Genomic DNA, 230,361 nt, shown 5'->3' on the forward strand with positions numbered 1-230,361 from the left:
AATATCCAGTAGAGAATATGCAGTTATAGCTTATATGACTATTTATTGCACATAAGCACTTTCATTCTATTGATACATCACATATTACTAAAACCCTATTTGAATTTTTGTTGGCTGCATTTTCAGTACTGGCCACGGGAGGGTTCGAGACCCCTTGTGTCAAGCTGGTTATATACCCGTGTTAGGTTTTGTTAGTATGCGGACAGCTGGCACCATGAGCGGCTTCTTATGAATAAGGGTGTATCAATTAAAAAAGACCAAACTGGCTGGACCGAATCTGTATTTTGTTGCTGGACCGCATCTGCATTATTTTTTAATTTAATTTTTTATTGTGGAAAAGTTAAAAGATAGGGCAAAAGAGAGAAAGTAAACAACAAAGACAACTACAAAGAGCCCAGAATGGCCTGCAGAGTAAGCCCGGTAGTATTTTGTGACTGTAAAGCAGCCTATGCAGATTCTGCCCCCTCCCCTTCTTCGTCCGAGCAATTCAGCGACGGGGCTCGGGGATTTGCCAGGCGCCCCGGGAAGGCGGCTGAAAGAGCTGACGCCGGAGGCTCGCGGGGGTTATAAACGCGGCCCACCCGCGGCTCCCAGGTCTCCCCGGCGGCTTGCCAGAGAGGGCTGGCCGCGCGTATCCCTCCCTCGCCCGCCTCCTCCTCCCTCGGGCGCGTTTTCGGGGCCGGGTCTGGACCGAGGCCGGGGGGAGCAGAGCGGCGCGAGTCGGCGTTGCTATGGCAACTGCCCGGCCGCCTCTCGCAAGATGGCCGCCCGGACCGCCCGCAGCTCGCGCGCGCTGGAGAGGTGGGCCCGGCTGGTCGGCTCCTTGTCGCGCGGCGATGACGCAGAGCCAGGGAGCGGCGGCTTCCCTCAGCCGCCGACGGAGCCGCCGCCGCCGTCCCAGCCTCAGCCGCCGCGCGCCGCGGACTTCCCGGGGGTCGCTCGCGTGAGGATGGCGGGCGTGGCCGACGCCGTGGCCCCGGGCGGCGGGGAGGCAGCGCGCCGGGGGGCCGCGTCCCCGGCCCTCGCGGACCGCGCGCTGCTGCAGCCGGGCGGCGGGCAGCGGCGGAGCAGCTTCGCGGGCGGCGAGTCGCGGGCCCGGCAGCCCTCGCCGGCCCGGCCCCCGCCCTCTCCCTCGCCCGCCGCCAGCGCGCCCCCCCTCGCCCAGCCCCGGGCAGCCGCACCGGACCGAGACGCTGGGCTTCTACGAGAGCGACAGCCTCAGGCAGCACAAGCGCAGCGGGCCCGCAGGTGCGCGGGGCAGGGCAGGGAAAGGGGCTCTTGGGGCGTGTGCAGAGTGCCGGGCGGGAATGGGCAGAAAGGGCGGCCTGAGCGTGGGTAGAAGGCATGTTGCCCGGGCAAGGTAAAGCAAGAGTCGGGAGAAAGAGCATGTGCAGAGAGCAGGCCAGGCAGAGATCAGAAGGAAGGGTCCCTGAGCATGTGCAGAGGTTACGTTGCTCAAAGTCAGGCAAGAATAAGAAGGAAGGGCCCCTGAGCATATGGAGAGGGCACGTTGCTCAAAGTCAGGCAAGAATAAGAGGGAAGGGCCCCTGAGCATGTGCAGAGGGCACGTTGCTCAAAGTCAGGCAAGAATAAGAGGGAAGAGTCCCTGAGCATATGGAGTGGGTATGTTGCTCAAAGTCAGGCAAGAATAAGAAGGAAGGGCCCCTGAGAGTGTGCAGAGGGCATGTTGCTCAAAGTCAGGCAAGAGCATGTGCAGAGGGCACATTGCTCAAAGTCGGGCAAGATTAAGAAGGACTCCTAAGCATATGGGGAAGGCGTGCTGCTCGGGCAAGGTGAGGTAAGAATCAGGTGCATTTACAAGAGCATATCACCCCTGCAAGGTGTAAGAGGAGGAAAATGCATGCAGATTGTATTTTTTTCTCTCACCTGCCTTCTCCTGAGTCAGCACCTCTTTGATTGGCAGTGGGTTCTTTAAGGTCTTTGAAGTCCTAGCTACCTGATTCTTTTAAATGGAGGTGCCAGGCACTGAATCTGGGGCATTTTGCATGCCAAGAAGATGTACCACTACTGAGCCAGGTCCCCTCCCAAAGTCTCCCTCATGTCATGAATTAGAGGAGACAGTTTAATTTCAGTGGGCGGGATGAGTCTGTGTGGAATACCAGCTGAGTAATTTGTTGTGGGGTTCACTATGGTGTAAAAGGAGAAGCTGTGTTAGTCATAGCGAAATAAAACAGAAGTCCAGTGGCACCTGAAAGATGACAACATTTGTTCCAGTGTAGCTTTCTTGAGTCAGATCTCACTTTTTTTCAGATACGGTGGGAAGACAGAAAACCATTTCCTTCTCCTCTTCTCAAGTTTCTGTAAAAATGAGGGAAATGATTTCTTTTTTCCCATTGTTACTGAGGAAGTGAGCTGTGACTCATGAAAGCTTCTCCTGGAACAAATGTTGTTAATCTGGAAGGTACCACTGGAGTTTTTAATTTCACTATGTTTTAGCCTCCCTCCCAGTCTATCTCAGTTGGATGTAGCATGAACGTAATAAGGAAATAGTGCTTTTGAGCATGAGCTGCATATATTTTCCACACACTGCTGAGGACGCAAGAGTTTGCTCTTCTCAGTGTATAGTGGATTGAGAAATTTGATGTTTAGCCTGTTAGGGGGAAGAGCAGCTGTCAGGGGTCAGGTCTACCTGGAAAAACTCCAGGATTCCCTCCCGCACTCGCACACAGTCTGTGATGTTTAGAGATTCAGTCTCTCTATTTATTGTGTAAGAGTGGAAACCCTGAGAGGCATTTCAGTCTGGCCATATGTTATAACATTACAAACAGGTGCCACTGCTGAGCCTCTGGGGAAGGGCTTCTAGGCAACCTTCCATACAAGTCATGGGTTCCTTAATGTCTTTGCCCCCCTAAGGGGGCTTTTTTAAAATGGGAATCTATAAGAATTTGTGTGTGGGAGGGATGTCTTCTGCCCTTATGGGTTTCAAGGGCAAGAAATAGTTTGTCAAGTGAAAAGGAAGCCAAAGCAGAAAGTTGATTTCTTGCTACTTTTTTTTAGAAATCGAAATATGCCATACAAGTAAGTATATAAGTAGGGTTGAAGGGATTCTCTGTTTTCCACTAGCATGTATCTTCTGAAGCAAGAAGCGCTCTTTTTTACTTTAAGGACATCTGTTGGACATGTTTTTGAAAGCACAAGAGTCCTATCTGAAGTTCACAACCAGGAGATTTGCCACTGGCTCATGACAGCAGGGAAAGTTTTGAGTGGCCTGGAGCTTTCTGATTGGCTCTACTGTGTTTTGCTTTCTCAAGTTAGTTTTTAGAATTGGGCGCTGTCAAGAATTGTAAACAGTTGAGCTTTTGCAAGCCTCTGGGGTTTCCAAGCATGCTGTTTTACAACTCTTGGAGTTTTTCAGTGTGCACCAGTTCTGAGGCATAAAGTTAGCCTCTGAAGTTTGTTATTAGGCATGTTGACAAAGTCATACAGTTATTTTTGGGAGTCTAATTTTAGTCCGTTTGAAATTAACTGCAACTCAACAGCTGTTCAAAATGTATTATCTTCTTGTGGGAGTAGAGTTGTGTCTGCTGTTGAGATACATGTGGAGAATATGTATTAGCACACATCTATATAAACTTTTTTCTTTTTCAAATTGAAAGTTAAGAAAAAGCAGATCTGATACCTATGGAATAGTTTTTAGCACCACATGTGTTTTGCATGTGGTAGTGCAGGCATACACATGAGCTGTGGTGTTTTGCATATATGTGACTTTATAAGCAAGGCTTGAAGGGAGAGCGGACTATAAAGCACATCAAATAAAAGGATTGTCATGTCTAATTTTAAATTGTGTGAAGAGTAATCTTTACTACTAGAAAACATTTTAGCAGTTATTGAATTTTCCACTATTCTTTTAAACCACATAGGGCTTTTATAAAATTCTGTAAATCAGGTTAACAATTAAGGTCAATGGTCAGGAAAGAACAGAAAAATCTTTGTCTTGCCTATGTATTGGAATCAACGATGTCTGCAATGGCAATTATACTGTAATAGTAGGAGTTGGAGGACAGCTTGAAACATATGCTCAAGGCATTTTGACAAGACAGACTGGAATAAAAAGTGCTAGCAACAGAGGAATTATTTTATTACATTATTCTGTTTGTGTTTCTGGTTTTGTTTCTTGGTGAAAGCACTAGGAACACTTTATCTGTTATGAGATAAAGCAAATAGTGTTTAGAAATTGCTGACAGACATCTTGTTTATATAACATTTAGTTGCTAGTTTATTTTTTGCTTATTCCATAAGATGAGAGGGAACAGTTGGATGCTTTCATAAATCAAAATGGTGATTCTGTTATATTGTGCTCGGGGCTCAAATTCAGAATTTATATGCTTATTGCAAAATACTGGGAAATGATTTTGGAAGGTGAATGGAGGTGGAATCTAATTTTCTGTTTGCAGTTTCATTTTCTGACCCATGTATTACTCGCAGAAGTCTATAGTTAAATTAGAAACTGTTATAGAGTAGGTATTAATTTAGCTGTTTGCTCAAAGCTGCAGTTTTTAAAATCTTGCTAAGGTTGCCAGGGGTTGTCACCCACAAAATTCATAACCTTCTGGTAAGTGATCCAGAGCAGTTAGTCTATAGTAGCAAAATTGATAAGAGTCCAGTAGCACCTTTTAAGACTAACCAACTTTACTGTAGCATAAGCTTTCGAGAATCACAGTTCTCTTCGTAAGATGTGTCACGCATCTGACGAGGAGATCTGTGATTCTTGAAAGCTTATGCTGCAGTAAAGTTGGTTAGTCTTAAAAGGTGCTACTGGACTCTTAGATTTTGCTTCTGGTACGTGTTGTATAGAGTCACAAGATCTCGCATGCTTCCTTCCCTTGGATGAGTCCCTTAAACTTTAATTTCAGAGTCATAATCCTGGTAAACTAGCTTGCTAGTACATATTTTATGCTAAAGTAGAAAAAGAATGATTTAAAGGTGCTCTCAAGGCTGTGCCATCATTCCCAAAGTCTTGCTGGCAATTTTGCTGCCACTCTCCGATCTCGAAGTCACATAAAAACCTTTCCTTTTAATTCCCTGCAAAGCTGTAGCGCCAGCCAGTGCCCGGGAAGAGGACACCTTGTGTGCTTTTACCCTGTTCCTTGGCATTGGGGAATAGAGTTAACTACTGTTGGATAAGAGAGGGTAGTTTATTTATATCCTGCTTTTCTTCCATGTCAGGTCCCAAAGTGGTTTTTATCATTGCTCTCTTCTATCTTATACTCAACAACAACAACTCTGTGAGGTAGGTTAGTCTGAGAGTATGTGATGGGCCCAAGGTCACCTGGTGAGCTTCCATGGTAGAGCAGGTATTTGAACCTAGTCCAGGCCTTAGTCTGATCCCTGTAGCTGCTGTGCCACACTATCTCTATTGTTAAGCTAGTGTTACATAGTATTTATAAGCTTCATACTCTGCCCTTCTGTTTAGCATGTGGGACCGCTTACCATAAGTAAAAAAAAAAAAGTAACATTGTATTAAAACGAAAAGAAACCATAAAATCAATAATAAGCATGCTGGAGGCCAGGTCTACCCTAACAAATTTTTAAGAACTACAACAGTTGAAATGATCCCCAGGTATAAACAGCGTGAAGAACAGCGTAATTGCTCTCTCTAAGTATTTGAAAGGCTGTCATTTGGAGGAGGGCAGGGAGCTGTTCCAGTTGGCAGCAGAGGGTAGGACCCGAAACAATGGGCTTAAATTACATGCACAAAGGTGGATATTAGGAAGAACTTTTTCATGGTCAGAGTAGTTCAAAAGTGGAATCAGCTGCCTAGGGTGGTGGTGAGCTCCACTTCACTGACAGTTTTCAAGAAGCAAAATCAAAAAGAGTCCAGTAGCACCTTTAAGACTAATCAACTTTATTGTAGCATAAGCTTTCGAGAATCACAGATGTCTGATGAAGAGAACTGTGCTTCTCGAAAGCTTATGCTACAATAAAGCTGGTTAGTCTTAAAGGTGCTACTGGACTCTTTTTGATTTTGCTACTACAGACTAACATGGCTAACTCCTCTAGTTTTCAAGAAGAGGCTGGATGAATATTTGTCAGAGATGCTTTAGGCTGATCCGGCTCTGGGCGGGGGGGGGGGGGGGTTGGACTAGATGGTCTGTATGGCCCCTTCCAACTCTATGATTCTAAGAAGCTAAAAGTCAAAGAAAAAGATCCCAAGATTGAAAACCTAGCATTAATACAAACCAACTTCGTAGCTACTGAGCTTCCGTAGCTACTGAGTTTTGCATTTGTTGTAGTTGCCAAACAATTTTCAAAAAAGTCAGTATGGAAGCCCGGTTGCAGGTTTGGAGTAGAGATTCCAGGTTTAGGTTCTTGGTTTGCTTGTCAATGTTTGTTGTTTTACTTTTTTGTACAAAGCTCTCCCTTTGTGCTAAGCGTTTCTGCTCTTGTGTGTGCTTTGTTCTCTGCACGCAGGAGCAGAGTGATATGGCTGTTCCCCTGTATCTTGGCACATGTGAATGCTGTTCCCTGAATGCGGTTTCTGTTCTTCTAGTGGTGATTTGTAGTTGACTTTTGTGGAGTGTTTTGAGTTAACTCTTTTTTTTTTGGCAGTCACAATTCATAGGTTGCTTCCTGAGCAAGCCTAGAATTCCAGTTAACAGCTGCTTAGTCTCTCCCCCCCCTCCCCGCTTCTAGTAATGATTTGGTAGTAGAGGCCGCATAGTTAGGAGTGTTGTACTAGTGTAGATTCCCTCCGCTGGGTATCTTTGGCCTTTACGGTGGAATTATTCTGTTCCTACTCAGTTGGGAATAGGACTGTTTTTTAAGATGCAAACAGTTGCAACCAGTAGTGCCAGCTTTAAAGTAACTTAAATAACTTCAAAATAACTTAGCAGTCAGCAAAGCAAGTCATAAATCATCAATACAGATAGACATACAAGTTTAAAGGATTTGTCAGCAAGCCTCTTCCTCCCGTAGAGTGTTGTCTATCTGGACTGAAGAATTCAGAGTCTGTTTGAAGTCACAATAACAGCCACTACTTAACACAAACACTAAGTGCTGGCATTGACTCGGGCGGTCAAGTTGAGGATTTTTTTTTAATAAAATTTTTATTAGTGAGTGGAAAAACAAAAGAAAATTTTCCAAATTTAACACATATAATCCCATTTTTTCCTCTTACTCTGTCCCCCACCCTTTTCCTCCCCCCTCCCTATTGACTTCCAACAGCTTTCCAACCCTTAACCCTTCTTATTACTTAAATCTATTTCATTTATATTTTCCTACCAACTTTAAATCATAGTATCTCTTATTCTAAGCACATTCTTATTTTTTATATAACCTCTATCAAACCTACTATCAATATAGTATATCTCATATCAATATAGCATACCAATATAATATGATATATAGCACATTCTTATTCTTTTACATAGCCTCTATCAAACCTACTATCAATATAGTATATCTCATATCAATATAACATACCAACATAATATAATATATAGCAGGTATCGCCCTATCTCTTACTTTAAACTTAGAGCCAAAACACACGTTAAGAAAAACCTAGGTTCAGCACGTGTTCTCTTACCTCAAGGTTTGCTGGGATCTGTAGGCGTCCTGGAAGCTTAAAGTTTAGCATTTACAGAGCAGCAAAAAGGGAAAGGGAAATACAGGCGCCTGTATTTTAAGCTTTAAGCTTCCAGGACGCCTTTAAGCTTCCAGGACGCTTACAGATCCTTTAAGCTTCCAGGACTTTAAGCTTCCAGGACCTCTACAGATCTTTAAGCTTCCAGGACGCCTACTTTAAGCTTCCAGGACTCCTACAGATCCCGGCAAACCTTGAGGTAAGAGAACACGTGCTGAACCTAGGTTTTTCTTAACGTGTGTTTTGGCTCTTATTCTATTTCTTTTCTTTTAAGCATATATTCCATCAAATACACTATCAATATAGTATATATTATAATAATATATTTTATATATATGTTGTATGCTATGCCACCAATGTAGCACAGCACACAACACCACATAGCACAACCACATATTATGTTATAATATAGAATCTGATCCACTAACCCGTTATTTTATGTTATATATCATATATAGTGTACCTCATTGAGATATCTATTTACCCCTTCTCGTTATCCCATATACTCAATGTAAAATCCCCTTAAATATTATATTAGCTTAGATTATAATTACATTCCCCGTAAATGGTAAGATCCCTTCTCTCTTCTCATTGCAACATCGTTCTTTAAAAATTTTCAAACTGCCACAGTTCTCCTTTTACATCCCACTTTTTTTCCAAAAATTGTTTCAGTTTCCCCCAATAAGTTCAGGATTAAAGAAACAGACTGGGGTTTTTTGGGGGGATACTTTTTATTTTATTGATAAGTTTAAAAACACAATAAAAAGGGAAAAGAGAAAGAAAAGAAAAATAAAAAAGTGAGAGAAAAAGAACAAAAGTTTAAGAAAAAGAACAAAGAAAAATAATACATATTTTTGTTTTTCTCTACAATACCTATCATATCTTTACAAACATTAGTTTTGATACCTCCAGAATTTACATTTTCAATACTGCCCCCCTTCTATTTAGTTTTCCCAAATTTATCTTCTTAGAAGTCAGATCCACAAATCATCATGTGCAAAAATGGAAAAGTACAGTATTGCCTTCAATGGATGACTGGATTGTGAAAATGATGGAGTTAGTGGAGATGGCTAAACTTACAACTCTGATCAGACATAAAACATTGTCTTATAGTAAATTGGAAACCCCTTATTGACTTTCTGGGCGAGAAAAGAAAAGATCAAAGGAACAGACTTGTCACACTCAATGAACAAGTAAGTGCGACCCTGTTTTACAGCTGCTGACATAGAGCCAAGCTACAAGTGACGCCTTACACAGGTTGAACACTTGTCAGCTTAACTCAAGTTTTGATGGGAAATGTAGGCATCCTGGTTTTACAGCTTGGCTCTCCATTACAGCTGCAAGACCAGGATGCCTACATTTCCCATCAAAACTTGAGGGAAGCTGACAAGTGTCCAGCCTGTGTCAGGCGTCACTTGTAGCTTGGCTCATAGTCTGTCCTCTGGGTAAGAGGGTGTGGCATTCATCCCCCCCAGAGTCCCTCTCCTCCAGGGCTCTGAACCAGACCTTCTGATTTTGGCCTCATGGAATTCCAAATGATTGGCAGCCAATCCAAGCCTCTGGAGAACTCCACTGGATGTAGGAGATGAGCAAGCCTCCATTTAAAAAGGGGAGGAAAATTCTCTCTGACGGAGTTCTGCTGCTCTGAATAAGGGTATCACTTTAATCAGGATATTTCTTTGGCTTTTAGGTAGGATTCCTCATAAACTCATCTCACACATTTTCATGAATCTGGGGCGGTTCGTTATTCCACGACAAAGAGAGAGCAGTGGAGGGTGGGGGAGCTGTTTTAGAAATGATCCAAGCAACTACGGAAGACCTTGAGATGTTCAGCACAACACATTGGTAAATGAAGCCTTCAGCCTAGGATACGGCTTCGTTCTGCCAGTCTTCTCCACTCACTGCCACAGGGGTATGTGATTGAATGGATTCAGTATTTAATATTTAGGTGCTTTTTAGCTAGAAGTATGGTAAAGGTCTCTTAAAAGCCTCCAGCTGAGAAATCCTGATCAAGAGGTTACTTTATTACAGCAGTAATCTTATTTGTCAGTATATAACACAGCTGGGTCCCTGTTTTCTGACTCTGCAATCCTGTGACTTTTTCCTACTAAAAGAGAAATTTAACAGTAATAGACATTCTGGAATGTATTAAAATGTCAGCTGTCAGTACACTGTTTCAGCTGAGGCTCTCGACACAGACTTTGCTTTGGAGAAGCTGAAGATGGGCTCGTTAGATGTGAGCTTGACAGCTTGAAAGCTTTTCCATTTTTTCTACCCAAAGAGCAGATTATTAGATCATGGCTTCCGTTTTTAGTAAACGTAAGAGTGTACTCTGGCGCAATTTTTTTGTCTACTGACTTGGGAAGGAGGGGTTCAGAGTTCATCTTAATCTGTCTAGCACATTTCTGCCCCACCCTTACTCCAGGGAGCTCAGGGTGGCATACATATTTGTCCCTTTCCCCATATGATTCTGGGGAAGAAAACTTTGCAAGTTGTAGCCTAACAGTACAGATTTTAAAATGCTAACTTTTCTTAAAGCACCATGATCTAGGTCAACATTGGCTCCTGCCTGTAGTTTCAGATGTGACTGGTTGTAGGATCAAGACCCAAGTCGTTGGTGAGAGGTGGGCATGGCTTGCAAAATAAGGGGTTTGTGTGTGTGTGTGTTTGTGTGTATGAGAGAGAATGAGAATGAACACATAGGTAGGGCTCAGGTTTTCTGAGCTCAATCACTAGCGTTCATCTGGAACAGTAGATTATGTTAAATGGAGTTTGTTGGCCAAGGGAGCCATCGAAAGGCAAGTTTTGGAGAGAGTGGGAAGCATACACAGGCAAGGGGTGAAAGGGTGTGTAGGAGGAGCAGCCATAGTAGAAAGGTGATATACTGGGTTTATGCAAAAGGCTGTTGAGCTTAAAATGTGGGTTGTGTATTTAGGGAGGGCTTGTATTGGAAATATTTATACCCAGCAAGGATTTGTTGCCTGCCTTGGCAGGGCCTGACCCTGTGAAGCTGTACTGAAGCCCCTCTAAAAGGTTAAGGTAGTCCCCTGTGCAAGCACCGAGTCATTACTGACCCATGGGGGGACGTCGCATCATGACGTTTTCTTGGCATACTTTTTATGGGGTGGTTTGCCATTGCCTTCCCCAATCGTCTACACTTCCCCCCCAGGAACCTGGGTACTCTTTTTACTGACCTCGGAAAGATGGAAGGCTGAGTCAACCTTGAGCTGGCTATCTGAACCCGGCTTCCACCAGGATCGAACTCAGGTCATGAGCAGAACTTGGGCTGCAGTACTGCAGCTTACCACTCTGCGCCACGGGGCTCTTACCTTTACTGAAGCCCTGATGGACTAATTTTTGTAGCCATGGTGGAACTATGGACTCCCCAGCTCTTTGTCGAAGTCAGGTCCCTTGGTTTAGGACCCCATTATCTCAGGGAACAAGATGTGTTGAGCGTTGGTGCCAGGTCCTGTTGAAAAATGGCATGCATTTTTGATTGTTTGGATTCCTCAGATAAAAAAGTCCTCAGTTTAATGAAGAATCATGCAGGGGTGCGTTCTGTATTGGAAAAAATTGTGGAGGTTTTTAGGAAATGCTATATTGGATGAGACTACACATTCCACGGAGGGCTGCCATCTTTCTTGTGTACCTTTTTGGAACAGTTGAAGCTGAACTTTCTTATGACACATCCCATTAATCATAGAACACTTTGTAAAGTCCAGTAATTTTAGCTTAGGTCATTTTAGTCTCAGTACTGTTGCCAGTTATGGACTTAATGCCACTTAGTGCAAACTTGAGCTTGTAGAGTTGCGACTTGGCAGTCTTGCCGTGGCTTGCATTACTTCATAGTTCAATCTACTTACGCTTGCAAATGAAGAAGCTCTTAAATGTATCTGTAGTGTATAAAGCTGACTGCTGGTTGTTCTTAATTTATGTGCCCTGTTATGCATTAAGAGAGCAGTTTATGTAAATAGATACTCTTTCTTGAGGGGTTTCAGTTTTAATTCAGTCGGCCACTGATTTCTTTGGGTGCTGTAAAAATAACAACATAGCATGCAGAGGCTTCTATATTACTCTCTGTCAATCATGTATACTTGAAAACTTCACCAGTCTTCCTTGGCTCCAAAGCTCCACGTTGCTCTGGGGCTCTAGTCTGTTGATCCTCGAGGACCTTTGAGCTGTGTTTTCATGAGCTATTTAGTGCATTAGGGCAGCTGGATCTCTTCAAGATTCATGGAAGATAATGAGCAAAATCTCCTGGTATGTCAGTTCTCACCTCTCAGGTTGCATACATACTTCAGCTAGTTCAGTTATATGAGTCCTCTGAAGGTTGTTTTAAATTATTAGTGATGGTCTCCTCATTTTTTATGTATTTATTTGTATTTACATAATTTATAGTCCGCCTTTCTCACTGAGACTTGAGGCGGATTACACATTTGAGTCAATACAGTCTCAAAGACATTTCAGTAAACAATGTAATTGGGTATAAATGCAAATTTTCAAAACTTTAATACTAGCAAGTATCTAATATAGAGTAGAAGAAATACTAAAACAGAGCATAAGCAATTCTAAGACTGACATATTAAACAACATAGAAACTATCCAGTAGTTGCATATTTACAATAACAGACAGTACATAATAGTAAAGTCTGTAGTCCCTATCCTTTTACTGATGCATCTCACTGAGACCACTTCCTTACAGAACAGCCTTAGTATCTGAATGAAAAGGATGGCTGTACTGTAAGGAAGTGGTCTCAGTGAGATGCATCAGTAAAGAGGTAGGGACCATAGACTTTACTGCTCTGTACTGTCTGTTGCGGACTTTGATCATACTGGGTCACTCTGCTGTTTAATATGTCAGTCTTAGAACTACTTATGCTCTGTTTCAGCATTTCTTAAGCTCTGTATTGGGTTTCTGTTGGTTTAAATCTTGGAAATTTGCATTTATATACCCTTTATTGAAATTCCCTTGAAATTGGTAGTACTAACTCATGCTATGTAATCTGCCTTGAGTATCAGTGAGAAAAGTGGACTATAAATAATGCAAATAAATAAAAATCAGAAATGTTGAGGCTGGAACAAGGTGGTTTTCATCAGGAATGCTCTATGGTTGATCATTGTTTAATTTTATCTCACCTGATAGGAAAGCATACTTCTTCTGTAAGTAATAATATGCACACTCAGCTTTTGATAGTATTTTTAGAACCAGGCTGAAACGGAATGAAACTGTGATTAGTAGACATTTGTTATGGCTACTGATAGAATATATGATGGTACTGAAGTTAAGATGAAGTGTGGAAGGCTAGGCTACGGGTTCTATCCCTACCTACAGTCAAAGAATGGAGAATAGCAAATATTAATATTGAATAAGTCACGAGATATAGATATCTAGGACAACATTCATACAGTTCCATTGTATGTGTAAAGGTTTGGGGAGCATATTGATTTCCTCATTTTCTTCCCTGTGCATGTTAAGGAGAGTTGGGAGTGATGATGATGATAATCCTATGCTTATATACCACTGTTCTAGACAGATTAGTGCCCACTCAGAGTGGTGAACAAAGTCAGTGTTACCATCACCCCCACAATACAGCTGGGGAGCAGATGCTGAGAAGAGTGGCTTTCCTAAGGGCACCGGCTGGACTCATGGCAGTACTGGGATTTGAATCAGCAGAGTGCTGATTCGCAGCCCAGCCACTTAACCACGATGCTGCAGCAGCTGTTGTCAGTAGAAGGAACGAGGAAACCATTCTTCTTGGATATGTACATATTGGAGCTCATAAATTGTGTTCATTTCTGGGAAAGCTTAAATAAAATTAAAATTACTTGGGAATTTGTTCATAATAACTGTGTGATCTTGGGATGAGAAATATTTTTAATATTTGGAAAACATCCTTAGAAAATCTGGAATTTTTTCAAATCAGTTTTGCCTTTTTGTGTTCTTCTCTTGCAGATCTTTCACTGCTGCGGTTTATCAATGCCGAGCTAACTAGGGGTTACTTCCTTGAACATAATGAAGCCAAATACACTGAACGGCGGGAGAGAGTATACACGTGTATGCGAATACCTAGAGAATTGGAAAAGGTAAACCTAGCGCTCTTTTTGGCTTAATATATATCCAGGCTCTGATTTTATACAAAAGTCACAACTGCAAAACAAGCATTTTAGAATAAACACATTTTTACCAAAAGAGTAGTGGATGGATTTCACTGACTGCTGTTCTGCTGCTTTTAAAATTAATGAATACATGTATACAGATTATATAAGCTGAATACAAGAAGCAAACAGATTATAAGAGTTTGTAAAAGGCAAATGGAAGAACTGTTATCTTGCATCTTACTGGTTTGCTTCAGTTTTGAGATGGCAAATAATACTTTATAGTCGTTACTTATTTTATAATGTTACTGAATATGCTGTTCCAATGAAGTGGTGCTATATCAGGGTAAATATCGTGTGCAGCTGGGTTATTTGTTGCTTTTTCTGTAGCAGTTCTACTGCCAAAGAGGTAAGCAGTGGTCTGACTTAAAAGTGGCTTGGCTCTTGCAGTGGAAAATGTGCAGAGACGACAGTAAATGGATGCCAGCCATAGTGTCATAGCGTGGCATGATGGCTAAGAAGCAGGCTATGAATTGGGACGTTCCTTGGGTGGTTGCAGATGCTTCGCATAGATGATTTTGTTACAGCACTTTATACACTTATAGTGATACACAAATGCTGAGTGTTGCTGTTAATGACTGGATCATGTTTTTAGGACTGCACACAGAAATTATTGGAATTCCTTTAAAACTGTCCTCTGCAGGTGTTTGTATCTAAACTTAGTTCTGTGGAATAAATTTAAGTAATTTGCAAGAACTGCTTAACCTAGATCTGCTTCCTGATCTTTTTTTTAGAAAAGGAGAGAAAAGTGATAGGAGTTTATGAAGTTCAGCAAGATTTGAGTCCAGATTTTCAGGGTATAAGCTTTTGAGAGTCAAAGCTCCCTTTGTCAGAGCTTTGGCTCTTGAAAGTTTATACTCTGAAAATCTTATTGGTTTTTAAGGTGTCTCTGGACTTGAATCTTGCTGTTGTACTGCAGACCAGCTCAGTTACCCATCTGAAACTTTCTGAAGGTATCACTTGGGCAAAGCTGAACAAAAGTTAAGATTAATGTCTCTAGTGTTTGAGAACATTTGATTTGGGCAGTTTCACATGTGGGGTACAAGTCAGACCCTTGTTGTTATACTGAACTTTCTCTTAATGCCACAGTCAGTGTTGCCTCCTGTTTAGTGTAACTTTATGACACGTGTCTGTCACATCAGCTGTTACAGGTTAGGTCCAGCTAGCTTTTTCACTCAGTCCTGCCCAGTTTGCCTCCTTACCCTATCCATCAACCTGCAGGACTTTTGTCCACGCAGGTTCCATGATTCCCAACATAGTATTTTTTGGGTTTGCAAAGGGTGGCCCCTCATTACTTTTTCAATAGTTGAAAAGGTGATTGGATCCAATCCTGTGTTTTTAAGTACACTCTTGAAGCTATATATGTAAAAACACCTGGCTGGATCTTAAGAACTTTTAGTAGAACAAAATGTTCCTCTTCCTCCTCTTTTCTGCGGTGGTTCCCCCACTGCCCCAGAGTTGCTCCAGATGAACCAAGGGCAGCAGCCCTAGTGGGGAATCTGCAGAAAGCTCAGGCAGCCCTTCCATCTTGACGAGTCGCTCCAGTGAATAAAGGAATGAAATAGATTTAAGAGCTAAAATGGTTCATGGGAAGGGGGTAGCACAAAGTAAAGACTCAATATTATATATAATTCACATAATTATGCATATCTGTTGGATTACAGCCATGAATATTTTTGTTTGTGAAGCACTACGTTTACTATTTTGGTAGAAAAACTGCCTTTTACGGGACCCAGGGCTCTTTCATAATAGGAGTATCTTTGATATGTTTGTTTCCCAGACCTCTTTTATGTTGCCTTCATATGGCAGTTGGAATGTTAAATTCATTATCTGATTCCATCGATGGGGAGAGAGAAAAAACTTTAGAGAAAGACTTGCTTCCCAAAACTAAGAAGGAAAGATTTTGTTTTCTCCTTTTGCAATCTGAATAACACACACAAAAGAAAAAATCTGGGGGGGGGGGGAAGGGCCCAACCTTGAATGAAAGAGTAGGGATAATATGAGAATGGGTAAATGTGGACATCGTTAAGACCTGGAGTGTCAACTTTTCTTTTAAAATTACATATTTTCTTTGTGATTGGACAGAAGGTAATATGTTGCAAACAGATGAAGTGCTCATCCCAGGCCAACTAAAACATTACATGTGCAAAGGAGCATGTGTATTTTATATTATTATTGTTGCAATGAAGCAGCAACTGAACACTGCTGCAGCCCAACTCTCTTGTTGTAAGCAAGTAAAGGATAAAGATTCTTTAAAATAACTGAAGACCTAATAAGCATTGTTAGTGTCAACCTAAAATTCTTAAAAGAGTTAAACACATCACTTGCTTGTACGACTTGCTTAGTTCTTATTCTTTTTTGTTTCTTCCTAAGGTAATTTTAGATGCAAGATATTAAATAGCAATGTGTAGTGGCTATTAAATAGCTGCTATACTATATAGCAATGTATAGTACCTAGGGGTGTGCGCTTCTGGTTTCCGATTCAGCTTTTTAACCCGAATCAGGCCCTCTCGTCAGGTGAAAAAGCCGCCAGGGGAAGCTCAAAACAGTGCTTGCAAGAAAAGCACTGCTTTGAGCTTTCAGAGCTTCCCGCTAGCTTTTTCACCCGATGGGATGGGGGAGGAGGGGATTCCCTCCTCCTTCCCCCTTCCATCAGGTGAAAAAGACGGCAGGAACCTTGGAAAGCAGCACTTTTCTTGCCATTTGCAAATGACGAGAAAAATGCTGCTTTGATCTTCGGTGTGCTCTGAATCTTTACGGAGCATACTGAAGTGGTTTAAATACTCGAATCCCGAAGCGGCCTGCCACTTTGGGATTCGGGTTATTCTGGATCGTTTTCCTGCTTCGGGTAAACCTGAAGCAGAAAACTCAGATCTTTTCCTGGTGCACACCCCTAATAGTAGCTGATTAATGTCAACGTACAGTAGCTATTCAGTCTGACTGAATCTCAATAATTTTATCCCCCCCCCCCTTCTTGGAGGAAGGCATCCTCTCTCCATCTCTCTACAATTTGTGCTCACTGTTCTGTGCTCGTCACACTGCATGCGCCTTCCTTATTTTTATCTTACCTTTATTTTCTTATTCCTTTTATTCTTATTATTACTGTTGACTTTCTGGAGCTGATTTTGTATCGAGATAAACTTTGTGAACATGGAAAGCTATTCTATCTTGTACTGAAAAATTAACCTTTTTACAAATGCTAGTAGTACACGAATGAACCTGAATTGGCTGATTCATTTAGTGCATGTAAATACATTGTTCCTTTTTTGATGACTACTAGTATGAAACTGGGAAATCATTCACTAGGTATTGCACAAATATCTTGACAGGCTTTGTCACCTAGAAAAAGAAGATGCAACCTTTTACCACAAATTTCAAGGAGAGATTTTTAAAATTCAGGAATATTTATGCTAGTCTAGGACTGTTTTAATAAAAGATTAATTGATTGAGATTCAGAAAAAAGAGACTCCTTTATTTGTGCTCCTCTTAGGAGAAGATTTTAAAAAGTTCTATACATTTTTTCTCCATTTAGATGGGCAGTATAAGCCTACAAAGTACTGTGCTACCTATGTATATTCAAACAAAGTGTATTCAACTTTGTTTAAGCTAGATGCTCTTCTCCCATCACCCAGCACACCAGGAGATAAACCTGTCTGCCAGAATATACGAAGAGCTACTGTATAAATAGCAGTTAAGCTAGAAGAAAATAAACATTCAAGGAACATGGAGGTATGAGCAAAAATAGGCTTGTGGGGGGGCTCTATCTTTAAATGAAAGAACTTACGTTGATGTAAGAACTGGTGGGATGATCAGTAGCTATCAATGAGGTGGAGATCCCTGGTTCAAATCCCAGTGTGTCCACAGGCAAGCCATTGTCCCTCTATCCCCATTTGTATTGTGGGAATGATACATTTGGCTTGCTCTTGAGGATAATTGTGAATCGTGCTTTAGGGAGTGGGATCCACAGCTGCTTGTCTTGCTAGTGCACAGGAACATCTCAGCTGCCCGGCATCCTTAACCGTGGAAAAGCGACGTCCACTTAGAGTGAACATCTCACCAAGTGACCCTCTGGTTTCCCCCTCCCCCCTCTTGGCACACTAGTGCCACCCCAACCGAGCATTTCAGCCAGAGCTGCTTGGCATCCCTTCCCTACCAGAGACCTGGGTGGGGAAGTGCCAGACGTGGTGGTGAGGCTGTCTTTCTCCTAGCTTGCTGGTGGCCTTGCAGCACCAGCCTCAGTCTCCCCCTGAAGAAGCTCTGCCTAGTGGTACTTCTTCAAGTGGTTCCTGAGTCTGGTAGTTGAGAGATGAGCCAGGTCTTTCCGTCAATTAATCTGAGCCCGACACAGCTGGCCCTGTGCATAGCAGGGGCCCTCCGTCTTCTGGAAGACTCCCAGATGGCAGAGGTGTAGGGGGCCCATGCTGCCCTGCCTCCTGTGCTATGGCAGCACCCAGGCAGCGCTTCCTCTGTCTCTTCTACTGCCTGCATTTTCCTGCCTCTCCCTCAAAGACTTGTTGCACGCCTCTGTGGAAAGTGGGGAAGGCTCACCAGAGGCAAACATCACCTCCAGTTCTTCCAGGGCATCCTCTCGATCCCCGCTCAAAAGAAGTCTCATGTCCCCCAAGTTCACCGCAAAGGATACCTAATGCTGCTTCTTCTCCCACTGCTGCATCACAACAGCTGGAGGAGGGGGAGCCTCAGCAGCAGGCCCCTGCTCAGTGCCAGCTCCTGCCTTAAGGGGCGGCTCCTGCAGCTGCCTCAGCAATGAGGGCATTACGAGGCCTCTTGCTGCCATCACCCTAACCAGAGGTTGCGTTGGTAGAAGGCTGCTATTCTTCGCCTTCACCTTTCCCCAGGGCTCCACTGGACTCCTGCCACTCATTCTGTCCCCACTACTGCCAGTACTTACTGGTACTTTTGGTGTCGCTGACCTGTGCTATACTCACTAACCTAGTATTAACCCACGAGATTTTTCCACTCCCCCCCCCCATTTTTATGGTTTCATACCTAGCCAAATATAGAAGGCCCCCCCCCCCCCCCGAAAAAAACATTCTGACTACCTACTCTAAAAGCTTGCTGATTATTGTGGGTCTAACCTGTAGATGGGAAAATGTTCTCTTATTTAAAAGCCTTATTTAGGTTATGATAACCTAACTGCACTAGCAAGAAGCTTGATTGCTCTTTGAGAATCGAGCATCTCTTTTTTTGAAACCCAGACTAGTACACAAACAATGCATCTCTAGACTCAAACCAGGTAGAAGATCCTCAGGTGTCCTCTAGACAGGCACCAGTTCCTCGGGTCCTGTTCCACAGGCAGCAGCAGTAACTCAAAGTCAATCCAAGAGGCAGATTCCCAGAGCTGCCAGAGGCAAAGAGCACTCACAGCACAGTCTCCAGAAATCTCAATCGGAATGAAGACTGCCTTGAGCCTGGCCTGCTTTTATTTGCGGTATTTGAATAGGCCGTTTCCCATCAAAAAATCTTAACTTGGACAGACAGTAGAGCTCCTCCACCTATTGGTCACTCACTCACTCACTCTCCCTGCCTTCTCCCTCACTCCCCTCTCCTTTGGGGGGAAAAAGCCCAGGAAAGAAGAGAACCGATTAAGAGAAGCCAGCCAACTTTAAAATGGCTGGTGTGGCCATTCCCAGAGAAACCCAAATATATTGGTGCTTCTCCGGCATTATGCTCTTCTGTATTGCTGCATCTCTCTGGGTTGATCTGGCTGTATTTGGTATAGCCGATTTATACTAGTCAAGTATTATTCAGCTAATTGTTTGGAAGGGGTGGGGTGTATGCACGCACACACGCGCACACACACACACAGTCACACATTCATACATACTCACTCTACTTTGTTGGAATGGGTTTGTTGTATAAATACAATGGAAGCCAATGTGGCAGTATTTCAGGTGAGGTTTTCCTGGTTGTACTTTAAATTTATATCCAGGTCTTATACTAAACAGTTTATGAGCAAGCTGGCTGCATCTGGCTTCATTTTATTCTTTTGCTGTTTTCTAATATTGTAGTTGAAACTGCAGGGATGAATCCAGAGGGCTTTGGATTTTACCCTTGCCAACTGCTGAGATTTGTCTAGGCAGATGTTAACCTTTGCTCTGCAAGAGACGACTGCTTATATTTAAGGGTGATTTGTATTGGCTAGGACTTCAGGTTCATGAACTTTGTTTGCTTAACCAGTGACAAAATGCAAACAACCTGTCATGGATTTGTTAAACATATGCAAACATCATGAAAATCTAGATGTTTGGGAAATGCAATGTGTCTTCCAAAAATATTTTGGTGCCAGCCTCCATAAGCATCTGCTCTTTCACAGGGATGGACTGTTCAGTGTGTGCTCATAATAAATAATTTTTGCTGCCCATTCCTATGCACATTTACTTGCAAGTAAGTCCTTCTGTATTTCATGGAACTTACTCACAAGTAAGTGCACAAAGGACAACATCCGTTGGGTGCCAGCGAAAAGAACATCTTATTCACGATCATAGCAGTTTATTTTTTTTCTTTTCATATCAATAGTTTTTTTTAAGGGCTTGAAAATAACTTGGAGGAAACCTAATAGACAAGGAAGATAAAATACTCTTTAAACAAGGGTGGTAACAGTTTAGCAGACGTTTGTCAGTTAAACCTGGACTGTTATAGCAGAAGGATAGGTACAGTCTCCCAGAAGAAGCACGGTATGTGCTCTTTTTTTGTATTGATTCCTTGACAGTTCAAGAAATACGACTATCATTGGAAGAATAACGTTAAGAAATTAGCTATAAATATGATTGCTGCTGTACAGATGTCTCTAGAGTGAAAAAAATACTTCCCAGAATTTGCAAGCTTGAAATAATGTTTTATTTCTATTTCTTAATTGAAAATTTAGAAAAACATTTAGTATATCTGATAGGAAGCCAGGTTCCTTTCAGAAGTGTTATCGGTGCTTGACCATTTATCAAAGGGAGGTCTTTGTTAGACCAAAAGTTCAGCATATATTTGGAAAAGATAGGATATATAGCTTTCATCTGTTTTCTTAAGGCAAACAGAAAGTCATAATGCTGCAAGCTATTCTGGATTTGTAAGGCTATCAACTAATTAAAGAGTGTACAGATTAGCCTGCGCTGCAGGCAGAGATGGCTGTTGCTGAGTTTGAACTTGTATTGGCATAACTAGCGGGGTCTGTGCTCTCCCAGCAATGAAATAGAAAAGACAGTTGGGGGACCTGCAAGGACTTGCTGGGGCATCTCATTTTCCTTCCCCTCACAATGTCCTCCTTCCCTTCCCTGCCCCCTATAGCTTTTCTCCTTTGCCTGCTTCCATCTCTCCTTCCTACCCACCGTTGTTTGCCCCCCAATCTTCACCTTTCCTCGTAGCCCCCCAGGCAGCCTCTCCCCTATGGCCCAGTTGTGTGGTGCTGGCTGAACCGGGCCCAGTTGAATGGTGGGGAACCTGCAAGGACTTGCAGGGGTACTTCAGTTTTCTCTGTATCCCCTTCCCCACACCATTTCCTCTTTCATCTCACTTTTCCCTTCATTCTTCTCTCCTTCAAATTGACTAAATAACTTACCATTTATCTTCCTCCCATTTTCATCTATATGAATTAGTTTACTTCATTTATATACTGCCTCTCTCCACAATGGGCACCCAAAGCAGCTTGCATCATTCTCCTTGCCTCCGTATTATCCTCACAACAACCCTGAGAGGTAGGTTAGGCTGAGAGGGTGTGACTGGATCAAAGGCTCCCAGTGAGCTTCCCCAGAAGAGCGATGATTCCAACATGGGTCTCCCAGATCCTATTCTGGAACTCTAACCACTACACCACACTGGCTTGGCGGGGGTGGGGGGAGTCTGTTGAGCGGTAGCAAGCAGCTGGTCCCTTGTGAGTCTTGCAAGTCATATGGCATCAAGTCACCCAGTGGTTGCTGCTGGGCCTGACCCCAGTGAATCCGCCCTCAAAGGTCAGAGCAGCCCTGGAAAGGGCCCTGCTTCCTCCCTCCTGCCTTTTCCTGTCAGAAACCAAGGCTAGAATACTGGCTAACGGTTGCTTAGCAACAGCTGCGGAGAGCATCTGGTTAAAGCTACAGGTGCTCCTTTTATCATTTTGGGTTTTTTTTAAACCCCCCCAATGTATTTTTTTTTTTTTGATTTCAGATTTTTCTGCAAACCTAGGACATTTTTCAGGTGTGTAAGAAGATGTGTCTTGTCTGTTCATAGCTTCAGTCTCCAGATTTAAGTATTCTCAGATCAGGGCCACTTGGTCGTTAGTATATAAGATGCTGATATTATTGAAAAAAGACCTCCCCTAACAATGAAAGTCACTGCCAAAGAGTCCTTCGTATCAGCCACCAGTCGCAGTGTCACTCCTGATGACATCACCACAGCTCCATGTAGGGAAGACACCTACCAGGAAGCAGCAATGCTGTGGGGACCTCCTAGGAACATCATGCCATACATTCTACTCCACCCTCGCACAAGCACAACCCGAAAGATGTCACAGGGTGTATGCAAAATGCCATAGCTCACCAAGTTAGGTGGGAAGCTGCTTGTGCCAGCAGCCCAGGGGATCTTCTGGCAGTATGGGCAAAAAACTTTTGCCAGAGAAGAAGATTTCAGGGATATGCAGTTCTAGATAAACGAAGGAAGATCTCACTCAGTGGCTTCATATGGATGTTCAACAATTATAACAATCCTTGTGGCTCTGCATAAACCAACCTAGGGTGTGGGAGTATTCTCCTCCAGCGATAAGTCTTTCTGTTGCATTAAGCAATAAAGATGTAAACTATTGTAGTGCTGCACTGATCCAACCAGATATTCTAACCCATACTAAAGAATGGATGTGCTTGGTCGTATCTGTGAGATCAAATAGAATCAACATGGATTTCTGAGAATGTAGCTTATTTATGAAGCTCCACCTCATTTATCTCACACTGCTAATACCTTCTCTGTTTCAAGCCCAGGCTTGAAGCTTCATTGAAAAGTCATGAATGCCTTTAGTTTCTTTGCAACCCATCGACTTGATCATCCTTTCCGCAAAGGCACAGGTTAAAGAGAACAGAGCTATTTATGACTTCTTACAAGGCCTCTTGATCCATCTACACCAGGAGAGTAAAATGCTACCTTTATCAAGGCCAACTAAAAATCCCAAAGAAGCCTTCCTGTGGCTCAGAGCTAAAGTAAAAACCAGAGAGAGGGGGAGAAGAAGGGTGCTGCTGGTAGAGGCCATGGGAGAAGGTCAGTCTGCAGTCCGCCTCACATTAAACGTAGGAAGTTCTATGCAGAAGACTAACTGGGTTAGATTGTGCCCAGTGCAAAAGAGGTCAGGTTGCACCAAAGCCCATTAGACCAAAAATCAAAGATTGCTTTTTCCTTTAAACCACAAAAGCAAGTCTCTGCCTATCTCCCTGTCCTTCTCTGTAATGTGGGTTACCTGATAAGTCAGAGAGAAAAGAAAAAGTAGTAGTCATCATATTGGAAAGTTAGAGATAATTTTAGAAGATGCACTAAAGACAAATCATTAGACAGCCGAATACATAGTATTTCCTAGAGGTTAGAAAGCATGATTTTTTTAAACTCCCTGTTTGGCAAATGTGTCATCATTAAGTGATAGAAAATTGCCTTCTGTTAGTTCTAGGATCCCCTCCAAACAGCTAAATACAAATAGTCGTGCTGGCTCATTAGAAAAAAAATCAAAGTAGGGAGCGTAACACAATCTTTCTAAGGACAGCTGTGTTTATCTTCACCCTGTTCTCTGCCTTACAGGGGCTCTGTGCAGTCAGGTGAGGTCAATGCAAGAATAAGATTCTGAAGATGTATGCCCAAATTCTGTCTGTCCATATTGTTAGACTTTTAGTTTATCATCAACAATAAAAATTTAAGTTAAACATCCTAGGCTAACATTTCTGCCAAAGTTTTACCTCTTTCACAACTCTAGATAATTTAATCTTTTGAATCTACTATTGGAATAGGTTCCCAAGTGTACTCATGGTCTGTCTGCTGCAATGTGATATGTGCTGAGAGGACGCTTTTAAAATAGGAGCTGTGTCTTCCCTCGCTATTAAAGAGTGACTGAATAGTTTTTCACATGTCTCACTCAAATCTCCAGGAAAAGAAACTTGGTTTTAATTAAGTGTTCTACTTAGAAATTCATATTTCTTAAAGAAGCATGCATACCAACTGGTATCTAAACATATTGGGCACAGTTCAGTCTTCGTTAAACATTTTCAGAGTTTAAGGATCTGCTTCCTTCTCCTATGGAAGTCAGTGGAACTTAAAAGTGCTTCATTGTGGCTGTAATGAACCTAAATAGTTTGCAACTAAATATGGCTTTTATACAATGTAGGAACATAATCCAAACATTTCATAACACAGCACATGTGCACAGCGCATGTGTAGTCATAGCTGCTTAGAGATAGATTTTGGTTTCACTACCTTCATATGCATGCAGGGAAACTCAGAAGCGGAGGATGGGATTCTGGGCACGCCTGTTTTCAAAGTATGCTCAAAATAGGCTTTATTTATTAAGCTGTGCCTTCGACTTTCCAAAAGCAGAGGCAGGCTGTTGCTAGGCAATATAGCATTTCTTTATGAGACCAAAAGAAGATATACATGCTGTTTGTTTGATAGTCATATTCACAATTTGAGAGAGATCTGAATAAGTTGTACAGTTCAGGTAGGTATATATTTTTTGAAAATAGCACATCTTTAAAAGAAATTTGACTTATGTCTGATGCTTAACAAAATCATATTCAACTCAACTGTAATTTTTAAGAGGCCGTACATGATTTCATGCCAGATAAATTAATGGTAGGTTTAATCTAACCAGCGTTTCCATTGGTAAAAAAGAGGAGGGGGTCCCCTTCAACTACCAAATCAGCTGTGTTAGGGGTTATGGCGCCTACATGAACAAAAGCCAAAGGAAAAGGAATTATTGTAAGGAGAAGAACTGGGTGACAGTAAGCAAAAAGCTGGCTAGATCCATCTCACTATATGGTCAACATACTGCAGGACTTAATAAAACAATGGTTTTCAAATTGTATATACCTTTAGAAAAGAACGTTAATCTGCTTGTCTGCTGAGCAGCTCCTTGAGTGTTGCTGGAAAGTTCTCTGGCATGTTGTAGAATGCTCATTCTGTCCACACAGGACTGTTGAATCTCACTGTCTCTCTACATAAACTCATAAACGTTCTCAGCCTTTTGTATCTTACACCCCAACAGTCTTTCGGTGTCCCACCCTCCTCCTACTATATAAAAGTCGAGCTGTACTGGCAACAACTCACTTTTTGTCCCCGTGCAGGTGCACTGAAGGGCCCAGTCATTCATTCATTCATTCATTCATTCATTCATTCATTCATTCATTCATTCATTCATTCTGTTCGTTTTATACCCTGCCCTCCCCGCAAGCAGGCTCAGGGTGGGTCACAACATCATAAAATCATAAAACATCATAAAAATGTGGGTGCGCCTGCACCAGGATAAAAGGCGAGTTGCTGGTGCGGCCTGGAGAGGCTGCTGTGGGTCCTTGGGAGGTCTGCACCAGGCCTCTATGCTGCCTGGAGCAGACCTCTGAGGGGCCGCAGAGATGGTGGGAGGGCCACGTGGGGGCTCCCCGTGGCTGCTGCGGGGCTTTGGGATGGCCGTGCCGGTGCAGCCCTCTTAAGACCCCGCTGCTAGAGCCTGTTGTATTTCTTCTCATAATGGGCTCCGTTGCTAGTTGATACAAAAAAGCCTACTTTTCCCAAGGAGGACATTATACGTTTACAGGCATTCTGTTGCTTGATTGGATCCAGACTAACATTTTCACGTGTACAAGGATTTCCACTCATGGAGCATGATCCCCACTCCTCCTTGTGGCAGTCAGAAGTACTTCTTGCAGTCTTGTTCCTGTGGGTCTCCTCTAGGATTTGGGGGGATATTTCCTCCGTAGTCTCTTACTTTGAGAGCTTCACGCCCACATCCTTCAGTAAATGAGCTTGGTACTCTTTCCATGTGGGACTGCATAGAAGCCACGAAGATGAAAGCAGGATTGCACTTACCTGTAACTGTTGTTCATTGAGTGATCTGTGCAGGCACCACATCCATCCACCCCAGCCCCGCTGTGAACTCTCTGGAGCCTTTGTTTCTGGGGGGCGGGGGGTGTCTTCAGTAGTGGCATTGAGAGAACTGAGGGGGTGATGCCCCTCCTGGTCATGCAGTAATTTTGGCGGGAACGTGCCAAAGGGCGGGGGCCTCCTCATCTTCGGGAAATCTTCATGGCTGGCACACGCATGCATAGTCCCAACGTATACTAGCACCGAAGATCACTCAATGAACAAATTACAGGCAAGTGCCACCCTGTTTTTCCGCATCACCAGAATTAGAATAGACTGCCTGGATTGAACTTGGGTTTATCCCCCTTCTGGCAGCCTAATCAGGAATGGAGCTCCCGAGGCTGATTCAGGCAGAAAGGAGAAACAGAGGTGATGTCAGTCCCCTCCAAAACTTAGGGCCACTTTCCAGTGACCTCTCACTGGAAAAAATGACTTTCTGACTGCCCCCCGCCCCCAACCGATGAAGGAGCTGAACCATTATGAATTAGTGCCTCGATCTCCAAAAGAGAACCTGGCCAATTGACGTCCATTGGCAGGTCTGGCAGAATCCGCAGGGGTCTCACGCCTCCTATCTCCTGCCAAAGGTCTTTAACATGAGCAACTGAAGAAGTCTCCGATCCCCGAATTCGGATTGAAGTTGAGCTAGATAATTTGGTTTTTTACTGTGTTTTTATTTGCAGTTCATAACTTTTGGCTGGGTAATTTAAAAACATAAATAACATGTCATTTTATTTATCGGAACAATTCTTAAAGGTGGCATTATTCTTAATTTCTCTTTTATGTGTTTTGTTACTCTTTCCCCCCTGTCTAGTTGATGATATTTGGAATCTTTTTGTGCCTGGATGCTTTTCTCTACGTGTTCACGCTCCTTCCGTTAAGAGTTTTTCTGGCAATGTTCAGGTTTATCACGTTACCTTGCTATGGCTTGCGGTAAGTTCCCTTTACTTCATAATAAATGAGTTGACATGTTTTATAGAATAACATCTTTTAAATTTGCCTGTTTAACCATGTGGCTCTTCAGGCATGATTTTGTTTAAAAGTACAAACAGTTTCGGGTTGAAGAAACAAGAGAGTCCCCATACTTGGCTTTAATTTCTGAATCCTCATGTGTTTCTTCATTGCATGAAAATCAAACTGTGATTGGAGAAGGATCAAGATGGGTAGCTGTGTTCGTCTGTCTGTAGCAGCGGAAAAAGCAAGAGCCCAGTAGCACCTAGAAGACTAACAAAATTAGTGGTAGGGTATGAGCTTTCGTGAGCCAGTTAACTTCTGTCTGAAGAAGTGAGCTGCAGCTTACGAAAGCTCATGCCCTACCACTAATTTTTTAGTCTTATAGATGCTACTGGAGTCTTACTCTTTCCACTGTGATTGAAGAAGTAAGAGAACTTTTGATTCCACAAGTTGAGCCAAGTACTTGTTGGTGGCAGTATTTATAAGGATTTGTTTAATTAAATTATGGCATAAATATATATATATATATATATATATATATATATATATATATATATATATATATATATATATAACAGATTATCTACCTGAAATACTACCTGCATACAGTGCCATTTACACAGTGCATAGACTTTCACAGTTTACACAGTGCACAGACGTTTAGAATTTTCTGTATTTATACAGAAAATAAAGGGGTAAAATGAGTCTTCTAGCAAGTGTTTAGAATGCCAATGTTTGTGTTATAGCTTACAAATTGATTGTAGGGATAACCATTTATATTTTCCCAGCAACTTGTGCTTGTAGACACAGTCATTTGCAAATAGAGATAACGCTGGAACATACTTTTTTGTAGAACAAAATGTTATGCCAGCATTCATGGCTTTTGAATTTTCCCATTGTATTTTATTCCTGTATGACAATGAGAGGTGGAAAACAATTGAATGAGATACTAGCAAGCAGCCCCTCTGCCTATTTCTTTTTGTTATCCAATGGAAAGTGCTTGGGAAGTATTTTCAGAAAGCTTCTTTAATGTCTGTAATAATTTAGAATGCAGGCTCTCTTTGCCACTGGAATGCATTTTTGCTTATAATGGGAATGGCAAGTGTACTTTGAGGTACTAGTCTAAAGCTAACATTAAGACCATTGATGACAGTTACCCCCAGATTTACTAATAAATTGTGTGTGATGAATATAAATGCCTATTTCTGATACTGCAGCTTGCCGTGGAGTAAATTTTATTTCTCCGTGATCATTAGGAAACAGAAGTATGGTAAAATTTTCTTTACCACTAAGCAGGCAGATATTGCTTATTTATCAAATTGTTTCATGCAAATGGTTTGTCTGTATTCAACTTCTCATTGCCACAGAAAGACTGCGTTAGAGGGTTTTTTAATATATAGAATTACCATTATGATAGTAACCCCGATTTTCTCATTTTAGTACTCCTAAATAAATGTGATCAGATTGCACTGCAATAATTCCTGGCAAAATTAGTCACAACCTACTGAAAGACTTGGGGTGTAAACCACAGCAGGTGGTATTTCATTAACCATAACATCACTGGACACCCTGACCTGGATAGCCCAGGAGAGCCTGATCTTGTCAGATCTCAGAAGCTAAGCAGGGTTGGCCTTGGTTAGTAATTGGATGGGAGACCTCCAGTGAAGACGAGGGTTGCAGAGGCAGGCAAACTACCTCTGTTAGTCTCTTGACATGAAAACTCCACCAGGGGTTGCTGTAAGTCAGCTATAACTTGAGGGCAGGATTTCATTTCAGCATCATTGGGTGGATAATGTGAACATCACCTTATTAAGTCTCCTAACAGAAGGAAGGAAATATTATTAATTACCTACTTTATAGAATAACTGCCTTATAAATTAACTTTCATCTTCCTAGTTGTAGAAACAGGAATGATCTATGCTAGAGACACTCAAACACTGGGGTTGCAAGTCACAGCCAGTATAGGATTGAAAATAAATCTGCCACTGAAGTCAGTGGATAAGATTTTGGTATGCCCAAGGGTATGGAAACAATGGCATAGGTACAATCCAGATGCAATAGACTTGGTGTCAGTGTTCCCATTGACTTTAATGGGATTGTCAGTTTAAAAAAAAAGTCCATTGAGTCACACACCTAAGCAGAGACACACCCATTGAAGCCAGTGGGTTTAGGGTACCTTTTTTGTGAGGGGTTTTGCTTCTCGCCGATCAGCAGTGAGTTTCACTCATGCTTTTAAATGGTTATGTTCTTCAGTCTTATGTTACAATGCATTATAAGTCTATATTTTGTCTATAGTAAGGGGTTTAATGCTTTTCGACTTGTCAGTTTGTCATGTTTTAAGTGTTAAAAATGCAAAAGAAAACTGCAGTTCATCTCAAGTACACACGCATAAGTATGCTTAACAAAATAACTGAAATAACAAATAGCTGAAATAACAAAGTCTGGTAACAGCAGATGGTTGCTTGTCTTCCCCTTCCTGTTTTGTGTGGGTATTCCTCCTCCCTGTGACTTGTTTGGGCTGTATGAAAGGCCTTCCTATAGCTGCAGCATCATATTCCATTCTATGTAGAACTAAAAGTGCTCTTCCCTTCATTCTGTTTGTTTTTTTCAAGATCTCAGCAGAGAGACTGTCTCCTATACCTCCATCCTTTGTTTTGCACTTCATTTATTCTCTTCTCTTCTAAATTGTTCAAAACCGAGATTATATTCCCTCAAACCTTTGGAAGCATAAAAGTCCTTTTTCTTTCCAGGCTAATCCTTATTCGCAGCACCACGGATGGTGTGAGATACTAATAGGGGCTTGGCATGGAGTCCTATTGCAGCATCTGATCTCTCAGGCGAGGGCACCCCCTCCCCACCTAAAAGAGAGAGAGAGAGAGAGAGAATCAGGGAGATTCCTTCATAGCTTAGATTCTTTTATCTTGGCCTTAATTTGGCTGGGGCAGGGGCTGTTTTTGACAAGCCTGCCTGAAAGACACGTATGGGTCATTTGAGCTAATTGTGTATATATGTTTCATCTTTGTTTCTGTTGTGCCAGAATTAGCGACTGGCTTGTTTTTTCGATACTGAAATCATGGAACGAAGACTTACCGGTGGTCTTTTTTTGCCTAAATATTTAAGGTCACTGCCAAATACAGCGTGTCAGTTATTCAGCACATCTAAACTCCAGAAGCTCTGATGCTGTGCCAGGCCCTTCTAGTCTAGATCGCCGACTGGAGTCTGGAAGTGATACGGTGATGTGTGGAGTCCCACTCCCAGGGCCCAGCTAAACGATACAAGTGACACGAGTCAAGTTGATAGGCCTTCACCCCAGCTTGCAATCACAGGTACACAGGGGAACTCACTTAAAAAAGTGGTCTGCTGCCCTTGAACGTTGCAAAGGGTGAGGAAGGACCTCCTTGCCCTTTGTGGGGTCCAAAGCAGCATGGAACCATCAAAGGACTTTCTAAGTTGAGTCCCCCTGTGTAAGTGAGACTGAGTTGGGTCGGGGGACTGCTGACTTGACTCATGTCACTTGCATTGTTTAGCTGTGTTAAGGCACCCTTCAGGGAAGCTGTTGTCTGGGGAAAAATGGACGAGTGTTCATTACAGATTCATTTGGTTATTATTATATGCCCTGGCCTCCCCTGCGAGTTGTGGGCAGTTTACATCTGTTTTATTAAAGGTATATTTATTAACTGTCCTGGAAGGACACGCTGCACACTATACTCATTTTTACCATGAACTGAACATTACAGACCCAAATGTTAGCTAGCCAGTGATACCACCACCACCAAAACCTTTTTATTTCTTTTGGGGAAAAGATAGTCCTTAATTAAGATTATATTTTCTTTCAATCAAGATTATCTTGCTTTAAGGACTTGTGAATGCAGGTTATATTAACTTGTCCCAAAGATATAAATTAATTCATGCAATCCTTTATTTGGATTAGTCTGCATCCTGTATATCAAGTGCATGTATACTGTTGTCTGCAGCGGTATCTTGTTTGTGTGTTGTCCTTGTTGGAGACTATAGAGTTCTGAGTCCTCCAGTAGATAGCGTGAACATTTTCTATTTAATTTCACAGAGAAATGGTAGTAAGAGACTTTTAACAAATATAAGCCGTTTAGAAATACAGTCTTCTATATTTTCTCATAGTCCAACTTTTGAGAAAATTTTGAGGATCTGCCAAACTTAGATCTAATTTCTTTTTGCTGAGGCTGAGGGTATAGTATCACCATTTATTACCCCCAAATTCTTGATTAGGTCAGTACGATTCATACCTTTCATTACGAAGGAGGGAAAATATTTTTCCTGCTACCATTATATGTTCTACATGAGGGAAAAACAAGAAAAATGTTCAGAAACACTTCCCCTCTTTTTTCCATGATGGTCAACATACCTAGAGTAGCAACATTACAACCTTCTTTCTCTCTCTTTCTCTTTTATTTCTTGTAAATCAGACTGAAGGGAAGAGCACTTTCAATTCCTTTATAGGATGGAATGTGATATCTGTCACATGGGACTTCTCCGTGGTGAGTAAATCCTGATTTTTCTTTTATCCTATCTTCTAAAATGTCCTCTCCACATAAAATCATAGATTGTTCTATTATGTAGGAAAAACCAAACTATCAATCAATATACTAGTATTCAGGGCTTTCTTTCTGGGGAAAGAGGTGGTGGAACTCAGTGGGTTGCCCTCAGAGAAAATGGTCACATGGTTGGTGGCCCCGCCCCCTGATCTCCAGACAGAGGGGAGTTGAGATTGCCCTCCATGCCGCATTGCGGCGCGGAGGGCAATCTCAACTCCCCTCTGTCTGGAGATCAGGGGGCGGGACCACCAGCCATGTGACCATTTTCAAGAGGTTCTGGAACTCCGTTACCCCGCGTTCCCCGTGAAAAAAAGCCCTGCTAGTATTTATAAGTTGCTCCAGAATCTACAAGTGAAAAGAGATTTTGGAGGAAAGCTAATGTCATCTATATGATAGAGCTTATCTTCCTTTTCTTCCCCAAATGTGGAAATAAATGGCTAAATCAGAGCATGTTCTCATATTAAATTTAAGGAGAGCATAACAAGCAAATTTCCAGACAAACCATGCCATTTCCCCTGTTTTATTGGAAGTTTGAACTTTGAAATCTTCTGGCGTGATGTACCTGGTTTGTAAACAGCGAACAGTGCAATTATAACTGCAGAAGTTACTCCAGTCTAAGCCCATTGGAATCAGTGAGCTTAGCCTGGAGTAGCTCTGTTTAGGATTGCACTGCCAGGCTCAAGGAGTAAGTAAAAATCAACCTCAGGAACACAGAGATGTAAAATTTCTGGAAATGTTGAAGCCATGGGGGAAAAACCCAGACATTTTGAAAAAAATTTGGAACATACATAATCCTTACTTTGTTGTCAACTTTAAACGTAACAACGTAATATGCATCTTTTAGCATATAAAATTGTACTTCTTGGTAGAGCAATTAAATTTAAAAGTATAAATACCTTATTTTTCTATAAGCATTTTTTGGAATGGACCCACTATTAACGAGAGGGAAAGCTAGAACTTGCTGCACCCTCCGCGCTTCCTTAACACACATGCCTTAGTTTTTGTTATTAGAGAGGCACGAAGTTTAAAATCTAACACGCAGATTTTATAGTAAACAAACAAAAGTGCAGTGGCGCATAAACTTGATCTTCAATAGTTTATCACACAGATCATGGCATATTAATCGTTTACAAAATTAGCCCCATTAAGATCTGTGGTGTATGTATAGTATGTGCAGGAGTAATTTTCTAATGTTGTAGATTGGCTCGCATACCTTTGTACAACACAATTTGAGTTAGTAAAACCTTATTCTAAAAAGCATTTCACTCATTCTGAAAGAGGAAATATTTCGTTGGAGTTTTTTCAGTCATTCCCCAAATTCCAGTTTTTCTCTGGGAAAGGTTTTTTTGAAAGTCCGTAGGATGGGGGTGAAATGGAAAAACGACATCTCTAGAGGCCCATCAGGAAACGAGTTTGTGTGTCAGTTTTGATGGCCAAATAGCTAACATAGAATTTTTTTTTAGTATCTATGGTAGTAAAAAAAATTGTGGGCTAGGAATATAGTTCAAATTTAAATAAAAAAATAGTTGCATATAAAAAGTTGATACACACAAAAAAGTGTTTTGCATGTTGTAGGCCCATATTAGTGAAGAATATCTGGAACACTTTTTGTTGCAGTTGCCAAATGATATTTTTTTAATCCTCTGGAATTTTGCTTTAAACAAAATTAAAACATTGCAGTTTAGCCTGAAAACATTATTTAAACTATAGAATACCGCTGCCACATTAGATAAAATATATATAGTTTTCTTTTTATTCCTGAATATATATGATCTTTTCACATGGCAAAAATAAAACATTAAAAATAAAAATACTATATGACAGAGAGTCTGAGGCCTTTGTCATAAACACTACCAGTTTACGTGTGGCTCAATTTGCTATTCAGAGAAATTCAGTTATATTGAATGAACAGTCAGGGATTTATTGTCGAAGGCTTTATTGTCGAAGTCAGGGGTTGATCCAAAGGGAGATGATTTTTAAAAACACATCCTACTGTGTTTTAAAAAATCTCCTTCCTCAATGACATCACCGGATTATTTTTGAGATAAAATGTCTGTAGGGAAAGCATGTTGGAACTGTTGTGCAGGTTCTCATTTTGCCTTTTTTTTTTTTTTTTGAGACAGCGGTCAGCAAGGCCTAAGAACGAGGTTGGTGTTGATTTTTCTGTCTTAGCATGTACTTGTGGCTCTCTGTGTGCACGTGTAGTTTTGTTAATCACAAATGCGGACAAATGGAAGGAACTCCTGTGTTTAAAACGTTTCCTGTACAATGTGCATGCTTTAAAGTGTCAGACTACCAAGAATCCTGCTTTGAAAGGCGTCGTTTCCTGCGTTCTGTGGCTGCAAACTCGGGTCTGTGGCCACATTTACATATTTTGCAAGGCACAATGCACAGTCCTAACCCACCAATGCTGCTCATGTGCACGGTTCATGTGTTTCCAGACAAGAAGTGGTCTGATTTATACATGATGTTGCCAGTGTGCCATTAAAATACAGGTTGCATCTAAACATTTAGCTCATGAATTCTCAAATTATTAATGTTTGAGGAAGAAATCAAACGAGGCAGCTCTTGAGAGCGCATTTAAGCAAAGCAGGAAGCTTCTGAACCAGGCGTGCTTAGAATTAAGTAACTGACTGCCATTTCTCTGGGACTCTGCAAGACCTATTAATTTCTGACCACTTTTCTGCCAAGAATAACAATCAAGGGTGTTTTTCTTAAAGTAGATTAGGCTTCTAGAGAATAGCCTTGATTTTCAGCATGTGTAGCCCAGCAGAGTGGCAGCACCTCCCTTCGGGCAAAGTGAGGCGAGAAGGTCCTCAGGCTTCGGGGATGCAGAACTTCCACGCAGGCATTGGTCAAGGTGGAAGGGGGTCGGCTTTCTGCATCTGTATTCCTCCACCGCTTATGAGTATTGTTCATACCTAACTTCCCACGCTTGCAATAAAAGTACAGCTTGTTTCATTCATGTTTTGACGTTGTTTTTATATGTCTTTTTCCTCTGGTTTTTTGAAGGATGTGTTTGTGTAAGGTTCTGCCAGGTAGATCTCAGTGACTTCACTGCATGAGTCCAGAACTGTATGGGTTAAAGCTTTATTGATAGTCTACTAGTTCAACAATCCATTACAGATGCATTGCCAGGAATGAAATTCTGCACCAAGCCTCAAGTCTAAATTGAATTCTAAGTACAGCCCAGATCCCACCTCCCTTAGCTGCCAGCCTAGTCTAGGTTCCCACTTCCCATCCCCCAATAGCTGCGGTGTGTAAATATAAGCAAAAGCAAAGCAATTTAGAATGATAGCAAAGAGGATGTTTTAGAAAGTTCAGGAGTTCCAAGGTTATGTATCCATGACAGCAGTTCTTCTTCGCAGGAGACAGGCAGGTAAGATCAGGAGGGCCCCGCTTCTCTGTACGCTTTCACAGGACAGAGACAGAGGAGACAGCTGGAGCTGTCTCTAACACAAGGGCACAGTGCCCATTAGAATCCAGTCCTTGGCCCAGGCTCTGGCGCTTTCAGGTCAGGGGGTTGTCAAGCCCCTGAAGTATGGCAGGGCATGCCAAGACCCTGACAGTTTGTGTTGGTTTTCAAGACATGATTTTAATGTTTTAATTTGTTAGCTGCCTTGGTGGCTGATATGAGGGCAGAGAGACGGGGTAGCCAGCCAGCTCAAGGTTGACTCAGCCTTCCATCCTTCTGAGGTCGGTAAAATGAGTACCCAGTTTCCTGGGGTAAAGTGTAGATGACTGGGGAAGGCAATGGCAAACCACCCCGTAACAAAAAGTCTGCCACGAAAATGTCGTGATGGGATGTCGTCCCCCCCCCCGTGGATCAGCAATGACTCGGTGCTTGCACAGGGGACTACCTTTACCTTACTTAGACGGGGTGTAAATTTTGTGGAATAGAAAATAAATGAAATTGTTTCTAACCATTGTCTCAGTACAGTTTTTTTAAAATAGCAAAAATGTTGCTTACTATTAAATTCCTTAAAGATATAGGTAAGCTTTTAAAAATCAAAGTTGACTTTATTAATACTAAAAAAGGTGTTCCTCTACCTCTTTTGGTACCTGGGAGGCTGTTGCAGATGTTATGGTAGGATGCCACATTTTGTTTTGGGAGTGGAGTTGCCAGAGGAGACAGATGAGAGATGACCTGATGGAACCAGAGATGGACCAGGAGAAACCTGAGCAGGCATCCGGCCTGATGCAAAACTTTGGAGAACTCAAAAGCTTGCACAGCATACATAGGCTGTAGGCAGAAGAAGAAAATATGTAAATCTTTCCGGGATGATCCAAAAACAAAAGCTGTGTAATTCCATCAATTAGGACCAAGTGAAAATAATACAAAACAGTGTGCAAACTTTTGAGTTCTCCAGAACTTTGTACCAGGCTAGATGCTAAAAACCAAACAAAGGGGTGAAGCTTAATTTTAGTTGTTGCATATATTTTTTTAACACCAATCTGTTACGTTATCTGGAACACCCCCACTGCAATATCCATCCATCTGTGGTAAGTGGTTGCACTTTAGGGACAGTATCACCTGCACTTCAGTAAGCACTATTCTAAAAGGCAAGACTATAGAGCCATTTCTCTATGCAGTCTGCCCTCAAAGTGTGGATATCACTCCAGGGAATTGATAAATGGCTAATCAGTGTAACTCTGTTTGGCACGGGTAGCTAGGAGGTTCTCTCATTTTTGATGATGTCTTTGATACACCTATTTAGCCGGGGTGGATCACCACGCACCTGCAACCTTGACGTTTTCCTGCACTCACTGAATAACGTTCAGTGCAGATGCTCCTTGTTTTCTGTATGTGATATTCACAAACTCCAGTTCCTCCTCTTTGTGCCCCCATCACCTGTGACATGACAGTTGATCAGCACAGTAAGTAAAGGCTTCTCTATAAAGATACCAAAACTGTGGAACTCCCTGCCAATGGGAGGTTCACCTTAATACCATAAACAGAGCCCTGCAGGATGCCAGTCCATCATCCTCTCTCACGCAGTAGCCAACCAGTGACTCTGGAGGGACAACCGCCTTCCCCTCTTACTGCTAGTATGTGGCTGTTCTCTTTTAGAGGGCCTCTGGTCTGTACTAGTGGTAAGCCATGATACCTCCCCCCTCCTAGTAAGTCAGGTTTTTTTTTTCAGGCTGTCACAAAGTTGCTGATGTTTTTCTTGCTGTTGCACCATTTTTTAAAACGTTTGTCTAAAAGATGCAAGAGTAGGAGATCACATCATCATTTTGTTGATCATAATATCATATGCTTAATACAACACCATGTAGCTATTGAGATTTGCCTGCAGTTCTCATTGTGGTATCTAGTGCAAAAAGTGAGTGTGTGTGTGAGGGGGTGGAGCATGTCACCCAACTCCAGTGGGGAGAGAAAGTGGCTGATGGCAGCAAACGTGCAACAAAGAAAAAAGTGTGCATGTAGTTTCATGGTTTTTTTCCTCTCTCTCACCCTTCTCCCATTTTGAGTGCAAAGGTTTTTGCAGTTTCTTATAGAACAAGACTGCTTCTGTCATTTGGCTGTGATGTGTCACTTACTTTGTTTCCATGATTTGTGTTGTGTTAGCCTTTGTTGTAAAACACCCAGTAGATACAGTATGAACTTATAAACTTGTGAATGAATAATATTCAAACTGCCCCCCACCCCAAACCACCAAGAGGGGAGATTTGGAGGAGTAAAACTGATCCCTCTCCTACTTAGTAAAGAACCCAGTAGCACCTTTAAGACTAACCAACTTTACTGTAGCATAAGCTTTCAAGAACCACATGCATGCATCTGATGAAGAAAACTCTGGTTCTCGAAAGCTTATGCTACAGTAAAGTTTGTTAGTCTTAAAGGTGCTACTGGAGTCTTTACTATTTTGCTACTACAGACTAACACGGCTAACTCCTCTGGATCTCTCCCACTTAGAGATGTTATCCTGGGAAGATGTTTTAAATTAAATTAAATGGTGGAAATGATACGTGAGTTCTCGGGACCGTAGTCTTGTGTTTCTTCATTACTGCATGTGCAAATGTTCTTCACCAGCAGATGGCGTCAGAGCCCTGATTATGGGCCACTTGTCCAGCATTTACTTAAAATTAAGGTTTATAATAAAGGTAGCTCTGGCAACAGTCTGTTGAAAGTTCATTGATGTGGTCTTTAGAAAACCTTGATCTGCATCACAAACGAGTGTTACAGATCCAAAGATGAGTGGATTCATGCATCTCCTTAGAGGGCAGTTTCATTTTTAAAATGGAATTTGTTTGACTTTCTATCCTTACTTTTTCCTGAAGCTTTAGAAACATGACATAGGATTGACAGCCTACAATAAATACCCAGTTAGAAAAATTGTTGAATACCTGGTTGCTTAATCCCAGGCATGTAGTAAGGGTACCAAGGTGCTTGCGTTTTAGAGTTGGGTCCAGCCAGCTTTTTCACTCAATCTCATCTGGTTACCTGCCTTACTGCAGTCCCTGCCCCACATCACTTCAGTCTGTGCATGTTCAGTGATCCCCAGCCTAACTTGTTTGATGGTCAGAGAGGACCCTCCTTGTTTCTCCAGTGGAACTGGTAACTGGATCCAACTCTTGGGTCTCTGAGGGAGAGAGAACCTGATAATTGCGAGTAGGAGTAATATCCATAAATAGCACTTCTCTGCATAGCCTGGTTGTTTTTCATTGGCTCGTAAACGGAATGCCTGGGATGCAGGCGGATCGTGGTCGTTGCTGAGCTTTGTGATGGGACATGGGCCGGAACTGGATATCAGAGCAGCAATTCCACGGATTTAGTCTGCTGTTAATGTAGGATGAACATGAAGGACAGTTGTGCTCTTTGACTGCACACCAGTGTTGTTGAATGTTTTAGGACAACAGGAATTACCCTGTATAGGAGGAAGCTTACCTGTTCCATTTCGTTAGGGTAGTAATCCCTGATATTGTGTTTACCAGTGTGGTTTTCTGGAGATCACTTCTTTCCTCCCCAAAACAAAGAAAGAGCCTGTCTTGACTTTCCTCCACTCACTGGGACAGGAAGTGCTTCCGAAGTGTCCAGGAGGCATCACCTTTGTGTCTTCCTGGAGTGCCCATTAAGGAAGAGCCGCCGGCATCGTGAGCATTTTGTGATTGGCTGTGTCTCCCATGGCAGCCATTTTGGGTGGCATCTGCTGCCTGATTTCAAAATTCCAAAAGTGCCAACAGATTCAACAAGGCTGAGGATTTGTGCTTTTGTAAGCACGGGGCAGGAATGAAGGGTGGTTGCACTTCCCGTAAAGCTACTTCTCCTGTGACCTTGCTAAAAGTGGAGGTGTTTCCAAACAAGAGGAGTTGGCCTGTTGTCTGCCTTGCAAAACTACCTTTAATTTTTGAATTTATTTATTTCTGTTTCCTTTTTAAAAGGTTGCTAACATTCTGGTAGGGGGAATAAACTAGTAATCTTTTAAAAATTAAACTAAGGGCCAAATTAGATGTTAATGTGGAGAGTGGGGAGGATCCTTGTATGTTTGCACAAATCTACCATTCATTTTTTTAAAAAGTGGGAGGTTTAGTTCTTAAGTAACTCATAAAAAGGGAATCTGTAGGCGAGGGGGATTAACCCCTGCCCTCTTTGGCGCTCTCCTTTGCTGTTCTCTGATGCTTGGAGTATTTTTCTTCCAGCCCAGTTAATTTATAGCATCATAGTCAAACTGGGAGAACAAGGCTAAGCTCAATAGAAAAACAGCAAGGTAGTATGGAAGGAAGAAAAATGTAATTCCCCCTTGTCTCCATACTCCACTTTTGCTTTAAAGTGGAGTTCTCCACCAACTGACTTTGGATTTGAAAGCCAACTCCTGGTAGGGAATCCTGGCCGGGGCACTGGACACCTTAACATTGTGAAACTTTGTAAATGGGGAACATGGGTTAGAACTCACAATGTCCTCATTCCACAAGTGGAAGTGCTGCACTCTAAAAATGAAGCACCAGGGAGGTGCAAAAAATTAACGAGGAGTTATACCCCTACTTGGAATGTCTTTGGATATCCAATAAGGATGATGAAAGTTTTGTGTTTGAGTCCCCAACATAATCAATATCATAAGAAGTAGGGTTCAAGTTCTGCTACAGCCTCAGTAGAGACTCTTTCCCATTTAGAGGTACAAGATATGGTAGTCAAGGAGTGGCAGTTGCCACCTCTGAGACTACTGCTATAGCGCAGGAAAAGGAGATGACCGAAACTGCTGGAGTCGTCGGTGGGAGTGAAAACATAGCAGAGCTGCGCCAGCATAACAACAATGAAGCGGATGTGATGGGGCTAAAGAGAGGATGGATAGCGTGCACCATAAAAACCTAGCAGTTTATGCAGCAAAAACGGGGGAACAAACACAAAAACAGATAGATCAGCAAGGGCATTCCTCAATGATGGGGGGGGGGGTTCCCCTCTGGCAGCAAAGGAGCAAACAAAAAGACAGACCATGGACTGTCACAATGTGTGGCAATGCCAAATAGCTCATGCTTCCAATCAGAGTATCTAGGAGTTGGTGGCGGTCAGTTGAGGAAAATATAATTGCAGTGCACTGCAATGACATGGAGAATTTGCAGTAAAACGAAAGACACAGAAAAGTAAGGTACATCTAGTACTCTAGGTGAAAGTAGCAGTAGCAGTAGTATGACAAAGTCATTTTGCAAAAGTCCAGAAGCCACCTGGAGACACACCTTCGTAGCTGAGTCCCCATACTGCAGGGAAAGCCCCTGAGACGGGACTAGTTCTCAGAGGCACAGCATCATCACCTGGGAAGAAGAGTGCTGGCAGTATGGAAATAGTGCACATACGCTCCTTCTAGGAAAGAAGAAAAAATTAACCCAAAAACCAAATTCTGCCAAGGGATCACATAAAAGTATGTAAAAACACAGGAAGTGCAGTTGTGAAAGTGAAAAAGCTGAACTATCTTGATAAAATGTGGCTTGACTAAGACTGGGAAGATAAAGGGAAACTATTTCAACTAGTAGGACAAAAATGGAAGTTGCCCTGGAAAAGGTTAATAAATAATAACCAACAATGAACACAGCAGAGAAAAAACTGTATCACAGCCTCAGGTGAGATACCCTCGTTGCAGTGCACTTCATAAACAGCCACGGCATTGCAGTTCTTGCAGTTTGCATCTTGAACAGCAGGGGGAGACTCTCTGCAGGGAGGTTAGAGTGATGTATGAATAAGACAGCTGAGCAAAACTATAAGGGGTACAATACCCCCCCCCCGAATAGACTCCCCCCCCTCTTCAACAAGTAAGGAGCACTAAAAAATAACACCCCTTTTCTGTCTCCGTGGGAGGACTGAGCTGAATTAATGGGAAAGCAGGCAACCTTCGCTGAGAGGAGAGGTGTGGAATACCTTGGGTCTGTGCCCCCAATGCAACGCAGATGTGAAAAAGAATTGTAGGAATCCTGTGAACGGTGAACAAGGCAACCGACCACTGGATTTTTACTTTCTCTTGTAGAGTAAATCACCGATGAGGAGAGAGAAATGAGTTGAAAGGGTTTTTCACCTGTTTGGCACCAGAGAGTCTTTCAGTAGGAAGTGCCAGAGATACAACCTGGCCTGTTGCACATGTAAAACATGTGCAGTACCTTAGTCACCAAGTTATTTTAAGAAAAGGAGGAAGTCGCTGTTAAAGATTTGATAGCAAGCCTGTTCCTCCTCCTAGAGTGATGTCCATCTGCACTGAGGAATTCATAGTCTCTATGCGAACTCACAGTAATAGCCACTACTTTTTAAAAAGAGAAACACAAGCCCAAATTAAAGAAATTTGTCACACACACTACAGTTACAGGCTGTGAAAGACACAAATATCTGAAGGAGTAAGCCGAACATAAGTTCATATTAAATATATATTAGTCCTTAGAGAGTTACCAGCCAATTATCTTGCTCTATCCAGAGGGAATCTGCCATTGAAGATGTTCAATGGCCTCAATTTATACCCCTTCAAAGCCAAAACCCATGATGCTCCAGGTTAGGATTAAAATATGTGTCATGCTCCCTTTAAAAGAGGTGGTAAAAAGATCATAAAGACCTGTTGATTATCTGCTTAAAAAGAAATTCAGCAGGGGAATTCTGGTTCCTGCCTAGATTAACAGTTTACAGCATTCACACTGTCCAGTGACTGAATTAGAGATGAAGTGTTATTTAATCTACAGACCAACAATAACTATGACCTCGGGAATGAAGTATAAGTTTGCTAAAGGATTGCAGTAGGGGTCCTGACAGCGACCAACTTAATGAAAAAGTTGTGTGTCAAGAACAACTTCTTGCCCTGAAACACCCATTCTGAGTAGAAACACAAGACATCCTTTAAAAACATGGGTGTGGAGTTCACATAGACCCAAATGGTGACTAGAGTTAACAGGTGTCCAGTTCCCCCCCCCCAGACAGTCTGATTTTTGTATCGAACTGTTGGTGGGGGGGAGGAGCAGTTAAAATACTGGACATATAAACGTCTGATATTTTTGCACGTGGAGGAGGAGGAGGCCTGCTTGCACCTGGATTTTCCAGATCTTAGCTCAGTGCACTAACCAGTATATTGATCTGGCTCTTTTTAGAAACAGTGTCATATAGGAATGACTCCAGAGCCAGATTGGACACAGTTGAAACAGCAATAGTCATCGTAATGCAGTCAAGTTTGCTTCATGTTTTATGTTAGTCCGAGGATACTAGTATCTGGAGCAGTTCTAGCCCAGGTTTTACTCATGTCTGTGTAAACTGGCTGAAGGACTGCTAGGGAGGGTTTGTGCTAAGCCTTGTGTTCTTTTCTCTGTATTCTCTAAAAGAGACACTCTGTACATTCCTACATGACTGTTGAATCTTAACAGCAATGAGACTGAGAACCGTGGGAAGAGCCAGCAGCGTTCCCTGGTAGGGAAAAGGGAGTGTGGCCATACACGGAATAGACAGGGGGAAAAACTGCCTTCAAAAAGCATTGGGCCGAGAGCTGCAGGTTTATCATCTTTGTTAAAACAGAAGCAGCTGTGGAGCCCCAGTCATTAAGTTGATGGTTCCAAGCTGCTCTTTGGTGTTGTGGTTAGAAGCGGCAGGACTCTAATCTGGAGAACCGCATTTGATTCTCCACTCCTTTGCTTGAAGCCAGGTGGGTGACCTTGGGTTGGTCACAGCTCTTCTAGAGCTCTCTCAGCCTATCCACCTAACAGGGTGATTGTTGTGAGGGTAACAACTACATACTTTGTAAACTGCTTTGAGTGAGCATTAAGTTGTTCTGTACGGCAGTATATCAGTCGAATGTTATGTTATTATTGCACCTCAGAACCAAGGACCGTCTGGGAGGAGGAGGGATTCCTTGAGTCAGGCAGGCACATTTCCAAAGGAACCGAGAGCTCTGCCAGGCCATACCTCTGGGCTTCTCTCTTCAGAACTGAAGGAGCCAGATAACTTTATTCAGGCTGGTGCAAACCCAGAGCCTTTCAGCAAGAGCCATTGTGAGGAGACTGTGAGAGGCTGCGCTGCTGGACTCATCCTTTGGTGATCCAGGGTGCCAGGCGGGGGGCAGGTGCTTTCCATCTGGCTTATGCCAGGCCGCGCAGCCTTTGAGCAAGGGCTGTGCTGAGGAGGCTCTGTCGGATCATGCCTTTGGAGTAAATTGGTGGCTGAAAGAGCAGGCAGCTCTCTCTTGCAGTCCCCAGGCAGATTAGGCACAGAATTGATGTCTTCCAGCATCATTTTAAAAACGCAGCTGGCACAGTTTTGAAGAGGCCACTCTTGAGCCATAACGACAAAGGAAAAAACAGAAACTTTTCTTCTTTAAATGTAGTTTTATTCTTCATCAGAATGACTATAGACAGTTTTTAAAAAAACCTTTAAAGAGAAATGAGTCTCCTCAGCCTGGAGGATACATGAGGAAAAAACAGAACCGCAGTGGAGATCCACTCTTTGCCGTGGCAAAAAGAGAACTGAGGGAATAGTGCCCCTTCTCCTGATCAGTTGATGTTTTTGGCAGAAAAGCGCCAAAGGGAGGAGGGGCGGTCCTCGTTTTCTAGAAAGCTCTGGAAATCTTTTCTGCGGCTGGCTTGCGCATGTGGAACAGCACAGAAGACATGAAGATGGAAATGGTGGGTGATTCCCCACTAGTGTTTTTCTGCGGTTCAGCTTCCAAATGACCTCGATTTTTTTTTTGCGTTTCCACACGTGGGAAGGCGATCCTAGCAGCAGCTTCGAAGTCACTGCAGGTGTTGTCTGGTTTTTTTCCATCCCGCTTTCCCCCAACTTATTTGTCCATTCGCAGCAGATTAGGGATTTTAATCATGCGGAATTCTTTATCCGATGTTCTCCCCACCCTTGCCCTTTTCTCCTGCCCTTCGAATCGACTAAATTTGATTGGTTGATCACGTTTTCCAAGCCACACCCACTACCTTTCCCTTCCTCTCTTGTTTCTCTTTTTTAAAAAAAAATATTAAAAACGTTGCAACGTTTCTACATGTCTGTGCAGAAACATATCCTGTTTCACATGACAACAGCTGCCCAATAACGGGTCAGTTTTTCAATGCGCCAGATTTGTTACTTGTTGCTCGCTGACAGCTGACAGCTTCTGAGGCAGAGGGAAAGCAGGGTCATTTCCCCTCCAAATGTCAATAACCAATACTCATTCCACGATATTGGCGGGAAATGCTCTGACCTATCAGATGTGTTTGTTTGATGCAACGTTTATACGTAACAACATGTGTTTTGAGAAAAATGTTGGTGTTTGTTTGATGCAATGTTTATATGTAGCAACGGTTTTTTTTTTTTTTTAAAATAAAAACAATAAAGAAGAGCACGTCTGTTGACACTTCCCCAGGAAAAAGCAATGAGGAATCGATTTTTATACTGGCAAATTCCACACGATGGACTTTGAGCATGGTGAGATGAAATGTCAACGCGAAACAAAAGCCTTAATGTGGACTCGGGGAGTGGTGGATTCGTATGACTCCACTGCAGCACGACTGCTCAGAAAGCCCGATCAAAGTCGATCATGCGGAATCCCCCGGTGTCTGTCTGAATTTTGGCAGGGAGGAGCCCTGGGATAAGGATAACACTATCTATTTCATCACAGTTTGCTAGGGGAGGGGAAAATTTACAGCCAAAATGAGTTTATTCTATGTAGTACACTTTTATCCTGTTGTTTCTTCATGGACCTCAGGATGGCATATATGATTCTCCCATCCCATTTTATCCTTGCAGCAATATTATGAGGTCGGTTATGCAGAGAGAGAACGAGCGAGTGGCCCAGGCACACCCAGCCAGCTTCAGAGCAGAGGGTAGATTTGAACCTAGATCTTCTTAGGACCTACTGCAGTTCTCTAATCACTACTCCACACTGTCTCTCTTTTGAAACGAAAGGGAGGCGAAAACTAAATTGTCTCTATAATTAAAATATTTTTATAACCAATTTGAAGAAGCCAAATCATGATTTTTAAAGCAAAAAAGCATCTGATGAAAAAGTGTACTTGATATGCTAAGCAAGAGAGTGTGATCACAGTACTTGCGCTTTTATGACTGTGTTGAAACTTTTACTTTCAAAGAAAAATGAGTATTAAAATGAAAAGTTTGTGAATAAGAGAGGAAACATAAAATAACTTAGTCTTCAGCTGACGTTATAACAGTGCTGAGTAATCAAATTTCAAGTTTGAAAGTCTTGTTAGAATTATACTTTACTTGTCTAATACTCCAACTCTCTGTTTTTCTTGTCTTTCTTATCTTCTTTCTCACTGATCTTCCTCACAGTTCTTCAGTTAATCACAAATGCCTCCTTCTCTCTGTTGTAAGAGTTTTATCTGTTTAGTCAGGAAAACAGGCATATGGGGAGCATAATATCCAAGTATAACGGGTAAAATAGCTGTTAAATTCAGTCGCAGACAAAATGGGGTAAATACAGACCAAGTAAAGTTCAACTAGCATGAACACGCCAAAAAAAGCGGCATTTATTTGTAGAACATCATTATGTTTACACATTTAATTTCCAGATTCTTTTTTTTAAAAAACACCCTGCTTTACTTTAGCATATCTCTTGAGAATATTTCAGTACTACAGTTACTTTGCTGTAACTGTGAATAAATTTCTTTGGCTTCCCAAATGCAAATCTACAGTTAAAATGCTGGGCTTAAAATTTTGTTAAGCCTCTTCTTGCTGATCATGATTTGGATATGTCAAAAAACGGTTTGCTGGCTCTCCTCTTGCAAATTACTTTTTATATCGTTTTCCATTTCTTATTGTATAAATAGAATAAGTTGTGAGTGGCCCATAGTGGCGATCAAAGAATGAGCCACTGGTCCTAGGTGTGAGAGGTGAGCTGGAGGCAAAACTGTGTAGAACTGATAACATTAACAATCCGTGCAGCTTTGTAGTGGAAGGCTTTGAAGTTTCTTTATGTACTTGGAGTAAATAATTTCATGTTGGCTGTATGTAGCTACAGTTTGCAAACAACTGGTTTTTTTGTGTACTTCATGTGTTTTAGTGACCGGCGGTTGCTGCAGCCTGCTCAGGTGTGTGATATTTTCAAGGGCGTTATATTGGTGATCTGCTACTTCATGATGCACTATGTTGATTATTCCATGATGTACCACTTGATAAGGGGACAGTCTGTCATCAAACTCTACATCATTTATAATATGCTTGAGGTAAGCACATCCACATCAGAACACCTGTTGAAGTGCAGTTTCTTGAGCCCCGTGGCGCAGAGTGGTAAGCGGCAGTACTGCAGCCCAAGCTCTGCTCGCGACCTGAGTTCGATCCTGGTGGAAGCCAGGTTCAGGTAGCCAGCTCAAGGTTGACTCAGTCTTCAATCCTTTCGAAGTCGGTAAAATGAGTACCCAGTTTCCTGGGGGTAAAGTGTAGATGACTGGGGAAGGCAATGGCAAACCACCCCATAAAAAGTCTGCCAAGGAAAGTCATGATGCGATGTCCCCCCATGGGTCAGTAATGACTCGGTGCTTGCACCTTTACCTTTTAAAACATTCCATAACAACTTCAATGATTTGGGGCTTTGAAATTCTGGAGATTCTGAATTGTATCTTCTGCCATGGTACTTCATTTTATTTAGAACAATGGAAAGCAGTAAATATATTTGTTTCACCTTTTTTAATATTCAAGTTCCTTGTAGCATTTGTAAGTAGCCCAATTAAAACTAACAGATTTTAAAAATATTCGTACTGAAAGTGGATTATACTGTTCCAATGCAACAATATATTCTTAGTCCAATTGTTATGAGTATTATAAATAGGGTCCATAATTCAGAGAACTACTTTTGTGCTTGAGGGCATCTGGTAGGAGGTTTACCCTTCTTTCTCCTGTAGATTGAAGATCACCATGCCATAGAGTCCCCTCAGTTTCAAAAAATGCTCATCTGTTTTTGTGGTTCCGTTTCTATCCCAGCCCTCCTCTACCAGTTAAGGGCAGTTCTCCCGTTTTTCCCTTGCATCAGACCAGAAAGGTAGATGGAGCTGAGAGCGATGGATCCAGGATCACCCAATGAATTTCATGGCTCAGCTGGGAATTGAACTTGACTCTCCCCTTGACCAAGCCATCCATTCTTTCCACCCCACCACTTGTTACATTATTGCTACTTGTCCTTAATTTTTTTTATTGCTTCATTGTAGAGTATTATGGGGAACAGGTGAATTTAAAATTGTCAGTGATGTAACAAGTGAATTTAAAAAGATAGCATATGAATGTATAACTATCCAGGTCCACCTTCTCTAGGAAGGATTGCTTTTGGTGCACAAGGTTAATCTAGTCAAAAACACTCCGAGCCATGTAGGAGCATTGATAGATCCAAAAGCTCTCTGAGTTCCATATTTGAATCCAAAGGGGGGTGCTATCCGCTCCAAAACAAGCTGTATATCGAATGCTGTATCAGTGGATCTAGTGGCAGAAAGTACTTGGGGTGTGCACAGGAAAAACATTTGGTAAATTCGGTTCGGTAAACCAAACTGGAAAAAAATTCAGTATTCCTCAGTTTGGTATAGTGGTTAAGAATGGCGGCACTCTAATCTAGAGAACCAGATTTGATTCCCCTTCACTTGAAGCCAGCTAGGTGACCTTGGGTCAGTCACAGCGTCTAGGAGCTCTCTCAGCCCCACCCACTTCAGAGGGTGATTGTCGTGGGGATAATAATAACACACTTTGTAAACGGCTCTGAGTGGGCATTAAGTTGTCCTGAGGGGGCGGTATATAAATCAAATGTTATTATTGTTATTATACCAAATTGATTCTCTGTTTTGGGTCGGTATTACAGAGCAAATTTTGTAAAATTTGGCCATTGTTTCCTATGGGAAACTCAATTCAGATTTTTTCCCGTGGCCTGGTTTGTTTGTTTTTGACTAAATTAGTAGGGAACCTACTCCTAGCTGTCCTCTAACAACCCCCCAAGTTTCATAAAGATGGGATCCTGGGGGGGGATTTTATGCCCCCTCCCAAAGGAGGTGCCCTCCGCCACCTCCAGTCTCCATTATTCCCTATGGAGAAAACTCTGGGGACTATCCAGGGGATGGGGGTGGCATTTTGCAAGCAAAGACCATTTGCATGGGGGACCTACTCCTAGCTGTCCTCTAAAGACCCCTCAGTTTTCAGGGAGATTGAACCCCGGGGTCAAATTCTGTGGGCCCCTGAACAAGGTTCTTCTGAGCCACTCCATTTGTTCCTATTATGGGGGGGGGGGGAAACTCCAAGCTGACTCCCACTGCAGAAACACATGGACCAAGCACCCCAACACCCCCCCAAAGAAGAACAACCCACAATTGAACACCAAACCAACTTCTGTGCCAACAGAAAACCGAACCTAGCAAAAAACACCAACCAAACTTCTGTAAAGAAAGAGCAAGTCCCAAAAACAGAGGAAAACAGACCTCCTCCAAAGAAACACCAGCAAAAATTTACAGCAACGAAGAAAGCACCCACAACAAGGGGAAACAGCCCCCCCCCGCCCCCGAACAGGCAGCAAAACGAACAGTAAATATACCTCAACAGCCAGAAATCAAAGCCCCTCCCCTACACAAAAGCCCAACAAAAGCACTCCCTCACACACAGCAAAAAGTTTTTAAAATGTGTAGTAAAAAAACCCCTTTCATTCATATTCATATATGAAGTCATGCCGTGAAGTTATAACTATGTTTATGTCATCTCAGTAAAATATGTAATGCGACAGTGTCTAATGTTATAATAATTCAAAACTCTAAATACACAAGTCCTTGAACTGGCCATTCTTGTATCCTTGTTCAGTTATAAATGGATCACCCTGAATTGTAGAGTGTGGTTGGGATGAATTTTTATTGTCGCATTGAAGTCAAACGAATGTTGTAAAAGAGAAACATCATTTTTCAAGATTAAAAATCCCTTTTCTTTTTCCAGGTAGCAGATCGTCTTTTTTCTTCTTTTGGTCAAGATATCTTGGATGCTCTTTATTGGACAGCTACAGAACCAAAGGAGAGGAAAAGAGCACACATAGGTGTGATCCCCCACTTCTTCATGGCCGTGCTCTATGTCTGTATCCCTCTGTGTCACAAATATGATTACAGAGCCGTTTAATGTCGGCTCTTTAAAAAAGTGAGCCTGATTGTGCTTGACGGTCTATGAAACTATCGACATAAGAACTGAAGTCTGTGGTTTTATGTAATATTTAGAAGCTTTTATCTGGCAAGATCTGAAATTAGGGCTCTAGTTATTCCTTTACTGACATGATTCAGAAGGTAAGTTTAAAAATATATATATATTTTATTGAAGAACCATATACAACCAATTAATTACAATTCATAACCAAACAAAAATACTATTTGAAGTATATTATTTCAACTCCTTGTAGAGAGTGTACATTACACATTCAACCTAATGTTATAATTAACATTAGATATTGATAATGCAGTGTTATTGCTGGTCCTGTATTTAAACTATGTTCTTTTTTCCCTTTACTTTACAACACGATCATTAGTTAATGCTATAATACACTCGACAATACTAATTTCTCAGGTTCTTCGAGGTCTTCTATCTTCTTGTATCAATCCTTATAATACAACTAATTATCAAACAGGTATATGTACAGAAACTTGAAAACTTGAGCAGGTCTAGGGAAGCCCAAGTAGTGGGCTGGGAAAGAAATCCAAAAAAGAAAATCTGCCCCATTCATAGGCCTGTGATGTGGGCGCACATACTTAATTGCTGCCTATATCCACCAGCTCCTTGCATACAGAAAATTCAGGGTTATTACATATTCAACTTACTAATTGTAGTAAAAGTCTTCAAAATTTAGAACTTAGAACCCCTCTAATTCTATTTCTCCCTTTTCTGCTTCTTCAGTAACAAAGTTCATTGCTTTTAGCTGAAGTCAGTGGAGATTGAGTCTTTTTTCAGCTCTAGTTCCTACTTGCTTAAGCCTGCAATCCCTGCTGCCTCCGTTCACCTGGCAAGGCTCGGGGAGGAGGTGCTCCTTCTCCCTGAGCCTCATCTGGTGAAAGGAGCGCCCGGGAGAGAAAGGGGGGTTTGCAGGCTTAAGCCTGCAATACCCGCCACCTCCTTCATCCGCCGGTGTTGGGGCCGAGGAGTTTCCTGGCCCCGACAGCGCCGGCACTCAGCTGCTCATTGGGGGAAGCACTCTGAAAGCACTCTGAAAGAGCCACTAAGCTAAAGACAGTTTTATGGGAACGGGTGCTTTCTTCTACCAGTAGCCTGACAGCAAAATCCTCCATTTTAGCAGAACTCACCAACAGGTTTGATACAACCCTGACAAGCACCTTGACCTCAAGCGCTATGAACCCTTCAGCTCTGACAGCATCATCTCAGATCCAGCAATGCTCCAGATCCAGAAACCTGTCAGAGCCAACAACTAGAGCCCCATTGTCAACACTGAAATCTTACGCTTCAGATCAGATCCAAACTGTGAAAGGTCGAGGCCCTTGGAAGCAGTCAAACCCGATCCAAAAGGTTTCAAACTGAGAGCACTATGTTCTAAACCTACGTTTATCTACGTTTGCAGATAATTGTACAAAACAGAAAGGTACAAAAACATACAGACAATTGTATGGCCATGTTGTATGTCAACAAGCAACGGGGTATGGCTTCAAGAACCCTGTGCTTGGAATCTCTTCTGATTTGTGATTGGGCCATGCGACACAAGGTCTCCCTTCAGGTCATTCACATTCCTGGCACATCAAATGTCGTTGCAGACAGACTGAGCAGATTGGATTCCATCAATCACTAGTGATCACTAAAGGACTATTACATACAACGGGTGTTTGAGCAGTGGGGCTTTCCAGTGGTAGACCTGCTTGCCACCAGGGAGAACAGCAAAGCACCAGTATCCTGCTCCGGAGGAGAAATAGACCCAGGAGATGCTTTTCAGATGAAGTGGTCAGGATGCCTGTTCTATACCTTCCCTTCCATAGCCTTCATCGCCCCTATGATCAGCAGGATGCACACAGAAGGGACCAACAACATTGTAGTAGCCCCATTCTGGCCACGTCAACTGTGGTTTCAGCGTTTGCTTCTAATGACCAGAGGTTGCTATTCCCATCTGCCCATTGTCCTGGACCTCTTACAGTGCAGAGGAGTGGAATATCACAACCTATCCAGACAGAGGACCACAGCATGGCTAATCTTACATTAGAAGACAAAGTCCCTGAAGGAGTAGTGGAGGTTATACTGAATGCTAGGAAACCAAATACCAGGCTGCCATGTAGGTTGGACAAAGAATAAGGAATTTAATCATCATACCTGTCCACTTGAGTTTGTTTTGGAATTCTTGCTAGTTTGAAACATGAGGGGCTGTTTGTCTCATCTGTTGAGGTCCACTTAACAGCAATATCTGCATTCCATGCCCCTATAGGTGAGAAAACAATTCTTTCCCACTACAAATCTAAGTTATTCCTTAAAAGACTTGTTCCCACCTATAAAGCCAATTGTACAACAGTGGTCATTCCCTCTGGTGCAGTGAAAACTGATGACCAAACCAATTGAGCCTTTAGCTACATGTCCCTTAAGGGCGCTATCATGTAAGGTAGTGTTTCTAGTGGCTGTTACTACAGCCAGGTGAGTAAGCAAACTGGCAGTGCTTAGAGTAGACTCATCTTTTATTAAGGTGCATCCAGAAAAGATGGCACTTAGACCAAGTCTTGAATTTCTCCCCAAAGTGGTATCAGTTCCATACATCTCAGGAGTGAGTACTCCCCGTGTTTTCCCCATCACCTACTGTTGAATCAGAGAGAGCTCTACACACATTAGACATACATACTCTTCTGTATGGACTGTACTACACCCTTTAGATTGGGGGTACAGCTGTTTGTTTGTTCTTAAGAAAGGGAGGAGAGCTTCATCTCAAACCATTGCTAGACAATTAAGTTAGGTGGTTGTTGGGGGTTTTCCGGGCTGTATTGCCGTGGTCTTGGCATTGTAGTTCCTGACGTTTCGCCAGCAGCTGTGGCTGGCATCTTCAGAGGTGTAGCACCAAAAGACAGAGATCTCTCAGTGTCACAGTGTGGAAAAGATGTAGGTCATTTGTATCTACTCAGGAGGGGTGGGATTGAGCTGAGTCATTCTGTAAGAGTTTCCCAGGGTGTGGAATGCTAATGGCGGGAGGCTTCACTGTATCCTGAGGAGGTTCTTTTGCATATGGATTGGTGCTTGATGTGCTAATCTTCTCTGCAGGGCTATTGTCGGGTGTGGAGTGTTTTGTTAGCCTGGTGTTTTTCAGAACTGGAGCTCATGCTCTGTTCATTCTTAAGGTTTCTTCTTTCCTGTTGAAGTTTTGCTTATGCTTGTGAATTTCAATGGCTTCCCTGTGCAGTCTGACAAAGTAGTTGGAAGTGTTGTCCAGTATTTTGGTGTCCTGGAATAAGATACTGTGCCCTGTTTGAGTTAGGCTATGTTCAGCCACTGCTGATTTTTCAGGCTGTCCAAGTCTGCAGTGTCTTTCATGTTCTTTTATTCTTGTCTGGATGCTACGCTTTGTGGTCCCGATGTAAACTTGTCCACAGCTGCAGGGTATACAGTATACTCCTGCAGAGGTGAGGGGGTCTCTGCTGTCTTTTGCTGATCGTAGCATCTGTTGTATTTTTCGGGTGGGTCTGAATACTGCTTGAAGGTTATGCTTTTCCATAAGCTTTCCCATCTGATCAGTAATTCCTTTGATATATGGCAATATATGACCTATTGATATATGACCTACATCTTTTCCACCCTGTGACACTGAGAGATCTCTGTCTTTTGGTGCTACACCTCTGAAGATGCCAGCCACAGCTGCTGGCGAAACGTCAGGAACTACAATGCCAAGACCACGGCAATACAGCCTGGAAAACCCCCAACAACCATCGTTCTCTGGCCGTGAAAGCCTTCGACAATACAATTAAGTTAGGTTATGAACAGGCCAACTTACCCTGCCCACTGGAGATTCATACTCATTCCACCAGGTCCCAAGCATCGTCCACTGACTGCTCTTATCACTGTTCTCATTCAGGATCCCTTCAAGGCTGCAACGTAGTCATCAGCCGACACCTTCATAAGACATGGCGCTCTGGATGTCTATAGCAGAAGCGAATCAGCAGTGGGTCAAGTGGTGCTTCCGTCTTTGTTCCAGTGAAGAGCCTCACCCCTCCTCCATGGGAACGTGGCTAGCTAAACTTGCACGTGGGGCTACAGAGAAGGCCGGCAATGAAAACAGGGTTGTACTTACCTGTAACACTTGTTCATTGAGATCTGCGCAGGTACACGTACCCTCCCTCCTACCCCTCTGTGTGCTCTTCATTACTTACCTTGGAGAGTCCAACGGTTCAAGAGATGCTGAGGGCTGGAGGCATTGCCTGTTCCAGACCATGAGCTGTTTTGGCAGGAAATAGCTGTGCATGCACTGCAGAGTGGGGGGTGGGGTGGGGATATCACTTCTATAGTCTTAAAGCTACAGAACCTACTGATCGGCAGGCCTACTCATTCGTCGTCTCAATGTGTGCCTGTACAGAAGACTTCAGTGAACAACAGTTGCAGGTAAATGCAACCCTATTTTGCCTTGAATTACCCTGCCAAAATGAAATTTGTTCCAAACTTGTAAGCAATGCACTGCTAATGTATGTTATTGTGGTTTCAGTAGCAATTTGGTGACCCACCTGAACCATTGGTAGTTCATCACGGTTACTGATTACTGGATCTTCTCTCAGCAGTATTGGAATAAGTGCGTGTTAGTTCAGAGCAACTTTAAAAAGTGTTGAATGGTATATCACAGTGAAACCTGAATGTGATTTTTTTTTATTATTGTGGGGAGAACCTGAACGTGCCCGGGAATATGTGTAGCAAACAAATATTTTTTTTCCTTAGCATTTTTCCTTAACTCATCTCAACAGTCTTGCATGCTATCCTTATAATGGTCCAAGCAACAACACTCAATGTAGCCTTCAACTCCCACAATAAGTCGCTTCTTACGATCATGATGTCTAACAATGTAAGTGTTAAGTGGATTTAATACTTTCTTCTCAGAGTTTAATAACAATTAGTTGCTGTGTACACTTCAGCTTTCTAAGTAAAAAGTACGTTGTGAAAACATGCTTATACGTTAACAGATGCTCGGTCTAACATTAGTGGGAAATGTTTTTAAATATATCATTAAAAAAATCAAATGTGGAAATACTGCTTGCTTTCTATTGCAGTTTGTTGAAATAAAAGGAAGTGTTTTCAAGAAGTTTGAGAAGAACAATTTGTTTCAGATGTCAAACAGCGGTATGTATATTTGTGTCTCCTGTCTATGCAGTTGTGCCTGATGTAGTCTGTGGCTTTGATAGAAATGCAAGGAAGGTGTTGATGGTCTGTAGATTAATACAGATCTGAGCCGGCAGACTTTCAGGGCCGTCCCTCTTCCTTCCCTATGGTGGGAGGGGGGTTCTTTCTGCAAGCATAACCTCTTCTCTTTCTCCTGTGCCCCCTCCTGCCCCAGATTCTCTTGTGAATTATTATTCTGTGATCTTGGGAGTCAGATAGGAAATGAGGCGGGCTGGGGGAAAACAATCCTGTGAACAGTGTTGCTGAAAATGAAAGCCATAGATAAGTACTGCAAATCTGTACAGATTTAATAATTTGCTGCACTCAATGCACTGTGCTGTTAAAAACATCTGGAAGTCTGTTGTTCCTTTCTTCTTAAATTAGAGGCTGTAGATTGTAGAGTTATTAAACGAGGAAAAACTGACATGGCCTGCTGGAAAATTTTGTTGTTCTCTGAAATGCTACTGGACTTGGGTTTTAATCCATCAGAGGAAGGCTTCTTAGGCTAGAGAAAGTGGTAGAATACAAACCAATATGAGAATTTTACTTTCTCATTTTTGAAAGTTTCCCAAATAGTTTAAGAAGGCCAGTTGATATTTAATTGGGGAGGGGGTGTGTGACAAAATTGTTTCATGTTCTTGTTCTGGATGACTCTGATCAGGCCAGATTCAGATACAGGCATGCACCTAAGAAGCCCTAAGTGTCTAGTTAACTTTCCTATATTAAAATTTAACTCCTGGCAAGAAGTACACCGCAAATAACTTTTTAGGTTTGTTACCAGGTATAGTACACAAGTAATACTATTACAGAGTCTATGCTTCTGTTCTAAGCCTTTATTATTACAACATGATTATTCAGCATTCTTAATATTAGTTCAATCAACAGAAAATCACACATCCATTATAAAGGAGAGCAGTTATTTGAATCCAAGGAAGTATCTTAGCAATAGATAAGCAGGTCCCAGGCAAGGAGTTCCTGCTAGGAAGAAGCTCCCGATCAGTTCAGCTTCTCATATTTATAGAGTTTCAAAACCATTGCCTTACAATAACTAACTGCCCTGTTTCAAAGGGTTCACATTGTTGGCAAATTGTGCTTCTTAAAGAATATAAGAATTGTTAGTTCATTCTTGCTACGTTTTATCTTAACCATGGGAAATTAGCGATTACAAGTTTCTCATTCATATGAATATCTTTTGGACCTCAGCCCATACACTGATCCTTGAGTAATATCTCCACTTCTGTGAAGTTGTACATTCCTATGGGTTAGAGGGCTCTTCTGATCAGCACAAGGCCATACAACTGTGTTCCTCTTCTGTGTTGTGCCCCTCTCCAAGGTGATTCTATTCTAGGCCTCTTGACACCCTTTGTGGCATGTCTAGCTATGGGACTGGGCTAGCCGTATTTCTGTGTGCTGAGACATCGTCTATGATTTTCTTGGTCAAATCCAGCAACTGTTCTCCTGTAGTTCTAGTTATATCTGTAACATTCTGTCATTCATTTTCTTTCAGTCTCTTATGTCCAGACATTTTTCAGCTAATTCCTTATTTTTTACTCACTTCTTTATTTCAGTCATAATAATAATTATTATTATCTAAACCTGATCACTCTAATAATAAAGCCAAGAGGAGTTAATTATTTGGCACCTAGTAAATCTAGTCTTTTTTCTGTTGCATTTCTTATTTTAAACTCTGCTGATCTCCATCATTAGTTCTGAATTGCTTTGTTGAGAAAGATACCATCAGTCCTTGGCAAGTAAATCCCCAAGTTCTCTACAGCAATCACACAGGTGTTTTGGTTGAAGTAACTTTTATTAGAGATCTACCAGGTTCAAGGTACTCAGACAGTGGAAATGGCAGAAGTGACATGTTGAGAGAAATTATGGTTAGTTATAGGTTAAAGTCCCGCCTCCCAGGTTAGTAGCCTGTTGAAATTCTGGTGCAAATGCCAGAGACAAAAGTATCAGAGTTTAGACTACGACAAGCAACAATAGCAAATTGGGAATGAAATCACACCCATTCTCAGGGAAGATACAATTCAGACTAGCTGCATCTGGCCTCAAGGCCGTTGGCTGCAGAAGTGAAAGTGTTTAACTTCAAAGGAGAGATAACACACTGAACTCCCAAATAACAGTCATTAAAAAGTACTCAGAACTCTTCATAGGGTCAGAGGATTGATAGGTTGCACATAACATACCCATGACATGTAGTGCAGGCAAGCATACATGCCAGATACTAATTAGAGTAATTTCCTTGTTGTTATGATCTATTAGTGCGTGGGTATGAACATACATGTAGGCAGAAGTCGCACATTTTAAGATCCTGATCCAGAAAGTGGTCCTCTGTGCTGGTTTGACTTTCTCCTTCCCTGCTTATGCCCCCTGCCTGCTCCCTTGCACAAGCAATTGAGTCCCGGCAACTTAGATACAACACTGCCCAGAGGCTGGTGCAACCTGGGTGAAAAGTTTTGTAACTGATCTAACCAACTGCAAAATCCGCCCTGAGACGCTAAGTTCCTAGGATTCCATGCATGCAGTTTGACAAGGCAAGTGTGCACATGCACAGAGAGAGAGAGAGAGCTAGTTATGCTTGGGCTTCTGAGGGGCTGGTGGCCTGCAGGACAACCCCTCCCCAGGGCAGGAAGGGGAGCGTCAGGCCAGCAGAGCACTTCATGAATGTGCACCGTAAATTATGCAGATAGGTCCCAGTAGTCCAGCAAGACTCATTCCAGCATATTTAAGATGATCTGGTACTGCCCTTTACAGTAAACCTGTAGTTTTGTTTCAGAATGAAATAGACAAAAACTCCACAGCGGTGAAGCTGTTGATCTCTCCCTTTTCCTGCTCCTGACCGTAAAACACCATCTGGGAAACTGGCTTGCTTTCAACTTGTGTCTTTCTGTCTAATGGGCCTTCAGTATAACAGACCACCGGTCAAATTAATATTTTTAGGTAGAGATATGATCTTATTCTCCTTTTCAGATATCAAGGAAAGATTCACCAACTATGTACTATTACTGATCGTTTGTTTAAGAAACATGGAGCAGTTTTCATGGAATCCAGGTAATCTCTGCTGCCAGACAAGAAATACAGAAATGAAAAGCTGCAAACATGATTGCTTTATATTCACTGCCAAAAGCATATAGACACTTTTGGCTGTACATGTTTTTCAATACTGAAGCTCTATTAATTCTTTTAGTATGCATCCATGTTGTGTCACTAGACCTGGTTCTTAGATTTCACCCCAATATTTAATTTGAGTCGTGTTTGGAATATGCTGCAAATAGGTGATTTTCTTGAATGGACTTGGAAGCATGATGGATAAATGCATCCCGTACAATGTGGCATGCTGACAAATTTAAGTTCTGTTACCATGTGTGTTTCTGAAGCTGTCCGTATCAACTGTTGTCCTGCTAGAGCACCCAGTGCATAAAAGGCTGTCTACCAGAGGTTTTAGCTCTTCTATCAAATGAGAAAAATGTCTGATTGGGATATGATAGCAGATTGAGTGACTCATCTGGTAGTATAGAAGCAGTAGTACAATCCCAGTGAAGCGTTGAGTGTCCTTGTTTCTTGGCCACCCTTAGCATAACAGCATGGTTCCTCCACTGATTATTGAGCTGGACATGACCACAGCAGACCCTTGTTTTAAGACAGACAGACAGAAAGCATGGAGTGTAACTTAATGGGAAGAAAGGGTAAGTGGGAGGGAGGCTTGTGTTTCCCCCAGGCCTGTGTTAGCTGCAAGAGGGAAGGCTGTAGATCATGCCTCCTGCCCCCAACCTCTGTTGGTTTAGGGTGCCATCTGTGCAACAGAACCCTATGAGCCATTTGTATCTTCTGTTCCTGCTTGGCACAGAGCACATGCTCAGATTTTATTTTGCTGGGAGGTATTTGTTTAGCTCTTGTGCAGGTGGGACTGACACACGTTAAGGATGGAATTGGGCTAGCAGGGAGAACTATGAATAATTTATATCTGCACACCAATTAAACATCCACACAGGACTTTCGTTCTGCAGCATTGGATATACAGCTGCTTGTGTGCATTTTTATTCTCATTGTTAATTTATACATATGTGCCCTTTTGATCACAACCATCGAGTGTGTGAGATTGCTGGTATATTGTGGGAAAATCTGCAATTGTTGCCTCAGTATTTCAGTTATGTGTGACCTATACAACATATGGGTTTTGTCTGCTGTGTCAACAGAACTTACGCTTTTCTGTTACTGCTTTTTGTGCCATACTATGTGTGTTCATTTTATTTTGTCTTTTCAGACCATCTTTGGGTATTATTTCCAGATGTTTGTATGGTGATAGCATCGGAAATTGCAGTGGACATTGTGAAACATGCCTTTATAACGAAATTCAATGATATTACAGCGGATGTAAGTACATAGTTGAACTGTAGGCATTTTAAATTGAAATGTATTTGGTGTGTTCCCAGCGCTTCATGGATGTAGCTCTTGCACAGACAGAAGCCTCCAAAGAGGCCTATTTTTCCTTCCCCAACTGCATAGACAACTTCGTAGGAAGTGTCTAAGGCCATTAGAAGGAAGTCTTCACCTCCAAATCCCCACGTGGCCACCCCGCTTGTCTTGATGCAAGATGCCTGTGTGTGCACGTAGGAAGTGGAGACAGTGAAAGAGCTTTATTGAGATCTGTAGCAATCTGTGAACAGATTGTGCCCTTCAGTTCAAAATAGCTGAATCTAATTTTTTAAAAAATCATAGAAATGATACGTTATGCATAACAAACAGTGCAGAAGAAAACACTGTCCCTGTGTTGAATTCCCCCCCTTCCCTTATAATCCCTTATCTCATGTGATGATGTCATAATGTCAGAGAGGAATTCAAGTCATGAGCAACCAGCCCCATCATCCCATCCACCCTATGAGGAAAAGTTGGATAAGAATCAGACTTGAAAACCCAGGCAGTCCTTTCTGAAAACCAGGTAAGGGCCGTGGGTACCCATCTTGCTGGGATTGGAATTGTGGTATAGCCAAGCATCTGCGATACAGATCCAGATTCCAAATATACCCAGAAAATACCAATAAGGGTATATTTTTAAACTGGAAATCCCCAAATGCACATCCCTACTTTGAACCTCAGTATTGTTAGCAAGAACTCAGTTTTCTGCATCAGCTGATTTTTTTTTCTGGAACAAACACTTTCAATCACATCTTTGCCACACCTGTTGTTGGGTCAGGAGAGGGTTCTCATGTATTCCTGGGGCTGTTGAATAGGCAAAACCTGCTTCACTCGTGTCAGTGAATGGAACCGCTTCCTCCATATTTTTTGAATGGGGCCAAATCCCATTCACACCACTGCTTCTGTGTACATCAAAATAGCAACGAGACACTGGATCAGTACCCTCAAATTTTACCTTTTTCCTGACCTGCTTTGTCACAGTGTGATTGGCATGCATCCTTTTCCAAAGACAGTGAAAGACTGTCAGTAATAATATGCATTAAGTTTGCAAAGCTAAAATTATTTTTATAGTGAAAAGGCTGTAACAATATAATTCTGTTCTTTGCACTGATGATATGAAAATGCCCTACGTGCTTTGCTGTTTTCTCAGGTCTACAGTGAATACAGAGCTAGCCTTGCGTTTGATCTTGTTAGCAGTCGACAGAAAAATGTAAGTGTGGAAGTGGACAGGTTCTGTTTCTTGTGTTTCTGCTTTTCTTTCTCAATAATTTATTTATTTTATCAAATTTATACTCCGCCCTCCCCGAGAACAGGCTCTGGGCAACTAACATATATTATACAATTAAAACCATATACATATCTAAAATACCATAAAAACAATATAAACAACTGTTGCCATGATCAACTCAGGCTATAATAAAGATCTAAAAAAACATTTACCGAGCTGCGGCACAGCCCTGGGTGGCCCCCAGCAGAGCACACGAAGGGGACAATTCGCTGGCTCTCAACCAAAGTCCCGGTGGAACATCTCCATTTTGCAAGTTACTTACTTATTTAGAAAAATTTTATGCCACCTCTCCAGGGAACCTGCCTGAGGCAATGTTCACAGTAAAATAATGGAAATGAGTAGTTACTTAGAAGAATGTTCTAAAAACGACACGTCCTAGAGCAAGGAGATAATGTTGCCTCCACTATGACCTCTCTGGATGGCCATAAGAAAGGCACATTCAGTCTCAAGCCTACAGTTTCTTAAGAGGTTGTTTTAAGGATAACTGAAATATTTAAATTGTCGTATCAACTATATCGTTCAACAAATAAACAACTCTTGGTGGTCTCTGGCCCAAAGGAGGCCCGTCTGGCCTCGACTAGAGCCAGGGCTTTCTCAGTCCTGGCACCGACCTGGTGGAACTCTCTGTCTGATGAGACCAGGGCCTGGATTTGTTATCCTTCCGCCGGGCCTGTAAGACAGAGATGTTCCACCAGGCATATGGTGGAGGCTAGGCTGGGCCCCGTCAGCCACATAAAAGATCTGCCCACCACCCTATGCATGGGCTATATATGGACCAGGTTGAAGCACAGCATTTTATTGTCTTTTTATAGTCGTCATCTGAGGAGAATATTCTATTGTATAATGTGTTTTAATGTTTTATTTATATAATAAGTGTTTAAATGGCATTGTACGCATATGGAAAGGTTGTACTCTGCCCTGAGCCTGCCTGGCAGGGAGGGTGGACTAAAAATCTAATAAATAAATAAATAAATACTTAATTTTTTAAGATTTAGCCTTGATCACTTAGAAAGCCTCATGAGGCAAAGCCTCTCTTTTATCTTTCTTCACAGGTCAGGGAAATAAGTTTGTAGATGATCAGCCTGAGTTGATTGATTTATTTATTTTAACAGTATTTATGTTGGTTATGCTATAAGAAGAGCAATAAGAAGAGTTGAAACGTTTAAAGCTTTAGGGCAGGAAGAGGGTATCAGAGACAAGACAGCTGCTGTAGTATAAAGGTTAAGTGGTTGGGCAATGAATTAGCACTCTGCTGGTTCGAATCCCTTCCTGCCAGGAGCTCAGTAGGCGGCCTTGGACAACCCATTCCTCTCAGCCCAGCTCCCCAGCTGTATTTTGGAGATAATAATAACACTAACATTGTTTACCACTCTGAGTGGGCACTAATCTGTCCAGAAGAGTGGTATATAAGCACATTATTTTTATTATTGTCATATTTCATGTTTTTCTGTAATGTTTACAGTGTTCTAACTCTTCCATTAGATTATCTAGTGGGGTGGTATGGAGTGTCCTGACAGCTTGCTAATACAATGTCAGAAGACTTGATCTTCCTTTATAGCCCAGTGAATTTAAATTGCATTATTTTTAATTGGACCCACATTCAAGCGAATTTTTTTTGCTAGTTTGCAAGGCTAATTTTGCCAGTTAGAAATAAATTTTTGTTTTTCCTTTGACTCGGTGCCTTAGAAATGGCTGACACCGTTTAGAATATGCACCCAGTCCTAACGGAACTTGTTCTGCGTCTTTATTTTTCCTCCCCTCCCAGGCGTACACAGACTACAGTGATTCTGTTTCCAGGAGAATGGGCTTTATTCCTCTCCCATTGGCTGTTTTAGTAAGTCATGTATTTCTTGCCATATGGCAAAGACTTTCAGTAATGGGTAAAAATTTACCAAGGGATGAAATGTTCAGTATTTCTCTCAGTGCTTCAGTTGGTGCGGGGGGTGGGGGTGCTCTGAAGAGGAAAGGAACGAAGTTTAGAGGCCCGCCAATCTACCTAACCATTTCACTGGTGGGTACAGTTGGGGTAGAATGGCACATGTTATTCAGGGAGCTTTAAATTTTTAAAAGTGCTGGCTTTTAGACCATCTGAATATGGGTTTCAGTTTAAAATTGGATAAAGGGGGCTACTTTCCTTGCTCTCGATGAATGGTTAAGGAAATGGGATTATTTCTTAAACTTTACTCTGAAACAATCACAAGAGGAAGCTGATAAATTTTGGTGCCTATATAGAATGTAGATGTCATGACTCGTTGCCCTAACGCAAAGAGAAAGAGGGGGAGATAGTAACCTGGACTTTAATTGTGACTGAGCTTACAGTTTGTATGTTGCAAAAACAGCACACGATTAGTTTTAAAAACCATCAGGACTGTGCAGAGTATCACAGATATTCTCATTTCTGTTCTCTCTCTGTCTTCAGAAGTTTTTATTTGTTAAGCTCTAGTAAAACATAACTTTTTTGTCTCTAGCTCATTAGGGTGGTTACCAGTTCGGTAAAAGTACAAGGAGTCTTGGCCTGTGCCTGCGTTGTCCTCTTCTACTGTGGGTAAGTGTAACTTCAGCCATTTGTGAATCGTTCTGTTTTGATTTAGAAAACTGAAGAACTAAATATCAGCACCCAGAATTACAACTTTCAACTTGAACATCCCAGGGGCTCTTGCCTCATTTGCATCCACTTCCCTGGCCATTTCCATCTTGTGTGTCCTGAGCAGTGGGGCTGTGTTTTCTGCCATCATCTTGCGAGGTGGAAAAATCAGCAGTTCATCTTCGTTCTTCTGTGCCTCCAAACATGGGACTGCGCAGGCGCAGGCCAGCCGCCGGAAGATTTTTCATCGCTTTCCTCAGCTCCGAGGGGGCCATTGGGCGTGCGCCTCAGCGACCGTTTCCCGCCCAAACGGTCGCTGAGGAACATTTGGGGAGGACAATGGAGTTTTCCCCGCCACCGAAGGGGGTCTGGGAGTCTCCTCTCCATCCAACACTTTCTGCCACAGCGATGCCTTCAAACGCGCAGACCTCTCCTGTCTGGCTTAATGGGTAAACTTCTGGCAGATTTTACACGCTGGGACATTATGACCCTCCCCAAGGCAAAAAAGGCACAAATCATGCCCATCTGTTTGGGCCATCTTCATCTGGCACTGAGCACAGTGCTTGAATAAGGCCTTAGAGGCCATTTAGGGGTTCAGGCAATACGCGTCGTCAAATAACAGTCCAAGTCAATACACACCGAGTCCAAAATCAGTCCAAATCAGTCGGAAGAAGAGTAAGTCAAGTCCGAAATCCAAGTCAATACCGAAATAATCAATCATATACTATCAAGCACGGAGCTGCGAAGCAGACGTTCACTTCTAGCGGCGGCAAGGATGAACTGAGGGAAGGGGCCGTTGGTCACTGTTGGGGCATGTGACCGTTTGGGCGGGAAATGGTCGCTGAGGCGCATGCCCAACAGCCCCTTCAGAGCTGAGGAAAGCGATGAAAAACCTTCCGGCGGCTGGCCTGCGCCTGCGCAGTCCCCATGTGTGTCAGCACAGAAGAACTCGATGAACATAAGTTACAGGTATGTTAACTCTGTTTTCTCCCGATAGCACGAAAGAAGGGAGCTGTATTGAGCTCTGTAGCCTGATTCCAGAGACTGCGTAATTAGGAACTCCACTAGCCAAATTGTTCAGGCGCCCAACCCTATGTCGCTTCAGTATATATTGTTTTCAAATCTCTCTTTTTTTCTTGTCAGATGTTTTGTCTTAATAAGAAAGTTTCAGTTTTCCCCTTGAACTCGTTCGCAATGCCGTAGTGTATTTCTCTTATCTGTAGCCGAAGCTTATTGTCTGCATTCTGCTAAACCCAGGTTGTTTAAGTTCCACTGAGGGCAAAGAAACTTAGAGTGAAATCCTAAGCAGAGTTACTTCAATCTGGACTTAGGCTGGAGTAACTCTGTTTAGGATTTCACTATTAAAGTTTGCTGCAACTTTCTTGTTTCAGTGGGACTGAAGTTGTGTTCTTACACATGCTTGGGAGTAAAACCCTGTGTAGTCTGTGACTTACTTCCAAGCAATCATATGTAAGATCAAAAACAGGGTTGCACTTACCTGTAACTGTTGTTGATCAAGTGATCTTCTGTGTAGGCACGCATCCCCTCCCTCCTGCCCCACTGTGAACTCTCTGGAACCTTCATTTCGTGGTGGAGGGTTTGGTGGTAGCGTAGAAAGAACTGAGGGAATCGTGGTCTTTTTCCTGGTTATGATTGATTGATTACATTTATAGCCCACCTTTCCCGCGAGCGGGCTCAGGGCGGGTTACAGCAATAGATAGATTACAGAGTGAAACAGATAAAACAGTAAAACAATAAAATCACATCTTAATATAGCAGCATACGTTTCAGTATCCCAGATGGGGCGCCATTCCCCTTTCCCTGCACACCATACATATGGGGAAAGAGGGAGGGGGTGCGGCTGGTAAATTCTAACTCCCCGGCACATAGGAGGGCAGATGGACCATATAGCTCCCCCCACTAGTAGGAGACTAGCAGGGAGGCTACTTAGAATGGATCCAAGTGCTGGCCTCAACCATATGCCTGGCAGAACATCTCCGTCTTACAGGCCCGCCAAAAAGATACAAGGTCTTGGTGGGCCCGAGTGCCTTCTGACAGAGAGTTCAACCAGGTTGGGGCCAGGACAGAACCCCCCCCCCTGGCCCTGGTTGAGGCCAGCCGAGCCTCCCTGGGGCCAGGGACCACCAGTAGGTGTTTACCTGCCGATCTAAGGGCTCTCTGGGGTACATATGGGGAGAGGCGGTCCCAGGTCAAGACCAAAACCTTGAACCTGATCCGGAATTCCACGGGGAGCCAGTGTAGCTGCTGCAGAGTAGGAGTCACATGTGCCCTGAATGAAATTCCTGTCAGGACACGAGCAGCAGCATTTTGGACCCGCTGCAATTTTCGGGTCAAACCCAAGGGAAGCCCTGTGTAGAGCGAGTTACAGTAATCCAGTCTGGAGGTGACCATTACATGGATCACAGTCGCTACGTCATGGGTTGAGAGATAGGGGGCAAGCTGCCTGGCCAGTTGGAGGTGGAAAAAGGCAGTATGGGCAGCTACTGCGACCTGGGCCTCCACGGACAAGGAGGAATCCAGCGTCACACCAAGAGTCCGGACTGATGAGACAGGCACACGTGGTGCCCCGTCAAAAGCCGGGAGCTGAATCCCCCACATCTACTCCCCCATGGCCCAAGTACAGGACCGCCATCTTCATGGGGTTCAACTTCAGTCTGCTCTGCTTCACCCATCCAGACACGGCCCCCAACGCTTTAATTAGGGCATCAGGAGCAGAGCCAGGCCAGCCGTCCATCAACCGATACGGCTAGGTTTCATCTGCATACTGATGGCAACCCAGTCTGAAACTCCGTGCCAGCTGGGCGAGAGGGCGCTTTGCTGCCGAAACCATTATGGCAGGAAAGCGCCGAGGAGAGGAGGGGGACGTCCTGGTCTTCTAGAAGGCTCTGAAAATCTTTTCAGTGGCTGGCCTGCAGATGCATGTGGGACTGCCCAGAAGCCGTGAAGATGAACTATTCGTTATAACGGACTTCAGCTGTACTGGCACCATATAAATCACTTGAAGGACCAAATTAAGTGTGGCATGGGAGATCTGGATTTTGTGAAATGTTCATTTGGGGGCATTTTTTTTTAATGCTAGTTAGATCCACATGGCTACGATGAAGATTGGGAAAAGGAGTGATTTAGACCAGGGGAAGCGGCATGGATGGTAAAAGTCTAAACATCTCCTCCTATGGTACTTCTTCCCTAATCTTCAAAGCTGCCGTGTAAAATTTGTTAAAGGAATAAAGCAGCAGATCATGTTTGCGAATCTCACATATGGTTGACCCTAAATGTGCAGCTTGTTAAATTGTTGTTAACTGCATGATTGTAAAGTATTATAAACATGCAGCGATTGAGTCGCCTCTTTCCAGATTTTGGCTTGGTTTGTCCAGTTGCCAAAACAGTGGTAGATCCTTAGGAGTTTGGCCACGGTCCTTTTGATTAGTTGCCATTTTGGAATAAGGGGAGCTCTGACTTGAAGGCATCCAACAAAGTGACTTTTTGTTGTTCAAGAAATGGGATCCACTTACGAGTCCTTCTTGTTCTCAGGTTGATCTCACTCAAAGTCCTGAACAGCATCGTGCTGTTGGGAAAGTCATGCCAGTATGTCAAAGAAGCAAACATGGAGGAGAAGCTGTTCAACCCCCCTCCTGCTGGCACCCCTGCCAAACCTCTTGGTAAACAGCAAAGCAAGTACAAGTCCACTCGAGGTGAGTGGCACCATCTGGCTTGTGTTCTGGTACTCTTGTCTGCTGTGCCGTTTTTGGAAGCATTCTGTAGCAGTTGTGCTCCAACTCCAGAGACAAGATTTTGTTTACAAACCTTTGTATTGGTTGGATCTCATTGGGTTGTTGTATGGGATAGTTCTCTAAAATCTAAAACAGGTTATGGATGAGATATTACTAGTAAATCAGCAGTCTCCAACCTATGGTTCCAGAGCCAAATGTAGCTCAGTACAGAGCCAAACAAGGCTCTTTAAAAAGGAAAATGAAATCTTTAAGGTATAGTGGAGGGGTAAGTGGAATACTTGAATAACAAGTATATTGATTGATTGATTGATTGATTGATTGATTGATTGATTGATTGATTGATTGATTGATTGATTGATTGATTGATTGATTGATTGGGGTACTAAGTCGCTTTTCTATACTTAATTTTGGGTTCAAAGTAGCTTATACTTTTACACACACACAAACACAAAGCCAAAATATTTAACCCCAAGGTCCAAGAAATCTACCATTAACCAACAAAAGGGAACAACTTCCCAACACGTTCCAAATCAAAACCAGAGAGCACGCAGGCTCAAGGAAGTCACAACAACATGCGTTTTATGCTGTACAGAATCACAAATTATATCATACAGTCCCAAATTTACAATATGATAAAGCCCAAACAGTGAACTGTTGTACTACCACTCGAACATTCAATATAAAGTTTCCATTCAGTATAAGTTCTACTGTTATGGGGTGAATTCACTATTAGCTATATACATGGCATGATCCTAAGCAAAGTGTCCAAGTTTAATATTGTTAGCAGCCAAAAAGAATGTCCATGGCAAGGTTATAATCATGGCAGTTTGACAGTGTTAGCAGCCGGAAAGAATGTCCACGGCAAGAGTTATAATCACGGCGATGAGCTACACCGGTATTTCTCACTTTTACTCGTTTCAACAAATTGTTCTTCTTCAGGCCGTTAGTTATCACCATCTATTAGCCACAAATCCATCTATTAACAACGAAAAATAATGTCATGTATCATGACATTATTTTTCGTTGTTAATAGATGGATTTGTGGCTAATAGATGGCCTGAAGAAGAACAATTTGTTGAAACGAGTAAAAGTGAGAAATACCGGTGCAGCTCGTCGCCGTGATTATAACTCTTGCCGTGGACATTCTTTCCGGCTGCTAACACTGTCAAACTGCCATGATTATAACCTTGCCATGGACATTCTTTTCGGCTGCTAACAATATTAAACTTGGACACTTTGCTTAGGATCATGCCATGTATATAGCTAATAGTGAATTCACCCCATAACAGTAGAACTTATACTGAATGGAAACTTTATATTGAATGTTCGAGTGGTAGTACAACAGTTCACTGTTTGGGCTTTATCATATTGTAAATTTGGGACTGTATGATATAATTTGTGATTCTGTACAGCATAAAACGCATGTTGTTGTGACTTCCTTGAGCCTGCGTGCTCCCAAGAAATCTACACCAAGATACTAATGTAGGAGAGGAGAGGTGAGGGAGCTGAGCAAGCGGTAGTAGCCCTGCCCTTGATGGAGACTCTCTCTTCCCCAAAGCAAGAGACGGTCACTCCCCAGGAATGGCAGAAAAAGATTTTAGAGGACTAAAGAGGTGCTTAAAGATGCTTTACGGAAAGGTATCACAATAGAGAATCCCAGATCCGATCTGAGTACCCAGATTTAGACCCCTAAATTCAGTTTAGTTTGGAAAAGTTGTTTTTTTACAGGAGGGAGGTCATTTTTCAACCAAACTCCACCACATTTGCAGGGAACCTACTCCTGACTGTCCTCTAAAGACCCCCACGTTTCAGGAAGATTGGACCCCCCAAGGTGCAATTCTGCAAGCCTCCGAACAAGGTGCCCTCAGCCACTCTCCACTGGGACAAGGCTGCCGTGACCAAAGCACACTCTCAGATGCAAGCTCATCCCCGGGAAAGCCCGACAGAACCAGCCTGAAGTGTAGGGATGGAATTCTCTCCCCCCCCCCCCGAACTAAAGTTGCAACAGTGTCCCTTGCTTCAGGTTGATTGGGGTGGAATTCTCTGTTTTGACATGATCATCTGGTTTGATGTTGGTCCCCTTGCTTCACTTTGGTTCTGAGGGGAACCCTAGTTTTTGGATAGCCTCTCTAGAGCATAATATTATCTAAACGTTGTCTTTAAAATACTTGCATGCTGTTTTTAATGAAGCTTTGGAAATAATCCTCTATAATATGTCCCATCTGACAGCTGAAATAACAAGCCCTTTCCCCTCTTACTTATATGTAGAGAGAGAGAGAGAGAGAGAGAGAGAGATGATTTTCAGTTTCTGCCAGTATTGCATAAATCCTGGTCATCAGTCGTTTCTGGTTTCCTTTCACCTGTTGTTAATACATACAAACTTGCTTAATGGGTAAAAAATATCTGTCTGATGCTGCTTTAATAGAATTATGCTCTTAATCTGCAGATACGTTAAAGATATTTATTCGAATTTTATCTCACTTTTTAAAGGGGGTCCTAGTGATCTCCCATCCGGGGAGTTTACCAGGGTCTGCATCCGCTTGGATTCAGTTCACCCAACTCATAAACTAGCCTTCAGCGCAACATACTTTGCTTGCAGTGGTGGCCACAGTAGAGAGGGTTTCCTAATTTCCCGTGTTTAAAAGCATTTCGGCTGGTCATTTTCAATTATTTCATTTCATAGCAACTTTCATTATCAGTAGTTTTCAGAGTAATATTTGATTGCCACTAAAAGCAGCACCAGAAATCGTAACAAACCAATCCGTAGGACTTCATGGCAGGTCACAGTGATATGATTATGGGGTGGTGGCACATGTTAATGCCCAGGGCTTTTTTTCTGGGGAAAGAGGTGGTGGAACTCAGTGGGTTGCCCTTGGAGAAAATAGTCACATGGCTGGTGGCCCCGCCCCCTGATCTCCAGACAGGGGGGAGTTTAGATGGCCCTCCGCGCCGCTGAGCAGGGCGAAGAGCAATCTCAACTCCCCTCTGTCTGGAGATCAGGGGGCGTGGCCACCCGCCATGTGACCATTTTCAAGAGGTTCCGGAACTCCATTCCACCGCGTTCCTGCTGAAAAAAAGCCCTGTTAATACCGTCATCAACTCTGCAGTCACCCTCCAGTGCCATTATATGGATTGATAAGCTTAGTCTAGGCTGTGAGTCTGCTACTCTTGTAGGTCCTCTTTCTGCTAGCCCTTTAAAGGACCGATTGGCTCTACTCCAGGACTCATTTTGTCTCTGCTGAGGGAGAGGGGACGCTGCCCACCTTGTGTCGGTGCTGGGACTGAGGTGCTTCTTCCCACATCTCCACCTGGCTAGCCCAATACAACTTCCCCATCTCACCAGCATCTGCTTCCCTTCCCTTCCTTCTTGCCAGGCTCCATAATCCCTCCCATCAACTCACCCTTTCCTCACAAACCGCTTCCTCCCTGTGCTCTCCCCCCTACTATTTACCCCTCTTTGCCGTGGCCCGGCTTCCAGTGTCTGGGTGTCGCATGCAAAATTCATCTGAGCAACCCCACCCACAGTGGTGGGGGGGCACGGGCAGCCAAACATCCGCTCCCCCAGCCAGTGGTTGGTCTGTATGCCTCTAGAGGCTTTCCCAGGGCGGCATCCTCCCACTCGGTTCTCCGTGCTCTTCACCATCAATTGCCATGTTATTATTTAGCCTTATGAATTTGGGTAGCGTTAAAACTTTATCAGCTGGGGCTGGTGTTGCTTGTTCACCTGATTTCTGAGAAGGAGCCAGGATCTGGAACCAGCTGGTTTATCAGAAATATTTCTGAAAACTTGAAATAATTTGCTGTAAAAGCCTGCTTAAGTATTCCAGCTAAGCTGAGCTTGTGTTCTTGAGCTTTCAGACATGTATCAGAATGAACCATTAGACAGAGACAGCTGTGGCTTGCCAAAGTTGACAGAAAGGGCCGCTGTGCAGAGTTTTATCATTTGAATGTGAAGGTGTCACCGTGTGCTTACATGACAGCAGTCCTAGCAGGCAAGACAGCCATCAACAAAAGGAGGTTCTTAAAGTCCTGATTATAAAAACTGTCAGAATTGTCACACTCCTACATACTTTGAACATATTTTACATTACAAATTCTGCAGTGCGGTGACCAAAATGTATTTTTGCAAGAGTCACCTTGCCCAGAGCTGCCATCAATATCCTTCTGCCCCCTGCATGTCCTAATTTCTGGGTTTTTTTGTTTTTGTTTTTTTAATGCATGAATTTCTACAGAGGAAAACCCGTCTGCATCCGTGACCAGACAGCCTGTGCAACAGAAGGAAAACGCAGGACCACAACTTGTGACGAGCAACTCTGATCAATTTCTGACAACTCCTGATGGAGATGAGAAAGATATTACCCAGGACAATTCAGAGTTAAAACACAGATCGGCAAAGAAAGATTTGTTGGAGATAGACAGGTTCACAATTTGTGGGAACAGAATTGACTAAGCTTTTGTAAATAAATTGTGCTGGGGATACTGAGCTGTTAAAACAGCAGATGCTACCAGATGGAGGGACACTTGCCAAACAGGCACTTAAAATATTTATTTAAAAATTAAATTATTAACAGAAGCCCTATTATGATGAATAACTTGGCTTGAAGACTGATCAGGCTTCCGCTCTTTAACTTGGATTTTTTTTTTGTAAAATGTGATACTTGGATTTTTTGGAAAATGTGATGAGACCTTCAGCTTGGCAAAGCTACAGCATCACTTTCTTGGAAATAACGTGTGTGGTGATGGTTGGGGGGGGTGGATTAAGTCCATTAATGCTCTATGAACCATGCTTTCAGAATGTATCACTTTTTGCCAAGGTTCTTTCATTAGAAACCTAACTTTGGAAATGCGTTTGCATCTCTCATGAGAAGCACTCTTTCCGCTGGGTTTCAGAAGCAGCTGCAGATTCTTCACCTGCCAAAAGCCTTCCCCCCCCCCCCAACTTTCATTAGAATAAACAATCAAGATATTGCCACCAGAAGATGGTTCAAGATGTATTTCTGCTAATCCAAATAAATTATCCTTGAATGAAAGTTTTAATGCATAATTTTTTTTTCTAAATATTAAGCCAGCTACAAGAATATGGACAAGTAGAGCTTTCTTCCTTTCCAATTTGCACTATATTTTAAAAGTGGAAAGCTAGATGAGTTTATAAAATGTGAATGCATCCACAGTTGAGGGTGGAAGGGGCAAAATCAAGATGCAGGATTCTACTCGGTCAATAAGCATTTTTGTTATTTAACAAACAGCTTAATAAACAGCACATGGCCCAAAACCAAGGGAGCCTGAAATGGGATGGGGACTTGGGGAGGGTTGGGTTTTCAGGAAACTGAACAAGAATGAATGTAGCTTTATTATGAAGTGTTTGGGTTTTGAAGTATATAGCAGTTTTTACTTTGGGGTATAAAAAGCATTGGAAGAATGGCAAAGGAGGGACCCTAGAATAATTTTAAAAGAAATATTTGGCATTTTAGCTCAGTGCAAGACAGGGTGCTTATATTATTGGACACTTTAACACTATGTAACAATCACCTTTTTAAATGCTGAATGATTTGCAGGTCTTTGTCAGTTTATTAACAATCACAACGTGGCCAAGGAAAAAGGAAAAAGATTAAATTTTAAAATTTCAAAGGTATATTTCTTCCTCAAAAGGCACCGATTACTGTTACTGAGATGAATGTACAGAAATGACGTCCTGATTGAACAATCTTTACAAATAGAAGTGAAAAAGAGTTAGACTGGTGCTCTCTGATCTGAGGGGTGTCTCCCCCCCCCCTACTTTTTATGTGCATCTTTCTCTCTTCAGTTAGAGAGGTGGCCAATGTCAGAAACATTACAGGCATAACAGCATCAAAACTAGGCTGGGAGACCTTTACTTTGAATGTATTTTATTTTGACAAATTTGATGCATTAAAATTTAATTACAAGTAAAGTTAAAGCATTAAAATTTGATTCTGAGTATTTGTGGATTTGATGTAATTTAATTTTTATTTAATTGTTGCTCAAAGGAAACGTGGAATGATTTTCTCCCCTGTTAAATGATATTCTGTACCAATTTTATAAATGTATCTTGTGTGACACAATAAAGATTCAATTTTGTAAACTTTGTTTAAAAAACAGAATTCTGAGGCTGTGCATCTTTTGATAGAACGAGACTGAAGACTGCCAGGAACACCCCCTTGGTTGCTCGTAAGGATCAGCCGCTTCCACACAGCTGCCCCTAGGGGGCGCAGTTCTAGAAAGTGCTCCAGCTTTTATACCAGGAAATAGATCCAGAGGAGTAGCCGTGTTAGTCTGTAGTAGCAAAATCAAAAAGAGTCCAGTAGCACCTTTAAGCCTAACCAATTTTATGGTAGCATAAGCTTTCGAGAATCACAGTTCTCTTCGTCAGATGCATAGAGAACTTGATTCTCGAAAGCTTATGCTACCATAAAATTGGTTAGTCTTAAAGGTGCTACTGGACTCTTTTTGATTATACCAGGAAAGGCGTTCTTAAGAGTGAAACTGCTGAACTTCTGTTAAAGTTTGTTTAAAAAAGCCACCCTTAGAAAACATACTATATTCAGTTTTCATACTCATCTCTGAATGAGTGTTCTTTGCTACATGAAGGCAGAAGAGAGCGAGGGCTGAAAATACCTCAGAACTGAATAGCATTTGAATGGAAATCAACTTTCAACTTAAAAAATAATCCAAACCTTACACTGGCATTTTACGGATTCACTATTTCTTTGAAAGTGCTGTAGTGGGGCGGGCATGGGGGAATGTGTGAGACTGGACTGGGGTTGCTCCCCCAGCAGCTCCTGCTGCTCATCTGACATTTTCTGAGGTAGAAGAAAGGTATAACCAACCACATGGAACCACACAAAGGCCAAAACAAAATCCATGCCATATCTCTTACTAGGACCAACCAGGGCTTTTTTTCAGCTGGAAAGTGGTGGAACAGAGTTCCGGCACCTCTTGAAAATGGTCACATGGCCGGTGGCCCCGCCCCCTGATCTCCAGACAGAGGGGAGTTTAGATTGCTCAAGGTGCTTTTACGATAATGGGCCCTCAGAGCATGGATACCCCTTTGGGTAAACCAACAAAATTTCCTACCCTAGTGGAGTTCTCTGATCGACCAACCTCTGGCCCGACCTTGGCATCAAGCACAAGATCACCCAGCCAAGACTGACATCCCTTGACTCCATCACATGCTTCGGCCCCGAACGCTTCAGATCCGATGGTTCTGACTTGGAGTCAAAAGAAATGTCTGACTCCAGAGACCCAGAGTCTTAAAGACATCCCCAAACGACACCGACTTTGCCTAGTAGATCAGAACTGACAACAGTACATTCTACCAAGATTTCGAAGAAACAGTCGGAGCTGACCAAGATCAGATCGGTGTCCTCAGATCCCAGAACTTCAGATGCGATGAGGGCTGCACCTGATGGAGTGAGCCAGCATCCAGCAGAATTCTTGGAGCCTCCCAAAAAGAAGGCAAAATCTAAGACATGCCTCTTCATAAGAAGAAACACAGAGACAGATTTGTATTTATAGCCACCACCAAACATGGCAGCAGAGAGTGTTTGTGTTTGTCACTGTGAGTGAATTAGACACTTATAGGGTTGCCAACCTGTAGATGGGGCCTGGAGATCTCCTGGAAATACAACTGATTTCCAGACTACAGACATCAGTTCCCCTGGAGAAGATGGCTGCTTTCTAGGGTAGACTCTATAGCATCATTTACTTTCTGAGGCCCCTCCCCTCCCCAAGCTCCTCCTCCTCCAGGCTCCACCCCAAATGTCCAGAAATTTCTTAGCTTGGAGTCAGCCACCTGAGTCATACTCAAATATATTTTAGGGCCAGCAGATTGTACCAGAAGAAAATGCAGCTTTTGTTCCACTGTCTTAGTGTTTTGCTTTGCGCTTCCCACTGGCTTCCCCCCTTCTCTCCTGTGTATGTAAAAGGAACCCTGGGACTGGGAGTTCTTGTAAGACGAAGATGTTCCAACAGGCATATGGTGGTTGAGGCAGGCAGGTGCCCCCCCCCCATTTTGCTAACATCTAGCAGCCACCTGGCTTCATGGTTCGTTGTTATTGTTGGGTCATGCAATACTTGTGCTGCTGCCACTCTCTTTTAGAAATCACTGTTTTTATTGATGTTTTTAGTTGGTTTTAAACTAAATTGTTATGCTATTTTATATAATAAATAATAATACATTACTAATAATGGTTCAGGAGGCCCAGCAGTTCAGCATGTTGCTTGAGACTGCTCCTCTACCATTGCTTCTGATTTGCTTCAGCAAATCTCATAAGATCTGGACAGTAGATACAAGGAAATACCTTTCTATAAATATCCTCAGGCATGATCTACAGTTTACCCTCATTTTTTCCCTCATGGTGACGGATAATGCAGCCCGGGTTGGCTTGGGACCTTCCGGACCTCTGGCCCCAGTAGAGTGTACCCTCTCCCCAATGTGGGATCCCTGCAAAGAACTATCTTTAAAAATTGGCCTTACCGTTTTTGTGTAACCATGTGAGTGTAGCGGCTCTCCTAACTTCGTGCAAGAAGCTGTTCCATTAGTCCAAAAAGACCCAGCCCAAGTGGTAGTTGATTGGATGGAATTAACCCCATGAGGTTCCACCACCCCAACTGCGTCATCGTTCTCATTGTTCATGGGATACCCAGGAAGTGTGGAGTTAGCATGAGAGATTGCTCTCTGCCTCTTCCAGCCACGATATGGACCCAAGTGAAGATTCCTTGCCTGAGGGTCACAAAAACGTGTGTGTGGGGGGGGGGGGGAGGAACATTAATTCCTGTCTCTCTTCCCAGTTGTATCAAAGGAACACTGTATGCCGTTACTAAATCTACAGCCCTATCTTCGTGTTGCCAAGTCCACATCAGGAAATCCCTGAAGATTTGTAGGATGGACGCTGAAGATGGCTGGGTTTGCGGAGTGAAGGGACCTCAGCAGGTTATAATGCCAGAGAGTACACCCTCTCAAACAGCCATTTTCTTCAGGAGGTCCAATCTCCGTAGCCTGGAGACCAGTTGTAATTCCGGGAGATCCCCAGGCCCTCCGTGAAGGTTGGCCAACGCTAAACTTCTCTCTTTCACCCTCACCCCTGCCCTTCCAGGGGTTTTTCAAGGTTTCATTCCTTTCAGTAATAAAATGGCAAGGTGACAAAACGGCCCCTAAGCAAATTGCAGTTGCCATATAACTCTTCAGATTTAGATTGAACATACACAGGTGTGGGGAGTTTAGAAGACCTTATTCAAAGTCCTCTTTGTACATATAAACAATGCGCCTTTGTATAGCAGCACAAGGAGTTTCCTATTCGCTTGACCTCATGTGGTAATGAATAAATGGTCCAGTTACATCCAGAGATTCGTTTTAGAAGATAATCTGTTTCTTCTCGTGACCATAATTGAGATTCCACATTTTCTTGTTGTTGTTATGATAATATTTGATGACAGACAAGGAAAGGATTGATTCTGTTTCAAATATGCCACTGATTCCTTTTTAAAAGGTTTTGTGTGTGTGTATGGTGAAGAAAGAATGTAGCAAGGTTGGCCTGAAGGGTGAGAGAAGTTGTATATAGAAAAAACAAGCTAAGGGCCGCAATGTGTAGATCATGGGTATTCTAAATGTATTTTTAGTTGAGGAGAAAAACTTGAACTTTTGTTCTTCTGCAACTGAATAACTTTAGAGAATAGATATTTTGTATTTGTTAAAATAGCTATTTGAATCATTGAAAAAATGGACAGAAAACAAAAACTGATGGTGTATGTGTGTTAAAGCTTCTTGGGCTTTAACTGACTTCAACCAGTAAGTAATTTATGGGAAAGATTCCTATACCTTCTTTAGAACTTGCAGATTATCCTGAAAAACAACAGTGATTTCTGAGTCTCTCTCTCTGTTAACGACCCTAGGTGCCCATCGGTGGCGGGCAATCTCCTGGCAGTTTACCTGCTTGCCCACCAGTCACTGGTGACCAGTGGGAGGGTTGGGGCCACCTGGAGATCGCCTGCCACTGGCAGGGACCCCATGAATATGCATGGTGCGCACATTTCTAGTAGACGCGGCGGTATCACTTCAGGCAGTTATGTTGCTGCACCTGCCAAGGGAGTGCTCCCATGCTTTGGGAACAATTTGGGCCCTGAACAGACCAGTTCTCAAAAAATCAGCCCAGTGGAGAGCACGAGAGCGCTCCCGCAGCCAGCATGATGATGTCACTTTCCGAAATGACATCATTATGCAAGCACAAGGAAAACACATGCAGAAGGCACAAAGTAAGTGCCAGGTCCCCGGGAGTCAATTTTTGTACACATCACACCCCCATGTTTATTTTAATTTTGTATTCTTTGGTTGATACAACCTTTGATCAGGGAGAAAACTGAGAAGGACACTTAACTCCTTCCTCCCTTGCCACTTCCTTGCTGAGAAATTATTGTTATTGTTGTTAGTCCATCTTTCTCACTGAGATCCAAGGTGGATTACACAGTGCAAGTGAAAATACAATATAATCAACCTTTCCTGGCCTCTTCAGGCAGGCCATTCCAGAAGGTGGGAGCTACCACAAAGAAAGCACGTACGTGGGGAGCTGTTGATTTTGCTCAACTGTAGGGCAGTATCTGCAGAAGGCCCTGTCCAGATGAGCGAAGCTGCCATGGCAGAACATGGGAGTTGCAGATATGAGAGGCTGAGATTCAAAAGGGATTGGAATATGACAGTCATGACTAGGGGTGTGCACCCAAAAAATATTTGTTTCCCGCTTTGAGTTTACCCAAAGCAGGAAAACAATTCGGGATAATCTGAATCCCGAAACGGCAAGCCACTTTGGGATTCAGGTGTTTAACTGCTTTGGTATGCTCCATAAAGATTCAGGAGCAAACCGAAGCTCAAAGCAGCACCTTTTTTGCCATTTGCAAACGGCAAGGAAAGTGTTGCTTTCAAGCATCCTGCCCCGCCACTTTCCAGCCGATGGGAGGGTGGGGTCCGTCCTCCCCCTCCCATCAGCTGAGTGGCGGGCGTTTTAAAGTTTTCAAATGCCCTGCACCACTGGCCACTTTTTCCAGCTGATGTGAGGGGGAGGAGGGGGTCCTTCTTCCCCCTCCCATGGCTGAAAAGAGCAGCACGGGGCATTTGAAAGCAGGAACACTTAAATGTTGCTGCTTTCAAAAGCCCGCCTATCAGCAGCAAAGAGCGGTATTGATTCGATATTTCAAAACTCAGAAATCACAAATCTATTCGAATGGGGCCTGATTCTGGGGGAGGGGGGGTTCTGAATCGGAATCCCGAATTGCACACCCCTGGTCATTACCTTGAATTGAGCGCAGTAACTGCTTTGAAGCCAACTGAGTGACTGCAGGATGGGAGTGATAGGCATGCTGTGTCCAACTCCTGAGAGTAAATGAGCTGCAGTGCTCTGCACCAGCTGGAATCTCCAAGTCAACTCTGAGGGGAGAACTATGTGCATTACAGTAGTCTAGTCTCGATGTTACTGTGCCCTGAGTCTAGGTGGCCAGATCTGTGTCAGGGTAGGCTGTGTCAAGGTCAGGGCTTTTTTTCTGGGAAAAGAGGTGGTGGAACTCAGTGGGTTGCCCTCGGAGAAAATGGTCACATGGCTGGTGGCCCCGCCCCCTGATCTCCAGACAGAGGGGAGTTGAGATTGCCTTCTGCGCCAAGCGGCGCGGAGGGCAATCTAAACTCCCCTCTGTCTGGAGATATTGGGGCGGGGCCACCAGCCATGTGACCATTTTCAAGAGGTTCCGGAACTCCGTTCCCCCGGGTTCCCCCTGAAAAAAAGCCCTGGTCAAGGTCATGGGCCATCTTCCAGGCTAGTCTGAGTTGGGAGTTGGTCTGAGCCAGCAGGGTACCTCTTATAATATAGGAAGTGTTGATCAAGGACCAGAGTTTTTTAATGGATATTTTAGTTGAATTAGTAAAGTTAATGTAATTAGTTGAGATTACAGAAGGGAGAAAAAAATCCTCCCATTAGTTAGGCTAATAGGACCTCACTTTGTTGGAAGGTATTTTACTTTTGGACACAATATGATTCAAAATAATTTAAGAATTTTACCGTGATCCAAGGACCAGTGAATCTGGACTTGACTTTCCCCAGCCGATTGCAAGCAATGACATCATGCACACTCAAATGCTGCTACTGTGGTGGGGATTTGAAGGTTAACTTAGACGGATTAGAAACAAGCTGTTTGCAAGCCTCTTAGAGGTATTTGAAAAGCCAATCATGAACTACATTACAGGCCTTCCTGGAACTAGAGAGACAAAGAAACTTGTAAGAGAAGATTCTGTCATGCAAGAGGCCGAACGTGCCCTTGGTGCTGCCAGCCAGCTTGATAATTTCTGTCACTAAACAAAAGGCAAAGTTACAACTTGTGTTATTTTCTCTCTAGTTCTCAGACTAATGTTGTAGAACCAGAAAGTTTCCAGTTCCAGTGTTGCCTCTGCCATAAAGTCTTCAGTTGCAAACAGGTTCTGAATTTCTGCCTTGTATCTTGCATTGCAGATCATAATATTGAACGATTGGCAGGCATTGTTGTAAGGACTATGGCATAATAACAACAAATATAACAACAATAACAAAATTATACTGTTGTTCCATGAAACAACCATAACAAAATTGTACATATTGTTCTATGAAAAACTCCTATATGCTACACTTATACCCTCCCCTATGGCTCTCCCCCCACCCTGCCCCATCCCCACACCAAATATGTATTTCAAAGTCCGTGAGGAAAACTCTTTTGGGAGGGACTTGAAGTTTCTCACATTCTATCTGCTCCCATTCAAAGTGAGTAGCTGTGTTAGTCTGTCTAGAAAAGAGCAAAAGTCCAGTAGAACCTATAAAACTAACAAAATTTGTGGTAGGGTATGAGTGTTGGTGAACCACAGTTCCTTCTTCAGATCCGTGGCTCACGAAAGCTCATACCCTTCCACAAATTCCCATTCAAAGTGTCTTTGGGTGGAACATGTAGCTTGAGAATAAGGACTGGGACGGAGTCTGTGAATACCTTCCAGACTAATGTAGAACCCTTCTATTAAGAGTCAAATATTTTGTTTTTCTTATTCCAGTGGTGAGCTGGTGGTACTATGAACGATTTTCTACTGTAAACAAACAACCAGGGTTTTTTTTAAGCTGGAACATGGTGGAACGAGTTCTGGCACCTCTTGAAAATGGTCACATGGGCTGGTGGCCCCGCCCCCTGATCTCCAGACAGAGGGGAGTGAAGATTGCCCTCCGTGCCGTGCAGTGCGGAGGGCAATCTGAACTCCCCTCTGTCCGGAGATCAGGGGGCGGAGCCACCGGCCATGTGTCCATTTTTGCTGAGGGCAATTTAAACTTTAAAAAACTCCCCCCTTGTTCCAGCTGACCCAAAGTGATGTCATTGTGCGGTCCTGAGTTCCACCACCTCTTTTCCCAGAAAAAAAGCCCTGCAAACAGCCATGTTAAGATAAGGTGAACACGTGTCAACAATGGACTTTATTCTTCCAAAACTAAACTGGCCGTCACTGGAGCAGAGTTCAGAATTTGGTATGCTGACACAAGTGTACGTTTATATACTTTGCATTTGTTATACTTTGATCAGACTTGTATATGCTTTCTGAATCAGACCTGGTAGTTTTTAAATGGACCTGAAATTAAAACAATTCTGAATTTTCTCAACACTGTTTGTGGAAGGAAGTATTTAGTTCATTTCTAATGTGAGTGTAGAAAGTGGTGTGTGAGTGGTCAGGGATTTCTTGGTGAGAAATAAGTATGTTCTTATGTAAAATAAATCCCATGTGGTAACTGGTGTTCAGCTTTCACTAACCCATGTCACTTCTGCCTTTCCATACGATTTGCTGAAGACAAAATGGATAGCTTTATCAGAGCACCAAACAATCTTTTTTTAGCCTGTAGCACTGCTATGCAGAAACTCACGAGGTTTCTGCTGTCTCATTTTAAAGTGGGCACAGTTCTGGGATGGGCAGTTTAATTTTGGAAGAGGGGTGGGCTGTCTTATAGGTGAGTCGCAACACAGACCTCCCCACAACGACTACACCATTGTTAAGGTGCCACGTCCTCCAACAATGACTACGTGGCAACTCACCAAGGAAGTAGTTATTCTGAGGGGCTACGTGACAATTTTTCTCTTAGAAGGACATTCTGGGGGGCTAAGGGGAGGATGGTGTCGGGGTAGAGCTTTGTTAGGACTCCAAGCTGCATGTTTATTGCCTACCCGTATCCTCCAATGGTCACTGACAATTTTATAATACTGTGTGTCTCATGAAATCAGGAGAAAAAAATCTAGCTAATGTTTCAAATACTGTCTAATCAGTGTTTGGCAAAATATCTGGATATAATTGTAAGGGCATATAGGTCTTGTTTGGGAACCGCAACTAGGTTCCTTAACATTTAACCGGCTGAGGGCTAGAATCCTATTTTTAAATTTAAATTTAAAGGGAAGCTGACTTTTTTTTTACATTGGAGTGGGGAGTGTAGTCCCAATGTCCAGATGCAAATAGGGATCCCGTTCCCCCAGTGGGGGTGGGGGATCCCCCGCTTCCAACCTCTGCCACCTTGCCACCTCTCACCGGGCTGGCAGGGAAAAAGGCATGAAGAATGGGTCCAGGGAACCCACAGCTCACTCTTGCACACGGTGGAGGACTTCTTTGTCATGCTGGGAATGATATCATTCCCGGCACGACAAAGAAGTAAAGGCTCCCGTGTGGGATTGATTTGATAAAAATCTAGCGTTGGGGCTGATTCTAATCTAATCAGCCCCACGTGAGGGCCTTCACTCCCTTGTTGCACCGGGAATGACGTCATTCCCGGTGTAACAAGGAAGTCGTCCAAAGGTGAGATCTCCTGGTACGTGCCTCCCACCCCCACCCCCCCACTTTCAAGCCCTCCAAGCCTGACATCCCTAGATAGAAATGTTAATATTTTGAGAATAATTGCTCTTGTAAATTTGATTGATTATAATAGTTTTGTAAAGTGAAAACTAAAATAAAAACCTGAACACAAATGAACTGCCTAATCGTTATACTATGATTATAAAAAAAATTATTTTCTAATAACATTTTATTTTACTCTTCTCCCTCCTTCTCTCTTTGTAGGGGTGGGGCTAGGGTTGCCAGGTCCAGGTTGGGAAATTCCTGTAAATTTGGGGGGTGGAACCTGAAGAAGGTGGGGTTTGGGGAGGGGCCTCAGTGGGGTATAATGCCATAGAGTTCACCCTTCATAGCAATCATTTTCTCCAGGGGGACAGATCCCTGTTGCCTGGAGATCAGCTGTAATTCCGGAAGATCTCCAGCTTTCACCTGGAGGCTGGGAACCCTAGGTGGGGCCCTTTCCCACGGTTATTTCTTCTTCCAATCCATCCCCGTCAGCATGGCCTTGTTATATTTGGGAGCTTCCACACGGCATTGTGTCCTTTCCAAGCAAGTCCCTGGGGCTCCTGGAGCTTCCCCTCTTAAGCTTTCTTGTGAAAGGGATGGAGCTTAGTGCCATTTTCAAAATGGCAGTGCTAGGCTCCATTTCTCGCCCCCCTCTTCAGCTCTTTAATGGGGATTTTTTTCTTGAAAAACTGTGAGCTGTATAAAGTCTTCAGAAAGGAGAGGCTGCTTCCAAAGGGTTGAACAAAGATTTATTGTAACTTCATGGTTAACAGGACAAACCAACTGCAGCTGCAAAGAGAATAAGCAAAACCCCAGAGAAGGCCTAGCAGAGAGGCTCAGCCTAACTGGAAGCTGAGCTCCATCCCACCACCTACAGTGAGCCAATACACTACAAGCCGCCTGTCAGGTGTTGGCAGGAGGCGGCGGGGGGGTGGGGACCCGAGGCTGCTTGAGGGCCTGGAAGATCCTAGTCAAGTCAGAGATTCTGTGTCAATGCAGTGAGACCAGAGGGGTCGCGCCAGCTGGTTGTGGCATGGAGACAGCAGTGTGTGAATGTTGCCCCTTCCTGCCTCTAGCCGGCTTGCTGCTACATTCACTGCGGGGATGCAGTTTCATGCTTCTACATGGAACCAGCCAACACGGAAACATTGGGTTGGCTCCAGCTGGCTTTTTCACTCATTCTGACGTAATTCCCTTGCCTCACGTGGGTTTTGTTCATGCAGCTCCCATCATCCTCAGCACAGACTTCACAGTGGTCAAAAGGGGCCCTTTTCTCCCTCTTCCACCGGTCAGAAAGCTGGCTGGATCCTACCTACTGAACTATTCAACTACATCTCATCTCATATACATTCTAGCACATTTTGTGGACTAAAATTAAAACAAGGAACACGCCCTTGAAAATAGTGTGTATATCTCTATAGGCATTTCATTCAGGGAGACTGGCATGGCAGTTAAATTTAATCATAGAAAATAGAGCTCAGAGGGGCTCTGTCAGGTTAATCCCACAATAGGTTGGCCAGTCTCAAGTTAGCTCTGATACCAGTAAATCCACTCCGTGCTTTCTGCAGAGGGATTCTATAGGAGACATTATTCTCCTACATTAGTCACCTACAAAACTGGTGACTAATATACAGCAATTGTTTGGTTTCACTGTCCAGCTCCTTTTTTAAAGCCTTTGACTTTGTCACTCACTCTATTTACTTTAAGTATACCATACGTCTGGAATTAAAGAGTCTGATAATTATTATATTCTGCGGCCCCTCATCTACATTTATTTATGTATTTCTGCTATTTGTAGTCTCCCTTTCTCACTGAGAGGGAAAAATGATTATACAGAGTGATTCAGTACAGTCAATTCCAAAGGCATTTCAATAAACAATGTAAAAGGGTACATAACTGCAAATTGCAAAGATTTAAAACTAGCAAGAATCCAATAGTTGAAGAAATGTTAAAACAGACCATAAGCAATTCCAAGACTGACATATTAAACAACATAGAAATTGATGGTTGCTGTGGGTTTTCCGGGCTGTATTGCCGTGGTCTTGGCATTGTAGTTCCTGACGTTTCGCCAGCAGCTGTGACTGGCATCTTCAGAGGTGTAGCACCAAAAGACAGAGATCAGTGTGACACTGAGAAATCTCTGTCTTTCAGTGCTACACCTCTGAAGATGCCTGTCACAGCTGCTGGCGAAATGTCAGGAACTACAATGCCAAGACCACGGCAATACAGCCCGAAAAACCCACAACAACCATCGTTCTCCAACCATGAAAGCCTTCGACAATATATCGAACATAGAAATTATCTAGTAGGATCAAATTTACAGCAACAGACTGTATATATTAGTAATGTCTACGGTCCCTATCCTTTGACTGATGCATCTCTTTGAGACCACTTCCTTACAGTACAGCCGTCCTATCTGAGCAAAAAGCCCTCTTGAATAATTCAGTTTTGTATAGTTTGCAGAAAGTGGGAGCTTTCCTGACCTCTTCAGGCAGGCCATTCCACAAAGCAGGGGCTACCACAGAGAATGCATGTGTGTGGGCAGCTGTTGATCCCCCCCCACCGCCCCCATGTGCAAGGTGGTGCCTGCAGAAGGCCCTGTTCAGATGAGCAAAGCTGCTGTGGCGGACATAGGGAGAGAGGTCCTGATGTAAACTTGTCCACAGCTGCAGGGTATACGGTATACTCCTGCAGAGGTGAGGGGGTCTCTACTGTCTTTTGCTGATCGTAGCATCTGTTGTATTTTTCGGGTGGGTCTGAATACTGCTTGAAGGTATTCAGGCAGTATTCAGGCACTCACCCGCAAAGCGTAGCATCCAGACAAGAATAAAAGAACATGAAAGACACTGCAGACTTGGACAACCTGAAAAATCAGCAGTGGCTGAACATAGCCTAACTCAAACAGGGCACAGTATCTTATTCCAGGACACCAAAATACTGGACAACACTTCCAACTACTTTGTCAGACTGCACAGGGAAGCCATTGAAATTCACAAGCATAAGCAAAACTTCAACAGGAAAGAAGAAACCTTAAGAATGAACAGAGCATGGTTTCCAGTTCTGAAAAACACCAGGCTAACAAAACACTCTACACCCGACAATAGCCCTGCAGAGAAGATTAGCACACCAAGCACCAATCCATATGCAAAAGAACCTCCTCAGGATACAGTGAAGCCTCCCGCCATTAGCATTCCACACCCTGGGAAACTCTTACAGGATGACTCAGCCCAATCTTACCTTCCTGAGTAGATATAAATTACCTGCCAACTTCTTTTCCACACTGTGACACTGAGAGATCTCTGTCTTTTGGGTGCTACACCTCTGAAGATGCCAGCCACAGCTGCTGGCGAAACGTCAGGAACTACAATGCCAAGACCACGGCAATACAGCCCGGAAAACCCACAACAACCATCGTTCTCTGGCCGTGAAAGCCTTCGACAATACATATTTTCAAGAGGTGCCGGAACTCCATTCCACCACGTTCCCGCTGAAAAAAAAGCCCGGTCTTTAACTATTTTCTTCCAACACAGCTAACCTAAGGGCTTGTTGAGCCTTCTGGTTGGGTATAAATGTGAAAATAAAATAAACTTGACAGCTGTAAAGGCCCAGTCAAGAAGCACAATCAAGTTGCCTCAAAATGTTGACCTCTGAAACCCCATTCAGCATTACCTGCGCATTATTTGTTCATAAGATGTGGAATGATCAAAGCACTTTAGTTATTTCTGGATCCCAGAGATGACCAAGGATACGGCAGGAAAGAGGGCTTCCGAGGGCCCAGTTTCGAACAAACGAACGAACGAACAACAAACGAACGAACAACAAACAAACAGGTATTTTCTGTCCCTTACCCTGCAAGAAGCCACTGCAAAATTGGGATTGGGTTTAACTTGGCGTGGGGACAATAACGCTTGGGTCCTTCCTACAAAGACCACAGCCAGGCAGTACTTAGAGAATTGCTGATATCGTTTCCCCCCAGGAGATACGGAGACTGCGGTGTCCATATTTTACTCTTCTGCAATCTCCGGCTTTCCAATAAGGTTTGTAACATTGTGTGTATCTGCAGGTATATAAACTGATGGGAGAAAGGAAGAAACATCTTGACAGATAATGCTAATCTCTGAAACAGCAGATTCCCAAAACTGGTTTATATATTTTGTTGCCCTAGATAAAAAAAAAGAAGTCAGTTTGCTTCCCCCCTAGAGTCTGAATCCCCCCTAGTCTCTTCTGCTTACTGGGTCAAGTGAGCCCTGCATCATCTTTTGCAACTGGTCTTTCACCCAAACTAGATGCTAACCAAAGCAAAGTTGGAACAACGCCGCTTTAAAAAGCAGTTGCAGAAATGGAAGAATTTGTGTTTTGCTTTTAAACTACCTACTAAAGGCTCAGCGCAGGTACCAACTATGTGGGTACTATGCGATCCTCAAGATGTCAGTAGGCTCAAATTGAGGCCTGTCGTTTTTTTTTTAATATTCCCTGGGGACTCCCTTTACATTGGGACAGTTCTAGGTCATAGCCAGTGTGTGCCATGAGAGAGAGAAAAAGGGCTGTGAACTGAATTATTAGAATAACCATCTTTCCCCTCCCCTTAGAACTCAGGGAGGACATTCACATTTGGTTTTCTGCTAGATATTGATGCTTCCTTCCCTGTCCATTTTAATTTCTCTATTTTTGATGCCCCAATTTGTCTATCAAAACCCAAAGGCAAAAATAAAAACACACGTTATGGGAAATCTTGAAAATGGAATGGCTGATAATTGCATTAATGCAAAGTGTAATCCCTGCTGCTTCGCCTCTTTATTTAGCTGTGAAGCCTGCAGTGAAAGCAAACGGTGGCTTTCTCAGAAGAAGAAAAGCGGGGAGTATCATTTTAAATCTTTCTTGATGAGCCGTCATCTCCACCTCGCCTGGTTTAGAGAGGGCACAGAGAACTCAGTGGAAAGACAAGACATATAGATGACAAAGCCTCCATCTCCCTCAAGGGATTGCAAAATGATATATAGTCGGGCAAATCTCTGTTGAAATGCCAAAACTGTGCCACAAAGGAGCACAAATCAAAGATATACAACAGAATGTCATGTTTGTTTTTCAGTTGGAAACTGAATGTGATCATTTTTCTTGTGAGAATTTGCCTTTTTTTTCTATCTTCCCTCTGGAGCAAGGAATTAACTGGTGGGAATATATTCTGTTCACGTTAGAGTGCCAAGCCTGCATGCAGAGAGAATAACCATTTTGCAATATGCTCACTGAATTTGCCAGCAGGAGGAGAGAATAAAAGTGGAAAGCTAGAACTAACTGGAACATTCCTAATGTGGGTTTTAGTACTACCAAAACATCATTAGGAATGGTGAAACACCAGCTGGTTGGGCTCACATTCTGCTCACCTGTTACAAGCGGGAAGCCAGTTTTTTTCCAAGCAGTTTAGCTCTTTGCATGTAGCATGCACCATTTGGGTGGGTTACTTTTTGTGTATTGGATTGGATATATTATATGTCTGCCTATTCTCGCACCGCCTGAAGCGAGTCCGCATTTCCCTCCTCCTCTGCCTCTGCTCACCACTCAGCAACCAATTATATCAATAAAAAGTGAGCAAAGTAATCAGTCAGTGGTGTTATAAACAAACACTGCATTTTATAACATCACTGTTTTCTTTTACCATTTGATGTTTAAGCTTGTGTTCTCATCAAAGTTATTTTACGTACATGCATTTTCACACAGCTTTATGTGAGATATAGCATTCTCTCCCATAGTCATTCAATACCTGACCCACTTGTGCATGAACTAATTTGTTTCTTGCTGTCAAGTTGCAGCTGACTTACGGCAACCCCACAGGGTTTTCAAGGCAAGAGATGTTCAGAGTGAGCCAGAGTGGCACAGTGATTAGAGTACCAGACTAGGATCTGGGGGACCCTACTCTGCCGTAGAAACTCACCAGGTGACCTTGGGCCAGTCACACTCTCTCAGCCTAACCAACCTCACAGGGTTGTTGTGAGGATAAAGTGGAGGAGAGGAAAATTCTGTAAGCACCTTTGGATCCCCATTGGGGAGAAAGGAAGGGTATAAATGAAACAAACAATGCATGGTTTGCCATTGCCCACCTCTGTGTAGCGATCCAAGACTTCCTCAGTGATAACCAGGCCAACCCTGCTTAATTTCTGAGATTTGATGAGATTGGGCTAGCCTCGGCTATCCATGAACCAGGCCAGTGACGGAGGGACTGATTTTACCTAAAAATGCGAATGCAGTTTTGCAAGGCAGAAAGAAATAAAACTCCACCACCACCGGTTACTGTGCCACTGCAAAACTCTTCAGCAGCTGTTTGAGCTGGAGAGCAGCGAGGTGAGGAAACAAAAGACTCAAAGCCAAGCTACAAGTGACACCTGACACAGGCTGGACACTTGTCAGCTTCCCTCAAGTTTTGATGGGAAATGTAGGCGTCCTGGTTTTACAGCTTGGCTCTCCATTACAGCTGCAAGACCAGGATGCCTACATTTCCCATCAAAACTTGAGGGAAGCTGACAAGTGTCCAACCTGTGTCAGGTGTCACTTGTAGCTTGGTTCTCAGCTCAGCTGAGCCTCCCTTGAATCTTCACACTGGGTGACTCACACAAGCCAGACAAGCCATGTGCCAAATCCTTTTTTAAAAATGAACTCTTCTAATCCTCTATTACTTTGCTAAGACTTGGTTGTTCTCCAAGGCACTGCTGCCCAGAACCAGCGTCAGCCTCCTCCACTCCACTCTCTCTTCAGCTTACCAGCACATGTAAACATGTTTCCAATGCAGCATGTAAGTTATTTCCCCCTAATTATATACCAAGACTCTGTGGTTGGGATAACGTTACTCAACCAAGGATGTGGGGACCCAAATCTGGTGGCATTTCCCATGGTACCAACACTCCCTTTTTGGTGACATGTTGATTCTGTAGTTTGGGCCTTCCCAGCCAGCTCCCACTTAAGGGCCTGGATCAGCGGCCTGCAGCGGGAGGGTTCTTTCCTCCCCACATGTCCTTCTTTTCCTGTTATAATTGGAACCACCAACCTCTGCTTTAAACACATGAATCTGTCACTACTTAACTGCTACAGAAGGAGCAATCAGACGGGCTAATCCCTAAAGTCTTGCTCATGTGTTTCAGAATGTCCTGGGTTCTAACTGGGAACTGTGTGGATTTAGCCTAAGGAGCTACCCGGCCTTATCCTGCATCGTGAGATGGTGTGAAGTGTCTGGACTGGCCAGACCCTGACCTTAGTCCTTGGGAGGTTTAACTACTCTCATCCTGAACATTTGGCTATGGAGATGGATCGAGATGGATAGCCGTGTTGGTCTGTCTGTAGCAGTAGAAAAGAGCAAGAGTCCAGTAGCACCTATAAGACTAACAAAATTTGTGGTGGTGTATGAGCTTTCGTGAGCCACAGCTCACTTCTTCAGATACAGCTAGAATGGGAGTCCATCTGTTCTTATATCTTGGAGACTGGAGGGATTACAGAAGCCGATTGATAATAGCCAGTGAATGATAATAGCAGATGTGATTGAATAGGGTGGGGTATGCAGGGGGGTAGTGGGTGTGGAGAAATCAGCATAGGTAACGAGATAGGAAGTCAATGTCTCGATTCAGTCCAGGTGGATGCATTGTCTTGAGCTTCGTTATCAGTTGTAATTCAGCAGTCTCTTTTTCTAATCTCCCTCTGAAATTCCTCTGCAGTTATCCTTCTATTATCATTCGGCTTCTGTAATCCCTTCACTCTCCAAGATATAAGGACAGATGGACTCACATTCTAGCTTTATCTGAAGAAGTGAGCTGTGGCTCACAAATGCTCATAACGTACCATAATATTTGTTAGTCTTATAGGTGCTACTGGACTCTTGTTCATTTGGCTAGGGGGCACTTTTATTTCAAGTGGTAGGAATAGGACTACTCTTGCTTCAAGACAGAAAGCAGCCTGCAGTGGAGGGACCCTGAGATGGAAAGAACCTGTTTCAGTCAACCAGCTACGAGCAGTCTCATTCCTCATCTGTGGGAAAGGGAAGAGGAGGAAGAGGAAGCAACAGAACTGCAACCTAGTGTCTGAAGAATATACCGGTGCTTGATTCACCAATATGCTACAGCGAAACATACATTAAAGAGAGCTTGACACGTTCTCAGCACTCTGTACCTCTTTTTACTGTACATCTGTGTACTCCTAAAGAAGCACTTCTGCCTCATGAGGTCTAGCCCCTTGTTGAAGTTCCTCCAGAGCCAGCAGTGCACAGTGAGACCTTTGGTTAGAAATCATCATCTGTTCTGCATCCAGATGCTTTTGATTTCCCTGTTTAAAGAAGTACTAATGACAGTCATACAATTTCCCCCCATAGAGCTGTTCTTACAGTGAAACATATGTCTGAAACTTTTCAAGTACTATGGCAACCAGTTCCCGAGGAAATCCTGTGAGAATTTTAATAATTCCATATTTAGAACAACGCCAGGGCGGCATACAGTAAAGAAGAGATGAAGGTATAAACACAGACTCGGAACAAAAGCCAAATACAGTTAATGGGCGCTGATTACCACGTACATATCAAAAATCAGAGCACCTATTGAAATAATAATGGTGTCACTTTTCAATCAACGGATTTTTAACCACAAAAAACTGATCTAAGATTATAATCAGCGAGGGTTTTTTGTTGTTCTTTTATCTACAGTTTTCAGCCACTGACTGGGAAATAATTCTGCTTAACTGCTTGCTCCTAATTTAGATGGAATTTCTCATTGTGAATGGTTTCTTGGAGAGTGAATTTGTTAGAAGAAGCTGTGAACACTTTAAATATTTCTCAGGCTCCTGATCACCTGCAAAGCTTACCCGCCAAGGCTTCTTTCTCCTCTTATTGATTACATAGCAAATGATAACCCCAAATTCAAGAAAAGGAGCCACGGTTGTAAACATGCTAATTCATTGCACAAAACTGGGCCAATTCCAGACGACTAACCTGAAGCGCTGCATGCCGCCATGTTCTGGATTGCGAAGGGCAAAACGCGAAATATTGCGTTTTCTCGCGCGAGTTTGGCGCGACATTGCGCCAAACTAGTGTGAGAAAACACGATATTTCACATTTTCCCCGTCGCGATCCGGAACATGGCGGCATGCAGCGCCTTCAGGTTAGTCATCTGGAATCGGCCCTGGTGCTTTTTCAGGATTTGGTCTCTGATGAAATTGTCCATTGGACAGACGGATAGGAAGGGATATCAAACACTAATCTGCCTGGGTGGGAACGAGAAGCCACGTTCAGTTTTGGAAGGGGAGGTATTGAAGAGACGATTTTGCCATGGGAGAGGGGAACAATTTTAAACGCTTGTTTTCTCTCCTCACAAGGGCCATCTCCCTTTGTTATCTGCCCTGCATTCAGGCTTATTTGGAAATAGGGCGTTTTCCTGCTTCCCCACAGCATTGTGGTATGTTCCGATCTCTTGGTGTTTCCAGGAGTGAGCCAGTTTGGTGTAGTGGTTAAGAGCAACAGGACCAGGGCTTTTTTTCAGCAGGAACGCAGTGGAATAGAGTTCCGGCGCCTCCTGAAAATGGTCACATGGCTGGTGGCCCCGCCCCCTGATCTGCAGACAGAGGGGAGTTGAGATTCCCTCCACGCAGTGGCGCGGAGGACAATCTAAACTCCCCCCTGTCTGCAGATCAGGGGGAGGGGCTACTGGCCATGTGACCATTTTCACCCTGAGGGCAGTTTAAACTTTAAAAAACTCCCCCCTTGTTCCAGCTGACCCAAAGTGACGTCATTGTGCGGTCCTGAGTTCCATCACTGAGTTCCACCACCTCTTTTCCCAGAAAAAAAGCCCTGGACAGGACTCTAATCTGGAGATCCGGTTTTGATTCCCCACTCCTCTGCTTGAAGCGAGCTGGGTGACCTTGGGTCAGTCACAGCTCTCTCAGAGCCCTCTCAGCCCCATCTACCTCACAGGGTGATTGTTGTGGGCAGGGCTCGTTTTGAGGAGGAACACAACGGAATGGCGTTCCAGCAGTTCCCCGAAGTCAGTTGGCCCCGTCTACCTGACTTTAGGGCCATTTAGGTCTCAATTGGGGCCAAAATAGCCCGAATCTGGGCCAAAATGGCCTGGATTGGGTAGGTGCCCGGTGGGGCACCAACCCGGTCCCAGCCGTTTTGGCCCTGATCCAGACGAAACCGGCCCAAAATGGCCATTTTTGGCCTACACAGCCCAGATCAGGGCTGGAATGGCCAGGATTGGGTCAGTGCCGGGCAGGGGAATGCTCCGCTGCCTGGCACTGACTTGGTCCTGGCTGTATTGTCGAAGGCTTGGTCCTGGCTGTTTTGGCCCTGATCTGGGCCCACCTGGCCATTTTTGGCCATTTGGGACCCTTTTTGGCTGGGATCAGGACCAAAACCGCCCGGACTGGGTTGGTGCCTGGCGGGGGATCCCTCCCCTGCCCAGCACTGACCTGATCTGGGCTGTTTTGGACCCAATCCAGGCCAAAACGTGCCTGTTTCGGCCTGGATTGGGGCCAAAAGGGCCCTGATCGGGTCACTGCCAGGTGGGACAACACTCCACCGTCTGGCAGCAGCCAAATCCCAGCCATTTTGGTTTGATCAAGGGGTGTGGCATATGCTAATGAGTTATGCTAATGAGTTCCTGCAGCTCTTTTTCTACGAAATGACCCCTGGTTCTGGGGATAATAATAACATAATTGGTAAACTGCTCTGCGTGGGTGTTAAGTTGTCCTGAAGGTTGGCATATACATCAAATGTCGTCGTTGTCGTTGTTCTCTGGCTTCCTAAGATCTTTCTCAAATCTGCTTTGCTGTAACTTGTTCTCCGGTAGATAAAATCACTGGCCGTCTGCTGCCTTTGACGGCTGCTCACAACAAAGGAGAAGAAGGTTATGCCTGCAGAGTTGGCATTGGTTTGGTAACAGGAAACAAAAGATAATGTTCATGAGACCATCCATCCATACGCCCAGTTCTCTCATTTCAGTTCACTGAAGCAGGAGTTGAAGGTCCTGGACTGCGGAGCACATTGGATTCCCAAGATCGTTCTGGATTGCTTCACAAATCCCCTCCGAACCCAGCTTCACAGTGACCCCAGAATTCTGGGGATAACTTGTCCAGCACCCTGTAGGAATAGAACGAGGGGTATGGCTTATAAAGACCAGTGGGAGGAGCTAAAATTGAGGGCAGTCCAGAAGTGGAGCTTGTAGGGATACCAGGCCACCATCTGGCACCCCACGATGCTCTGAGGGTGCCGCAGTCTGGGCAAAACCCCAGATGAGACGACAGCATGTCAGCCGGCCTTCTAGAGTTTACCATGGAGTTTGTAGAGTGTCAGGTGACACTCTGACACCATGTTTGTTTTTTTGGCCAGATATGCAGGCATGCCGTGTGATGTCATGTCCGCCCCCTGCAAGGGCAGTTGGGGGGCATTGACGGGAGAATACTTGTCCAAAGTGGGCACTTTGGGATCAAAGCCGAGGAGCACTGGATTTCTTTTAGGGATTTCCTAGACATACTCATATCACTATGGATAGTGGTTAGAGCAACAGGCTAGGCTCTGGGAAAAGTGGATTAAAATCTACACTGGGTCATGAAGTTCACTGTGGGCCATCACTCACTTAGCCTGACCTACCTCACAGGGATGTTGTGAAGACACAAGGTGCGGGAACCGCGGTCCTGAGCTCCTTGGAGAATTAAAAACTGACTCCCGGAAAGATAATGCCCCCTTCCTCGCCGCGGAGTGTACCTAGGATCACACCGCAGTCTTAGCGGGGCGCGGCTAACAGCGCTTACTCCCAAGGTGCACACCTAATCATCCCACTGAAGTTCTCTGAAGGCTTACTCTCGAGACAGGGCGCGATCCTGAGCGCAGCGGCGCAGTTTGAAGCCAGTTTTACTTGTTCCCGAGTAGATCCGCGCTCCTGCACAGGTTGCATTCGGGGGGATAGAGCTTGCAAGCCCCGGGACCGCGCTCGCCGCCCAGCCAGCCCCCTCCACCGGCGCGCGTGAGCGAGCAAAGGCAAGGGGCGCGCGGGGGCGCGCGTGCACGCAGGCGGGGAGGGACCCGGTGGCTGGCTGCGGCCGGGAGAGAGCGAGGGGGAGAGGGCGGCTGCAGGAGCCGGCTTCGGCGGCAGCGGGACTTGGGCGGCCGCCTGGGTGAGTCTGCGGGGCTCGGGAAGCCGGCGAGGTGCGTGGCGGGGCGCGATGCAGCCCGGCTCCGGGGAGGTGGAAGCCCGTTGGAGGGAAGGTCGGGGCTGCCCGGGAGGGAGATCCGTTTCTGGGGCGAGCGACGCGGCCGTTCTGCCAACTCCGAGCGCAGCCAACTCGGGGCGAGGACGGCTCGTTCGAAGGCTTCCGCCGGAGGGGCGCCGCGGGCTCCCTGAGTAGCGCCCGTGCATAAGGATCGGACAGAGGCGGCTGTTGCCCCGCTGCTGTGGTGGGGGGGTTCCTTTCCACGTGTCGAGCTCCGCTGCCCGCATTCTGGAATCTGCGCCCCTTTCCCCCTCTTGCGTTCCGTTCTGCGCGCGTTTCGCACTCGGCGCGGGATGAGCGCGCTTGCAGTTGTGCAAATTGCTGGGCTTTAGCGGGAAGCGCGCGTGGATCGCAGGCGCGCATGGCGCAGGAGGATGCCCCAGACAGAGGCTGCTGGGCTGGCGCTTTTGGGAAGGGACAAGATTTCCCGACAGGGTCAGGGAGCGAAGGCCACCCTTTTTAGGGCTGCCAACTGCCGGGAGAAAAAAGCCCCGTCCTTTTAATAGAAAGTTAAGGGAACTGTTTTTTCCCAGGCGTTATTTAATCTCCAGCCATGACACGCGTCAGCTGCCCATTTCAACCCCTGAGGCCTCTGTTAAAGGGGCCAGGACGCTTTATTTTTGTCCAGGTTGTGGGACAGCCGGTGGCTCTTTGCATAGCAAAGTTGATGATACTGGCTGAGTAAACAAAGAAAACAAATATCCTATTTACTATATATTCTCCATTTTATAGCTCTTGTACTTTTAAACTATTGTTATTTAGTAATTCCATATTTGTGCTTGATTTTAAGTGTATTAAATGATGCTTAAGGCCCATGGCCATATAAGCCGAATAAATGACGACCACGATGATGAATAGCAAAGTTGTGGCCTCGCAACTCCCCTTTTCATGCACGTTGACAGGACTTCTGAGGTCCGCAATCCGCAGGAGTGATCAGGAGTTGGAAGAAGAGCAGGACTGGGTGTTCTGAACTAGTTTAAGGCTGCACTGCAAGGTTGGCGTTCCCCGAATGCAGGGTGGATTTGGGGTCATTTCATATTCAGGGTAAAGAGGAGAACGGAGAAGATTTTTTCCCCTTACACTGAAGTGTTGCGTGTGTAGCAGGCCGTTTCAGAACTTTGCAAAGGTTCATCTTAGCTGTGTTCATCTGTTACATCGAAATAAAACAAAAATTAAATGAGGACTGAAAGATAACGTTGTTTTCCATGTGAACTTTCGTGGGTGAGTTCTGACCCAGCAAAGCTCATACTGAACTAAAACGTGGGCGGTTGAAGACCGGCTGGTGGGTTTGGGGTTTATACTGAGGGACCCTCCTGCTGCAGTGCAGAAAGGTTAGGCTACTTTACTCCACAAATGGTCTCTGGAACCCATCGCAGTTGTTGTGCATGCTGTAGGGAGGGGGGGGGGCGAGGTCACTGCTGACTTCCTTGAAAAGAGTATTTGAGCTGCCTTAAGGGAGGTCGAGGTTTAAGAGGGGCCTAAAATTGGGTAGCTGGAGAAACAGCCCTTCAGGTTGTAGTTAAGAGCGGTGGTGTTCCTAAGAACACTTTCCTGGGAGTAAGCCCCGTTGAATACAATGGGACTGACTTCTGAGGAGCTCTGCTGACGCTTGCTCCCCGAGTTTCCCCATGCAATTCCTTTATTTCAGGAAGCAGTTGTGTTTAAATGGAGCATTTTCTTTTGTCACAGATCTAGGTTGGATTTGGTGCTTTGGGGAGAATGGCTGAGTAGAGATGAAGTAAATAATTTGGAACTGAAGTTGTGGGAGACAGGGCACTGCACTTAGCTATTTCTCTGAAGCAAGTGCTCCTTATATGGTTTTATTCCGAGCCTGCCTATCTCAGCTGGTTGTCTGAAAACTGGCAGTTTTCTAGAGTCCCGGGGTCATTCCACTTAGCTCCCTGGTTCTCTGGCTAAGCTATCCTGGCCACCCTTGGGGCTGGCAGCATAGGGTGCTGATGTAACATAGGGCCTCTACTGGAGGGAATGGGGTGCACCTTGCTTGGGATGACCTAAAACCTTGAACCTAGTGCCCCAAGGCGGAGTGTACACTTGCCAGGGAGTGGCCACAATCCTAGCTCTCTGAGTTTCTGTGCAAGACATGTGGTGGCCTCATTGGCACGTTAAACTTGTAGGCGCTTGCTTAAAAGACCATGCACCTGGAAACAGAGTCTGAAACGGCCTGGCAGAGGTCTTTCTACATCCTTCTCTAGAAGTCCGTCTGCTGGAGTCCAGTGCGTCCCTCAAGAGCCACTGACAGGAAGTGATCATAGCTATAAAGCAAAAGTCTAGCTGCGCTTTAAAAGACCAGCCACATTTTTTCAATTTGAGCATTCGTGTGACAGAGTTCACATCTTCAGCTAGATATGTGAGGGGAAAACTATACTGGGAAGTCTTAGGGGGGAAGTGAGGTGGGGGAGCCAAGACTTGGCGTGAATTATACTAAGGAACTTTTAAGTGTAAATTCTCAATATAAGGGAGACAGAAAGGAATTGATATGGGCAGGGCTTTTTTTCTGGGAAAAGAGGTGTGAAACTCAAGACCGCACAATGATGTCACTTTGGGTAAGCTGGAACAAGGGGGAAGTTTTTCAAAGTTTAAGTTGCCCTTGGCGAAAATGGTCACATGGCCGGTGGCCCCGCCCCCTGATCTCCAAACAGAGGGGAGTTTAGATTGCCCTCTACACCGCTCGGCGGTGCGGAGGGCAATCTAAACTCCCCTCTGCCTGTCTGGAGATCAGGGGGCAGGGCCAACGACCATGTGACCATTTTTAAGAGCTGCCGGAACTCTGTTCCACTGCGTCCCCGCTGAAAAAAAGCTCTAGTCATGTCTGAAATTGACAGAATTAGCAATTACATATACTGTATGGTGGTTAGAAATTCAGGCAGATGGGCAAACAGTTGCAGTAAAAATTAACTGATGTTGGCACAGGGTTATAGTCAGGTAGAACATGTTCAGAACAGCACATTAAAATTTCTAAGAAGTCAGTCCTGTTAAGCTATTGAGTAGGTCTTGTAGTTAAGACCTGGACATGGTGTTCATTCTCATTGGATTTGCATTACTACCATCACTAAGCAGATGTTCTGCAGATGTTCACAGCCTGCAGCTGCTCATCAAACTTTTTTGTAGGGTCCTGACCTTGGAAAGGCCTGCAAGGGTGAGTGTGGAGGGCATCTCCACTCGCTGCCTTGAGGAAGGCACGTGAGACACTCTTATTCCAGAGAGCATTTGGTGGAGGATAAATGGTTCCAGCAATTTCGGTCATGAGTTTGCCGATCCTGTCTTTTAATTCTTACGTGTTTTTGAATACTCTTAAATGTGTTATTTGGGCATTTTAATCCATTTTGAATTTGTTATTGGAACTGTTAATCATAAACATAATCATAAATTCTGTTAATTGAGCATAAACCCTTATAACTTTGTTCGCCGCTTTGAGTCCAAGGAGAGAAAGTGGGATGGATGGAAATTGTTAAATGAATAACTAAATAAAAGTGTTCTGTAAACAGGCCTGCCTGATGTGGATCCAGCATGGTCCAGGACTGAAGACGTTAACTTGTGTAAAAAGAATTGGTTGGCTGTCCTCCATAATACTGTGGAAGCTAACTGGTGCTGGTTTGTTGACAGAAGCATTATGTGTGCAATGCTTGGCCACTTAGACGTGGCTGTCTGAAATGTCATTCAGCATAGGGAATAATATCGCCTTGTTGCTGGCATCGCCATAAGATCTTCATTCTAGTGACCTGTCTCCTAACCAGTCATGCAAAACTGAGAATAAAATTGTAAAAAGTCCAGTAGCACCTTTAAAACTAACCAACTTTATTGAGGCATAAGCCTTCGAGAACCACAACTCTCTTCGTCAGACTGAGCTTTTTACGATTTTGAAACTACAGACTAACTCCTCTGGATCTGTCAGAATGAAAGAGAAGTTGATGTAAGTTACTGTCCCACAATTTTTAACAGACCGCCCATCCGCACATCATGTAAATCACTTTTATGAGAAAAGAGAGACCATCTTCTCATTTCCTTTTTACAAAATTTACACCCTGCTTTTCTGTCAGTGCAGATCTTTATAAGTCAGGTCTAACAGGAGGAATTGTGCACGCTCTAGTCTGTTTCCTTGAAACAAAAAAACACACACAGAATGAGAATGAGTGAATCAGACACCCTCTCTGGTTTTTCCCTCTGGAGTTTCTAGAGATAGTACGACACTGATTAATACTGTTTCATCTCCGGCTGTATAGTGCCCTCCAAGAGAGTACTTTATAAATAATAGCTGAATGTGTGATTTTATACCAATTAGTAAAATTATAATCCAGGCTGGAAACCAGGTGCCACTTCAGGGAAGGGTGAATCTTGCTTCTGGGGTTAATTCTAAGATTATTACTCCCTCGTTGACATTTTCCTTAATGAGCCAATTCCGGCACAGCTCCCCCCTCTGTTCTAATGCCACCACAGCTTTTTGCACCCCCCCTTTTTCATCCTTCCCTCACCTTTTGCCAAAGTAATATCAGCTTGGAGGCTTCCAGGTATTGTTGTTTATGGCTGTGCTCCTGGAATGTTCAAGTCACTGATGTTTGATTAAATTTCCATCTTTCTCATGTTGTGGCATCCAGGTTGTCGCCACACAAATGGAAGACATGCTTAAAAGTGGTTTGGTTAGTGAAAGACACACCAGTCATATGTTCCAGCCCCGGCTTTGTTTGGTATTTTATGTCTAACAAGCAAATGCTGATTGGATTTACAAAGTGATTTACAGAGTGGCTCTGAGAGAGCTCTGAGAGAGCTGTGATTGACCCAAGGCCACCCAGCTGGCTTCAAGCGGAGGAGTGGGGAATCAAACCCAGTTCTCCAGATTAGAGTCCCCTGCTCTTCACCACTACACCAAACTCGTTTAAGAGGGGCTACAATCTTCATATAACTCACTTGGTGGTGCCACCAGTTTTGTCAGAAATTTTTACCACCTCTAAACTGGTCTGTCTTCATCCTGTTTATTTATTTAAAAGATGTATATGCCCCTATTCAGTCCAATCAGGGCCACAAGGTGGCTAACAGTTAAAAACAGAAAACTATTTTTTAAAAGTCCGAAAAGGAGTTAAAAACCAGAACTAAAATAGATATGTATAAAAACAAAGAATCATCCATCAAAAACATAGGGCGAGAAGAAGGGAATATCGAGAGAATGCCACAGTGGTGATAAACGTTGAAAAATTGCAAGGTATTATTCACAAATTTCTACTTTGCTGTGAAAAATGTAGATATTATTCATTAGTAGCTTCTCAGTTTAAAATACTGTTTTTTCACAAGCAGTTCCCCCCCCCCCCTTCTTAAGTTCAGCAGAAATGGGCATCTTGAAAATTCTGATTTTAAAGGTTGATTTCCCTATGTGAATTAGAGGACGTTGTATTTATTGTCTTGCTTTCCTTCAGTTTTCCTTTTTATGAGGTGAGGCACGGCATCCCTTTCATACCCCCACACCCACTGACTGGGTGAGTGGGATCTTGCACATGTTCACCTAAGAAATGAAAATACTTTACAGTTCTAAATTACTCTTCTTTGTGCTGAACTTAAGTAGTGAGTGTTTTAAGTAAGAAACTTTTCATACCGAATGAATCTGAATTTCACTTTAAACCAGCTGGGACTACAGCTGAGCTTTTTTTGTTCCTCAAGTGAGCAAAGCCTGGTCTCTTACAGTTGTACAGTTAAGTGGTAGGTAAGGGCTTAAGAAGATATAAATGTTACAATGCCTCGTTTAGATTCAAGGTTTTGGTATTGACCTATAAGGCCCTGTGCGGACTGGGACCAGCGTATCTATGGGACCGTCTCTCCCCATATATTCCCCGGAGGACACTCCGATCAGGGGACAAACAGCTGTTGGTGGTCCCTGGCCCAAGGAGGCCTGCCTAGCTTCAACTAGAGCCAGGGCCTTTTCGGTCCTGGCTCCCACCTGGTGGAACGCTCTGTCTGCTGAAATCAGGGCCCGGCAGGACCTACTATCCTTCCGCCGGGCCTGCAAGACAGATTTGTTCTGCCAGGCATATGGCTGTGGCTGGGCCTCCGCCAGTCTGAATAAAAGGGGGGTGTATAAAATCTTAACCCTCCCTGTGAAGGCTGTCGACCATCCTGTTTTAAATGTGTATGGATTTTTATTGTATTTTAATGTTGTTTTTATTGTATTTTGTATTTTAATATGTTGTTATCCGCCCTGAGCCCGCTCGTGGGGAGGGTAGAATAGAAATTTGAAATAAATAAATAATAAATAAATAAAATACAGGCCATGCTGGAACTATGGGTGGGATTCCGGAGACAATTGGCAGAGTTCTGGAGACAGAGCAAAAATTTCCTCTTGTGCTGCATCCCCTTCAACTTCTCGCAAAGCTGTTCCTGGGGTGATTGCTGAAGCTCTGAGATGGTGGGTGGGGATAAAGTGGGGAACTGCAGTGAATGGGAGAATTGGTGAAAATCAGTCACCATTCTCTTCCACTGGCGGAATTGCCTTTCATTGGTGTAAAACAGTTATTAGATCCAACTTTAAAGGGGCAAATTTGAAAATAAAGAAACCCTGCTCTTCCCAAAGAGCTGGGCTTATCAGAGGTGGGATGAGTAGGTTCCAGCCCCAAGGATTTTGCTCTATTCCTGCTTATTCCACCCAGAGAAGGGAGTTCAGAGATTTTTCAGGAAACGTTTAAAATGCGAGACAAGGGCATAATGGTTTAGAGCTCCTTGCCCGCTGTCTATCCTCTCGGCACTTGGCATCTTTCCTGTGTAGAGGTCCGAACGACTTTGAATTTTTTTAAACCTCAAAAGGAATGGGATGTGTTGTCCAGGAGGCAGGGGAAGTTAATGGAACATTGGGGAAAATGGAAATAATATGCATTACTTTAAAAGAAATCAAATCTAGACTGAGTTTACTATCCCGAGGACATAAAATGCATTGTGTGTTACTCGAGATAATTGTACTTTCTGGTAAATTTGTGAAACGGAATAGAATTAGTATTTCTAAAACAATATTTGAAAATGTACCCAGTTTTGTAGAAGGATCAGCAAGCTATAAACTAAGAGCAGAACCACAAGTGACAAAAGGCACAGATTGGACACTTGTCAGCTTCCCTCAAGTTTTGATGGGCAATGTAGGCATCCTGGTCTCGCAGCTTCGCTCTCTGACTGCTGTCCAATGGACTTTTCAACTGTCACTTGTCCAACATTCCGCCAAGCTGCCTACATTTCCCATCAAAACTTGAGGGAAGCTGACAAGTGTCCAACCTGTGCCTTTTGTCACTTGTGGTTCTGCTCTAAGAAGCAGAGGAGGTGTTTGTGCAAATTAGGATAGCTGGCCAGGGGGAGAGCTTCAGAGTAGTAAAGAAGGTTTTTATAACTTGGAATGTCGTCGTCATCATCATCATCATCATCATTGTCTGTGGTCTGCCTTTCTCACTGAGACTCAAGGTGGATTACACAGTGTGGAAGTAGTACAGTCAGTATGAAGGGCAATTCCTTAAACAATAGTTTACAAAAGCATAGCATTAGCAAGAATCTAATAACAGAGTTGAAGAAATGCTGAAATAGAGCATAAGCAATTCTAGGGCTGACATAGGAGCACATATTTAAAGGCAACATAGTGGTAAAGTCTATGGTCCCTAACTCATTAGCAGAGCGTCTGAGATCCCTCCCTACAATACAAAAGGCTTTTTGAATCATTTGGTTTTGCATCGTTTGCAGAAAGCTAGGAGGGTGGGGGCTCTCCTGACCTCAGGCCAGCTGTTCCACAGGGTAGGGGCCACCACAGAGAAAGCCCTTGTATGGGCTGCTGTTGATTTTGCCCATGTGTAGGGTGGCACCTGCAGGAGACCCTGTTCAGATGAGTGAAAATGTATTTTGTTTTAAAAACGGTGTTTTAAGTGTTGCTTGTCGGTGATGTGTTATCAAGCACTAGTGCTTGGCTTCTGGAAGTCTCTTCAGGCTGGTTATCACCATTGAGGTAGGTCCCTCCTTTCTCTCCACAGAGAACCAGAACCACATGTGAATTGCGTGCTCCTTCGGATATGCCCAAGAGCCTCTGCAGAGCCTCTGCAGTGCCCTGGGCACGTCCAAAATGCAAGGATTTCTTAATGAGTGAACCAACAGGAATAGATTTCTTGCATGGCAAGGTCTGAAGACCACTCTTTCAGTGTAAAAAGGATGTGTGTTCCTTGAATGGTTGAATGGTTGAATTTTTGTTTCATTCTGCCTGGTAGATATGTCTGGAAGTAGTCATGGGTCTTAGAAAGAGTACAGCCATTTGTGCATTACACAAAGTAATGTCCAGTCTAAGAATTTGGAATCATGCGCTTGCAACTGTAAGGCAAGGTCCGGTCTCCGATATCTGTTACCATTGTGAAAGGGGAAAATATTTGTTAAAATGCTATTCTTGTCTGCTTCTGTTTTAAGGTGGAGTGGAAGTTCGAAGCATTTTTCCGTTTTCCTCCCCACCCCCTTTTGAATAGCGTGCAACTTCTTTTTCAAATGCGTTGCGCAGGAACACAGGCTTACTGCCGTTAAGCTTGCCAGCAGGGAGGCAAGTGTTCAGATTCCACAGAAGACTGCATACATTTCACACTGTTGTTGTTACGCTCCCTCTTGGGGTGAGATGACACTTATTAAACAGTTGTGTTCCCCCCCCCCTTTTTCTCTTTGCCAGAGTTGGAGTGCTAATTGAATTGTGTGAAGAGCTGCCAAAAAGCATTCAAGAGTAAGTGAAGGATTGAAGAGACGGACTCTTTTTCCCTCGACTGATCTTTCTGCTGCCGAAGATTCTTTGTTAATGTGCTGAAAACTGGTTTTTCCCTCTCTTCTACCTCATTTTATGAATTGCTGTCAGCCATGCCTGCGGAACTCTGTCTACTGCTCCTGTTTTTACTCTGTGGGAGTACGGTTTCTAAAACGCAGCCTTCATACGAACCGCTTTCTGGGACTCTGGATTTTGGTTATGTTCCTACAAGGACATACGATACCAGCACATATTATGAACCAGGCCCGATGGGGTTCTTGTTTCGAATCGTACATTCTTTCCTCTATTTAGTGCAGCCAAATTATTTTCCTCAAGGTAAGTAGCTATCATTAAACTGTACTGAAGTGTGTGTTGTTTTAGAGACTTCACTTTGACAGGGCAAAGACTATGGCATATGTAAGTGTGTTTGTGCTAAACAATTTGTATTTTTTTGTTACTGGAGAGGTCGGAATGTGACAGGATGTTCTTTGTTATCACAGTTCATCTAGGTTTCTTAAGTGTGTGCCACCTCGTCTAGGACAGCATGTTTCAGATTTCCTGAAAAAAGGAAACTTCCAAGTTTCTTCTGATTTCCAGGGACACAATCACCACACACCACACCAGTCCTCTCTTTGGGCACATGGAGATTCTTGTACATGGAAGTACAAACGTTTTACATATTAGGCCAAGGATTAGGAAGGACACATCAGTTTCACACACATCCTAGTACATATTTTGGGTTTCTAGAATGTGTGATCCAATTGCTCCTACTACACCAACCTTGCTGTATCAGTCCTACATGCTTGGTTTGCAGAAGGTACCGGGTTCAATCTCTGCCATCTCCAGATATTTTTTTTTAAAGCATCAGGTAATAGGTGATACCAGGGCTTTTTTTCTGGGAAAAGAGGTGGTGGAACTCGGTGGGTTGCCCTCAGAGAAAATGGTCACATGGCTGGTGGCCCCGCCCCCTGATCTCCAGACAGAGGGGAGTTTAGATTGCCCTCCACGCCGCTTGGCGGCGCGGAGGGCAATCTAAACTCCCCTCTGTCTGGAGATCAGGGGGCGGGACCACCAGCCATGTGACCATTTTCAAGAGGTTCCAGAACTCCGTTCCCCCGCGTTCCCCCTGAAAAAAAGCCCTGGGTGATACGAAGGACTCTACTGGAAGTCCCGGAGAGCCGTTTCCAGTCTGAGTAGACAAGACTGAGCTTGAGGTACCGAAGATCTGATTCAGTATAAGGCAGCTTCGTGTGTCCATGGCCATTTTCACACGTCTTACCGGCTGCGCAAAACTCCCAGAACAACGGTGTTTTCCTGGCACAATTTCCTGGTAAGATGTGTGAAAACAGCCCATGTGGTGTTCTGAATTCAAAAAGAAAAGGGGGAGAATAAACAGGTGCAAGAATTTATTGAGGTTGTTGAGATCCCTACGTGTTTTGCTTTAAAACGTCGTCAGGCGATCTTCTATCCAGCATTTCAAGTATCATCTTGAGCCGTGGAACAGATAACCTTGAGCTGCTTGTATCTTATAACCGTATGGGATGCAATAGATCTTCAGTTCTTAAAGGGCCCGTGATTTCTCCAGCCTTGTTCTGAACCCTACAGTGTTCTGGCCCACTTAATGTGAATTTCTTCTGGAAAGATGACTGCTTCGTTCCACTTCTAATGCGTTTGCCTCCCTCGAAACATTTGTTGTGAGCTGTGCCAATATTCCAGATGGTTGCTAACTTTTTAAAAACAAGTCCTGTCGCTGTTACTATGACTGCTTCAGTATTTTATCAGACAAAACTTTCCCTAGCAGGAAATAATTGTGAATGTGAATCAAGACAGTAGCTAGAAAAATGCACGGCTCTCGATCTTTTCTGCTCTAACATCCCAAATTGGAACAAGTGCCAAAGAATTTTCCGATCAGATGATTTCTGAGGGGCTGCTCTGTTTCATTAGAGTTTGTCTGGTAATGTGCCCTTTAATCATGTGGCGCCTAAAGTAGACCGATAAGGACCTGTGGGGGTGCTTGGCTTTTGGTGAAATCAGTGGGATAGATCTGTCTTTGGCAGGTCATGTAAAGAGCTTGGGGACACTCTTGGATCCAGCTTGGGAAAGCAGGTTGGTCCTGTTTGCTGAGAGCACACTTGGATGAAGACATCCAAACAAGCTATGTTGATGCATGCTTTTGTAACTCCTTGGTTTGACTACTGTAATATCCTCTTCCTGCAGCTGCCCTTAAAATAATAATAATAATAATAACAACAACAGCAGAAACAACAACAATTGTGCTGCAAATAGCTCTTTTTGTCTTCCAGCAGCCACTCTGAACACACAAAAGCTGCTCAGAAATGTTGCTGCTGGTTGCCTATTTGCTTCCAGGTTTAAGTTAAGGCACTGGTTCTTATTTTTAAAGTCCTTTGCAACCTGGGGCTCGCATAGCGGAGGGACCACATCTCCTGTTATGAACACTTCCATCACTGATGCTCTTGTGGTGACCTTGCGTTCTCATGGATTGGGTTTGTTCCTCCTCTCTGGTGCAGGACATTTTGGCACATTGAACTTACTTTATGGAACAGATGACCAGAGAAGTTTTGAAAGGTATACTGACCACTGTTCACTGGGCCTTTAGCTCAGATTGTCGGCATAATAGTGCAGCTATACAGGAAGGCTGCATAAGGAATTTTATTGTAACGATTTTCAGGCTCGCCTGTTGTGGTAAATGGTATTGATCTACTTGTAATCTGTGCTGGTTCACATTTTGTTAGTCATCTTGAGAAAAGTAGGATTTACGCATTTTAAGAAATATCCTTTCTGTGATAAAACTGCTGTGTTGGACTTGGTGTTTGAAGCGTGTGTCTGTTACTTGCGGGTGTTTTGAACTCAATTTGCTACATACACATTTACTGGAAGGTATGTAACAAGAAACTCATACAACTTTGAGATGATTCAGGTTTTGTAAATGGTTAATTGAATACTTTCTCTGCATGCAGGTTTCTGCATTCATGGTACTTTGGTAGCAGAATAATAAGCTGTGCGTATAAATTTGCGAAGTAAAGAAATGAGAAAAGCTGTAACAGCTGTTTAGAAGTAGAGAGTTAGAGGACGTAATTCTCCTGGGCTTCTTCAACTGGGTTTCTTTAGAATGCTGGTATTTATTTGCTTTATTTATACTCTGACTTTCTCCCCAGTGACTATCCAGAGCAACTTACATCATTCTTCTCTTGTCCATTTAGTCCTCACAACAATCCTGTGAGGTAGGCTGGGAATGTGTGACTGGCTCAGGGTCATCCAACAAGCTTCCTTGGAAGAGTGAGGATTTGAACCTGGGTCTCCTAGAAGCTAGAGCTAAGCTACAAGAGATGAATCACACAAGGATGCTTATGTGAAGGGAGACACAATGTTAGCCTGGAAGCTGAGTTTTAAAAGACAGATCCAGAAGGCTCCGTCAGTTTCCCCTCGCTACAAAGCTGTAAAAATCACTCCTCAGAGGGTTTGTTTATTTCCTCTTCTCCTCCCAGAAGGGGAGGTGAAATTGACAGAGCCTTCAGGAGGCGAAGAGGAAATTAGCACACTCTCTGAAGAGCAATCTTTGCTGGCTCTGTAGAGAGGGGAAATTGACAAAGCCTTCCGATCTGTCTTTTAAAACTCAGCTTCTCGGATAACATTGCAACTCTCTTCATGTGCACATCCTCGTGTAATTCCTAGCTCCTAGTCTAACTCAGTCTAACCACTACAGAACACAGGTTCTCCTATTTCACCATTGGTAACTCTACCTCTATTCATAAACTACCAGAATGTATTTGTGTTGGGCTTAAACTTCATCAAGCAATATTCCTTGACTCCCTGTTCTAACTTTTCTTTTTAAAAAACTAAAATAGCATAGGCAGATGGTGAATCGTAGAGGAGGGAGAGGGCAGAGGTCAAAGGCCGCCCAACCCTTTCTGGTCCTTTTTAGCTCAAAATTGCTGTCTCCCCCCACCTGCCTTTCTCACCCACATCAGGACAAGATAGGTGTAAGCTGTGGGGACCTCCTCTCTCCCTCCCCCCCTCCCCCATCCATGAGAAGGCAACTAGGGGAGGAACTCCTGAGCTGAAAAATGTCTGGAGAGGAAGCATCGTCTTTCTCGTTAGAATTCTTATCAGACGCAATCATTTTTTTTAAGAAGAAAGGGTGTGTGTGTGTGTGTGGTGCCCTGTGTGTGGTGCCCTTAAGTCATAGCTGACTTATGGCAACCTCTGGCAGGGTTTTCATGGCAAGAGACTATCGAGTTTGCCATTGCCTGCCTTTGCAGCCCTGGTCTTCGTTGGAGGTCTCCCATCCAATTACTAACTAAGGCTGACCCTGCTTAGCTTCTGAGATCTGATGAGATCAGGCTCACCTGGGCTATCCAGGTCAGAGAAGAAGAAGAGGGAAAGAATCACAAAACTTCTGCCAGTATGATTTGATCTTTGTTTCCATAACAAAACCATTGAGGAGTAGGTTAACTTGCCATCTTGATTAACTCCTGTTGAAATATATCAAATTTTGTACTGGTGACTACAATTTCATCGCTGTGCTTTTCATCAGTAATCCTGTTAATTATCTTGACAGCTAGGAACCAGCCCAATGAATATCGGTTCAAGAATGTGAAAGGGCCATTTTGCTTATGCTTCGTGCTGTAGATTCTGGGCTGGTGAACTTCCTTGGCGTATGCTGAACATTTTTCTTTAAAAAGTAGCTGATGGGCATCTTGTCGGCCTCTGACCCCAAAACCAAACGGATCAGGTGGATTGAGTAATGTCGTGTAATTGACTAATCCTATAATCCCTCCAGCCGTATGTTGCTCTGTTTATCGTTCTCAGTGTGGTGTTGATGTATGTAGCTAGTTTTTTTCCCCTGCTTTCTAAATAAAGCTTGAAACACGGCTGGTTCCAACGTAGTGATGGATACCTATTTGAAACTCCCCTAAGCATGCAAACTTCCCTAAGCATGCAACTCAGAACTGAGGACCTGATCCGGAGAATGTCGTATTCTCGCTCTAGTGCTTGTGGATGAACAGTCCTGGAAGGGAATGGGCTTTCATGGTGGGGCAAGAAGGGGCTGCATTACTAGGTTTCCAGATGTGATCCATTGTCTCCACCTTGCCACCAGCATTCAGGTTGTGCGTAGAACTGTGTGTACTGTGGTTAAATCAAAACCCCGCAAAGAAAGAGGACTCTGAATCTTGGCAATACAAGTTCTACTCCGAGAAAAGCTGAATTGTGTGATGTGCATAAATTATACTGTGTGAGTGGATTGATATAAATGTTGTATGATCTATTCCTCAATTTTTATTGCCTTGCATAATTTCTTCTGTATTACTTATGCAGGTCACTGAAGCCAAACTGTAGGGAATATTGTGTTGCTTCTTTGGTGTCTGCGATTACCTCAAGTGTTAGCCCCAAGCATAAGGAGAAAGAAACTTGTTCTTTTAGATAATGTAGCCAGGAATTCTGTACCTGGTTTTACATTCTGTGGTCCTTAGGGCCTTGACATGCGGTAGGGGAGAGAATAGATACTTTAAAGGAATGGGAGGAGTTAGCCTAGGCTGCGAGCCAATTACATGAGATGGTCTATGGCAGAAATTTAAAAAATATGTATTTTCTGACTCGTGTATGGGATCTGTATGCGTATGATGGAAGTAAGGAAGAGGGGTGGGACTCTTGCTATATATTTGCTCCAGAGTTGGAAAAATGACCAGGCGATGTGCTTCCAGGACAGGCAGGGCCCCCAAAAGCCTGGCCTCATGCAGATGAATTCTCTCTATACTAGCCTCCTGGGTCGCCTCATCAAATCTCCTATACCTGGTAACACTAAGATGGGTAGCCGTGTTAATATGTCTGTAGCAGTGGAAAAGAGCTAGAGTCCAGTAGCACCTATAAGACTAACAAAATTGGTGGTAGGGGATGAGCTTACGTGAGCCACAGCTCGCTTCTTCAGATATAGCTCACTTCTTCAGATACAGCGAGCTGTGGCTTACGAAAGCTCATACCCTAACACTAATTTTGTTCGTCTTATAGGTGCTACTGGACTGTTTCCACTGGTAATACTATGGAATTCTTCTCCAGCCCCATGTTCCTCCCCCATCCAGCCCCTCCTTCCCTGTTTCCTGTATTGTGTTTCTATTTTACTGTATAGATATACGCAGCTGTCAGAGATTCCCAAACTGTAAACTGCAAGTCCGCTGGAATTACTGAGAGGGGAAGAGCGACGAATGACTTTGGGTGGAGTTACTGCAGGCAGGAGACGAGGGGTGGGTAAGAGCATGGGAAGAAGCTGTGGGGGAAGGAAAGCATTTTGTGGTGGGCAGAGAGGCTAGGGGGATATATTTAAATACATTTTTGATGTGCTACCTTAAACCCAAGGCACTAGCAGATGAATTGCAAGGGCATGCTTTGCTGGAAAGTGTTGGAAAATGAATCTGTTTGCTCATCAAAGAACAATTCTGAGCGGGTACATGTGTGCTTTGGGTTCTAGCTGCTTCTTGGTGTCAGAAAGCCGAGGGTAGAAGTATCATACAGAATCTTCTCAATACCCATCACTGCACAGATTTTTAGACCAAGAGTGCCCACTTCCTTCTGGGACATCAGAGCAGCTAAGACTCTGACAGCTAAATGGTCTGTCTCCACCTTTGGCTCAGTCACCCATACACTATGGGATCTGTGGAGTCCTGCCTGTCACTTAGGTCTTCAGAAGATCTCTGGGAACAGCATTTCTAGGAGCATTTTAGGTTACAGTGGGAGAAAGTAGGTGAGAAAGTCATATTTTTGTAGTGGAGATCATTCCCCAGTGGAAATGCTATGGTAGATCCAAGCCTGTAACTGCAAACAGTGCTGAAATCATCATACTTGTATGAAAATTCCCACAAGCGATAAAGGTCATGATATCAAAGTTTATCTGATGTTTAAAAGGCATTGAAGTGAACACTTGAGCCATCTTGTCAAAGGCAATGCTGGCCTTTAAAAAAAAAATTGAAGTATTGTCGAAGGCTTTCACGGCCGGAGAACGATGGTTGTTGGGGGTTTTCCGGGCTGTATTGCCGTGGTCTTGGCATTGTAGTTCCTGACGTTTCGCCAGCAGCTGTGGCTGGCATCTTCAGAGGTGTAGCACTCAGAGCACTTCAGAGGTGTAGCACTCTTCAGAGGTGCTACACCTCTGAAGATGCCAGCCACAGCTGCTGGCGAAACGTCAGGAACTACAATGCCAAGACCACGGCAATACAGCCCGGAAAACCCCCAACAACCAAAAAATTGAAGTGTTTTAATAACTTTGTGTTTTTTTTATGGATGTGATTTAATGCTTTTGTATTATCATCTTAGCTGTAAACAGGGCCTCCAAGAGAGGGGGACTGGAGGACAAAATTCCCTGGGCCCATCACCCGGATGCAGGCAGTGATGAATCTGTTTTCGTGGCGCCGCACCACTGCCTGCATCTGGGTGACGTCAGAAATCACGTGAAGAAGCCGCCAGCATTCTGTGAGGGGGCGCTATTTTAAACATGTGTGGAAATGGCCCAGGTCTAGAGGGCTCCTAAATAGGGTTTCTAGGTGGTGGCAGGCAAACTCCTGGGTGTTTGCCACTTTGCCCGCTGACCCACCAGTAGTCGGTGGGAGATGGCAAGCTCCCAGAGGTTGCCCGCTACCAGCAGGCTCCCCAGGAACGTGCGCTGTGCGTGTGCTCCCAAGGGGTGTGTCAACATCACCCCCAGAAGTGATGTCATCATGCCTGCCACGAGAGCATTCCTGCTCTTTGTTTGGGGCCAATTTGGGCTAAATTGGCCCCGCTCGGAGCACAGGAATGCTCTTGTGGATGGTGCGTTGACATCACTTCCGGGGGTGGAGATGTTGCGCAGGCGCTGGAGTGCGCACGCAAGAAGAAGCCCTTGCTGCTGACATGAGGTAAGTGCCAGGTCCCCCACCCTCCTGGTGGGAGGGTATAAGGACCTGGCAGCCCTACCCCTAAAGCTGGAGCCATCTTGCATTCAGCGAATGCATTTTTAAAAACTATTGTAGTTCTGCTCTGAGCTACTGGGGCAGAGCAGCACAGTAAGACTTCCTGGTTAGTGGCATTTGCTGCCATTTTTTTGCAGCCACTGCAAGGAGGCTGGAAGGAAATGGGATGTTGGTGAGCCCATCATACAACCTGGTATCATTCATCTCTACTCAATTTTAATTCTCCTGCATTTGTGCCCCTCCTCTTCCAGCTTCTCATCTCTTCCCAAGGCTGGGGAGTTAAAAAAAGAAGAAAACTTTACAATAGCACAGAAAAACTCTGTTCATATTATTTATTTATTTTATTTTATTATATTATATTCATAACCCACTCTCCCTGCAAGCGGGCTCAGAGGGGGTAACATCAATCAATAAAATCACCATAAAATACTTTAATACATAAATACATTTAAATACATTAAAACATGAAAATCAGTGCATAAAAATCAGTGCAAGAGGCAACAATTCATCACAGCAGCCCATAAGCAAACCCAGCCTAGTACGTCCCGTGGGATGGGTGGTGGCATATCAAATAGGTGGGTCAGCAGACAATCGAGAGGGCTGCATCCCCCACTCAGCAAGAGACCAGCAGAAAGGAGCTCACCCAGCCCCAACCTCAACCATATGCCTGGCAGAACATCTCTGTCTTGCAGGCCCAGTAGGAAGAGAGTAAATCCTGCCAGGCCCTGGTTTCAGCGGACAGAGAGTTCCACCAGGTGGGCGCCAGCACCAAAAAGGCCCTGGACCTGGTCGAGGCCAGGCAAACATTCTTGGGGCTAGGGATCACCAACAGTTGTTTATGGTGAGAGGCGGTCCCGTAGATATAGGGGTGATCAAGTTAATATTTCCCAAAAATCTATCCTTCCATCCTTAACATACATTGTGAATAATAGTGAATGTCTTAGTCCAAGTGGATATCAAAGCAAACTGAACTCTAGCTTAACTATGACCAAATAACTCCCATGTTCAGTGGGCAGTATACTCCTGAATGCCAATTGGGGGGGGGGCTGTTGCCTTTATTTCCTCCTGGTGAGAAGCATCTGATTGGCCAATATGGGACATAGGCCATTGGACTGGGGAAATCTTTGGTGCGATTCTGCATGACTGTTATTTTTGTGAAAGGCGCACAGGGCACGTAGTTACTCTATCCTAATTTTTACAGAGGGGATTAAAATATTATTTAGTGAATCTTTCTGATTCCTCTGCATCTTTTAAGTATGCTGCCAAGTTATTAAAGTGTGTGCAAAGAAAGGAAACTTCAGTTTTTTTAATGATGAGGGAAAGGCATTCTGTGTATGTGCAGAAGTATTTTTCTTCCGGAACTCAGTCTGTGATGAAAACAAACTCTTAAGCTGAGGCCTTGTGACATTTTGGCACAAATGGAAATTAGGAAAAAACAAATTCTAGAGGGTAGCCATGCGAGTCTCTTCCCCCCAAAGGAGTCTAGTATCATTAAAAAAATGCAGTTCCAGCTTTTATGGTTAGAATCTGTTTTTATCAGAGGTGTGAAGTAAATTCTCAAACTGCAGATATTGCTACACATGTGGGAAAAATTGTGTTAGTAAGGAAGAGAAGTAGTTGTATTTCCCATTAAAATGCATGCTGTGGAGCTATGATAGCTTGTATTTATTAATATTATATGTTAAATTTTAAAAAGCTCATATGCAAGGGAAACAGAAAACTGAAGTCTGCAGCACCATTGAATTAAAATACAAGGATATCTACTTAGACTTGCTCCCAAAAGTTCTAGTCAGTTTTGTACCCTTTGATCTCCTAAGGATTTGGACCTTCCACCTGATCAGCAGCGTGGAATGGGCCACTCTGGAAATTATTTCCAGGGTAATTTCAGGTGCCCAGTTTCCCCCGGCAACAGCAGATGAGGAAGGGAGGGGAGGGATGGGAAGAGAGAACTGGAGCTAGTTGGATTTCAGCATCCGAGAACTGGAATCATTTGCTAACATTGGTGCAGGTGCAGAAAGATCACTGTTTTTACTCACCTGCCTTTTCTCCATGGATGATAAAACAGATTTTTCACGTCTCCTCAATTCTCCTCCCCCGCACACTAATGCTTTTTTGTTTCAAGTTAGTATAAATATTTTTGAAGCATTTTTGCAATTTAGTACTTCCTGATGCCTCGCTTAATTCAATGGGGCTTATTCCCAGGTAAGTTGTGTTTCGTCTACATTTAACACATCTCTGTTCTGGGTAGGTCCCTTGACTGGGGAGCCTGATTCTGCTTACTCCTGTTTGTTGATAAGTTTATTTGGCACCGTATCCCATTGCAGTTTGCACTGTGTAAATCATAAGTCAAATAAAATCTATTCGTTAACAATCCTGCCCCTTTTCCATTAACGTTACTTATAGAGATCTGCATTACGATCGAAAAAAAACCACAATAATGGTGATCACGCAATCGGGACCCGACGGATCGTGCTCAGGCACGGCTAACGATCCAGTGGTCGGGAGGGGGGCTGGATTGGGGCTTGATTGGGGCGATCATGCTCAGATTGGGAAGCCAGACACTCAGGTGCCAGCAATCTATTCCCCTGGCAATGGAGCCAGGGAAATGCCTGAGCTGTGTTTGCCCTCCTTCTATCACCCTGGAAACCCGAATGGAAGCCCAGCTTGCCTTGATCAGCAGGGCTTCCTTCCAACCACGGAGCAGCAAAGCAGTCACCAGCTGGGAGAAGACACCCAAGGGAGGGAGGGGGAAGGGGGTGTTTTGTAGCCATGGGCACTCCAATCTCATCCCTGCAAACCCTGATAGGCAGCTCTGACGGCCAAACACAGACAGCCAAACACAAACACAGATGCTGCCAGCATCAGCCACCATTCCTGTATCGCTGGGAACAGCGGGGCGCCCCTCCGCTTTTGCCTCCACGATCCACGATCCACAGATCGGAAACGGGAGATGACCGGTGTGGATTGTTAATTCGGGATCGTCGCCGGCGCCGATCCACAATCAGCTTGATCGGTATTTTTTTTTGGATCATGCCTACCTCTAGTTACTTACCTAATGAACAATTATTGTTACGTTCACAATTCCAGAAACTCAAGTGATGATTTGCTTTGTGGTGGTAGTTGTTTTGGATCAGGATCTTAGGGGGAGGGGCAGATGGAATTTTTGTCGGGGGACTCATGGTGGCTCTTGGCAGCCCTGGCTATAAGGTATGTCCAACAGGTCTCTGGAGATGCAGGCTATACATTTTCTAAATAAATGAAGAGAGGTAGTTTAGTGGGTAAGAGTGAGAAGGGTCCCCAGTTTGTCAGAGCCATGAATTTGGATGGTACCCTTAAACAAGCCACAATTTACTGTCGTTCAGTCCCTTTTCTGTCATATGGGGTTCATACTCGGCTGACATGAGGTGGTCAGGAAAGCCTACACTCTCCTGGTTTCTCGCAAACTATGCAAAACTGGATTATTCAGGAGGGCTTTCTACCCAGATTACAGGACTGTGTCATAAAAAAAAGTCTTTGAGAGATGCCTTGGTAGTAGGGTGGCCAAGACCCTCTATCCTCCCACCGGGAGGGTTGGGACATGGCACTTGCCTTTTTAAAAAAATTCCTTGTGCACGCGCTCCGGCGCCGACGTGATGACATCACTTCCGTAAGAGATGTCACCATGCCAGCTGTGCGGCAATGCTAGTTCTGTAAACGACATTGTCGGGCCAGCCGTGGCTCAACACAGAGCTGATTCAGCCCTGTTCGGCCCCAAACAAAGCACGGGAAAGCTCCCACGGCTGGCGTGACAATGTCACTTACGGAAGTGACGTTGCCGTGCTGGGTGGAAGCGCGCGCACGGCGTATGCTCCTGAGGGGCCCCTCTGGCGATCGGCGGATGAGGGGGCAAATCCCTGGGTGTTTGCCTGCCACTGGCGGGCACCTGGGAACGCTGCTTGGTAGGGACGGGGTCTAAACACTACACTCTTGGGTAGTGTGTGCAGATGTTATTATGTACCTGCTAGCTATTTTCCATATTGCTAAACGTGCCATGGAAATTGTTATTCTTTGTTTCTGATAGATTCCATCTCTGTGCTCGGCTTTATGCTTGTTTAAATTTTTTTCGGCCGCCATTCCCCATTGTATCCTTTTCCTCGAATGTCCTAACTGTTGTTCATTATTGTCATTTGCTCAGGGAATGTACTAACTGTCGATTATTGTATTTTCCCTTGCATTGTTGTGATCCGCCTTGGTGAGAAAGGCAGTCAATAAATAAATAGAATAATATATATAGAATAATAGACTTTAGGGGGTTGTAAGGATTACTGTGAACATATTCAGATTATTTTGGGCACCTTAAAGTAGTTTTGAGCTAAATAGTCTTTGGAATACTTACCTGGAAAGTAGTGATTTTGAAGGAGCCTTCTACCCCCCCACACCTGAAAAGTCCTGAATTTTGTCTTTTTTGTGGTCAGCTATTCACAGCCACTGTTTTCCTTTTGGTGCTGGGAAGGCCACTGCTCTGTTTCATTTCTCCTTGACTGATTCCAGCCAGTCGTGTAGTGGACATGTCACAACCTCAGCCAGATTTAACCAGGGCTTTTTTTCTGGGAAAAGAGGTGGTGGAACTCAGTGGGTTGCCCTTGGAGAAAATGGTCACATGGCTGGTGGCCCCGCCCCCTGACCTCCAGACAGAGGGGAGTTTAGATTGCCCTAAGCGGCGCGGAGGGCAATCTCAACTCCCCTCTGTCTGGAGATCAGGGGGCGGGGCCACCAGCCATGTGACCATTTTCAAGAGGTTCCGGAACTCCGTTCCCCCACGTTCCCCCTGAAAAAAAGCCCTAGATTTAACTATCTGAAGATGTTGCCAATGGCAAGTCCGTTAGAATAAGTGTGGTGTTTCCTTTATGGATCTCATGGGTGATCCTAGCCAATCTGGGTTCATTGTAAAACCTGAAATTTCTCAGGCATTTTGCAATTATCCCTTCCTCTCCCCAATTGTGAAAAGTTGGGCCTCTCTTTGTAATAATTTTTAATGTTAGAAGCTTTCTTATTTCCTAGGCTGAATCTAGGCTGAACCTGCTAAATCCCCTTGACTGAAGTAATTAGGCAAGAGAGCTGAGGTTGCTATTAAGGCTGTGAAACATAACCAGCTTGTCCTTTGCTTGTAATTCATCCAGATATAATAATAATGCGGTTGGCTCCAGGAAAATTGCAGGCAATTTGTGCCATTCATCTAGGTGATAATAGCTAAGAAAGACAAGTTCATGTTTCTCCTCCTTCTGTTATCACAACCTATTAGGAACAGAAATAATTAGTTGCAAAATAAATTTCATGGGTTGTGCGTAGCCTGATGTCGCCTTCGGTTGGCGTTTCAAATATGATTGTACAACAGATAAGATGCTCTGAGCGTGCTGTGAGTTTTTCCGAGCATTTTCTACTTTGCTCCCATGGAAACCAGGTGTTGGTCCCAACCAGATGACATTAATCTAGGATTTTTTTCTCAGTAGGATTTGTGCAGCAAGTCTTCATGTTAGTTTGCTGCTCCTTGTTAAAGTGTGAAGAGACGTTAAGTGCGGCAGGCGTAAGAGGAAAGAATGCTCAGGGCTGGATCAAGCACTCAGAGCTAAACTACAAGAGATGAATTACACAAAGACAGTCACGTGAAGGGAGATGCAATGTTAGCTGTAGGGACGGCAGTCCATGGCAGATAGACCCCCAAACCCCTCCTAGCAAGCACTCCTGTGCATTGGTTGAAAGGTCTTTATTCAAAGATCCATTAAGTTCATGGGTACATCCATAGATGGGAAAGTTGGCAGGAATGGTTATATACCCAAAAGGACAGAAAAAGGGAGAAGATTACAAGGAATCAAAGACTCTCTCTCCCCCCTGTGAACAGTTACATTTTGGATTGCAGCTGCAAGGTCAGTGAATAGGGTTGCCAGGCCCCCTCGATCTCCCAGTGGGAGACTGTGGCCTGGCTCTTACCTTGGAGGAATGGGTGTGCATGCGTGCGTGCTCCTGCAAGCATGATGACATCACTTCTGGGAGTAACGTCATCACGCAGCCCCCATTTGGGCGCTGATCGGGCCCGTTGTGGGCCCCTGTGGAGCACAGGAACGCGGATTGGGCCCATTTTGGACCCCTGTGCAGCGTGGGAGCATTCCTGCGCTCCGCAGGGGTCCACAACAGGCCCAATCTGCACCAAAACGGACCCGATCCGTGCCAAAACCGGCACGGATTGGGCCGGTTTTGGCATGGATTGGGCCCATTGTGGGCCCCTGCGAAGCGCAGGAATGCTCCTGCGCTCCACAGGGGCCCCAATCCAGGCCAAAACAGGCCTGATCCTGGGGCTGCTGTGTGCGGGGGCGCGCAGCACCGCAGGGGGGTGTGCATGGAAGGTGCGCACCCCCCAGCTGGCCAGGTAAGTGGGGGCGGGGGTGGGAGGGTGGAGGCGGGGAATCCCCCACCCCCACCCCCACCTGGGGTCTGGCAGCCCTATCAGTGAAGCATACTTTTAGAGATAACGGTTATTTGTTCTGGGAGCAGGGCACTTTCAAGGCATGAGGTCAGTACAGCAGATCAATACAGAGTTCAGAGAATACATAAATGGCATGGGTGGGTGCACACACGGCGCCGGGAAGGCTCTGTCCATTTCCCCTCTCTGCAAAGATCGCTCCTCAGAGGGTTTATTTCCTCCTCCCCTCCTAGAAGGGGAGGTGAAAATAACAGAGCCATCCGGACCTGAAGAGGCAATAAACAAATCCTCTAAGGAGCGATCTTTGCTGGCTCTGTAGAGAGGGGGAATTGACAAAGCCATCCAATCTGTCTTTTAAAACTCAGCTTCCTGGCTAACATTGCGACTCCCCTCACATGAGCGTCCTCATGTAGTTTGTTTCTTGTAGTTTAGCTCTCAGTCTCACCTAGTTCCCCAAGTGACTTTTGTCTTTGCATAACTCATGATTCCCAGGGTAGTCTTGGTGATAGTCTTCTCTTTTTTACCAATGAAAGGGCTGGTGGGATCCTACTTGCTGTGTCCTTGAAGATTGACTTTTCTATGGTGCTGGTTTGAGTAACCATCACCACAAGGGCTATGAAAGTATTTGGCTCTTTAGTGGTAGGTAGGTAGGTTTATTGTTTGTGGCCAAAGGCCGTTACAATCCATACACATAGAACACATAAAACACTCTAACATATATGTACAGATATTAAAAGATTAAAATGATCTAGGCAGAAAATACCAGTCAGTTAAAACCATTGCTACCTCTGGAAACAGCTCTAGCCCGAATTTTCTTGGCTACTAAGGTGAACAGAGAGACTTTATAAGAAACCAATGCAGCAGTGTCAGACAAAAGAAAAAACAAGTTCTCAGAGTTTGAAGAGGAGTTTAAATTAAAAACTCTTTTAGGAATTTATTCCTTGGCTCTGCATAGAGTGGGCAGGATAGTAGGAAATGTGGTAAATCCTCCACAACATGAGCACCACAAATACCAATAGCAGAGGGCTTGAGGTGTTTTGGCATAGCGCCCAGCTAGCAATGCTGTGGGCATAGTTTGGAACCGAATTGAGGTAAGGGCTGTTCTAAGGTTGTGAGGGAGGATGTTGACCAAATAGGGTGCTCTAACGTGATCCTTCTTGAAAAGTTTAAGCCATGGGGATAATTTAGAATAGAAGATTGCCTGCCTATCCGTTACGGTGTCACAGTGGAACACGCATTCCCGAATGTTAAGGCCAGCAACCGGGACACCCTGGGAGTCGTCACAGATGGAATAACATCGAAGGCTATTATTATAGCTGGCTAGTTGTACAGCCTCGTTTTTACGCATAATTTCATAACATAACCTGTGTAATGGGTTGGTATTATCGTTAGACTCTTTAGTCTTGATCCTGGAGCATCGGCCGGGATTATTTTATTGGAATAAAAATACTTTACACTAGTGGCTTTCCAGCTGCACTTGGGTGTCCTCATCTTCCTCAGATGGAATTAAAGTTAGGAATTTCAAGAACCGGACGCACTTATCATTATAATGCTGTGACACTAAATCACTAGACTGTGTCATCCCTAATCCTCCTCAGGGGTTCTTCCACACTGGGCAAAACGCCCGAGAAGTATTTGCTTCAGTAAGAACTTTTTTTATGCCAGAGGAGGACAATATGTCCCTTCAGCTGCCCATGTTTTTGTTGCAAGGTTATTTCCCAATGCTATATGTTTCTCAAATATGTGTATATGATAACTTTAGACAAGGCTTTTTTTCTGGGAAAAGAGGTGATAGAACTCAGTGGGTTGCTGTCGGAGAAAATGGTCACATGGCTGGTGGCCCCGCCCCCTGATCTCCAGACAGAGGGGAGTTTAGATTGTCCTCCGTGCCGCTGAGTGGCACAGAGGGCAATCTAAACTCCCCTCTGTCTGGAGATCAGGGGGCGGGGCCACCAGCCATGTGACCATTTTCAAGAGGTTCTGGAACTCCCTTCCACCGTGTTCCAGCTGAAAAAAAGCCCTGACTTTAGATCTTTTGAAATTATACAAACTAAAATTTTAGAGCCATTTTTGTGGTTCCTCCCTGTGTCTCCAATACATTCCTGTGTCTTGAAGTGGGCTTAATTTCTCGGAAGTTTGTATCTGGATATACAGGACAAATTACTGGCTAAAGGTTGTCTTCTTTCCTGTAGGCTCTGCTTCTTGGAGGCTAAGAGAAGCCTTTCAGTACAAATGGGAAAGGCTCCTTTCAGAGAAACCTCTAACTTCTAGGTACTCTCTCAGTAGTTTAATAACTGTCAGAAACTCAAATGCCAAATCATAGAATCATAGGGTTGAAAGGTACCTCCAGGGTCATCTAGTCCAATAATTAAGCAAAAGGTTTGGAATACTGAATTACAACAGCATTTAATTCTCATCACAAATTTCATTTCTTCAGGAACAAGAAGTTTGTACTCTTAATTATTTGACCAATCTACTAATTCCCAATATGAGAAAAGCTTTTACTTTGGCCCAGTTCGATGTTCTACCCTCTAGAAGGGGAGATAGGAGTACAGTACCAAGAACATACATACCCTTGTGAAGGTGGGGAAGTCAGAACTGTTGGGCAAGTCCTATCGTATTGACCTTGTTACTGTGATCTTAGACGTGATTTCATTACTCCAGAAATTTCTTGGTAGATCTGAGGAATTGTATGTTGCCTTTCTCTCAAACCGTGAGCCTTGGATCTCAGATTGAATAGCCAAATGTTCTGCAGCTGCTAAAGCCTACTGTAATTTCCATTTTAATCTAATGGATTATATCTGCACATTTTAATATAATTTACATAATAGATTTTTATATATAATTTACTTCTGAGCTGGTCTTTGTCTGGCGTCGAGGCTGGCCTTGGAGCTCCCCCCTGGGGACACGCCCCTCGGAATCCCAAGTAGCGTCCCCACCAACCCCTCCCTTAGTGCCCTGAGCTATTACTGGGCGGAAGCAAGGGACACAGGGAAGCCAGGTGCAGGAGGAACAGCGGGGTGGGGACGGGAGCCGACAACAGGAGCAAAGGAGCCAGTGGAGACCTAGAGCCATTCCACTGAGCCCCAGCTGGGGCCAGGGGGGAGGCCCAGACCGGTGTGGCTGAGTAGGATGGCCTTGGCAGTGGCTTAGGTGTTGGGGCAGGACTGGGAGCTGGAATTGGTGAAAGAATAAAGCCGGGAAGTTCTTAACAAGCTGGGGAGGAGTGGCTGGTGTGGGTGCACAGAGGCCAGAATCTGTCCAAGAGGGGAACTTGGGTGACCCTATAACTTGCCCCACTCTCTTGCTGAATCTTGGGATTTCCCAATAGAGTGGACCCGACGGCTGACAGTGCAGGAATGGCGGTGGTGAAGGCAGAACCCCACAGTCTTCAACCCTAATAAAGAAGTCATTAATTCAACAAAGGAAAGTGTTGAGATTTGGCCGCCTGGTTTGTTTTAAATTCGGAGTGGTGCCTGCCTCTTAATTGAATGGTAAATGCCCTTGGAATTGGAGTGGCTGACAATGAAGTAGCTGGTGGGAGAGGAAGTGAGGGATTGCTTTCTGGCTGCAGACTAGCAGCAGCCCAGTTCCATCTGGGTTGAGTTTGTTCTCTGCTTGCTGGCACTAACGTTTGGCACCTTATGAAAGGCTCACAAATTAGCAGAACATCCAATGCAACTTTTGAACAGACAGACTCACGTCACCCAGTTGGTGTAATGTTGACGGAATGCTTCCCGTCCCAACTGAGTGACGTGAGTCTGTCTGTTCTAAAGTTGTATAGGATGTTCTGCTAATTTGTGAGCCTTTCATAAAGTGCCATTACGAAATGGGATATAGATGCTGGCAATGCCTGTTAGGCTTCACTTTCCAGAAGCTATGAATTTATTATAAGTTGTGGCACTAAAGTGTGGGCAGGACTAGAAGAGCAGAGGCTGAAGAGCTCTTCGCTCTCAGCTCAGCTCGTGGTCCGAGGCCTCTGGCAGGCAGTCCAGCGCAGCAAGACAAGCCCAGATATGGTTAGTTTTTTCCCCTTTGTCGAATATTTCAATCAAATCAATCAAAGGTTTATTACGGTCACAAGACCAGCCAAGTAAAGTAGAGATAAAAAGAACGGGTTTTAAATACTTAAATGTTGAATATTTAAATGTATGGTTTTGTAATTGGAGTGTTCTGTCAGCCACGTTGGGTCTCTTCAGGGAGAAGAGTGGTGAGGTGATCTAGTAAATGTATAAAAAATACGTACATAAAGATGGAAAATACCACAATAGTTAAATCAGAGTTTTGGTGAAGTGTGGTAGAAAGCAAAGAAGAAAAAGGGGAAAAAACCTTAAAACATGTACGTGCCAAGGTCATTGCCCCAAAGCCAAAAATAGATACGAAATTTTAAAATAAAATTCCAAGAATTAAAACTGTATGATTAAAAAAATATCACTCTGGTTCCATATATATAAGTGCCCTCGCCTAGTGTAGAAATCCTTAAACAACTGCACTCATATACTTGGGTATATCATACAGGCATACAAGATGACCAGGCATTTACAAGATTTACAGGCATTTTCAAGATGACCAGGTATTGCTACATATGTATACATCTGTAACCAAAAACATTTTGACCATGAAGCCTTTCTCAGTGGTCTTTATATGTTTTATACACACCATAAACACAAAAAAGATGTAAATGCGCATGGAATGAGTAGGTCCCACTTCCCCATTCAAAGAGAACAGGACTACCAAAGACACATTGGTGTGTGTGTTATGTGCCATCAAGTCACCTCTGACCTGTGGCGACCCTATGAATGAAAGACCTCCAAAATGTCCTATCATTAACAGACTAGCTCAGATCTTGCAAACTGGAGGACGTGGCTTCTTTTATTGAGTGAAACCATCTCCTTTTAGGTCTTCCTCTTTTCCTACTGCCTTCCACTTTTCCTAGCATTATCAACTTTTCCAGAGAATCTTGTCTTCTCACGATGCGACCAAAGTACGATAGCCTCAGTTTTGTCATTTTAGCGGGAGAAGCTAAAACCCTATCATCTACACCAATGTCAAAAATCCTATGATGAGATATGGTAGATGATAATTTTTCAATAGTCCAGATGTCTAAGATCTTTATAAGCCATGTCAGGATAAATTGTATCAAGAACAGCATGTATAACCATGAGGAATCGAGAAGGAATCTGCTGTTTGGAACTGCCAAAAATGGAAGAAGATGAATTGGTATCAACTGACTTATCCAGAAGTTATCTAGCCTGTCAGCTCAGTGCGTTTTTGCTTGGAAATGGAGGAGGGACATTAGAAGTTGGGAAGCTTCATAACTCTGGACTGTATGAGTTATTGCTGAGGCCCTATAAAGCAGCTGGACGAGGGGTGTCTTCTAGATGGGCAGTACTGAACACTGGCTGCCCTCCATTTCCCCTCCCTCCCTCCATGTGAGCCAGTTTTTCCGGCTAGGAGAAAATTGGCCTCCACACTGCTGCATTATTTATTTTAAACATTTTTATGCTGCCTTTTCACTCAACTTGAGGTCTGCAAGGCAATGAACAATCAGAACTTTAAATGAGCTTTAAAAATATATTCTATATACACATTTGAAACCGTTCAAGAGACAATAAAAGGGGAAAAAAGGTCAGTGAATTTTGCTTTCGATAGCCGGCTGCCTTCAAAGATATGGGCCTGTTACCATCTTAAGTCTTTGTGCAGTTATTCTTTAAAGCATCAAGTTGCAGGCGAGTGCTAACTGGGGGGAGGAGAGTGGGGAGGGGGCATGTGGACAAGAAACACACGGACACAGTGCTGGAGGTAAAGAGGCCACAACTTTATTGAAATTACAGCTCAGGGAGCAAAGGCGTGCATAGGGCACAGATCCGAGCATCGGCTGACCCGTCTGCCAAGCCGATGAACCACACGCCCCCTCAGACCCCTGCTGAGGGGGGGAACCATGGGATGACAGTCAGTGGGATGCCAGGTGGGTGTACACCCCTGTGTAGATCATCCCCTGTCACCTGGGAGTGAGGCGGACTGACAGCCCCCGTCTGGGCATGCACCGGCCATTCCTCACTCCCCAGACCCCTTATGGGGATCCCCATAATAGGGAAACTGAGCCTGAGGGCCCTGTTTCCCCCCAAACGGATCGGTGCCCAATGCCCCAATCCGCAGCCTGCTCACTCCAAAGTTGTGACAAAAGGGGGGGCTGGGCGGGATGCCGCCACGGGCCAAGTGCTGAGGGGCGGGGATTAGCCATCCGACCAGGGGCCCGCGCCGGATGTGCCTGGGCAGAATCACCTGGCCCCTGGACACTCCCCGCCCCTCCTCAACATGGCGGCCCCCATGCCGCTTCCCCACTCACCTCCCCCTGCATCGCCTGCAACTCAGGCCCCCAGGTGAGTCTGGGAGCCATTATTTGCAGGCGAGTGCTAACTGGGGGGAGGAGAGTGGGGAGGGGGCATGTGGACAAGAAACACACGGACACAGTGCTGGAGGTAAAGAGGCCACAACTTTATTGAAATTACAGCTCAGGGAGCAAAGGCGTGCATAGGGCACAGATCCGAGCATCGGCTGACCCGTCTGCCAAGCCGATGAACCACACGCCCCCTCAGACCCCTGCTGAGGGGGGGAACCATGGGATGACAGTCAGTGGGATGCCAGGTGGGTGTACACCCCTGTGTAGATCATCCCCTGTCACCTGGGAGTGAGGCGGACTGACAGCCCCCATCTGGGCATGCACCGGCCATTCCTCACTCCCCAGACCCCTTATGGGGATCCCCATAATAGGGAAACTGAGCCTGAGGGCCCTGTTTCCCCCCAAACGGATCGGTGCCCAATGCCCCAATCCGCCACAAGAGCCACAAGATGGCTCACCGCCAACGCTCCAAGAGCTGCAAAACCAAAACAAGCGGGCCCCCCAGTGTCCTACAGCCACACATCCAGACCCCAGCTGGAAGGGCAACACCCGGCAAGAACCATCGCTGTACCACGATAGCTGACCAGGGAAGAATCACCCCATGGGACTCCACTGGTCGCCCCTCAGCCTCTGCCCCCTGCATCCTGTTCAATCGGGGCAGGGTGCCGCGAAACTCTCTAGCCCGTTGTTCAAGGAGGCTCATCCTGAGCTGGAGTCCCTTGAGGAGCCCCCTGGTGGTCCTGAAGAACTGCAGGTGCCCACGTGGTCACTGCTAGGATCCACTGTGCTGGCGCACCCCCTCCAGGACCTGGCCACCTTGTCACCACAGGACCTGGCCATCGCCGTCCTCTCTGGCAAGTCCGTACCAGAACCAGGTCAGAACCTGCAGCTAAAAAGAGAGAATCAGCAGGGGGCTTAGGATCTAACAATGCAGCTCAGCACGTCTGGCTGTGTGAAACACCCCCATCCACAGCAGGGAATCCCTGGACCAGCCTGCTGGTGACCAACATCCCCTAGGAAATGGGAGGGGGGAGAAGGCAGACCACACCAATGGCGAGGACACACATTCTAGGGGGGGGGGGCACGTGGATGGCACAGTGACCCCTGCTCTATGCCCAGAGGAAGGCGAAAAACCTCCAGGACCCCAGAGCCAATCAGGCCTGGAGGAAAAGTCCTTCCTGACCCCGAATTGGCGATCGGCATTACCCTGGGCACGTGAGAAGGGGCCACAGAGCTAGACCCTGTATGCCCCTCTAGATGTTGGATGCAAGGCCCCATGCCCCTGCAGCAAAGCAGCATATGCCATCTGAGACGGCTGCTGAGGAGGAGGAAGCACACAGCCCCAGACTCCCTTGAACCCATGAGTTGTTACAAATTTTCACAGTTCACTGGCAACAGGTCCAGTCCGTAACTCCATCCAGGATGCGCCCAAAGAACCAGTCCCCTGGGGTTCCGCAGTGCAGATTCCACGTCCTGCAGCATACTGGGCTGAAGAAAACTTGTTAGTTGACCATGCAAGGTGAACTTGTGCACACCGTTTGGTATAGGTAGTCCCCTGTGCACACCGAGTCATCACTGGCCCACGGGGGATGTTGCCTCATGACATTCTCTTGGCAGACCTTCCGCTATGCGGTGGTTTGCCATTGCCTTCCCTAGTCATCTACACTTTACCCCCAAGAAACTGGGCACTCATTTTACCGACCTCAGAAGGATGGAAGGCTGAGTTAACCTGGTTACCTGAACCCAGCTTCCACCAGGATTGAGGTGGGGGGAGAGAAAGCTGAGGATTATTTACTTGTGCTCAGAGCAAGATGAGGGGAGAGCCTAATGTTGAATCTCCAAAAAGGGTGTGGGATGTGCTATTTATACAGAGGCCAGGAATGCTGCCTCTGATTGTGAGGAAGAATCCAGCCCTTCCAGCCTTGGTCATGAGGATTTCCAACCCTACTACAGCAGCAAATGCTGTGCCATTTCTGCATAGGGGCTTACTGTAGCGTTCCCCTCCAGTTTGGGGAACCATTACTGGCCACCTCCATGCACCCAGGAATCCAGCAATGCATGGCAAGGGTGACTGAGTTAATCAATGTACATTAACTACACCGCATTAGACGTGTTCTGCCTATTCCGGGTATTATACTGAGAAGTAGAAAAGTGAGGGACTCTGTCACTGTGAAACCTGCAGAGAAGCGATGGGCATGAGCCCGCTGTTGTGGGGAGGGTGGAGTATAAATCTAATAAATTAAATTAAATGTGTGCTGGAGCCACTATAACCGTTCCTCTGTGCGGGAATGTGGCCGTAGGTGCAACAGAAAGAGATAGGCCCACCTTGCCAATGCCACCAGGCATGGGATCATGCCTAGCCCAAGACACTAAAATGGTTGCTCTGCAATGAGTCCCATACCCAACAGTACAAGATAATCATTGCGAACATAGCCGCCCGCATTCTTCCTGGCCGGTTGTTAGTGTAGCCAGGGAACCAAACAGTAGCTCAGGTACTTGTACTGAACCTCTTAGGCAGCTATCCAGCTTGGAATCTCCTTTCTAACCAGCTGCCCAATCTGGTAAGAAACCATGCCAGACATATAAGTGAACACGCCATAGATGCTAACCTGAAGCTGCAAATTAAAAACTGAAGCTCAGCAGCACCATGGGCCCCCCAAAAATCATTCTAGTATAAGTCTGGGTTTTGTTTTGTTTGTTTGTTCGTTTTTTAAACTCACTGAGCAGCACTTCCCACCCGCATGCTGGAAGCTAAAGGTTTTAAGTGCTCAGGCCATCTATTTCATTTTGTTAGTACAGCATGCCTGCATTTTATCTCCGCAGTTTTTAAAAAAAAAAAACTGAATTCCCTGACATACAATGTACCCTACCAAAATATATTATGCTTATTCAGAACTCCCAGTCAGCATGATTGCAGATTAATTATTTTAATAAATGCTGCTCTGCCTATCTTCCTAGTTGGCAAGCCTGGGAATTAAACCCCCTCAGAATGCTGGTTACATGTTTAACTTACATTATAACTGAATCTGAAGAAGTGAACTGTGGCTTACAAAAGCTCATCCTTACCAGCAATTTTGCTAGTCTTATAGGTGCTACTGGACTCTTGCCCTTTCTACTGGTACCATGATTTACCTGCCTCAATAGTCTGGGGTGCCAAACTCTTTCCCTGCCTGTCAATAAGTGCCTGGTCTCTCTAATGTGACTAGTGTCATATAAATACTGCAACTACGTGTATGAAATATGTGAGAGCTGAGGCTGAGCAGGATACCATGCCCTGCTGCCAAGAAGCAGCGATTTTCCAAGGGAACTGACCCTGCCCTCTGGATATCAGTTGTAATGTCAGGAGATTTTCATTTGCTACTTGGGAACTGGCTGCCCCATCATTCAATAAAGCCGTGCTGCAATAGAGACAACGACTGCTACTCAGCAATGAATGACTCCCAAATGTTAAAATTGCCTTTCCCTTTTTGTTACTGCCCCCTTTGCACCAACCCGGGGCGGAGAAGAATACCATGTGAGGAGGTGGGCAGGCATGGTAAACCAGATATTAACCCTGTACTCACAAGTGGAACTTAGCTCCAGGTCAATTCTCAAATTGCTCAAAGTAGCTTGAACCAGCTGTGATGTTCTCCTTAGGGGGGGCCGACTATTGCAAAGGCAACATGGGAAAACAAAGAATTGGTCGTCTGACCTTAAAGCTGTGAATGCACTCAAAAGCAGGGGCCTGCTGGGGCTGCCAGCCTCGGCAGAAAAATTCCAGGAGGTCTTGAAAATGGAGCCTGTAGGAGGCAGGGGTTGGAGGGGAGGGGCCTCAGGAGGGTATAATGCCATAGAACCCACCCTCCAAAGTAGCTGCCCGCTGCCCCAACCAATGTCCATCACCTGGAGATCAGCTGTAAACTCAAAAGATCTCCAGCCACCACCCAAGGCCAGCAGCCCCGGCTCTAGATCAACAAGCTCCCATACCCCCAAACAAATAGGCACAGGGCTGGAGCCCTTATTTCTCAGCCCTGGACAGTGCGGGAGCTGAAAAGACTCTGTGTGCAACAGAGAGGAGAAGAGGGACGGGGCAGTCAAACCTACCTCCCAGAAGCCGCTTATCTCAATAGCCCACTCGGTTTGGGAAGGGGGAGGGTATGCCTTGCTCACTCTACTCACTGTTCATTCCCTTGAGATGGAAGGAGAGCTTGACAATGTGCAAGTCCTGTGGCTTGCAGTGCTGCTCCTTCTGAGTGTGTGTGTGGGGGGCTCCTGCGAGAGTACAGCCCCTTTGCCTCCCAGCCCGGCTGCCTAACGAAGCTGGGTCGCTCTCCCTACCGAAGGCTCAGCAGCCTCCTTCCCGAGATTTTTCCGCTGGCGCCTCTCCAGCCTCGCATGGCCCTCTCTCTTGGCGCTGCTGCAGCGCACATTCTTCCCACATTGCCTTGAAGTGGCCTCGTGCCGCACCGGCCCTCTCATTGCTGTTGCCGCCAGCACCTTGCGCAGCCTCCATGCCGCCATCTCGCTGCCCACGCAGGCCACTTGCAGCTGCCTCACAATGTAGCCTTCTCGAGCGGCCCTTGGCCCTCTCGCAGCCTCCCTGTCGTCGTCCCGCTGCCCGCACAGGTCTCATGTGGCCGCCTCGCAATGGAGACTCTGTGCTTGCTGTTACCGCCGCTGCCAAGCCCTCGTGCCTGGACCTTGCTGGCAAGGTCTCGCGCAGCTAGGTTGCTGCCGTCACCGCGCCAAAGCCTCGTGCCGCTCACCCGCTCACCCTTCGTCGCCGCCGCCGCCTCGCTCGTCGTTGCTCTTGCCGTCGCCACCGCACCGGCAAGGTCTTGTACGGCTCGCTTGCTCGCTCGCGCTGCTGCTGCCAGCAAGGCCTCGTGCAGCTCCCCGCTGCTGTTAAGGCCCCGTGCGGCCCGCCTACCCACTGCCGGCAAGGCCGAGGCCCGGCCCAGCCTGCTGGGCTGCAGCTTCTGCTTGGCTCCTGCAAGCAGGCCCAGGCACGTCCTGCCTCCATGCCGCCACGGGCCAAGTGCTGAGGGGCGGGGATTAGCCATCCGACCAGGGGCCCGCGCCGGATGTGCCTGGGCAGAATCACCTGGCCCCTGGACACTCCCCGCCCCTCCTCAACATGGCGGCCCCCATGCCGCTTCCCCACTCACCTCCCCCTGCATCGCCTGCAACTCAGGCCCCCAGGTGAGTCTGGGAGCCATTATTCCTTCTGCAGTGAAATCTCAGTGTGAAAAGCAGACCTGCTTGTTATCCTGCCAGAAGAAGCAATCAGGTTGTGTAGTCAAGCATTTTGTTGAAATTTTGGAGAGTTCTTATTCATGGAGTGTTCTTATCTGTTCATCTATAGCCGAAACAAAAATTCTATTACTGGGGACACGGCCTGCCTCTGAAAACTAGCTCAAGGTCATGTTTCCCATAAAAGTGAAGTTATTCTTGTTGCCATAGAAAGAAATGTACTAGAAGAGAAGGGAGTGCAATGGACGATCCAACTCTCTTTTCATACCCGTTCATCTTCCATTGTTGGGGAGAAAAACCCTTGGTCTCTGATGGATGGATCTCATGTATTTGAGTCCTCCATCCACGATGCTTGCCAGTTGATCATGGGCCCAGTCTCGTACTCTGACATACCTTGCAGAATTCTTGAGAGGATGAAAGTGTAGAACCATGTATGCGTCCCTGAGCTGCTTTGAGGAAGCACATGTGTAAGGATCTGCCAAGCACAATCACATTTCATATGTATATATCAGGGGTGGCCAAACTTGCTTAATGTAAGAGCCACATAGAATAAATGTCAGATGTTTGAGAGCCACAAGATAAGATGCACTGAAGTGACATCAGATGAAGAGGTGGGTTTGGGGGGGTGTCCTGAAAGTGACATCACAGGAAGTGGTGGAGTTTTGGTGCAGTATGACATCATCAGAAGGGGTAGAGCTTGGGAAGAGCCATCACCTGACCTTTGACTTGGAAGTGACATCACAAAAGTGATGTTATATCCTTGCTAGGCTTCACCCCCAAAGTCCCCAAAGTCAGACCTGGCAAACCCAACATTTTTACTGAAAATATGAAAGACATGGAAAGAGAGAAGGAAAGGGAGGGAGGGAAAGACATGGAAATAAAGGAGGGAAGGGAGGGAGGGAAATAAACTAAACTAAAATGTATGGCCATGGCGATACTCAGAGACCACTGGGAGCCGCACAATATGTCTAGAAGAGCTACATGTGGCTCCTGAGCCGTAGTTTGGCCACCCTTGGTTTTTATCATTCACAGGCTAAAAGTCCCCACCCCCACCCCCTTCCTAGGGGTGGCCACTAGCTGCATAAGGAGGATACCGAGTTCAAGGTTCTTTCCCAGTGGAAAGAAAGATAACTTTAGACAGAATTCACGTCCTGGGAGAATTGAGAACCACAGCTGCAACAGATAAACATAACATCACAACGTCCAGCTTTCCCCCCCTCCAGATAAGGGTATGGCAAGATGCTGCCATCATCTTAACAGCGTGGTGGCAATGTATGGATAGACGTTAGAGCTGAAATGTTGATCAATTTTAAAAACAATTGAGGGATCCCAGATTAATTAGGCAGTGACTTAATAAGAAAACACTTAAAAATGTGGGCGGTAGGTGCCATGTAGGAAGAGGCGTTCTAGTTTCTTAGTGGAAGGAATGTCTCTTCTATGGGGTGTCTGGCAGATTACATACGAAGATCCTGTGATGACATCATTGGACTTGCGTTTTTTATTTTGCTGCTGGAGATCGTTTTTATGCAGATTTATGCAGACTTAATAAATTTAATCAACTGCATGATAAAGTACTCTGGTATAATCCTCTGAAGGCTCAGTTAGTATCTAACTGCTGATGATTTGGGTTACTTAATAAGGAATTCATGGAATCTCTGGTCCCTGACCAGTCAGAAGGTGTGCGCTAGAGGCAGAGTTCTCATCAAGTACACAGATGATATATTGGGGAGGGATTATAAAGCATCTCCCAGTGTGTAGTAATTTTTCAGATTAAAAATCTAAAGTAACTGAACGCAACCAAATTGAAATATAACAAGAGGAGATGTAAAACTTGTCATGCAGGAAGGAAGAGCCAAAGTGAGAAATGATCCAGAGGAGTTAGCCGTGTTAGTCTGCAGTAGCAAAATAGAAGAGTCCAGCAGTACCTTTAAGACCAACTTTACTGTAGCATAAGCTTTCAAGAATCACAGTTCTCTTTGTCAGATGCATGAGACGTGAGAAATGAGATAACTAAGCGGTTGCAGTGTTGGGCTAGAGACCTTGGTTCTTGTCATTTGGGTAGGTCTTTATAAACAGTTTTATTTCTTTATTTATTTTCATATCATATTGTCTTTTAATTTTTTCCAGTAAAAATAATTTCCACATAAAACTTTGAGTTTTTTTTTAAAAAGAATACTTTTTATTTTATTATAAATGGTTTTATACAGCTTTTGAGAGTAATCCTAAGAAGATCTTATTTATAACAACAACTGCGCTTCTATACCACTCTTCTAGACAGATTATTGGCTCGCCCAGAGAGGTGAACAAGTTAGTGTTATTATTATCCCTACAATCCAGCTGGGGAGCTGGGGCTGAGATGAGTGGCTTACCAAAGGCCAGCGACTGAGCTCATGGCAGGAGTGGGATTCAAACCAGTAGAGTGCTGATTCGTAGCCAAACTACTTAATCACTGTGCTACAGCAATGTGGCTTTCTACCAGGAAGGTGTCCTTAAGATTACACTCTTCATATTCCAATTTTTTGTTTAGACTAGTATGGCTACCTGCAATCACTATCTTATTTTGGGCTGTGTTAATGTCCGTTTGTTATGTTATTATCTTATATCTAATTCTGAAGCAGGACACAGAGTGTAGATCAAAAAATCCACACAGTAGCCAGGGACAGGTGGGGGATTTCTCAACAAACCTGGGAAGTCACAGGTTTGCAGAAAAATCTGCAACACACACACACATTTGGGGATTGGAACTCTCCCCAGTACTAGAAACAATGACTCTAGTTCGAGTAATACTCTCTTGCAAGACTATGCTGTAAGATCTCGATGGTCAATATTGCTGGTGCTTCCATGTTTCGGTTTCTGTAAATCAAGGGTGGGAACAGCAGGGCTTTACTGGGAGGCCAAAGCAGCCCTAAAAAGGACCACGAAACAGGAGGGGTTCAGACTTTTCTCCCTTTCCATTTTCTCAACTCCACTTGGCCACAGGGGAAGCTGTTTGCTCCATTAGGTGCTCCACATATACCTTGTTCAGTACACACTACTGAGAGACTCCTTGGCAATTCAAACAACATATATGGCTATAGTCTTAGGTAGGGGTCATTTCGTAGAAAAAGAGCTGGAGGAACTCATTAGCATAACTTATTTGCATAACTCATTAGCTTATGCCATACCCCTTGACATTGCCAGAAGTGTGTCATTGGCATAACTGATTTGCATATGCCACACCCCCCAACATCACTTATCCTGGCTGTTTTGGACCCAATCCTGACCATTCAGGACCGAAACTGGGCCCAAAATGGCAAAAAGGGGCTGAAAATGGCCGAAAACGGGCTCAAAATGGTCAGGATCGGGCTGCTGCTGAGCGGGAGAGTGATCCACCACCCGTCAGAGGCCCGATCCAGGCTGTTTTGGCCCCAATCCAGGCTGAAACAGGCCCAAAATGGCCGAGTCAGGTGGGCGGGGCCACCTGAATTGTGACCTCTTTGGGGAACTGCCGGAACTGCGTTCCGGCGCGTTCCCCCTCAAAATGAGCCCTGGTCTTAGGTCATATAAGTTGTTCCCTCTACTGAAAACTGTAATGCTTTTCTCTCCCCAGTGTGCCCCCCTGCAGATTTCTAGCAGAGGATTCTCTTTCCATGCTGCATTCCAGCATACTTTGGAGGAAGCCTTGACAGTTAAGCTATTATAAAACGATGCTCTTGGATAGGAATTGCGCTGGGAGTTGTAGCTGTCATACGGCTCAAAATAGTATTGCTGTTCTTTTTGCTGTGTTTCACATCACATGGGAGAACACAGCCACAAGGGTGTTTGATAACAGAAGGACTTCATGTGTGTCACTTCATTTTCTGTCTTAGTAAAACTTGTCCGGCTCCAGCAGTAAAGGATACAGCATTCCTAATACTCTTTCCCCCTTAAGTTTGACATACATTCCTATTTTTTCTCTACACTTTGGGTTTTCCTTTGAAAAGGCACCACAGGGTTGGACTTGTGAAAAAGCTAGGATGTTTTGGTCTAAGATTTTTGCGGAAATGTCATCAATTTTGAAAAGCAATGTAGCAAAGAGTCCAGAGTTATTATTATTGGGATTAAATATGGAAAATGTTGATGTTAGAGATAGGGTATTCGTTTATTATACGACAGTAGCTGCAAGATTATTGTATGCACAGTATTGGAAGCAAGAAGAGCTACTGGAAACTCAAGATTGGATTCAAAAATTGTTGCACATGGCGGAAGTGGACAAATTAACAAGAAAGTTAAGAGAACGGAATCCAAGGGAATTTGTGGCAGATTGGGAGAAATTTAAAAATTACCTAGAGAAGAAATGGGATGTGAAAGGTCAATTGTGGTCTCTCGATAGTTATTAAGAAGTAGATTTGATATGGAAGCTATTACTTTGCCTTGAATAGTAGGGACAAATGTAACTTAGATATAGGGATAAGAAGAAAAAGGATCAGAGTGCTGTTTGGAATTAACTTAGAAAAGGGGTGGGGGGTGGGATAGCATATGTCAAGAAAGGGAGAATAGTTGTTTTTAAATGTTTTTGGAATGTATGTGAACCCATCCAATAAAAAATTTCAAAAAAAAAGAAAGAAAAGGCACCACAGGGTGAAAGAATTGAAGTTGTGCCATTCTGCTGGTATCTCATAGATAATGAGAAAGTGATTTTGCTGCCTCCCTTCCAGCGTTTTGCAAAGGAGTCTCCCATTTTTGTCTTCTACTACATGACACTTCCTATGTCAGATGAGATCCCTGAAACTGCATAACTTCAGGAATATACTCCGAATTCTCATTAAGGGGCAGCCCTTCAGCATTCCTGAATGACAGCACAAATTAAACTGGCAAAAAAAAAAGAAGGAAAGAAACAACGTAGGCTTTGAGTGGACACAGTGAGTGTTTATTAGCAGGGGACCTTTAGAGCTCCATGCTTTAACACAGCTGTTTTATCAGGTTTTTAAGAAGTTATCCCCAGGCTTGCATGGGAAATTTGCTTTATGATGTGCTTCTAAGCATTATGGGAAGGTGAGGGGGGCATGAGCCTGTTGCTTTCGGTCGGCACAGCTTGTATCTGCTTCCACTTGCTCGATCACTCGTGTATATTTGCAGTCCTCGGGGAAAGAGTCGTCGTCCAGGTCCTTTTTCTGGTGATGCTGTGCTGCTGTAGCAGCTGGCATTCTGATGCAGCAGCAAGGCATACAGCTGAGCGGCACACTCTGTATTTGATCAAGATGGGTAGCCACGTTAGTCTGAGAGCCAAGCTACAAGTGACACCTTACACAGGTTGGACACTTGTCAGCTTCCCTCAAGTTTTGATGGGAAATGTAGGCGCCCTGGTTTTACAGCTTGGCTCTCCATTACAGCTGCAAGACCAGGATGCCTACATTTCCCATCAAAACTTGAGGGAAGCCGACTAGTGTCCAACCTGTGTAAGACGTCACTTGTAGTTTGGCTCTGACTGTAGCAGTAGAAATGAGCAAGAGTCCAGTAGCAGCTATAAGACTAACAAAATTCATGGTAGGGGATGAGCTTTTGTGAGCCACAGCTCACTTCCGATACCTTCAGGAGTCTAAAAAAGTGAGCTGTGGCTCACGAAAGCTCATCCCCTACCACAAATGTTGTAAACCTCCTGCGCTCTGCAGTGCCTCAAAACCGGGCCCGATCCACGGCAGAACGGCCCGTTTCGGGCGCATTCTGCAGCGCCCGGCCGCGTGATGATGTCACCCTGAAGTGACGTCATTGTGCCTGTGGGGGTGCGCGGAGCGCGCGTGCACCCCCCTCTCCCAAAAGGTAAGTGCCAGGCCCCTAGCCCCCTGCCGGGAGATTGATGGGGCCTGGAAACCCTAGGCAGGGACCACAACCCTGACAGATTCTCCAACATACCCATATATTTAGAAATCAACATGAAAACCACCTTCAAATGTAATCAGTTACCAAAGAGGAAACTGCTGAACACCAGCCCTAGTTATAAGACCCCGTAGGAGAATGGCCCTTGCTTGGTGGGTAGCATGTAAAAAGCTCTTTAGTCCCTGCCATTTCCTGCTAAAAGGCTCTATGGAGGACTCCTGCCTGAGGCTTTGAAGAGCCGCTGCCAGTCACAGGAGACATGATAAATGATATTTATAACTCTAATTAGGTTTCTGTTTGTGAATTGTTGTTTACCTGCGGGGGATTTGCAAGGCTAGCATTTTGTGTAGTCGCAGGAGACATTGCTGCTCTAGGTGCAGCGCCGGCCTTCAGGTGAGCTCTGGCTTCAGCATTCGTCCTGCCTCTCGTCCCAAAGGTGAAACTTGCTCTGTGCTTTGCAAACGTCTACAGCACTTCCCTCAAAAAGAGGGTGGGCAGGAGATGTTTTGGTCATCTGAGGAGGTCAGGAGAGCCCCCACTCTCCTGGCTTTCCGCAGATGATGCAAAACTGAACTATTCAAGAAGGCTTTTATTTATTTATGTATTTATGTATTTATTTATTTTGCACTTCTATTCCGCCCTCCCCAGAAGCGCACTCAGGGCAGATAACAACCTAATAAAACATTAAATATCATCTGTATAAATATTAAAACATCATTAAAACAGCAACATTTCCTACATTGACACCCAAGTCATCAATATGACTATCCTACTCAGGTAGGAGGGCTGTATTTAGGAAGGGGGTCTCAGATGCTTTGCTAATGAGTTAGGGACTGTAGACTTCACTACTATATTGCCTTACGTACTACCCGTTTATTTTAAATATGTGCCCCTATGTGTAGGGTTCCCAGGTGCCTTCCGGTGGTGGGCAAACTCCCCGGGGTTTGCCACCTTACCCACTGACCCACCAATTCAAGCCTTCAGCTGGAAAGGTAACCATCTTCATTCCTGGGCTATAGAATGACTCACACTTCTGCTAGCTTCAGGCATTGGTCTTGTGAGGGGGGGGGATCCAGCTCAACTGAGGTTTCCTGGTCTTCCACCCACCCATTGGCTGAGCTCCTTGACGTTTCTAATGAGCTTGCTCTAATCCTAGGACTAGGCTGGGCTTGCGATTTACTGACCTCACTCACTTGGTTCTAAGCAGGGCTTTTTTTCAGCAGGAATGAGGGGGAACAGAGTTCCAGAACCTCTTGAAAATGGTCACATGGCTGGTGGCCCCGCCCCCTGATCTCCAGACAGAGGGGAGTTTAGATTGCCCTCTGTGCTGCTGGAGTGGCACGGAGGGCAATCTAAACTCCCCTCTGTCTGGAGATCAGGGGGCGGGGCCACCGGCCATGTGACCATTTTCTCTGAGGGCAACCCACTGAGTTCCACCACCTCTTTTCCCAGAAAAAAAAGCCCTGGTTCTAAGGATGACCAAGAGAATGTTTGGAATGCTCTGGAAATCATTGTAGAAATGCCACCATATTGTTAGGACAACAAATGAAAACATCCTAAGAGTTCCATACCCCCCTCCTCCCCAACTTCCTCCTTTGTTTAGGCTGCACTTAGAACTCCCACCCTGGGAAAATCTCAAGCTCGGCAAACGTTTCAGCCTCCGTGAAGTCAGCCTCCGTGCATTTACCAAGGAGTAAATATTATTGCATTTGCTTCGAGGCTCAGTGAGAAAGGTGGACTATAAATAATGTAAAGAAATAAATAAAATGGGCTCAGTCAATCAATTTATTCTGTCAAAGTCCAGCACAAATCTGAACAATACAAAATACAAAAAGTTCGACCAAAATATCCATGGTGTAAAAATACAGCTTTAAAAAAAGAAATTGGCTAAAATTTAGGTACCATAGGCATAATTTCATTGCAGATTTTACAGGCTGCTGCAAAAAATTTTGCACAACAAACTGCGAAACCCTCCAGAAACAACCTGAACATTTCATAGCCCGAGTGGCCAGGGAGTTTCCTAAGCAAAGGGAAATAATAAAATGGGCTTTTGGATTGCGCTGCATGGGTTGGCTTGTGTCTGCTGATTAGAAGCTGTTTGTAAAGCAGGATGCTGTTTCCGTGCAGGCTACTGGGCAGCTTGACCTTGGGCTTTAGTCCGAGAAGGATTTTAAAAGGCATTCTGCCGATATCACTAGAGCCAGACACTGATGGAAGGTGTCTCTTGATGCATTTATTTATATGATATTTAGATTTACGAGTGAAGATTAGTAAGAAGCTTGGAATTCGTTGCCACAGGAGGTGGTGGCAGCTACAAGCATTGCCAGCTTCAAGAGGGGACTGGACAAATATATGGAACAGAGGTCCATCAGTGGCTATTAGCCACAGGAGATAGATGGTATTCTCTTTGTGGGGAGGTGGTGCTCTGTTGTCTTGGTGCTGGAAGGAAGGCAGTGGGAGGGCTTCTGGTGTCCTGGCCTCACTGACAGTCCTTTAGATGGCACTGGATTTCTAGCCACTGTGTGTGACAGAATGTTGGACTGGATGGGCCACTGGCCTGATCCAACATGGCTTTGCTTATGTTCTTATGTTCTTATGTTCTTGGCACATGTTGTCTAAAACTTATTGTTTTTAGGATGGTTAACCCTCCCCACACACACACAAAAAGGAGTTTAGCTGTTTCTCTGTCATCCTCTCATGTGATGCTTTCCTTGTAGGCTGGTGGTGCTCCAGTTTCTTGTTGGCGCTTAGTGTCTGGAGAAGATTACCTTTAAACCTCTACTCTGTGTTGCCAGCTCTTCGGTTTGTGGGTGGTGTTTGGTGCCAAGACCTTTTTTTACCCAGGTTCTTCTCTGAGTATTTGAACACAAAGCGGATGCATGAAATAGCAACTCCTGCCTCGGAGGAAAGTGACTTCTGCATCAACTTAAAAGAGATTCATCTAACCGTGAAGTGTTGCTTGGTCACCCCCAGCTCTTGAACTGGGAAGGCAGATGGGACCTGGAAAGCATCGGAGTAAAGAATTAATGTAATTAGGCCTGGGAGGGAGCTTCGGCAGGCAAATCCCTTTTAACCCCTGTGATGAACCATGTGCGGCATGTAAAGCCCTGGGATTATTTAGTCATAGGAAACAATTCCAGCATCAGAGTAAAAGTAATTTAGCTAATTGGTAAATACATGATGTCAGAGGCTTGGCCATAAAGCTGTTTTCTTGAATTTCAGTGTTTGCTGACTATATAAAACCCTGGCTCTGCAACAGTGGTGAAACACTGATAAGGTGGTAGGTTAGATTCCTCTGGGTCTGCTGATAGCCGGTGTGGGTGGAGGGGAAATACTTTTTTAAATATTTCCTGTGGGGCTGCCTCTTGCCATATGTACCCCAGAGAGTGCTTAGATCAGCTGATAAACATCTGCTGGTGGTCCCTGGCCCCAGGGAGGCTCAACTGGCCTCAACCAGAGCCAGGGCCTTTTTGGTCCTGGCTCCAATGTGGTAGAACTCTCTGTCTGTAGATACTTGGGCCTGCTAGGATCTTTTATTCTTTCAGTGGGCCTATAAGACAGAGATGTTCTGTCAGGCATAAGATTGAAGCTGGCCTTGTATCCATCTAGCGAACCTCTCTACCAGTCTCCTGTCAGGGGCAGGGGCTGTATAGTCACCTTGCCCCCCAACATTGGAGTCATAATGTGACCAGAATGGCTGTTTCTCCTTCCTCCTCTCCCCTTAAGAGTTCCCCCCTCTATGCACTATTGGCTGCTGCTGCTGGTAGGGACCGCCATCTTGGGAATAATATTTTATTGTATTAAATCAAAAAAGTTTCCAGCTAAACATTAGGGAGAACTCCTGAAAGAGCGGTCCCTCAGTGCTTCCTTGGGAGGTGGTGGGCTCTCCTTCTTTGGAGGTTTTTAAGCAGAGGCTAGATGGCCATCTGACAGCAATGCGGATTCTGTGAACGTCGGCAGATCGTGAGAGGGGATGGCAGGAAGGGTTACATCAGTGCTTAGTTCTTGCAACCCCTTCTTGCATGCCCAGGGTAATACCAATCGTCACTTTTTGCTGGAATACTAAAGATAATCACCGCAGCTGGAGGTATAAGTAATGACATGGCCTGGTTAATCCTATAATAGGCGGTCTCCCTCAAGGAGTAGTGGAGGTTATACTAAATACTGGAAAACCTAATAGTAGGCAAACTTATGCCCATAAATGGGACAAATTTGTAGAATGGTCCAAGGATAAAGACTTCGACCTCTATACATGCCCTTTACCATGGATTCTGGAATATCTATTGAGCCTAAAACATGCTGGGTTTTCTTTCAAGTATATCTGGCTGCTATTTCAACATTTCATTTCCCTGTAGACAAAAGGACAGTTTTCTCACATTATACATCTAAACCATTTCTGAAGGATCTTCAGAACATGTTTCTTCCAGCAGCTTGAATTGTACCTCAGTGGCCATTGCAGCTTGTCTCAGCAAAACTGATGGCTAAACCATTTGAGTCTCTAGCTACTTGTCCCTTAAGAATCCTTTCAGTTAAAGTGGCATTCCTGGTAGCTATTGTTTCCGCCTGGAGGATAAGTGAACTAGTGGCACTATGCATGGATCCCCCTTTCTTTAAGATTCATACAGAAAAGGTGGTACTTAGATCGAGTTTGGAATTTCTACCAAAGATAGTTTTGAAATTCCATACCTTACAGGAATTAATATTACCTGTATTTTTCCCTTCCCCACTCCATACCTTGGAAGTAAGGAGGACCGTATTTTTTAACCTAAAATGTATGGCACCATTCAGATCGGAGGTCTAACTTTTTGTTTGTTTTGCGGACCCAAATAAAGGGAAAAGGGCTACTTCCCAGACCATTGGCAGACAGGTAGTTCAGGCTATCAAAATGTGCTATGGACAAACTGACTTACCTTGTCCTCTAGAAGTCCATGCCTATTCCACCAGGTCACAGGCATCTTCTGCAGCCCTACTGAAAGGCGTTCCTCTACAAAACATACGTAGAGCGGCAACATGGACATCAGCCGATACCTTTATTGCACCCTGGGCATAAATCACAGGAGGGAAGCAGCAGTAGGTCAAGCACTCCTGCAAACGCTGTTTTCATGAGGAGCACCTCCATAGGTCAGTGAGTTAGTAATCTCCCATGTGGGACTGTGCAGAGGACAAAATGAAAACCGGGTTGCGTTTACTTGTAACTGTTGTTCATTGAGGTCTTCTGTGCAGGCACGCACACCCTCCCTCCTTCCCATTATGTGCTCTTCACTACTTACCCGGAGAGCTTGACAACCCAGGAAAAACTGAGGGCGGGGGCCTTGCTCCTCCCAGAGAGTGGGCTGTTTTGGCGGGAAACTAGCTGTGCTTGCGCTTTGGGTAGAGCAGACGCCCCCTAGAGGAATTTTTAGCTTTGAAACCTACTGATTGGCAGACCTGCGCATGCGTAGTCCCATGTATGTCTGCACAGAAGACCTAAATGAACCACAGTTACAGGTAGGTGCAGCTGTTTTCTCTTGTAACTCTGTCCAAATCACCAAATCCAAATGTCAAAATTCTGCGTTCCAAATCTCATTCTATCTGCAGTTGAATTGGGAGTGTGTTTTAGGCTTACATGACCCTCTCCTGCTCCCATTCAAGACTCTGCTCCTGATCTGCCCACAAACTGAGGTCAGACTCCTTCATATAATGGAGATATTATGGGAGGTAGTCTCACGGTTCTTATGGGAGATATGACTTGTCTAGCAAAGAACTTGTCTTAGTTCTCGTGGCCCCTTCTTACATGCCCAGGGTAAGGCTGATCTCAACCTTGGGGTCAGGTAGCAATTTTCCCCAGGCCAGTTTGGCAAGGAATCCTGACAGTGTTTTGCCATCTTTTGGGCATGGAGCAGGGGTCACTGGGGGTGGGGGGGGGAAGGTATTTGGGAATTTCCTGCATTTTGCAGGGGGTTGGACTAGATGACCCTAAATGTCCCTTCCAACTCTGTGATTCTATGATTCTATGAAAGCAGAGCTTGGGGAATGAGAAAACCTGACATCAGTTTTGGCTGTCTTATTGACTTCTTATGTGACTTTGAACATGAAATGTAATATAAATTGTCTTGTCAGACAATATTAAGTGATTTTAAAAATGTGGTTGTAATCGGGGGGGGGGTTCTGGGAAAAGAGGTGGTGGAACTCAGTGGGTTGCCCTCGGAGAAAATGGTCACATGGCTGGTGGCCCCGCCCCCTGATCTCCAGACAGAGGGGAGTTGAGATTGCCCTCTTTGCTGTGCTGAGCGGCACAGAGGGCAATCTCAACTCCCCTCTGTCTGGAGATCAGGGGGCGGGGCCGCCAGCCATGTGACCATTTTCAAGAGGTTCCGGAACTCCGTTCCCCCACGTTCCCCCTGAAAAAAGCCCTAGATTTAACTATCTGAAGATGTTGCCAATGGCAAGTCCGTTAGAATAAGTGCGGTGTTTCCTTTATGGATCTCATGGGTGATCCTAGCCAATCTGGGTTCATTGTAAAACCTGAAGTTTCTCAGGCATTTTGCAATTATCCCTTCCTCTCCCCAATTGTGGAAAATTGGTCCCTGGTTGTAATGAATAGTATAACCCCTCCCTTGGAAATTTTTCACTGATACATAACGTTGTATTTGAAGGGCTGTCTTCTTCCGTATGTCACTGTGGGCCAACTACAGTCGTCTTCAGGAAGCCATTTGTTGGCGATCCCACCTCTTAGGGTGGCCTGTCTCACATCCACCAGAGCTCAGGCCATTTCCATTGTGGGCCCTGCTCTGTGGAATGGGCTCCCTGAGGTGGTGAGGGGAGTCCTTGCCTTGGAGATATTCAGGAGGTGCTACAAGGCCGGACTGTTTGCCAGGGTTTTTGAGGAGGTTTGGATGACAGACATCTTTTGAAGGGGGAGGGATTTGGGGGTTGTTATTTTATTTTAGTTTTTAACTGTAAATGTTTTTAATCTACTATTGTTAGCTGCTTTGAACTACAAGGAAAGGTGGGGGTAAAAATATTTTAATTAATAAATAAAAATAAACTGATAAAGGGAATCTGTCCTGTAGTGTGCATTGCCTGTGAACTATGAAATTTCTTCACCAAAGTGTCTCAGTGGATCCTGTGCCCTTTAGTGTCTGAATGCACGTGTATTATTTCAACCCAAAGTATCAATGATGCTAGTTTAGCATTTCATTTTTATAATAGCATTCAAAGGATTTCCTTTCCCAAATGGCATTTTTCAGGTTACTCTTTCATAAATGTTTGAATGTTCTTTCTTTATTTTCAGATCTTATAAAAAAACTCGCACAGCAAAGGTCTGGAATTCTGTCGGGTGATTATCAAAAGGTAATTTTTCCTCTTGTGCTTCTTGTTGTATGAGATTTCTTTGCAAACAAAGTATAGTAAACTTTGCTAAACCTGCTTCTAGTTTATCTTAGGAATAACAAGTGTCCAGACTGCATTGTGCTAAAGTTATGTGATGATAAGGCCTCATAAATGTTTCCTTTCACAGAGCTTCCACTTCATTATCAAATATTTAATGAAAGGGTCAGGTGATTGAGGCTACTGCTACTTTTGCATAATGTTCTCTGTACTGTTGTAACTCTGATAGTGGAATTGCCGGCTGGAGCAGAATGAAGATAAAGTGAAGCTGCTGGTTGGAAAACTAGTTTTGTTCCCCAGTTATTTCTGTAGCTTGATTGTGGGCTTCCTAGTTATTTTAGAAGGAAGGAAGGTCCCATTTTATCAAGCCAGGCAATTATACATACTTCCCAGAATACCAGAGATGTTTTGCTTCTAGAGAAGATACTTACACAAGTGTTAACTTCATTCTCAGTCTAGTGTGGAAGTACGCAAGCCTCATATATAAACAGAGAATATTGCAAAATACTGCAGAAGTGAGAATTACAGTGAAATCCTAAGAAGAGTTGCTCCAGTCTAAGTCCATTGAAATCAAAGGGCTTAAACTAGAGTAACTCTGCTTAGGATTTCACTGATAGTATAGCATTCCAGAGTGAATGAATTAGGAAAGATCCCAGTTTGAATCTTTCACTTGCCGTATAATCACTAGGTCTTCCTTCTCTCTCCAGGTCTCCCCCACCCTTGCAATAAGGAGATAATGCTCGCTTGTAGGATAATTGTAAGGTTTGCAAAAAGATGCCATATATGAAGGCTTTTGAACCGTCTCAAAGTACTATGAAAAATTGTAATTACTATGCTTGGATTGGATCCAAAACACCACCAGTGGAGTGTAGCTGTCAGTGTGGGGCTTCCCTTCCTCTTCCTCCTTCTGTAACCCACAGCCCCCTTAAATTCTGCTCCTGGGTAAATAAAAGCCCCCTCCCAATCTTGTGGGGTAGGAGGCGGAATCGAGGAAAATCAACCACCCATCCTTTACTGACAGAACTGCCGTGCCAGTTGAGACCTTTGGATCCAACCCATAATTTTAATTCTTGCACACCCATCTTTGTGTTCAGCAATATGAAACATTTTATGAGAGCTGAAGCACAGCAAATGAGAAAAGATGAAAACTTCAGGCAACAGAGCAGATTCTTTTAATCACCTCAGTATTGTTTGTTTCATTTTTTCAACACAAGTCATGTTTTCCCTCATTTTTATTCAGGTGAGGTGAGAATTGTTTGCCAGATGTTAGACAACCATTGAACAGAGAGAATACTTATGTTTTGTCAGCACTGGAGCCCACACGGAGTTTCTTAAACTCCCAAATGGAATATGTCTTCTCTTGTCCACCTCATAAATATTCAAACATAGTTTGGATACCTCCTTGAATATTTGAAGGCCATTGAGATGGCGTAGAATGTGTTGAGCGGATGGTCTGTTTTCAGATAAAACATGGCTGATATCACTGCACTTGAGTGTAGGCTGCACAGCTTCCTGTCAATCGCTGCAATAAATGCCTCACTGAAGTTGCACCTGACCAGCGGTCCCCAAAGTGGCAAGGGTTGTTGGATGGTACCCAAACATTCACCATTCTCCAGACATGCCGGCAAATCTGGAGTTCTGCCAGCCCATCTACATAACCAAATTATGCCTTCCCTACTGCTAAGAGCTCTTTCCTTCTGTCCTGTGATTCAGCTGCCACTAACCCCCTTTTTGCCTGGTAACAAAATTGTTGGCTGAAGCAAGTTGAGCATGTGCGTGTCCTAACTACACAACGGACTATCCTAAACAATCCCAAAATACAGTTCTGAGTTCTGTTCTGTGTGCAAAATCTCATTTACAAGAAACAAGTAGAAGCTAATTTCCTGGTAATTTAGTTCTAATTGCACGGTAAGGAAGAGCAATAGATCATCCAGGTAGGTCTTCATGAATGAAAATTCAGCAATGGTTGAATGTATGTAGCTAAAACTTTCAAAGAAAACTTAAGGGCTTTCTATTTTATAGCTGCTGTTTCAATCAAATATCTCCGGGGATACCTCCCTCTTCGTAATTGTTCTTGCAGCGGTAAACTTGGTAAACCAGAATTCGGAAAGAGTAGATTTTCTGCATAGTCCTGAAGCTTTTCTTTTTTCTTTTTTGTTAAATCCATTCACAAGGTTAATTCCACTCTAAGAAATGAGAATTTTTTTTAAAAGTTCAAAATGTTAAAGTATTAGTACTTTCTCTTTCTCTGGCAAGACCTAAAAGATGGCACAGAAAGGTACATGGACCATAACAATTGACAACTACTATTTGAACCACACCAAATTCTAACTTGGTTGTGTTTGCAAAACTGCAGCTACAGTGAATTGTGTTTTCTATAAATGCTTGATGTGCTATTATTACTTATTGCATCATAAACATTGTCTTGGGGTGTTTTATTCATTGCTCACCTGCGTTGTTTTTATACATGCTGCCTGCGCATCATACACTCTTTCCATCTGCCTTGGCCTCCACAGCCAGAAAATATTGTCCTGACTCTTCAGGTAAACCTTCCCATTTCCCCCGACACTCCCTTGGAAAGCTGTGTTAACTAACCAGTAACCACATGCCACATTGAGTTGTTTCTGTTTCCCTCGTCACTGGCTGCTCTGATATTCCTCCTAACAACTTTGGTTGGAGTATTATGAAAACGGCTACAAACTGCTGGGGCTTTTTTAAACATTCCAGCTTCCCCAAAACAGTTAACTTTCCTTTTAATTGTAATTGGGTCAGGGTTATAAATGGCAGTGTAAGGACTGGGAGCTATTTTCAGTGAGGAAGTGGGGCAGTTTGGGGGCAGATTCTCTGAAAACAGAATTGGAGCGTAATGAGATGTATCTGGCAAGAAAGGGCTTGGAACGGGCCCTGCGGGAAGGTGCCTGGCAGCTGGTCTCCCCCGCCTCCCCCCCCATCCCTGCGCTGGTACCAGAAGAATAATAAATGAGCACTCAGAGGGAACCAAGACAATTAAAACAACCTGCTCTGAGGGTCCTGATGAAAGATAAAGGGCAGTGAGAAGCCCAGCTGATTGAAAATTCAACTCCTTTGAAAACATTCTGTTTTATTCATAACCGTTTTTGTTCATATTTGGCCTACCTTTGGCTTCTTTGAGACAATAATTGAGGGCCAGAGTTCCATCTACGTCAATGCTGTTTTCTCACAGTGGCCAGGCAGATGTTTCCAGGAAGCCCAGAAAAGAGGCATAATGTTGATAGTCCCCCCAATTGCCCTCCTCCCTCAACTACTGGTATTTAAAGAATGTTTCTTCTGACTCTGGAGATTCCAATTTAGCTGTCAAGTCTGTCTCTGACTGTTAGCCGTATCTCTCTCACGAATTGGTCTTATCCTATCTAAGGGCCAAGCTACAAGTGACGAATGACACTTGAACAGCAAGTGAACAGACTCATGTGTATTCCTCCCTGTTCGCTTGCGCTCCACATGATCACGTAGTCATTCATCACTTGTAGCTTGGCTCTCAGACACTTGGAGAGGAGAACAAATGTTTCTTTATGCTGCTAGATGCTTCTTTATACTACTTTCTTCATCATGTACACACCTTTATAGACCTTCCCAGAAAATCTTCTTTCATTATGCAGGAGGTGAACACGTGGGCACAGGGACCTTACTCATTTTTCCTCATAGGCTGTTTTCACACATCTTTACCATTGTGCAAAATCGCGCAAAGCTCACGGAACGACAGCATCTTCATGGTGCGATTTCCCATTATGATTCTGTTCGTGGCATGATGATGTCAGAAATTGTGCCCTAAAGATGCTGTCGTTCTGTGAGTTTTGCACGATGTTGTGCGACGGTAAAGACGTGTGAAAATGGCCAGAGTTTTCACTTTTGTATGGATATCATAGTTCCTAGCAGCCAGACTTATAATATTCTGAGACGCTCAGCACATTTTCTTTTGTCTTGCTTTCTGGGTCAAATTGGACATGAGAACTGAAGGGATCTTTGCTGAGTGTTGAACTTTAAATTGCATCAACTTGGGAGGAAGGGGCCATCATGCTTTCCCCTATGCCATTTACTTAGTCTAAGACCCGTGTCCCAAGCAGCTGTTTGGTCCACAGGGCAGAACTCAGTAAAGAGGCAGTGGGTGAGGGACAGTCTTATGTCCCCAAAACAGCCCCCACTAGGCTTGCCAACCTTCAGGTGCAGTCTGGAATTCTGGAATTCCAACTGATCCTAGGGATCAACTGATCCCCAGTCTAGAGATCAGTTCTTCTGGAGGAACTAGTATCTTTGGGGCAGCCGGTAACAGGTGGGTAGAGAAACTCTATGGCATCCCATCCCCACAAAGCTACTTCCCCAAACTCCTTACCAAGGCACTGCATCCAAATCTCTAGGACTTTTCAAGGCCAGAGTTGGCAACCTCTTGAGGAGGCCTGGTTTTTTCTAGCTGTCGTTTGGTTGCAGAATTTCCTGAGTGCTTCCCTCCCTCCAGGGTTCAAATTTAGATTTTGCATTTTGAACTTTTCCAAATGTAATTTTGAAAAGGACACACTTAGACATTCTCCCTGGGGCATAAATTGTATTTGGGGGACGGGTAAGAGAAAATTGGAGGCACATTTCACACTGTAAAACATATATGTGTATTAGGGCTACCAGCCCCCTGCTGGGGGTGGGGGAACCCCTGCTCCCACCCTCCACCCCCACGCCCCCACTTACCTGGCCGGCAGGGGAGGCACAGGCCTCCGTAGGCCTCCGCAGAGTGCAGGAGTGCTCCTGGGGCTGGCTGCGCCTCACACAACAATGTCACTTCCTGGAAGTGACGTCATCGCGCAGGCTGGCGAGCATACGTGCACTCTGATAGAACAGGTAGGTGTCAGGGCCCCCAACTCCCACCAGGAAAACGGGGACCTGGCTACCATAATGTGTATATTTTTCTGTTCAGTTCCAAGCACAATGGGCTGACACTTAATGTCCAGTCAGTCACAGGTCAAAGGTGGGGCTGCACTTTCTGAGCAGCTGCAGTGGCAATGTGTCTGGGATTCCCCTGCATTTGTCAGCTGATGTGGGGAATTGTGGTGTGTCCTTGTTTTCAGAGTATGCCCGGGCCTCTTTGCTCTGGCGAACACAGATGGATGCATTGAAGACAGCGATCCTGTTTTTCAGCCCCTCTCATGACCAAAGCCAGTGGCTCCAGCATATAGTCTGGGAGTTCCTGATTTGGGGGTTGAAAAGTGTAGCACCTGAGTAGAAGCCAGGATCATTCTAGAATGTTCTAAATAGAAATAGCCGTCATGTGGGCCTCGGACTCAGTTAGGAAGGGTTGCCATCATATACACATTCTTTTGCTTCCAAGGCTAGTATCGGTATGGTGTGACATTTTGTGTCAAAACACTGTGGGGTCAGAAGCCCAAGCACCTCTCTTCACCCCCAACCCGAGTTGCCAACCTACCGGTGGGGTTTGGAGTCCCCCTGGAATGACAATAGATCTCCGGATTAACAGAGATCTCCGCCTGTGGACAAAATGACAGCTTTAGAGGACGGATTCTGTGGCCTCACATCCCTGCTGCGTTTCCAACCTCCCTAACGTCACCCCCAAATCTCCAGGAATATTCCCAGCCTGGAGTTGGCAAGCCTGCCCCCAACCCTGGTACATATTAGGGGCCAATGTAGCTGTTATTTCTAGTTGGAACATACTGCCAGGTCCAACTGCAGACCCCTCTCTGCAGTATCTTGCCCGGGGAGACCCTTGGGTTATGGCAGATCAGCGACAATATCAGTGAAGTGTGATGTGACCACATACACCAGCTCTAATACCTGTTCTTGCTGTTGTTTCCGTCTGACTTGCAGGCCGTTTACTATGAAATTGGGTTTATAGTCTTGGCCATTGTGGGCCTTCTCTTTGTTCTGCTGCTGCCCCTGGTAGGGCTTTGCTTCTGCATGTGCCGTTGCTGTGACAACTGTGGAGGGGAAATGCACCAAAGACAGAAGAAAAACGCGGACTGCCAGCGGAGCTGCTTTGCTACGATCCTTTTCGTTGCTTCTTTTATAATTAGGCAAGTATTGAGGAGTTGCATGCAGCATGTTTTTTTGTTTCCATATAGACAGGATGAGACGCAATTGGTTTATAATTTATTGAGTCTAAACTATGTTTGTTTCACCTGTGGGCTTGGATCTTGAAGCTTTGCTCATGATTCGTCCTTTTCCGTGGTGGAGAAGGTCTTCTGCTGTAGAACGCATTCTTCTAGCACGAGGAGCTTACGCTCATGCAAAATCATCATCCTTCAATTAGCTGAAAAGCAGCAGAAGCTAGGGATGAGCCCTGGGCTGTGAAGGGCTGCCTCCACCATGGACAAAGAAGGGCATAAATCAGAGTGGAGGCTGTGGTTTAAGGTGTGTATGGTGGGGGTAGCATAGCTACTTTATTTGATAGCTTCGATTTGCTAAATAATTAAATTGAAGGGGTTAGCACTAGGGTTGCCAGCTCCAAGTTAGGAAATTCCTGGAGATCTGGGGGGTGAAACCTGGAGAAAGTGGGGTTTGGGGAGGGAATGCCTTGGCATGGCATAATTCCATAGAGTCCACCCCCCCCCCCCCAAAGTAGCCATTTTCTCCAGGTGAACTGATTGCTGTGGCCTGGAGACCAGTTGTAATTCTAGGAGATCTCCAGCTACTACCTGGAGGCTGGCAACCCTAGTTAGCGCCTACGGAGTGATCAGCAGGCTCAGCAGCTGGTTGGTCAACTTCATACAGCAGGTGGCTCAATAGAATTTTTTTCAGTGCTTTGTTATCCTGCATTTACATTATTAGCCTTTCAAAGAAAAGGGTTTACCTTAGTTAAAGTTGTCTGTGCAGGACATTTTGTTTCAGGAAGCAATGTTTACTTTTTTTTTAACACCCTCATTTGAAGTACACGTGAGTACAGTCCAGCAGTAGGTGGATCCTGTGAGGCAGCCAGTTATTATTTCAATTTATAGTCTGCCTTTCTCGCTGAGACTCAATGCAGATTAAACACTATAAATCAACAGGATGAGATACCTAATTAAGCAATCTCCATGAAGATAGTTTCAGGTGGGTAGCCCTGTGGGTCTGTAGTAGAAGAGTAAAATTTGGGTCCAGTAGTATCTTAAAGACCAACTAGATTTCCGGAGTATGAGCTTTTGAGGGTCAAAACTCTGCCTCTCGAAAGCTCATACTGTGTAGAAGTCTAGTTGGTCTAAGGTGCTACTGGACCCGACTCTTGCTCTTCTATTTAAGCAATGTAATGGGAGTAGGATTACAGACATTTGGAACAAAACAAAAAGCATTCAACGTGTTATGTTAAACAATACAGAAGACGGTATTGCATAAGAAAAGAACGTAGTAGGAACAGGCTAATACGTACAGTAAACTGATAAGACCTATTAACACATAACATGGCATTAAGTTAGTGTTCCGGAATTTGGGACGCCAATTTTTCTTCTTCTCTAGTAATTCTCCTCTGCGTTTGCTGACACCTTCTCTTCAAAGGCAGCATATCAAATTTGCATTTACATTCACTTTGCATCTCACTTTTTTTGTAACCAAGTGAGGCTTCTGTTTACTCTTCTGATTTGCTTTTTTGTTATTAAACATGGTCAAGAGAGATGTACCATTTCTGGAACGCCGGAAGCTGGAGGTGGGGTGGAGAATGATAGTTTTCCCTGTTTTTGTTTTTTGGAAAAAAGGTTTGGGGAAACTTTGAAATACATCCATACTTTTCTGCTATGTTTTGCCCGAGACCCCCTGTCACTTCAGGTTTAAAGTGGAAATGACATCATCAATAGTGTACTTTGCTTACACATGAAAGAAGAGTAGTGGTGTACCCCTCCTAGGAGCGCCCCCCACGTAAAATAACCACATAGAATGAGTTATAAAATACACTGTTTATAAGTTAACATTTAAAATTGTAGCATTGGACATACAGATGAAATTTTAAAGTATAAGTGCCTTTTGTTTCCTTGGAGCAAAATTTCAAATATATTTGATAGAGAGCTTCAAACTGCCACACCTTATGCTCCTTAGCATGTAAACCATAGTTTTCTACTGTCTGAGAGATGGGAGAAATAAAAGTTGAAAATAGAAAAGGCAAAATTTTATAATGAGCAAGAGGAAGAATGTTGTTTGAACAGAAATCCTTTTGAATTAAAAAAAAAGGACTACCGGCATGCTTGATATTGTCAAACTTTATAGTACTGAAACACTGAATACTTCAATAGTGTATTATCATCATGCATTATAGCATGCTCATTGTAGACAGAATTAGTAATATTTAAATAATAAACATATCCATGACAATATGCTGTGTGTCCACTGTATATCCAAGGATTCTCATTACCTGATTCCTACATAAAATATTCATGCTGCACATTTTGAATGAATAAAATCTCTTCTTAAGAGAAAATTCCAAAAGACTATTTTGTAAGCGCCCCCTGCCCCCCACCCAAACTTTTCTACTGGAAAAAGCTGAACAAAATGCATTGGCAGGACGAAAAAATGGAAACAGTTGTTTTCTCAATATTTTTGGTCCCCCCCCCCCCCACCAGACCAGGCCTTCACATCCCCAGTGTACTATGCAAAATACTACCCCGCCTTTTTTCTTTATGAGCTAGAGGTCAGAAATTCTGGTCTCTTCATGGCTCCTCAGTAGTTTGTTATATCAATTTTTTTACATTCCACAGGCATGTAAATGCAGCCTGGAGTAAGACTATGTAGCACTTTGTGTTTAACAGAAGATTCTGAATCGAGGTGCTGGCATGAGTTTGCAAATGCTTACCCAGGGGTAAGAGGAGGTAGAAGGACTGGCTGTGGAGAGCCATTTTGGTGTATTGGTTAAGAGTGCGGGACTCTAATCTGGAGAGCCAGGTTTGATTCCCCACTCCTCCACTTGAAGCCAGCTAGGGGACCTTGGGTCAGTCACAGCTTCTCTGGAGCTCTCTCGCCCTCACCCACATCACAGGGTGTTTTGTTGTGGGGATAATGATAACTAGAGATGGGCACGATCCGCATTACGAACAAAAAACCCCCACGATAATGGCGATCGCGACCTGGCGGATTGTGATTGTCCACGGCCAACGATCCATCCGTCGGGAGAGGCCTGGATCGGGGCGTTCGGGCTCGGTTCGGGGATCCAAACACTCAGGCGCCAGCAATCTATGCCCCTGGCAACGGAGCCAGGGGAATGCCTGAGCTCTGTTTGCCCTCCTTCTGTCACCCTGGAAACCCAAATGGAAGCCCAGCTTTCCTTGATCAGCAGGGCTTTCTTCCAACCATGGAGCAGCAAAGCAGTCACCAGTTGGGAGAAGACACCCAGGGGAGGGAGGGGGAAGGGGGTGTTCTGTAGCCATGGGCACTCCAATTTCATCCCTGCAAACCCTGATAGGCAGCTCTGATGGCCAAACACAGACCTCCTGTGTTGCTGAATGGGACCCATGCTTATAAATAGCTGTGGTCTCCCAGGCTGGATTTCACTTTCTGCGAGCAGTGGAGTGGGACAGAGCTCTTGCTTGCTACTTGCTAGCCTTTGGAGAGAGAGAGAGAGAGACTGAGAGAGTCGGCCACCGCCACAACCCACCTTCCCACAGAGCTGGGAATACCAGCGTGCCCTGCTTTGGCATCCACGATCCACGGTTCGGGAACAGGAGATGATCGGTATGGATCGTTACTTCGGGATCGTTGCCGGCGCCGAACCACGATCCGCTGGCTCATTAATTTTTTTTGGATCGTGCCCATCTCTAATGATAACATACTTTGTAAACCTCTCTGAGTGGGCATTAAGTTGTCCTGAAGGGCGGTATATAAATCAAATGTTATTATTATTAATGTTATTATCCCTGGCTTGCTTTTCTGGTGAAGAATGCTGGGCTAAACAAATGCTAATTTAATCCAGCTGCCCTGTAAAGATCTTTGTGCTTTAAGTAATGCCCTTGCCAAGCAAACCTGTCTAGTAATAGTATTTTTCTGTGGAGTCTGTGCTCTTGTTGTAATGGGGAGCCTTTGATTTTTGCAGAAACTAAACAAATCTGTTACCGAAATCTTTCATTCTCATTCCATAAGGGCAGTTAGTGTGAGGAAAACAGGGTGTGAAGCACATATTATCTTTTAGGATCATGCGCTTCTTGTGGCACAAGTTGTTGCATGTTTATCTCTTTATAAGAAAATATATAGTTTCACAAGATTATATAGTTTCACAGTATCTTGTGGTTGATAACAACTTGCACAAGTGCAACAAAAAATTTACTTTTGTGTTGAAACGGGATACTGTCCTAAATTCTGGAGAACTAAGGTATCTGCTTGCATTCTCTTTCTTTAATAAGAAGTTGAAAGTTTTCTTTCCTGTTCAGATCTTACGAAGGAGAACTCGGCCTTCACAAACTGATTCACTGGGGTGACTATTTTGAGTTCTGGCCTTTGAGAGAAACTCTCTTTCTACTTGCCAGAGCTTCAGCTGGGTAATTTCTCATTTTGAAGTTTTTTCAAAGAACTTGCCTGGTACATTGAGTTTCTAGCTTTTGTATTCTGTACTGACAGCCTCTGGAATAATATCCTCCAAAGAACAAAAGTCGCTACTGTAATTCTAGCCATGTGAATTATAAATATATTTTTCACTTTTACTCTGGCAGTCCATTGTGAAATTTCTCTTTTCAGAAGTAGGCCAGAAAACACAGTGAGATTTCCCCCCCCCCCAAGGGCAACAGGCTTGACAAAGCCACATTTTAAATTGTTGGTCCCCTTGTGGTCCCCTTGTCCCCTGCCTTTCCAGAAGAGATTTGCTGAAAGGGCACATTCAAAGGCTTTTGCAACTGAAAGGCAAGAACCAGTCTAGTAGTGGTGAAGTGTTTATTCGCCGTACGGCACAGGCTTTGCGGGGGATTTCTAATCTAGAGGATTCAGCAAACAAATTGTTGATTGGCATTTGCAAGGTATTACCAATCCATCTTTTAAAACCCATTTGTTTCCATAAGACAGCGGTCCCCAACATGTTGACATTGAGCACCCTGGCACCCACTGACAACTTTCCTGGCACCCACTGAATTCTTTTAGAAAGTGGCTAAGGCACATGAGTCCCTTGCCAAGCAAGCCTTCTGATTGGCAGGGCCGGGTCAAGGGGGGCAGGGGGGTAGTCTGCCCCCGGCGCTGCTGAGGAGGGGGCGCCGGGCGCAGCTGCCAGCTGCCAGGAGTACGCAGACAGCCTCCCAGCCCCCCATGCTGCCTTTCGCCTGCCCCACAGGACAGGGGGCGGCCGGCTTGCCGCGTGCCCCCTGTCCTGCGGGACAGGCAAAAGGCAGCGCGGGGGGCTGGGAGGCCGCCTGCGCCATTCACCCCTGCAGGACAGGGGGCAGCCGGCCACCCCCTGTCCTGCGGGGCAGGTGAATGGCACGGGTGGCTTCCGAGCCCAGCCCCCGCACTGCCTCCGCTAACTCGTGGCGCGGCATGCTCTGCCCTGCATGATGATGTCATGGAAGTGATGTCATCACGCAGCGCTGGGAGTGTGCGTGCGCTATGCATGCGCACGCAGGGCCAGACTTGGGTTGCTCTGGGCGCCGGCAACTCTAGATCCAGCCCTGCTGATTGGAGTTCAGGTGGCTGTACAGATTAAGATAACGTCATTTCAGCTGCAACTACCACTCTAGTTTTATTTTTGTTTTTTCTCTTTCCTCTTTCCACTGAGTATTTTTAAAATTATCCCTCTTTCCCCCTGCACATGGGCTTCCTCTCTGTGTGTGGCACTGCCTCCTGTGGCAGTCATTCTGTGGCTGATTCCACCTCCCACAGTAGCCATTTTGTAGTTGCACTTACCACCCGTGGAGCCTGATTCCAAAGGTGCTCACAGGATCAAAATGGTTGCAGACCCCATAAAACTTGAGCCCATATTAAGAATTTCATATAACTCATTCATTTGTTGTGAGGTGCATAACGGCTGCTTGTTATATGTAGATGCCAGTCTGGATGAACTGTTCAAATTTTAATCCATTGCTTCCTGGGGGAGGCAAGGGGGGCTTGGACAAGCATGTTGAATAAATGTGGCTGTGTGGATGTTGAACAAGATTGTAATTAGTTCAACCGGGATTCACTGAGAGCTAAATTACATAAGACAAATTACACGAGGACGCTCAAGTGAAAAGAGACGTTAGTTGGGAAGCCTAGTTTGAATTTCACCTCTATCTACAGAGCCCGCAAAGATCGCTACTCAGAGGGTTTGTTAATAATTAACAGAGCCTTTGGGGAGGCAAAGAGGAAATTAACAAACCCTCTAAGGAGTGATCTTTGCCAGCTCTGTAGAGATAAATATATTTTAATAAAAGTAAGTAAGGGGGTGGTGGGAAGAAATACTTTGTGGTTTATATATTCTGTTATACATAGCCATCTTTGATTTATACAACTATGTTATATAATCCCTTTTTTCTTTCTATAGCTCCTTTTATTATTATTTTGTTTTTCAAAATAAATACATATATAAAAACCAAACTTCTACATGGTTTTCTGACTTGGCTGCTCTGCTCTGCTGTAAGCTTTTTAAAGGAGAAAAGGCGTGTCTTCCAAAAACACATCTTTTCCCCCATTTAAAATGCTAATCTCAGATCGCAAAAATGGAAAAGTACGGTATGGCCTTCAATGGAGGGCTGGATTGTGAAAATGATGGAGTTAGCGGAGATGGCTAAACTTACAGCCCTGATTAGAGATAATACATTGTCTACTTTTATGGTTAACTGGAAACCCCTTATTGACTTTCTGCGTGAGACAAGGAAAAATGAACTGATGATTTGTGGTTTTTCATTTCTAAGAAGATAAATTTGGGGAAAATAAATAGAAGGGGGGCAATATTGAAAGGTAAATTTTGGAGATATTAAAACTAGAAGTATAATGTTTGTTAAAATATGATAGGTGTTATAGAGAAAAATGGAAAATGAAATATTATTTTTCTTTGTTATTTTCAATATTTGTTCTTTATTCTTCTTTCTCTCTTTCTCTCTCTTTTCTCTAATTGTATTCATTTTTCTTTACTTTTTTCTTCTATGTCTCTGCCCTTTTTACTGGGCTTTTAATCTTATTAATAAAATAAAAAGTATACATAAAATGCTAATCTCATATCATGGGAGTGGTTAGTTCATGTGTAGATTAAGAATGCTTGATGATTTTAAGATGAAACTAGCCTTTGGCGTTCCTCAAGAGTCTCAGTAATTGGCACAGACCATAAGGAACGACCTTCCATCTATTTCTACAGCACTACCTAATGGTTAAAAATGGATTGCTCCTTCTGATTGCAAAATTGGAGCCAGTTGCGTGCGTAGATGTTGACCATTATATTCTGATTAGAAACAGGTCAAAGTATAGTTGCACAAGGTGAAAAATCTTCCTCCCCTTCTCCACAGTATTGGAGTACTTTTTTCTTACGCTGCTAACCAGCACCTCACAACTCAAGTCAGGGGGGCAAGGAAACTGGTGAACAGTAACTTCAAAGACCTGAAGATTTTCCTGAACGATACTCCAGCGGTAAGTGTATACTTTTTATTGTTTCTTTGTTTTTTTAAACTACAGAAGTAGAAAGGATGTACAAAATGGTTTGGTCCAGACGTTGTCCCAAACCACTTTCCACCACAAGCCATCTAGATGTGTAAAAGCAAACCTTCGTTGTTTAGAGTGGCTGGTCTGCACTTCTCTTTGGCCTTTTGGTTCTCTCGAGACTGCTTTGTATGTTCACTCCCATCTCTGTGATGCAGCAGCCAGTGGAGGCATAGGGTCAAAACACACGATACAGGATCGTGCCATTTTGGTTTTTTTCAGTATTACCGAAACGTTTTCTGAATACCGAAAAATTTCGGTAATACTGAAACAGAGATTGCCGAAACGATTCAGCCATTGTTTTCAATGAGAAAACCTTCTCCCGGCTTTCTGGGAGTCTGGGGGAGCCATTTTCTGTCCAAATCACACCAGACTTGGTGGAGACCTTCTCCTAACTCTCCTCTAACTACCCCCCACGTTTCAGAAGGATTGGACTTTGGGGGGGCATGTTATGCCTCCTCAAACAAGGTGCCCCCATTCTCCTACACTCTCCATGGTTCTCTATGGGGAAAAACAAGTCATCTTTCTAGGTGGCTTGGGGTGGCATTTTGCAAGCAAAATGCACCCAACTTTCAGGGGACCTGCTCCCCCCTGTCCTCCCACCCTCCACCAAGTTTCAGGCAGATTCTACTTTGGGGGGGCATTTTATGGCCTCCCAAAGAACATCCCCCTATCCACCTCCACTCCACTATTCCCTGTGGGGGAAATAAGAGAGGCTTGTCTGGCTAGGGGTGGCATTTTGCATGCAAAATGCCCCCAACCTTCAGGAACCCATCTCCCACCTGTCCTCCCACCCTCCACCAAGGCCCAAGCTGATCCCACTTTGGGGGGCCATTTTATGGCCTCCCAAAGATGCTACTCTTAGCCCCCCCTTTCTCAATTATTTCCTATGGGGGAAATAAGAGAGGCTTGTCTGGCAAAATGCCCCCAAACTTCAGAGGACCTCCTCCCACCCTCCACCAAGGCCCAGGCTGATCCCACTTTGGGGGGCCATTTTATGCCCCCCCAGGTGGATCTCCTGCCACACCACTTTGTCTTTCTACTGTGGGGAAGACTTCCACACCGCAGAAACACATGGGATTGGGGCTGCCAATGGCCACAGCCACAGTCCACCTGCACCCAAACTGCCAAATGCCACACACACACCCCTCAAAACCTAACCCAAACCCTGTCCTGTGGCCAGCCACTTTCTGTTGATTCCTGTTATCGGAAAATCTCCCACAGCAGGAACCCACGGAATGTGGCATCTATGGCCATAGGCACAGGCCCCTTTTTAAATCCACCCCCCCACACACACAGCCCCACACTGACTCAAAGACACCCTCCCCAACATTCCCACACCGGCTACTACCCCAGGAGCAGGCTGGCCAGCCGTCCCCCATTGTTCCCTGTGGTGGGAACTTTTAAACTCTCCCTGGGCAATTATGCACAGCCCAGGGGTGCCACAATGGTGGGCACACTCCTGAGTGTGAGGTTGTCCCTGTGAAAGAGCACCTGAACCACAGACACCCTCCCCTAAATTCCCCCACGACCTACAGAGATGGCTGGCCAGCCAGCCCCATTGTTCCCTATGATGGGAACCAACTGCACAACAAAGAATAAAACACAAACACACACTGAATAAAGTTTTTAAAAAATTATTTTCTCACTTTCAAAGTACAAATAGGCAAAGCATTGTGACACATTACACCAGCAGTCCCCCACACAGAAAATAACGCAACTCACTTCACATCAGAGAATTACAAAAACATAATTCCTGTCAAAAAACACTTTATTTCTTTAACAGCTGTAGGTTACACAGCAGAGGGGCACACCAAAGGGCTTGCCAGCAGTATCTTACACAAAAATAACACAACTCACTTCACATTAAAGAATCACTCAAAACAATTGCTGTCAAAAACGCTTTATTTCTTTAACTGCTTTAGGTTACACAGTAGGAGGGCACAACAGGACATGAAAGCAGTCTACTACACAAAATAACACAACTCACTTCACTGTTTTTGAAAGCAGTTGTGTTTTGGGTGATTCTCTGATGTGAAGTGAGTTGTGTTATTTTTGTTGTGTTAAAACCGAATCAGGTTTACCGAAACAGGCAGGCCTTGCACACCCCTACTCCGGGGCCCTTCGGGCCTGCCGCAGGTGGCCTGGAGGCCCAGCGCAGACCTCCCAAGGCCCTGCAGTGGCTGCAGGGAGCCCTGTCCTTAGCACAGCCTTCCCGCTACCTCTTCAGTGGCTGCGGTACCACACTGCACCTTCCTGCCGGCTCTGCGGCCTGTCAGAGGCCTGCCGCAGGTGACATGAAGGCCTGGCATGGACCTCCCAAGGCCCTGCAGCAGCTGTGGGGAGCCCCACCCCCTAGCATGGCCTTCCTGCCACCTCCACAGTGGTTATGGGGCCATGCTGCACCTTCTCGAAAGCACCTTCTTGAAAGACAGGCCCCTCAGAGGCCTGTCGCAGGTGGCACAGAGACCTGGTACGGACCTTCCAAGGCCCTACAGTGGCTGCGGGGAGCCCCGCCCCAGCATAGCCTTCCCGCTACCTCTGCGGTGGCTGTGGTATCACGCTGCAACTTCCCACCAGCTCCGGGGCCCCTCAGAGGCCTGTCACAGGCGGCACAGAGGCATACAAAGAAGAAGAGGATGAGAAGATCTGGCAGGAGGCAGCAAGATCTGGCAGGAGGCAGCAAGTCAGGACAAGGGCTTTTTTTCTGGGAAAAGAGGTGGTGGAACTCAGTGGGTTGCCAGCACAGGGGACAACTCCTGGCAGGAGGTGGTGCCCCTGGTACCACATGTGCATGTGCAAAGTGTGCACACGCTTCCAGGACTGCACAACGATGTCACTTTGGGTCAGCTGGAACAAGGAGGGAGTTTTTTAAAGTTTAAATTGCCCTCAGTGAAAATGGTCACATGGCTGGTGGCCCCGCCCCCTGATCTCCAGACAGAGGGGAGTTTAGATTGCCCTCTGCGCCGCTTAGTTAATCTTAGGTGGTCCTTCTAGAACTTTCTACACTCGCACTCTCAGTCTGGTTAGATGGTGCTGATCTCTCCACTTTCCTATCCAGTTTTATCAGTTCTAATAATAAACCTTTGGTTAAATCAATTTGATGTTCTGATTTCTACCAAGGCACTCTGCCAACATTCCCTTCCTGCTGCACTTTAAGATGCTTTTGTATTTGCTTTACTGCCCAATCTATGAGTAGACCACACGGAGGGAGGGGGGGATAGGCACTCGTGTAGGACAGCAGATTTGCTACCCCACATCCAGGGCTTTTTTTCTGGGAAAGGAGGTGGTGGAACTCAGTGGGTTGCCCGTGGAGAAAATGGTCACATGGCTGGTGGCCCCACCCCCTGATCTCCAGACAGAGGGGAGTTTGGATTGCCCTCCGCGCCGCTCAGGGACACGCAGGGCAATCTCAACTCCCCTCTGTCTGGAGATCAGGGGGCAGGGCCACCAGCCATGTGACCATTTTCAAGAGGTTCCGGAACTCCCCATGTTTCAGCTGAAAAAAAGCCCTGCCCACATCAGCTCTTCAGAGGGAAAGACACAGCATCTCAGGGTGTTTTTACCTTTAAATCAGTTTAAAGCTCTCCTTCTATCTGTTCCAAACTCTAAACCTCTGACCTCTCATTCCTAGGTGGACAATATCACCTTCTCCAAGCTCTGTTGGGTCCTTCAGCCAGACAGTAGCTGAGGAAATATCTGCAGGGACTGGCAGACAGTAATACTCTCTTAGTGTAGGGCCCATTGTATCACTCCTATTCCCAGTACTCAGTGCAGCCATGCCCCAACAATACTCTTTAATAACAGCAACAACAACATTCGATTTATATACTACCCTTCAGGATAACTTAATGCCCACTCAAAGTGGTTTACAAAGTACGTTATTATTATCCCCACGACAATCGCTTTGTGAGGTGGGTGAGGCTGAGAGGGCTCTGAGAGAGCTGTGGCTGACCCAAGGTCCCCCAGCTGGCTTCAAGGGGAGGAGTGGGGAATCAAACCCGGTTCTCTGGATTAGAGTCCCGCTGCTCGTAACCACCACACCAAACTGGGACCAAAAGGAACCAGGCAAGGAACCCTTTAGACGGGTATCATCCCTTCTAAAATTGTTTGACGGCTTCTTAAGAAACTGATATGTGATAATGGATCTTAGTCTTTTCTGTTAAGTATTACTTTGTGAGGAATATATTTTATCATTCATGAATTTAACAGTGGAATTCTGTGCAGAGTTGCTCCAGCCTAAGTCCATTATGTTGTGAAGCTTTCTCTTTACGGCATGGATGTGTGTCTCTATAGGGCTAATTTTTTATCTTTAAAAATGTGTTTTTAATTTTTTTTAGCAAATTGATTATTTGGTGAGCCAGTATAATACTACCAAGAAGAGGGCGCTTTCTGATCTTAATAGTAAGTTAAAATATGCTGTCTTTATTGATGTGCCTTAAGCAAATGATGCTCTTCCGAGCTTCTGCTGTATATTTGCATTGGGAGTAATCCTGCTGTAGTATCTTTTACTTGCTGTGTGTGCATTCTCTCTCTGTCTTAGGTGCAGGGCTCATTTTGAGGGGGAACGCGCTGGAACGCAGTTCCGGCAGTTCCCCAAAGAGGTCACATGTCAGGTGGCCCCGCCCACCTGACTCTTGGCCATTTTGGGCCTGTTTCAGCCTGGATTGGGGCTGAAACAGCCCAGATTGGGCCTCTGATGGCTGGTGGATCACTCTCCTACTCAGCAGCGGCCCAATCCTGACCATTTTGGGCCCCTTTTTGGCTATTTTCAGCCCCTTTTTGCCATTTTGGGCCCAATTTCAGCCCTGAATGGCCAGGATTGGGTCCAAAACAGCCAGGATAGGTGATGTCAGGGGGTGTGGCATATGCAAATCAGTTATGCCAATGACACACTTCTGGTGATGTCAAGGGGCATGGCATATGCTAATGAGTTATGCTAATGAGCAGAATGCTAAATAAGAAGAGCAACAGAAAAGTATATTCAGAATATGTGATAACACATCTAAATTACAGTATGTTTCTCCTCTCCCTCTCCTTAATTACTTATACCTAAAATTTCATATCAATTATCTTTAATCAGTCATCCATTTCATATTTTATACTCAACATAAAAAGTCTAACGTTTAGAGGATGGGCACATGTGCTAAGCTGATATTTGGAACTGATTATTCCTCCCCCCCCGGTCTTCTTTTTTGGCAGATGGGGGGCCACTGCTTAGCAGCCGAGTTCAGGAGCAGTTGGGAAAGGAGGTGCAGCCTGCCCTGGATGCGGCCTTGACCATGGCAGGAGGTAGGTTGGTGGGCTAATTACCAGTTGACTGCTCTACCAAAAGAACTCTATGGAGGCTCACGCTTCATGGCTGGAATCCAAAGAGCTGGACAGCAAATTTCATGCTCCTAAGGTCTTTTGAACAGTGGTACATTCTGAGTTCCTGCGCAAACCACTTTGGCAAACGATTTGGCTTTCAAAATGAGTTTGTGACATGGCAGGGTGGAGAGGGCAGACTGTTGTTTAACAGGTGACACTTTTCAAATGAAACAGAACTTTGCAAATGGCCAACATGCTCTTTGGATCTCAGTCCTTCTGTGTATGTGAAGCTCTCGAGCACCCTTCAGTAATTCAGTGTCTGAGCTTTATTTTTATGTATAACTTCTAGTAGCAGCTGAAGGACGAGGTCTTGAGGTGTACAGGGAATATTGGAGAAAGACAATGCAGAACTTAAAAGATAAAGATCTATAACTTTTTTCGGAAACACTTTTCTCTCTTCCTGTCTTAATTGTATGTTCTGATTTTTCTCCATGGGTATTTCTGTATTTTGCATATGTACCTTTGAGCATTTGAAACAACAGATAGTCCCTAAAGATTTATTGTAACATGAATGTTTGTGAACTAGATCTCCCATTGTTAGCTCCGATGCATGAATTAAAAAAATGGGAACAGTGGTCCCCAAAGACTATGAAATACAGGAATGCTTTTGTTTCCAGTTGCTTACATTTTCTTCTTCATTGCTGTGAATGTATAAATATCTACATATTAATAACTCCCCTACCAATCAAAGAGCAAACTGGATCCTCGTAATGTTAGTCTTAAGCGACTGGTCATAGATGTGTAAAAACCTCAGGACGTTTCAGTCTTGCACACTCCTTGTCATCTTGAATTTCCCCCCCCCCATGAAAACTATTTCAGAAACATGTAATAAATGATCTTCTTGTGACTTGTGATGAATTCCTAGCAATGTCCCCCCTGCTTGCTTGCACTTTGCTTCTTGTTGTAGAACAAAATTTGCATCCAGTAGCACCTTAAAGACCAACAAAATTGTTATGATTATAAGTTTTCGGGAATCGAAGCTCACTTTATCTGATGCCAGTGAGGTATGCCAGCGCCCCCTCTGCTGAAAATCAGGCCCTCACTCTATTTCTGTGCAGCTGTTGAATTGGAGAGCTAGGCTCCCAAGCTTGGATTTGCTGCCAGATGTGTGGTTCTAGCCAGAACACGTTAAGATAATTCCTACAGTTCACAGCCTTGTCCCAAAGCAGGTTGCCTATCGGGCGATGGATTCTGTTGGTAACAAATGCATGCCTTTAGTATGTTTGGACACTATATATAATTGAATTACATCTTGCAGTCCAGCGGTGGAAGGTACTGGTGAGTAGACATGGGCACGAACAGAAAAAAAACCCAAACATGGTGTTTGTTGTTCGTTGCCATCCACGAACAACGAACAATGAACACTGACGACCATGATCCTGTTCACGAACACGTTCGTTGTTCATTGTTCATGGGGGCCAGCAGGCTCTCCTCCAGCCATCAAGATCCCTACCAATAATAAATAATAGCTTGGTCCCAGAGCCTGGCAGCAGCCTTGGAACTTGAAGGGGTAGATCGCAACCGTACCACTCCCAGAAACCCTATCTGAGCAGGCAGCAGGAAAGGTATCAATAATAAATAATAGCTTGTCCCCAGAGCCTGGCAGCAGCCCTGGAATCTGAAGGGTAGATCCCTATCCCTCCACACACAAAGAAAATTCAAATTCCAGTGCACTCACCCTGTCTCTCTAACAGCAGCTGTCTCTCCCTGAAAGCCAGAGCTGGGAGCCCCCCCTCCCCCCTGGTCTTTTCCTCTTGTAACAGATTTGGAGGTCCAGTTCACACTTGGAAGGAAGACCTGCCTATCAAGCTAAATTGGGCTTAGATTGGGGTTTCCAGGGCAACAGCAGGAGTTCAGACAGAGTTCAGACAATCCCTGTCTAAGTTTCCAAGGGAATTGATTGCAGGTGCCAGACTGCCTGGCTTGACAAACAGCAACGAATAAGGCTTGCAACGGCCACCTGTTCATTTAGAATGGGGCCTCATGAACAGCTTGTTCGTGAATAGCAGATTGGGCCTTTCGTAGGTTTTTTTAGTTCGTATTGCTGTTCATGCCCATCTCTACTGGTGAGTCATGTACACATCCTACATTCCTAGTGGCCCCCTGTAACTTGCAAAGACCGATCTCCTGATGTCGGGGTACCCATGTGGTCTAATACCTCTGCAGGTTGGGGACCAGCACCAAGGAATGGGATGAAATTACCTTCCTGTCTCTTACATTAGCAGAGGAGGGGCAATTTCACTCCCTTCCATGCACAACTCCTCCCCTTCACGGCCGTTAGTCCATTCACGTCCCATAGCTCCAGGTGTCAAGTTCTCTGAGGCGGCAATAGACGGCTGGAGGTGGAGGTCGGGGAATACAGAATAGCTGCCCTCTAATCCATAATCTCTTTGTACTTGGTGTCAGCAGCTGAAAGTATTTTGCATGCTTCTCCGTCATGTTTTCTCCTCATGCATCCTCATTCTCCTCTCTTTGCTTTATTTCTCTGTTTTGTCTGGAAGTCAAAGTGGAAAGGGCCATTAAAGGTAAAGAGTCTTTGAGTGCCTAGTGCAAAGCGTTTTCCTCTCTGGCATTAACCCTTCCCCTGTGGCTTTTTCTGTTGCTGTGTTTCTCCTCTTCCGCACGTCATTGTTCTGCTCTCCAAAGGTCAACCTTGAAACAGTCATCCGCTGCCATCCTCTGTGTGATTACTCTAGAAGAGTCTCATTCAGGTCAATAGTGTTGCTCTGGATCAAGCAGGCAGCGGATTGCAGCCACGATGCTTGAGGGCTGTGGGTAGTGGTACATGTGCAGGCAGTTTGCATGTGCTGGATACATGAAACCTGTGAATTCCTAGTTGTAGTTCAGTAAGCCAAAGCCTGCTTTCCCCCCACTGAGCAGAAGGCCTGCTGGATCGCTGAGCTTTAAGAGGAATCAGCCCTAAGAGCTAAACACATGAGACGAATTACACGAGGACACTCAAGTGAAGGGAGACGCAATGTTAGCCGGGAAGCCGAGTTTTAAAACAGTCAGTTTCACCTCTCTACAGAGCCTGCAAAGATCGCTGCTCAGAGGGTTTGTTTATTTCTTCTTCACCCCCCTGAACTGGAGGTGAAACTGACAGAGCCTTCTGGAGGTGAAGAAGAAATAAACCCTCTGAGGAGTGATCTTTGCAGGCTCTGTAGAGAGGGGAAATTGATAAAGCCTTCCGATCTCTCTTAAAATTCGGCTTTCCAGCTAACACTGCATCTCCCTTCTCTTGAGTGTCCTCATGTAATTTCTCTCATGTGTTTTAGCTCAAAGAGAATGGGGTGTGCATGTGTGCAGCATAATTAGAGGACTCCCCCCGCCCAGGACTGCTTCTCTGGTTCTCTTTAGCCATAACATGTCACCACGTTAGCAACAGTCACAGCTTGTTGTTTTAATAACAACTACAACAACATTCGATTTATATACCACCCTTCAGGATGCCGTAACACCCACTCTGAGCGGTTTACAAAGTATGGTGTTATTATCCCCACAACAAAACACCCTGTGAGGTGAGTGGAACTGAGAGAGCTGAGACTGACCCAAGGTCACCCAGCTGGCTTCAAGCTGAGGAGTGGGGAATCAAACCTGGCTCTCCAGATTAGAGTCCTACACTCTTAACCACTACATCAAACTGGCTCTCCTGAACAGCAACATGTCCCGGCTGCCGTGGTGCCTACACTTGCACTTTCACCAAAACATCTTGTCTCCAATGTAAAGAACCAGTTCTGACCTCCTTTCCCCTCAGTGGAGCAGGAGGTATCTCAGAAGAGCCCAGGAAGCATCCCATTCGGGTCTCTCTCAGGAATAGATGCCCTCATCATAGGGGGAAGCTTCATTTGGAACTTTCTACTATCCCATCCCCCATAGCAGCCATTTTTGTGGTTATTCCTTCCCTGTCCTGGCGACACCCTTAACCTGGGGCTAGGTATTCCTGTGTAGTTCCTAAGAATAACAAATCATCGTTGATTGTCCTGCCTGTGTAAAGCAATAGAGTAAAATGTGCACCTGTGTAAAATGGCATCTCTGCACATTTCTACTTCCGATGAAAGCTTGCATATGCAGGGAATCTCTTAAGAGAAAACAGACATCCTCGCACTTTTGCTTACGGCACCGGTTGGCAATTGTAGGCTCCTGAACCGAACATGGGAAAAGGGTGCTTTGTCCCGTGCAAGAAGCAGCTTGCCAATGGGGTGTTTGAATGGGTGGAGTTAAAACTCTGTCTCCTTTCCTAAATGGCATGCTGGGAAAAGGACCTGCCAGCCACAGTTCAGCAGAGGTAGAAAGAATCCTTTGGTGACACATACAGCTTGAGACGTTCTTTTTTCAGGGCTTTGATCGCCTGCTTATTGAACCTCTGCCAGCCAGAGTAGGCAATGCTGACCTTGATGGGCTGAAAGTCTGATTAAGTAGAAGGCAGTCTTGTGTGTGCATTCATGCCTGCCTAAGCTTATGGCTCGAAGAGCTCGTTTTTATTTATTTTTAATCCTTACAGCTATTAGAGAAACAAAGGAGGCACTGGAGAATGTGAGCGTCTCTGTGGAAGTCTTGCAGGAGGGCACCGAGAGGCTGCAGGCCAACCTGACCGAAGTCAAGGGCCATCTGATGAACACGCTCAATGATTCGGCATGCGCCACGGCCCAGGCGGCTTCCATCTGCAACGTCATCAGGAACTCCTTGAGTCAGCTGAACATCAACGCGAACTTCAGCCGAGTAAGAGGGGATGCTTTGCTGAACTTCTAAGAGTCTTGGTTGCAGCCCAGCGTCAAGGGGTGAAGGAGAGGAGGGAAGCACAGTGACAAAGAACCACGGACACAGCTGAGTTGGAGAAAAGGCCACAGCTAAAGATTAACATCTTATAGAGCATTGGCGATACACCGGGGGGGGGTCGAATCCCGAGCATCAGCTGACCCACCTGCCAGCTGATAAACTGCCACGCCCCCTCAGGCCATTGCTGAGGGGGGGAAACTGAGGAGTGCCAGGCAGTGGAATACCTTGTGAGCATATACTTCTGTGCGGATCCCCTGCTACCTGGGAGTGAGCCTGCCCCGGCAGCTCCTGCTGTGCATGCCCCACCATAACGCACTCCCAAGATTCCTTAAGGGAACCCCCTTTACTGGGGAGACTGGGAATGCAGGCCCCCATATCCCCCCAAAAGGATCTGATCCCCATGACCAAGACTCCAGCAAAAGTTGTGACAAAAAAAGGTATACACAAAATCCCCCAATGCTCAGGCAAGCAAACAATACACAGCTCAATCCATTGAAAACAGGGAGGGTGGGTGGGTCACAAGAAAATGCGAAGTGAGGCAGGGGTGGAGCCGGCAGCCCCGATAAACCGTTCTGCCAGACCTGATTACTAATAAAGGAAGATGCAAAGTCAAGATGGCTTAGCTCTGCAGTCCTGTAGTAAACTGCATTTGTGGAATTTGAGTAGACTTTTGATCTATGGGCTGGCACTAACTTGAAAACATTCTCCTGTTCCCACTTTCTTCCAGTTGCCCGGAGTGAGCACTCAGCTTGCCAAAGTCAACGATGTCCTTAAAACTGACCTGTCTAGTCTGGTTCAAAAGGTAGGTTTCAGAAAAGGGTTTGGGGGGTGGTCTTTTATTCCGTTAATGGACTGCTGATGGGTTCTTGCTGATTTGTGTGGGTTTTCACATCAAGTTACCCTGAGAAGAAGAGTGCATATACCATGCGTATAAGGGGAACTTGCGCGGGGGGAGAGGCACAGCTGTTGAGTCGAGTTCTTCTGGGATGAGGTCTAGCCAGGAGCATGACGAGTGGTTCTTGTATGTCTTGATATGTCTTCAAAACAGATATAGGACAAGAATGACCTTCCTGCAGTGCAGGTGAATTAGAAGGAGGCCAGACCAGAGCAGTTAATCATCCAGAGATGAAGCAGCCCGTTGTCTCCTCTGTGGCTGGGTATTTTGAGCCTAGAGGATTCTTTAATTAGGGCTGAACTAAAGTCTTGCCTAGTTGGGAGTTGTGGATTTGATAAACTTTAATACGTTCCTTCAGTAAACTTCCCTATGATGAACTGGCTGTCTTCTTTTGGGGAAGATTGCCTAGCCGCTGTAGGGACTAGAGATGGGCATGGACTGAAATACGAACCAAAGTTCATCACGAACCAAGCCTTTTTTTTTTTTTTTGGTTCACGAACCATCGCTCCATCGGAGAGCATTTCTGACGAACCACGACGAACCGAAATGATTTTTAGGGTGGTTTGTTTGGTTCGTTTTTTGGTTTGGCACTACAGACAGCCTGGCGCTGATCAGTCAGTTTCTTAGGAAACGGGGAGGGATGGGCTTTATGCAGACCTGCTGCTGCCCTGGAAGTGACATATTCACAAACCAAACTAACCGGTTTGCGAACTGGGCAATTTCATGCCAGTTCGTGGTTCATGAAACACGATGAAACATGAACCGCAATGAACCGCCATTTTCCTGGTTCGTGCCCACCTCTAGTAGGGACACTTCCTGGCTTCTAGTCGTAAGCTGCAGCAGGTGGACAAAACAGAGATATAGCAGAGTCCGACTTCACAGCCTGTGGGGGGAAGATTACCAAGTGAAGGGTTCAGTTTCCCAGGTCTTCCTTGAGTTATTTACTGTGTTCCTTTATGATACACATTTGGGGAATTTCATTTCTGTCCCTTCCTCCTATGCAAGTTCCACACTGCAGTTATAGTGGCAACAGACAGACTGGAACGGGGCTTTTTTTCTGAGAAAAGAGGTGGTGGAACTCTCTGGGTTGCCCTCAGAGAAAATGGTCACATGTCTGGTGGCCCTGCCCCCTGATCTCCAGACAGAGAGGAGTTTAGATTGCCCTCCGCACCGCTGCAGCACGGAGGGCAATCTAAACTCCCCTCTGTCTGGAGATCAAGGGGCAGGGCCACCAGCCATGTGACCATTTTCAAGAGGTTCCGGAACTCCGTTCCACTGCATTCCAGCTGAAAAAAGCCCTGGACTGGAAGCAGGCCAGGTGCCTGCACATCCACTTGGTGATGCTTCTCTGGATAGCTGAAGCCCCTGTGATGTGGCCATACTTAGTGTGAGCAGATTCACACATGCACATTCCTCTCTACCTGGCTACAGCACTGAGTGATGCCTGTTCGATGAGGCATTGATGGCAGGACTTTTAATGCCTCAAACGTGATTTTTTTTTCTTCCCAGGGGAGGCAATTCATAGTTTCAACAAAGTGGGCTTTTCCCATGGGTTGGTGGTAGCCATCCCTCGTGTGGTGGAAGAGAGAGGACATCGTTCAATGCATGTCTCAAGGAACATGTTAGTCAAGAGTTCTTGTACACATATTTGCCAGTACAGAGTATGATGAACTGACACTTCCATGTGTTGGATTGCAACTAAGGACACCTAGTGTTTTTTTTTCAAATTCATACTGAAAAGGGGGTGTTGCTTTCTCCTTCTTTGTGTAATAGCTGTCATTGTTTACTTGTGAAGTAATGGAGGCTTGAGCAATGAGAATATCAAGTGTGTGGATGTTTGAATTGGTTCTAAGAAAGCACATGTGTAATCAGAGAGAAAAAAGAAGTTGGCTTGAAATCACGACTCTTTAATATCTATTCCTGCATCCTTTTTAACCACCTAACTTTAAAACGCGGTGACTGTAAACTGTTGGCTTGACCTTTCCCAAAACAGAAATAAACAGACTTCTTGTCACCAAGATGCTCTTGGACATCTCAGTTTTTAATTCTAGGGTTATGCAGCATTTAACGATACTCCTGATTTGGTGCTCAATCAAACGAGGAACATTTTATCAGGTGAGAAAGACGAGACTTAGTTCTCTAGCTGTGATCATTTAAATGCTTGGAGTGAGCTGTTGTCTTAGCATCCTTTCCTTTATCCTTTAGATGCTCCTTGGTACATAGATCTTGAGCCGCAGAGTTGTTTACCCGTAATGCTTAAGGGACTGATATAGATGTTGTAACTGCTAATGTACCTTCAGAATCTTGATCACACAATAAAAATTTATTACCACGGACACTGATAGTGCAGGGCAATCAGTTAAAACAGAAGTAATATAACAGAATCAAAGATCCTCATAAAAGGGACAATCCAATAAGATATACTGTAAAGAATCAGCTGAACCAAGGAACACAATCAAGTCCTCCTTTCTGAGTAAGGGAACTTAATATGTCTGCTTTCATCACCCTAGAAGGATTGGCATTTACAATGCAATCCTAAACTGAGTTACGCCAGTCTAAGCCCATTGATTTCAATGGGCTTAGACTGGGGTAACTCTTCCTAGGATTGCACTGTTAATTTGGCAAGAAGAAAAGCTCTTAGAAAGTGGAATTGTCAGAAAAGAAAATATATGTTGGTAAACATCTTGGGAGAGGTATACCAAAAGAATGAGAGGAGCAAGTACAATGAGCTCAAATTGTGGTGCTGGCATATTCCGTCTCTTTAGCATATTTTTTAATTAAGGTAAAAGCCTTCCTTTTCCCAAGTTCACTAATCATGTCTGATGATAAACCTATCAATGACAGTTTATCACCAAGAGCTTTTTTTGCCAGAGTGACCTATAAGAATGTTGCTGCAAAAGAGCCAGGTATCCCTCTGTGCCATTTAAGTCATAGCTTAAAAGCAAACAACCATGTCTTTGCTTCGAGAGGCATTTGAGCAAACTCAGCACAGGTAGCAACACCTCAGCAGTGCACCACGGAACATTTTGCAACCTTTGCAAAAATTGTAGAAGAAGTTCGATCTGTAGTATCATCAGGGGAATTTATCCAAATGGCAGCACAAAAAGGACTATTTGAATCAGTTTTAAGTTAAAAGCTTGAATAGCTCCTGGATTATATTTTCCACCTTTAGTATAAAAAAAAGTTTACAAATTTTATTACATACTAGGGGTGTGCAGTTTGGGTCTTAATTTGGATTAAAATACCCATTTTGGGCTGTTTTGGTAAAACTCAGGTATTCTGAATCAAAAATCAGATATCCTGAATTTTTACTGATTTTTTTTTAAATGGTATTTTTTTTAAAAAATTTTTTTTAAAAAAATGTTAAAATTTGGCCATTGTTTTCTATGGGAAAATCACTCTGAAAGATATCCAGGGGAGGAAGGGTCATTTTCAACCAAGCTTCACCAAATTTGGTGGGCACCTACTGCTGACTGTTCTCTAAATACCCTCCCCCCTGGTTTCATGAATATTGTGCCCCAGGGGCCAATTTAATAGGCCCCCAAAGAATGTGCCCCCATCCATTCTTCATTATTCCCTATGGGGGAAAATATCTGGGGGCTATCGGGGGCTGGAAGTGGTATTTTTCATGCGAACTCCACCAAATTTTCAGGCAACCTCCTCCTGACTCTTCTAAAGACCCCCCCCCAGTTTCAGGAATATTGGACCCCAGGGCCCTGAACAAGGTGCCCTCAGCCACTCCATTATTTCCTACAGAAAAAAAAAATCTAAGCTGACTCTCATTGTAGAAACACACCGGGGCAAGGCTGCCGTAGCCGAGGCACACTCCCAAATGCAAACTGAGCTCATCCTGGAGAAAGCCCAAAAGAACCAAACTGAAGCACAGGAATGGAATCCCCCCAGAACCAAAATGAAGGAAGGGGAACAGCACCACATCAGAGAATCACATCTCTTCCAATTAAACCAAACAGAAGCAAGGGACACTGTTGCAACTTAGCCCGACAGAACCAGTGTCATTCACAGCAGCTAGATGCTGGCTTCAACCAGTGGAGAAACTGCAGAACACAACCAAGCAGTACCCAACCACAAGCACAAGGCATTCCCTTCCTTAAGTTTGCTTCTTTTGGGCTACCCCCAGCCCCCTCAGATAGCTCCCACATATTTTTCCCCATAGGGAGTAATGGAGAGTAGGTAGGGGCACCTTCTTTAGAGGCCCATAAAATTTGCTCCAGGGTTCAATCTTCATGAAACATGGGGGATCTTTAAAGGACAGTCAGGAGTAGGTACCTTCCAAATTTGGTGAAGTTTGGTTGAAAAATGATCCCTCCAGCCCACCAAATATCTCTCAGCATGATTTTCCCATAGAAAACAATGGACGAATTTTTCAGAAATATCCAAACCAAATTAGAGAATTTTTTGGTGCACACCCCTATTAGATACTACCCTTTGATGAAACTCCAACTTAAATTATATGAGAAAAAGATACCAAGATAGTATCCATTTAGCTTTCATTAGCAAAGTTCTTGTTTCTGAAAAACTCTTAAAAGTAAACCGTGAAACATAAGCAGTTTTTGTATTGTTTTTTTAAGTGTCTAGTGAATTGCCTAAAGGGTGTCCCAACTGATTTTGTGTTGAAAGTTCATCATAATATTGATAATACTCTTTTGATAGAGTTGGGATATGTTTATTGTTTGTGGTAGGTTGAGGAATTACTTCACCACATTAAGGCTACAGGAAATGATTTATGTGAGGGGCTATCTTAAGGGACCTATAGAACAGCAATCCAGTCATGTCGTCTTGGCTGCTGATCCTGGAGGACGGGGCATGTGATGTGACCGATACCTTGGCCTGAAAAGCTCTCCTATGCAGGACCCATGACTCTGCCCTACTATTGTGCACGTGGAAATGAGGGGGGTGGAACAAGAAATATGCGTGCGGCTCAGAGAGCTAAAAGGGGAACCCGTCCCCTCCTGAGTTTCTCTTTGGCTAGACCAAGAATGGTAGAAGCTTTCTTGCCTCTCCGGTTGGGGCTGCTTGAGGACAGCAGAGATGGCAAGGGAATCCATCAGCACATCCCTATGTTTGTACATAGATGCAGACTCACTGTGACCTAAAGATACCACAGAGGTTTGCCACTGGTATTAAATCTTCACGCACAAATGTATGTGCTAGGGATGGCCAACTTCTACAGCTTTGGTCTGGTCTCAGGACCACTGTTTCCAGAATCTTTACAATTCACTCTCATGACGTTCAGGCTCCTTGATAAGTTTTGCCACTTCGCAACGAGAGCTTTGTCACTGCAGAGCCCTGGTGGGCTTGCCGACTTTTAAGCGGGTCCCTCCAATTGTCCCTTTAAAATCAGTTTGATCGGCCACACTTCTCAGGTGATGTTATTCCATACCGTGAAAACCTTTGACTGCCCATTTCTGCATACAAAACTGCTGCTAAAGAAACGGGGCACTTCTTTTTCCTGGCCAGTTGGCGATCTTCAGTATAAGTACTCGGGAAGAATTACTTACATGTTTACAAATGAATAAACACGTTGTACATACAGTTCAAAAGAAAAATGTTATGTTAAAATGTGCCGTACCTTAATTATTACAACTTGCAAGTTTCTATTTTTCTCTTTGAGTAAAACCACACAAACCTTAAAAAAAAACCCCAAACATCATTAACTTTTGACAGTGCTGTCAGGGTCCAGCGTTAATCACTTCAGCGTCTGGATTTGGCCCACAAGCTTCCATTTCGCCATCCCTGCTTTAGCATGATTTGAATAGATAATTTGTTTCTCACAGCATTTAAATGCTCCAGACCCTTGAGCACTGTAAAAGTAGCTGACTTGTTAGCTGTTTGCGAAAGGGTGAGAGTGCCCGAATGTGTATTAACGTCTTTTAATTTTTATTCTTGCATTGTGGACCTGATCTGCAAATATAAGCAGCTGTTCCTTGTAAGTTTGGCAAAAACAAAACATCATCTATCTATCTATATATATATATTTAAAATGTGGCATACTGTGTAGTTCTTTTGGGGGAGAAGTTGCCAAAGCTTGCTTGAAATGTCATGCTTTTAATTTAATTCAACCTGTGAGATGTTATATGCAAAATCGTTCGCTCCTAAGTAGCTGTTCATATGCACCAAATCATTACAGTTTTTCCATTGTGTTGTTTTCTGTACATGAGTTATTGTTTTCAGTGAGAGAATTAAGCAGGTACTTAACTCTCTTTTTGAAACTCAAGGGGATTTGAGGGTGCTGGCTGTAGATGAAAACAGACATAACATGCATGCCTGACCATACTTGATTCAAACTTTTATTATGTTCCATGGCAAGCTCTGCAATCACAGAAATCTCATGTTGGCTGGGATGTGTATATGTGTGTGATTAATTTGGATAGAGAAAAAGCTTGCAGTGGACTGCACCCAAGGTATCTGTGATGCTACATGACAAAATCCTCAATGCAGTTTGGTACTTAAATTTATGAAATGGCTGTGAATAAATGTTCAAATGATTAAACATACATGCAACCCTTTTTTAAAAAAGCAAAAAAACCCAACCTGCCTGGAGCATTGGGAGAATGCAAGACTGATGTCTGAACCAGTGTTCAGTTCACTGGTATGTAAATTGTGATGCTGGGGGGCGTCCAGGCTCACATTGTGGTGGAAGGGTCCTCTGTAAGTTCTGTATGAAAGTTTCACCTGTCTTTGCCTATTGTCTGGGTTGTGCTCTGTGTTTATACTACTTTAGTGCGTCATTGCAAAAAATCTTGGCAGCCATCCTACTATATAAAAGGCAAAACATATTGGCGACAACTCACTTTTTATCCTCGCACAGGCGCATTGCCAACGACTCTGGCCTTGAGGCTGCTGCGAAGTGCCTGCTTGCCGCTGGGAGGTGGCCCGCCGAATCAGTGGCCTAAGCACTTCTTCCTGCATCTCCCCTCAGCACTCTCTCAGTTTGGCCTCAAGGCTGCTGTGAAGCATATGCTTGCTGCTGTAAGGGGGACTGCCGAATCAGTTTTCTAGAACCTGTTTTGGGTGATCCCTAGAAAAATTACAGTTTTGGCTGATCCCTAGAAAAATTACAGTTTTGGGTGATCCCTAGAACCTAGAACCTGGAAAATCCCATGGTTTGCTACATGTCATCAAGGATTTTGGGATTCTTTGGCAGGTTCTTTTTGTCCCTATTAAATCCAGAAAGTTCTTAAAACAACAGTTCCTGCTGTGTCAGGTAGAGATGCAATTGAAGATGAGCAAATTTCTCTAGCTCCTTCTAATTAGAATTTCTTACATCTTTAATCCCGATGTAACAATCCAACAATCTTCTGTCAATTTTTTTGGATCTTTGAGGAGCAAAACCCAAAGATTTAAAAGAGGATGCTCCTTCCCATTTCCCAGTCTCCACTGAGTCCATGAAGACTGGGGAGGAAAACTTTTAAGCTTCATGGGTGTACCGTTCTTCTGAGAATCAGGGCAAAAATAGATGTTACATCGTCCATGGATCCAACACCATTTTAGAGATGACGTTGGCTATTTAAAAATGCTGCAAAGACCCAATGCTGATCGGGCCTGTTGTGTGGCTGGACTTGGTGATCTTACCCACCACCCTGGTCTTTTCAAGTACCAGAAGTGAAGTTTCAGCACTTGAAAAGCCCCCAGTGGGAGGACAAGATTGCCTGGTCCACTGCATTGTGGGCCTGAACAGGATTTTTAATTTTAAAATTCCTTGTGACATTCTTAAATGCCCAAATTCATCTCTAAAACGGTTTTAGCATCGACAGGTTGGGATGCAATAGCGTCTAGTTTGGCCCTTGAAGATCATAGGAAAAGTGCACCTGTATGTTACAATGTAAACATAAAAATAACAGAAGGCCTTTAAGTTTTGGTTGTTGAAGAATTAAAAAACTGAAGATGTAAGACTTTGGAGGACTAATTTTAAAGAGATTTTTTAATTGTTTTGTTTCTGTGTTGCAGAAGTGTACAGTTGCAAGCTTCTATATTACAGGAGAAAGACTAATGATAGACCGATCAAAATTATTAATCATTTATGCTCTTTAAAAGTGACCTCATTGTCTTTTTGGCTTCCATTTTGCCACATGCTGGTGTTTCTTGGGGTCTCTGTATCTTGGGGGTGCAGATGTATGCACCTGTGGGATTTTAAAAAGACACCCTGAGTGTCCTTGGTAAAAAAAAAATGCCTATCTGTCTCGGACTGCACTTTGCATGATTTCCCATTTGATGGTTGGGGGCAGGGAGCCCAAAATTGGGTTCAGAACGCTTCCTAACAAGATTTCATTATCATACCCAGAAAAAATATTTTTGAGCAGGCGCCACTGAAGTGTTCAGGAGTTTAAAAAGAGCAAAGCTGAGTGTGTGTATCATCCTTACTGTACTCTGAGAGGGCTTGTGTAACACCCACTCTGTGGGCTTGATTGTTACTTCCTGGGAGAAACTCCGAGGGTGTGTTTGACCACGATGTCTGACCATCTGATCCGTATCTGGAATGAAATGGGATGAGAGAGGGGCTTGGTGAAAGTCGTTCAGGGAAACACCGATTCGGACAGACGCTGTCCAGCTCACTTGCTTCATTGCTTAGAGAGAAACGTGATGGATTGGGTCCCACAGATCGATTTGATGGCGGCACTTTCCCCTGTTTTGCTAATGGCTGTGCCTTGTGTTGGAGGGCAGGAAAGATCCACAATATCCAACTCACTGTCTTCAGTCTTGTTTTCACGATTGTGCTACGTCTTCTGTCTGCTTCGTACTAGTTCAAACCAGCATGTCTGAGGGAAGGCTAGGCTAGATCCTTTCTCCCTGATGTTTGTGTTTCTGTTTATTCAGATCTCTTTCCCTCCCTCTTGTCTAAACTGGGCAGCATTCCATCTTGTGATCTGCCACTTGCATTACAGTACAGAGAGAACTTTACCACCACAGTGAGACCTAGTTCATAGGTTTGCTTTTGAACATACAGAAGGAGCGAATTCTGGGTTACATCTACCTGCATAAAGTTTTTATTTGCATTACATTTGGTTGCATGTGGTTAAATGCTGTCTTACACTGGACATGTATCTGTGGCTTGCTTTTCTCAGTTTCATGTTTTTCTCCATGGCTTATTATACTTCATGTGGCTGCTATTCAGGAAACCTTTTTGTCATTTTATCTCATGAAGCTATATGGCAAATGTCATAAACGTGTTCTTTTTTTCAGATATCAAAAATGTCCTGGAAGCCATTGGTTCAAATATCACAGCCTTTACTAAAACACTTCCTGTCCAGAAGATACTGGCAGACTTCACTTTATATCTTACTCAGGGTGAGGCATATGTTCAAGATTATTTTCCTTTTGTGGAGCAGTATGACTTCTACAGGTATGTGCATATAATTTTGTAGTAACGTGCAAAGACTGTTTTATCTATGCTTCTAGTACAAGGACTGATGCCAGTGGAACTGCTACTCTCATAATGGTAAAGAGTCCAGTAGCCCCTTTAAGACTAACCAACTTTATTGTAGCATAAGCTTTCGAGAACCACAGCTCTCTTCGTCAGATACATCGTCAGCTTTCGAGAACCATAGCTCTATTCTGACGAAGAGAGATGTGGTTCTCGAAAGCTTATGCTACTGTAAAGTTGGTTAGTCTTAAAGGGGCTACTGGAATCTTTACTATTTTGCGACTACAGACTAACCCAGCTAACTGCTCTGGATGCTATTCCCATATCATTACCAACTCCAGGTTGGGAGATTCCTAGAGATTTGAGGATGAAGCGTGGGGAGAATGGAGAGGGGAGAGTCGGGTTAGGCTATTTGGGGCCTAGTAGATGAGAACCAAAATTTTGTCAAAATTCCTCACTTGATCTACTGCAGCAGATGCTTCCTTGTTATAGAGTTAGAAGCCCAGATAAGCTTAATTGAGAGACACAGAAGAGTTGTATGAAGAATGGCAAAGCACCTGAAATGACAAGAGGAAAAGTTATTGGTCCTCTTTTTACAGAACAGCAGAGAGGTGATTGGCCTTGGCAGGAGGAGGAGAAGGTCTTGTTTCCATGGGTGTCCTGATTTCTTCCATGTTCAAAACTGTTTTGAACATAACTGTGAAGTTCTCTGGCGGTTTTAATGTGTGTCTGTTAGAGATGGGCACAAACCGGGAGGGAAAACAAACCATGCGGTTTGTGGTTTGTCATGTTTCACGAACCATGAACTTTTACGAACCTGCCCTGTTTTGCAAACTGGTTCTTGGTTTGTGAAAATATCACTTCTGGGTCAGCAAATCGTCACTCCCGGGTAAGCAGAAGGTCACTTCCAAGTCAGCAGAAGGTCTGTAGAAAGCCCATCCCCCAATTGCCTAGGAAACAGACACTAGAGATGGGCACGAACTGAAATACGAACCAAAGTTCAGCACGAACTGGCCTGGTTCGTGGTTCATGAACCGGTGGTTCGTCAGAGCCCATTTCTGATGAACTGCCGCAAATTATAGGCTGGTTTGTTTGGTTTGTTTTTTGGTTTGTCATTGCAGACAGCCTGGCGCTGATCAATCAGTTTCTCAACATCATTCTCAACAATATTCCGAGGATAAAATAGGGTACCTCCCTGTATGCCTCCTGGCGCTACTCGGAGGAAAGTGGCAGGGTGCAGATGATATAGAATAATACCGGACTCATGCCAGCTGTCTCTTGCATTCTTTTTTTCCATCTATGTCTCTTTGCAAATTTCTATATTGCTTTTATGTAAGAGTTTTAGAGATTCTTCTTCAACTTCATTTCCTTTGTATGTACAAAACTTTGAAATGCTGTAGAAGTATAGCAGGAAAAAATCTTCAGAAATTAAAGGTAGTGGCTCTTGCTGTAGAATGAGTATAAATTCAGTCATATTCAAGACGTCCAGTGAAGCTTCCACCCTCCCGTACAGGACATCTGTTTCTGAGCTCTGTGTCGTGGCCCCTTTTTCCTGAAACCAGGCCTTTAAATGTGGCCTATGAACTCCATACTGATTGACCCCTGATTTGTGGGAAAGATGGAGCATCCCTCCAACCCAGGCTGGCCAACAGATGGATGGAAATGCTGAACAATCTAAATTTGTCTCCCCTGAAAAGGTGATCACAGGTCCTACAGATGAAACATCAGCAGTCTTTAGCCTACTAAAAGTTTTAAAGAGATTTGTGTCTTAGGGGAATTGTGGGAAAATAACATTCAAGCTGAAATGGCAGACAGTATCTTAAATCCAAATGTCTCAGTGGCTTTTCTGTAGTAGAATAGATTTAGTTGCAATCTATGGTGACTCTTATCCAGTTGTTATAAATGTTATGTTATTTTTTTATGCAAATCAACATTTATTCTCCCTTCCCCCCACACACACTTCTTTCCCTTTTGTGTTCAAACATTTTTTTTCCCTGAACAAAAATAATACAGGGATGTGTGTGGAAATCTAACTGTTCTTTTAATGAAGTTGCTTTTAGAAATGATTAGACTTGGAATTGTATTGGCATGGATCCAGCATTTCCTCCAGTGGTATAGCATTTCAATTTGCAAAAGAAGTTGTGATTTCAACCAGTCCCTCCCTCCAAACTGCCCACTGCAGAACCCCCGTTTTCCCGGTATACTGTTCCCGAGCGTCTGCTGATCCCTCAGGAACAAAATTTTGGGGAACCTTGTGGGCTGCAGCAGAAGGGGGGTGGGCGGGCAGAAAAGCCCCTCTTGGCAGCTCTGCAGATGGTTTGATATGCAGCTGGCCTTAAATTCCATGCTGAACCTAACGCATCATGCTTATTCTGGTCCACCATTGCTCTACTCATTATTAAACACTCCATGGCTATCTTTGGACCTTCAAGTCCACATTTAAAAAAGCATAATTGGAGGTAGTTATGAAATATAGACTCCAATGTTGCATCACAACCAAAACCTTGGACATCAGCATGGAATTCATCAAAATTAAATGAGCACAAAATGATGTTTTGATAGCATTGGCACCCCATTAAATTCTTTCAAGGCTGTGCTCTGTGACATTGATGGCTGCTAAAGAATATAACAAAAATGAGCTGGCACAATTACTTTGGCTGCTTCCCTGTTAGAACATTCTGCCACATTCTGCCAATTGACTTGTTTTGCCAACCTGAATAACTTTTTTTCTTATTCACCATCGCATTGTTTCTGTAGACTGGATCTTGGAATCTGCCTTACTGGCTGAACTTCAAAGTTTTGCTGCGCTGGAAGTCTTAAGTCAATTTGGTATAGTGGTTAAGAGGAGTGGAACTCTAATCTGGAGAACCAGGTTTGATTCCTCCGCTTAAAGCCAGCTGGGTGTCCTTGGGTCAGTCACAGCTCTCTCAGAGCGCTCTCAGCCCCACCCACCACACAGCATGATTGTTGTGGGAATAATCATAACATACGTTGTAAACCGCTCTGAGTGGGTGTTAAGTTGTCCTGAAGGGCGGTATATAAATGGGTTGTTGTTGTTGTTGTTGTTAAGCAAGCTCTGTCAATATATTAGAGCGTTGAACAGAGAATGTCTTGGATTTAGGGATGAAAGAAGATGCAAACAGTTGGTGTGAAGCTCCAAGTAATGACGTTCAGATCCGGAAGACATTTTGAAGCAGTGTGAATTCTAGACTAGAGCAATTGTGTGACAGAAGTTGATTGTAACCCTGGCTTTAGCCACACGTTGCCTATTCCCTTACTTAACCTCTTAACATCTTTTTATTGTTCGTGGGACTTCAGGTCAGAGCAGGGCTGTGGTTCAGGGGTAGAGATTGTGCTTTGCATTTGGGAAGGTCCTGGTTCAGTTCCTAGCATCTCAGCTCAGGTGATGCTAAAGATCTCTTCCCGAGAGCCACTGCCAATCAGAATCGACAAACTTGCCCTTTATCAAGGTCCTATCGTTGGTAAATGAATTAGAAAAGAAATTAAACCATTATGTCAAATTGTGTATTGTATCTATGAACAAATCCACTAAATATTAATTATACATTGATATAATTGAGCTCTACTCTTATTGCAACTCTATTAAAAACAAAGTTAACTCAATGAAAACAATTCAGACATCTGTTGAAAAGCAGACATTCATAACCTGTATAATTCAAGGACAACTGTACAAAAATCCCACTGGTTGGGGTGGTGCTAAAATAATAGCCTCCGATCTCACACAGTAAGCTGAGTCATGACTCATGAGTAGGGCTGAACCATAAATAAAGCTGATAAACAGAGTAGTACAATAAGCTGCTAGCTGAGCTGTGACTAGGGCCCAGCCATAAATAAAGATGATAAGCTGTATTCCAAGGTGATCTTAGTTCACTGTGTGAGATTGGGAGTTTAGCACAACCCCGACCAGTCGTTAAATTATGTAGATTATGAATGTGTGCTTTTCGACAGACTCTGTATTGTTTTCATTGAGTTAACTTTGTTTTGAACAGAGTTGTAATAATAGTAGTGCTCATCCAGGGCCATATTAACCCACGGCCGGGCCCCTAGGCTTTCAGGTATTTTGGGCTCCCTCCGGCACTTCAGTCTTTCACCCCACTACAGCCGACAGCCTGACCTCATGCGGTAGATACTAGACCATAGTACATAGCCCTAGTACATAGCCCTGTATCCATTTTGAGGGTCTCCTGAGGAATTCTATTCACAGTTTTTAAAATATTTTTATTGAGCGAGTGGAACTCTTCAGGAAAGCACATTTTGGGGATGTAATTGTTCAGTACAGTATTATAAATAATAAGTGCTTTGGCTGGTCCCAACGGCCCGAGGGAACATTCAAGCACATACTCCTGCCTTTTATTACTCTCACTTGAATATTGGAATAGAGACGTGGACAAAAACGGAACCAATAAGCAATATGGCATTACAGTATTGTAATTGTTAATTTGATATTAGATCTTTTATAGTTTAACATATAATATCTATTTTAGTAGTATATTAGGACAGATAAGAAAAGAAAAAGAGATATAAGTAGTAGATTTAGACAGCGGGTTGGAAAACTGTTGGAAGCCTGAGATAAAGGGGGGAGGGGAAAGGGTGGGGGGATATGGAAATGAGGGTATTAATTAAAAAAATTGTAATATTAAACTTTACTCACCCAATAAAAATTTTTATTAAAAAAAAGCAATATGGCATTACAGTAAAGTATATATATATATACTTTATAGCAGGGGTCATTTCGTAGAAAAAGAGCTGGAGGAACTCATTAGCATATGCCACGCCTCTTGCCATCACCGGAAATGTGTCATTAGTATAACTGATTTGCATATGCTACACCCCCTGACATCACCTATTCTGGTTGTTTTGGACCCAATCCTGGCCATTCAGGGCCGAAATTGGGTCCCAAATGGCAAAAGGGGGCTGAAAATGGCAGAAAAGGGGCCCAAAATAGTCAGGATCGGGCCACTGATGACCGGGAGAGTGATCCACCACCTGTCAGAGGCCCAATCCAAGCCATTTCGACCCCAATCCGGGCCGAAATGGGCGCAAAAATTGCCAAGAGTCAGGTGGGTGGGGCCACCTGACGTGTGACCTCTTTGGGGAACTGCATTCCTGTACCCCTTGAAATAAGCCCTGCGTATGAGAGTATATATATGGATAAATAACACACAATTTGATATAGTGGTTTAATTTCTTTTCTAATCCATTTACCAATGATTCAATCATAGTGCAGTGTTACTCAGGATCTCACCACACAAGACAAAATACACTCGAATTACATAGGTTATTCGAGTGTATTTTGTAATTCAAGTGTCTTTGAGTGTAATTCGAGTGTATTTTGTCTCGAATTACACAGGTTATTCGAGTGTATTTTGTAATTCAAGTGTCTTTGAGTATAATTCGAGTGTATTTTGTCTCGTGTGGTTTGACCCTTATTCTTTGCTACAATTTACACTGCCCTCCCCCTTTTCCCCCCTCCTTTATCAAGCTCCGTCATGATCTGTATCATTGTAAGACAGCATGTGAGTTCATTTGGAACCAACATAGCTTATATAGTTCTCCTTTCCCCCGTTTTATCCTTACAACAACACACTGAGAGGTAGCTCAGGCTGAGAGTGTATGACTGGCCCAAGGTCACCAGGTGAGCTTCCATGGCGGGGAGGGGATTCACTCCTGCGTTTCCCAGCTCTTAGCTCAACACTCTAACCACTACACCACATTGGCTAGACTAGGAATGTATATGGGCGGAACAAGGGTACATTGAAATTGTGCATATTTTTGCATCCCTAACTTGATTTGCTGGTTTTAAAAATAGAACTGAAACCATTTTAAAAGATTCAAAAGTCCTTTGATTTATTTTTTTTTTGCTCAACTTTCTTCGCCATCTCCTCAGAGACTTGGCTGCTTTTCTTTGATCTCTGTGTTAAACGCCGTACCGTGCCATATGTTTGAATCATGAAATTTCTTTGTTTAATTTGCTTAGGTGGCTGTGTTGCTTAGTTCTCTGCTGCATGGTGATACTGATCCTTGTCTTTTACTATCTGGGACTGTTGTGTGGTACCTGTGGTTTTGACAAAAATGCCACTCCCACAACGAGAGGTTGTATCTCCAACACCGGAGGAAACTTCCTAATGGCGTGAGTTCTTATTCCTTTACAGTCTCACTTGATTGATAGAACTGCATTGAAGACATTGGAGGATGGAATCCAAAGAGGAACGACAAAAAAAAAACACCTTTGAGGGCCGGCCAGTATTCACAGTGTATTGTGTAAGCTTTTGACTTTCACAGATCCGTTCCTCAGGCAGGGTATTAAGCAAACTCAACAGGGGAAAAAAGTTAAGATAAAAATGTTTAAGCTCTCTTCATTGAATTCTTAAGATGATGAAAGAGAGAAGCTTTTTAGGCATAGCATGTGGAATGTGTCTTACACTTAATGTATGTTAATGGATTCACATGGAGCTCTGGTGAATATTTTTATGTAAGGCTGCTTTATAGTTTACATAATTTAAGCTTATTCCCCGAAAATATTATGTGCGAATATGCTTGAAAATATGCATAATGCAGATTTGAGAATGGATGCAGCTGACTGTTGAGTGTTTCCATCATAGCAAGCTCAGATTTCTTGCCACATAATGGCTGATGCCACACACGTTGGATAATGCACTTTCAATGCACATTATCAATAGTTTGGGGTGGATTTTTTGTTCCGCGCACAAAAAAATCCGTTCCAAATGATCTATAAAGATGATTGGAAGTGCATTATCCAACGTGTGCGGAATCACTCAATATGTGATGCAACCTTCAGTCGTATCATGAAAGTAGACTCCGTTGCATTGAACTGGACTCTGTAGCCAGGGCATCAAAAAAGCTCATTTTCCTAGGGGACACCAGCGCCTGATCCCATGCTGCTGTGAAGTGAGCCATCCTTGCTATCAGATAACTATTTTTAAACCTGTTGGGGAATTATTAACTTTAACGAGGCGTACTAATTACAGTATAAAAAGGAGCCCTGCAGTGTGCTTTCTGAAGCGAGTTTGTTTGAAGCAGGCATTTCAGAATTCGTCTGAAGTCCCAGAAGAGGAAGAGGCAGGGGGTGGGAGGCTTGGGAAGAATTTCTGTAAAAGGCAGGAAGAAATTCCTCTGTCTTCTGATGATGTGTGTCTTGATTTGCACGAAGAAAATCGGACGTTATGCTTAATCTTTTTTAGCTTTACAGATTTTCACTGTACTTTTCATTTCATTAGTACATTTTAACTCGGCTGTTCCTCCAGAGGAGTTTGGGGTAGCATACGTAGCTTTATCTGTATTTTAAAATTGTGTTGTTGATCACTTGCTGCCTTGGGAACTCTAGGTTGGTGGAAAGGCAGCATGCAAGTGTTTTAAATAAATACTTGGCTTTATCCCCTTCACTATGAGTCTGTCTACATAAGACGCCGGGGTGTCTGTCCATCAAGTGCTGAGAGATGCAGTGTTAGCCAGGAAGTGTAGTTTTGAAAGACAGAGCCAGTAGAGATTCTCTCACAGCCCTCCACCGCCTCTGGTGTGCCAGACTGTTTCCCTTTACACAGCTTTTACCCAGCCTCTCTCTCAGCTTAAAACTTTGAATTAACCAAGCCTCAGCAGGGCAAAGGCTCCAGAAAGGGAGATGCAAGAGGTAGCGGAGAGCTGTGAGATAATCCATCTCCTCCGAAGTGATCTCTGCCGGCTCTGTTATTTAAAACTACACTTCCCGGCTCATGTTGCACCTCTTGACACGTGAAGAACACATGTCAAAAGTACTGTGTAGAGAGACTCTATTTTGCCCTTACAGAGAGAATGACTGGCCTGCTCCTTTTCTTATTGGCAATGCAAGGAAGGAACGCTGGTTTAAGACTAATCCCAGTTATTAGGAGTGTGCACTTCAAAAATGTTTGTATTACTTTTGGATTCAGTTTTTCAGGTGTGTTGTTACTGGTGTGAGATATATTTTTCTGGATATTTGGGGGGGATCTTGAAAATTTGGGACACATTATTTCTGTCATCCCCCATCATTACTCCCCCACCCCCAGAAGTAGCAGAAGTGAGGAGGAAGGGAGGAAGAGAGGAAACTGGCCCTGAACTACCATTCTGGCATTGTCCCCACTAGAGGCTTCTTCCCACTACCAGCATTAGAGGTGGCAGAGCCAGAAAGAGGTGGCCCGGCCCCTGGACTCCCTCAAGGCCCATTTCCTCCCCCTGCCACCAGGTGTTTAAAAAAAATAACGACTGGCTTTTAGATTGTGTTATACTGATATAACAGTATAGCAGTATCCGGTTCTCTGAATCCCCTGCTTTCATTTTTAAAAGTCTCTAGCCCCTTTGGTAGCAGACATATGCCTTTATAACTCCACAATGGAAAGTGCTAGAGACTTACCTTTTTTAAAATGAAAGATGGGCATTCAGAGAACCTGACAGACATATTGCTATATTGTTATATCAATAGAGCACTATTCACTTGCTGATTTTTTAAAAAATTAAAAACCACCATTGGCAGGAGAGGAAATTGCCTTCTTTACAACCAAGCCATGCTGAAGTCCAGGAACCCACTCATTCATCTTCTTCAGCTGTGACCTTAAGTCTGGGCAAGTTCAGTCCTTTCCCATTTAAAATGTAAAGAAACATGAGTGGATGGTTTTTGTGGGTTTTCCGGGCTGTATTGCCGTGGTCTTGGCATTGTAGTTCCTGACGTTTCGCCAGCAGCTGTGGCTGGCATCTTCAGAGGTGTAGCACCAGCCACAGCTGCTGGCGAAACGTCAGGAACTACAATGCCAAGACCACGGCAATACAGCCCGGAAAACCCACAACAACCATCATTCTCCGGCCGTGAAAGCCTTCGACAATACAACATGAGTGGAATTTAGCTTTACCCAACCACATCCAGCTGTTAATCAGCATCTCTCTTTCAGGAAGGAAAAAGAGAGATCAGCTAAGAGCCGTTTCCCCGGCCAGCTTTCTCTCTTTCCCTGTCTGCTCCCGTGCCTCCCCCAAAAACTTCCCGAATCCCAGGAGATAATTTTCTTCACTCCTGGAATTTCAGAAGTATTTTGGGTCACTGTGAGTATTCCTGCAACAGATAATTTGGGGTATAATTTCATCTTAAATATAGCTGAATTCACACCCATACAAGTTACTTGTGAGTATGTGCTTTATGTGTGTGTTATGTGCCGTTATGTGCCGTCAAGTCACTGTTGATCTGTGGCTCCCCTATGAATGAAGGACCTCCAAAATGTCCTATCATTAACAGCCTTGTTCCGATCTTTCAAACTGGTGGACGTGGTTTCCTTTAGTGAGTCAAGACATCTCATTTGGGGTCTTCCTCTTCTCCTACTGCTTTTCTCATTTCTCACTCCCAGCTGGCCTGGGAAACAGCTCTTAGCTGATCTCTCTTTTTTCTCCCTGAAAGAGAGATGCTGATTAACAGCTGGATGTGGTTGGGTAAAGCTAAATTCCACTCATGTTTTTTTACATTTTAAATGGGAAAGGACTGAAATTGCCCAGACTTAAGGTCACAGAATCCCAGTTTGTGGGGAGAATACTGATTTTGATTTAGCCACACACCTGCGTTTGTACATGACAGGTAACCTGAGTTAGTTTCCAACTAGGATTCTTTCATTGCGCTCCATCTGAAGAGTGTATATGGCCACAGCAACAGGCCAGATTCATGTGCGTTCAGGCCTAATGTCAGCTTGATGCGGACTCTGAAAGCAGCATCTATTTTCATCTTCATCTGCTGAGTTTGTGTAGTAGCTGTTTTGGTTGCAATGCACACACTACTCAAACACTTGTTTTCTGTAAATCCTTTGTTTTCATGTTGTGATGATATACTGGTATGTGAATTTCAGTTCGCTTTTTGGAACATGCGCTCAAGCAAGCAGGTCCTTCTTCTTGGTGTCTTTCAGGGGCGTGGGCTTCAGCTTCCTCTTCTCGTGGGCTCTGATGCTGATAGTAGTGGTCACTTTTGTGGCTGGCGGAAATGTGGAGAAGCTGGTCTGCGAGCCCTTTGAAGACAAGACATTATTCAAAGTAAGGTCCTGCCGATCGTTACGTGATATGCCACAAAACCACCACCCTCTGTACCTGAAAATCAAGTTTTCTGCATTATAGCGTGATTCTGAAATTGACCTATATGTGTGTGCACACTGATGATAATAACAGTACTTAGCATTTAGGGCATTTCATAGACTTTGGCTATTTTCACACGTCTTTACCCTTGCGCTAAATCGCTCAAAACTCACGGAACGGGGGGGCGTCTTCATGGTGCGATTTCTGATGTCACCCCATCATGATTCCGTTTTGTGGCGAGAAATCGCACCAGGAAGATACCCTCATTCCATGAGTTTTGTGCGATTTAGCACAAGGGCAGACACGTGAAAATGGCCCCTGTCTTATATCAGGCCCATAAGGTGGGTAGGTCAGTATTATTTTGCCAGTATTGCAGATGCGGGGAGGGCTGAGAGACAGAGTGGCTTGCACACGATCACCTGTGGAGTCCAGGTTACAGGTGAGATGAAAGCTGTATCTGTGCAGTGGCTGGTTTAGTCAGTTACCTGCGCACCATCTGTAAGTGGTTTGTAGTTGGGAAATAAGGAGGGAAGGGATGAGATACATCAAGCATGTTTCCAGAGGGAGAAAGAGTTGAAATTGGAAACAAGGAGAAAAATGAATCCATGGGCTTGACAGTCCTAGGAATTATTGTACGGGAAGCATTCCAGTTTGAGGGGAGGGGCTGTGGCTCACTGGAAAAGCCTCTGTTTGGTATGCAAAAGGTCCCAGGTTCAAGCCCCGAAATCTTCATTTTAAAGGCCCAGGTGGTAGGTGACAGAAAAGACCTCCACCTGAAGCCCTGATGAGCCCGTCAGTCTGGGTGGACAGTACTGGACTAAGGGTCGGATTCTGTATAAGGCAGCTTCACGTGTGTGGGTTCTTGTGCCCTCATATGCTAGTTGCAGGGAAGCAGGGACTAGCAAGTGGAGTGCTGAGGCCATACTCCAGAGGAAGCAGCCGTTGAGCAGCCAACTCCACCTTCTAACTGGTTTCTCTTCTGTGTGGCTCCGTCCCCCTCTTCTCTTTCTCTCCTCCCTGCCCCCCTCAAACTTCAGAACTGCAGCACTGAACAAACCAGGGGTGGCTGCTACCACCTGGCCTGGAACTTAAGAGCTAAGGACAAAACTAGACATGGTGCTGGATAGAGACAACCCCAGGGCAGATTTCTCCTCCCTGCCCCAGAAGAAGCTCAGTATGCGTACCTTCGCCAGCAATGTGCTGTTGAGGAAGGGCATAGAAGTAGGAAAATGTATGACAAAGCTGCCTAAATATTATGGCGAGGGGGCAGCAGCCGGAGGGCATCGTCATATCTAATTCTTCTTGCGTAAGAACTGAGGGGCCCCAGTTCAGAACCTTGAGAAGAGGATGACCACAGGGAAGACTCTCGCAGACACAGCGTCGTTGAAGCTCCCTCCATAGAAATGTGGGGAATCTTAAGTCTTGTTCTGTTCCGTTGCGTTCCAGATTCTGGACACTCCGTATATGCTGAATCGGCACTGGAAACACTACCTTTCTGGAATGATTCTCAAAAATCCAAATATTAACTTGACGTTTGAAAAAGTGTACAGGTAACTCTTTCAAGTATTTGTCTTGTAATTATATATATATATATATATATATATATATATATATATATATATATATATTTAATTCTCCTCCGTTTTGTGTGTTTGAAATTGCTTGAAAGCTGACGGGAGTGTGGGGTGCGGTAGAGTGGAAACAAGCCATCCTTTTCTTGCTCAGGGATTTTCTTCCCTGTGCAAGATGCAAGAATCACGGGGCTTTTGCAAAGCTCTGAACTGAAAAGGGATGGTAAGGGTACAAAATTCCCAGGCACTCCTGAGGCCCCCAAAATCCAGGTACCTCACGGCTTCATTCTGCAGCATGGTGTTTTTAATTGTGAGACTTCAGCCACAGCTAGAAACTCTACTAGGAATCCATAATTGCTTATTTTAACTCATTGCTTGGCTCGAAATTGTAGCAAGCCCTCTTCTGCAGCCAGAGAGCACTTTTTATGCTTCTCAGTTCAACAGAGAGCCAGTTTGGGGTAGTGATTAAGAGCAGCGGGACTCTAATCTGGAGAGCCGGGTTTGATTCCCCACTCCTCCACTTGAAGCCAGCTGGGTGACCTTGGGTCAGTCACAGCTCTCTCAGCCCCCCTCCCACCTCACAAGGTGATTGTTGTAGGGATAATAATGACATACTTTTAAACCGTTCTGAGTGGGTGTTAAGTTGTCCTGAAGGACAGTGTATAAATCGAATGTTGTTGTTGTCGTTAAAATGAGTTATGGATGCCCAGATAGGCTTTTCCCTCGCCCCCTTGTGTGTAGATTGGTGATTACCTTGTGTCTGTCTTTCAAGTGGGTGTGTGAAGAGGCAGGGGGATCCTTTCTCCATGGGCCCGTGACAATCCTGGCATGGTAGGATAGAGATGTGTATTCCCCATTCACTGTTCTGCTATACAAAAATCACTGGAAGGAGCGTTACGATCTGGGGGGAGTGGCCAGGAGTTTTCTTTTCTTGGGGAACTGAACTGCAGTGTGCAGTGTACACTGTTGTTCACTGTTGTTCACACATGCACCCACTTCCCAGCTGTAATGAGAGAGAGCTTGCCGTATGGAAGTCAACCAGCCTGGATATTATGACTGTTACAGGCTGTCTATATACAAGTAGTGTGTCATGCGCCATGCTAGAACAGGTGTGTGAAATAAAAGGGGAGACTTCTTGCTATAGAAAGGCATTCAGAGCATGGCCCCGGTAACTGGATTTATCTGCTGTGCACATTTTCACTGCTTGAATCCTATTGATTTGTGTGTGTCGGGTTACAACGTTCATCTTAAATGAGAAAACATCAGCTAGGATATGCAAAGGTATCTTACTTCTTTTTTAGCTCTGTGATCAATTAACTGTCTCATTATGAAGCTAGTTAGCGAAATGCAAGATTGACATATTTTTAAATCTCCGGTGCCTTTTTGAAGGAGATGGCTCCTCAGACGCAAAATGTGCAGGTGGCAAAATGAAAATTCCCCCTTCTCACTAGAAGGCCAGGCCACCGTTAATTCCTTTTTCTTTTTTATTCCATATGGGAATTTCAAATGTTATCCTAATTATAGTGACCTGTAGAGCCCAGATGGCTTCAGAGAGTAAACACATTCAAGGCCTATCAATATTTTACATAGTTCAGGTTTAAACAACGTGATGCCATTTATTTTAATGGCATGTTTACTATGCAAAGGAAAGGAAAGCCAGATTAGTTTTCAGCCTGAAGGGCAAATTTGATACTAGCTCTGCTAGGAAAAGCCGTCTGCAATTTTCTTCTTCATGATATTTGACACAAGGTGGAGGAGGGAAGCCGTTGTGTCTCTGTTGTATGTGAACAACCCTTCCTTCTGGATCTCACGTTTGGTAATCAGTTTTACTTATCAGGAGGCACATTTTTATACTGCAGCTGAACTCACCCCATTAAGTGCACAGTTAATTGATGACAGTTTTCACACATAACTGTAGATCCAGAGAAGTTAGCTGTGTTAGTCTGTAGTAGCAAAATAGTAAAGAGTCCAGCAGCACCTTTAAGACTAACCAACTTTATTGTTGCATAAGCTTTCGCGAGTCACAGGTCTCTTCGTCAGATGCTTGCATTTGATGAAGAAAGCTGTGACTCTCAAAAGCTTATGCTTGCATCTGACGAAGAGAGCTGTGACTCTCAAAAGCTTATGCTTGCATCTGACGAAGAGAGCTGTGACTCTCAAAAGCTTATGCTTGCATCTGACGAAGAGAGCTGTGACTCTCAAAAGCTTATGCTTGCATCTGACGAAGAGAGCTGTGACTCTCAAAAGCTTATGCTTGCATTTGATGAAGAAAGCTGTGACTCTCAAAAGCTTATGCTTGCATCTGACGAAGAGAGCTGTGACTCTCAAAAGCTTATGCTTGCATCTGACGAAGAGAGCTGTGACTCTCAAAAGCTTATGCTTGCATCTGACGAAGAGGGCTGTGACTCTCAAAAGCTTATGCTTGCATCTGACGAAGAGGGCTGTGACTCTCAAAAGCTTATGCTTGCATCTGATGAAGAGAGCTGTGACTCTCAAAAGCTTATGCTTGCATCTGGCGAAGAGAGCTGTGACTCTCAAAAGCTTATGCTACGATAAAGTTGGTTAGTCTTAAAGGTGCTGCTGGACTCTTTACTATCACACATGACTGTGTTGCTATTATTCTGAGCAATATATGTATTAGTCTCTTTTAGCTGGGATCTGGAGAACTTCTGGATTTGTGCAGTAGTGTTTTGGTCTTTCCCCCTTTGGATGGTGGATCTCTTTTCTTGTGCTGGGTCATGAACTGCTTAGACCCTGTACTCTCTTTCAAAGAAGGTGACATCAGAGGCTCCTGTTGAAGAAATACGTGGTAGCTATTACTCCTGAGAATTGGATCTCGACATGTGGCGTCTTAAACACTGTGTGGCTTTTTAGTGGTAAACGTTCCCATTTAAAATTAACTTCCCTAATAATGTGTCCTTTACATGTTTTCTATAGTGACTGCAAAGAAAACAAAGGAATTTACACTTCACTCCACCTAGAAAACCTCTTTGATATCTATGAATTTTTGAATGTGAGCATGGTAAGTTGATTTAGTTTCTAGGTGTATGTTTAGTGCAGTCCTTTTATTTGCATCTGTCAGATAACACCAGCAAAAATATGGTGATTATGCCAGTTCTATAGTCTACCTGTCCTTTTCTACAATGAAGTGGTGGGCCCGCAAGGACTTGTTGGGAAGATCTCATTTTCCCCTCTCCCACCATGTTTACTTTCCCTCTCCATAACCTCTCCCCCTTTTCCTGCTTCCGTCTCTCCTTCCCACCCACCTTTCTCTTCTCCACTGCGTTCACCATTCTCACTCCCCCCAGTAGCCTCTCCCCTGTGGCCCAGTTGTGTGGTGTAGCTGAACTGGGCCCAGTTGTATGGTAGGGATCCTGCAAGGACTGGTGAGGGGTACCTCACTTTTCCCTGTACCCCCTTCCCCACATTATTTCCTCTGTCCCTCTTCCCGGCAGACTCCATATGCTCACCTTTCCCTACTTCCTTTTCTCCTTCAAAACCACTAAACAATTGATCTGTTATCTGCCTGTAATTATTTAACATCCGTGATTCTTTATATCCATGAGTCTTTATATAAACAGTGAGTGCCCAAAGTTTGGTGACTGTTTTCCTTTTGCATTCCAGAAACACCGCTGTCAATCTCTGGCAGCAAGAACACAAACATATCTTTGTGGGACTTCAAAGGCTAACAAATTTAGGAGACATCGTCTCTTGTGGGGCAGAGTCCATTTTGTCAAGGGGGGAGGGTGAAGAGGCAATGAAAAAGAAGCGCCAGCAAAGGATCTATAATCCAAAATGTATATAACATAAGAACCGTGATCCATTCACTGCCTTTGCATTTAAATGTTGACACGCCCTGGGAAATTTTGTGGCTCCTTCTTAATGGAGATATATTGATGTCTATTGGCAGTTACCTTGCGGGGACATGTGTATTCACACACGTATGCAGTCATACCATGTAAAATAGATTTCTAAAAAAATCTGTCTGCGAATTTTCAGACATCCCCATAGTTTTACCAGGGAGTTCCAGATGGAAAGATATAACTTAGTAGGCATTACAGAGACTGGGTGGGATAATTCCCATGACTGGGTATGAGTTATTCAAGAAGAAAAGGGAGTGTCATAGAGGAGGTAGAGTGGCACTTAATGTGAGGAAAGGGCTTGATTGTAGGGAAATACCAGAGGAGAATGACAGCCCAGTGAAAAGTGTCTGGGTGAAGATAATGGAGGGAAGAACAAGCAGTTTTGTGGTTGGCGTCTGTTACAGACTGCCTGGCTAAGGAGATGAGGTGGATTCTATAAATGACATATAATGTCATTTATAGTCATTTATATATGACATAAATAAATAAATTCTGTCCTTCGTGAGCTTAATAGGGTATCCAAGAACCATGACCTTGTACATATGGGAGACTTGTTTTTTATTAAAAAAAATTTTTATTATAGTCACAAATTTGTAGACACTCCCAAAAAGCAAAATTCATCACAAAGTAAGAAATACTTACTTTCCCCCACTTCCTTAAACATCCGAGTTCAAGGTTCTTTCCCAGCTGCTAGGGACTAGCATAATAAATAACAAGATGGAAACAGTGTCAAAGGTTTCCAACAAACAATCAGGTTAAGTTAATGATCACTTCTGTTATATTAGAGATGTTCAAAGACAGTGTACTATCGTTGTAACACTAGTTAACTGCTTAGAACATCCCGTGCAGCCTAGCTGTACTACACATGTACTGACGTACAGAAATCCTGGCTCTGGAGTGAAGAACTGCTAAGTCAATGAAGCACCAGATAGCAAAACCCGATGTTCCTACTGCTTCATTCTACTATAGAATATCATCCGCCAGACTGTTTTGAGATATTTGAATATGCAGTAAGGGAATGTTTCTCCCAGCACATTAAACTTATAAATTTAATCACTAGTGTATAAGCTACTAATTCAGCTGTGGATCTTTGCAAAGGGAGAGATAGCTTTGCGGCCATTTTTCTGTGCTGGTGAAGGGGTCATACGAAACCCTGCCTCAGCTTCAAGAACACTAGATGCAGAGCCTGGGGTATCCACAAGGCCTAGGAGAGACTTTGACTTTGATGTGTGTTGGGAGACCAACTCTGCTACATGTACAGATCTGCCAAGACTCTTCCCCAAAGTCTTGTCTGGCTTCAAAAAGCTTTATTGGAAATTTCTAGTATTGTGATCTTACTAAGAGCAAAAATTGTCAAGAATAAGGCACAGTCTGATTTCATAAGCATATAACTTTCTCAAGCCGACTCTTTCCCCCACTTCCTTAAACATCCGAGTTCAAGGTTCTTTCCCAGCTGCTGGGAACAATAACGTCAGACAGGATCCACGTCCTGGGAGAGTCCCAGCTGCAACAGATAAACATAGCATCACGACTTCCAGCCCCCACCCCCAGTCTGAGGATGGCAAGATGTTGCCATCGTCTTGACATTTTGCCCCCTCAAAAATCAGCTTCCTCCGGGTTTCTTGGAGTATTTCTTATGAAAGTTCTTTAGCAGTCTAGGGGCTTGAATGTCTGTTGATTTAACCCACTCAGCCTGGCTTCAAGGAAAATCCTTCCATTGGACCAAATAATACAGGATCCCACATTTCAATGTAGAGTCTAAGATCAGTTCAGTTTCGTAGTGGGGCTGTCCTCCCACCAGCTTGCTTGTAGTGGGGCTGTCCTCCCACCTGACACTACGTGCCCAGGGTCACGCAACTTCCTGACCTGCCTGAGCCACAACTTCATTTCTCAAATGGTGGAGGAAGCAACGAGGGGCTCAGCCATACTAGACTCGATATTAACCAACAAGAAAGAGTTGGTTGATGGGGTAAAGGTGGTGGGAACCTTAGGGAGAAGTGATCACATCCTTCTAGAATTCGTTTTGTTGTGGGGTACCAAGGGAGTTTGTAGCCAAACGCACATGTTAGATTTTAGTAGGGCAAACTTTATTAATAAACAGATAGGATGAGAGTTATTTCATGGGCAAGAATCCTGGAAGAGAAAGGAGCGACTGAAGGGTGGGCTCTCCTAAAAGTGGGTCTGTTGCAGGCTCAAGCTATCGCCGTTCCAGCAAGATGGAAATGTGGTAGAGGATCTAAGAATCCAATGTGGATGAACAGAGAACTCTGTGATGAGCTAAGGAGGAAAAAAGAGATGTTCAAAAATGAAGGGAAGGAAATGCATCCAAAGAAGAGTATCTAGGGGTAGCAAGGCACTGTAGGGCAGCTGTCAGAGAGGCCAAAGCTCAGAAGGAGCTGAGACTGGCCAGTTGGGCTCACCACAACAAAAAGACATTCTTCAGATACGTGAGGAGCAAACAGAAGTTGAAGGAGGCAAAACCTCCATTGCTGAGTGAAAATGGGGAAACTCTGACAGAAGACAGAGAGAAGGCAGAAAGGCTCAATGCCTATTTTGCCTCAGTTTTCTCCCTGGCATCACGTCTGATTGGAGGGAGGTATCCGGTTGAGTGCCACAGGACTTGGTCCTTGGCTGAGAGCTTTTCAATATTTTTATAAATGATCTGGATGAGGGTGTGAAGGGATTACTCATTAAATTTGTAGATGACACCAAACTGGGAGGAGTAGCAAACTCCCTTGAAGACAGGGATAAAATTCAACGAGATCTGAACACACTAAAAAGTGGACAGATTTGAACAAGATGTGATTTAACATGGATAAGTGCCAGGTTCTCCATCTGGGTAACAAAAATGCAAGATCTTGGGATACGGATGGATGGGAAGCGACATATGAGCAGTTGGTGTGATGCAGTAGCAAAAAAGGCGAATGTATCACAGTTATTTTGGTGACCTTTTAGACCTGTGCATACAGTAGAATGTGATAGCAACACCCTGATGTGATAGAGCAGACACTTGGCACTGATTATAGAGAGGATTTTGTATCTCACAGGAGATGCCTGTACGATCAGACTTTAAGATCACAGCTTGAGAAGTCTTCCTTCTACGCTTCTGTCTTTTTAACATCCAGCCAAATGAAGAGCTCTGGTGATCTTGAAAAAATTGCACGATGCTTTATGTCAATGCGGTTGCTCCTAATAAAAAGCATCACACAGTCACTGTTTTTGAATTTTGTGTGGACCACTATGGCTCTACAATGTGTTCTGCCTTCTGGAGATACTTGCACATCTTTGAAGCTGCCTTGCAAGTAGTAGTAGGAGACCCACCCCAGCCCTTCCTCCTTTCCAGGGCTTTTTTCTGGGGAAAGAGGTGGTGGAACTCAGTGGGTTGCCCTGGGAGAAAATGGTCACATGGCGAGGGCAATCTCAACTCCCCTCTGTCTGGAGATCAGGGGGCAGGGCCACCCGCCATGTGACCATTTTCAAGAGGTTCCAGAACTCCATTCCACCGCGTTCCAGCTGAAAAAAAGCCCTGCTCCTTTCTATCGCTGTATTCTTCTGGCAAGAAGTACCTTTTTATGTAAGGGAGTATGTCACTAAATTTGCTAAATAAATAGACTACTTGAGCAGTTGACAAGGAGTAGTGACTTGCTTTCAGATGTTTGAACACTGGGATGAATAGGGACTTGGTGAGAATTATTTCTGGCTATTTTCCCCTCTTTGTTCTTTAGTATGCAGAAGACGTATCACTTAAAATCAAGCAAATTAATATCAATCTGAGCAATATCGTTTTGCTGGATGAAACGGGAAAGGAGAATCTGTTGAATTTCAGTTTCTCAGGAATAAATGAGATAAATTTTGCAGCATATCTATCGGAGGTAAGAAAATCTTTTCTCAAATGGCTGATGGAGAGAGTTTGAACACCGAAAATAGTTTAAAATATTCATGGTGGAGGTTTTTGCTTTAACTTAAACAAGATACTACATACCTGGACATTGTTATGTAGCATAGCAGTTATTCTTCCATGACACAGAGCCATAAATTGTCTGCCCATCTTCCCATCACATTTTATCCTGTCTTTCCTCCAAGGAGCTTAGGGGGGCATACTTGGTTCTCCTTTTCCCATTTTATCCTCACAAAGACCCTGGGAGGTAGGTTTGGCTAAGAGATTGTAGCTGGCTTAAGGTTTTTCAAACCTTCTGGGGAGCCAAACATCTCTTTTGGCAGGCAGAAGAACCACAAAAGGAAAGGAATGAGAGAGAAGGATAAATATGAATGTGTGCAAACGCAGCTACACGTACCTGGGCTTGGTGCTGCCATTCTGGTCAGATTTGATTAATTAGTTGCTATGTAACTGTTGATGAGCGCATACCCATAGTTCAACTCTCCGCTCTGGGGTGGGAAGCCAGAAGCATTTGTCCAACTCTAAATCACAACATTTTAAGCCTTCTGTGGGCTTCCAACAAGCCTCATGTTGAGGGCAGCTAAATTTGTTATGTGTCCATTGGGAGTGATTGAATGATTCATCTCCGCTAGAGGTGGGCATAAACCGAAATACAAACCAAAGTTTGTCATGAACTAGGCCATTGTTTGGTTCATGAACTGGCAGTTTGTTGGAGGGCATTTCTGACAAACCATGATGATTTTTAGGTCGGTTTGTTTGGTTCATCATCACTGTAGACAGCCTGATGCTGATCAATCAGTTTCCTAGACAACAGGGCGGGGAGGTGGGCTTTCTGTAGACCTTCTGCTGACCCGGAAGTGATGTATTCACGAACCTTTTTTACTTTAATGATACTGCTCATGCAGCCTATTCGGCTCTGAGCAGTGCCACACTAGAATTAGAATTAAAAGGCAAAATTTTTAATATGTAATCTGTATAGTATTAAGAATTTAATAAGATTTTTCCTTAACTGATTGGGAGAGAAACTTGGCTACTGCTAAAGTAGTACTAAAATCCACCCCTGCTAAAAGAAGCCTTAAATTATCCTCTATACTTCCTGGGTCCTGGATAAAGGGCTTGATCCAGCTGTCTCTTGCCACGTTTAGAATATTGCATTCAAATAGACAATGTTGAAGAGTGTCTATTTGGCCAGAGCCGCATTGGCAGAGTTGCTCAGAGTAGGGAACTGGGCAATTTCATGCCGGCTTGTGGTTCATGGTTTGTGAAATGCAACGAACTGCAACGAACTGCCATTTCCCCAGTTCGTGCCCATCTCTAATCTCCTCCTGATCCAGAAATACACTAGAATTAGCTGTGTCCCTGTGGGAGTAGCCTTCCTTTGAGAGATTTCAGGTGCACCTTAATTCAGAACAGTTTTAACGCAGAATGGTGGGACCCCGGTTGTCGGAAGACTGGGTCACATAGCCTCTGATTACATTAAGAATATGACTTTTTCTGTTTTGTGTGCAGATCAACAAAAGTGTTACCAAAGTGGACCTCTTGTCATTTGCTAATGACTTGGAAGCAAGTGCAGACCAGTTGGTGAGTTGTAGTGAATGAAATGGAACAGGGACTTTGGGCGGGATCTGACGGGACTTTCTGTGTAATTTGTAGCAATGGAACGGTCCACTAAAGCACAGTCTGTTATTGAGACGCTGTTGTAAACTGAGGAAAAGTTGTCCTATTCATGCTCATCTGAAGCATTCTGAAGATCTGATTAGATTACACGTTCAGTGTGAGTTGGGTTGTGAGAAACTTGCTGCGAGTTCCACATGCCTCCTGGACACGGGGTGGAATGGAATAGTGATACTCCTCCTGCCTGCACATATTCTTGGGAGTCCATTTGTGGACCCCTTATTTTAAAGGTGAATGTTGGATCCAGGGCTTTTTTTCTGGGAAAAGAGGTGGTGGAACTGAGTGGGTTGCCCTGGGAGAAAATGGTCACATGTCTGGTGGCCCCACCCCCTGATCTCCAGACAGAGGGGAGTTGAGATTGCCCTCTGCGCCACTTGGCGGCGCAGAGGGCAATCTCAACTCCCCTCTGTCTGGAGATCAGGGGGCGGGGCCACCAGACATGTGACCATTTTCAAGAGGTTCTGGAACTCCGTTCTTCCACGTTCCAGCTGAAAAAAAGCCCTGGTTGGATCTCACATTAAGCATGAGTTGGGTTGAGGTTTCTGCAAACCCAGCTCACGTCTAATGTATCTTCTAATCCTTCTCTGAAAGGAACAGGTTCTGCAATAAAATATTATGGGTTGGATCCAGGGGAAAAGTTTATGGGCGGAGTCAGCAGAGTAGATTTTATTCCCCTTAGTCCAAAGCCTTCAGTTTGTCCTTGTGGGGAAGCAGAAATCTCTACCCTTCATCCTTTCAGTGGTGGGAGCTGGAAGAAGGGGGAAGTGGGGCAAGATCCATTCTGCCAATTCTTCTGTGAACTCTTCTACTGGACTCAACTCAAATCTCGTTGTCCCGTGAGGTAGTTAAGTATAAACTTTCTGAGTAAACTTTGTGATAATTTAAACATGTTATTTCTAACATTATAACTTCTACCAACAGAGATAAATGGCCTTGCATCAAAGAAATCTTACAAATTATTCAGTTGATCCATATACCATAAATCACAGTTATTAACTTGTATTTCAGATACCATAGAGAGAAATGGAATGAATGAATACAGACACAACAGGTCACTTATTCCTGGAAGGCTGTTCCTTTTTCCTGGAAAAAGTTCATAGCCTTCACCAGGAACCCTTCCTGGCATTTATTTATTTATTTACTTTTCTTTATTTACTCTCTTTATAGTCATCCTTTCTCACTGAGGCACAAGGCAGATTACACACTGCAAGTCAATGCAATCAATAGGATGAGATGTACAATAAGCAAAGTAATAGGAACAGGATTACAGCACTCTGAAATGAAGCAGGAAGCATTTGACACGATATGTTAAACCATGTAGAAAATGGTATCATGTAAAAACAAAGCAGTGACAGCAGCAGATAATACAGTAGTGTGGTTCACAGTTCTGTTCTCATAGCTGCAGTGCGGACCTCTGCAGAAGAGATGCCTTAAGTTCCGCCCCCCCCTCCCCCGGTGTGATCCTAACTGCCACGGATCTTACTTAAGGGGAAGCCACTCTGCAAAGGACAGGTGACACAGGCTGTTTAGGGCAGTAGCAGGATTCTTAAATGATTACTATTGTGTACTGAGCGTGGAGCTCAGAATGATTGCAGCCCAGAGTGATTGCAAGCCAGAACAGACCCATGACAGCAGACTACTACTACACACAACAACGAAGCTGAACAGAAGCCCTCAATATATACAGATAAACCCCGCCCCAAGAATAGCTAGCAGCCAGTAAGAACGTGTACTTTACAATACCATCATTTGCATTAACTATATACAGTGTATTATACAGGCAGGCCACTGATTGGTCTTTATTTGAGAGGACTGATTGGCTCCTGCCTTCAGAAAGTACCCAATGAATGTGCAGATAGAATAACCAATGAGATTGCAGGCATTTGGAACCCTGGCATAACCTGAAGCTTAGTGCATAACAGTGAATACATTCAAAACAGCAATCACCATAGAGGCCTTGTTTGGCCTAGCGCAGCCCAATACACAACAGTTACTTTACATAAAACTTGTACCACTTTCCATCTTGGAAAGGGGGGAAAAAACCCTTCAAACTGCTATCAGTCAAGGGACAACAATTTATTGTGTATACCCAGTCTTTGTCGTCATCCCCACACCTCCCACCCTGGAGGAACTGGTTATATTTCAAAGTTGTTTGGACGGATGATCAACCCTGGTAAGCCTGCTTCCAGCTGCTGTCCAAGTGCTTGGCCAGCATGCCTCCTCTTCCTACGTGCAGCTGTTTCAAGATCTCAGTGGAGGGCGCCACTGTACCTCCCAAAGCAGCGGCAAAAGAATCACAGCTAGGCTAAGATAAACGCTTATCCCGGTATCAGAGTGCAAGCAGGAGATTTCCTGTGCTTTGCTGTTCTGCATTGCAAAGAACAGCAGCACTACCTAGTTAGCAGGTGAGAAAAGCATCTTAATAGAAACCTACAGATAGCAAAAGGCATTAATGTGACATTTTTCCCTGTCTTTCGTGCGCTAGTTCTCCGTGCTTGGAAAAGGAGCATAAGTTAGTTCTTTATATTTGCAGCCCAAAGGAGCATTAGAAAATGCCTTGAAAGGACATGCAAACAATATCCGGATGATACATAACCAACAGGTGATTCCATTGGAGCAAGCAATGGTAAGAAACTTACATTTTCAGCTGAAAAGGATCTTGGTTGCTAGGGCTGAGACACCTAGGAGAGCCACTGCTAGGCTTAACCAGATCCTTACGAGGATAGATTCATATATTTGCATTAAAAAGACTTGAGGCTGCTGGTAGCGCAGCACGTTGAAATGCAGTGGGCTGTGCCCTGTTCTCTCTACGTGAGGGCTGGAATTGTCTGTCTGTTCGGCTGTGATCAGATATTAAGACCTGCACCATGTAGCTGGTTCCCATGGACCCATTCTACTGGCAGAGGTGCATCAGCGTGGGATTTTTCTGCTGGGAGGACCATGCCTCCACTAATGGACTGGATCTGAGAGAGCCCAGTCCCTGTCATGGTGTGTAGTCCAAAACTTACTTTTGATTGGGGGTAATAGCAAAGTCACAAATCTTCAAAAAGAAGGGTCCAGATAACCTGCTTCTGAAAACAGTGGCTGCTTCCACACACATAGGATAATGCACTTTCAATGCTCTTTAGTGATCATTTGGAACTGGGCTTTCATGTGTGAAATAAAAAATCCACTTCCAAAGGATTGCTAAAGTGCATTGAAAGTGCATTCTCCAACGTGCGTGGAAACAGCCAGTGATTTACCTTGTCCTGTACTTATAAATGCATTCAACTGCTGATGTTTTTTATCACGATTGTGTGTGTTTTATTTTCCCTCTCTATCCATCCTACACATAAACATAAACCTGGATCTCCTGCTGAAAATGATGTCCCTGTGCCAAGTTGTCTATCTCACTGCTCCTGATAAATATCTTCAATCCTTGAACATTTGTCTCTCTACCCTACCTATTGTATTTTTATCCTTCCTCCAAGCATCTCCAAGTGGTATAGCTGGTTCTCCTCTCCCCACTTTATCCTTACTACAAACCTGTAGGTTAGGCTGAGAGAGGGACTGGCCCCAAATCACTTAATAAGCTTCGTGGTTGAGTGGGGATTTGAACCTGGAATTCCTCGCCGTCCTAGTTGGACACTAACCACTATAACATGTTGTCTCCAAATATTTCTCGACCCAAGGATTGGCCCTGCTCTCATTTTGGTGCTACTTCAGAGTGGCACCCCCATGCCCAGAGACAATTACAACTAAAACAAGAAGCTATCAGTGACTTAACTAACAGCTAAACATAAAGACAGGGACTGCCAGATGTGTCACACACGCACACACTTCAATTGCCTGCCTTTTCAAGATGTTAAAAGAGCAGCAAGAGAGATTTTGAAGTGTGGGTTTTTAAAAAAAAATATTGGTGGTTTTCATCCCCTGAAAGATCTAGTCCAAAGCAAGGTATCAAATAACTGCAGTCCACCTGGTTGCAAAAATTCTCCTTTAAACCACAGTTCGGATTACAGCTTTCCCAGATATATTTTAAGAACTTTTGTTTGGATAGCCCTCCCATACCTGTAATGGTGCTCTCAAGAGGAAGAGATGTAGTAAGGGGGTGGGGGTGGCAGCAGGGCTGCTGGGCAGTGCTGGCATATGGTATCTTGCTGCACAACTAATTTCACCCCCCTCCCGCCCCTTTGCTTCTTATTACTTCACAATGCATGTTCCATTTCTACATGAAATCCTTTCTGAAAAGCATAGCCATTCTGTGCCTCCCCTCCCTCTTTGGTTGCTTGTCCGCTTTGCCTGCTGTCCCTCTCCTAATTAACTCTTAATCATTCTCAATCTTCTTTTTCCAAAAACTGACTGTCAAGAAATATGTTAGAGCGAGGGTAAGTGCTTTTCCTTTCTTATGCTGCAAGCAGATGCCTGAATTGCTGTGCCCATTTCGTTGACTCCCTTAAGTATAGGATGTCGTCTCTGTATATAACACTTCCCAGACTAATACTCGCCAAAAAGACCTCACGGAGCTTGCAATCTAAATCTGAGGCAACAAATGCAGTCAGAGGTAGCAGGATTAATCGTACCCAGGGGTCATTTAGTAGAAAAAGAGCTGGAGGAACTCATTAGCATTAGCATATGCCACACCCCTTGACATCACCGGATGTGTGTCATTAGCATAACTGATTGGCATATGCCACACCCCCTGACATCACCTATCCTGGCTGTTTTGGACCCAATCCTGGCCATTCAGGGCCGAAATTGAGCCCCAAAGGGCTGAAAATGGCCGAAAAGGGGCCCAAAATGATCAGGATCAGGCCACTGCTGAGCGGGAGAGTGATCCACCACCTGTCAGAGGCCTGATCCAGGCCGTTTCGGCCCCAATCCAGGCTGAAATGGGCCCAAAATGGCCAAGAGTCAGGTGGGCGGGGCCACCTGCCATGTGACCTCTTTAGGGAACTGCCGGAACTGCGTTCCTGCACGTTCCCCCTCGAAAGGAGCCCTGATTGTACCAACACATACCTGGCACTGTTTGAACTGAGGATAAGATCTGGGCTTTGGAATAAACTATTTCTATTGGTACTTCTGACAGCTGACACTCAATGTAGTCTCTTTGCTCTTTAAAGAGAAATCTTGGGGTGATTGCAAAATTTGCATTAGAAATGTGCAGAGACTTAGTTCTGATCATTGCTTGAAGATCTGTGATAGTGTTTTGCTGCTGTTATATTTAGACTTGCATGATGTTACCATCTCATGGTGCAAAGCTAGTTATGATGGTGGGGCGGCATGTTGTGGGAAGCTGTCCCCTGGAAACAGTTTGCTTATTTTTTTTATTTTTTTTTAATCCGCCCTCCCCACAAGCGGGCTCAGGGCGAGGTACAACATTGATTAAAATACAACTTAAAATCAATAATAAAAACAGCAACAGATAAAATACTGTACCCCTTTCGGGGCAGCCATCGTGAGTGGACTTGCCATACCCCTTGTAGAGGGAGACTGGTGGAAGGTTTGGCAATGATGGACTAAAATTAGCCTCCACCATATGCCTGGCGGAACATCTCTGTCTTACAGGCCCGCCTAAATGATACAAGATCCTGGCGGGCCCGAGTGTCCTCAGACAGAGAGTTCCACCATGTTGGAGCCAGGACCGAAAAGGCCTTGGCTCTGGTGGAGGCCAGCCGAGCCTCCCTAGGGCCAGGGTCCACCAGTAGATGTTTTCTGGTTGAACAAAGTGCTCTCTGGGGCACATACAGGGAGAGATGGTTGTCCCTCACCCTCCCAAAAAATTTACAGCAGCTCTGTTTCAAGTTCTCCCATTCCCAGGCCAGAATGTATACTATATATGTTCTCAGATTTCATTGTGTTGCGTTTCCCTGACCAACAGCCCAATCTACCATGTCATGACACTGGGCAGCCTCATCTTTCTTGTAACCTGCAGTTCCACTGGTATATAGGAGCGCTTGGACTAAGACGAGTTTCATCCCATTGGCTTTAGTGATCCTAAGGTGCACTTTCATGGCCATCTTGAAGGAAGCCATGTATAGTCCAGTTGATATCTGTTTCCTTCTTGAGGACACATCTGGGTCTTCAAGCCATTCCATACCCATCCATGTTCCAAGGGGGTGCTTCAGGGCCACTTAGAACTGTGTAGTTCTATACAGAATCAGTGTGTAGGGGGACAAAGGGTACTTCATGTTTTAGACATCTACATATTCCCATAGATAAAAAAATAGCATAAACATTCCGCACTACCAAGTGGATGCTCTACATTTATATGCTGGTGATGCTTCGAATATAGCAATAGATTTATAGCTTTAGCAGCTGGGTAGGGTCCCACCAACCTGTTCCGCTATTCATATTGCCTTCTGCAACTCAAGAGGCAAGTCAGAAAAAGACACCTTTGTCCGAGGAAAGTGCTTCCATTGGTGGGAGAGATCCATGGGATGCAAACCACTGAAATAAACTACATTGTCAGACTGTCTTGCTCTTAAACAGTTTATGGATGAAGCTATCGCACGAGAGGATGGTGCGATTAATTTTTCTTTTTCTTCTTTTATCCAGAGCTCTTTGAACCAGAGCATTAGGTTACTGCAAAGGACAGCAACTGAACTTTCAGTAAGTTATTGATGGGATTTTGCTTTTTTAATCCTTTATTTATTTTTATTTTTTCTTTATTTTCTTTATGTTAGTTATTGTCTGCCTTTCTCACTGAGACTCAAGGCAGATTACACAGTGTGAGTCAGTACAGTCAATTTCAAATATATTTCAATAAACAATGTAATAGGATATATAAATGCAAATTTGCAGAGAATTAAAAATAACAAGAATCCAATAGAATTGAAGAAATGCTAAAACAGCATAAGCAATTCTAAGACTGACATATTAAACAACGTAGAAGCTATTCAGTAGGATCATACTTATAGCAGCATCTGGACAAAAAGGCCACATGGGTGTTGGGTTCGGGGTTGTACTATAGGGTGGATGGAGCAGGCAGAATGGCTCCCTCCACTCTCTTCCGCAAGCACTGCTCTGCAGCGGAAGGCTGTTCTGCCTTTCCCCCCTTTTCACTGCAGCCCCTCAATCTGTATAGTTTTTTATCTGCATGGGTCTTGCCGCTCTAGGGCCATTTCCACACTACTCACCTTCATCTGGAATGCTGCAGAACGTTATGAAAAAAACACAAAAGATGTCTTCCGCATTTTTTTCACGACATTCCGCAGCGTTCCAGATGAAGGTGAGTAATGTGGAAATGGCCTAGGTTTCATTGGGAGAGGAGTTAGGAAATGTCTATAAACTTTTCCTTGGATACCATTTGGATCCAAGCCAATGGGGAAACCGGCTGCCACATTTGTCTATGACTCACAGATGAGTAAAATGGATCAAGTTATGAATAAAACATGTGGGTATGAATGAGCTTTAAGCACCGTTAACATGTTCAGGGCAATGGACCCCCTCCCCAGGGCTGAATAAGGGCCATAGGATTCTGATCTTATTATAGCTGCTAATTTTCTGTGCAAATCTCCCATCTGTAATCAAACTGGTTACGTTCTTCATTGTACCTCTGCATCCTGACTTCTTTGTAACAACCTTCCCACCCTCTGACCTGTATATAAGGGTTGTTGGATCGTCATTCTATATCTGATGAAGTGAGCTTTTACTCATCAAAGCTTATAGCCTTGAACATTTTGTTGGTTTTTAAGGTACTACTGGGCTCAAATTTTGTTCTCTAACTGCCATCTTTACCCAGACTTAATTCTATCTGTTTTGCCTGGAGAATGTCTTTAAAAGCAAATCAAAAAGTTATTTTAATCTTGTCTCTATAACAACCAGCAAATCACAGCATCTTAAGAGCATCCTTCTCCGCCTCTTCCATCCCTTCCTTCCTTCTTTCCCAGGGGAAAGTGAAAAATGTGATCAGTGCCGTTGAGGATGCTCAGCTCCTTATAAACAATAATGCTTCATCAGTTATTGTTGAGGTAAGCTTCTCTATTGTTTAAGTCTTGATGCAGTTACTCTGGAGAGCCGGGTTTGATTCCCCACTCCTCCGCTTGAAGCCAGCTGAGTGACCTTGGGTCAGTCACAGCTCTCTCAGAGCTCTCTCAGCCCTGTCCTCCTCACAGGGTGATTGATGTTGTGGGGATAATAATAACATACTTTGTAAACCACTCTGAGTGGGCATTAAGTTGTCCTGAAGGGCGGAATATAAATCAAATGTTGTTGTTGTTGTTGTTGTTGTTGTTGTTGTTGTTGTTGTTGTTGTTGTTGTTAAGAGTGTAGCATAAAACTTCTTCATTTTTTTCTCTCTCCAAAGGAAACAAAAAGGTACATGGACACCATAATAGGTTACTTCAAGCAGTATGCTGCGTGGGTCAAGGAATCGGTAAGGCGCTCTTCTCTCCTGTAGGCTGTAGCAAGGTAACCAAAACAGACCTCAAAAAATGAACCTAGCATGGGGCCATCTCCGTGTGTGATATTTCATTGAGTAACATAGGTGTGGGCGGAAGTGATCAGATCCCTGTCCTGAGAAGTTTAAATTACAATACTGGAAGAGGCTGGAAAGAGCCCCGTGGCGCAGAGTGGTAAGTGGCAGTACTGTGAGCTCTGCTCACAACCTGAGTTCGATCCTGACGGAAGCCGGGTTCAGGTAGCCGGCTCAAGGTTGAATCAGCCTTCCATCCTTCCGAGGTCAGTAAAATGAGTGCCCAGTTTCCTGAGGGTAAAGTGTAGACGACTGGGGAAGGCAATGGCAAACCACCCTGTAAAAAGTCTGCCAAGAAAACGTCGTGATGCGACGTTCTCCTGTGGGTCAATAATGACTCGGGGCTTGCACCTTTACCTACTGGTAGAGACTGCAGTGTAAGGGAATGGAGGGAGATGAAGAGGTAAGGGATTAAAGGACTAAGTGAAGAATTCTAGCTACCCTCACTGAACGCTGCTGACAGGAGATGAGGCGCCCTTAGCAAAGGCCCTCAGTGACGGTGCTGGGGCCGAGTTACAGCACAGGGCAGGCACACAGATACCAAATGGATAGCGGACCCTGATCAGGGCACAGGTGGAGACATCCCTTCCTGGCACCAGATTTTGCTCTCTATCCAATCAGCACTTCAGTTGCCTCTGGCACCTCCCTTCTTCAGCAGCACTCAGTGGGAGACACACTCCTCCCTGCCACCACCACCCCCCACATGAAATGGCTGCTGTTACCCCATGTAAGCCTTGACTTAGGATGAGGAGAAAGGTGAAACACCAAAGCAGAAGTATATTTAGAGGAGGGATTTGAAAGAAGATACCGTATGGGTACGATGAGATGAAGTTCATCGGCCTACAGAGTTTTCACTTATTTCTTTTTTTATTATTATTAAATTTCATTGAAACTGTATAACACACATGAGTTTTTGCTTATTTCTGTTATACAGAAACAGTGCCTGAGGCCAAGGGTTCAGTGCTTCTTTTTAAGCTGTTAAATTGATGCAGATTATAATGAACGGGTCTGGTGGTGAAGCAAAACCCCAAGATTTCCTTGCCAAATATGATGCAGTCAGATTGCGTCATACCACAAGTGTGCAGTGAGGCACTCCGCTTGAGCATTAAAAGTTTTTAGTGGGAGTGTTCAGTATCAAACCTTTAATTCTTCTGTTCTGTTTCTGATCTCTTCTAGATTACTATGGAAGTGGCAACATGTAAGCCTATTGCCAATGTGATAGATACAGCCATAGAGATATTTTTATGCAGCTATGTAACCGATTCTTTGGTAAGATTATTTTGCATTCTTGACTACCTGTGAGGGGAGGGGGGGGAAGTGATCAGGATTTTATTGTTCTTACCAAATCATCCTGTAGGGTGCTAAGACAAGAGAAACCTGGCTAAGCCACAGAGGCTTCGCTTGGACACAGCTAGTGGTGGCATGGGCCCAGACGGAGATGCCGGTCTTCTCCTGTGCCACTTGATTGCTGGCCTTTGTATCACCACCCTTCTGATTATGCCACCCCAAGCAACTGCTTGGCCAGAGAACTGGCCCTGGATGTCTTCCTGTAATCTCAAAGTCACATGTCTGGAAAAGTAATCTTGAAAAAAAGCCTGCAGCCAAGGCTTCAAAATTGCCACTCGAAGAGAAACCAATCTCAGGCTTCTGATATTTAGATGTGCTGTGCGATAGCCTGCTTGTATTGTCCGTTTTGGTATCAGAGTTCCAGTTTTAGGCCTTTTCTGGAATATGCCCCGTGGCGCAGAGTGGTAAGCAGCAGTACTGCGGCCCAAGCTTTGCTTACGACCTGAGTTCAATCCTGGTGGAAGCCAGCTAAAACTTAACTCAGCCTTCTATCCTTCTGAGGTCGGTAAAATGAGTACCCAATTTCCTGGGGGTGAAGTGTAGATGACTGGGGAAGGCAATGGCAAACCACCCCGTAACAAAAGTCTGCCAAGAAAACGTCGTGATGCGACGTCCCCACCCATGGGTTAGTAATGACTACCTTTTATCTTCACCTGGAATCTGAATTACTCCAGAGGCAGTGGAGTTTGCTGGATGTCATTCCAGCAGGGAGCATCAAATACCTTTGGCAAAGGCATGAAGACGCAGTCTTAGGGCTAAACTACACATTAAGAAGTACTAAATAACTGGTTATGATATTCCATTGAAACCTGAAATCCATTTTCTAGATCAATGGCATTCTTATGCTCTTTCTCAAATCAGGCAAGAATTAATACAACCGCTCTTTGTGGTGGCAAAAACAGCAATAACGACTAAATGAAAATCCCAGAAAAACCCAGATTTGACCATTTGGTACACCAAAATATGGGATCAATTTATAATGGAGAAAATAACAGACATGCTTCAAATTGCAGAAATTTACCCCAAAACAACTAACTTTACTGAAAAATTGTTCCCATTTCTTGACTTTCTCTCAAATAGTGATACACTCTCAATGAAAACACCCTTCTTGTCAACTCTCATGGTGGAAATCTAGGTCAATTCACCAAAACAGATCACTCTTTTTGTCCTCCTGTTCACAATGCCAAATAATTATCAAACTGTGGCATGCATATAATAATTTGTTTAAAGATGTAACCTTTTCAGCACAAGTAAACTATAAGCTTTATATTTTGTTAAATATTCAAACTCTCATTATAAGTGTTTAAATGTAATAATGTTAATTTGTTTTTTGTAATTGTAGACTAATGCTTTGAAATAATAATAATAATAATAATAATAATAATAATAATAATAATAATAAAAAGAAGTGCTCAAGTCTGCTAATGGGGAGGGGTGCTCCATGTGTAGCTGTTCAGTGCACATGGAGCCCCTCAGGTGGGGCAAATAATACCCCCCCCAGCTGTTTCCGCTCGGGAAAAATGATGCCAGTGGGGATGTGGGAGCACAGTCCTGAGCTGAATCAGGCCTTTGTGGTGCTCTTAAATGGAGTTCCCATTATGACAGCAAGTTCCATGACAGACTAGTGTACTTCGTAACAAGTAGCTTGGCCCTTAGTATTTACCCCTAGCATCCGGTGTTTAGCAGATTAGACTAGACTGTTCTATTTGGATCTCATAGCAGATAGTCATTGATAGACCTATCCTTTGCCAATTTGTCTACTGCTTTTAAAAAGCTACCTCAGGTGCCAAAAAATTGTTTTCTCAGCCGTTTGGGAACTGCTGGAAAATGTGCAGGAAAATGTTTGTAGAATTGTCCTGCCTGCATCTTACTAAATGTTACTGTTTCTTGCCTAGAATGCTTTCTGGTTTGGTTTGGGAGGCTGCTCGGTATTTCTAATCCCTGCCATAATTTGTGCCGTGAAACTAGCCAAATACTACCGGAGGATGGATACAGAAGACGTGTATGATGAGTAAGTAAACAGAAAATGCTGGCGAGGAGGCCGTTTGTATGCAGCAAAGTACATTAAGTTAAATATATGTGTACCTTGTTGATACAAGGTGTACGGCAATGACTAACCTTGAATGACTAACCTTTTCCCTGCAGGCTGTTCTTCTGTTCTGTATTTGGAGAAAGGGAAGGGAAATGGTTATTCATTCACCTATTTCCTCTCTAACACACACTCACATTACATTCACGTACACACGCACACAAAGTTATCCAGTTCTCAGCATGCACACACAGCCTGACATGCCTATGTTCTGCTAAAAAACTAAATTGGAAAAATCAATCCTAGATCACCCAGTTTTTGCTTCTAGGTTGAGCCTTTCACTTCAGTGGAGCATTTTGAATGGAATTCATTATTATTTATACAGTGCCATGTTTCAAAGATTGCCACCACAACTCCCAGTAGATGGATCACAGCCCTGTGGATTTTAACCTAAACCCAACAGTATGCAGATCTACAGAGGGATAAGGGCTAGGATAACTAACAGAGGGAAAGAGAGAGAGGATGAAAGGGGGGAATTGGACTCAGCCTGGTTAAATGTATCTACGTACTGGTTAGATGCTAGTTTTTACAGGCATAACTTTCCCTTCCACACTGTAGAATCTTGGGAAGTGTAGTCTGGCAGAAGTGCTGAGAAATCTCTCTTTCTGGTTACGAGGGTTCTGTGGGGAGAGAAAAATGACTGCCGAAGCAGTTCAAGTCTAAAGTGTACACGCTGTCCTGCGTTTCACAGGTGGAAGCAGGCCGTCATTCATGAGTGAATGGGGCTGGGGGGCAACATCTGGCAGTCCGTCGGTTTTGCCCGGTGTGCTATGGTGGCCCAACACAGTCTGTTTCCAAAAGTGCCACAAGCAGCGAGGTGGGACTAAATTTCACTCAAGCAGATCCAAAGCAGAGAGAGTAGCCAGAGCAAAAATCCATACGCATATTGCATTTCTACCGTTAGGAGGACACTGGTTCCTTTTTACAGGTGAGGAACTGTGTCCCAGCAGTAAATGCCTAGCCTAAGGTTACTTAGTAAATACATAACGATGATGATGATGATGATGATGATGATAACAACAACAACATTTTATGTATATACCGCCCTTCAGGATGACTTAACACACACTCAGAGTGGTTTACAAAGTATGTTGTTATCCCCACAAGAAAACACCCTGTGAGTTGGGTGGGGCTGAGAGAGCTTCTAGAAGCTGTGACTGACCCAAGGTCACCCAGCTGGCTTCAAGTGGAGGAGTGGGGAATCAAACCCGGCTCTCCAGATTAGAGTCCTGCCGCTCTTAACCAGAATGAGCTCCCCTCACCAGTGAACAATTGCAGGGACTCCCCTTCCTATATGCCCAACATTAAGAAGCAGGATTTATAGAGTGGTGATTTATCTCCCGCATAAAAAGCAGCAGCATCTTTCTTGGAAAAATAAGCATTGGTCCACAGCCCGCAGCTAGAGAACAAGTTCTGTTTCGCCATGTGACCATCAACTTTTCTAGAAACTCTTCACCCAAACACAGTATATTTCCCACAGTTTCTCACCATCCCTTCCCTGTTACAGGTGGACTCTACCCTCTCTGCCCTGCCCCAATTTAATTTAGCCAGTGCCGTTAGAGTATCGGACTAGGATATGAGAGACTCAAGTTTGAAACCTCACTCTGCCAAGGAAGCTTTTTGGATAACCTCGAGCCAGTCACGCATGCTTAGCTTGATCTACCTCACAGGGTTGTTGCTGTGAGGATAAAATGCAGGAGAGGAGAAAGACGTAAGCTGCTTTGGATCCCCATAGGGGAGAAAGACAGGGTATGGATGAGGTAAACACAAGAAAGAAAAAAAATAAAATTTGGTCCAAGAGCAACTCAAGATTCTGTTTTCCATACCAGAACTCCTAGAAATGGGACGGAAAGTACCTGAGTGTGTGCACAGCCTCTGTCACCACAGAATAGCCACTTTTGGCCACCTCCTCAGACACTCCAGAAGCAAGCTGCCTCTGCTCACATTCTTGGCCCAGAATCTTCAGTAAATTAGCCGAACCCACACTTCACTCTTTGCACAAAAAACACCCCTCTCCTCAATCTCCTCTCCCTTCCTCCAAATGTCCTTTACTCAAGCGGCTGAATTCACAAAAAATCTCTTAATTTTTTTTAACCACTTAGTCTTTCCGTTTTTAGGGTTCCTCTTTGAGTGATATTGTTAAAAAACAGGTTGAGGATTCCCACCATTCCACTGACCTCAGTCCATCACCTCAACAAACTCCAGTTTCCAAGGAGTTTTTACTTAAGCAAGTCAGTCACACACTCCAGTTCTCTGTTCCTACCACCTCTTGGGAGGCTGGGAGAAGCTCGGAGAAGCAGCCAGCAGTAGATGCTCAGAGCCAAGCTACAAGTGACGCCTTACACAGGTTGGACACTGGTCAGCTTCCTTCAAGTTTTGATGGGAAATGTAGGCGTCCTGGTTTTACAGCTGTAATGGAGAGCCAAGCTGTAAAACCAGGACGCCTACATTTCCCATCAAAACTTGAGGGAAGCTGCCAAGTATCCAACCTGTGTAAGGCGTCACTTGTAGCTTGGCTCTCAGTGGTATTTGAGAGGGATGTTACGTTTGAGGGGGAGGAAGTCAGCATTTAAAGGAACGTTTTGTGCCTGTTTCTTGGCTTCCTTCTATGTGAACTTGCAGTTGTGTGATCCATAAAATATGTAGTGCAGATTCCCAGCCTTGGCTCACACAGATGTGTAGAAAGAAAAGGAAATGTGGCCACTTCTTTAAAAATGAGATGACTTGGGCTTTCTGTGGGACAAGATCCTGAAACAGAAACTGTCCTAGTTTGAAGGCCCAGTTGTAGGCCAAGGCGTGGATGGTATGAGTTTGAATATATATTTAGTCGCCGTGATATTTCCCTTGCTCTTTTTTGCTTTTCTGTTGCCTAGTTTATCCTGCTCTTCCTAATTGGTCTTCTTTTCTTCCACTTGCAGTTCTTCTGTCTCAGGGACTTGGCATTTTACTTTATGATAGCTGTTTTTACTTATTTTTCATTCATCTTTGGTTTTAACTATTTTTGTGAGCCATTTTTCTGTAAGTCTGTCCATTATCTTTACTTTCTGCTTTTTAAAACGAAAAACTTCTACATGAAATGTGGGCTGGAACAGCGGGGCAGTATTTCTGCGCCATTCACACACATAATTCTGTATTGACATAGGAGATAACTAATTCCTTATTTTGTTTTTGTATTTTGTAGTGTTGAAACTATGCCCATGAAAAAGTAAGAGATTTTAATTGCTATTCTGGCATGTGAAGGGGGAGGGCTTGTTTTTAAAATTGAGCTTTTTTCATTTGGAAAAGTTGCATACCTGCGATATGTTAAAGTTCTATTCAATGTTTTTGACTGATTGCTCCACATAAGTACCATGGTTAGGTAAATGCAGAGCATTTTGAAGTAAAGGGAGTTCTATAGAATTAATTCAACATTTGCAGCTTTAATGTACAGCCCCATTTATTCTCCAGGCTCCGATAAGGGTGTATCTGGTTACACCATTCTATGTATGGAGCTGTTTTAATTGGTTCATTGTATTCAGGGATTTTTCATGGTAGTTATAGGTTGCCTTGGACAACAATTTTTGGAAAGGCAACTGATAATTTTTAAAAATAAACACCTTTAAAATATATATATATAACTTACCATACCGTCATTCATCATCTTTGTAACCATACTGTTTATAAAGCTGTCTTATCATTAATCCAGTCCTTTCTTGGTATATTTATTTTATTACAGTTTGGAAAATGGTAATAATGGTTATCATAAAGAGCATTTATATGGTATACACAATCCAATTATGACCAGGTAAACCATGTTTGAGACTGCCTGCCTTTTGAGCCCTTGCTTAATCTAATGCCCGGCACATTTTTTTCTGCATGTTGAGTTGGGACTATTTTCTTTTTGCATGGCTTCTCACTGCTTAGCTCTTTTTTCAGTGCTCTGTACAGAATTCGAAAGTGTAACTTTACAGTGGGATGGCACAGATTAAGAAAGCTTTTAAGTTACACCTTTCTGCCCAAAATGTCCCATCTCTGAAAACTGGAAATTCTCAAAGGCCTTGTTCACATTACTGAAGCCTTTTCTTTCTTAGCCTGTTTATGTAGAACTGCCACGAGTCTGATGTTGAACTCACCTCAACACTTTTCTGTTTACAGGGCTGAAAATAATCCCTCCCACACAAACACGCTTTCTGAAAAGACGCACAATTCTTACAAAACATTTAACATGCTGGTTTAAATTGCCCTCACCTTCTCTGACATTCAACAGCCAAATCTGATTGGCTATGTCATGGTGTGTTGTTATATTCACTGCAAAACTCCTTGTTGGGTAGGGTCACCCATGCAGCTCATCCGCACAGAAGGAAAAAGCAGCAACCGCCCCCCCCCCCCCCCCAAAAAACAGGGAATCATATTTCCTTGTCCAGCAGTTTGGTCCTCAGCAGGGCTTTTTTCTGGGAAAAGAGGTGGTGGAACTCAGTGGGTTGCCCTCGGAGAAAATCATCACATGGCTGGTGGCCCCGCCCCCTGATCTCCAGACAGGGGAGTTGAGATTGCCCGGCAATCTAAACTCCTCTCTATCTGGAGATCAGGGGGCGGGGCCACCAGCCATGTGACCATTTTCAAGGGGGCAGGGAAGCTGGACAGGGCACCACTTGACAGCTGCTGCTCCTGGCATCAGAGCCCACCCCGTCGACCCCAGCCAGGAAAAATTTGCAGGGATGTGTGAGAAGACATCCGAACAGGGAGTTGGGGGTGGTGACAGCTATTGTCAATGTCAGGGGAGCGAGAGAACAGACAGCAGTTTCTTGTTTTTCAACACGTATTTTATTAAATTGGAAAAGGTGCAGAGGTTCTCTGGAAGTATTTCCTGCCAATGTGGCGAAGCTGCAGGCTGCCTTGGTAAACTGCTCCCTGGGCAGGACTTGAATGGCACTTGCAGAGGCTCAGACAGCCACGTTCCTTGGTCTCTCAGATGAGTGGTGATCTGCCTGCAAGGGAAAAAGACACGTGTTGCATGTGACCCTGGCCAGTGCACGGCCAAGGCCAAGCCCAATCTGCAACGTCTGGGAAGGTGTCCTTTGATTAAGAGCTGTGGCAGCAGCTCCACAGGTGCAGCTCGCAACTACATGATGCATGACTCTCTGGTGAGACAACGCTCTGCCTTGGGATGATCTTATCCCATGAGGGAGAAAGTCAAGTGACTGAGCACCCTTCAGCAACAGGGTGTTATGAAGGCCCAGTCACCCCAACCACTGGCCACACTTTCTCCTCTGCCGGGAGGGGCCCCAGCGGAGGGAGTCTGAACAGAGCTCCCACATGGGTAGTGCCCCCCACCCCCGATTGGCTGTGTGAAATGTAGTCTTCTGGGCCACTGCCTCTGGGGCAGGCAGGGGTTGCCACCACCACCCCCTCCCCCGCCAAGCCTCACCTGAAGAGTGAGTTCAGGTGAGGGGGCAGCTGGCACAAATCAGCGAGCCAGGTTAGCCACCGCTTATCTCCTTCTTACCTGTTAGTGCTCCCTCGTTCCTTACCAAGCTGGAACTTCAGAGTCAGATAACCTGCAAGGAGACTTGGGTGGTTATTGTTAATCAGACATTCTGGACTTTTCCCTTCTTCCTTTGAGCGAGTGCAAAGTTCTCCCAGTTTTCCTGCTAAGTCCCCCCAGTGCACTCAGAGCTCGCCACCATGAATATCCACTCACCTGCCTCGTGCACGAAGTCCCCACAGCAGAAGGCTGACAGGCAGAGCCTTCGGCCGTGTGCTCTCACCTACCTGAGGTCATGAGCTATGCAGCCGGATGTTTTTTAGGGTACGTGGGCAGGTGATTGGGTGCGGGGAGAGGGACTCGCACACCCTGGAAGTACCTGCGGATTGGCCCACATGGTAGTTCCCATCCTATGCTCCTTTGGGCTGTGGGGGCAGGGCGGGGCGCCGGGAGAGAAGCCTGAGTTTTCCATGTTCAATGGGCGCCTATGGGCTATGCCTCTTTTTTCGTGGCGTAACTTTCCACCGCTGCAGGGGGTGTTCCCAGGCCTGGAGTGGCTTTGGAAGCGGACTAACTCGCAGCCCGCTCCCCATCCCAACCAGGGGCGGTGCAAGGATTTGCGGCGCTCACGGCCAGCCGGGTGCTCCCACGCGCGCACGCAAGCACGCGCACCAGACTGCGTGATGACGTCACATGTGATGTCATCATAGGAGCATGCCTCTGTCGGCCCGATCGCTACGGTGGGCAGCCTCCGAGCTCTCCCACTTGATTGCCTGCGCCGCCGCAGATGCCTGCCCACGGCGGCTGCACCCAGCCAGGGGCTTGTGCTGGCGGCGGTGGCAGCGCAGGGCGGGAGGGATAGGCGGCTGTTGCTTTGTGGCGCACACTCCCGCCCCCCGCGCCTCCTCTGGCGCTCCCTCCGGCACCCCACGCCTGAGGCCACCACCTACCTGGCTTCAATGGGCGCGCTGACCCTGATCCCACACCGGTGCAGGAACTTGCACCGCACTTGCGCCTCCGCCTGGCCACCAAGCGTGCCCACTGGCGGTGACCCATTTGCAGTAGTGTGCCTTGGGCGGGCGCCAGCAGAGAGGGGTTTACGTCGACCTAAGAGCCAGTTCTGCCGGCGTTAGCCGTAGTTCGTTCCCTGAGCGCTTTCCACCCCCACCCCCACCCCTTAGGATTGAGCTGCCCGTGTCCTACAGTTTTTCTTCCTTTCCTACTTGGTCATGATCCTTCCCTTCTTTTCCAGTTTTCATCTCTTTTAGGGCTTTCTCTCTCCAGCTTTACAGTTGGTTAGGAGTCCTGCACCTTTTGTAACTTTACACTTTGCATCTCTTGCTTTTGCCTGCTGCTGTTGACTGTTCTGTGGTAGTTATGGTTTGAGAGATACACCTTTTTCTGCTTGATCTAGGAATAAGAATTACATAAAGCATCATCATGACTTGCATGCGCATATTGGGGGATGGGGGAGTGCTGTTTGTAATCGATATTTTGTTGACTGCAAATTCCCCAGGACAGAGAAATGGTTTGAAATCTTGTAAAAAAAAATCATAGGACATATTGCTTTTGCTTTTTTACATTCTCAGACATTTGCTCTTTGTTTTTGGTCACAGTGCCCTGCTGAACCAGTGTGGCTGACTGTCCCTCTTCAGAAGGTGTTTCCTCAAGAGATTGATGTTTCTGTGTTTTCTCTTACAGCTCTGTTGAACAGTGGCAGTAAAAGCAGGACATATTGAGGGTAAGTTGCGTTGTTTGTTTACCTGTGTTAAAAAAATTTCACTTTTGAAGATGATTAGCCCGGCTTACTTGAACTACAAAATGTAGCCTCCAAACAGAAGCTCAAGTTCTTGCAAATAACCCCTTCTTGTCAGGTTTGTGTGGTCCAAGCTTCCCTCGTCCACTTCCTCTCAAGGCACTCGTATAGGGACACAAGATGTCTGAACAAGCCCTAATAGCGATGAGAAAAATCACTTTGTCTGACCTCCTTTTAATTCAACTGTTTTGTAAGGTGGCAGGAACGTACTCTGATTCTTTTCCCCTCATGATTTCATTTTCAGTCTGTGGGAGTCATGCTTCAGGTTCTTCCGGAATACGCATCTTCCCAACCAATGTCAAGTTCCGCATTTACATTCAGAATCCCGAGACCGCCTCATTTGGGGCCTGTGGGACAAAGTATCGCTGAAAGAAAGCTGTTGGACCTCAGGCCATAAGATGCTGGATGAGTTCTTTGTGATTGGACAACAAAATGTCAATTATTTGCAGTTCAATCCAATTGATTGAACTAAAGGGTTTGAAGGTCTTGTCTTCGAAAACATTTTTTTGACTTGCGTGTCTACTCTGCATCAAGTAGCATATTGACCTAGTTTACACAGGGTTGTTGGGTAGGAGGGGTTTACTTCAAACTAACTGCCCAATCCAAATTCTTAAGTTCGGAGATGTTAATACAATACATATTGATGTGTTTACATGAAGAATATGTTTTGTGTACAGACACTTTTGTATCTGTGTTTTTTACAGCTGTCTCGCAGCAGATTTTTTTTAATACTGTTTGTTATACTTCACAAGCAACCTATTGAGTGTGATCAGAGGTTTTTCTGGTGCTGTAGGACAGGCACATTGGATTGTAAGAAGTATGGAAGCCTGTATATCTTGTGCATTGTCTTTGGAAAAGCTAGGATAATCAAAGGTTAATTCTTCCCTCTTTCTGAATTATTTACTATGCTGTGTCATAAAGACCCAAAGTATATTTTTTAAAGAAAATAGCTTTAAAAGGTGCAGACAAGAATGCTATTGGCAAAATTAAGCAAACTGTCACAACAACCTGCACACACACAACATGGCGTAAGGAGGTGTCAGAAAGCCTATTCAGATATTCAGCAAATGATGTGCCCTGCATAGAAAGAAAGATGGCGTACGGAGTGGTTGGCCTTGGTTTGCTCCCATGGATTTGCTCTAATGCTTAAATGTGGCCACAGTCTATGCACCCCACTTTTCTAGGGGTAAAGACTGTGTGTCAGCAATACCCGCAGAGATTTGTACACTTTCACCCCATATAGATGTTATTGCAAAGGCATGGGCACAAGGTAGAGCTGATGGACAATCCCAAACCCATTGTCACAGTTAGGTTATGCTGTTTGCCAAAGATTAGGCCTAGATGAAGACACCGTGCCCTTCCACCAAGTTCTGTGTTGGTTTTAACTTGTCAGCTGTATTTTGAAAAAGGAATCTCTCTCTCTCTCTCTCTCTCTCTCTCTCTCTCTCCTCCCCCCCCCCCCCCCGCTAATCAAATGTAAGGTGTTAAGATTATACCAGTATTTGGAAGCTGAGACACTGTGCAAGTCTTGGACTTGGGCATGAATATTGCACAATTAATTTCAAAAGAGCTGTATGGCAAAAATTAAAAGCTCTCTGAGAAAATAATGGGACATTTTGCACTTAACAGATGCATGCTCTTTGTAGGCCTATCATATCGGGATGTTTTCTTAACTTTTTGGAATGGTCCTCTCCTAATCCAAAGTATTGAATATTGCTGATTTTAGTACTTGATCTTGGTTCATATAAGAGCCCCTTTGATGAAATTTCTGGATCTTAAGGTCTGCTTAACTACCTGGTGTGTGCACATCAGTTGCCCAGTCAATGTCATGTGGCAATTAATTCATGTGCTTTGCTGCATCCAATGTAATTACTTTCCCCCGCCTGTCTCAGTATTGGGAAAATGCCACGTATGATGCAGGTCTCAGATTTAACAAAAATTGGGAATAATTTAAGTTAAGGATCCTAGGAAGATGAATTGAGTATTTCTACTAGACAATGTGTAGCATACTTAAATGTATGTATATATTATAAAGTTCAAAATAAATTTAATAGGTTCCTATTTTTAATCTGGTAATGTCCTCCAATCTTGTCAATAAAATGAAAGGTTGATTAACAGCTATGTAAATTGAATAACAGTTGATGCACTGGATTAAAACTTTGGTTCAAATCAAAAGTTAAAAAAGGATTGCTGCTTACTTGCAAAATAAGGTCATGTGATTTGAAGGGACTGTTTTTTGTTTACTCTTAAGTCTAGTTGTGTGTGTGTTTGCCATGTTTGCCGTACAGCTTTTCCCACAAAGTCACAAAGCTGTTTCTCAATTTTGGATTGTCAGCTTTTTCACTCGGTCTCTCCTAAGCCCCTCCTTACTACAACGATTTTTTTCCTGCCGGAACGTGGTGGAACACAGTGCTGGGGCCTCTTGAAAGTAATCACATGGTGTCTGGGGAGGGACTGCCTCTACCGCCGCTTCCTCGAGCGCTTCTCCCCACCCGGAGGCAGAAGGGAGCCTCCCTGCCCACAAGGGTGCACCAGGCAGCAAAGCAGCGGGCATGACCAGTTGGCACAGGAGATTTCCTGTCCCAGGCGTGGGTGCTTCCCCTTCCCGGCGTTCCTCCACTCCAGCCCTGCACCCAAGCAACCCAAGGTCATGGGCTTGCTTGGACCGGAGTGCAGCTGACATCGTGGATGCCATCTCCAGCCAGCCAGACGGTGAGTCTGCCCGTCCCTTCCTTGTTCCCTGTGCTTCTTGCAGGTCTCGCCTGGAGGCGTCGCTTCGGCCACGGCTTGCCTGTCTTCCTTCCCACTTGCCCACCCCGCGTTTTGTGGGTCCCTCGTGGCTGCGCTGGGCTTTCCATTGTGTGCAGTCCTGCCCTGGAGTCAAGCGGGGCATTGCCGCAGGGCTTTGGCCGGAGTCTCCCTGCATAGCGTTGCGCTTTTTGCACTCTTGGGCGCTTCCAAAGGGAAGGAAACACACACTCCCAGTAATCTAGCATGGGTGTAAGTAGAACTGCTCCAAAGCAATTGATTTTTTAAAAAGCAGACAGGAGAAGAGGGTTTTCATCATGGCATCATGCCACAGAGTTAAGGTTGCCAGCTCCAGATAGGGAAATTCCTGGAGATGTGGGGGGAGCGGAGCCTGGAGAGGACAGGCTTGCTGGGTGACCACTATACCACACTGCTGCACCACAGTCCAAACTCAGCACCTCAAAAACAAATACTGATGAATCGTTCCTGTTGGCAGTTAACTCTGGCTGCCAGCTGCTTGAGCAGAAGACACTGAGGCCTTGGGTGACCTTGGCCCAGTCACATGGAACCACAGCAGGGTATAATGGAAGGACCACAGCCCTTCTACTCACACGGGGTGTGTGGTAATGTATGTGTGTACTGGAATTACACCTGTCTGCATTCTCTTTGTTTTCTCCCAAAAAACTACTCTGGAACAATTCCATCCAATTTCCTGAGGACACAGGAGCTACACAGGGAAGGAGAGTACATTAACTATATCCCACTGCACTAGCCCGAAATGCCTTCCGCTTGCCCAGTAGGCTCTTTTGATCCAAGCCAAAGATAAGTAATAATAAGTTTGTGAGCACTTTGTCTGGGGAATGGGGTGCCCTTATGCAACGGTGAAGTAATCAATGGGAAAATGCTACCATTGCTCGCCTTTTGTACCTGCTTTTGTGAAAACAGCATAAACAAAAGATGTCACTTCACATGGTAGAAATTAGAGATGGGCACGAACAGCAATACAAACAAAAAAAAAGCCACGAACAGCCCAAATTGCTGTTCACGAACAAGCTGTTCATGAGGCCCCATTCTAAATGAAGAGGTGGTCATTGCAAGCCTCGTTCATTGCTGTTCGTCAAGCCAGACAGTCTGGCACCTGCAATCAATTCCCTTGGCAACTTAGGCAAGGATTGTCTGAACTCTGTCTGAACTCCTGCTGTTGCCCCGGAAACCCCAATCTAAGCCCAATTTAGCTTGATAGGCAGGTCTTCCTTTCAAGTGTGGAGCTCCAAATTTGTTACAAGGGAGCAAAGACCAGGGGGGTGCAGGATTCCCAGTTCTAACTTTGCAGACAGTGGAGAGGGAGAGACAGCTGCTGTTGGCATTTTGATAGAGTGCATTGGAGCTTGAATTTTCTTTGTGTGTGGTGGGATAGGGATCTACCCCTTCAAGTTCCAGGGCTGCTGCCAGGCTCTGGGCCAAGCTATTATTTATTATTGGTACCTTTCCTGCTGCCTGCTCAGGTCAGGTTTCTGGGAGTGGTGCAGTAGGCATCTTGACTTGGATAATGGCTGGAGAAGAGCCTGCTGGCCCCCACAAACAGCCAACCACGAACATGTTCATGAACAGGGTCATGTACGTGGTTGTTCGTGAGTCCCTGTTCGTGGATGGCAATGAACAACGAACATCATGGGGTTTTTTTTTGTGTTCGTGCCCATCTCTAGTAGAAATATCCTTGGAAATAAGAAGGAAGTTTTCTTGCATCTTTGTTAAAAATTCTTTGCAAATTAGACCTTTTTTGCTTCAACTTTATAAGCTGAGACAACTTGGGAATTTGTTAGGGCAACTGGACGTCAGAAAATATCTGTTAAATCCAATGCGATGTGTGCTTGCAAGACAGGAATGTGATACAGCTGCTGTGCTGTTTTAGTGGCAAGAATTGTCTTGTTTTCTTTCTGAATATTTGCAGGTTATTTGGTATTCCCTCGAGCAATAAATTATGGCCATATGCAAACAGCAAGGGAGTTTATTTAAAAGGGGGTCTGAGGTGGGAAAACCACACATTCAACCCAACTGGTGAAAGAGGAGAGAGGCTTCATTGTGCATTGACCCTTTAAAGCAGCCCACGTTAGTTGGCCTTGCACTGGCATAGAACTGGGTTCCTCCAAGAATCTGGCTCTGTTTTGCCATGAAGGTACTCGTTGCTTTTTTTGTGATTTTTATCGGTATCATGGGAGTCTTGGGACAAAATCCAAAGGCAAAGAAAAGGAGCCACAATGAAGAGATTCATTTTCTGACAAAACTTAAAGATGCCTGTACAATGAATATGAGTGGAAATGGAGAAGCGAAGCTCCGAATAGAATGTAAGAATCAAAGCAAGGCTTATTGGTGTGAATATACTGGAAAGCCCTCTCTTTGTCGTCCTTTTAATAACAATCCAAGGATTTACTGGAATCAGATTGCCCTAGAACTGAGGAAACGGACCAACGCCTGCTCCTCCAGCCTCGTTCTGAAGCCTTCAGTGTGTCAGAAGGCGCCTCCTGAAGCTCATATGAAGCAAGTGGCTTCCAGCATAAAGCCGATCCCCGATCCTGGCGAACAAGCAGCTGCAGTAAACCAAGCAAAAGCAGTTCTAAAACTGCTAGCGGCAGCAAAGCAGGTTAAAGAAAGCCAAACAGGAAAAGTTTCTTCTAAAAAAGTGGGGAAACCCAAGCCATCTCCTCTACTTCCTATAAAGCCAACCAGACAAGATCTAGTGTTCAGAAATGATTCCGAAGCAATGAAATTGGCGTGGGAACAATGTTGGGAGTCACTGCTTAGTCTTTATTCCTACATCATCAGCATCTTTCAAGGCTGAGGAGGAGAAGGTAAATCTTTCTCTTTTTATCATATTTGTACTCTTGTCTCTATCCGGAGGCACAGGTTTGAACCCAAGAGGATGTCAAACGCAGTGACTGATCTAATGAATGAAAAGTATCTAGTTAAAAAAATGTGGTCATCTGGAGAATGTTCAACCAAAGTGGGACACTTTTAAGTCCAACTGAAGATAGCTTCAGGTGGGTAGCCATGTTGGTCCACAGTAGAAGAGCGGTGTTCGAGTCCAGTAGCACCTTAAAGACCAACAAGATTTCCAGGATATAAGTTTTTAAGACTCATTGCTCTCTTCAACAGAAACCATGGTATCTGACGAAGGGTGTTTTGACTATCGAAAACTTATACTCTGGAAATTTTGTTGGTCTTTAAGGCCACAGCACTCAAAACTTACAAGTCCAATTGACTTTCAGTGAGACAGGTTTTAAGCATGTGCTGAGTAATATTTAATTTGGCTTGGTTCATGCTCCACTTTTTTAGTGTATCGGATCTTTTTCCTGGAACTAAGTCATTTCAGTGAATAGTTCTAGAGATACAATTTCTGTCCAAGTTATGTATAAGTGATTATTAAATGGCTCCAATCTAATACATTTCCAGTAGAACATTATTTCTAATGAGCAGTTCAGCCTTGGAACTCCCCCCACACCCAAGTTTGCAAACTTTAAACGAGCTCACTCAAAGTAAACCAGTTTCACAGAACGGAGAAGGAAGCAAAATTCTTGCGCTGCACAATAGTTAATGAGCACTCTGAAGGGGAACATAGGCGAGCCCTTGAATGGTTATCACTTTAAATAGATTTGAAAAAAAAAATTAAATTGAGAGTTAAGTCCAAAACTCATTGTTACGATGCATTTATTATCACAGAGGATGAGAGAAAAACCTAAAAGTGATACTTTCATCTAAAAATAGGTAGCTTTTATTAATCTGGGATTTATCCTATATTTCCTTCAGTTGCTTGATAAGGAGATGGTATTGATATGCAAACTGATTTTAATGGGTTGAATCCCATGGAGCCATTCTATTAATGAAGGTCCTTTGGCAAAAGGAGGCTTATCCTAAAAGCACCTGATTTGTACATCATGTGCTTTTAGGTGGTTTCCTTCAGTGGAAGGGGTCTTTCCCCTGATGTAAGAATCATGTGAAGATCCCTTCCACTGAAGGAAACCACCTCTGCTAGAGGAATGGATCTGCAGGATCCACCCTGATCAATCAGGTAGGACAGCTAATTGATGAGTTACAATGTCTTTATAAACGGTTGATAGCTACAATTTTCAAGAATTAAAACTAATGTTAATATTTTATATTTTTCAAAAAGTACTGAATCGTGCGCAGAACACATTGGTATTATTGTCGTTTTATGGGTTGACAAAAATCAGACATAGACTTTGGTGGTTGGCAGTCTGTACTAGACGTAGAGACATGAAGGCCCAGGAAAAATATGGAAATTTTGGGGTGGGTGGATGTTATTTTATATTCTGAGGCTTCCCTCTCACTCTAATTTTTCAGATGGAAAAACTAGAAATTTTGAGGAGTACTGAAAAAAACTTCTATAAAATATTTTCATTTTTGGAATAAGTGAAATGGTTTTAAAGACACAGTGAGCATGCTGTTGACATAAACAGTTCTTAAATCCAAGGTGAATTTCTGCATTTAAAAGGTCTGAAAGCATAGAGAAGCTTCTTTCAATTCATGCAAACCTCAGGTTTTCCAAAGAGCTGCAGAAAAATGAAAGATCAGAATTTTCCAAAACTGATTTCAGTTAGAAACTTGAAGTGCTGATATTTTTATTTTTAAATGTTACTGATTTTGTACATAATTAAATAAAAAATAGTCCAGTAGCACCTTTAAGACTAACCAACTTTATTGTAGCATAAGCTTTCGAGAATCACAGTTCTCTTTGTCAAATGCATGGAGGGCAAGAAGAAACTGGTCAGATATATAGGTGGAGAGAGGAGGGAGGAGTAGATGCAAACAGTAGCTTCTGATAATGGGATCAGTTTGCTTCTGTTAAGGAAGTCAGTTACTTCTGATAATGTGATTCTCGAAAGCTTATGCTACAATAAAGTTGGTTAGTCTTAAAGGTGCTACTGGACTCTTTTTGATTTTGCTACTACAGACTAACATGGCTAACTCATCTGGATCTATGTACATAATTAAAATGCTATAATACATATGCCGATAGTATACTACTGAATAGTTCAGTGCTTCAGTGTTCCAATGTATAACATATCAAAATATGCTATTAATTTTATTGTGAGTGTGTGACTCTTTTTCTGACCAAGTAATATATTTTATGTTATTTATCAAAAAGCTTGTGATTTCTGTTTAATCATATTTTAGTACTTTTAAGAAAGCAAAAATTAAGATACATCTTCTGAGGTAGCATAGGGTGCATCAGCTTGCAGTTCTTTTTCAAGTATAAATAAATGTAAAAGTAAAATTAGATCAGTAAAATTAGATTTGATAGGACAGTAAGTGTTAAGAGCAGCAAGACTGTAACCTGGAGAAACGGGTTTGATTCCCTACTCTTCCGATTGAAGCCAGCTGGGTGGCCTCAGGTAACTCACAGCTCTCTCAGAGCTCTCTCAGCCCCACCCACCTCACTGGGTGATTGTTGTGGGGATAATAGTAACATACTTCATAAACTGCTCTGAGTGGGCGTTAAGTTGTCCTGAAGGGTGGTATATAAATCAAATGTTCTTCTTCTTGCTGTTCTTTCAAATTTTTCTGAAATTTGTTTTTTCTCGGGCAGAAAAAACAGGAAAAAACTTACTTTTCCTGTGGCTTCAAAATTTCTGGAAGTTTTACTTCTCTAGCTAGATCATCTCCATCAGCACTCATCCTGTGGCTTAAGCAAGAGCCAGTTCATTATGAAGAATCAAGTAGTAAAGCTTTTCATGCAGAGAACATCTAGCCGTACAACCTTTGTCTCCGGCCTGAAGTGACAGTCTAAGGAAAACCTTCAGGTATAACCATGCAAGTGTATTTAGGAGTGGACGTCTTTGTCCATTTCCAAGAACAAAACTGATTATATCAAAGTTGCTAATTAAGGAAATTCCACACATTCCTAGAATTTCGTATGCAAAGCTAAAACACGTATTTTAATATATGACCCACAGATTACTAGAAATGGCTTGAAGTGAGACGTTACTACATCTGAATTACAGCTTTGTGGACTGTGTAGTACAGTGGTTAAGTGGCTGGGCTCAAAGCCAGCTCTTTGCTGGTTTGACTCCCACTACTGGCATGAGCTCAGTAGGTGGCCTTGGGTAAGACACTCCTCTCAGCCTCAGCTCCCTAGCTGCATTGTGGGGATAATAATAACACTGACTTTGTTAACTTCTCCGAGTGTGGCACTAATCTGTCCAGAAGGGTGGTATATAAGCACACTTTTGTTGTTATTGTTATATAATTTTATTATTTTGGGCATGCTGGTAATTCCAGGGTTTCCAATCTCCAATTTCCAATCTCCCTTGAGAGCACCATAAGTGTGTCAGTAGCACAACTGATTTGCTCCCACCCTCCCACTCAGCAGCAGCCCAATGCTGACCATTTTGGGCCCAATTTTGGCCCTGAATGGCCAGGATTGGGTCCAAAACAGACAGGATAGGTGATGTCAGGGGGTGTGGCATATGCAAATCAGTTGTGCTAATGACACACTTAAGGTGCTCTCAAGGGGCATGGCATATGCTAATGAGTTATGCTAATGAGTTCCTCCAGCTAGGGTTTCCAATCTCCATATGGTGGCTGGAGATCTCCTGGAATTACAACTGCTGCTTTGGAGAGTAGGGTCTATGGCATTATATAAGGTCCCTCTGCATATTCTACCCTCTCCAGGCTCCAGCCCCCAAATCTCCACATATTTCCAAATATGCTAGAAACCATAAATGAAACTTGTGGAGATTTCCAAGACCAGCCAGCAACAGAAATCTCTGCTTGTAAAATGCAATTTGAGTTTCCTAACATGAGTGTGCAAAAAAAACTTTTGCAATTCTAATTTTGCCAATGGAAAAAAGTGGTATATGCAGGGCTCATTTTAAGGGAGAATGCGCAGGAACGCAGTTCCAGCAGTTCCCCAAAGAGGTCACATGTTAGGTCGTCCCACCCACCTGACTTTCGGCCATTTTGGGCCTGTTTTGGCCTGGATTGGGGCCGAAATGGTCCGGATTGGGACTCTGATAGGTGGAGGATCACTCTCCCACTCAACAGCAGCCCAATGCTGACCATTTTGGGCCCAATTTTGGCCCTGAATGGCCAGGATTGGGTCCAAAAGCCAGGATAGGTGATGTCAGGGGGTGTGGCTTATGCAAATCAGTTGTGCTAATGACACAGTTATGGTGCTCTCAAGGGGCATGGCATATGCTAATGAGTTATGCTAATGAGTTCCTCCAGCTCTTTTTCTATGAAATGACTCCTGGGTATATGAAATGTGTGTGTCCAAGAAATTAAAAACCTCATTGTGTTTTGGCTGTGTTTATATGTCAGGTAGCTTTCTGAATTACTGATTTCTTCTTGTTTTGCAGGGTGGGATACTTACAGTTCAAGAGTTCCCAAATGTATTATCATTTCAGCTGAATGTTTGCACCAGTTTTTGTCCTTTGCTTCTCTGACTTTTAAAAAAATTACTCCAAAAGATCCACAAGCCTGGAATCTTGAAACTGGGTGAATAAATGTTTTTCTATGTATTTATATTGTAGCAATGGCTATAATTTACATAGCATATATAACAAGTTAACTCCTCTATTCTTTAATTTTCCTATGTGAGCATACTAATTGCTTAGTGTGAAAACAGTGTGAAAGCTTGTAGAGGCTGCTCCAATTTGTATTGCTATTAAAAAAATTCCAAACCATTCACTTGCTGTTTCTTGAAAGTTTATCTGATATACCTACCAAATTCCTGTTTTTAAAGATTTGTTTCATGTAAGGGAGGGGTCATCATGAGGCATGACTTGCAGGAAGAGAGAAACAACACACAGCTCAGAGCTCAGGGTTCTCCTCATCCTGACTGTAATCTTTCCTAAGGCAGTGACCAGGCAAAAAATATTGTTAAACAAAGGGTGAGAGACACAGAGCGTCAAGGAGATTTAGCTCAATCTCCTCATTTTATGGCCCGTAGGGAATCCAGATATGTTATGGGTATGGCCAGATATCTCACTCATTTGGATGTCCCATCTTATAGAAGAGCTTTCACCCTGGCCCGATGTGAAGTTATGGTCATGTGAATGACCATTGAAGGGAAATATAGAAAGACCCCATACGAGGATAGACGCTGCCGTTGCTCCATTGGTGAAGTGGAATCACTTATTCATATGTTCTTTCACTCTCCTTTCCATCAAATCTATAGGGACAAGTTTATTTCCCCACTCTTAGGCACACCAATTGCAGAGGCAAATAAGGCCTGCCTGGAGAAACTCCTAATTGAGGAAAATCCAACTATCTCCAGGCAAATAGCCAAATTCTGTCTCCATTTGGTTAAATTCTATAATAAAAAGTATAGCCATAAATCTGTCCTGCTCTTTTTACGATTTTAAGTAATTTAACATCAGTGTTTTAAATATTAGAATTACTGCAGTTCCCAGAGAACTATATATATTTTAAGATAAGATTTTAAATGCTAAATGTATTTTTCTGTGTCCATTGCACTTTTACACTGGATTTAATTATTCTATTGACTGTCAAGGATGTATTGCCATTGTAATGGTCTCTGACCACAAATAAATTCATTCAACCGCAGTTGAAATCTCTGCTCAGCTGTGAACGTCACAAGGCCAGTTAGCCAGTCTGTCATTGTCTGCCTAATCTACTTCACAAGACGAAATAGGTAAATGTAGCAAAGAGATAGGATGCTTTCATTGTGAGGAAAGTGAATTGCTTCTTTAAAAAGACTACCTTTAATATGTGGGAGGATTGGGCCTACCAGCAGGGAGTAACTACGTCAGTTAAAAACAGCCTCTATTTTATTTATTTTTCTAATAGTCTGGTGGCAATAAGGGAAATCTGTTTTATCAGTTTGTGAATGTCTCGCATACAACAGAGCAGTGACTAAGGCTTTTTTCAGCGGAACCGCGGTGGAACGGAGTTCCGGCACCTCTTGAAAATGGTCACATGGCCGGTGGCCCCGCCCCCAGATCTCCAGACAGAGGGGAGTTGAGATTGCCCTCCATGCCACTCGGCGCAGAGGGCAATCTAAACTCCCCTCTGTCTGGAGATCAGGGGCCATGTGACCATTTTCACCAAGGGTGATTTAAACTTTAAAAAACTTCCCCCTTGTTCCAGCTGACCCAAAGTGACGTCATTGTGTGGTCCTGAGTTCGACCGCTGAGTTCCACCACCTCTTTACCCATAAAAAAAAGCCCTGGCAGTGACTATCAGAAAGGTTTCGGATGGTCCATTAGTATGACTGTTTTTTGCAAATCTTATATTTGCAAATCTTATATTTATACTTGCTGTTTGACGTGTCAAAAGAGAATTGATGACAGGAACCATGAATTATCTCTTGTTCTCCCAAAGAACAGCCACTCTGAGAGCAACAGTATAGTACACACACAAACCCCTTAAAACACATATTGTTGCTCACATTTGGGGATGCAATTTCTGAGTGCCTTCATACAATCAATTATTGGACCCAATGGCAGAATGTCCGTGAGTTCACTGCATTTCTTCTTTAATCATACCTCCAAACAGCATTGCTTTGGGGGACAACAGACTGTCTAGAAAGCAATCCCACACAGAAAATTGATCGCGTATTAAAAAAAAAAAAATCCGAATTAAAATTCTGTGCTTTCCCCCCTCCACTCTAAATGTTAATGTCCTCTGGGAGCTGTCAGCTTGAAAGAGTGTGATAGAAAATCACTGCTAGCATCCCAAAAATATAGGACGAAGCCCAGTCAGTTGAAGCTTGTGTTATCTCACAGATTTGGAGCCAAAGATCCATGAACAGAAGGGAAATAGCGATGCATGTTGCGTTAGAAGGGCTTGCAGAAGAAATCAAACCATGCAATAACAGGTGGATTGCATAGTACTTCTCATGCTTCTCTTTGCTCAGAGGTTGGGCAAACTGCCCATTGTCTTGGGGTGGTTCATTTTTCACACGTAAAGGGTGAGAAACGACATGTAAAGCAGAAGTCTTATTTGGCCCCAATCCCATTGGATTTGGTCCAACAGAGTTAAACATGTGCTTTTTCTGGGCGTGTAGCATCATACTAATTGTATCATTAGTAGGTCATACACTGAACATAAGTCAGCAGAGGGATGCTGTAGCTAAAAAGACGAATGCATTGTACAACAAAAGTACAATGTCCAGATCATGTGAAATGACAGTATCACTTTGCTCTAGTTAGTCCTCACCTGGAATACTGTGTTCAGTTTGGGGCACCACCGTTTAAGAATGATGTTGACAATCTGAAATGTATCGTCGAAGGCTTTCACAGCCGGAGAGCGATGGTTGTTGTGGATTTTCCGGGCTGTATAGCCGTGGTCTGGGCATTGTAGTTCCTGACGTTTCGCCAGCAGCTGTGGCTGGCATCTTCAGAGGTGTAGCACCAAAAGACAGAGATCTCTCAGTGTCACAGTGTGGAGAAGATGTTGGCAGGTCATCCCCTCCCCTCTGGAGATCAGGGGGCGGGGCCACCAGCCATGTGATAATTTTAAGAGGTTCCAGAACTCCGTTCCACCACGTTCCAGCTGAAAAAAAGCCCTAGCACTGACAATCTTCCTGAGAGAAATGCCACCTGCCAGTGCCAGAGGTCCGAGTAGCTTTCATCTCTGTCATGAATAATATCGCTTCCACATCTGCCTTGGGAAGGGAAGTTCTGCAGGTAAATTTCAACTCTGTGAGTCTGAAACACGGGGGACCATGGACCATGCCAATGGACTGAGGGAGGGAAAGAATTTATGCTTGACGTATAAAGGACTAGATATGCAGAAATTACTTTCAGATGTTTTAATAGGTTAAATATTTTCTGATAGTTTAGTTTGCCAGGAAGCTAGTTTGGGGAGAAAAAAAAGGCTCTCTGTGTTGGTCCTTGACTAAAACTATTGTAGGGCTAAAGAAATTAGAAAACATACCGGGGGGGGGGGCGGGAATACATCATGCCAATCGTTTGGCTTAGCAAATAAGTTTTATAGTGCATTTTGTCAAACTCAAATATCGGTTTCCTGCTGTGTGCTGTACTGTAGCTGTTTTGAAAACTAATCACTGTTCCCTAGTTTGTTGCCCACAACTTCTGTGCTATGTGTGAAAGTCACATTTCTGGTGCCAAAACATCTTGTTCACCGGGCAACACAGACCCTGCCCAGTAACCAGCCTCTGGTGTGCATGTTGTTATAGTTCATTTTTTGTATTGATTCTGCATACACATATACTTATGAAAGAATAGGGCATTTGTATATTAGAGTCCACTGAAGAAAACTGTCAAGTAAAAACACATTTGGTCCTTTGATTTTTCATGCAAATGTGTTCTTTCTTATGAACATTTTGTCTTAAGGAATGGTTGTTTTATTTGGATTAAATATGTTTCTGGAATAGGCTTTATTTATCCCTCAACCTTTTTAAGATTACTCTCAGGGGTGTTGGTTGTAGGCTTATTTCCCCCCTCTTTTTTTGTTTGAACCTTTGTAAAACACACACAGAACTGGGTGTGGATGCACAAGTAGATGTGTCCGAAGTCTTACTGAGAGCTGTCAAGGAAGCAATGACCGCTCTCTCTCCCATAAGTCATTAGCAGAGCACTGTTTGGTGGACAGAACGCATTATGACTCTCAGTCGTTTCTACAATGCTCCTATTTCCAATTTTATAACTTGGGAGATATAACATCCTACCTTGCGTCGGGGGAAAGTGTGACGTGCCTGACACTATTCACTTCTTTTCAGCATGGCTGTCTCAGGAGTCTCCCCCCCCCCCATTATTCAGTGAAACAGAAATTGCTGTATGAGTTTGCATTGCCAGTTAGACTTGTGGGAGGTCTCCCACTGTGCTATGTGGGAGGTCTCCCACTGGTATGCCGCATTGCTTGCTAGACAATTGAAAAAACCCAGGCAGCAATATCGCTAGGGGTGTGCACTCAAAAAGCAGTATTATTTGGATCTAGGTATCTGGAATAACTAGATATATTCAGTGTTCTGGATATTAAATTCGAAAAATATTCATTTAGTATTCAGAGCCAAAACACACGTTAAGAAAAACCTAGGTTCAGCACGTGTTCTCTTACCTCAAGGTTTGCCGGGATCTGTAGGA

General features: G+C 44.2%; 3 protein-coding genes across 3 annotated transcripts; all 3 read left to right on the top strand.

The window, feature by feature from the left end:
* Positions 1–760: 760 nt before the first annotated feature.
* TAPT1 (transmembrane anterior posterior transformation 1) lies at positions 761–72,243 on the top strand. Its single transcript, XM_054999616.1, is given in 15 exon segments — positions 761–1,155; positions 1,157–1,248; positions 13,557–13,687; positions 26,658–26,776; positions 45,825–45,987; positions 48,716–48,851; positions 53,686–53,783; positions 53,989–54,058; positions 57,074–57,154; positions 58,368–58,477; positions 59,670–59,729; positions 61,573–61,641; positions 62,276–62,352; positions 65,944–66,104; positions 70,376–72,243. Coding segments are annotated over 15 exon segments (1,980 nt in total). The 3' UTR covers positions 70,594–72,243.
* Positions 72,244–102,114: 29,871 nt separating this feature from the next.
* Positions 102,115–216,931, top strand: PROM1 (prominin 1). The gene is made up of 30 exons (XM_054999362.1): positions 102,115–102,337; positions 141,160–141,218; positions 143,771–143,797; positions 147,099–147,304; positions 154,640–154,760; positions 159,170–159,233; positions 160,032–160,121; positions 162,701–162,724; positions 164,701–164,918; positions 165,703–165,777; positions 167,922–167,985; positions 171,806–171,817; positions 175,072–175,231; positions 181,251–181,403; positions 185,185–185,308; positions 186,794–186,897; positions 189,856–189,940; positions 194,507–194,653; positions 196,189–196,260; positions 198,887–198,979; positions 200,703–200,720; positions 202,891–202,944; positions 204,225–204,305; positions 204,641–204,709; positions 205,985–206,077; positions 208,051–208,166; positions 211,426–211,449; positions 211,960–212,028; positions 215,410–215,449; positions 215,769–216,931. Exons 1-29 carry the CDS (start codon positions 102,115–102,117, stop codon positions 215,429–215,431), a joined length of 2,667 nt encoding a protein of 888 aa, XP_054855337.1. The 3' UTR covers positions 215,432–215,449; positions 215,769–216,931.
* Positions 216,932–220,317: 3,386 nt separating this feature from the next.
* Positions 220,318–223,904, top strand: FGFBP2 (fibroblast growth factor binding protein 2). The gene is made up of 2 exons (XM_055000038.1): positions 220,318–221,121; positions 223,878–223,904. Exon 1 carries the CDS (start codon positions 220,443–220,445, stop codon positions 221,109–221,111), a length of 669 nt encoding a protein of 222 aa, XP_054856013.1. The 5' UTR covers positions 220,318–220,442; the 3' UTR covers positions 221,112–221,121; positions 223,878–223,904.
* Positions 223,905–230,361: the final 6,457 nt, after the last annotated feature.

This window comes from Eublepharis macularius, chromosome 15 (assembly GCF_028583425.1).
Source record: "Eublepharis macularius isolate TG4126 chromosome 15, MPM_Emac_v1.0, whole genome shotgun sequence".
Taxonomy (NCBI): Eukaryota; Metazoa; Chordata; class Lepidosauria; order Squamata; family Eublepharidae; genus Eublepharis; species Eublepharis macularius.

What these genes read in the sequence shown, in the direction of transcription:
- PROM1 (XM_054999362.1), top strand. Translation starts at nt 102,115, where the DNA reads ATGCCTGCGGAACTCTGTCTACTGCTCCTGTTTTTACTCTGTGGGAGT. An exon ending in GAGCAGTATGACTTCTACAG is followed by an intron (nt 175,232 to 181,250) that starts GTATGTGCATAT and finishes TAATTTGCTTAG; the next exon opens with GTGGCTGTGTTGCTTAGTTC. An exon ending in GGAGGAAACTTCCTAATGGC is followed by an intron (nt 181,404 to 185,184) that starts GTGAGTTCTTAT and finishes GGTGTCTTTCAG; the next exon opens with GGGCGTGGGCTTCAGCTTCC.
- FGFBP2 (XM_055000038.1), top strand. Translation starts at nt 220,443, where the DNA reads ATGAAGGTACTCGTTGCTTTTTTTGTGATTTTTATCGGTATCATGGGA.